Here is a 288,358-nt window from a genome sequence, read left to right as displayed (position 1 = left end):
TTGAAGTGGTGGAGGCAACCTCGCTAAATATTTTTAAGACGCGGGTTGATGGGTTTTTGATAAGAGAGGGGATTAAGGGTTATGGGGAGAGGGCGGGAATGTGGAACTGAGCCATAACAGATCAGCCATGATCTTATTGAATGGTGGGGCAGGCTCAAAGGGCTAGTTGGCCTACTCCAGCTCCTATTTCTTATGTTCTTGTGTGTTCTTATGTTCTTATGTTGTTATGAGGGTGTTGGACTAAGAAGAGAGACTAAATAGATTGGGTCTGTACTCTTTGGAGTTTAGAAGGCTGAGGGGAGATCTTATAGAGACGTCTAAGAAAATGAAGGGGATGGATAGGGTAGAGGTAGAGAGATTCTTCCCCCTTAGAAAGGATAGCAGGATTAGAGGTAACAGCCTCAAGATAAGGGGGGAGGGGGGCACAGTATAGATCAGACTTGAGGAAGAACTTCACTCAAAGGGCAGTGAATCTCTGGAATTCTCTGCCTGTTGACATGGTGGAGGCTACCTCACTAAATATATTTAAGTTACGGGTAGATAGGTTTTTGATAGACAGGGGAATTAATGGTTATGGGGAGAAAGCGGGAAAGTGGAACTGATCCACTTCAGATCAGCCATGATCTTATTGAATGGCAGGGCAGGCTCGAAGGGCTAGATGGCCAACTCCTGTTCCTATTTCTTATGTTCCCTGTAAAGTGGCCATCTGCACCAGCGTGGATCACGTTAATGGCTTCACACCGGAACTTACCACGTTTTCGTGCCCCAATAGTAAAAGTTGTGCCCTCTGTGTTGGTGTCTCCCATGCTTATAATCAAATGAATCAAATTGTAAATTATTCTTTTGTGTGACTAAACGTTTATGAGTCACAAGTAAGGCTTACATGCCTTGCAGTTACTGCAATGTAGTTACTGTGGATATCTCCTAGTTGCCACAGTCCAGTGCCTGTTTGGTTCAATACAGCTAACCAACTCATCTGCCAGAATGTGGGAGGAAACTGGAGCATCTGGAGGAAACGCACACAGGCATGGGGAGAATGTTTACATTCCACGCAGACAGTGACCCAAGGAACGAATAGAACCTGGGCCTCTGGTGCTGTGAGGCAGTAGTGCAAATCACTGCACCACCAATCTTCCTATTTATAAAGTTATATTTTGCAATTGTGCACTAATACATCAGTACCTAAAGTTAATTTAGTTCACGTTTTGAGTTTATCATATACAAAGTGCGCATCTGAGATGATCACCTACAACAGAAATCAATCATTTCTGAGTCAATCGTTAGAAATTGTTGAATGAAATTCTCACGTTCCGAACAGTGATGGTCGTTGAACTCTCAAGAAAAGTTACACAGCCATAAGGTATTAAAAAAAGTGCCAGTGGAGAAGTAATTTTCCCTGAATTTGCTGAACATATTGGGGCACTGAGCTATCTTGGATTTTCTCACAATTGAATATTTATAAATCCATGGAAGAAACAGAACCATTCATGTTAAATAAGATGAGAAAACTATTGTTCTCTCTGTCCAAAAGGATACATCTCAGGTACCAATGTATCAAGTGCAATGTTTGATAACATAATAAATCTTCTTCGCTTGTTTATCTCATTTGCATTTCCAATAGAACGAAACTCTTCAAGTTTGAAAGTCGAATACTGAAACTGTCATACTTGTATGACATTCACTCTGTAGTAATAAAAAATAAGTGATACATGTTGAGTGATTGTCTATTCGTTCACTAACAGCGCTTGGAAATCTGTCCTGTGGAAGTTAAATAATGAGTGGCCAAAACTATTCAGGTTAAAACCTCCCTGATGAATTTAATACACATGCAATTGTACAACCAGTATTTGCATTTCAAGATGCTAGACTTCATGTCTATTTAGTTTACAGTAATTAAGTTGAAAAAAATAACTGCTTATATAAAGAAACAATCAAATTCGTAAGTTGATTATTTTAAGCTACACGTCATATAAGCAAAATAAACAGTACATACAATCCATATTTACCATTTATATAGATGATCTGGAGGAGGGGGCTGAGTGTAGGGTGTCGAAATTTGTTGATGACACGAAGGTAAGTGGAAAAGCAAATTGTGTGGAGGGTGTGGAAAGTCTGCAGAGGGATCTAGATAGGCTGAGCGAATGGGCGAGGACCTGGCAGATGGAATACAATGTTAGCAAGTGTGAGGTTATCCACTTTGGCTGGAATAATAGTAGGAGGGATTACTATTTAAAGGGTGAAAAGCTGCAGCATGCTATGGTGCAGAGGGACCTGGGGGTCCTTGTGCATGAGTCGCAAAAACCCATCTGCAGGTGCAGCAGGTGATCAAGAAGGCGAATGGGACGTTGGCCTTTATAGCAAGGGGGATAGAATATAAAAGCAGGGAGGCCTTGCTGCAACTGTACAAGGCACTGGTGAGGCCGCAGCTGGGGTACTGTGTACAGTTTTGGTTGCCGCACTTGTGCAAGGATATTTTAGCCCTGGACGGAGTGCTGAGGAGGTTCACGAGGCTGATACCAGAGATGTGGGGGTTGGGCTATGAAGAGAGGCTGAATAGACTGGGTCTGCACTCGTTGGAGTTGAGACGGATGGGGGGGGGGGGATCTTATAGAGACATATAAGATAATGAAGGGGATAGATAGGGTAGAACATAGAACATAGAACATAGAACATTACAGCGCAGAACAGGCCCTTCGGCCCACGATGTTGCGCCGACCAGTTAAAAAAAAAACAACAACAATGACCCACTAACCTAAACCAATCCCTTTTCGTCCATAAACCTGTCCACAGACCTCTTAAACGCCCCCAAACTAGGCGCATTTACAACTGCAGCAGGCAGGGCATTCCAATCCCTCACCACCCTCTGGGTAAAGAACCTACCCCTGACATCTGTCCTATAACTACCCCCCCTTAGTTTAAAGCCATGCCCCCTCGTGCTAGATTTTTCCATCAGAGGAAAAAGGCTATCACTATCCACCCTATCTAAACCTCTAATCATCTTATATGTTTCAATAAGATCCCCTCTTAGCCGCCTTCTTTCCAGCGAAAACAACCCCAAATCCCTCAGCCTCTCCTCATAGGATCTCCCCTCCATACCAGGCAACATCCTGGTAAACCTCCTCTGCACCCTCTCCAAAGCCTCCACATCCTTCCTGTAATGTGGGGACCAGAACTGCACACAATACTCCAAGTGCGGCCGCACCAGAGTTGTGTACAGTTGCAACATAACGCTACGACTCCTAAATTCAATCCCCCTACCAATAAACGCCAAGACACTGTATGCCTTCTTAACAACCTTATCTACTTGATTCCCAACTTTCAGGGATCTATGTACACATACACCTAGATCCCTCTGCTCCTCCACACTATTCAAAGTCTTCCCGTTAGCCCTATACTCAACACATCTGTTATTCCTACCAAAGTGAATTACCTCACATTTCTCTGCATTAAACTCCATGCGCCACCTCTCGGCCCAGCTCTGCAACCTGTCTAAGTCTTCCTGCAAACTATGACACCCTTCCTCACTATCTACCACACCTCCGACTTTGGTGTCATCAGCAAATTTACTGATCCACCCAACTATACCCTCATCCAGATCATTAATAAAAATCACAAACAGCAGTGGCCCCAACACAGATCCCTGAGGCACACCACTTGTAACCGAACTCCATGATGAATATTTACCGTCAACCACTACCCTCTGTCTCCTATCCGCTAGCCAATTCCTAATCCAGTTCCCTAGATCACCCCCAATCCCATACATCTGCATTTTGTGCAGAAGCCTACCATGGTGAACCTTATCAAACGCCTTACTAAAATCCATATACACCACGCCCACTGCCTTACCCCCATCCACCTCTTCGGTCACTTTCTCAAAAAACTCAATAAGGTTAGTAAGGCACGACCTACCCGCCACAAAACCATGCTGACTATCTCCAATCAACTCATTACTCTCCAAATAACTATAAATCCTATCCCTAATAATTTTTTCCAAAACCTTGCCCACAACAGAAGTGAGACTCACCGGTCTATAATTCCCGGGGAAGTCTCTGTTCCCCTTCTTAAACAATGGGACAACATTCGCTAACCTCCAATCATCTGGTACTATACCAGAGGCCAACGACGACCTGAAGATCAGAGCCAGAGGCTCTGCAATCACTTCTCTTGCCTCCCAGAGAATCCTGGGGTAAATCCCATCCGGACCAGGGGACTTATCTATTTTCAGACCCTCCAGAATATCCAGCACATAGAGGTAGAGAGATTCTTCCCACTCAGAAAGGACAGCAGGACTAGAAGGCACAGCCTCAAGATAAGGGGGGAGCAGTTTAGAACGGAGCTGAGGAGGAACTTCTTCACTCAAAAGGTGGTGAATCTCTGGAGTTCTCTGCCCGTTGAAGTGGTGGAGGCTACCTCGCTAAATATACTTAAGACACGGGTAGATAGGATTTTGGTAGGCAAGTGAATTAAGGGTTATGGGGAGAAAGCGGGAAAGTGCAACTGAGGCACTGCAGATCTAACTAAATGGCGGGGCAGGCTCGAAGGGCAAGATGGCCTACTCCTGCTCCCATTTCTTATGTTCTTATGTTCAAAACCTAAATAGTTATCACTAATCAACCCGTTAACCTGGTAGATTTAAAAATAATGCAACATAATGTGGGATGATATATTTTCAAATGAAGAATGAGGAGAACCAGTCAGAAATAAAGAGCATAGTTCTAAATGTGTACAATGGCATAGAGGCCTGCGACTTTACATTCACACACCTTTAAAAGTGCATGAACAAGCTGATGAAACAAATACAGGATAAGTTGGTTTAATAAAGTGACAAGACAGTGTAACATTTTAGAAGATGCCTTGAACCGTCATAACTCATTGATTTTGATTAATTTGGAGTATGTTTCCAATTGCTGGTATCACTGTAGAAAGACCGTTGACTTTTTGGAGAGAGTGAAAGCAGTTTAATCCAAATGATGCTAATTTCAAGGAGTTGCAGTTAAATGTAATGGCTAGAGAAGCCATAAGGAGACTAATTACTTTGAAACTTAGTTTAGAAATTCAAAATTTTGAGGAGTTTTATAGATTAGGTATTGGATTGCTCCCAATGACAGGAGTTCAATTAACGAAATAAGACTGATTTGAAATTAATGGCAAAAGACCCAGGGAGTAGTTCTGAGAAATGGGAATCATAATCTCAATAGTACTAGCTACAATTTCATAGAACATCAGCGTTACTGATTGTACCAGCATTTTTTTGCCCATCCCTAAGTTCATTTAAGTTTCAGGGTTTTCATGTCGGCCAAGATAGGCAAGGAAGACACACTTATTTCCCTGGAGGGCTCTAATGAACCAAATGTGTTTTTCGACAATGGTTTCGTGGTCATCAAATTTTGACCAAAATAGAGAATAGTCGCCTTAGTCGGTAATAAAAACAGAAAGTGCTGGAAAAACTGAACAGGTCTGACAAGATGTGTGGAGAGGGAAACAAATTTGAAGTTTCAAGCCCATTATTATACTTCTTTGGATTAAAATGGCCTTGACTTGAAAAACGGTCATATTGGGCTCTTTTTCTCCCTCAGCAGAATTTTCTTTTCAAAAAGAAACCTTTTTCTCTCTTAGCAGATGCTGTCATAGCTGTGCGATTTATTTTTTAGAATTTTCTGGTTTGGTTTCAGATTTCAAATACATATAGCATTTTGCTTTCATGTCTGAACTGCCGAATAACTACATCGAAGAGTTGACGCACAGTGGCCCCCTTCTGCGCTGTATGAATATGTTATTATATAAAGCGGTAACATAATAAATGCAACGTATGCTTGAGCACCCCCAGAAGGGAAGGGCAGAATGGTGAAGTGACGAAAGCGCCAGGCAGCATTATGTTCTTATTGCAATCTACATAATCATGTACATGTATTCCATGCACTGCCATTTGATTTGGAAGTGGCCTGAAGCGACTTACGGTTCTCCACTATGTTAAAGAGCTGGGCGGCATTTTCCCGCCGCGCTTGCCCCGAAAACGATAATTCCCGCACGAGGTCAAGTGACCATTCCTTGGCCCGCCCCTCGCCGACTTCCATTCCCGTGGCTGGCAAAGCGGGAAAATTCACCGAGCACTATATCAGGAGAAGGGTCCCGGTGCGAAGGATCACTTGTAACCTAGCAGAAAAGACGGAATTAGATACACTATATAATATTTTAGAACATCGTTTATGGCTCATGCGTGTCGCTGGTTGGCCAGCATTTATTACCATCACTAATTGCCCGTGACTGGCAATTGAGAGTCAATCACATTTCTGTGGCTCTGGAGTCACAAGTAGATCAGACCAGGAAAGGAGGGCAGATTTCCTTCCTTAAAGGACATTAGTGATCCGGATGTGTTTTTCCGACAATGGTTTCATGGTCACCAGTAGATTCTTAATTCCAGATTTATTTTATTGAATCAAACTTTGCCATCTGCCCTGGCGGGATTTCAACCCAGACTCCCACAACATTAGTTGAGTTTCTGGATTAATAGTCTAGCGATAATACCACTCGAGTCTCCTTCCCTTAAGCCGCTATACTGGTAGAATGAAACTAATTGCTGGTTTGTTGAGGAGATATATAATTTTATTATTTTGTTCTGTTTCTAAAAGCTTAAGCATAAACGAGTTAGGACGTTGCACTAAAGCTAAAATTTATGCTCAGCTTCTTGCTTCCCCTCACGAGATCATGTATTGCAGATACAAACTGCTGCAGGCATCGTATCAAACAGACTTTAGTGCTTGATTATGTAGCAGGCTTCAACCTCAGATGATAAGATAAGCAACTGCTACACTTCACTCTGAGGTTTGTGTCACTACTCATAAACAAACGGAAGTTTCCAGGCTTACAGCTGAGCTCATAGCCGCACTTGTCAAACAATTGCAAGAGTTATTTGCAAACTTTTAAATTTGGAAGTGATCAGTTGAATCAATTGTACCGAAAGGCAATTCGAAGTTAAGTGCTGTGACAGCTCATACCCCTTGCCTGTAATATAAGCGTGCTCCAGAATCTCCAGTAAAATCTGGCAACTTGGATAACTACGGAAATTGCCCCCACTTTCTTAAAATGATTGCTTCTGATCTTAAAGAGCCGTTGAGGTCACCGACACATATAGAAACACTGCAGTAGTGAACAAGTAGCGCCAGGCAGTTTAGAAGGGCATTAGCAGGGTGAGCTTTGGAGTTCGCAGCAAAAGGCAGACAGTGCACGATACTGCCACATGTGTGTTTTTTCGTGATGATTATGTTAGATGTTGACAGATCTTCAGAGAATACAGTCATGGGCATATCCAATAAACAGTTTGCATATTAGTGCATAACAAGTTGGAATAATGTGTAGAAATAATGTTAAGACGAGGAGTTTGCTCAACTGGGGATAGACTGTTCGTTCCACAAAAGCCAACTCGAGCCCTTCATGATAACCTGCCACAGTAATGGCAGCATCAAATATATCGCTGAGTGGGATCAGCGGAATCACGTGGTCACCACAGGCCCAATGACATGATCATGGAACATGCTGAAACCTTATGATTAAGTTTTCAAGAGCTATGGGAGCAATAAAACACCGGGGCTTTGAAGGTCGCAGTCTCTGTTTAGTTCCCAGTCTAATCCATTACAGGACATATGAATAACAATATAACTTAAAGAACAGGCAACTATACAATGCCATTGGGTGACTCTTTCTGCAGGAGGAAGTGCATGGCTGAGGCGTTGAAGGGAACGGAGTGAAAGTAATTGTGTTCTGAAGGCAGGCCATTTGATTTACGTTCAGTACTCTCGAGTCTGTGCAAAAGCATTGGGGGTTGCCCTAATATCTCAGTTTCAAACAGAAGCCAGGAAAGCAGCAGATGGATTATAAATGTCAACAAGTCGAAACAGTAATGAGACTTGAGCAGCTTCCACAGACCTGAGTTTTTGTAAATGAGAACTCATATAGTTATAGAGTCATTGATGTTTACAGCATGGAAACGGGCCCTGCGGCCTGCTTCAATGCTGTAAACTTGTCCATGCCGGCCATTTTTAACCACTAAACTGGTCCCAATGGCCTGCGTTTGGCCTATATCCCTCGATACCCATCTTGCCCACGTAACTGTCTAAACGCTTTTTAAAAGACAAAATTGCACCCACCTCTATTGCTACCTTTGGCATATTGTTCCAGACACCCACCACCCTCTATGTGAAACGATTCGCCCTCTGGACCATTTTGGATCTCTTCCCTCTCACCTTAAACCTAAGCCCTTGAGTTTTAGACTCTCCTACCTTTGGGAAAATATATTGATTAGCTGATCTACACCCCTCATTATTTTACGGACATCTATAAGATCGCCCCTAAGCCTCCTACAGTCCGAGATAAAAGTCTCAGTCTATCGAGTCTCTCCTTACAACTCAAATCATCAAGTCCTGGTAGCATCCTAGTAAATCTTTTCTGCACTCTTTGTAGTTTAATAATATCATTTTTATAATAGCATGACCAGAACTGTACACAGTATTCCAAGTATGGCATTACCAATGTCTTGAAGAACTTCAGCAAGACATTCCAACTCCTGTTTTCAATGATCTGACCGATGAAACCAAGCATGCCGAATTCCTTCTTCACCACTCTGTACACCTGTGACTCCACTTTTACTGAGCTATGAAACTGTACCCCGAGATCTCTTTGTACTGTAACTCTCCCCAACGCTCTAACTGTAACTGAGTAAGTCCTGCCCTGGTTCGATCCACCAAAATGCATCACCCCACATTTATTCAAATTAAACTCCATCCACCATTCATCAGCCCACTGGCCCAATTGATCATGATCCCATTGCAATTGGAGATAACTTTCGTCACTGTCCACTATACCACCAATCTCGGTGTCATCCACAAACGTACTAACCATGCCTCCTAAATTCTCATCCAAATCATTAATATAAATGACAAATAAGTGGACCCAGCACAGAACCATGTGGCACACCGCTGGCCACAGGCCTCCAGTTTGAAAAATGCAACCGTCTACAATCACCCTCTGTCTTCTGTTATCAAGCCAATTTTGTATCCATTTTGGTACCTCACTCTGGATTGAGTGAGATTGATCCTTATGCAACAACTACCATGCGGCACCTTGTCAAACTCTTTCAACCATCATCCTGAAAGATGGAACTGTGAATCCATTTGAAGACTGTCTACAAAACTGACCAAATTCTGATTTAAAATATAGAGCTTATTAAAAAAAACCACTGCGATTAATGCCCTTGCTGGAAAGGAGGGTTTTAAACTAAATTGCGAAATTTGCTAGAACCGGGATGAAATAATAGACAATAAAGATAGCGCAAATTGTATTGGGAGAGGTAAATGTGACAGCAGTCAAATACATTAGGCCGAGATCAGATTCGAAGTGTGTCTCACATGAAGCCATCCAGACATTTTTGGAATGAATTTAATTAAGTTCATGGAATGTGGTTGATCAATTGCGTAACATAACACATGCTACTATATAAGAAGATTAGTTAGCGGTTGCATCAGAGGCCTGTTTCAGGAAGGTCAGATTAGGAAATTAGTATTCCTGCGTACAACTTATTCAATAACGGAAAAAGTATGTAAAAGAGAGATAAGTATCACAATTTTGATTTAGCAAGCCATTGTAACTGGGAGAGGGATAATTTAGTTGAGGATCAAGCTAATGTCTAGTTATTTAGAATCTGGCAATAAAGGAGGCTTCACAACGCTATTTGGATGAATTACATGGACCATCAAATTCGGGAAAAAGACAGAGAAGCAACATTGCACGTAACTGGAATAAACGTGCATATGCCACAGATTAGTGACAATAGATCCACATTTCGGCTGGTGCAGTAATAGTATAAAGTGCAAGAAGAAAATCGAATTCCTGGAATATATACTGGAGAATACTTGTTCAGCATGTTTCCAGCCCAATGAAGAAGGAAAGAGAGCAGGATTAAGGATCCAATGAAGGGAGTTCAGGAACACATTTCACTTAGAAAGCATTTTGTTTATAATGAACATAGCATTTTCAGAGGTACAACAATTATGGAAATAATCAGGTACATTAGGTCATACAAACATTTAACTGAAGCAGGCGTTACTTTAGCCAGTTGAGAATAAATCTAGCCCAAATACACGACATCAAACAGGGGCTAAACGTGTACGGGGCAACAAGAGTGTTTCGCAGTTTTTAAATACAGAGGCGGCGGTTTCCCATCAAGCAGAAAATAAGCACACCTACAGTCAGAGATCCATTGACTGAAGTAAGTATGAGATTCGGTGTGCTGACAAAAGAAATATTAAGCGTCGATAACTTCCAGTTGCGATCGAAGAGACTTGCGTCAGAAATAGATATGGTATTAGCCAAACTGTTGCATTGAAGCTACATCTCAAGGTTATAACTAATATTGTGGAAAATCGCCACATTGCCCTGTTCATATACGTAAACCCAACGAGTCATCCCATCGGATCAAGAATTGCCCCATCAGATTACTGAGAATCATCAGAAAAGTTCAGGGCAGTGTCATGGGGGGAAACGCAACAAGTGGCACATACTCAGCAGCAATTTGTTCATCAATGTTCATTTGCATCCGGCAGGATCATTCAGCTACATTAATCATTGCCCAACTTTCGTAAAAAATGAATGATCGAATTTCAGAGTTGAGTTGAGCGTGATTGCAAATGGCTTCAAGGTGATATTGAAAGACCCAGGAATCAAAGGTTCCTGTTGAATTGAAGTTTATGGCATGAGGCGAAAAATATTCTGCATTGGCTGGAGGCACATGTAGTAAAAATGGAGACGACTGTGATAGGTCAGGTCCAAACATACTCTTCAAGGTGTGGGCCTCGGCCCAACCATCTTAAATCACTTTATGAATGAGTTTTCCCCCATCAGTAGGTCAGAAGTGGAGATGTTTGCTGATGAATGAAGATTGTTCGGTTCCATGCGTAACTCCTCATGCAATATTTCTCCGCATGCAGGAAAGCTAGGAAACATTCAGTTTTTCAGGTCCTTGAAAATGACCACCTGCAACAAAAGACAATTTAAGTATCTCTTCGTACTGTTCTCCGACATGACTAGGGCTGAATGCCCCACTGGATAATGGATCTTATCTTTGGCCAGAAATTTAACCATTAGTACAAATGCTCAGGCTTCAAGAGCAAGTCGGAAGCCGTGAACTCAGTACACTTTCATGCCCTTTCGGACTTCCCAAGAGCTGTGTAGATCTTTTATGCATACCTTTTGATTCTATTAAGTACATCTCCAGCCGCATTGAAGAGATGAGATCTCCCTCATTGTACACAAGCCCGTTTGATTGGCACGCATTCCAGCACCCTATATATAAATTTCACAATAAAACTGATGCAGAGGGCAAAAAGGTATTCTATCTGACACATGCAACAGTCTAACGCATATTTGACAGCTTCTATGAGACACGTATCTTTTATCACCTCGGAATACCAATATGGACGATGCAAGTTACGCTCCAAGTTGTACAAGTTGCTCTTAATAAGACGCAAACGTCAGCATGGACTGCAAACGTTGACATGTTTTCTCTCTTCACTGATGCTGCCATACTGACTTTTTTTTGAAATTTGTTCTGTTTTTATCCCTGTCTTTAGCAGGCCTATCGCTGTGCCTACACCAGAAGAAGGGCGGCTGAACAGCACCTTCGGAAAATAAATTTGTAAAACGCCCTAAATGTTGGCCCAGCAGCGATCCCAGTGTAACGACATAATAACACGAAACGTTTGCAGTAAAGTACTGAGTTGGAACTCGAGAACTCACAGATATTATGTGGTGTATCCATGGCTACCGACTGATGCTTGGGTTGACATCTCCATTTCCCTCGAATCCTGCATTGACATTGCCGTGGCGCGAGATAACAGGAGAATAGGAAAAACGGTAAAATGATGAGGTAAAGGTGACAACTGCATGCTGGTCAGCTAATACTGTTTCTAGGAACAAAATCTTCGACATGAAACCTGGAAACAAATAATGGATTTTTAGAATATTATGGGCGGAGGTATGATAACTAGCGGCAGACGCATTAAGAACACAACATATTTCTATAATACGCTTGTGGCCTTTGATGAAATAATTAAAATAGCAGATAGGACGAAAGAAACATGGAAAGGTTAAACGCAGAAACAGGCCATTCAATTCATTATGGCTGTGCAGGAAGAATAGAAAAAAAGAGAGACGAGCCTTTCATTCTAATCCAATTTTCCAACATCTGGTCCATAGTCTTGCATGTTACAGCACACGGTACCCAACATGAAAAGGAAACAGACAATAAAAATGTTATAATAATAATAAAAAAATGCTTTTAAAGTTGCCAGAAATAATACTGAAGTTGCGGATTGGCGGCGGGGGTGGGGCGGGGGGGGGGGTGGTGGGTTGGGGGGGCGCTGCTGTTGTACAGGGGGAATGAGAACATGTAAACAAATATAGCAATAGTATATAAGTGAAAATAGGTAAGTTACATATAACTGGATTGCAAAACAAATATAGATACATAAAAGAAAACATTTGGCTCAGAGGAATTTGGCTTCATTACTGGTAGGCCGAGGTGAATTTATAACGCAAAATACAGAAATGACAGTGAATTGTGATGGTTACTTGGTGTATGTCTTCACTGCGAAAGTTCTAATAAATTTTCCAGGAACAGAGATCAAGGGAATGAGAGACAGCAGAATTATTGTGATTGTGGGACATGTGTGTCGGTGGCTGGCAAGTACCTATTTCCCATCCCTAATTACCCTTTGCAGTAAGTTGAAATTTAACCACATTGCTGTGGCACTGGAGTTACACGTAGGTCAGACCAGGTAAGGAGGGCAGATATCCTTCCTTAAAGGATATTGGTGAACCACATGGGTTTTCCAACAATGGTTTCATGGCCACCTGCTGATTCTTAGTTTCAGATAACTACTGAATTCAAATTTCACCAGCTATGGTGATGGGATTTGAACCCAGGTCCTCAGAACATTCGCTGATTTTCTGGAATAACAGCCTGGCGATATAACTACTGGGTGATCGCCTTGCCCAGCCACTCCTAATAATTATTGAACGAAATTAGTGATGATCAGAAAACGATTGTGCAGAAGTAAACAGGAAACAGGTTTTTAAGACTCCAGAGTTGATGTTCTGACATAAATGTTGGAAGAGAGAACTATGGAGATAATGGACGTATTGTTGAACATTTTGCAAATTTCAATAAATCCTGGAATGGCTCCTGCAGATTCGATGGGAGTCACTCCAATACTTTAAACCTGCTCGGTGTGAGGGGAAGGATAGTAAAAGAGAACTGCAGGCCCTTTAATCTTATGTAGTCAGATTGCTGGAATCTAAAAGATAAGTTGTGATAAGTGGAAAACTGAATGATCATGCTCGAGTTGTTCACAATCATTCTGGATTTATGAATTGGAAATTATGTTTAAAGACAAAACTGTATGAGTTTTTATACGAAGTGGCGAACAGAATAAATAATAGTGAATCAGTCGGCGTTGTATATTTGGATTTTGAGAAGACATTCTTTGAAGACTCACGCGGAACGTTGGCTAGAAAAATAAGGCTCATTGGATAAGAGGTAACGTACTAGTGTGGATTAGAAATTGACTCAGATGCACAAAATAGAGCATAGAATGAAATGCACCATCTTTGATTGGCAGCTCTTAACCAGTGGATTACCACAAGGATCCGTACTTTAGCCCAGATACCGTCATCATATGTCAATGAATACGATGCGTGTGGCAAATATAATATATCCAGTTTCGCTGATGACAGAATCTAAAGAGGAAGGGTGTATTGTGAGGAAGATGGGAACGGCCTCAATGGAATTTGGTCAGATTGAGCAACCCGCACTGGATTCGACCACATTTTTGATCCTCAGGATGACCTTACACTTCCTTTATGCTGGGCGAAGAGATTTACTAATCATTCGACGCGACTGATTTAATCCTTGTGATTATTTTCTAGATGATGTGTACTTCCGTTGGACAAGAACTAAACTGCCTGTTCATCCGAACTGAATTGTTGTTTCAATGCAATTGATCATTAAACCCAGCCCCCTAATATTTTCTAAATTTGAAGTCGAATTCGAAACATGCCTGGCAATGTCGATATCTATGACCCCACCCATCGCAACACATTTACCTTCCCTTTGCCTAAACTAGTAACGATACCGGTCACTGCTGTACGGTTCCGGTTGAAAAGTCAGAGAAAAAGTGACAGCAATCACTGACATGTGATGCATAAAAATAATCTTTGTTTCCTGAGCGCCACATGTCCTTCTCAGCGTGCAGGGCTACGATTTCTCCGCAGAACCAGTGATCACGTTTCCTTCGGTTCTGTATAACACAATCGCCGAGAAAAGCAGCACTTGGAGATGTTGGTGCTGTTTCTCCATGTTTTACTGGGTAAGTATATCTCCATTCTGCTTTCCTGAATCCGGATAGGAGGCATGATCTCGGAGTGCTTTTGCATATTCCAATTTGTCGCGCAGAATGCATCATCATTTTAAAATGATGAGCCTTTTGTTGCTTATTTTCACGTTGTCCAAAATTTACCCGGTGTTACAAATTCTCAGCTCCGAATCGCTCAGGAGCAAACGGATGAAGAAATGACAATCGCCGTTGGACAATTTATGATTGTGCAATATAAAGCTTCGTTTTTGGCCTGTGCACTTATCATGAACACTATTTCCAGAAATTCTTCTAATTTCATAGAATTAGTTAGATATTTGGTTTGCATGTGGAACAAACCAAGATTTATTCAATCTTAAATTGCCAAAGACTGATTTTCAGCTGCCTGAGCTGGTAGATAGTGAACTAATTCTATTGGATGACTATATAAATTATAACTTGGTACCCTCTACGGGAATAAGTTAATCGTATGTCACAAAGTTTGTGATTTGAGATGGAGATGTTTGATGAAAGCCTGAATAAGCTTTCGAAACCATAGTTTTCATGAAAGTAAGGGCGGCATGGCGACACGGTAGTTAGCTCTGCTGCTTCACAGCGCCAAGGGCCCTGGGTTCAATTCTGGCTTCGGGTAACTGGCTGAATCGAGTTGCACATTCTCCCCGTGTCTGCGTGGGTTTCCTCCGAGTGCTCCGGTTTCCTCCCACACTCCAAAGATGTGCGGGTTAGGTTATTTGGTCATACTAAATTGATCCTAGTGTTCGACTATTCGCAGGGTAAATATGTGTGGTGACGGGAATAGTGCCTGGTTGGGATTGTGGTCCATGCAGACCTGATGGGCCGGGTGGACTCTCTCTACACTATGGCGATTCTAATCCACAATTCTGTGATTGATTTCATGATTTGGATTTGGATCCTTGAGTTAATATTGTAAATCCCCGAGGATAACAGAGATAAACATTGGAGAAATAATTTCTTCGGAAAAAATAAACAGACTTCTCGTCTCAATCTTTCGCCATGCAGACAATTCCGATCTGGAATTAATTGTATTAATTTGTATTAATAACAGAAGACAGGACATGCTTATGAATTAGATATTAGAAGCGATGGTGTGTTGGACTCAAAAATGGAGATTCACTTATCGCTACTTGATGTTCTCATCTACAAAATCAGAAAATTTGAACCATGGGAATCAATAATTTGGTACATTCCGTTAGTACTATTTTAGAATTTTACTTACTGCGATGTTTTCACTGACTTTCAACATTTCAAGACCAGAATTTATTGGTGAAAGTGAAGCCGTCGAACCTTGAAGGAAAGAGAAAAATTTCATAATTTCACCAAGTTCCTCATGCACCTGAAAGGAATCATGCCATGAGCGCAATGCCTCTTTAACTTTGCAACGTTGCTCGCAAGCACAATTCTCGGAATTTTTCTCATTATTCTGGAAAAAAGGCGAGGTGACACCCAAAATCCAGCTTGAATTACTTACATGTGCAATGGCGTCTATCACCTTCCCTCTCTCCAGTCGGGCCCAGATTTCATTTAACCGATTCCACGTACGTTTCCTTATTCTTCTCCGATCTGTGAGGATATGTTAACTGAGAGTAGGATGCGAATCCGCCTCAAATCAAGCCCACTCAAGGTGATGGAGAAGTGGAATGAACGGGGACCACGGTGTTAGTCGGTATGCATAATGGCATAGAAGGTGAACGGCAGTGAACTGGCTCTTAGGGTAATTTTGAAACTTGCTGCTCCAGAAATAATGTAAATCAGGAGGAAGCGAAGGTGATTTCAAACCTACACCTGATTCACTGCAACCAGTTTACACCCGACCATGGAAGCTAAAATGGTGGGCAACTGGATGCAAATGTCACTGGCATAATTCGAATTTAGTTATATAGACCGGAAAGCCAAATTTGACTGATTCTTTCAGGAGTCCGCTTGGGGATAAATCCAACCTGCATTATTGCGCACAATCCCGGCGATGCATTCACGGGGATGACATTTGTCCTTCAACTGATATAGAGGACAATGAAATAAGCTAGATGTGAACGTTCTATTTCACGAGAAAAGTTTAAGAGACTAATTTTGAAACTGATGCGATTTAAAAATTAGAGATATAAAAGAGGATAGGCGATTCGATAAATTACTGTACGAACTTCAGACATATATCCTATGGAATATTATTGATTAATCTTTGCAAAATTTCATTGAAGTTTTAGTTGTTTAATTCATAGGTATAAAACAAAATGTCAGAGTGAAATGGACAGTAAGTTCAACATTGCCAGACATTATTGGCTCAGACAATGGATCAAATTTCCTTGCACGGTGACTGGCAGTAAAGATGTGGCTATTTCTCTGAGTTGGTTCAATGCGTGTTCGGCAAGGTAGGTATGGTATTTGTCGTTATTCACGACGTTCTTGAAATTATGTGGGCTTCCAGTCCAGAGTATGCATTTCAATTGAATGGCGATGCCCCAAAGAATGAGCTCTTAATGCAATTTTTCAAGAATTCATAATCTTCCTCATTGGTTCCACTGTTATGGTGCGACGTTATGCGATGTGCTTTGGTGGAAGCCGAGTGAGCGCGGGGGGCGAGGGGGTGGGGGGAGCGACTAATTGGATTCCTCGTTAAAAGCTTAACATGAACGGAATAAATTGAATGGCCTTCTTCCATAACATTCCATAGGACTATGCCTTGTACGGCTTGAATTAATACTATATAAGTTAAATGAGAGGATTTTTTGAAATTACAATGCTCACTTTCGTATATTTATTAACACTAGTCAAACGTTGTGGCGTTTTAGAACTGATATCATCCATTATTTGTATTTTAGCCGCAACATTTGGAACATCTTTGCAACCGACAAGTCAACCAACTACGGTTGAAGAATTTCCTGAGGAAGGTAAGACATTTCTAAATTTGGAGCTAAATGCACAATAAAATATTAATTACCGGAATAAAATGAGTATTTGTATCCATTTCAAAATGTTGATAAGCAGATCTAGGCCATACATCTTGTTCCCTGACGAGACAGAATTTTGCTTTTCTGAGATTCAACACTGAGACTGCAGGACAGTCAACTACTCTGGACATGTGCTAATGCTGAAAACATAGCTCGAATCTAACTTAAAGTTTGGTGTTTTATTTTCATTAAATAGTAGTCTCAATCGTGGTTATATTGCAGCGCCGTTCTTCAGCCGCTTGAAACTTATGAGTCCCTAAAATTTCAGTGGGCCCCTGATGTAGATACTCCGGTTGCATGGCTCTCTGGGAAAGATAAAAACAAATTACCGCGGATGCTGGAACTCGAAACATGAAGAGAAAATGCTGGAAATTTCAGCAGGTTTGGCAGCATCTATAAAGACAGAAAAAAAGCGGACGTTTCGAGTCCAGATGACCCTTTGTCAAAGCTTTGTCATCTGGACTCGAAATGTCAGCTCTTTTCTCTCCTTAGAGATGCTGCCAGACCTGCTGAGATTTTCCAGCAATTTCTCTTTTGGCCTGTGAGAAAGATCTTTGGAAGTGCGTCTCCATAGCTACCTGTGGTTTCCGCCATGATTACAGATACTTCATGCAGCGCAGGCTGCACAACAGAGCTTAGGAAGTGAACTCCATGCTGCCGTTCAATAGTGCGCCTTGATTTGGGCCGTAAAATAATGTTCAGCTGATGAAAATGGAAACAGAAACAACTGGGCTAGGTGTAGGCTATTCAACCCTTTGAACCTGCTCGCCATTCAATATGATGATGACTGAACATTTCTTTCTCACTGCCATTTTGAGAATTTCTCCCCTTTACGCCTTTGACAGCTAAAATAAATCCTTGAGTAGATTGTCACGTGGTCTCCACAGACTTGTTTGGTAGATAATTCCCCAGATTTCTTTGAGTGAAAAAATATTTCTTAACCTTAATCCGAAATCGTCCAACCAGTATTTTGAGACTGCGTCCTCTTTTTCCGGACCTCATCGCCCCTGAACTTTTCCATCGCCCCCAAACTAGCATAAACATTCTCCCTGCATCTAGTATATCCCGCTCTATTGTAATTGAATAGGTCTTCATCAGCTTTTTTCTCAGCCTTTTAAACGCCAGTGCAAACAGGCCGAGTGGAACCAACCTCCTTAAAGAATAGTCCCATTAACGCCCTATCAGTTTAGCAAGCATGCGCTCGACCCCCTTTATGGCAGTTAAATCATTCCTTGGGTAGGGAAACCAAAACTGCTTGTCACGCACCGCCAAACGTGGTTATACCAAGGCGCTATATCACTGCAGTAAGATGTCACTTCTTCTGAAATCAAGTTGCCTTGCAATGGAATTCAGCATACTATTTGCCTTCCTAACTGCTTGCTGAACCTCCCTTTCTTTGCGTACAATGACATCCAGATCCCTTTGTACATCCACATATATTACAGTTGAATAATACTCTTCCCTTCTGTTTTGTTTACATTGGTGTTCATAAATTCACATTTTGGCAATTGTACCTCATCTGACACGAGCTTGTACACTCAGTCAACTTATGCATGTCATCCGGGAGCTTTCTTGCTTCCTTCTCACTGCTCCGCCCAGTTTTGTGTCGTCAGCAAACTTAGAAATGTTATATTTCGTTCCCTAAACCAGGCAATGTATCTATTTCGTGAACGGCTGAGGCCCAATCAGCGATTCCTGCAGACCCCACGAGTCAACGCTGCCTCTCGAAAATACCCATTGGTTTCCAATCTCTGCTCCCCATCTGTCAACTAATATTGTATCCACGCAAATGCATCCCACGTCCATCGATTTTACCCAACAAACGCTAATGAGGGGCCTAGTCAAAAGCTCCTGAAATTACATATCGACACATCCATTGGTTCTCTCTGATCTATTCTACTAGTTGCATCCTCAAAAACTGTAGCAGACTTGTTGAACATGATTTACCTTTCATAAATCCATTTTGGATTTCTCCAACCTCGTTAATATTTTCCAAATGTTTTGCAGCCCATCTTTTATCATAGTCTTGCATTTTTTCCATTATTGATGTCATGCTAACTGGCCTGTAACTCCCCTTTTGTACGTTTCTTCTCCCCTTAACTAACGGAGTTACACGTGCCACCCTCGAATCTATAGGAACTATGCCAGAGTCTGTAGAATTATTGAAGATGTCACGAAATCATCCAGTATTTTCACAGCCATGTCATTTAATATCCTGGTATGCAGATTGTCAAAACCTAGTGATCTATCGGAATTTGACACCATTAGCTTCACCAACACCATTTTTTTACTGACACAGATTTGCCTCAATTCCACTCATTCGTTAGACCACTGGTTTCCTAAGATTTCTGGGGGCTTATGTGCCCTCTTTTGAGAAGGTGGGGCCTAAGGTTGTGCTGAATTCTTCTGCCATTTCTTTTTCTCCATTATGATTTTCCCAGTTTCTGATTGTACGAGACTTTCATTTATGTTTATGAATTATTTTTTCTTCACATATGACAGAAGCTTTTAAGGCCAGTTTCTATATTCCCAAAAATTTTAGTCTCAGTTCTTTTCACACTTTTAATCATATTTGGCCACTTTTGTTGAAGTCTAAAGCCGTCACAAACCTGCTGCATGCTGCTTTGTCTGCCTATTTTATAGTTTTCTTTCTGACTCATAGAACCATAGAGATTAGGAGCAGGAATAGTCCATTCGGCCCTTACAGCCTCGTCCGCCATTCAATTTGATCATGACTCATCATTGGATACAATATCCTAATCACCCCTTCCCTCCATATCCCTTGATCCCTTTAGCACAAGAGTTTTTTCTGTTTTTTTCCTTGAAATCACAGAGCGTTTTGGCCTCAACTACTCTCCGTGGAAGTGGATTCCACAAATTCATCACCTGCTGGATGAAAAATTTCTCCTCACCCCAGTTCTAAACGTTTTATCCCTTATCCTCAAACTATGACACCTAGTTCTGGACTCCCGCACCATTGGGGACGTTCTTCCTGAATCTATCCTGTCTAACACTGTTAGAATTCTATACGTTGCTATGAGATCCACCCTCACTTTTCTGAACTCCAGTGAATATAATCCCAACCTACTTAATATATCCTCATACGACTAATTTACCATCCCAGGAATCAGCCTGGTAAACCTTCGCTGTACTTCCTCTATAGCAAGGATTAGAACAAGGAAACTGCGCACAATACTCCAGATTTGGCCTCGCCAATGCACGATACAATAGTAACAAAACGTCTTTGCTCTATAATCAAACCCTCTCGCTTTGAAGGCCAATACACTGTTTGCTTCTTTATTGCCTCCTTTACTTGCGCACTTACTTTCAGCTGCTGGTGCACGATGACATCATAGTCTCGTTGGTTCTTCAATGTATTAATCAAAAAAAAGTACACTCTCCAGGACTCTCTTTGCATTACGAATTTTGTTTAGACAGTCTCTGTGTAAATAAAAGTCGCCCATGATTACTCTTGTGCCCTTATTGCATGCACAGTTAATTTCTTAGATAATACATTCCCTTACATATATTTGTTGGTGGTGGTGTACTTGGGGGTTTGGGGGTACATAGGGAGATGGCTGTGGTTGTGGAGGGTTAGTTATCTCAGCTCCATGATATCCCTGTAGGAGTCCCTCAGGGCAATGCCCTGGGCCCAATAATCTTCAGCTGCTTAATCAGTGATCTTCCCTCTGTCATACGCTGAGAAGTGGGGATGTTCGCCTATGATTGCATAAAGTTCAGCACCATCCGTGGCTCCTCAGATACTGAGGTAGTCTACGTTCAAATGCAACAGATCTGGACAATATCCAGACTTGGGCTGACAAGTGGCAAGTTACATTCGCGCCACACAAATGCCAGGCAATTATCATCTTCAATTCGAGACATTCTAACCATTGCCCCTTGACAATCAATGGTGTTGCCTTCATTGACTCCCCCTCCATCAATATCCTTGGAGTTGACCAGAAACTGAACTGGCCTCATCACATAAAAACAGTTGCGACAAGAGCAGGTCAGAGGCTAGGGATACTGTGGCAAGTAACTTACTTCCTGACTCCCCAAAGTCTCTCCACCATCTACAAGGCACAAGTCAGGACTGTGATGAAATACTCCCCACTTTCCTGAATGTGGTGCAGGTCCAACAACGCCCAAGAAGCTTGACATCATCCAGGAAAAAGCCGCCTGCTTGATTGGCACGATATTTACAAGTATCCACTCCCTCTACCAGTAGCAGGACTGTGCACTATCCATAAGATGCAGCAATTCAGCAAAGATTCTTAGATAGCACCACGACTACTTCCACCCAGAAGAATAACGGCAGCAGGTATGTGGGAAGACGGCCACCTACAAGTTCACCTTCAAGCAATTCACCATCCTGATTTGGAAAAAAATCAGCAGTCGCTGGGCCAAAATCTTGCAATTCCCTCCCTAATGGCATGGTGGGTCAACCAATAGCACGTGGACTGTAACGATTCAAGAAGGCAGCTCACCACCACCTGCTCCAGGTCAGTTAGGAATAGGTAATAAATGCTGGCCAGCAGCGATGCCCATGTCCCACGAATAATTTAAAACAAATGTAGCAACATTTCTTGCCGTCTGCTTTTCCCTTTCTACACGCATACAGATTGTACATAATGATTTTCCGAGTCATTGCCCGTCCTCGCTGGCATCGATGCCCTTCTTTGCTAACAACATTGCTCCACCTCCTTTTCCTTTTTCTCCGAAATTCCTAAATAATGAACAGCTCTCAATGGTCAGTTCCCATCCTTGGGAAAACTGAAGCACTGACTCTGCATTGGCAACTATCTCACAACTTTTTCTGTCTACTTGCCTTTAGGCTTGTCTTTTTAACTTCGTTCGTCGTATTCGCTTTATTTTGCTTTATTGCCCCATTTGTTCCTCGCCTTTGCCTTTCCTGCCTTCCATTTTTGCTTCTTTCACTTCTAAGAACATAAGAACATAAGAAATAGGAGCAGGAGTAGGCCATCTAGCCCTTCGAGCCTGCTCCGCCATTCAATAAGATCATGGCTGATCTGAAGTGGATCAGTTCCACTTTCCCGCTTTCTCCTCATAACCCTTAATTCCCTTGTCTGTCAAAAACCTATCTACCCGTGTCTTAAATATATTTAGCGAGGTAGCCTGCACCACTTCAACGGGCAGAGAATTCCGGAGATTCACCACCCTTTGAGTGAAGAAGTTCCTCCTCAACTCCGATGTAAACTGCCACCCCCCACTTATCTTGAGGCTGTGACCTCTAGTCCTTTCTTTTGTTCCTATCTTCTATCTTTTGTTCCTATCAATATTTCGCCCTCTTCTGCCTCTCTGCCTCTGCCCAGCTTCTCATCGTGCTGCCATTCAAGTTTATATCCACTGGTGGTATCCTGATTTAACCTTTGAGTTTTACCTTTCAATTGTCATCCTAACATCATATTTTCTGCTGGTGGCACCACGTACTTTTCTAACCCAGGATATTTGTACCGATATCTACCACGGCCATTGTCTGTTCACTGTCCTTCATAATCCCTACACCTACTCCAAATCACCCTTTACTCTGGCACCAGGGAGACAACTAATCTTCCTGGAGTTAATTCTGCGGCCGCAGAAGCGTCTGTGCAATCATAGAATCACTGTATCATGGAGATACTGATCCTCAGACATATCACGTCGTATCTTCTTCTCTTAAATAAGCAACTTGTCTAATTCCATTCTCATACCTTCTGTCCGTAACCCTGAACATTTTTATGACAGTCACATCCCTTTGAATGCTTCGATTGAAACGACCCCTACAATTCCCTCAGCTAATGCATTCCACCCCTAATGATTTCCCATGTGGAAACGTTTACCTCATATTTCTATACCTCCTTTGATCGTTACTTTACAATTATCCTACTCTTTTTGTTCCATTCGTGATAATGAACCGTTTATTTCTATCTTCTGTACCCAGATTCCTTTTGATTTTGCATACATTGCTTCTCACTTCTCAAAGAACAAAATATACAGCTTCGTCGATACATCTGAAGCTACTCATCTCAGAATTATTCTCACGAATAACTGATTCACTTCAGATCAGCCATGATCTTATTGAATGGCGGGGCAGGCTCGAAGGGCTAGATGGCCTATTCCTGCTCCTATTTCTTATTTCTTATGAATATTTTCTGCATTCTGTCCAATGTGACCAAGTCACTCCTGAAGTGTGGCTCCTAGAAGTGGACGTCATCATCTGTTAAAGTCTTTCTCGTGATTCTTGTAAATTCAACGTAACCTGCTTGCTCTTGCAGTCAATATTTTTATGAACTATTGCATTGCTGAAAGTCTGTCATTGCCTGCGCTCATGCAGAAAGTTATACATTATGTGCATGATGATAACAGTAACACATTTAGGTCTTATGCAAACGGAACTGATTTTGATTTGTGCATGAGGTCAATTGAACATTAAATTTCACCCCTTGGAATTCGTGACTCTGCCATTTAGAAATCCAGAGAACATGGTCCCGCTGTTACTGGAGTTCTCGGACAACTCGATATAATTTTTGGCTATTAAAAGCAAGGTAGCGGTATATTCTCTATACAAAACCGTAAGGTGCTGGTGACCCTCACAGTCAGTCACTATGTCGCCCCCGCAGTGTGGCAAAAAAGGTTTCCCCCAAAAGTCATAAAAACCCCTTTCATAATCCTGAAGAGAATGAAGGGCTGCAGACTCACAACAGAGTGAAAAAAAAAATCCTCATCTCTGTCTTAAATAGGTTACGCATTACACTGAAAGAGTGGAACCTCGTTCTAAATTTTCCCACAAAAAGGAAACATCTTTCTCGGTACAACCAGTCAAGACCCCTTAAGATCTTGTACGTATCTATGAAGTGCACTCTTACTCTTCAAACCTCCAGTGGGTAATGACTAACTAGAAGTCAGCCCAACCATTTTAGGAATTAAGCTACCAAATGTTGCCTCAATTGATTTCAGTGAATTTGAATGGGAAGAGAGGCCTCTAAACTGCTGACATTTACCCATGTCAAGCTCTGTATCAGATCAACATAATATCAGAATTAGTCAGGATTCTTTGACAGCTTTTTATTGAATAATAACCAAACATTCTGAACGCAAACCTTTTCCCAATTTCTTTCTTTGCCTTTCAAAATAACTGTCAGTCAGACCCTTACTATCCCCAGTGTTTACGTTTTATGAGGGGACCCTGAAATTGAGCTCAGGTTGGTAGGGAAGCAAAACGTGGCCAACAGGGATTGTGGCGTTTTTATGCACTTTGAAAACGAATATTCAATTTTGGCCCTCAAGAAAAACCAAAAAGCAATATCAGTTGAACGTTAGTGCATGGTAAGCACGCTGACAGAGCAATTCTAATCATTGGTAGAAAGAGTGGCGAGTTTTGTGTTCCCGCTCAAGTAGAAGGTCTACCTCTACGGCTCAGATGCAAAACGAAAGGGGCATTAGAGATCGATGCTCACTTAGGCTTTCCTATGATTCTTATTTCAGTTCAATTCGATTGCGCAATAATTGGAAATTGGTTCATCCCATAAAATATACGTTTCTTTTTGTTCAAGATGTGGACGAAACTGGATCTAACAGGCCAATTTCGCAGCATCTCATTTGGTGAAGGCATGTCAAAAGGTTAATGAAAGGAAATGTTTAACAATCAAATTCTAAGCAAAGATATGTTGGTCAGCAAAAAGAAAGAGAATTTGATACGAACATATGGAGAGATGATTTGGATTTTAAGACACAACCTTAAAACAGCAAGATATCGAAAAGAACGAACACATTAATGCACAAAATAATTTTAATGTTCTTTGTAATCAATGCAATGTTTATGCTCAACTTTACAATGGTTTGCAATGAATCCACGATGAATAATAGTTCTATTTTGGACGCCTTTTATGATGTGTCTTTCTCTCTTTCAATGTTGATCAGAACTGAGGCAACTGAGGCTGGTGGGACCGAACGCGCCATGCCTGGGGGAACTTATGGTATATTACCGAGGTCAGTGGAGTTCCGTCTGCAGCAGTCGTTTGGATTCGGCAGGTGGAAAAGTCGTCTGCAAGCAAATTGGTTGCGCTAATTATCACACATCATCGACAAAATTAATGTCGGAGGAAACAAAATCTGTGTTCCTGCACAAGATTCAGTGCAATGGAATAGAATCGTCGTTGCGGGAGTGTCAAATCAAACCTTCGGACCAGCAGAATTGTGAAACTGGGACGTCTGTAATCATCTTCTGTAGAGGTATTTTTGTCCATGATTAGTGTTGAATGTTTTTGTCCACATACAGGTACTGGAGTCCAAGGCATAGAATCGGTCTGGTTTAGAAACATGAAATAGCAAGTGAAGGTGGTCCCTTGTGAGAGTAATCCGAAGGTATTCTAACAGTATTTACGATGTGAAACGCTGTATAAACCAAGAAATACTGAGGGTTTATAAGAAAGGTATGGAAATAATCATAGGTGATTTTAACATACGTGTAGACTGGAATAATCAAATTGACAAGGGCATCCTCAAGGGAGAGTTTATGGAATGCGTTGGGGATTGAGTAATATGTTTTGTACCAACCAGCAGATGGCTATTCTGGAGCTGATGTTGTGTAATGTGAAGGGATTAATTAATTATCTCATACTGTCATTGAGTCATAGAGGTTTACAGCATTGAATCAGGCCCTTCGGCCCAATTTGTCCATACCGTCCTTTTTTTAAACTTCGAAGCTAATCCCAATTGCCTGCATTTGGCCCACATCCCCCCATATTCATCTTACCCATGTAACTATCTGAATGCTTTTTAAAAGAAAAAAAATGTACCCATCTCTATTACTATCTCTGGCAGCTTGTTCCAGATAATTGCACCTCTGGACACTCTGTATCTCTCCCTTCTCACCTTAAAACTATGCCCTCTAGTTTTAGACTCCCCTGCCTTTGGGAAAAGATATTGACTATCTAGCTTAACTATGCCCCTCATTATTTTATAGACATCTGTAAGATCGCCCCTCAGCCTCCCACCCTTCAGAGAAAAAATTCCCAGTCTATCCAGCCTTTCCTTATAACTAAAACTATCAAGTCTGAGTAGCATGCTAGTTAATCTTTTCTGCACGCTTTCTCGTTTAATAATATCCTTTCTATAATACGCTGACTGGAACTGCACAGAATATTTCAAGTGTGGCCTTACTAATGTCTTGTACAACTTCAACAAGCCATCCCAATTCCTATATTCAATGTCTGACCGATGAAACCAAGCATGACAAATGCCTTCTTCATCATTCTGTCCACTTTCAAGGAACTATGAAAATGTAACACTAGATGTCTTTGTTCTGTAACTCTCCCCAACACCCTACCATTGACTGAGTGAGACCTCCCCTGGTTTAATCTACCAAAATGGATCACCTTGCATTTGTCTGAATTAGACTCCGTCTGCCATTCCTCAGCCCACTGGCCCATTTGATCAAGATCCCATTGCAATTGGAGATAAATTTCTTCACTGTCTACTGTGTCACCAATCTTGGTGTATCTGCAAACTTACTAACCATGCCTCCTATATTCTCATCCAAATCATTAACATAAATGGCAAATAACACTGATCCCCGAGGCACACCACTGGTCACTGGCCTCCAGTTTGAAAAACAACTCTCTATAACCACCCTCTCGCTTCTGTCAAGGAGCCAATTTTGTATCCCTTTAGATACCTCACCCTTGATCACGTCAGCTTTAATCTTATGCAATAACCTATGATGCAATACCTTGTCAAAAGCCTTGCTGAAGTCCATGTAGACAACATCAACTGCACTGTTCTCATCTACCTTCTTGGTAACCCCTTCAAAAAACTCAATTAAATTTGTGAGACATGATTTTCCAGTTAAGGATCCTCTCGGGAAGAGTGATCAAAGCAGGCTTGAATTTCAAATTCAGTTTGAGTGCAAGTAAGTGGAGTCCCACACTAGCATTCTGTATTTAAACAAAGGAAATGGCACAGACATGAGGACAGATCTTGCTTCAGTGGAATGGGCACGGGGAGAACAAGACAAGACAATTGATGAACAGTGGCAGATATTTAAGGAAATATTCAAGTCCTCCCAACTAACATATATTCCAGAGAGAACGAAAGGTGGTAAGATCGTGGTTAGGGGGAGGCGATGGCGTCGTGAAATTATTGCTAGACTATTAATCCAGAAATTCAGCTAATGTTTTGGGGGTTCCGGGTTTGAATCCCACCACCGCAGATGATGGAATCTGAATTCAATAAAATAAATTTCGAATTAAGAATCTATTGATGAACATGAAAACCATAGTAGATCGTTGAAAAAAAACCCGTCTGGTTCACGAATGTCCTTTAGGTAACGAAATCTGCCATTCTTACCTGGTCTGGCTTACATGCGTCTCCAAAGCCACAGCAATGTAATTAACTCCCACATACCTTCTTAAATGGCCTAGCAAGCCAATCAATTCAAGGCCGGCTAGGAATGGGCAATAAATGCTGGCCCAGCCAGCGACATGTCCCATAAATGAATAAAAAAAATGGGAGAAAGCTTCCATGACTAAGCAAGGAAATTAAAGAAAACATTAAGACAAAACCGAAGGGATACCGTAGTGCAAATGCTAGTGGCCTACTGGAAGATAGGAGAGCTTTTAAGGACCAATAAAGGGCCACTAAAAAGTAAGTAAAAGAGCAAAGGTAAATTATGAAAGAAAAAAAAGCGCAAAATATAAAAACGGACAGCCATAGGTTCAATAAATGTATACAGAGGCGAGGGTAGAGAAGTGAATGCGGGTCCCTTGGAGGATAAGGCTGTGGATTTATAGTGGGGAATACAGAAATGACTGAGACGATCAATTGATATTTTGCCTCAGTTCTGACGGCGGAGGACATGGTTATTATTCCAAAAGTGAGAGAAAATGTAGACATTATAGAAAGAGAGCAACTTAAATCTATCATCGTTACCAGGGAAAAGGTGCAGAGCACATTATTGTCATTGAAGGAAAGCCTGAAAGGATATGATACTGGAGATAGTGGATCCATTGGTTAGAATATTCCAAAATTTCCCAGGTGTGAGAATTGTTTCAGTTGTTCGGAAACATGTTAATATATGCAATATTCAAAAAGGGAGGGTGGCGAAAGGTAGGCCAATTACTTTAACATTTGTATTCCTGATTTTTAAAATCCATTATCAAGGCAGTAATAATTGAACATTTAGAAAGTCAAAATGCAATGAAACAAATTCAGCATGATTATATGAAGGGGAAAACATGTTTGACTAATTTACCAGAAATCTTCGAAGATCGAACAAGCAACGTAGATAATGGGGATCCTGTACATGTAGTATACCTGGACTCCAGAAGGCAGTTTGGTAAGGTGCCACACAGAATGTTGATATGCAGGGTTAAAACACATGCGATTAGAAGTAATATATTAGCTTGGACAGAGGCTCGGCGAACCAACAGAAAACACTATCAGGATAAATATTTATTTCTTGTGTTGGCAAGATGCCGGAGGTTTCCGTCATCGTGCTCAAACGATGTCCTTTCTACATTAATGATTGAATGCAGACATAGTAGATACCCGACCCAGATTTGCAGATTACACTAAAATAGATACGATCGATAGGTTTGGATTAGATGCTCTTTTGGAGAATGCGTATAGCTTTGATTGTAGCATCCTGTTAGTTGAAATTGCCACGAGCTTTGCTGCGCAGCAGAGTGTTGCACAAATTATTTTGAAATTATTTCCCCTTACAGCCATTGTGGTGCTTTCCTAGATCAGAGATCAATAACATTAAGATTTGTAAGAGAATTCTGACATAAGTCGCACACTGAAAGATGGGAATTCCTAATCTATTACAGGAAGACATGCGTGCGGGCGGACCTGAAGTTTCATTTGATTGATAACTTTTGCATATAAAAGGAGCAAGAGGCAAGCAAGGGAAAGAGCAGGCCCACTCAAGGACAATGGAGGGAAGTTACGTGTGGAGGCAAAGGGCATAGGTGAAACCCTTAATGAGTACTTTATATAGGTATTAGCCAAGGAGAAGGACACGGCGGATGCTGAGGTCAGGGATAGGTGTCTGAATGCTCCAGAGAATTTCAAAATGTGGAAGGAGGAAAAATTGGGTATCCTAAATTGCCTGAGGTGGACAAGTCCCCGGGACCAAATGGGGTCTCTCCAACGTTACTGGTGGAAGCAATGGGAGAAATGGCTGCGGGCTTTAACATATATTTTCATATCCGCTTTGACCACAGTCCGAGTTTCAGAGGATGGAGAATAACTATTGTTGTTCCCATTTTTAAAGGAAGAATCCAGGAAATTATAGGACGATGAGTCTGACGTCAGTGGTGAGGAAGCTTTTGGAGAAGATACTGAGGGGCAGGATATATGCACATTGGAAGAAAATGGACTAGTTAGTGATAGGCAGCAAGACTTTTTATGGGGTAGGTCATGTTTCACCAATTTGTTTGAGTTTTTGAAGAGGTGACAAAGATAACTGATGAAGGAAGGGCCGTGGCTGTAGCTTATATGGACTTTAGTACAAAGAACAAAGAACAGTACAGCACAGGAAACAGGCCCTTTGGTCCACCAAGCCTGTGCCGCGCATTGGTCCAACTAGACCATTCGTTTGTATCCCTCCATTCCCAGGCTGCTCATGTGACTATCCAGGTAATTCTTAAACGATGCCAGCGTGTCTGCCTCCACCACCCTACTTGGCAGCGTATTCCAGGCCCCCACCACCCTCTGCGTAAAAAATGTCCCTCTGATATCGGAGTTATACCTTGCCCCTCTCACCTTGAGCCTGTGACCCTTCGTGATCGTCACCTCCGATCTGGGAAAAAGCTTCCCACTATTCACCCTATCTACACCCTTCATAATTTTGTACACCTCTGTTAGGTCTCCCCTCAATCTCCATCTTTCTGGGGAGAACAACCCCAGTCTACCCAATCTCTCCTCAAAGCTAAGACCCTCCATACCAGGCAACATCCTGGTAAACCTTCTCTGCACTCTCTCTAAAGTCTCCACGTCCTTGTGGCAGTGCGGCGACCAGAATTGGACGCAGTACCCCAAATGTGGCCTAACCAGCGTTCTATACAGCTGCAACATCAGACTCCGGCTTTTATAATCTATACCCCGTCCTATAAAGGCAAGCATACCATATGCCTTCTTCACCACCATCTCCACCTGTGCTGCCTTCTTCAGGGATTTGTGGACTTGTACACCTAGGTCTTTCCGTGTTTCTATACTTTTGATGGCTCTGCCATTTATTGTATAGCACCCCTCCTCCCCATTAGTTCTTCAAAGGCGTGTCACAAGGTCACACATGGCAGACTTGTATAAAAACGAAAATCACATAGGATTCGAGGTGGGTTGGCGAGATGAATGCAGATCTGTCTTGTTTATAGAAGACAGAAAGCAGCGGTGGAAGGGAGTTTTTCAGAATGGAGATCTTGTAGGTACTAGGGCTCCACAGGACTCAGCGTTGAGACCTCTCCTGTTTGTAGCATATATAAATGATCTGGGGGAACAATGTGGATGATCCGATTTGTAATTTTGTAGATGGCACAAAGATTGATGGAGTTGATATGATGTGATTTGATTTATTATTGTCACATGTATTAGCATACAGTGAAAAATATTGTTTCTTGCATGTTATACAGACAAAACATAACTTTCATGGAGAAGAAAACGAGACAGTGCAGAATGTAGTCTCACAGTCAAAGCTAGGTTGTAGAGAAAGATCAACTGAATGCAAGGTAAGCCCATTCAAAAATCTGATAGCAGCAGGGAAGACGTTATTCTTGAGTCGGTTGGTACATGACCTCAGACTTCTGTATGTTTTACTCATGGGAAGAAGATGGAAAAGAGAATGTCTGGGGTCTGTGCGGTCCTTAATTATGCTGGCTGTTTTGCTGAGACAGTGTGAAGTGTAGACAGGGTCAGTGGATGGGAGGCTGGTTTGCGCGATGGATTGGACTACATTCACGACCTTTTGTAGTTTCTTGCCGTGTTCGGCAGAGCAGGAACCATACCAAGCTGTGACACAACAGAAATAACGTTTTTTATGGCGCATCAGTAAAGATGGCGAGAGTCGTAGCTGACAGGCCGAATTTCCTTAGTCTTCTGAGAAAGTCGAGGTGTTTGTGGTCTTTCTTAACTAGAGCGTCGTCACGGAGTGACCAGGACAAGTTGTTGGTGATCTGGACACCTAAAAACTTGAAGTTTTTGGCCCTTTTTGTTTCGTCACGCTAATGCAGACAGGGGCATTTTATCCTTTATGCTTTCTGAAGTCAATGATAATCTCCTTTATTTTGTTGACATTGAGGGAGAGACGATTGTTGCCGCACCAGTTCTCCAGACTCTCTACTGCATTCCTGTGCCCTGTCTCATCATTGTTTGAGATTCGACCCACTACAGTGGTGATAGGAGTTGCTGATAGTGGTGGAGATTGTCAGAGAAAGCATTAGGATACACATAGGTTGGAGACTTAGGTACAGAAATGGCAGATGGCGTTTATTCTGGACAAATGCGAGGCATTTTGGAGGATCAAATTTAGGTGTAATTATATTGTATTGGGAGAACCATTAGGAACATTAACATATAGAGGGATCTGGGCGTGCAGGTCCACAGTTCCCTGAAAGTGGCAATAGAAGTGGCAAAGGTGATTAAGAAGGCATATGGCATGCTTAACTTCACCAGCCGGGGCACCGAGTACAAAATTTGGGAAATCATGTTGCAGCTACATAAATCATTGTTTAGGCCGCATTTGTTGTATTGCGTACTGTTCTGATCACTAGACCACCAGAAGAACGTGGACGCTTTGGGGACAGTGAAAAGAAGGTTCACCAGGACGTTGACTGGTCTCGAGGGTGTTAACTATGAGGATAGGTTGAATAAACTAGGATTTTTTAGACTGGAAAGATGGAAGCTGAGCCGGAGAGTTGATAGGGCGTACAAATTCATGAGAGCTACAAGCAGGAGAAATATCAAATGATTTTTCCCAGAGTAGAAGTGTCAATTACGATGGGCACAGGTTCAAGGTGAGAGAGGGAAATTTGAAGGGAGATGTTCAGGGAACTTTTTCAAGCAAAGAGTGGTCGATGCTTGGACCGCGCTACCAGAGGAGCTGGAGGAAGCAGGCGCATAAGATGCATCTGGATGGGTACATGAATAGACAGGAAATCGAGGGATACCGCCGAGCAAGGGTAGAAGGTCACCTTTATAAATAATTGGGGCATCATGATCAGCACAGGCATGGGGATGTATAAAGCCTGTTCCTGTGCTGTAGTTTTCTTTGTTCTTTGTTTTTCCTGTCGAGACCATTTATATTAGGATGGAAACACAGCAGTAATGTAATGTTCGGGGTTTACCGTTCCTTGACACCAGGTTCTCCCGCGATCCGCTTTCCAATCGTGGTGACTGAGCCGGTTTTCCCAAAATGTTCATGTGCCGTCGCTATTGGATGCTCTTCCTGTTATTTATTACTGCAGGGTTTGTTTTTCACAATAGCTCGTGGTGACTGTGCCATCATCTCCCAGAAATCTCTTTTGCCGCCTCTGTTAGATCCTCTTCCTCCAGTTTATCACTGGAGGGGTTTGCCCACAATCCGCTTTTCAGTCGTGGTGACTGAGTCCTCTTCTCCCAGAATACACCATTGGCGCCTCTGTTGGCGTTGATCCTCATAGTCTACTCAAGCCAACGTTCACTTGTGAGCGTATGTTCTGGGATTCCGTCTGCTCCTTGCGCTGTAATTTGGTCGGACCGACATTATCATGCAGAGGGCACCAGCCATTTTCTCAGAGTATGATAGGCATCAAATGAAAGTTAAACTACGTGATAATGACTGTTCCGATCTGATCATTACTCATGTTACGTCAACCACGTTCGCGAATGTTTTGACGACAGCCCCCTTGGTCCCGAATGGTGCCCCGTGTACCTGAAATTACCCCGGAAGGAAAAAGTACCTCAAAATTATGAGCAAGGAATGAAGCCAACCATTTCACATTGCGAGATGCAAACGCAAAACAAGCGGTCATTTCCACTAACATGCTGCTGCCAACAGCCAAAAAGATGACCTGCCTAACACACAGATGAATAATGTGATATGTATAGTTGAATGTTTGTGCAATGTGCTATGAAAACCAAATTTATCTTCTGGTCCAGGATAGATGTAGGAAACGCCAAGGTCCAGCAAAACTTAGGGTTCCATGCATGCGCATACCAGGAGTGGGCTGCATATGTGGAATTTAGCAGTCAAGGTCTTTTTGGGTCAAGGATACGCCCAGCACAAAGAAGGGAATCGGCGAGCAAGCACGAGTTGACCAACGGAGCGTGCCACTCAAGATAGGTTTTTCACGTAGAGAGTGGTCGATGCTGAATAAAACAACGATGGTGAATTGCTTTATCTTTTGGAAATGCACAGTAAATTATAGTTGTGTTTGCCGCTAACACCCGTAACTTTGTTGCATAAATTTCTTAGTTAGTTGAATCCAAAGCTTTGTCTTTAGCTAAAACGTTACCGGTGTGCATGGGGTTTTACTCCTGGGGCTGAAACATGTTTAGACAAAAGCACGTTGCACGGCCTGGGAAAAGTAAGCATGGAGTTGGGTAGCGAAAGCACGTGAAAGGAATTTGGCGAGGAAGAATAGATTGGAAGTAGGAACCTAGTCCCGAAGGAGAGTGGGTGAAGATTATTAAAATAAATAGAAATAACACACGAATAACTCGAAGAATGGAAGATGGTTGAGAGAATAAAGGCTGGGTCTCACTGGAATGATGATTGTAGAGATGGTACCAGAGACATGGGAGGGGGTGCGAGAGGGGAAACTAGCGACACACGCTAGTTCAAGCCTGGTAATGAGACAGTTTAAAATAACACCGTCTAAATGGGTTTGTGAAGAGGACGGGCATGGTGCAGTCAGCTGATGATATGCTATCGATTTAGTTATATGATTGACTATGAACTGCACGTACATATTTTTGACCCGAGTGTCGAATACGTGGCACCGGTTTTTTCGGGCGGGTAGGTGCTGGTGGATGATTGTATGGAAGGCAAAAATCAAAAAGGCATTTTGCAGCAAAGAACAGAAGTGAACGGTAATTGTTGTCATCCGGAAAGACGATCCATTCGGGCACAGAAACGACGTCTTGAGTCTGAAATAGTTCAGCCAGATTAACTGGCAGCAGGTTAAACCAAGGGTTTCATTTATGTTTACCTCCCTTGGACTTAAGGGACTGAAGATGATGACCATAACTTTAAGAACAAATTGACCGAGATGAAGTTTACTTGAGGACTTGGAAGCCACAGATGACAGCATTATACAGCAAATAACTATCTGCAGAAATGATACAGAAAACGAAGAGCCAAGGGCGTGTTTCGAAAATGCATTTGTATACGAATAACAGAACAGTCACCGCACTCCCCACTCACCCGCCTCCCCCCCCCCCCCTCCCCCCCCCACGAACCACCAATATAAAAGGCAATAGAGATGGGACTTGGAAGAGAATTATGTGTGGATGAAAAGAAACGAACATACATTACCTTATATTGGAATTATTCGCAGTCCAATTGAAATGGAGATTTAATCACCGAGGATGAAAAGTTGGAAGCAAAAAGTTCTATGTAGCTGCTCAGCATCTGCAAACTGAGAAACGAAAAAGAACATTTCAAGTTGATAAGGATATATCCAAATTAAGTTCCTGGATTGAAAGGATCCGGTATCTGTAGAGGTTGTGTTAGGAATGAAAATATCTCAGTCAGGAAGGTTATATTACGTTTTGAAAGTTATATTAAGTTATCAAACTAGTAAGTAATTAAAAGCAATTTGTTTGATGAAAACTGAAGGAGTAGAACATGCGAGATCCTCAAAGAAGGAGATAATGCCTGAGGAATATGGATCAGCACAAATTGTGATCTGGTGAGAAGAGAAAAGTAGTATGTTGTGAAGGCTATGATATCCATCCTGTCATCAATAGTAGGATCTAAGATAGCAACATAGTTGTTCACAAATGAACGGATGTTCTCCACGGAGACGTGTCGGATCGTTGATTTGTAGGCAGAGTGCAGGGGATCAACAATGTGAAGAGTATCTGGACAATAAGGAGTTTGGCCAGCTTACCCACGTGCATTTTCAATGGGCCGGGGTTTGCAGATATTGCTGCCGAACAATTAGCCGTCCAGGAATGCAGAATACTTTCATTACATTTGTGTTCTAGGCTGCGTAATATCAGCCTGTTCATGAGGTTCCGGTGGAAGCTGAGTACGTCAAAGTCGGAGACGTTTCGTGGAAATCTCCCTGCGGGGAATATTGTCGACGGTGCCAAGTGAGAGGAAGCAGATATTAGTCAGGAAACGTAGCGGAGGACAAGCCCTGTTTCCATCGACGGGAATGAAGTGAAAATAGTCGAGAGCTTTATGTTCGTAAGTGTCCTGGTCACTAACAACCAGCCCCGGTCTATCCACGCCGACACTGTAGTTAAAAAAAGCCGACGAACTCCATTACTTTCTCGGGAGGCTACTAACTTTGGCATGCCCGCGACGACTCTCACCAACTTTTATAGATGCACCAGAGAAAGCGTCCTTTCTAGTTTTATCAGAGCTTAGAGTCACGGTGCCATAGAGGTTTGCAGCATGGGAACAGGCCCTTCGGCCCAACGTGTCCATGTCGCCCGCTTTTTAATGACTAAGCTGGTTCCAATTATCTCTCTATAGCCATCTTGCCCATATAACTGTCTAAACGTTTTTTAAAAGGCAAAATTGTACCCGTCTCTACTGCTATCTCTAGCATCTTATTCCAGGTACTCACCACCCTCTGTGTGAAACAATTGCCCCTCTGGAGAATTTTGGATCTCTCCCTTCTTACCTTAAACATATGCCTTTTAGTTTTAGACTCCCCTGTCTTTGGGAAAAGATATTGACTGTCTAGCTGATCTATGAACTTCATTATTTTGTAGACCTGGAAAAAGATCAACCCTGAGCCTCCTACGCTCCAGGAGAAAAAGTGGCAATCTATCTAGCCTCTCCTTCCAACTCAAACTATCAAGTTCCAGTAGCATTCTAGTAAATGTTTTCTGCACTCTTTCTAGTTTAATAATAACCTTTCTATAATAGGGTGACCTGAGCTGTACACAATATTCCAAGTGTGGCCTTGACAATGTCTTGTAAAACTTCAACAAGACATCCCAACTCCTGTATTCAATGTGCTGACGAATGAAACGAAGACTGCCGAATGCCTCCTTCACCATGCTGTCCACCTGGGACTCCACTTTCAAGCGACTATAAACCTATACCTCGAGAACTCTTTGTTCTATAACTCTCCCCAACCACCTACCATTAACTGAGTAAGCCCTGCCCTGTTTCGATCTACCAAAATGCATCACCTAGCACTTATCTAAATTAAATTCCATCTGCCATTCACCAGCTCATTGACCCAATTGATCAAGATCCCGTTGCAATCCTAGATAACCTTCTTCGCTGTCCACTATACTACCAACCTTGGCGTCATCTGCAAACTTACTGACCACACCTCCTAAATTCTCAACCAAATCATTAATATAATTGCCAAATAACAGTGGTCTCAGCACCGCTCCCTGAGGCAAACTACTGGTCACAGATCTTCGGTTTGAAAAACAACCCTTTACAGCCACCCTCTGTCTTTTTTCATCAAGCCAATTTTGTATCCATTTCGCTACATCATTATGGATGGTGTGAGATCTAACCTCATTCAACAACCTGCCACGCAGTACCTTGTTAAACGCCTTGCTAACGTCCACTTAGACAACATCAACTGCACTGCCCTCATTTATCTTCTTGGCTCCCTCTTCACAAAACTCAATCAAATTCGTGAGGTACCATTTTCCACTTACAAAGCGATGTCGATTGTCCCCAATCAGTCCTTGCATCTCTAAATGGCTGTAGATCCTGTCTCTCAGAATAGCTCCTGACAACTTACCCACTACAGATGTCAGACTCACCGGCCTGCAGCTCCCAGGCTTTTTCCTGCAACCCTTTGTAAACAAAGGCACAAGATTTGCCACACTCCAATCTTCAGGCATCTCATCTGTGGCTGTCGATGATGCAGGAATCTCTGCTAGGGGATCCATAATTTCGTCCTTAGCCTCCCACAATGTCCTAGGATACACTTAATCAGTTCCCGGGGATTTATCTATCTTGATAAGACTTACGACTTTCAGTAACTTCTTCTCGGTTGTATGTACACTCCTCAAGACATAACTATTTATTTCCCCAAGTTCCCTCACATCCAGTTTTTCTCAACAGCTTAGTATGGCTCCTGCTGAATCCAAGACAACAATAAACTACAAATGGTGGTGAGGGGACCCCAGTCCATCACACAAACTAGCCTCCCATCCGTTTATTCTGTCTACACTGTCTGTGCCACAGCCAGGCCGCCAGCATAATCACAGATCCCACTCAACCCAGCCATACTCTCTTCCACCTTCTTCCCTGGGAAAAAAGATACAAACGGCTGAGGTGACATATCAACGGACTCAAGAGCAGTTCCTTCCCTGCTGTCATCAGACTTTTGAATGGGCCTACATTATATTAATTTGATCTTTCTTGACACTGCAGCTATGACTGTGGCACTTTATTCTGCTCCCTCTTGTTTCAAAAGAACAAAAGAACATAAGAAACAGAAGCAGGAGTAGGCCATCTAGCCCTTCTAGCCTCTTCCGCCATTCAATAAGATCATGGCTGATCTGAAGTGGATCAGTTCCACTTTCCCGCTTTCTTCCCTTAACCCTTAATTCCCTTGTCTGTCAAAACCTATCTACCCGTGACTTCAAAATATTTAGCGAGGTAGCCTCCGGCACTTCAACCGGCAGAGAATTCCGGAGATTCAACACCCTATGAGTGAAGAAGTTCCTCCTCAACTCCGATCTAAACTGCCCCCCCCCCCCTCCCGTATCTTGAGGCGGTGCCCTCTAGTCGTGCTATCCTTTCTCAGCGGGAAGAATTTCTCTACCTCTACCCTATCCATCCCCTTCATTATCTTATACGTCTCTATAAGATCCTCCCTCATCCTTCTAAACTCCAACGAGTACAGACCCAATCTATTTAGTTACTCCTCAGAATCCAATCCCCTCATCGCCGGTATCAGCCTAGTGAACCTCTTCTGCACTCCCTCCAAGGCCAAAATATCCTTGCGCAAGTGCAGCAACCAAAACTGCACACAGCACTTCAGCTCGGCCTCACCAGTACCCTGTACAGTTGCAGCAAGATCTCCCTACTCTTATATTCTATCCCCCTCGCTATAAAGGCTAGCGTTCCTTTCGCCTTCTTGATCACCTGCGGCACCTGCAGACTGGGTTTTTGCGACTTGTGCACAAGGGCCCCCAGGTCCCTCTGCACCGTAGCATGCTGCAGCTTTTCGCCCTTTAAATAGTAATCCCTCTTACTATTATTTCTGCCAAAGTGGATAACCTCACACTTGCCAACATTGTACTTCATCTGCCAGGTCCTTGCCCATTCACTCAGCCTATCCAGATCCCTCTGCAGACTTTCCACACCCTCCACGCAATTTGCTTTACCACTCATCTTCGTGTCATCAGCAAATTTCGTCACCCTACACTCAGCCCCCTCCTCCAGATAATCTATATAAATGGTAAATAGCTGAGGACCCAGCACTGATCCCTGCGGCACTCCACTAGTCACCAATCAGAATAGCACCCATTGATACCAACTCTCTGCTTCCTATTAGACAACCAATCCTCTATCCACACAAACACCTTACCCCAACTCCGTGAACCCTAACCTTCTGTAGCAACCTTTTGTGAGGCACCTTATCAAACGCCTTTTGAAAATCTAAAAACACCACATCCACCGGTTCCCCTCTGTCTACCGCACTCGTCACATCCTCATAGAAATCTAATTTCTTCAGAATGAATGGTATGCTTTGTCAGTATAGGGCGCAAGAAACCATACTTTTCACTGTATAGTAATACATGTGACAATAATAAATCAAATCAAAATCAAAGGTTCTATGTTCACCTGGAAGGAGCACACAATTTCCAAAATGCCATCTCCGGTGACTGAACCCCAAATAAATTTCGAGCCAAATATGTACACAAATTCTGTGCAAAGAAACATTCTTGTGTTATCTCACATCTTAATCATGGAATTTACTCTCTTGCAATTCAGAGAAATCTTCTACTGTATTTTCCTCGAATTATACATCCAAAGAGCAGCCTATTTGGCACACGAGTGTAATCACTACTGACAATTGTTCAGAATTGTACAATAGAAATTCAGGCTTGTAACTTTGATGGAAACTAGGATGAAGTATTTTCAGGAAAGTCTATCGTAGTGGTCGTACACGGTTCTTCAGCCGGACGTATGCCCTTTCGTTTCATATTCAAAACTGTTTTTTGCTCTCTCCGTTATTGTGAACTTTTCTTTAAAGATTGTCGTCCAGCTGTTCCTTCACAATTATATTCTCATTCTTAAGCTTCACTCCTTTGGCATACTTTCATGTTTCTTTCTGTGTTGTCTCGTTGGGTAATACTTGCATTTCTAACTTTTCATAGAACATAGAACATAGAACATAGAACATAGAACACTACAGCACAAACAGGCCCTTCGGCCCACAAGTTGCGCCGATCACATCATCACCTACCAACCTACAGACCTATCTATAACCCTCAATCTCATTAAACCCCATATACTCATCCAGAAGTCTTTTAAAAGACCCCAGCGAGTTCGCCTCCACCACCACTGACGGCAGCCGATTCCATTCACTCACCACCCTCTGAGTGAAAAACTTACCCCTAACATCACTTCTGAACCTCCCTCCCCGCACCTTAAATCTGTGTCATCTCGTAGCGACCATTTCAAACCGGGGAAATAGCCTCTGAGAGTCCACCCTATCTATTCCTCTCAACATTTTGTAAACTTCTATCAGGTCGCCTCTCAACCTTCGTCTCTCCAGGGAAAAGAGTCCCAGCTCCCTCAACCCAACTTCATAAGGCATGCCTCCCAGTCCAGGCAACATCCTTGTAAATCTCCACTGCACCCTTTCAATAGCTTCTACATCCTTCCTATAGTGAGGCGACCAGAACTGCGCACAATACTCCAAATGAGGCCTGACAAGGGTCTTATAAAGTTCCAGCATTACCTCCCGACTCCTAAACTCAATCCCTCGATTAATGAAGGCCAGTACACCATACGCCTTCTTGACCACCTCCTCCACCTGCGAGGCCGATTTAAGAGTCCTGTGGACCCGGACCCCAAGATCCTTCTGCTCCTCAACACTACTCAGACTTCTGCCCTTGATAGTGTACTCGTTCATCCCGTTGGTTCTGCCAAAATGGACGACTACACATTTATCCGCGTTGAAGTCCATCTGCCACTTCTCCGCCCAGTCCTGCATCCTATCTATGTCCTGCTGCAACTTTTGCCATCCTTCCAGATCATCCACAACACCACCGACCTTCGTGTCATCAGCGAACTTACTTACCCATCCCTCCACTTCCTCATCCAGGTCATTTATGAAAATGACAAACAACAAGGGTCCCAGAACAGATCCTTGAGGCACTCCGCTGGTGACTGACCTCCATTCAGAAAAAGCCCCATCCACAACCACTCTCTGCCTTCTGCAGGCAAGCCAGTTCTGGATCCACAAGGCCAAAGGCCCTTGGATCCCATGCCCTCTCACCTTCTCAAGAAGTCTTGCATGGGGGACCTTATCAAACGCCTTGCTGAAGTCCATGTACACTACGTCCACGGCACTTCCTTCGTCAATGTGTTCAGTCACATTATCGAAGAACTCAACTAGGCTTGTAAGGCACGACCTGCCCTTGACAAATCCATGCTGACTATTCCTGATCATGTCAAACCTCTCCAAATGTTCGTAAATCTTGTAAATGTTGTAAATCTTGTCTTTTCCCTGCGCTCTGTGCTATACTTATATTAATCACGAAATGTGCTCAATATACTATATTTGTTGAAATAACAGTTTGTGCTGCACATGGTTGTGTTTTCGTAGAATCCTGAATATTGCACTTTCCGTGAGATCTGTAGTTGAGCCTAATTTTCAATATTTTAAAATGTTTCATCTCGAAATGATTTCGATACTTTAAAGCAATAATGGGGAAATATGCAACTTTATTAAATTGATCAGGCAGCTAATTAAACTTTATAATACAACGAATGATAATTCTTGATGATAATCTAAGCTTGACAACTAGTTAATGCAATTAAATAATGGCTGCAGGATAGATGATACGTGCAACCACGGAACATGGTGGATACCTGTGTGATGCATGGCTAACAAATCTGCATTTAATGACCCCAGATCGAGGTACTTCGACTTCGAGTTGATAAGCAGGAGCACAAGATTCGGATATTGCGGTGTATTAGACAGAGCAAAATTCTCCTCAAATGTTCACGGAGGCATTTACGCTCTTTATGCTGATTAATTTAAATTTGGTTCGCGTTCAGGGAAGGAGTTACGTAGCGGGGGGGGGGGGGGGGCGGGGTGGTGGCCTGTAAAAAAGACAGTTTTGGGAAAGAAAACAAATAGCAATCGAAAAGCCTCAAACCTGACAAATTTGCAACAATTCCTCTGCTATCGCAGCCCAATTTGACACAGGTGAGGCTGCGCGCATGAGCAAACCAACCCCGGCATTGTGGTAGAGAGGGCCAGACATTTGGGAGAGCAAAAATAGGTGACGATAAACTCGGAATGCCGGGGAATGGAAGTGGGGCGGGGGGGGAGGTGGTTGGGGGGATGGTGTGGGGTGGGATCGGGGATCGGATTAACACCATTTACTATCCTCTACAGCTTTCAGTAGTAGTGGCACATGAACTCGACAGGTCGAGTGATGGAGTGGGGTGTCCGGGTTCGGTGCGGTGTCTGTTGTCGGGATTGCTGATAATATAGGGTATCGGAGGTTGGTTCGGTCGGAGGTCAGTGTGACCAATCTGTGCGTGATTCGGATTTCCGTTCGGGGTAGGCGTTGATATCGGGTCGAAGGGCGGGCCTTGGCGTTGAAGATTCCGGGTCTGGCCGTAGCCTAGTTGAGGAGAGAATTGGATCGGTTCGAAGAGTCGAGGACAGCCGGTCGGGGTCTACGTTTTGGAAGGCGGATGCGAGCCCGCGCTCGTGGAAGTGGACAGGATGGAGGGCGGAGAGGAGGGAGATAATCCTTCGTAGTTCGGAATAGTTGGGACACTTTGTGATTGTGAGGGTTGGGAGGGGGGTTGTGTCCTTTGCCAGAGATATGTTTGTATTACTCGAGTGGAGTACTGTGTGCAGTTTTGGTCGCCGCACTTGCGCAAGGATATTTTAGCCTTGGAGGGAGTGCAGAGGAGGTTTACTAGGTTGATTCCGGAGTTGAGGGGGTTGAGCTATGAGGAGAGGCTGAATAAACTCGGCTTGTACTCGTTAGAGTTTAGAAGAATGAGGGGAGATCTCATTGAGACGTATAAGATGTTGAATGGGATGGATAGGATAGAGGTGGAGAGGCTCTTCCCGCTCAGAAAGGACAGTAGGACTAGGGGGCACAGCCTCAAGATAAAGGGGGGGGGGGGCGGTTTAGAACGGAGTTGACGAGGAACTTCTCCACTCAAAGGGTGGTGAATCTCTGGAATTCTCTGCCCGTTGAAGTGGTGGAGCCTGCCTCGCTCAATATTTTTAAGACGCGGGTTGATAGGTTTTTGATAGGCAAGGGGATTAAGGGTTATGGGGAGAGGGCGGGAATGTGGAACTGAGCCACGACAGATCAGCCATGATCTTATTGAATGGCGGGGCAGGCTCGAGGGGCTAGATGGCCTACTCCTGCTCCTATTTCTTATGTTTTTATGTTCTTATGAGTGCCTTAAGGTTATTGACTTCAGTAATTACAGTAATTAATCCAGTATTTAGAAGGTAGTTTTCATCTGTCGGTGTAACTTTTCGGGTAACCCCGGTGGAAAAACCCGCCGTTCTTGATTTAGATCGCATTGTCAGATGTTTCATAGCGCTGTGCAGTAGTGCAGGGAAAATTAATACGTGTGGCAATGGCCTTGCAAATGTTTAGCTCTAAACTTCAAAGAAGAATTCCCTAGGGCATCTTTGGGGCTCACCTCCAAATCTTATGCTGGGGAGCTTGGGATTATGGTCCCGTATTATCCTTACGCACGTCAGACCATAATAAATAGGGTCAGACGTAGGGCGTTCGGCCCCTCGATCCTGCTCTGCTATTCAATACGATCATGGTTCGTCTGCAGATGTTTTTCTCCATTTAAGTAATGCTATGTTCCTTTGTTTTCCTTCCAAAATGAATTCATGTTTCCTTCCCCGAAGCGCATTAAGCCCTCAGCGTTTGAAATTCGTATCACAGAGCGAAAGTGAATAATTGTAAACTCCATTTTTTTCCAAGATACATCTCCAACCGAACAAATCATATTGATTGAAGGTGGAGGGAGTCCCTGTGCCGGCAGAATTCAAGCCCGCAACTTCGGAACTTGGCACACTATCTGCGGTCGAAGATGGGATATGAATGATGCTCGTGTTTTATGCAAATTTCTGGGCTGTGGCGACGCTGTATCTGCATCGGGAAATTCTCAGTTTGGGGGTGGCCAATGGCCTATGCTTAACTATGAAGTTAATTGCAATGGCACTGAGGATGACCCCTGGAAGTGTGAATTAAAACGGTTGGCTCACAACAACTGTTCCACAGAAGAGGAATCAGCTGGTGTCATATGTTCAGGTAATGTTCCTGTCTACCACGTTTCAGAAAATGGGGTAAGAGTAATGTCATTTAATGCTATTCAATCGCACAATTTGTACAAGGCCGTATCAATTTCAAGTAGTGCAATTTACACGGCTCAATTTGACAGCTCCATATTCAGAACTGAAAAGAAATAGAATTGCTAAAACGTCATGAGTTTATAAGTGCTGTTTTTTTCTGATTTACGTACACCTTTCTTAAATTTTAGAACATAGAACATAGAACATTAGAACATAGAACATAGAACATAGAACATTACAGCGCAGAACAGGCCCTTCGGCCCACGATGTTGCGCCGACCAGTTAAAAAAAAACAACAACAATGACCCACTAACCTAAACCAATCCCTTTTCGTCCATAAACCTGTCCACAGACCTCTTAAACGCCCCCAAACTAGGCGCATTTACAACTGCAGCAGGCAGGGCATTCCAATCCCTCACCACCCTCTGGGTAAAGAACTTACCCCTGACATCTGTCCTATAACTACCCCCCCTTAGTTTAAAGCCATGCCCCCTCGTGCTAGATTTTTCCATCAGAGGAAAAAGGCTATCACTATCCACCCTATCTAAACCGCTAATCATCTTATATGTTTCAATAAGATCCCCTCTTAGCCGCCTTCTTTCCAGCGACAACAACCCCAAATCCCTCAGCCTCTCCTCATAGGATCTCCCCTCCATACCAGGCAACATCCTGGTAAACCTCCTCTGCACCCTCTCCAAAGCCTCCACATCCTTCCTGTAATGTGGGGACCAGAACTGCACACAATACTCCAAGTGCGGCCGCACCAGAGTTGTGTACAGTTGCAACATAACGCTACGACTCCTAAATTCAATCCCCCTACCAATAAACGCCAAGACACTGTATGCCTTCTTAACAACCTTATCTACTTGATTCCCAACTTTCAGGGATCTATGTACACATACACCTAGATCCCTCTGCTCCTCCACACTATTCAAAGTCTTCCCGTTAGCCCTATACTCAACACATCTGTTATTCCTACCAAAGTGAATTACCTCACATTTCTCTGCATTAAACTCCATGCGCCACCTCTCGGCCCAGCTCTGCAACCTGTCTAAGTCTTCCTGCAAACTATGACACCCTTCCTCACTATCTACCACACCTCCGACTTTGGTGTCATCAGCAAATTTACTGATCCACCCAACTATACCCTCATCCAGATCATTAATAAAAATCACAAACAGCAGTGGCCCCAACACAGATCCCTGAGGCACACCACTTGTAACCACTTGGTGCCGTTTGATCAGGAATATAAATGAGAGTCCGCTTTACTTTGATTGGAAATAATATTGAGTGAATGTTGCTACTGCTGTGGCGGCCGCGGTGCGGGGATCAGTTACAGCCGATTTATTTCTGCAGCAACGTGCAGTGAAGTGGACGATAGTTAAACAGCAAACAAGTTTCTTCTCTTCTTAAAATTACTAAATATATCATGGCTACGGCTCCTTTCATTTCATGGAATGTAGGCATCGCTGCTCCTTTTTTTTCTTTCTCGAACTGTTCGTAACTGAATAACCCGCTGGGCTACTTCAAAAAACAGATAGAGGTCACCTGCATTACTTTGGCATGAAATCACATGTAGGCCACACCATATAAGGATGCAAGGGTGGCAGGTCTCCTCCGAAGGACCTGAGTGAAACATTTTTTTACATCAAATGATAATAGCTGTCGTAGTCACCATGAATGAGATTTAGCTTTGTAAACCAGATTTACAAGCTGAATTCACATTCCAACAGTTGTCTCGGTGGGCTTTGAACCAATGTTCTTGGAGCATGAGTCCCGTTGTTAGCAGTCTAGTGACATTACCATTACACCAACGTCTCCCCACTTTGCGCACGTAAAGAAAAACCCAGAGATTAAGACGATGTGTGGAAGTGTGCTGTGCCCGAAGGAAGGACCTTGGGACAACACCTAGAGAAGCTATACCAACTCGTAGGCTATGTGCCACGCGGGACACCGGAGTTCAATTCCCGGTCGGGGAGCTTAGAAGTTATGCATAATTTGAACGAGCACAAAGACGTGCTTGATTATATTTGAAACAAAGCGGGACGAACATCCTTGTGCATGGATTTACTATTGCTATTGGCAGGAAGTTAAACGAATTCAGCAGCTGGAGGGCACACAGACTGTTACCAAAAAGGGACTCAGCATAATACAGTAAAATAATCTAGCCAGAAAGAGTACAGCAGTTTGGCTGAGTTGATGACGAGGAATGACAAGTGGAATTGTGGTTTTGAAGCCATCACAGATACATGATTCAGGGAGGGACAGGATTGGCAGCTCAAAATTCTGGGATATAAGATATTAAGGCTGGATAGGGAGGATGCAAAAGAGACGGATGGATTACTGTATTAGGGAAGTAGTCAGTTACTACAGTAAGGAGAGATTATATCTTGAGAGGGGTTTTCGAATGAAGCTCTCTGCGTAGAGCTTGAGATTAAAAAAGAGGCAACCGAATTGCTGTTTTTTTTCATTGTAGACCCCCAGATAAAGCATGGGGAATTGAAGAGGAAATATGTATAAAATAAACGTTTATTTATTCGCCTCAAGTAAGGCAATGAAATTACTATTAAATTCCCACAGTTTGCGCACAATTCGCGGAGCTGTGTGAGAAAATAAATAGTAGTCGGATCATTATCTTGGGTGATTTCAACTTTCCTAACATTAATTGGGGTAGACATGGTGCTAAAGGCTTGAATGGAGTAGATTTCTCAAAATGTGTACAAGAGAACATCCTAGGTCAATATGTAGATGGTCCAACGTAGACGGTACAGCACTGGATCTTCTTTCGAGGAATTAGGGGGACAAATGGTTATTTTTATTATTTTAGTGATAGCGACCACAACACGATATAAGTTAAGCCTCCATGGGCAGATAGACACACCATATGGAAAAAAATGGATTGTAGAGGAACAGATTTTAGTAAAATGGGGCAGTATCTGGCCAATGTAGACTCGGAACAGCTATTCGTGGGGAAACCGATTGGACAGCAGTGGGGGTAGTTCAAAAAGGAACATAGGAGGGTACATGCCCAAGATGTTCCCTCCAGATTGATAGGAAGTAATAGCAAGCCCAGGAAACAATAGATGACCCAGGATATTCAGGATACAATGGAACGGAAATGGAGTCTTCAGTAGGTTCAAGGGGAGACAATCAGCGGGGGCCCTAGTCGAATACAGGAATTGCAAGGTTGGGCTTCAAAAATAAAACATTAAGGAATCAACAATTGGGCTTGGCAAAGCTCTGGCTGCTGAAAGCAGGGGGAATCCAACAGTTTCCTGTTAGTGTATCAGTGGAAAGAGGACAACCAAGGAATGGTTACTTCCCTTCCGGGACCAAGGCGACAATCTGTGGCGGGCAGGGTTGGGGGGGAGGGGGGCGACATCGGTAGATTCTTGAAGAATATACAATATGAAGAAGAACTTATGACATTCAGAGATAGAGGGAGGGTACTAGGTTTTTGCACAAATTAACGTAAGGAGTGACATGTTATTTAAGCTGATGTCAGGCTGAAATGCGAAGAAACCTCCAGTTCTGAATCAATGTTGCTCCTAGATGTTGCGAGAGGAAAAGGAGGGGATTGCTGGGCTTTGAGCGACATTGCTTATTTCTCTCTGGTCGCGGGGGAGGTGCCAGAGGAATGGAGGACAGCTAATGTGCTTCTGTATTTAATAAGGGTTGTGGAGTTAAGGCAGATTACGACTGACCAGTGTGCCTCACGTTAGTAGTAAGGGAACTTCTAGAAAAAATTCTGAAGGAGAAAAACTATCTCCATTTAGAAAGGAAAGGTCTGATTAGGTGTAGTCAGCATGGCTTTGTTGGGAGGAAGGTCATGCCTGAAAAAGATAGATTTTTTTTGAGGGAGTGACCAGATGTGTAGATGAAGGTAGTGCGGCTGTTGTAATTCATATGGATTTCAGCAAAACATTTGACTAGCCCCACATGTCTCATAAACGAGGCAAATGCACATGGGATGGCTAATTTGATAAGGTGGATTCAATATCGGCTTGTTTGTAGGATACAGTAGATGATTACAGAAGGCTGCTTTATTGACTGGAAGCCAGCGTCCACTGGCCTACTGTAGGGATACGTGCTGGGTCTTTGTTTATTGAATGTTATTATACGAATGGCATAGAAGAGTGTGTGAACATAGAACATAGAACAGGGAACATTACAGCGCAGTACAGAACTTTCGGCCCTCAGTGTTGTGCCGACCTGTGAAACCAATCTAAAACCCATCTAACCTACACTATTCCAGTATCATCCATATGTCTATCCAATGATCATTTAAATGCCCTTTTGCAGGCAGGGCATTCCACGCCCTTACTACTCTAACTACTCTCTGAATAAAGAGTGGACTAAGGGTTAGTAAGTTTCTGGATGGCCCAAAAAAAGGCTGTATGGTTAACAGTGTGATTGACTGTCCTGGGATACAGGAACATATAAATAGGATGATCAAATTGGCAGACAACTGGCAGATGCAATTTAACTTTAAAATTGTGAAGTGGTGCATTTTAGAAGGAGTAATTGGACAAGGATGTATTCAATGACAGGCATGGCACCGGGAAGTTTAGAGGAACAAATAGACTTTGGCCTTTTTGTCCTTAGACCTTGGAAGGTGGAAGGGCATGTAAGGAGGAAATAGCGAGGCATCTTGAGGGGAACTGCATGATAGAGCAGACGCAGCACGGTTTCATTAAAGGGAAGTCGTGTCTGACAAATTTACTGGAGTTCTATGAGGATGTGTCTAGGGCGGTGGATAGAGGAGAGCTGGTGGATGTGGTCTTTCTTGATTTTCAGAAGGCGTTTGACAAGCTACCTCACAAGAGGTTATTGCAGAAGGTCAGGGGGCATGGAGTTGGGGGTAGGGTGTTAGCGTGGATAGAGGACTGGTTGTCAAATAGGAGGCAGAGAGTGGGGGTCAATGGGTGCTATTCGGATTGGCGGTTGGTGACTAGTGGAGTGCCCCAGGGGTCGGTGCTGGGGCCTCAGCTATTTATCATTTATATAGATGATCTGGAGGAGGGAACCGAGTGTAGGGTGTCGAAATTTGCTGATGACACCAAAATTGGTGGAAAGGCAAATTGTGCGGAGGGTGGGGAGAGTCTACAGAAGGATCTAGATAGGCTGGGCGAATGGGCCAGGAAATGGCAAATGGAATTTAATGTTGGCAAGTGCGAGGTGGTCCACTTTGGTAGGAATAATGGTAGGAAGGATTATTACTTACGTGGAGAAAAACTGTAGCAGGCGACGGTGCAGAGGGACCTCGGGGTCCTTGTGCATGAGTCGCAAAAACCCAGCTTGCAGGTGCAGCAGGTAATCAGGAAGGCGAATGGGATGCTGGTCGTCATCGCGAGGGGGATTGAATATAAAAGTAGGGAGGTTTTGCTGCGGCTGTATAGGGCATTGGTGAGGCCGCAGCTGGAGTACTGTGTGCAGTTTTGGGCGCCGCACCTGCGCAAAGATATTTTGGCCTTGGAGGGAGTGCAGAGGAGGTTTACTAGGCTGATACCGGAGTTGAGGGGGTTGAGCTATGAGGAGAGGCTGAATAGATTAGGCTTGTAGTCGTTAGAGTTTAGAAGAATGAGGGGAGATCTCATTGAGACGGATAAGATGATGAATGGGATGGATAGGATAGAGGTGGAGAGACTCTTCCCGCTCAGAAAGGATAGTAGGACTAGGGGGCATAGCCTCAAGATAAAGGGTGGGGGGGCGGTTTGGAGCAGAGTTGAGGAGGAACTTCTTCACTCAAAGGGTGGTGAATCTCTGGAATTCTCTGCCCGTTGAAGTGGTGGAGGCTGCCTCGCTAAATATTTTTAAGACGCTGGTTGATGGGTTTTTGATGAGAGAGGGGATTAAGGGTTATGGGGAGAGGGCGGGAATGTGGAACTGAGCCACGACAGGTCATCCATAATCTTATTGAATGGCGGGGCAGGCTCGAAGGGCTAGTTGGCCTACTCCTGCTCCTGTTTCTTATGTTCTTATGTGAGCACCGAAATATGTCATGTGGGACTTTTTTTTACCAATCCAGACACAAATAACAAAGAAAAATGTCAGTCATGTTGGAGTTGTATAGAATTTGGTAAGGCCAGAGCTGGAGTACTGTGAGTAGTTGTGGTTGCAACATGGTAGGAAGTGTGATGCTACTGTGCCTTTAAGAAATGCATTTTAAGCATATTTTCTGCAGTTATAAGCAACCCTGCTTCTTTTCTTATTGGGGCATCGAGTTTTCTGAGTCAATATTATTTTATTGCTGAAATGTCTCACAATTGTCCAGTCGTTTGTTTTTAAACTGGGCCTAACGCAATGTCCTGAAAGTTTAGGGTACTTTGAGTTGTCTGATTTGCGACTGATTGATAGATGCGTGCCATGTGGTTCTTTCCCAGGGAAATCCAATGGTTACTTTCAGTTGGGCAGCTGGCTGGTTAAAAGCTGTTTTGACTCCAGATTGAAAACAATGGTTGCATCTGTGTCTCTCTTGCATTGTAAATTCTGCTAGCTGCTCCTTAGTTAGAAGGTGTTAGGACACCAAACGCCATGCAGCGTGTTTCTGTCTCTCAGTCTCCGGTATTGGAAATTTAGCCAGCAGCTAGAGGTAAGGCGTGCCTCTTGTGCCAGAAGGCCTCAGCGTTTTCAACTCAACATCCAGAGGGGTAAAACACAGCAGGAGTTAGAAAGCTGCAAAATCCAGCAAATTATCACAGTGGAACGCCAGCTGTAAATGAAAGTGTCATGGAACCACTTAATATGGATAAAATTATGAAGTCACGAGGATGTAATGATTGAGTGAATGATGCGCAAAAATCGTGTCGAGGGAACAAGGACAAACAAGTATTGTAATTACGGGTGGATTATAAGGCTGGTCGGTACAAATTGCTGTTAATCTTGGAAGAAATTTAGTCCTTTCTTCATAAATAGCGCTGTCAGGTTGGAGACTACCGACAAGCTTCAATAAATGTCTGCTCCAACAGAAATGACCGACACTGCCCATATTTGTGCCTAGGACCAGCAATTTTAGCAATTAATGTTCTCGATGTAAAATGCTTTGCAAGCAAGTACCTTGAAAATCTAATATGATATGTTAAAATCAACAGGACACAAACAGCCGAGACTAGTTGGTGGACCCGATGACTGCTCTGGAAGATTAGAAATAGTGTATGGAGATACCTGGGGAACAGTATGCGATTTAAACTGGCATTCACGGGACGCAGAGGTAGTGTGCGCATCACTGAAATGCGGGGAAGTGATATCCATACTTGGAGGAGCGTACTTTGGAGAGGGTAATGGTCCCATCTGGCCGGATATTTACAAATGTCAAGGAACAGAGAGCGTTCTCTGGGACTGCCCCACTGAGCAGAGAAACCAACACAACTGCACGCATAGACATGATGTCAGTATCATTTGCTCCGGTAAGTTTTTCATTGCTTCTTACATTCAGGTGGCAGCAAACAGTGTCACCTCCATGCATTCGTTCTTATTGATTAGATACTCTACATCTCAACGCCTCAACATTGGTTTTGTGAAGGGGAGGTCGTGTCTCACAAACAAGATTGAGATCCTCGAGAAAGTGACAAGAAAATTTGAGCAGTGCACGGCAGTGGATGTTGTACTCATGCAATGTATCAAAGCCTTTTGGCAGGCTTGTACAGAAGCTGAAGTCATATAGGATTGGAGTTGAGTTGTAAAACTGGCTTGGGCATAGAGAACAGAGAGTAGCAGTGGAAGGGTACTTTTCTAACTGAAGGCCTGTGACAACATGTTCGACAAGAATGTGCGCAGGAGCCTCTGTTGTTTGTATTATATATAAATGATTTGGAAGAAAATTTACGTTGCCTGATTAGTAAATCTGCGGGCGATACAAAACGTGGGGGAGCAACGGATAGGAAGGAGGATAGAAAAAGGATACAGCAGGATATAAACCGGCTGCAGATCTGGGCTGGAAGATGATAGGTGAAATTTAAATCGGACAAATGTGAGGCGATGCGATTTGGAAGGCCTAATGCAGAAGGAATGTGTACAGTAAATGGTGGAGCCCATAGAAATATTAGAAAACTGAGGTATCTAGGTGTGCAGATCCACAGTTCCCTGAAGGTGGTAATTCAGATGGACAAGGTGGTCAAGGAGGCGTATGGCCTCCTGGCCTTCATCGCTCGGGACATTAAGTATAGGAATTGGAAAATAATGTTGCAGCTGTATAAGACTTAGATTAGGTCACAATTGGAATATTGTACACAATTCTAGTTGATGCATTGTTTGAGGTGCAGAAGAGATTTATCAGGATTTTGTCTCTTTTGGAAGGACATGGTCTATGAAGAAGGGTTGAACAAACTTGGATTATTTCATTGGAGCGTTGGAGGATGGGGGTCGGGGGTGGGAGAATGGTGGATGAGGGGCTCATAGATGTTTACAAGTCTATTACAGGCTTGGGTAGAGTGGATAGCCAGAGACGATTTCCCAGATTCGAAGGGTCAATTAATCTGTATTAGGTTGAAAGAGACAGGGAAAGATTATAAGAGATATAAGAGGCAAGTGTTTCACAAAGAGGGTGGTGGATGCCTGGAATGCGCTGCTGGAGGAAGTAGTGGAAACCGATTCCATAACATTGTTCAAGAGGCACTTAGATGGATACATTAATTGGCAGGGGACAGAGGGATATGGGCCACGTAGAGGCAAGAAAATATTAGATTAGAGAGACATCTGCGACGACACAGACTTGGTGCTTGTTATGGGATCCCTCCAGTCCAGAAGGAGGCCATTCGGCCCATCGAGCTTGCACCGACAATAAGCCCACTCAGTCGTATCCCTGTAACCCCATGTATTTATCCTGTTGATCCTGGACACTAATGGGTAATTTACATGGCCAATTCACTTAAACTGCCCATATTTGGTCTGTGGCAGGAAACCGGAGTAACTGGAGGAAACTCACACAGGTAAGCAGAGAATGTGATAACTCCACACAGACGGTCACCCAGGGCCGGAATTCAACCGGGTACTTGGAGTTGTGAAGCATCAGTGCCAACCACTGTGCCACCGTAGCACCCCGTGCCGACATTTGTTGTTTCATCATTCATAAGGGAAACGTCATTGATGCGCAATATCAGATCCAGATTGTATTATTCGTGGCTAGAAATCACACTGTAGTATTACTTTACTTATTTTAATCAAGCTATTAGATTCTTTTTTACAAGCGGACGATTGCAATATATAATGAAGTCAAGGTTAAACATACAAATGGAATTTCCCAAAGTTCCATTAATACCCCTTTGGATGTTAGTTGATATCGATCTTACGCGCCAAAGCAGGCTGAGAGTCGTAAATTTCCTGTAGCTTGTCCTGAGCCTGATGCATTGTCCGCATGGGCCTTTTCCCTTCTGCAATCCAGTACCGCGATTTGATGCATTGCATTTTTCTACTTTAACACCGTATTTTCCAGCAATTTCAATCTAGCAGGCATCCAGGCTACTTTGCTTCACTGCATTTGCGTCAAGAAAAGTTCAGAACTTACTTCTTTTCAGCTGAGCAATTTTACATAGTTTTCGTTTCCCTGTTTTCAAAATTTTGGAGTCATCCTTCCGATGGAGTTTCATTCTTCACCTCACCTATCACCAAATTCCTAGGAATTCTTCCACAGTGCCTCCTCTTTCACTGGCGCTGCAGTGTTGTGTTATTTATGACATTGACTTCATGCAATAAAGCACGGGTGTTCAAAATAGCTCTCCAATTTTGGAGTCTTTCCGCTGATTCCTTGTTTTTCTCTGTTGAAAAATGTTCCTTTTTTCTACGCATAGGACACAAAGGGCCACGGTTAGTCGGCGGGAATGACACCTGCTCAGGCAGAGTGGAGATACTGCTGGGTGACACCTGGGGCACGGTTTGCGATACCGACTGGGACTTGCAGGATGCAGCTGTCGTCTGCAATCAGCTCGGTTGTGGGGCTGCGCTATCAACTCCCGGAGGAGCCTTCTTTGGAGAAGGAAATGGACCGATCCGGAACGATATCAACGAATGCATCGGCAATGAGATGCGTTTGAGCGACTGTCCCGTCGTATCCTGGGGGCACCATGTTTGCACCCATAGAAATGATGCTGGGGTGATCTGTTCAGGAGGTAGGTGCGTCTTTTTAATAAATGTCAATAATTCTCATAACTATAATAAAATTACTATGCGTGCATGAATGCTGACATACGTGCCTTCTCATGACTTGTTTACAAATGCGTTTTATTCGCATAATTTAGTATTAAGGCGAGTGAGGAGTTCAAACCAATGGGATTCCCCAGTTATCTATACAAATATACCTCGGTGACATGTGACCTTTGTCATACCAGATAGAGGGTAGCTAGTGGAAGTGAATGGACGGCTGTGACAAGTGGCGGTTCTCAGAGGTCAGTGATAGGACTTTGCTGTTTGTAATATGTACAAATGATTTGGACGAAAATGTAACTGTGTTGATTAGTAAGTTTGTGGACAATAGAAATTTTGTTGGATTTGCCGATAGCCATGAGGGCCATCAGAGGACACAACAGGGTAGAGATTGGTTGGAGGCTTGGGAGGACAGATGGCAAATGGAGTTTCACCCGGAAAAATGTGAGGTTATGCGTTTTGGAAAGTCTAATAGGGGTAGGAGATATACAGTAAATGGCAGAACGCTTAAGAGTATTGATAAGCAGAGGGATAAGAACATAAGAAGAGGGAGCAGGAGGGCTGGCCCCTCGAGCCTGCTCCGCCATTTAATAAGATCATGATTGATCTTTTCGTGGAATCAGCTCCAATTATCCGCCCGCTCACCATAACCCTTAATTGTTTTATTGTTCAGAAATGTATCGATCCTTGCCTTAAAAACATTCAATGATGTAACCTTAACTGTTTCGCTGGGCAGGGAATGCCACAGATTCACAACCCTTTAGAAGCTTAGAAACACAGAAAAACTACAGCACAATACAGGCCCTTCGGCCCACAAAGTTGTGCCGAACATGTCCCTACCTTAGAGATTACTAGGCTTACCTAAAACCCTCTATCTTACTAAGTTCCATGTACTTACCTAAAAGTCTCAAAAAGATTCTGTCGAATCCACCTCCACCAGGGTTGCCGGCAGCCCATTCCACGCACCCACCACTCTCTGAGTGAAAAACCTACCCCTGACATCTCCTCTGTACCTACTCCCCAGCACCTTAAACCTGTGTCCTCTTGTGGCAAGTATTTCAGCCCTGGGAAATAGCCTCTGACTATCCACTCGATCAATACCTCTCAACATCTTATACGCCTCTATCACGTCACCGCTCATCCTTCGACTCTCCAAGAAGAAAAGACCGAGCTCCCTCAACTTGTCCTCGTAAGGCATGCTGCACAATCCAGGCAACATCCTCGTAAATCTCCTCGGCACCCTTTCTATGGCTTTCACATCCTTCCTGTAATAAGGCGACCAGAACTGAGCTCAGTGCTCCAAGTGGGGTCTGACCCAGGGTCCTAAATAGCTGCAAAATTATCTCTCGACTCCGAAACACGATTGATTAAGGCCAGTGCACCATACGCCTTCTTAACTACAGCTTCAACCTGCACAACTGCTTTGAGCGTCCGATGAACTCGGACCCCAAGATACTTCTGATCTTCCACATTGCCAGGACTCCTACCATTAATATTATCTTCTGCCACCCTATTTGACCTGCCAAACTGAACCACTTCACAGTTATAAGAACATAAGAACATAAGAAATTAGGAGCAGGAGTAGGCCATCTAGCCCTTCGAGCCTGCCCCGCCATTCAATAAGATCATGGCTGATCTGTCGTGGCTCAGTTCCACTTTCCCGCCCTCTCCCCATAACCCCTAATCCCCTCTCTTATCAAAAACCCAGCAACCCACGTCTTAAAAATATTGAGCGAGGTAGCCTCCACCACTTCAACGGGCAGAGAATTCCAGAGATTCACCACCCTTTGAGTGAAGAAGTTCCTCCTCAACTCCGTTCTAAACCGCCCCCCCCCCTTTATCTTGAGGCTGTGCCCCCTAGTCCTACTGTCTTTTTTGAGCGGGAAGAGTCTCTCCACCTCTATCCTATCCATCCCATTCATCATCTTATACGTCTCAATGAGATCTCCCCTCATTCTTCTAAACTCTTACGAGTACAAGCCTACTTTATTCAGCCTCTCCTCATAGCTCAACCCCCTCAACTCCGGTATCAGCCTAGTAAACCTCCTCTGCACTCCCTCCAAGGCCAAAATATCTTTGCGCAGGTGCGGCACCCAAAACTGCACACAGTACTCCAGCTGCGGCCTCAACAATGTCCTATACAGCTGCAGCAAAACCTCCCTACTTTTATATTCAATCCCCCTCGCTATGAAGGCCAGCATCCCATTCGCCTTCCTGACCACCTGCTGCACCTGCAATCTGGGTTTTTGCGACTCATGCACAAGGACCCCGAGGTCCCTCTGCACCGTCGCCTGCTGCAGTTTTTCGCCACGTAAGTAATAGTCCTTCCTACCATTATTCCTACCAAAGTGGACCACCTCACACTTGCCAACATTAAATTCCATTTGCCATTTCCTGGCCCATTCGCCCAGCCTATCTAGATCCTTCTGCAGACTCTCCACACCCTCCGCACAATTTGCCGTCCCCCCAGTCTTGGTGTCATCAGCAAATTTCGACACCCTACACTCAGTTCCCTCCTCCAGATCATCTATATAAATGGTAAAAAGCTGAGGCCCCAGCACCGACCCCTGGGGCACTCCACTAGTCACCATCCGCCAATCCGAATAGCACCCGCTGACCCCCACTCTCTGCCTCCTATTTGACAACCAATCCTCTATCCATGCTAACACCCTACCCCCAACTCCATGTCCCTTGACCTTCTGCAATAACCTCTTGTGAGGTACTTTGTCAAACGCCTTCTGAAAATCTAGAAAGACCACATCCACCGGCTCTCCTCTATCCACTGCCCTAGACACATCCTCATAGAACTCCAGTAAATTTGTCAGACACGACTTCCCTTTAATGAAACCGTGCTGCTTCTGCTCTATCAAGCAATTCCCTTCAAGATGCCTCGCAATTTCCTCCTTAATGACGGATTCTAACATTTTACCTACCACAGACGTTAAACAAACCGGCCTATAATTCCCCGCCTTTTGCCTGGCACCCTTCTTAAACAACGGCGTAACATTAGCCATTTTCCAATCATCCGGCACTTCCCCGGAATCCAGCGACGTCTGGAAAATAACCACCAAGGCATCCACTATCACCTCCGCCATTTCTTTCAGAACCCTCGGATGCATTCCATCCGGTCCTGGAGACTTGTCCACAATCAGCCCCTCCAGTCTGTCGAGCACCACCTCTGTAGTAACAGTAATGTCATCGACACCCTCCAGTCCTACCACCTTTCCATCGCTAACACCCGGCAAATTATTCACGTCCTCCTCCGTGAAGACAGAAACAAAAAAGTTATTCAATACCTTAGCCATATCCCCATCCCCTACCACTAGTTCCCCTTTCTCATCCTCTAAAGGACCAACGTTCACCCTAGCCAGCCTCTTCCTTTTTATATATTTATAAAAACTCTTGCTGTCCTTTTTTATATTAAATGCTAGCCCAGCTTCATAGTTTCTCCTACCCTTCTTTATCAACTTCTTTGTCAATCTTTGTTGACATTTAAACCTCTCCCAATCCTCTTCTCGCCCACTACTCTGAGCTACTCTAAATTCCTCCGCTTTTAATTTAACACTTTCCTTCACCTCCTTCGTTATCCACGGCTTATTACCTCTCCTCCTACTATCCTTTTTGACCATCGGAATAAATTTCTGCTGAGCACCAAGAAAGATCCCCTTAAAGATCCTCCACTGCCCCTCAGCAGACCCTCCCTCCAACGCGCTCCCCCAGTCCACATTCGCCAATTCTTCTCTCATCCTATCCTACTCCCCTCTATTCAAACAAAGTACGCGTGTTCCGGAACCCACTTTCTCCTCCTCCATCTGCACCAGAAACTCCACCATACAATGATCACTCTCCCCAAGAGGATCCTTCACCGCAAGGTCCCTAATTCTACCCGCCTCATTACATAGCACCAGATCCAAGATAGCTCGCTCCCTCGTCGGCTCCAACACACACTGTTCGAGGAAACTATCCCGGCAGCATTCCAAGAACTCCTCCTCGAGCCCACCGCGTCCAACATGGGTCGACCAATCAATATGCAGATTGAAATCCCCCATAACTACGGCCGTCCCATTCCTGCACGCCGCACTTATTTGCGCGTTAACAGCCCGCCCCACCTCCAGATCATTATTCGGGGGCCTATAGACGACACCCACCAGCGTCTTCCTCCCTTTGCTGTTCCTAATCTCCACCCACAACGATTCCACGTTCTGCTCCTTGGCTCCAATATCATCCCTTGCTACCACCCTGAAGCTATCCTTAATCAGCAGAGCTACGCCCCCCCCCCCGCCTTTTCCCTCCTGCCTATCCTTCCTAAACACTTGATAGCCCTGTACATTCAGCTCCCAGTCCCTGTCACCTTGCAGCCACGTCTCTGTAATGGCCACCAGATCGTATCCATTTGTGTCGACCTGCGCCACCAGCTCATCCACTTTATTCCGAATGCTTCTTGCATTCAGATAAAGCGCTTTCATCCCAGCCTTCACCTGGACCCTATTTGCCGTAACGCAACCAACCATACTCACGCCCCCTACTCCCTTTATTATTGGGACAGCCTCTTCCCTTACCTGTACCCTCTGCTTAACTTTAGACCTCGTAAGGTCACCTACCCTCGCGCCCTCCCCCCCCCCCCCCCCCCAATTAGTTTAAAGCCCTGCCTACAGTCCTCTTTACACGATTCGCCAGCACTCTGGTCCCAGCACGGTTCAGACCAACCCCATCCCGCCCGAACAGGTCCCACCTACCCCAGTACTGGTGCCAATGCCCCATAAATTCAAACCCATTCCTCCTACACCAATCCCTGAGCCACCCATTCACTTCCTTAATCCTATCAACCCTACGCCCGTCTGCACTCGGTTCAGGCAGTAGCCCAGAGATAACCACTTTGTCGGTTCTACTTTTTAATTCCATTCCCAGCTTTTCATACTTCACCCCAGATCCTCAGTCCGCATTTTGCTTACGTCGCCGGCACTCACATGTACCACAACGACCGGATTCTCACCCTCCCACTCCAGGTTCCTCTGCAGCCCAGCTGCGACATGCCCTGCCCGAGCACCAGGCAGACAACACACCCTTCTGTGCACTTTGTCATTGTGACGAAGGACAGTGTCAATACCCTTCACCCCACTATCCCCAATCACTACTACGTTCCTTTTCCCCCTCTCTTTGCCTATGTCCTGCTGCATCACTGTACCGTGTGCAGTTTGCTCACCAACCTCACCTGCCTCGTTCTCGTCCAGACTGGAAGCAAGAACCTCAAACCTGTTATGCAGATTAAGAGGCTGAGGCCTCCGCTCCTCACCCCCCTTCCTCCTCCCAGCAGCCCCCTCTTGTCCCTGACCCTTAGAGTTAGCCAGTCTAGGGGGGGTGGATATCACTTGCACCCCATTGACAATGGCACCCTCTCTCCCCTTGATGAGCCTCAGTGACTGTAGCTCAGAGGCCAACTAATCCACCTTGAGCTGGAGCTCCTCCAGCAACCTGCACTTACTACAGACGTGGTCATTGGGATGCACCCTGGGGTCCACCAGTTCCCACATCATACAGAAACCACACATCACATGCCCCTCCATTATTCACTGTAGTAGTCTTGAAAAAAAAATTTTTTTTCCTTGTTTTTTCAAACGAACTCACCTGGCCTTTTTGCACTCCAGCCCTTTTTGTTCTTAAGCCCTAATAACTCACTCTGCTTCCCCCTCACTCCGCTGCCCGCTCCGACGCTGCCCGCGGTCTACACCAGGCCTCCTTTTAAACCTGGCGCTGATTTAAAGCTGTTGGCCCACAAATCCCTTCTAACCACTCCCTCAGAATTCTTAAAGCAGTAAATACAATAAATAAATGCTTTAAACAGTTCTACAAAGAACAAAGTGCTTTAAACTTATTTTAAACAGGTTTTTAACAGGTAAAATCTTAGCTCTCTCTCTGCTCCTTCACTCCAGCAAACAATGGAAGGCGTCACCGTGTGGCCAGTTGGGTTGAACACCAACTGCCACTTCTTCGCCCAGTCTTGCATCCTATCAATGTCTCGCTGCAGCTTCTGACATCTCTCCATACTACCCACAACACCTCTAACCATTGTGTCATCAGTAAACTTACCAACCCATCCCTCCACTTTCTCATCCAGGTCATTTATAAAAATCAAAAAGAGTACGGGTCCCGGAACAGATTCCTGGGGCACTCCACTGGTGACCGAACTCCATGCAGAATATGACCCATCCATAACCAGTCTTTGCCTTCTGAGGCAAACCAGCTCTGGACACAAAGCAATGTCCCCTTGGATCCCATGCCCCCTCAGTTTTTCAATTAACCTTGCAAGGGACACCTTATCAAATGCCTTGGTGAAGTCCATATATATTACATCAACTGCTCTTCCTTCATCAATGAGTTTAGTCAAATCTTCAAAAAATTCCATCAGGCTCATAAGGCGTGATCAGCCTTTGACAAAGCTATGTTGACTATTCTCAATCATATTATACCTCCCCAAATGTTCATAAATCCTGCCTCTCAGTATCTTCTACGTCAACTTACCAACCCCTGAGGTTGGACCCACTGGTCTATAATTTCCAGGACTACCTCTACTCCCTTTCTTGAATAAAGGAACAACATCCGCAACCCTCCAATCCTCCAGAACCTCTCCCGTCTCCATTGATGATGCAAAGAACATCGCCAGAGGTTTAGTAATCTCCACCCCCCCCCCCCGCCTCCCACAGTAGCCTGGGGTGCATCTCATCCAGTCCCGGTGACTTATCTAACTTTGTTTGAAGATGTTCCTCCTCAACTCAGTCCTAAATCTGCTTGCCCTTATTTTGAGGCCACATCCCCCTAGCCCTAGTTTCATCTGCCAGTAGAAACAACTTTCCTGCTTCTCTCTTATCTATTCCCTTCATAATCTTACATATTTCTGTCAGATCTTCCCTCATTCTTCTGAACTCCAATGGGTATAGCCCAAGCCTATTAAGTTTCTCCTCATAAGCCAACCCTCTCAACTCTGGAATCAGTATATCCAGAGCCAATGCCTCCACTGCCAGTATATCCTTTTTCAGGTAAGGAGACCAACATTGGAACAGTATTCCGGGTCTAGCCTCACCAGCACTTTATTACAGCTGAAACATAACCTCGCTGTTTTTAAACTCTATCCCTCTCGCAACGAAGGACAAAATTCCATTTGCCTCATAATTATCGGCTGCATCTGCAAACCAACTCGTTGTGATTCGAGTCACAGAGTCATAGATTCATAGAATGGAAACAGGCCCTTCGGCCCAACTTGTCCATGACACACTTTTTTTTTAAAAAAACCCTAAGCTAATCCCAATTGCCCGCATTTGGCCCATATTCCTCTATACTCATCGTACCCATGTAACTATCTAAATGGTTTTTAAAAGATAAAATTGTACCCACCTCTACTACTACCTCTGGCGGCTTGTTCCAGATACTCACCACCCTCTGTATGAAAAAAATGCCCCTCTGGACACTTTTATATCTCTCCCCCCTCACCTGAAACCTATGCCCTCTAGTTTTAGACTCCCCTACCTTTGGGAAAAGATATTGACTATCTACCTTGTCTATGTTCCTCATTAATTTATAGACCTCTATAAGGTCAACCCTCAGCCTCCTATGCTCCAGAGAACAAAATCCCAGTCTATTCAGCCTCTCCTCATAACTCAATCCATCAAGTCCCAGTACCACCCTAGTAAGTATTTTCTGCACGCTTTCTAGTTTAATAATAACCTTTGTACACTAGGGTGACCAGAATTGCATACAGTGTTCTAAGTGTAGCCTTACCAATGCCTTATACATCTTCAACAAGACGTCTCAACCCCTGTATTCAATGCTCTGACTGATGAAACCAAACACACTGAATGTCTTCTTCACCATTCTGTCCACCTGTGACGACACTTTCAAGGGACTCTGAACATGTTCTCCTAGATCTCTTTGCTCTGTAACTCTCCCAAATGCCCTACTATTAACTGAGTAAGCCCTGCCTGATTCAATCTACCAAACTGCATCTCTTGCATTTGTCTAAATTAAACTCCGTTTGCCATTCGTCAGCCCACTGGCCCAACTGATCAAGATTCCATTGCAATTGGACATTTTTTTTTCACTCTCTGGTGGAGGCTACCTCGCTAAATATTTTTAAGACACGGGTTGATGGGTTTTTGATAAGAGAAGGGATTAAGGGTTATGGGGAGAGAGCGGGAATATGGAACTGAGCCACGACAGATCAGCCATGATCTTATTGAATGGCGGGGCAGGCTCGAAGGGCTAGATGGCCTACTCCTGCTCCTATTTCTTATGTTCTTATGCCACCAATCTTGGTGTCATCCGCAAACTTACTAACCATGCCTCCTATATTCTCATCCAAGTCATTAATATAAGTGACAAATAATAGCTGGACTAACACTGATCCCTGAGGCACAGTGCTGGCCAAGGCCCCCAGTTTGAAAAACAGCTCTCCACAACAGCCCTCGGGCTTCTGTCAAGGAACCAATTTTGTATCCAATTAGATACCTCACCTTGGATGCCGTGAGATTGAACTTTATGCAACAACCTACCACACGGTACGTTGTTGAAGGCCTTGCTAAAGTCCATGTCGACAGCATCAACTGCACTGTCTTCATCTACCTTCTTGGTTACCCCTTCAGAAACTCAATCAAATTTGTGAGACATGATTTTCCACTCACAAACCATGCTGACTGTCTCTAATCAGTCCTTGCATCTCGAAATGTTTGTAGATCCCGTCTCTCAAAATACCATCCAATAATTTAATCACCGCAGTTGTGAGGCTCACTGGCCTGTAGTACTTAGACTTTTCCCTGCAGCCTTTTTTAAACAAAGGCACAACATTTGCCACTATCCGATCTTCAGACACCTCACCTGTGACTATAGATGATTGAAATATCCCGGCTAGGGGACCCAGAATTTCCTCCCTCGCCTCCCCCAACGTTCTGGAATATACTTGATCAGGTCCCGGGGATTTATGGTGATGTGCTTTAAGACTTCCAGCACCTCCTTTTCTGTAATATGTCCACTCCTCAATACATCACTATTTATTTCCCCAAGACCCCTAACATCCATATTTTTCTCAACAGTAAATACTGATGAGAAATATTCATTTAGGATCTCACCCATCTCTCGTGGATCCTTGCACAAGGACTCTTCGATCCATCTGCACAGCAGCATTTTTTAACCATTTAAATAATAGACCTTTTTGCTGTTATTCCCACCAAAATGGATGAACTCACATTTACCAATATTGTACTCCATCTGCCTGGCAGTCACCCACTCATTTAGACTATGTATATCGCTTTGCAGACTTTCAACATCCTCTGAACACTTTGCTCTGCCACTCATCTTAGTGTCATCTGCGAATTTTGACATACTACACTTGGTCCCCAACTCCAAATCATCTACGTAAATTGCAAACAATTGCGGTCCCAACACTGATCCCTGAGACACACCACGAGTCACTGATCGTCATTTACCCCCACGCTTTGCTTTCTGTTAGTTAACCAGTACTCCATCCATGCTAATACATTTCATCTAACAATGTGCACTTTTATTTTATGTAACAGTCTTTGATGTGGCACCTTGTAAAATGCACTCTGGAAATTTAGGTACACCTCATTCACAGATTCTCCATTGTTCACTGCACACGTACTGTTCTCAAAGAATTCCACCAAATTAGTCAAACATGACCTTCCTTTCATGAACCCATGCTGCGTTTTCATAATAGGACAATTTATATCCAGATGTCTTGTTATTTCTTCCTGGGTGATTCAAACATTTTCTCTACTGCCAGCCTATTGATCGCCACCTTTTGTCTACCTCTTGTGTTATACAGTGACGTCACATTTGCTGTTTTCTAATCTGCAGGAACAACCCCCAAGTCCAGCGAATTTTGTTAAATTACAACTAGTGCATTTGGTATTTCTCTTGCCATCCCGCTTAGTACCCTGGAATGCATTCCAACAGGACCAGGAGGCTTGTCATCCTTTAGCCCATTAGCCTGGCCAACACTACCTCTTTCGTGATAATGATAGTTTTGTGTCCTCACCTGGCATAACCTTCCTGTCATCAATTTTTGACATGTTATTTGTGTGTTCCACTGTGAACACCGACACAAAATACTTATTCAATATCTCATGCAATTTCTCATTTCCATCTGATCTGGGTGTACAGGTACACAGATCATTGAAAGTGGCAATGCAGGCGGAGAAGTTAGTCAAGAAGGCACACAACATGCTTACCTTCATCGGCCGGGGCATTGAGTTTAAAAATTGACAAGTCATGTTGCAGCTTTATAGAACATTCGTTCGGCCGTACTTGGAATATTGTGTTCAATTCTGGCTGCCTCACTACCAGAAAGATGTGGAGGCTTTGGAAAGGATACAGAAAAGATTTACCCGCAGGACGTTGTCTGGTGTGGAGGACATTAGCTGTGAGAAGAGTTTGGAGAAAATTGCTTTGTTCTTACTGGAACAACGGAGGTTGAGTGTCGACCAGATAGAAACCTGTAAGGTTATGAGGGGCATGGAGAGATTGAATAGTCAGAAGCTTTTTCCCAGAGTGGAAGAGTAAATTACTAGGGGGACACAGGTATACGGTGGAGGAACAAGGTTTAAAGGAGATGTACGAGGCAAGCTTTTTACACAGAGGGTGGTGGATGCCTGGAACTCGCTGCCGGGGGAAGTCGTGCAGGCAGATACCGTAATGAGTTTTAAGGGACGCCTGGACAAATACATGAATAGGACGGGAATAGAGAGATACTGTCCCCGGAATGGTAGGGGGTTTTAGTTCAGTCAGGTACAATGGTCAGTGCAGACTTCGAGGGCCGAAAGGACTTTCCTGTGCTGTAATTATCTTTTCCTTGTTCTTTATCGTCATTGTCAGACGAAATTGAAAGTAATTTGAAACAACTGTCTGATGCACCTGGATCCAATATTTTGCAGTTCTTATGGGTGTTCCTCGACGAATTTGGATAAGAGTTGATAACAAGAATAGTTGCTGTACAGTTGAGACAGTGAGTGGTATAACTAGTTTTCAACACAACGTACATACATTAATCCCAAGCGGGTGTGAAGCCGTTAGTCCGAAATGGGACCTCATAACTCAGTCCAAGGGCAGCGTGTACAGCTTAGACTCAAAACGCACCTGGGAAGCCCTATCCAATTCCGTGTTAAATTCGGAAGGGGCATGCTAAACGAAGGATTGGATGGATAGAACAATAGAATATTAACCCTGCAGAAAAAACTATTCAGCTCAGGGCGAAAGTGCGCGCTGATTAGAGAGAAAGCAACTGGCAGCTGGCGGCTCAGGTATTCCCATTTTACAGCATGAGCTCCGTAGCCTAGCAGGGATTGATCCAGCTTTTAAATGAGTTGAGAGTTTCTGCCTGAACCACCATTTCAGCCATGCACCACCCTCTGTAAAAATGTGTTTCTTCATGTCCGCTCTATTTCTTCGAACAATCACACCAAATCCATGCTCTCTGCTCTCTTAACTTGAGGAAACAAGTTCTTCGTGGCTATCAAATGAAGCACCTTCCAATTTTGCACACCTCAATTAGGTCACTCATTATCAAACTCCGTTTGAAGGAAAGCAACAATCGTCGATCCAATCTCTCATCATAGCTGCATTTTTGAAGCCTTGGCAACATACCCGTAAATCCCCTCTGCAGCGTCGGCAAAGCATTGATGTCATTCCTGTATTGTGGTGATCAGAATCGCACCCGAAACTCTTGCAGTTCCATCATTAAACACCGGTTTTTAAATTAAATCGCTCACCGGTAGTAGAAAACATTCCACGTACTTTCTTGATCACCCTGTCCACCAGACCTGTCAACTGTAAGGACCAACGTATATGCACTCTAAGGTATACCGCTTCGTCACTCCCTCCCAATATCTTCCCGTGTATTGCATAGTCCCTTGTGTAGCTTGCCCTCTCAAAATGCATGACCTCACGATTTTTCCAGGTTGAATTCCATTTGCCACTCATCAGCCCACTAAACTAAACTATTGATATTTCTGTGGAGTGGACAACTAACATGTCCACTATCAGCTACACAGTCACTTTTTGTGTTATCTCAAAATTTTCCAAGCAGGTCACCACATTTAACTCCAAATGTTTTAGATATAATACAGACGCCAAGGGTCCCAACACTGTTCTCCGCGGAACACCACGAGAATGGGTTTTCAATTTGCTGTTATCGGCTCGTTTGCAAGAGTAATTTGGTTTCGAGTTCTGAGCTGATAAAAATCTTGATAGAATGGCTGGCAGTATTTAAGTAACTGCTTATGGAAAACAAACATTAAGGTAAAATCTCAGCCAGGCAACTGACGCGAAAGCCAACGAAATATTTCGCTCTGCTAAGTGTTGAAGGTTAGTGAATTCTTCTTGTACAAAAAGACATTGTCAGTTTATATCATAATATTAAATTTGATTGATTTTTGCCACTGAGGAGTCCTAAGGTGTATACATTAAAAAAACCAAATTTCTTTGAATGAAACACTGCTGAAATATTTTCTCATCAAGTGAGGCAAAAGTATGGAGAGTTTGAGTGGTACCTTTTTCTGAGATTCCTCCAAGTCACATTTTATCTGCTTGCTCATTGAGCAACATCTCATTTAGTCTGTGTTGCTTTAATTTGATGTCAGGGCGAAGAAGACTGAATTTACTCTCTGTGCAGAGATGCACTGAGAAGCTATGGTTTCTAATGACCGCTTGCAGTCCATATTATTGAACCAATGAACTAAGACGAGGAAGCCCATTGGACTCTTGGTCAATCCACCATCTTAATCATTCATTCGCTCCATAAGCTTTATAATGTGCCGAATTGAAGTCCCGTCTTCAGAGAACATTCTGAAGTAGAGAGTGCCACGGCGGCCACATTAAATCGTTGAGATTTTTGGAGGCATGCAGCTAAAAGATGCACTGCAACAATTCATTTAAGCCCCTTCAACGGAATGTTCAAAGCATGAGACTTATTCGATCATGCCCTGGAGCAGGTGAAGGCCAACACCAGCAAGTTCCTCTCCAGCTCGCGCAGCAGGCCACTTGAAAAAATGTAATCATTGCTAGCTCAAGGCAACAGTATGTCATCTTAACAACACTACGATTGAACCTGAATTTTACTGTTTTCAAGCTTCAAAATTGCACCACAATTTAATTCAGGACAATGTGAGTTTTCAGCGGAGACCATGTCCACAAATGAATAAAAAGGGAGGATAGTCACATCGCATGAAATTTGAAACCTCATTTGACAACTTATCTCAATTATTTCTCCCTGGGTACATGTCACATTCTTGAAATTCTAATCACAGCAATTCTATTCATGCTTCTGAAACTTTTATTTTAGCATTTCCCTTTCTTGCTGAATCTCTTGTCATTAATTAGGAACAAAAATAACAGCAAAATAGATGATGTATGTTTACAATATGGTTGCATGGCACATTGAATGAACTTCGATTATCAAATTGCATTCTTTCAGGCGATGACTGGCAGATGCGACTGGCGAACGGAGGGAGCGTCTGTGATGGCCGAGTCGAGGTTTATCACCGCGGTGTTTGGGGGAGAGTGGTTGACACTGAGTGGAACTTCAATGATGCAGATGTCGTTTGCAGACAGTTGAACTGTGGCTCTGCAATGAGTGTTTATAATCACTGGAAGTTTGGAAAAGGCATCGGCCCAGTGTGGATTAGCAACGTCAGCTGTGATGGAAGTGAACCTTTCCTCTCGAATTGTAGCTTTACACAAGCAGAACAATTACCTGCCGGAAATGACATCGGCGTAGTTTGCTCTGGTAAACATTGCTTTCATTGCTTAGCTATCAAAGTGAAAACATCCAGATTATCTTTAATGATAGACTGACCAAAGTGCCTGCTGAAAGTTATAGTACATAGGTGCTTATTTATGAAACAATTAATAACAAATAAAATGGATAATGCCAGAGAAACATGTGTTCCTTGAAAGTGGATAGAACATAAAATTCTTGGTCACATTTAGGACGAAGGTCATTGACTATTGCCATCTCCTTCTATTATGATACCATTGTCGAATCGTTTTGGAACGAGATCATTCTATTTCTTCCTAACTAACAACTCTATTAGAACGTTGGAGCCATAGAAATTGCAGCAAGGGTAGGCAATTCGGCTCCTCAATTCTGCCTGTTAATTAATTAGATTATGATGTGGAGATGCCGGTGTTGGACTAGGGTGGACAAGATGAAAGGGCAGATGACACTAGGTTGTAGTTGAACAGGTTTATTTGAAATCACACGTTTTCATCAAATGACGTGGTGTGAGGTGCGCGGGCACAAGAAGATGTGGCCAGAATGACGATAGCCCGACACTAACACGTCATGAAGAGTGTCAAAGGATTAAAAACGGACATTGTAGTCCGGCTGAATAACAACTGTTTCCGAATAACCACTAGAGCTAATAGACAAATACAAGCAGTTAAGTACAATCAGTAAGTATAAAGTGTCAGCAGGCTGCATAAGACGTTAAGGGATGATTTAAGACTGGGGTGGCCTGGTAGCACAATGGTTAGCAGCGCTGCCTCACAACACTAGGGACCCGGGTTGGCCTACTGGCTGTGTGATATTTGCACATTCCCCCCGTGCCTGTGTGGGATTCCTCCGGGTGCTCCGGTTTCCTCCCACAATCCAAAGATGTGCGGGTTAAGTGGATTGTCCATGCTAAATTGCCCCTGAGAGTCAGGCGGACCAGCCAGGGTGAATGCATGCGGTTATGGGGATAGGACCCTGGACAAGGATTGTGATTGGTGCAGACTCCATGGGCCCAATGACCTTCTTCTGCACTATAGGATTCTATGAAGAACTGATAATGTAAGGCAGGGAGATAATTACAAAGAAATAAAGAATGAGATTGTGCTAAACTGTATGCAAACTAATTCAGGTAGAAAGATCATCAGCCGTGATGAAGGTGTGCATGGTGTCAAATCATGACAGGCATGGTTGGGTGGCTACACAGTACTTCTTTCAAAGTTTTCTTTCAATTTTTTTTACTTCCTGTCAAATAGACCCAATATCATGCGAGCCTCGATTGTCTCACTACTGACCACATTTCATCCCTTACTAAGAGTTGTAGCCCACCACATTTTCTTTTGTTCCTGTTCTTTTCGAAAAAAAATCCCTGGGTATTAAGTTCCCAATTCTGATCTCATTTTAACCATGTCTTCATAAAGGCTCTGCCATCTTACCCATTTACTTTTATTTGAACTGTCAATTCAACTGCCTTTTTCTAAATACTTCATGCATTAAGATATAAATGCCTTTATACTTACCTTTGTGACATTTTAATCACTTGAACTTTTCTTTGTGCTGTCAAACATATTTGCCGCACACTCTTGATTACCATGTCTACGTTTTTTGCATTTCATTGACTGGACTTGCTCTACTTTCCTTACTTCTCTTTCCCATGGCCCCCTGCTTCGGCCCCCAATCCCCTGTCATTCTAGTTTAATTCATCCCCAAGCGCACTAGCGAAATATCCACCCTAGGATGTCAGTCCAAGTCCTGCCCAGGTGTGGCCTTTCCAGTTTGTCCTGGTTCCATCTTTCAGATCTGGTCCCAATGTCCAAGGAATCTGAAACCCTCACCCTTGCACGATCGTTTCAGCCACTTGTTCATCTGATATCTTCTGGAATTTCTAGTCTGACTAAGGAATGGCACTGTTAGTATTCCTGAGGTAGCTACCTTTGAGGTCCTTTTCAAATCAATTGTTAACTTCTCATCTTTGAGGACCTCTTGCCTTTTGTGTTACCTATGTCATTGGCAGCGATGTGTATCAAGACCGCTAACTGTAATACAACCCTACCTCCAGAATTCTTGAAGTTGTTCTGAGGCATTTTTGGCCCTAGAACCAGGGTGACAACAAACCATCCTGGAGTCTTCTCTGCGACTACAGAACTGGCTACCCATTTCCCTTAGAATTGAGTCCCTTATAACAATTGTATTCAAATACTATCTCCTCTTCTGTTTAGAAGAGCCAAACATGAAGAAGTGAATTGGGCTGTTACTGCTTTCCGCTTAGAGTCCATTATTCCTGACAATGTCCAATGCGTTTTGTCTGCTCTGCAGGGGAATGTCCACAGGGAATTCCAACACTGCCACTTAGTTCTCTTATTTTATCTGTGGAGTCTTTGCCTACAGTCTGACCACCGCTCTGCACGTGTTATTCACGATACTAAATTCCATGGGTGCAGCACAGAATCCCCAGCCACCTTTGACTTCTAACCCTACTTCCTGTAGCTGCATCTGGAGGCACATCCCTGCACACATGCTATTCTGGGAACTCAAAACTGCCTGATTTCCCACATAGAGCAGGAAGAGCTGCTTGATAAGACAAAAAAAATCTCCAAAACTCTAAACTATACGCCCAAACTAATCAATCTTTTCACATGAGACCATCCTTTCATCAACAGAATAAACCTACTGAACATTGTTTGAACTGCATCTGACGCAAAAATATCCCTTCTCATGTGATTTTCAAACAAAATGGAGTTGGTTGCTCTCGGGTGTTCTAACAAGTCTAAAAAAAGTTTAAAAAGCTCATTTATTAGTCCCAAGTAAAGCTTACATTAACATTGCAATGAAGTGACAATGAAATTCCCCTAGTCGCCGCAGCACATCTTTCAGGGTGTGGGAGGAAACAGCAGCATCCGGAGGAAACCCACTCAGGCACGGGGAGGGCGTGCAAACTCCACTCAAACAGTGACTCAAGCTGGGAATAGAACCCGGATCCCTAGTGCCAAACAGTGTGTCACCGTGCCGCCCGCATTGTGTTCATCTGAGGAAATCGTTTCATAATGGATGAAACCAAAATGTTACAGCAGAATCAGTGCCGGCAGGCTGTAACTGCAGATTGACACGATTAGGCAGACTGAGTTCTTCAAAAATGTTGCAATTTTAATCGCAACGGTTCCACCTAGCTCATTAAACTCTTCTGGTGAATTAAACCTCTGCTTGTAACGCAATCTAACAAATACGCCCGTCCTGGGGTGGCACTAAAGACAATGGTTGCTACTGCTGCCTCATTGTGCCAGGGACCCAGGTTCGATTCCTGGCCTGGGTCACTGTCAGTGTGGAGGTTGCACGTTCCGCGTGGATTTCCTGCGGGTGCTCCTGTTTCCTCCCACAGTCCAAAGATGTGCAGGTTAGGTGAATTGGCCATGCTAAATTTTCCCTCAATGTACCCGAACGGGCGCCGCAGTGAAGCGACTAGGGCATTTTAACAGCAATTTCATTGCAGTATGAATATAAGCCTGCTTGTAAGTAATAAAATAATCTTTAAAATTTACTGAATCAAGTTGGTTTATTTAGCTGCCTTCTACGGTAATGGAAAAAGTCAATTCATAACATAAGAACATAAGAACGTAAGAAATAGGAGCAGGAGTAGGCCATCTGGCCCTTCGAGCCTGCCCCGCCATTCAATAAGATCATGGCTGATGTGTCGTGACTCAGTTCCACATTCCCACCCTCTCCCCATAACCCTTAATCCCCTCTCTTATCAAAAACCCATCAACCCGCGTCTTAAAAATATTTAGCGAGGTAGCCTCCACCACTTCAACGGGCAGAGAATTCCACAGATTCACCACCCTTTGAGTGAAGAAGTTCTTCCTCAACTCTGTTCTATACCGCCCCCCCTTTATTTTGAGGCTGCGCTCCCTAGTCCTACTGTCCTTTCTGAGCGGGAAGAGTCTCTCCACCTCTATCCTATCTATCCCATTCATCATCTTATACGTCTCAATGAGATCTCCCCTCATTCTTCTAAACTCTAATTCATTGTATGTTAGCGTGCATGTGGACGGGTGAACAAGAAATACCAACTTGTTATTTGAGGGCCGCGTGCCGAGACGGAATTTTAAATGTTGCAGACTTCCGATGAAGCAGATTCAAATGGAAACCACTCTGTATTTTACGGTCATAGATTTAGTTATTATTTTTACGTTTTTTGAAAATTATGACTATTTGTAATACACTTTTATTTGAGAAGTCAGAATTAATAATACTGTGCAGTTAATTTGCATTGCTAAGGTCGAATAGGAATTGATAGTAGACAATACCGGCAGAACACTTTGACAGAAACAACCTAAACAACTAATTGTAAGAGAGGCAGTTTGCAACCGCATTTAAGGGACTGAATCAATTGCCAACCGTGCAACAACTCGATTACTGATCAGATGTCATCGACTGTAACCCTTCTTGCACTTTAGATCATATTCAAGTACGGTTGGTAGATGGTGGAAGTCGCTGTGCTGGAAGGGTGGAGGTTTACTACAACGGAACATGGGGGACAGTGTGTGATGACTCCTGGGATTTAACAGAAGCCCAAGTTGTTTGCAACCTGCTGAAATGTGGAGAGGCTCTCAATGCAACGACTTCCGGTTGGTTTGGACCTGGATCGGGGCCAATCTGGCTGGACAATTTGAAGTGTCGAACAAATGATTCCGTTTTGTGGGAATGTCCAGCGGGCCCGTGGGGTGAGAACGACTGCAGTCATAAAGAAGATGCTGGAGTTATTTGCATGGGTAAGATCAAATTTGGTATTTTCGCACTTTTTGTCCCCCGTTGAACATAACTTCCTAACAAACGTATGTTATAGTAATTGATTTGTAGCAATGGTTATCGTTGAATTGGCAGTTCAGACTCACTCTACGATACGCTGTTGCGCAAAATGGCTGCGATACTTGTTTATTAACCATCGGATAGCTAATAAGCAAATCTCGTGGCCTTTTTCCACAACAGCGTGATGTAGAATGAGCCTGAAATAGGCAACGACGAACTTCTACGTTATCTCCTTTGAAATAATTGTTTTTTTGGAAACGTGATACGTGATCTTAAGTTACGCCAGAAAGCGTGATCTGTTGTTGCTACATTTACTACCGTGTTATTAAAATGATGATAGTAAAATCCAGTCTTTTTCTACAGAGCACAGGGCTGTAAGGCTGCAGAATGGACAGAAACCGTGCCAGGGCAGAGTGGAAGTTTTATATAATGCGACTTGGGGAACTGTTTGTGCAGATTATTTTGGAATGGGGGATGCAGATGTGATTTGTAAGCAGCTCGGTTGCGGCTCGGCACGATCAGTTGTTGACGATCTCACGTTTGGAAGAGGTACTGGACCAATTTGGCTTGATGACGTGAGCTGTCGTGTTCACGATTCACTGCTGTGGCAGTGTCCATCTTCACCTTGGGGTCAACATGATTGCAAGCACCAGGACGATGTTGGAATCATTTGTTCAGGTAACAACTATAACTGCAGCCGATTTTTTCTGAGAATGTTTCATCGATGTTTTTACGTTTGTAGCTTCCATAAATTAGAGGCAATTCTGCAGTCATTTCTTAACGCCAAGAAGATGTCTTTCTTCATAGCCCTGTGATCGCTTTGCCACATTCACTGGTGGTCAAGCGTACCTTAAATTTGAAATTTATATACTTTTTGTTAAATCCCGTCATGGTCTTAACTCTTCACATCTATGCAATCTCTTCTAAATTCGTGTCTTTTGAGGAAATTGATGTTTCGTGATTAGATTTATTTGAGTTCACACAAACTCTACACATATCAGTCGGCCAGCCTGATAATGATGATTATAGTTTTAAAGTGTTAGTAATATTGAATAAGCATTCAATATCAAGTTAGCAAAGCACTTCTGAGCTCCAATTATCAGAGAAAGGCATCACGTGATTCTTAGACAAGCAAACAGAACAATGCATTAATTAAGTACAGCTGCCAAGTGGCCCCTTTTGCACTTTTTCCTCAGCCTTCGAGGTAGCACGCTAAAGCACATATGTTGGTATACCATAACACCCTGTGGAAACTGGGTGTTATTCAGTGCAGAAAGAGGCCGAACTAGCAAATAAATGTGAGAAGGATGATGTGGAATATGTATAGATAAAACTGGGTAGTAGAGGCTCTACATATAGATACCCAAATTGTGGTGGTGATCGTGACAATGACATTAAACAGGGAATTGGAGGTGTATGCGAAAAAAGAAATGGGTGATTTTAATTTGCACATGAATTGGGAAACCCAAATTTAATCGCAAAACTGCGGAGGATGAATACTTGGAGTGTATATAGAATAAATTTCTGGACCATTGGTTACATTGAGTGACCAACTGGAGAGCAAGCCATTCTTGACTGGGAAATGATTAATGTGAAAGGAATAATTGGCAATCGAGTTGTGTGAGAGGCTTTGCGGATGACCGACGATAACCTAATGGAATTTTTCATCAAAATGGAGGGTGACGTATCTGATTCTGAGACTGGGATGTCGAATCTTCATATTAGAAACTACAATGATATATACGATGCACGTTGGCTATGATAGATTGGGAAACGTTATTTAAAGGGATGACTGTGGCTAGGCAATGAAAAACATTCAAGGAACGTGTGGATGTACTGCAGCAATTGTTTGTCCCTGCCTGGCGCAAAATTAAAATGGGATAGGTGGCCAAAGGTGCAGGGGAAAATAAAGATTGTATTTCATCCAGGGGATTGGCACACACATCGGACAGAAAAATAAACAACAGACCTGATGATTGGGAACTGTTTGGAATTCAGGAAATGAGGACAAGGGGACTGATTAAGAAGGGGAAAATAGAGCTCAAGCGTAAAATGGAGAGAACAAAAAACTGAGGGTCCCATCGGTATGTGAGTAGAAAAAGCTTGCTGAAGACAAGTGTAAGTCGCTAAGAGTCAGAAACAGTGGGAGTTATACTGGGAGACATAGAAATTGCAGACCAACTGAATACACACGTTTATTCTGTTTTCACAAAACAGGGTGCAGCTACGATACCAGAGAAGCTTGAGGAACACAATGCTTAGTGAGAGGGAAGAATTAAAGAAGGCCAGTATTAGTAGATAAATGCTGTTGAGGAAACTGATGGGATTGCAAGACAATGCATTCCCATGGCCAGATAATCTACATCCCAACGTGTTTGCGGAAGTGGCCTGAGAATTAGTGGATGCATTGGCAGCCATCTTCCATGACTTTGAAGGACAAATTAGAAAATGAGGCAGAGAGAACACATGGTGTTGTAGACCAATAAATCTGTTAGTGGGAAAATACTTCGGGTCTAGTATCAGCAGTGTTACAACAAACAAAAAATGGTAGACAGTGGCTGAATCGGACGGAATCAGGGTGAATTTGTGCAACGGAAACCATGTTTGCCAAATATACTGGAATTCTTCGGGAATGTAAACAGTGCAGTTGATGATGGGGAACTAGTGGGAGTGGACTATTTGGATTTACCGAAGGCTTTCCACAAAGTCCTACACGAAAGATTAACATTTAAAATTAAGAGGCGCATGATTATTGTTATTGTAGGACATGAATAGAAACTGGCCGGCAGAGAGGAAACAGAGAGTAGGAATCATAGAATCATATCGTCCAACAGTGCAGAAGAAGATCATTCGGCCCATTGAGTCTGCACGAAACACTACTCCACACAAACCCTATCCCCACAACCTCATCTAGATAACCTACCTAGCCCCCTGACACTTAGGGTTAATTTAGCATTGCGATTCCACATAACCCACACATCTTTGAACTGTGGGAGGAAACCGGAACACCTGGAGGAAACGTATGCAGACGGAAAAGAATATGCAAACTCCTCACAGACAGTGACTCAAGCCGAGAATTGAACCCGGGTTTCTTGTGTTGTGAGGCAGCAGTGCGAAAAACTGTGCCATCGTGCCAAATAAATGGGTCTTTTTCCAAACGGCAGAAAGTGATGAGTGTGTTACCGCAACCGTCAGTGCTGGGGCCACAGCCATTAACTATAGGTATTGGTTATTTAGATGAAGGAGCTGAATGTAAAACCACCATGTTTGCAGATGGCTTGAACTGAGTGATTCAGAGACCCTTCAGTGTGATTCGGACAAGTTGACTGAATGGGCAAATGAATGGCAAATGCAATTTCATTTGGATAAATGTGACGTTATCCACTTTGCTAGCAGAAACGGGAAGGCAGATTACTATCTGAATGGCCATAAGTGATTGCGCCACGAGACATTGATGTGCTGTTAGACCAGTCACTGATGGTAAGCACGTAGGTACATCAAGCAGTTAAATAAAAAAACTGATATGTTGGTCTTCATACGTTAGGTATTGTGTGCAGGAGCAGTGATGTCTTACTGTAATTTTAAATAGCCTTTGTGAGGCCACACCTGGAACATTCTGTGCCGTTCGGTCTCTTTATCTGAGGAAAGATGTTCTTGCTCTAGAGGGAGTGCAGAGAAGATTTACCAGATAAGTTCCGAGGATGGGAGGACTGATATATGGAGGGAGGTTGACTCAATTAACATTCTCTTCGCTGGAATTCAGAAGAATGAGGGCCTTCTGATAGAAAAAAATACCATTCTAACGGGACTAGACAGAGTACATGCAAGAAGGAAGTTTCTGATCTTAGAGGTGTCCAAAACTAGGAGTCACAGAATGAGGATACACGTCAGAAACGTAGAACAGAAATTAGGAGAAATTTCTTCACCCAGACTGTGGACAGCTGTGAAATTCTTTACCACAGGAAGTAGTCGAGACCAAAATATTGTTTCCAAGAAACAGTTAAGTATAATACTTGGGCGAAGGGGATCAAAGGATATAGGGCAAACAGGGGAATCAGAGATGGATAATAAGACATGATGATAATTTAAGGTGGAATAGACCTGAAGGGCCCAGTGGCCTTCTACTTGTCCTTTTTTCTCTGTTTCTGCATATTTGCTAGGAATGAGTAAACAATAACAACAGATGCATTCTTCATTCATTTTGATTTAACTTGTAGCATTTTAGGAAAAAGCAGTTGAACTTGGCTCAAGTCATTTCTTACTTTAATGGTATATTCTGTAGTGTTGTCTTATTAGCTTTGTTGTGGACTTGCCGGCGTTACACGGGGGTTATTAGCTTTGTGACTTTATAAATAGTTTTTACGTTTATCACTGAAGCATGAATCGAATGTGTAGGACGGCTACGATTTTACGTTTTAAGCAATAATTACTACTATGCACCCATATTTAGCACACATTCTGTGTAACTGTTAATACTACCATTTAAAAAATATTTTAGGATAGTTCTTCGCAACGTTCTTTAATTGTCTTAAGCTTACAAGCAACCTTACCAATCTATCCTTTTAAAGTTGTGACTCATTCCATGTCACTGCAAAAGAATACCCAGTTTGGTCTCGAAAACAGCAACAATAAATGTCTTATTTGATGAGGATCTTGCACCAATTAAGCAAGGTTGCAACGTTTGATACACAGCACAGGGTCAAAGAAGCATACTTCCACCATCCTGAATGAATGTGCAAGGGAAGTATCTCGGATCATTTTATCTTAGCAAGAAGTAAGCAAATTAGCAAACAGACTTTAATGAACGCAATGATCCCACAAGTAATTTACACCTTCGAGTGTCAGTTAAGTTAATGGGAAATGACATCTGTAAATGACCATTGCCATCGAGAAACCAATTAGAAACTGATATTGCCCACCTAGATCAATCACAGATTGATCATGCACACTTTAAAACAGTTACAAATTAGCCTCTCCTCATTCAGGCCAATTAAAACGCAATAACATGATTGATCAGGCTGTGGTTGTGGTTTGGAATGAATTAAAATAAGCAGAAGCTTTCCACGAGCAAGTCGTGCAACAAGTGTCTGATGTCCACAGGGAAAGGAAACCAGAAATTACAGAGGGAGAACACAAACCAAATGGAAATCTCTATCCAAGGCTCAGCCAGAAATCAAGAGCGGGAGTATACTTATTAATTCCTGCCTCATCTTTAATAGATATTAATCTACAACTTATTAACGATTTTGTACGTTACTTCACCAAACTGCATGTTATTGCCTACAAGATTATTGTCTCAAATGAACAAGATTAGGAATTAAGTTCAAACAATACTTACAAGTTATTCTTTACCTTTCTTTCCTCGTTTAAGAGGCTCCTACAAAAACATCTTTTTGGTCACGATTTTTATAAGCAACCATAACATATCCTTCTGTGGCTATATGTCATACCTTGTTTTACAATGTTCCCTGAAGTCCCAATGACCAAAATTTATTGTTGAAGTAAGTGGTGGATTTGCTTTCCAGAAATGAATTCCATGAAAATACGTGATGGTGGAGATACAAAGAGAAGTAACGTGCAAGCAGCTTCAGAAGGTTTTGGTAAATATTGATAAAGGCCGTTGTATATGTTTTTGATATTTTCTTTAGTGCAAATATTTCTTCCCAACTTCAGTCTATGTGGGTGCTTACATACCATCCATCAACACCTTTCGTGTAGTATTAGCATGGTTAGGGACCAGATCCAAAGTCGAATACAAATTTAGACTTGAACCAAACTATTTTCTTTTTCTTGGCATTAGTGTGAGGATATGCTGCTTCACGCCAGGGATGATTCTATTAAAAACAAGGAAGTATTTATCAAAACAATTTTTATTTTATCAGTACAGCTTAAGTTTGACAATTCAATTAGCTTAGTTTTACCAATTGCAATTCCTAAATAAGACAACTCAGCATGGCGTAATCAGGCTGCATTTTACACGTACATCTCAGATAAAAAATAGAAATATATTTCTTAAAGGCACAGTAGTGTCACAACACCCACTATTCGAACTGCAGCATCAGACACACCTCACAGTGAGCAATTGAATTATCTTACCGTCACCAGGTTTCATAATTGCCAGAGTCTGTTACTTTGACAGTTAGAGATACTAAGATATCACTGAACACTTCCTCATTCGCTTTTGCTAATCATAGAATCGTTATAATATAGAAGGTCATTTGATCCGTCGCATCAGCACAGATTTTACAAATGAACATTATGACTTTGTTCTATTCTGCTGCCTTTTCCCCTTTACCCTCCAGAAACCATCAAATGCTCTATTAAATGTCTGAATTTAACCTTCCTTCATCACCTTTAGAGGAAGTGCATTTCAGACTCGAAACACACGTTGAGTGAAAAGTTTTATTTTCTTAACTCACCTTTGCCTCTTTTGCAAATAATTTTAAATCGGTGCCTTCATGTTCTCGATTCTGAAACGAGGGGGAATGGTCTCCCTATAACTCTATCTTTTCATCTCGTGATTTTGAAAACTTCAGTCAAATATTTTCTTCGCCATCTCATCGATAAGGCGAAGAGTTCCAAATTCTGCAATTCATGCTTAAGCTCAAATTTCCTGCTCCCGGAACTATTCTTGTAAGACTCTTCAGCAATCCATACAATGCGTTCACATCCTACCTAATATGTGACATTAAAAACGTGCTGAATATAATACTCCAGCTGAGGTCTAACTAATGCTTTAGAGAAGTAAAGTGTAATCCCCTGCCTTTAACACCCTACGTCCCTGATTCATCAAATCTTGTGGAGGTGGTGGGGGAGTGATGGGGTGTTGTTGGCGGTTGGAAACATGCTTTATTAACTGCTTACCCCATGTTCAATGGAAACGTTGGAAAAGTTGGCACCCTGGACAAATGTTTCGCAAGGATAATTTGTGAATCAGACCCAACGAACATACAGTCAGTTGCCACAAAGTCTGCAGGAACGTTGAAATTCGAACCCACAGTCCATCATCTACAAGTTATGAATACTCACCAGTTGCCTGGATGAGTGCAGCTCTAACAACGCGCAAGAATATTGATACAATCAAGGAAAAAAACTGCCCTCTTTATTGACATCACATTCATAAACATTCACTCTCTTCAGTACCGAAGCACAATGCTACCCGTTATACTCACTTAGAAATATGTCGCCATTCCTTCACTGTCGCTGGTTCAAAATCCTGGAAATGCTTTCTGAAATGCATTCTGAGTGTAGCTTCACCAGGCGGATTGCAGCACGAAAAGAAGTCGTGTCATCACCTTCTCAAGGGCAATATAGACTTGGTTATCCAATAACGCCCAAAGCCTTAGAATAAAATAAAAGACGCTCTTTGTGCACAACCGTCAAACTTTCTATTCTGAATTACCGCACAACATGTAAAGCGTATATTGCTCTTCGAGATTTGTCAGGATTTCAGCTGACTGGTAACAGACAGAATTAGAATAAATTTGCGCTCTTTCCCCTAGTCCAACATCTTTTGCTAAACAACAATAATCATCAGTGCGAAATGTTACCTGTCTCTATCCGTGTTGGTCACTTTGTTTAACAATATGTGTCCCAACAAAGTATCCCTGCTCAGAGAGATTCCCGGGATCTTTACGATAAATGTCGTCCAACAGTAACTGTGGGTTCGAATTCGGAACAAGGTAGTCGCAATAATGTAATTGCTTCCAATTGCAAGTTAAAGAACGTTTTTTTCCCCCCCACATCTTTCACTGCAGAGTTGCGCCTTGCTGCAGGATTCAATAATTGCTCTGGAAGAGTTGAAATATTGTTCAGTGGTACGTGGGGAACGGTTTGCGATGATTCCTGGGATAGGAATGATGCAGCTGTCGTCTGTAGGCAGTTAAACTGTGGCCAGCCACTGTGGACTCCGGAAAAGGCATTATTCCACCCAGGGAACGGCATAATTTGGATCGATGAGGCTAAATGCAAGGGGAGTGAACAATTCCTGTGGGACTGCCAATTTTCATCATGGGGCGAACATGACTGTGAACATAAAGAAGACGTCAATGTAATATGTTCTGGTATGTAATTGTTAATTTAAGCTTTATTTAGCGACTCTAATTCTTGGTTTCAAATCTCTTTATGGCTTCGCCACATTTCATGTTTGTGTTTTAATGATATTTATTGATTCCATAATTCTCCAGTTCCGGTCGTCTGTGCAACACCCATTGTATTTGTCTCACGCTTCCCTTGGTCCGGCCATCAGCCGAGGCTCTGAGCTCGGTAATTCAGTCGTCAAACCTCTTCCTTGTTAAAATATTTCTCTTTGTCTAAAAGCTTTTATTCATGTAGCCTAATATGTATAGTCCAATTCCTCGTCCAAAGTTGTTTGCAGAAGGACATTTACATTACGTTTTCAGGCGGGAAACAACAACAAAGGGTTCTGATTATAATCTCTAGGCACACAACAACTTCCAGGGAAAACATTAACTTGCTTTTTGGTTCTGATTTGGGTTCCGTAAAATAGCGGACCAGCTTATTTGCACAAGTGTACTGCATCATTTCAATATCCGGATATTTCGGGAAAACAACCCGTGTACTTGCTTTGTTGATAAGCTATTTGACTGGGAGATGAACTTATGCTGGAAGTTTCAACCTTCTGAAAGAATGAGTCTTCTTCGGGGATGTCATCTGATGAAAAAAGTACAACACGTAAAATATCAAGGCTCGTGCGACCCAAACCTTCCCAGTCACGATCATCGATCATTAGATTTTTCACCTGGTCACTAAGTGTAATGATTCTTGTGCATGGGTGTGAAGAACATTTTCGCTCACTCTTGTTTAGTTCTCATGATTCAGCAACTAATGTCCTCAAGTACTTACATCAGTCCTTCATGATGTATGTGAATCATACCGCCTCGGCTGCAACTATTTTTACATTGCTCAGTGATCCTCAGTTTGGGTCATACTTACTCCACATCAAGCTGAATGGGACTAGACTTTGCGAGATTTCCCAGCGTTTTTTTGCTTTTGTTTCAGATTTCAGCTTTCTCAGAGCATTATTCTAGATCTCTAATCTAGTGATAATATCGCTAAGCCGCAGCCTCCCCATTCATCAATTAGCCCCTTCAGTCACAGCGACGTCAAGGAGCAAGGTCTCTGAAGTCTGTACAAGGGTCAGCACATCGTCAAAGCAGTTCCTGTTACTCAGGGTTGAGCTGATAGGAAGAAAATACCATTTCCACCATATGCAGCCAGTCAATTACCATCGACTGGAAGAGTAAATCTAACCATCTTCCCGGTACGTTCAACGTTATTCATATTGCCGACTCCCCAACAGCCACATTTTCGGACAAAATGTTGCCATCAAACTGAATAGAACCACCCATGTAAATAAGATGATTACAGGAGCTGTTCAGAGACCTGGAGTCATTCTTTTCAGTCATATACGTGAAATGGGCGTCGGTCGGAAGGCCACGATTCATTTCCAATTCCTTATTGCTCTTTGGAAGTTGGTGGTCAGCTGCCGTCCTGGGCTGATGCAATTCAACAGTGGCGTTACCGAGGGAGGCCTTTGATTTTGACCCAGCAGCTGTGATGGAAGAGCGATGTACTTCCAAGTCAGGGTGGTGAGAGACTGGGACGGGTGCAGGTGAAGATCCTGACACGCTGCGCTTGCCCTTCTCAATAATAGCAGTTGTAAGGCTCAAGGTGCTACCCAAAGAGTCTTGCTCAGTTTCTTTTTCATCTTGTAGATTTCTATTATATTACCATTGACTTTTGCGAAGGCAATGAATATTTTGGAACAATTTCCAAAACGCGTCTGTCCTCTTAGATTGTGCTGAGGTTCTTGAGCATTGTTGACGCTGCAGTCATGCAGTACGTCCTATGATTGGTGGACATGTCTCGGGGAGTTAGCTGGTGAGTTGATTGATTCCAATAGGATTTCTGACCGTTGGCAACTTGTTATAGATATATAATTGATATAGCCAGTCAAGTTCAGTTTCTGGTCAAGTATAATTCTGAGGATGCTAATGGGGTCTGATTCAGCAAGGGTAATGCGATTGAATGTCAAAATGTAATTGACAGATTTTGTCTCTTTGGAGATGATTATTTCCTGTTGCACATATGGGCTCAAGCCTGGACATTGTCGAGGTTTCACTGTATTTGTATTTCAAATATTTCGGGATATGTGGAGTTGCAAAATAGACAATCGTCAATGAAAATTCACAGTTCTGACCATATGAGGGAAGGGAACGTCAATGATGAAGCTGCTGGAGGTGGATGGGGCTTGGACATTGCCCTGAAGAACCCCTGCAGTGATGCCCTGAATCTGAGATGATTGATCTTCAAAACTACAACCATTATCCTTTGAACCATCAATGACTCGAACCAGGATTTTCACTTCGATTCCTGTCGAATCCAGTTTTGCTCGGACTTCCTGACATCTCATTCGGTCATCCGCTTTGTTGTGGTCAAGGACAGTCACCTTCACCTCCCATGTGGGGCTCAGTTATATCCATATTTGAAAAAAAAGATTGCACTGATGTCAGGAAGTGAGGTTATTGCTCAATAAGTGAGGTTATTGTTCAATAAGTGCTACTTAGTAGTGCTGTGTCGTCTTCTTCCATCACTTTCGTCATGATCGAGTCGACTGACGAGATTGGATTGGTCCTAGTTATGGTGTATAGGGCATAGCTAGGAACGTTCTACATTGCTGGGTCGGTGCGAGTCTTGTGGAGCAGCTTGAATACTGGCATGGAAGGTTCTGAAATAAAGATCTTCAGTATTATACCTAGAGATGTTCCGGGACCATATTTCTTGCAGTATCCAACGCCTGCAGCCATTTCTTGATATCACATGGACTAACTCGTATTTGCTGAAGAATGGCGTCTGTCAGGCTGAGACGTCCACTCGGAACTTTTCGGCGAAGGGTATTGTGAATACTTCAGGGCTTTCGTTTGCACGGAAGTGCTGGGCTCATCCAGAACGTAGCTAAGAATGGATCCTGCTCTTCCGCCGAGTTGCTTCATTGACCAACATCATTCAGGACCGGGTGTGACAGGATGATAGAAATTAGATCTGAAGCATTGGTTCTCGAGTCTTGTAGCTACTTTTTAATTATGTGGTATCTTATTTCTATACAGTCAGCACAACTAAGGATTGGTCCCATTTTGAGGTCGCGTAACATACAAAGGTCGAGAGTTTCAGATGCAGACTGAACTCTTAACTGACATATTTTGTCGTCGCTTAAATGAATATCAATGACGAAAGTTACAGAGAACTTGTGAGAATGTGTTTCTTTCTGTTTAACCGAAAGACATTTCTGTTTAATCATGCGATTTCATTAGTGAGAGAATGAAATGCGAGGAAATATTTTCCGAGTGTTAATAATAACTGTTTTTCCTTCCAGACCATCAGCTGAACGCAGAGCCTTTGAGCAAGCAGAGCCTCTCCCTTTTCATCATTCCTTGCATGTTTGTTGTTCTTTTCATTGTCGTGTCAATTGCTTTAGTCGCACAATTGCAGAGAAACTCCCAGCAAGGTTGGTTATTGTTGTATTAATATTCTGCATCTTAAATGGCGAGTCCTATTACTGCCAATATTAAACTTATGCACATATTACAGTTCATTTATATTTTCGATGACCGATATTAGGAAAGAAGTGATTGTATTGGAGGAAATACAGGGTCGGTTTGAATTGCTTTCTGATGCAAATGGAGGTCTAAAAAGATTAAGTTGACGCAAATGTGAAAGTGACTGATACAGTACTGATACAGTGAGTGAATCGTAGGGAATCATTCTCGCTTAGCGGAGAATTTAATAGCCATGGGCAAAACCGTGAAATAATTGGGCGAAGGATTAGTGAAAAAATTGAGGAGAATTCATTTCATGCAAAGGGTAATGCTGGGATGTGGGCTGTTCTGAATGGTGGCAGAAGCATTTGGAAAAAGAAACATAAGTGAGGTAACGAACAAGCAACAGACCAAGAGCTAGAAAGTGGGATTAGGTTATCGGGAGACATGGAAGCGAGGAGCGGAAATGGTCTGCTCAATTTGATGAATGTGTTAAGTTTATATGATTTCTTAATTTTGACAGAAGCATTTAAGGTTTGAGGAATGGGCTGAGAAAATGCCGAAAGCCCAATTTAGCCAAATATATATAAATGAAACAAGTAATATTGCACCGATGACCTTGATGGGACAATCTGTCAAATCAGACGATCTGTGAGTTCGCGAAAGTGAAAGATAAGGTATCGAGGGCCAGCCCTTATATTCTGTAATATGAAAGGGACGATTCACTTCCTCTTTGCGCCAGAAAATAAAATAAACGTTCTGGTGCTTTGCAGGCAACAGCGGAGATCCTCATTGTTACGTCCCCTCTCAAGCTTTTTGCTTTGAAATTTCCAGAGCGTTTGTAACTGGGGAATCCTTTAGCACCAATTGAAAGAGAATGTACTTTAATTTGTCTCAGAAAGTCAGAGCTTCCTTAACTTCCCGGAAATGGGATCATGGAGTGCCCTGACACGGATGCGCTTGACTGTCAAGGCTATTCCTTACTGATCAGGAGTTCGAAATAACGTACGCTCCAGCGTTCGCCTGATCGAGAACGGGATGCAAGGGTATTCTAGGTATGCATAGGCCAAAAGATCACGCGGAGCATAGTCAGTCACTTCCAAAACAAAAGACAGACCCTCGTATTCCAAAGTGAGGAGCGGCACGGTAGCACAGGGGTTAGCACCGCTGCTTCACAGCTCCAGCGACCTGCGTTCGAATGCTGGCTTGGATCTCGGTCTGTGTGAAGTTTGCCCATTCTCCTCGTGTCTGTGTGGATTTCCTCCCACAGTCCAAGGATGGGCCGGTTAGTTGATTGGCCATGCTAAAAAAAAATTCCCAATAGAGTCCCGAGATGTATAGATTAGAGGGATTAGCAGGTAAATATGTAGGAATATGGAGCTGGGACCTGAGTGGGATTATGGGCGGTACAGACTCGATGGGCCAAATGGCCTCTTTCTGCACTGTAGGTTTTCTATGAATACGGGCAGAAATCATTGGTTCCTTTTGCTTGTTTAATCATTGTTCTTGTTGAAAGAGCATGCCAAGAGTTGATCATTCACCACAAATGAGCTCCGAACATGCCATTCATGTTATCCAGGAAGATTCTGCATCAAGGTACTTCGCAGAGTCGTTCGCACTGCGCCTGCCAGCGCCAGGGACTAGGTTATGGCCTTGGCTGTCTGCAGAATTTACACATTCTCCCCGTGTCAGCTTCGGTTTGCTCTGGTGTCCCACACCCCCCGCCCACCCCACCTCCTCCGTCCCCCCACACCCCCCCCGCCCCCCGCCAGTGCAAAGATGTGAATGGTAGCTGGACTGGCCATATTAAATCGCCGTTTGTGTCGAAAGATGTATAGGCTGGGTGGAATTGCGATGGACAGGGCCCAAGAAGTGGGCCTGGGTAGAGAGCTCTTTCACACGTCGATGGGGTGAATAGCCCCGTTTTTCACTGTCGGATTTTATGAGAGTCCATGAGATTGTAACGCCCTTCAGGGATGGGGGCAGGGGTTAAAATTAAGAGGAGTCACGAGAATTACAATGTTTTCTGGAAAGCAATCGGGCGAAATGGAAGTTTTCCCATAACATTTAAAATACATTTACATGAGCGCTTGAAATTCCTTGGCATACAAGGCAACGGAATAAGTCTTTGAACATGGGGTTAAAATTAATCGGTGCTGGACGGAAGGCACAGAAACAAAAAGCCATTTTTCTATGAAATAAAACTCTATGGTTCAATGAACGATAAAATTGAGACTAGGCATCAATGTGCAATGTACAAATCTTGACGATTGCTATTAATAATCTTTCGTTCTTAATGCTAAAGACCGCAAGAATCGGCCTCATTCTACCACTGGATTTCCTGACCCTGTTTATGAAGAGATTGACGTTGAAGAACTTGGCCCACGTCCAGGTAAATGTGTCATTTTTTTTACTTTAAATAACATTGGTATTTTCAGATTAAAATATCTTTCATAGATTCCCAGTCTAACTGTTCACTGAGCAACTTGGAATATTACACTGGGAGCGATTCAGATGAGCGTGAAGATACGAATACACAAGATAGAACAATAAGAGACCTTTTCACGCACTTTTACTTCCCTTTATCGCGCACAGAGAGGGATACATGAAAGAAAACTCACAGCCAAGCAAATTGCAACTTTGCACACATGAAAAATATAACAATGGATTGGTTTTACTGCGTACGCATTTTATCAGCGCGAACTCCACTCACAATGTGTAAGCCAATTTTCACTGGTAAGATCCAATTGAAGCATTTTGATTGCATCCTTTGAGAGTTCTTGCACTCTTTAGCTGTGACCCTAAGTGGTTTCAGAACAGTTGTTACCCTTGTACCTGCATGCATAATGACGGGATGCCGATAAACCTAATGTTGGAGATATTTAGATATTACTGGATTAAGTAATTCTTAATTAGTTGTTAACTGGGAAACAAATGGAGAACGGCTTCAAAACAAAATCACCCGTGCATCATACACATTGAATCTGTTACCATTGCATCTTACAGAAAGTGTAGAAATTGTTGATACATCTTCAGCAGTGAGAAATACAATACATTTTGCATAACCACAGAACAGTTCTCGCACTCTATATTGCCCTGTAAAATAAACCCATTGTTTTGTTATTAAGTGCCTGTATCTAATGTTCTTAATGCATTTTAGCGGGATGAACAATAAATAGCAATTATGTCCCTCAGGCAAAATAAAGTCAGACTCACAACTTCATAGCGTTTTACATCACAAATAGAGGTCTTTCGGCGCATGTCATCAGTGATGGCGTAAAGGCTTCTATCTACTCTAATTCCATTTTCCAGTACTTCTTCCGTTGTCTTGCATGATATGTCGTTTCAGGCGCTCTTCTAAAACCTTCTTGAATATTGTGAGTGTTCACTCCTCGACCAACCTGTCAGGCAGTGAGCTCTGGATTCCCATACTTCTTGTGGTGAAGAAGTTTTGCCTTTAACCTCCTTGAAATTTGCGAGCCTTGAATTAAAATCGATACCCCTCGTTATGAACTTCTGTAACTAAGGGAAACGATTCTCCCTATCTACCCTATCGAAAAAATCCACTCTCAGTTTTCTCTGCTCTGTTGTAAGCAACTCCAATATAGCCAACCTATATTTGTAGCCGAAACTACCAGCTGAGGCAAAATACTGTCCAACGATTTCTGCACCGTTTTTATATTCCTCGTGTAGTGAGGCGCCCAAAACTACACATTTTTTTTAGCTTATTTAGTGTTTGATGCTTTATCACAACCGTCCTGCGGTTATATTTTATGCCTTGGTTAATAAAGGCAATTATGCAGATGGCTTTTTAGCGCATTATATACATGTCCTGCTGCCTTCACGGATCATTGGAAATGGAGCCTAAGATTCCTCTTGTGTTTTGTGCTTCAAATCGTCCGACCGTTCATTTTGTACCACTTGCCTCAGCCGTCCTTCCAGAATGCATAACTCACACTTTTCAGCGTTAAAGTGCATTTACCACTTTCCCCTCCATTAGGTCAGCCCGTCACCACATCTTGTAATCGAAGGCTTTCCTCCTCAATATTTACCATACCACCAATTTTCGAGTCATCTTCAAACGTACTGATCATATCCCGCCCCCTCTCACCCCCATATTCAGATCATGTACATTAGAAAGGGTAATTGACTTATCGCCCAAATGGTACACCTCTTGCCAGTGGCTTCCAGTCACATCAACAACTTTCGCCCGTCATCCCCTGCCTGCTGCCCCGAAACCAATTTTGGATCCAATTTTCCAAGCTGCACTGGGTCCCATGGACTTTTAGCTGCTTGACCAGACTCCCATTCTGGATCTTGCCAAATGTCTTATTGAAGTATATTTTGACTATATCAGCTGCAGTGTCCTCCTTTACACATTAAGCCACTTCCTCGAAGCATTCAATCAAATTTCTGAAATATGATCTCTCCCTGCCAAACCCATTCTGACTGTGTTTGATTAATAGGAGATGAATTCTATCCTACAGACTTTTTCCAATTATTTTCTGTCGAACTGATGTTCGGTTCACTGGCCTGTCATTATTTATTTTCTTCTTGTTTATTTCCTTCTTGAATAATGGTATCAAACGTTTAGTCCTGCGATTCAGTGGCAGCGTCCTCCATAGCGAACACACATGCGACATATTAATTCAATTCCTCACGTACTTACTTTGGCGTCACAAAATAGGTTACCAATTTGATTAATTATTGGCCCTTCCCTTTGCCTGCTTACCTTCTTGTCCTTAATGTATTATAAAGCACCTGCTGATTTACCTTTATTTTGTTCTCCAGCTTTTATTCATGCGCCTCTTTGCTTTTAATTTTTTTAAAAATTACACTCCCTCCCCTGAACTTTCCAAACCCGTGTTGCCCATTCATTGCTTTGAGTCCCCTCGATTTGGCATTAAGCTATTTTTTCCTTGTCCATTGTTGTATATCGCTTTAAAGAGGCTTCTCTGGACTTTTTCACCTATCTTTTACCTTTCCATGAACATGTTAGCATTGCATTATCTGCGTCTCCTTTTCCAATGACTGCCACTGCTGTGATACAAAGAACAAAGAACAACCCAGCACGGGAAACAGGCCCTTCAGCCCAACAAGCCCGCGCCGCCGCATCACCCTACACCTATTCTACCCTGCGTATCTACAAATAGAACCCCTGACTTAGCCAGATTCAGGGGAGAATAGTGTCAATTTGGTAAAACCAATCAGCCTAAGAGCACATGTTTGGGGTGTGGGAGGAAACCGGAGCGCCTGGAGGAAACCCACGCAACCACAGGGAGAATGCACAAACTCCCACAGACACAGGCCCAAATCCATGTATCTGCACAGCTAGCAGTGCTAGTCACCGAGCTGTTGCGGCGCCCGTCTACCGGTCCAGGATCAAGCACACACACCCACACGAAGTACTAGGCCACTCCCGGAACCTCCAAGAGCAGCCCACGCACGACCCACCGTGTGCATGCCCCTCATTTGACAACGAGGTGGACCTCCACCTGCGGAATAAAAAGACAAAAATGTTAATCACAAGCCTGCCTTTCTGGTGTCTCCCGAGGTTCTAACCCTTATTTAATAACCCCTACCATAACCCTCCATCCTCGTTTCACTCATGTGTCTATCTAACTGAACCTTAAACGAGTCCAACGTTCCCGCCTCCACCACCCCACTCGGTAGCGCGTTCCACACCCCCACTACTCCCTGCGTAAAGAACCTTCCTCTCATATCCAAATTATACCTCTCCCCCCTCACCCTTAAATCATGTCCTCTTGTATTTGTAACCAATCTAGGGAGCAGTCTCTCACTATTGACCCTGTCTACTCCCTTCAGTATCTTATATACCTCTATCATGTCCCCCCTCAATCTCCGTCTTTCCAAGGAGAACAGTCCCAGTTTCTCCAACCTTTCCTCGTAACCCAACCCCTCCATGCCAGGCAACATCCTGGTAAACCTTCTCTGCACCCTTTCCAGAGACTCCACATCCTTCCGGTAGTAAGGTGACCAGAACTGGACGCAGTACTCCAAATGCGGTCTAACCAACGTTCTATACAACTGAAGCATTAGACGGCAGCTTTTAAACTCTATGCCTCTTCCTATAAAGGCTAGCATTCCATAAGCCTTCCTGACAACATTCTCCACTTGTGTCACAACCTTCATGGATTTGTGAACCTGCACTCCCAGGTCCCTCTGTGTTTCTATACTCCTAATTTGTCTACCTTTAATCACATAGCTCCTCTCTACATTATTCCTTCGAAAATGTATCACCTCGCATTTGTCAGGATTAAATTCCATCTGCCACCTATCTGCCCAATGCACCAACCTATCTATATCCTGTTGTATCACCTGACAATCCACTTCGGTACCTGCCAACCCTGCCATCTTGGTGTCATCAGCAAACTTGCTGATCACACCACCTACGCTCTCTTCCAAGTCATTTATGTAGACTACAAAGAGGAGAGGTCCCAGTACTGAGCCCTGCGGCACACTACTGGTCACTGGCCTCCAGCTGGACAAAGTCCCCTCCACAACTACCCTCTGTCTCCTATTACCCAGCCAGTTCTCAATCCACCTAGTTACCTGACCTCGTATCCCATGCGCCTTAACCTTTTCTACCAGCCTACCATGAGGGACTTTGTCAAACGCCTTACTGAAATCCATATAGATGACATCAACGGCTTGCCCATCGTCAACCGTTTTTGTCACCTCCTCAAAGAATTCCACCAGATTCGTAAGGCAAGACCTCCCTCTAACAAAGCCATGTTGCGTATCCCCAATCAGACCGCAACGCTCCAAATGCTCATACATCCTACCCCTAAGTACTTTTTCCATTAATTTCCCTACCACCGATGTCAAACTCACCGGCCTATAATTTCCAGGGTGATCCCTACTACCTTTTTTGAACAGCGGTACCACATTTGCTACCCTCCAGTCTTCTGGGACCTCACCTGTGTCCAAAGAAGAGACAAAGATTTGCGCCAGAGGCCCAGCAATTTCATCTTTCACCTCCCTAAGCAGCCTGGGATAAATACCATCAGGCCCCGGAGCTTTATCCGTCCTTACGCTACCTAAAAGCCCTAGCACTTCCTCCCTCGTAATAGATATTTCCTGCAGGTGATCCTCAGCTCCCTCTAACAGACCACATGATTCCGAACCCCTCTCCTTCGTGAATACCGACACAAAGTATTCATTCAGGAGCCCCCCCATTCCCTCTGACTCAATACACAACTCTCCACTTTTGTCCCTAAGAGGACCAATTTTCCCTCTAACTACTCTCTTGCTCCTAATATAGGAATAAAATGCCTTTGGATTTTCCTTAATCCTACCAGCCAAAGCCATTTCATGCCCTCTCTTCTCCCTTCTAATTCCCCTTTTTAGCTCCCTCCTACTCTCTCTATATTCCTCCAGCGCACTCTCCGTACCCAGTCGTTTCGACCTAACATACGCCTCCCTCTTCTTCCTGACCAAGTCTTCAATACCCCCTGTAATCCACGGCTCTCTAATCCTACCTTTCCCATCCTTCCGCTTAACCGGAACATACCTCCCCTGCAACCATTTCATTTTGCCTTTAAAAGCCTCTCACTTGCCAACCGTGGACTTGCCAGCTAACAGTCCTTCCCAATCAGTGTTCTGCAGCTCCCTCCTAATCCTGCTATAGCTCGCCTTTCCCCAGTTCAGCACACTCCCGTTCGGCCGGCACTCGTCCCTTTCCATTTTTATCCTAAAGTAGACGGACTTGTGGTCACTATTAGCCACATGTTCGCCTACCTCTACCTCACCCACCTGCCCCAGCTCATTACCCAACACTAAATCCAGTATAGCCCCTCCCCTAGTCGGACTAGTTATATACTGCTCTAGAGACCCTTCCAAAACACATTTCACAAACTCCTCTCCCTCCATACCCCCAGCTCTAGGCCCCCTCCAATTCACTCCAGGAAGATTAAAGTCACCCACTACAACCACCCTATTCTTCCTGCACCTATCCAAAATGCCCCTGCAAATACCTTCCTCCACTGACCTCGGGCTGTTGGGTGGCCTATAGTACACCCCTAGCAACGTAATCTCTCCCTTTTTATTCCTCAACTCCACCCACAGCGACTCAATCCCTATCTCTTCTATATTGTCCTCCCTCTGCACTACTGTGATGTTTTCCTTTACCAACAGTGCCACCCCTCCACCTCTCTTCAACCCTCCTCTGTCACACCTAAAACACTTGTAACCAGGAACATTCAGCTGCCAGTCCTGCCCTTCCCTTAACCACGTCTCTGTTACAGCCACCACATCTAACTGCCTCACAAACATCAAGGCCCTAAGCTCATCCGTTTTCCCTGCCACACTCCTAGCATTGAAACAGACACAGTTCAACCCACAAGTGTCCCTTGGAACCTCCTTCTCCCTGATACTTTTCCTTTCACCCGACTCTCTCCCAGCCACCTCCCCAACCCCCTCCATATTAGTTTAAACCCTTTGTAAACACCCCAGCTAACCTCCCCGCTAAAACATTAGTTCCCCTCCCGTTCCAATTCTCCCCACCCCTCCTGTACAATTGCCCTTCTCTCCTAAACACCTCCCAGTGATCCACAAAAGTAAAGCCCTCTACCCTACACCAATCCCTCAACCACGCATTCAGCTGCATGATCTCGTCATTCTTTGCCCTGCTGGTACCGGGCAACAACCCAGAAAGTGCCGCCCTGGAGGTCCTACTCTTTAGTTTGGCCCCCAACTCCCTAAATTGCCTACGTACCTCTACCCTACTCCTCCTTCCTATGTCCCCCTCCCCTACATGTACTATGACCTCAGCCTGTGCTCCCTCCCCTTTCAAAATTCCCTCTACCCTGTCCGTTACATCCTTTACCCCTGCTCCAGGGAGGCAGACCACCATCCTGGAGTCACGCCTCTGTCCACAGAACCTCGTATCGATACCTCTGACCCTCCCGTCCCCTACCACTATCACCTTGCCAGCCCCCTTCTGTCCCTCTAAGTCAGTCTCCCCCTCCTGCCTATCTTTCTGTGCCCCTATCGAAGAACCATGGGGGGCCTCTGGGGAGGCCGGGGGACCCTGAGTGCTCTTCTTCTTCCTCTTTCCCCTCCTCACAGTCGTCCATCCTCCCTTCTCTTCAGCCCTTGAGACCTCCTCCTGCTCATGGTTCCCAGCCATTATCTCCCCGTTCTCCCTGACTAGAAACGCATCTTCCAGAAGCCCCTCGAGTTGCCTGACCCGGGCCCTCATTCGCTGCAGTTCTAAACATTTACTGCATATGTGGACCTTGGGGACACGTGCCACCACCAGGAACTCCCACATGTGGCACCTGACACAATTTACATTCCTCCCCATACTCCCTGCCATGTCCCAACCTCCTGTATGCGGCGAAAGGTAGAAATCTGTCACTCACCTTCTCTAAGCCTATTCTCCCCTAAGCCCAGCGAGCCAAAGCCCTTCTCACTCAGTTCCCACTCACTCCGCTGCCCGCTCCCGACGCTGCCGGCTCTATGCTGCTACCCCTTCTTTATAGCCCCCGCTCCCCCTTAGCGACAATCCCCTGGCCTAACTTCCGGTACGGAAGTAACCTACACTCTAACAAGCCCCGAGAACCGGAAGTACAGGAAAAAAGCGGTTTTTACTTTAAATCAGTCACTCACCACAGCCACAGCCACCAGGTTCAATGCTCCGGAGAACAATGAGATGTGGATCTTTCCACAAGGAACTGGTCCCAGTTTACTTTGGCCTGATCCTGTCTCATCCCATTAAAATTGGCCTCCTTCAATTCAGATGAGGTTTTTTTTTCGGTACATTTTTGTCCTTTTCCAGGCGAAAAAATCCAGAGAAGCATCTTTAAACAGGTATACATAAATGGACAAGGGAAAATAGTTTAATGCCAGATCCAGAATACTCAACACAACGAATGGACGACACGCGTTTGGAAAGTGCAAGGGAGGGCGCAGCACTTAAAAAGTAAAAGCGATGACAGGCATGAATACAAACTAGAGGGGAAAATAAAGGTAATCCGGAGGTACTTTATGAGTACATTAAGGGCAAGAGGGTAAGCAGGCAAAGAGTAGGGTCCATTGGCAACCTGTTTGTGGCGCCAACGTAAGTAGGTGAGATACTAAATCAATTTGAACATTTTCGACTTATGTCTCCGAAGTATGTCACCAGTGAGAAATCTACCACTGGCTTGACTTCATTCTTTAAAATCTGCTCAAGTACCACCCCATTTGTACTTGAAATTTCTACGTACTGCATCAAAATGCTCTGCTGAATGCACTTCAAGAGTCCCCCGCCGCTCCCCTCCAAGCCTTTCATAGTTTGTTTATTCCAATTAATATTGGGAAATTGAATTCCCCAAATAACTTCAGTTTTCTGAAATGCGTAACGGTTGAATTGATGTCAAAAATTATAACGTGGATTTTTTGTGTGTCAGTTGGTCATGTGACAGATTCGAAAAGAGATTCAGTGAAAAAGAAAACCTATTAATTTGATGGCTATCTTGACATTCTTTAAATCAACATGTCTATCTTTTCTCTTGTTAGGTTCATCAAATTCAAGTGATTCTGAATTCTCACCTGAATATGAAGATGTTCAGTGATATGTAATGGAGTAGTGAGGACTGCCATTTCTTGATTTTTTTCGATAGAAGCTTATTTCATTTTTCTCCACATGTGTTATTTATGCTTTACATTGCTCTGATACTGAAAATCAAAAGATGAATGCAGCAGATATGGAAATTCAGACAAATAAATCTCCTGTGGATAATCTGTTGGAACGAAATTAATTTGATGGGCAGAATTCTCAAGTTGGAACATTCCATATTGTATGTCTTTAATTAATATCCACAATAGATTAGTTTGTATTTGATTTCATTTTGGTTTAACTTGCATGTTGCTGTTTGCTTGGCCGGCCAATTCACTTTGGAGATTTTTCTGTTTAGTTATGCGCACGTGGAAATGTTCTTATCCGAGCTATTGCACTTCATTGCCTTGATCTATGATACTAATTTACATGAAAGTGATGATCATGATATCGTTTCACGAACATTGGGACAGCATATTCTTTGCGACAATAAATGCAGAGCTTTAAGCTGGATTAATGAAGCAATAAATGGTTGTGTTTCTTGGTACTGAGCATAACATTTCAACTGCGCTGTCTCATATTCGCACATATGCCAATATTTCAAACCTTATTTTCTCATCAAATAGAATTCTATAAAATAACGTTTGATTGTTTATCCACTGCTTTTGATCGCTTCATTCAATTTCTAACGTGTCCAGGGGAAAAAACAAATCCTGTATAAGAAAAAACACATTTTGTACATCCCGTTCATGCAATTGTCACAGAACAATACTGAATGACAATTGTAATTAAAATTGCAGTTTTTCAAATGACAATCTATTCAGCATGTATAAAACTATTGACGAAATTATGGAATTAGTTGGAGCTATTGCAAAGAGTTTCTTGAGTAAATAAACCAAAATTACTGACGTGCAATATCAACAAAATTACTTGAATGTAGTTGTATTTCAGCATCTACTTAATAATTTAATCTAAAACTGTTTGTCTTGAGGAGGAGCAGAGGCACACACATTATTCTGGTGGTTGTAATAAGGGGTTATGTTTGTAACTGTCTAATTTAGCAACACAGAACATGTAATATGTTTCTACCTTTCAACCAATTCAGCAACGTTTAGGAGTAAAACATGTCTTTGAAATATCCACTTGAATATTAATATATGCCAGTTATTGGAAACAAATTTGTGACACTTCCGATTCAAAATTCCAGAGGAATGTTTGCTTTTGAGAATCTAATTATGTAGCTGCGCATTTCTTCGCTCACAATACTAATCTTCAATAAGAAAGAGAGCAGTCGGGCAGTACTAATAGGGGACTCCATAGTGAGGGTTTCGGACAGGGGTTTTTGCGGACGCAGACGGGAGTCGCGGATGGTGGTTTGTCTCCCTGGAGCTGGGATCCCGGATGTCTCTGGACGCGTCCCAGATATCCTGAAAGGGGAGGGTGAGGAACCGCAGGTTGTGGTTCATATAAGTACTGCTGACATCGGCAGGAAGAGGGAAGCAGTCATGAAAAGGGATTATAGGGAACTGGATAGGCAGCAGGACAGGACTGGGTACTTCAGGTGCCAGAATTCAGATGCTTCAGGAAGGACAGGGTTGGGGGCAAAAGAGGTGGTCGAGTGGCACTGTTGATCAGGGACACTGTCATGGCTGCAGAGAAGGAGGATGCCGTCGAGGGAATTTCGACAGAGTCTCTTTGGGTGGAAGTTAGGAACAGCAAAGTGTCGATAACTATGCTTGTGTTCCCTAAAGGCCGCCCAATACTGACAGGGAAGTTGAGGCGCAGATAGGGAAACAGATCCAAAAGAGATGTAGAAATAACAGAGTTGCCGTGATGGGAGACTTTAATTTCCCAAACATCGACTGGAATATCCCAAGGGTAAGGAGTTTGTTAGGTGTGTTCAGGAGGGTTTCCTGACACAGTACGTGGATAAGCCTACGAAAGGAGAGGCTGTACTTGACCTGGTGCTGACTAATGAACCAGGACAGGTGTGGGATCTCTCGGTAGGAGAGCATCTTGGGGATGGAGCTCATAATTCTATCTCCTTCACGATAGCATTTGAAAGAGATAGGATCAGACAGGCTAGGAAGGTGTTTGCTTGGAGTAAGGGGAAATATGAAGACATCAGGCAGATAATTGGACTAATAAACTGGAAGGAGGCGTTCTTGGGGAAAAGTTCAGAAGGAAGGTGATGGATATTCAAGGAATGTTTGACTGGACCTCTGCATGATAAAGTTCTGATGAGACAAGGAAGTTTTGGTAGGGCGCGGGAACTGTGGTGCACGAAGGTTGTGGTGAACCTAGTCAGGAAGAAAGGAAAGGTGTATAAAAGGTTCAGAGAGCTAGGAGATGTTAAGGATCTAGAGGAGCATAAGGCTTATAGAAAGGAGCTTAAAAAGGAAATTAGGAGAGCCAGAAGGGGTCATGAGAAGGCCTTGGCAGGTAAGATTAAGGAGAATCCCAAGGCCTTCTACAAATATGTGAAAAGTAAAAGGATGAGAAGAGAGGGGATAGGACCCATGAAAGGTGAAGGGGGAAAAGTCTGTGTGGAACCAGAAGAAATGGCAGAGGTGCTTAATGAGTACTTTGCCTCGGTATTCACGGTGGAAAGTGATCTGGGAGGTTGTACTACAGGTTTGCAGCAGTCTGAAAAGATTGAGTATGTGGATGTTAAGGAAGACGATGTGTTAGAACTTTTAAACTCTATCAAGATAGACAAGTCGCTGGGACCAGGTGGGATGTACCCCAGGTTACTGTGGGAGGTGAGGGAAGTGATTGGCGATGATCTTTGCGTCGTCGATGGAGACGGGAGAGGTTCCGGAGGATTGGAGGATTGCGGATGAGGTTCCTATTTTCAAGAAAGGGAACAGCGATTGCCCGGGAAATTACCGACCGGTGAGTCTGACCTCAGTGGTTGGTAAGTTGATGGAGAGGCTTCTGAGGGACAAGATTTATGAGCATTTGGAGAAGTTTAGAATGATCAGAAATAGTCAACACGGCTTTGTCAAGGGCAGATCGTGCCTTACGAACCTAGTTGAGTTCTTTGAGAATATGACTGAACACATTGATGAAGGAAGAGCGGTAGACGTGGTTTACATGGACATCAGCAAGGCGTTTGAGAAGATCGCCCATGCAAGACTTCTTGAGAAGGTGAGAGGGCCGGGGATCCAGGGGGCTTTGGCCTTGTGGATCCAGAACTGTCTTGCCTGCAGAAGGCAGAGAGTGGTTGTGGATGGGTCTTTTTCTGCATGGAGATCGGTCACCAGTGGAGTGCCCCAGGGATCTGTTCTAGGACCCTTGCTGTTTGTCATTTTCATAAATGACCTGGATGAGGAAGTGGAGGGAGGGGTTAGTAAGTTCGCCGACGATACGAAGGTTGGTGGTGTCGTGGATGGTCTGAAGGGATGTCAGAAGTTGCAGCGGGACATAGATAGGATGCAAGACTGGGCGGAGAAGTGGCAGATGGACTTCAACGCAGATAAATGTGTAGTGGTCTATTTTGGCAGGACCAATGGGATGAAGGAATACAATATCAAGGGTAGGAGTCTTAGCTGTGTTGAAGAGCAGAAGGACCTTGGGGTCCGGGTCCATAGGACTCTGAAATCGGCCTCGCAGGTGGAGGATGTGGTCAAGAAGCGTATGGTCTACTGGCCTTCATTAATCGAGGGATTGAGTTTAGGAGTCGGGAGGCAATGCTGCAACTTTATAAGACCCTTGTCAGACCGCACTTGGAGCACTGTGCGCAGTTCTGGTCGCGTCACGAGAGGAAGAACGTGGAAGCTATTGAAAGGGTGCAGAGGAGATTTACAAGGATGTTGCCTGGATTGGGAGGCATGCCTTATGAAGATAGGTTGAGGGAGCTGGGACTCTTCTCCTTGGAGAGACGAAGGTTGAGAGGCGACCTGATAGAGGTTTATAAGATGTTGAGAGGAATAGATAGGGTGGATTCTCCGAGTCTATTTCCCTGGGTTGAAATGGTCGCTATGAGAGGACACAGATTTAAGGTGTTGGGATGCAAGTACAGAGGAGATGTGAGGGGTAAGATTTTCACTCAGAGGGTGGTGAGTGAATGGAATCAGCTGCCGTCGGTGGTGGTGGAGGCGAACTCGCTGGGGTGTTTTCAAAGACTTCTGGATGAGTATATGGGATCTAATGGGATTGGGCGTTATAGATAGGTCTATGGCTTAGTAGGTATAGAAGTGATCGGCGCAACCTGTGCGCCGAAGGGCGTTTTTGTGCTGTAGTGTTCCATGTTCTATGTTCTGTGTTCTAATCCCAAGGATAGAAGCATTAAAATAAATGAGATAATGTCGAAGATGCCCTGGAAAGCAAGCAACACGGAAAACAACTAGGCATTATATTGGACCAATAGATAATTTACTCTTTATCTGTTACAGGGTTTAGGATATAAATTATACTACATAGAACCAGGAGCAGTTAAATTGTCAAGATTCTATTTTAGGCAATATTATTGTTTGGCATACTGATTATATTGATGTTAATGTTTAGCTGAGAGAAAAAAGAAACAGGAACTTTAAGGATTTTAGACATGAAAAGATCAGCAAAATAATACCCTCGTTGATTTGATTTGACTTATTATTGTCACATGTAGAAGCATACAGTGAAAAGTATTGTTTCTTGCGCGCTATACAATCGCAGCATAACATTCATAGAGAAGGAAACGAGAGAGTTCAAAATGTCCTGTTGCAGTCACAACTAGGATATGGGGAATGATCAAATTAATGCAAGGTTGGTCCGTTGGATAGACTGATGGCAGGGAAGAAGTTGTTCTTGAGTCTATTGATATGTGACCTCAGATTTTTCTCTTTTTCCCAACTGGAGAAGAGAGTGTGTCCGGGGTGTTTAATTTTGCTGGGTGCTTTGCCGGGGCACGGGGAATTGTGGACACCATCAATGAATGGAAGGTTGTTTTGCGTGATAGTTTGAGCTGCATTCCTGTACTTTCGTGGTTTCTTTCTGTCTTGCGTAGATCAGGGGCCATGCGAAGCTGCGATACAGCCAGAAAAAAATAGTTTCCATCTTTCATCTGTAAAAGTTGGTGAGATTTGTAGCTGACAATTTTCTGATAAAGCAGAGGCGTTGGCGGACTTTCCTAACTCCAGTATCGGTATGGGGGACCAGGACAGGTTGTTGGCGATCTGGACACCTAAACACTTGAAGGTTTCGATCATTTCAACTTCGTCCCCGTTGATATAGGCATGGGTATGTTCTCCACTACGCTTCCTGAAGTCGATAACAATCTCCTTCGTTTTGCTGACATCGATGGAAACATTACTGTAGCACACCAGTTCACCAGAACATGTGCGACGACAATAATCTCGTTTGTTGATAGCAGAAAGAAGTAGAGGGCTATACCAGTCTAATAAAACAGAATCCTGGGTTTAAGAATGCTCTATCAATACTGATTGAAGTGTGAATGCTCTTAATCTATAGAGAGCTAATAGAAGGCTGTCGTTATAAAAGACAACTCTAAATGAATATTTCTCATTTCAACATGTATTTTGAATTTATGAAATGGATTCAGTTTCCTTCTAGAATACGTTTTGTAAAAAATCGGCCAATTGCAAGATTCAGAAAGCTTGACGGGATGAGACAGCCGACAGCCTGCATTCCGGCGGACAATGGTTTTAATAGTAGGAGGGATTATTATTGAAAAGGCGAAAAGCTGCAGCGTGCTACGGTTCAGAGCGACCTGGGGGTCCTTGTGCACGAATCACAAAAACTCAGTCTGCAGGTGCAGCAGGTGATCAAGTAGGCGGATGGAATGTTGGCCTTTAGAGCGAGGGGGATAGAATATAAATGTAGGGAGGTCTTGCTGCAACTGTACAGGGTGAGGCTGGTGAGGCGGCAGCTGGAGTACTGTGTGCAGTTTTGGTCGCCGCACTTGCGGAAGGATATATTGGCCTTGGAGGGAGTGCAGAGGAGGTTCACTGGGCTGATACCGGAGATGAGGGGGTTGGACTATGAAGAGAGACTAAATAGACTGGGTCTGTACTCGTTGGAGTCCATAAGGATGAGGGGGGATCTTATAGAGACGTATAAGATTATGATGGGGGTGGATAGGGTCGAGGTAGAGAGATTCTTCGCGCTTAGAAAGGATACGAGGACTAGAGGGCACAGCCTCAAGATAAGGGGGAGGGGGGTGGGCAGTTTAGATCAGAGTTGAGGAGGAACGTCTTCACTCAAAGAGTGCTGAATCTCTGGAATTCTCTGCCCGTTGAAGTGGTGGAGGCTACCTCGCTGAATATATTTAAGTCACGGGTAGATAGGTTTTTGATAGACAGGGAAATTAAGGGTTATGGGGAGGAAGCGGGAAAGTGGAACTGATCTTATTGAATGTCGGGGCCGGCTCGAAGGGCTAGATGGCCTACTCCTGCTTCTATTTCTTATGTTCTTATGTTTCGTGTAAAATGGCCATCTGCACCAGCGCGGATCACGTTAATGGCTTCACACCGGACCTTACCACGTTTTCGCACCCCTAATCGTAAAATTGGGCCGTCTGTGTAGTTGTCTCCCATGCTTATAATCAAATGAATCAAATTGTAAATTATTCTTTTGTATGACTAAACGTTTATTAGTCACAAGTAAGGCTTACATGCCTTGCAGTTACTGCAATGCAGTTACTGTGGTAAACTCCTAGTCGCCACAGTCCAGTGCCTGTTTGATTCAATGCAGCTAACCAACACACCTGTCAGAATGTGGGAGGAAACTGGAGCATCTGGAGGAAGCCCACGCAGGCATGGGGAGAATGTGTACATTCGACGGAGACAGTGACCCAGGCCGCGAATAGAACCTGAGCCTCTAGTGCTGTGAGGCAGGAGTGCAAATCACTACGCCACCATGCCTCCCATTTATAAAATTAAATTCTGCAATTGTGCACTAATACATCAGTACCTAAAGTTAATTCAGTTCACGTTTTGAGTTTATCATATGCAAATGGCAAGTCTGAGATGATCACCTACAACAGAAATCAATCATTTCTGAGTCAATCGTTAGGAATTGTTGAATGAAGTTCTCAAGTTCCGTACAGTGATGGTCGTTGAACTCTTAAGAAACGTTAGACAAACATAAGGTATTAAAAAAAATGCCAGTGGAGAAGTAATTTTCCCTGAATTTGCTGAATATATTGGGGCACTGAACTATCTTGGATTTTCTCACAATTGAATATTTATAAATCCATGGAAGAAACACAACCATTCATTTTAAATAAGATGAGAAAACTATTGTTCTCTCTGTCCAAAAGGATACATCTCAGGTACCAATGTATCAAGTGCAATGTTTTGATAATATAATCAATCTTCTTCGCTTGTTTATCTTATTTGCATTTCCAATAGAACGAAACGCTTCAAGCTTGGAATTCTAGTATTGAAACTGTTATACTTGTATGACGTTCACTCTGTAGTAATAAAAAAAATAGTGATACATGTTGAGTGATTGTCTATTCGTTCAATAACAGCACTTGGAAACGTGCCCTGTGGAAGTTAAATAATGAGTGGCCTAAACTATTCAGGTTAAAACCTCTCTGATGAATTTAATACACATGCAATTGTACAACCAATATTTGCATTTTAAAATGGGAGACTTCATGTCTATTTTGTTTACAGTAATTAAGGTGAAAAATAACTGCTTATATAAAGAAACAATCAAATTCAGAACTTGATTATTTTAAGCTACATGTCATATAAGCAAAATAAACAGTACATACGATACAAAACCGAAATAGTTATTGCTAATCAACTCGCTAATCTGGTAGATTTAAAAATAATGCAACATAATGTGGGATGATATATTTTCAAATGAAGAATGAGGAGAACCAGTCAGAAATAAAGAGCATAGTTCTAAATGTGTACAATGGCAGAGAGGCCTGCGACTTTACATTCACACATCTTTTAAAGTGCATGAACAAGCTGATGAAACAAATGCAGGATAAGTTGGTTTAATAAAGTGACAAGACTGTGTAACATTTTAGAAGATGCCTTGAACAAAGAACAAAGAACAAAGAACAACACAGCACGGGAAACAGGCCCTTCGGCCCAACGAGCCCGCGCCGCCGTCCTACTATCTCAGTGACCTATTCATGATTTTAGTCTACGCCTAACGTGCGAGGATCAGGGAGGTCCAATTTAGGGACAATTTTAGTACCCAATCAATCAGCCTAAAAGCACATCTTTGGGGGATGTGGGAGGAAACCGGAGCACCCGGAGGAAACCCACGCAACCACGGGGAGAACGTGCAAACTCCCACAGACACAGGCCCAAATCCATGTGTCCGCACAGCAACAGAGATAGTCTCTGAGCTGTCATGTTGCCCTCGAGATGGTCCAGTTTAAGCACACTAACGACATGAAGCAATAGGCAACTCCCGAAGCAACATCCAAGAGCAGCCCACTACAACCTGCCGCCTGCATGCCCCTTGCTGGACTTAAATGCCTGTGGAGACAAAAAAATTCATTATTAAACAGGCAAAGACTAACATTCCTGAGGCAAAACGTATTCCCAAGCCTACAATGTTCAGTAAGGCCTACTATATCCCCCTATATGTAGCCCGCTCATATGGCTGTCTAAGTGACTCTTAAACAACCCTAGCGTGCCTGCTTCCACCACCTTACTCGGCAGTGCATTCCACACCCCCACTACCCTTTGCGTGAAAAACTGCCCTCTAATATTTGTCTTATACCTAGCCCCCCCTCACCCTAAGCCCGTGACCCCTCGTTCTATCCATTTCTTGTAGCGGAAAAAGCTTACCACCATTTACTCTATCTATCCCCTTCATAATCTTATAAACCTCTATTAGATCCCCCCTCAGCCGACGTCTCTCAAGGGAAAACAGCCCAAGTTCATTCAATCTTTCCTCGTAAGACAGCCCTTCCATACCAGGCAACATCCTGGTAAATCTCCTCTGCACTCTCTCCAGGATCTCTACATCCTTCCGGTAGTACGGCGACCAGAACTGGACGCAGTACTCCAAGTGAGGCCTAACCAACGTTCTATACAACTGCAACATCAGACTCCTACTCTTATATTCTATACCTCTTCCTATGAAGGCTAACATACCATACGCTTTCCTCATCACATTCTGCACCTGTACCGACACCTTCAGGGACTTGTGTACTTGCACCCCCAGGTCTCTCTGCGTATCTATACTCCGGATAGTTCTACCTTTTATCGTATAACTCCCCTCCACATTATTCCGGCCAAAGTGCATCACCTCGCATTTCTCCGAATTAAATTCCATTTGCCATCTATCTGCCCAATCTACCAGCCTGTCTATGTCCTGTTGCATTGCCAGGCACTGCTCCTCAGTACCCGCCAATCCAACCATCTTGGTGTCATCAGCAAATTTGCTGATCACACCACCTACCCCCTCTTCCAAGTCATTAATATATACCACAAATAGAAGAGGTCCAAGTACCGAGCCCTGCGGCACACCACTGGTGACAGGCCTCCAATTGGAAAAGGAGCCTTCCACTACTACTCGCTGTCTCCTCCTCCCAAGCCAGTTCTCCACCCATCTACATACCTGGCCTTGTATCCCATGAGCCTTCACCTTTTCTATCAGCCTACCATGAGGGACCTTGTCAAACGCCTTACTGAAATCCATATAGACAACATCAACGGCTTGTCCTTCGTCAACCGTTTTTGTCACCTCTTCAAAAAATTCCACTAGATTCGTAAGGCATGACCTCCCTGTAACGAAGCCATGCTGCGTATCCCTGATCAGATTGCAGCGCTCCAGATGTTCATACATCCTATCCTTGAGGATCCTCTCCATTAGCTTGCCTATAACTGAAGTCAAGCTCACCGGCCTATAATTCCCTGGGTTATCCCTCTGACCCTTCTTAAACAACGGTACTACATTTGCAATGCGCCAATCCTCTGGGACCTCACCTGTGTCCAAAGAAGAGACAAAGATTTGCGTCAGAGGCCCAGCAATTTCATCCCTCACCTCCCTTAACAGCCTGGGATAGATGCCATCAGGCCCCGGAGATTTATCCGTCTTTATACTGTCTAAAAGTCCCAACACCTCTTCCCTCGTGATGACTATATCCCTCAACGGATCCTCAAACTCCTCAAGCACAGCACCAGACATCAGGCCCCTGTCCTGCGTGAATACCGACGCAAAGTATTCATTCAGGATCTCCCCCATTCCCCCAGGCTCCAAGCATAGTTCCCCTCCTCTGTCCCTGAGAGGACCAATCTTCCCGCTAACCATCCTTTTATTTCTAACATAGGAGTAAAATGCCTTAGGATTTTCTTTAATCCTACCCGCCAAAGCCATTTCATGGCCCCTTTTTGCCTTTCTGATGCCCCTTTTAAGTTCTCTCCTACATTCTCTGTATTCTTCTAACGCTATCTCTGTCCTCAAATGCCTAGATCTAATGTACGCCTCTCTCTTCCTCCTGACCAGGTCCTCAATATCCCTAGTTACCCACGGCTCTCTAATCCTACCCTTCCCATCCTTCCTCTTGACCGGCACGTGCCTTTCCTGCAAAGATTTTAGTTTTCCCTTGAGAGACTCCCACATACCCAGCGTCGACCTGCCATCAAGCAGCTTACCCCAGTCCGTATCTTTAAGATCCTGCCTAATCCGGTTGTATCTAGCCCTCCCCCAGTTTAACTCCCTCCCCTTAGGACAGGCTTCATCTTTATCCATTAATATCTTAAACCAGACAGAGTTGTGGTCACTGTTAGCCACCTGCTCTCCTACTTCAACGTCAACCACCTGCCCAGGCTCATTCCCCAGAACCAAGTCCAGTATAGCCCCCTCCCTGGTCGGGCTATCCACATACTGCTCCAGGGATCCTTCCATTACACACTGTACAAATTCCTCCCCGTCAGCACCCTCTGATCTCGGCACCTTCCAGTCTACCCCGGGGAGATTAAAATCTCCCACTACCACCACCCTATTCTTCCTGCACTTATCTAGAATATCCCTGCTTATCCCTTCTTCCACAGCCCTCGGGCTGTTGGGCGGTCTGTAGTACACACCCAACATAGTAACATCTCCCTTCCTATTCCTCAACTCCACCCATAGCGACTCGATTCCTATATCCTCTATTCCTCCCTCCCTCTGCACTGCTATGATGCAATCCTTAACTAACAACGCCACTCCCCCACCTCTCTGCGACCCACCCCTATCACGCCTGAAGCACTTATACCCGGGAACATTCAACTGCCAGTCCTGCCCTTCCTTTAACCAAGTCTCTGTCACCGCCACCACTTCCAACTTCCTTTCGAACATTATTGCCTTCAGTTCATCTGTTTTGCCAGTCATAACCGTCATAAATCATTGATTTTGATTAATTTGGAGTATGCTTCCTATTGCTGGTATCACTGTAGAAAGGCCTTTGAAGTTTTGGAGAGAGTGAAAGCAGTTTAATCCAAATGATGCTAATTTCGAGGAGTTGCAGTTAAATGTAATGGTTAGAGAAGCCATAAGGAGACTAATTACTTTGAAACTTAGTTTAGAAATTCAAAATTTTGAGGAGTTTTATAGATTAGGTACTGGATTGCTCCCAGTGACAGGAGTGACAAGACTGATTTGAAATTAATGGCAAAAGACCCAGGGAGTAGTTCTGAGAAATGGGAATCATAATCTCAATAGTGTTAACTCCAATTTCATGGAACATGGGAGTTGCTAATTGTACCAGCATTTATTGCCCATCCCTAAGTTTATTTAAGTTTCAGGGTTCTCATGTCGGCCAAGACAGGCAAGGAAGACACACTTATTTCTCTAGAGGGCACTAATGAACCAGATGTGTTTTTCGACAATGGTTTCGTGGTCATCAAATTTTGACCAAAATAGAGAATAGTCGCCTTAGTCGGTAATAAAAACAGAAAATGCTGGAAAAACTGAACAGGTCTAACAACATGTGTGGAGAGGGAAACAAATTTGAAGTTTCAAGCCCATTATTATACTTCTTTGGGTTAAAATGACCTTGACTTGAAAAACGGTCATATTGGGCTCTTTTTCTCTCTCAGCAGAATTTTCTTTTCCAAAAAAACTTTTTCTCTCTTATCGGATGCTGCCGTAGCTGTGCGATTTATTTTTTTTAGAATTTTCTGGTTTGGTTTAAGATTTCAAATACATCTCGTATTTTGCTTTCATGTCTGAACTGCCGCAGAACTACAACAAAGAGTTGACGCACTAATGATTGGCCAGTGGCCCCCTTCTGCGCTGCATGAATATGTTATTCTATAAAACGGTAACATGATAAATGCAACGTATGCTTGAGCACCCCTGGAATGGAAGGGCAGAGTGATGAAGTGACGAAAGCGCCAGGCAGCATTATGTTCTTATTGCAATCTACATAATCATGTGTATGTATTCCACGCACTGCCATTTGATTTGGAAGTGGTCTGAAGCGTCTTACAGTTCTCCACTACGTTAAAGAGCTGGGCGGCATTTTCCTGCCGCGCTTGCCCCGAAAACGATAATTCCCGCACGAGGTCAAGTGACCATTCCTTGGCCCGCCCCTCGCCGACTTCGATTCCCGTGGCTGGCAATGCGGGAAAATTCGCCGAGCACTATATCAATAGAAGGGTCCCGGTGCGAAGGATCACTTGTAACCTCGCAGAACAGACGGAATTAGATACACTATATAATCTTTTGAAACATCATTTATGGAACATGCGTGTCGCTGGTTGGCCACCATTTATTACCATCACTAATTACCCGTGACTGGCAATTGAGAGTCAATCACATTTCTGCAGCTCTGGAGTCACAAGTAGATCAGACCAGGAAAGGAGGGCAGATTTCCTTCCTTAAAGGACATTAGTGATCCGGATGTGTTTTTCCGACAATGGTTTCATGGTCACCAGTCGATTCTTAATTCCAGATTTATTTTATTGAATCAAACTTTGCCATCTGCCCTGGCGGGATTTCAACCCAGACTCCCACAGCATTAGTTGAGTTTTTGGATTAATAGTCTGGCGATAATACCACTCGAGTCTCCTTCCCTTAAGCCGCTATACTGGTAGAATGAAACTAATTGCTGCTTTGTTGAGGAGATATATAATTTTATAATTTTGCTCTGTTTTTAAAAGCTTAAGCATAAACGAGTTAGGACGTTGCACTATAGCTCCAATTTATGCTCAGCTTCCTGCTTCCCCTCACGAGATCATGTACTGCTGCTGCAAACTGCTGCAGGCATCGCATCAAACAGACTTTAGTGCAGATTATGTAGCAGGCTTCAACCACAGATGACAAGATAAGCAATTTCTAGACTTCACCCTGAGGTTTGTGTCACTACGCATAAACAAACGGAAGTTTCCAGGCTTACAGCTGAGCTCACAGCCGCACTGATCAAAAAATTGCAAGAGTTATTTGCAAACTTTTAAATTTGCAAGTGATCAGTCGAATCAATTGTACCTAAAGGCAATTCGAAGTTAAGTGCTGTGACAGCTCATGTCCCTTGCCTGTAATATATGCGTGCTCCGAAATCTCCAGTAAAATCTGGCAACTTGGATAACTACGGAAATTGCCCCCACTTTCTTAAAATGATTGCTTCTGATCTTAAAGAGCCGTTGAGGTCACCGTCACATATGGAAACACTGCAGAAGTCAGGGAGGTAGTGAACAAGTAGCGCCAGACAGTTTAGAAGGGCATGAGCAGGGCGAGCTTTGGAGTTCGCAGCAAAAGGCAGACAGTGCACGATACCGCCACCTGTGTGTTTTCTCGTGATGATTATCGAACATGTTGACAGATCTTCAGAGAATGCAGTCATAGACATATCCAAGAAACAGTTTGCATATTAGTGCATAGCAAGTTGGAGTAATACGTCGAAATAATGTTCCGATAAGGAGTTTGCTCAACTGAGGATAGGCTGTTCGTTCCACAAAAGCCAACTCGAGCCCTTCATGATAACCTGCCACAGTAATGGCAGGATTCAATATATCGTTGAGTGGGATCAACTGAAGCACGTGGTCACCACAGGCCCAATGACATGATCAGGGAACATACTGAAACCTTATGATTTAGTTTTCAAGAGCTATGGGGCCATAAAACACCGGGGCTTTGAAGGTCGCACTCTCTGTTTCGTTCCAGTCTAATACATTACAGGACATATGAATAACAATATAACTTAAAGAACAGACAACGATACAATGCCATTTGGTGACCCTTTTTGCAGGAGGAAGTGCATGGCTGAGGCGTTGAAAGGAACGGAGTGAAGTTAATTGTGTTCTGAAGGCAGGCCGTCTGAGTGCATTCAGTACTCTCGAATCTGTGCACAAGCATTGGGGGTTGCCCTAATATCTCAGTTTCAAACAGAAGCCAGGAAAGCAGCAGATGGATTATAAATGTCAACATGTCGAAACAGTAATGTGACCTGAGCAGCTTCCAGAGACCTGAGTTTTTGTAAATGAGAACTCATATAGTTATAGAGTCATAGATGTTTACAGTATGGAAACAGGCCCTGCGGCCTGCTTCAATGCTGTAAACTTGTCCATGCCGGCCATTTTTGGCCACTAAACTGGTCCCAATTGCCTGCGTTTGGCCTATATCCCATGATACCCATCTTACCCATGTAACTGTCGAAACGCTTTTTAAAAGACAAAATTGTACCCGCCTCTATTGCTACCTTTGGCATATTGTTCCAGACATCCACCACTCTCTGTGTGAAACGATTCGCCCTCTGGACCATTTTGGATCTCTTCCCTCTCACCTTAAACCTAAGCCCTTGAATTTTCGAGTCTCCTCCCTTTGGGAAAATATGTTGACTAGCTGATCGATACCCCTCATTATTTTATGGACATCTATAAGATCGCCCCTAAGCCTCCTACACTCTGAGATAAAAGTCTCAGTCTATCGAGCCTCTCCTTACAACTCAAATCATCAAGTCCTGGTAGCATCCTAGTAAATCTTTTCTGCACTCTTTGTAGTTTAATAATATGATTTCTATAATAGCATGACCAGAACTGTACACAGAATGTCTTGAAGAATTTCAGCAAGACATTCCAACCCCTGTATTCAATGATCTGACCGATGAAACCAAGCATGCCGAATTCCTTCTTCACTACTCTGTACACCTGTGACTCCACTTTTACTGAGCTATGAAACTGTACCCCGAGATCTCTTTGTTCTGTAACTCTCCCCAACGCTCTAACAGTAACTGAGTGAGTCCTGCCCTAGTTCGATCCACCAAAATGCATCACCCCACATTTATTCAAATTTATCTCCATCTGCCATTCATCAGCCCACTGGCCCAATTCATCAAGATCCCAGTGCAATTGGAGATCAGTGTCCACTATACCACCAATCTCGGTGTCATCCGCAAACGTACTAACCATGCCTCCTAAATTCTCATCCAAATCATTCATATAAATGACAAATAAGTGGACCCAGCACAGAACCCTGTGGCATACCGCTTGTCACAGGCCTCCAGTTTGAAAAATACAGTCGTCTATCATCACCCTCTGTCTTCTGTCACCAAGCCAATTTTGTAGCCATTTTGGTACCTCACCTTGGATTGAGTGACATTTATCCCTATGCAACAACTACCATGCGGTACCTTGTCAAACTCTTTCGCCCATCATCCTGAAAGATGGAACTGTGAATCCATTTGAAGACTCTCTACAAAACTGACCAAATTCTGACTTAAAATATAGAGCTTATTTAAAAAAAAATCACTGCGATTAATGCCCTTGCTGGAAAGGAGCGTTTTAAACTAAATTGCGAAATTTGCTAGAACCAGGATGAAATAATAGACAATAAAGATAGCGCAAATTGTATTGGGAGAGGTAAATGTGACAGCAGTCGAATACATTAGGCCAAGTTCAGATTCGAAGAGTGTCTCACATGAAGCCATCCAGACATTTTTGGAATGAATCTAATTAAGTTCATGGAATGTGGTTGATGAATTGCGTAACATAACACATGCTACTATATAAGATGATTAGTTAGAGGTTGCATCAGAGGCCTGTTTCAGGAAGGTCAGATTACGAACTTAGTATTCCTGCCTACAACTTATTCAATAAAGGAAAAAGTATGTAAAAGAGAGATAAGTATGACAATTTTGATTTAACAAGCCATTGTAACTGGGAGAAGCTTAATTAATTAAACTAATGTCTAATTATTTCGAATCTAGCAATAAAGGAGGCTTCACGACGCTATTAGGATGAATTAAATGGGCCATCAAATTCGGGAAAGAGACAGAGGAGCAAAATTGCACGTAATTGGAATAAACGCGGATATCCCACAGATTAGTGACAATAGCGGAACAAATATTATCCACATTTCGGCTGGTGCAGTAATAGTATAAAGTGCCAGAAGAAAGTTGAATTCCCGTAATATATACTGGAGAATATTTGTTCAGCATGTTTCCAGCCCAATGAAGGAGGAAAGAGTGCAGGACTAAGGATCCAATGAAGGGAGTTCTGGAAGACATTTCACTTAGAAAGCATTTTGTTTATAATGAACATAGCATCTTCAGAGGTACAACAATTATGGAAATAATCAGGTACATTAGGTCATACAAACATTTAACTGGAGCAGGCGTTACTTTAGCCAGTTGAGAATAAATCTAGCCCAAATGCACGGTCATCAAAACAGTAGCTAAACGTATACGGGGCAACAAGAGTGTTTCGCACTTTTTAAATGCAGAGGCGGCGGATTCCCATCAAGCAGAAAATAAGCACATCTACAGTCAGAGATCCCTTGACTGAAGTAAGTATGAGATTCGGTGTGCTGACACAACAAGTACTAAGGGTCGATAACTCCCGGTTATGATTGAAGAGACTTGCGTCAGAAATAGGTATGGTCTTTGCTAAACTGTTGCATTGAAGCTACATCTCAAGGTTATAACTAATATTGTGGAAAATCGCCACATTGCCCTGTTGGTATACGTAAACCCAACGACTCACCCCATCGGACCAAGCACTGCCCCACCAGATTACTGAGAATCATCAGAAAAGTTCATGACAATATCATGGGGGGAATCGCATCAAGTGGCATTTACTCAGCAGCAATTTGTTCATCAATGTTCATTTGGATCCGGCAGGATCGTTCAGCTGCATTAATCATTGCCCAACTTTCGAAAAAGAGAATGATCGAATTTCAGAGTTCAGTTGAGCGTGATTGCAAATGGCTTCGAGGTGATATTGAAAGACCCAGGAATCAAAGGTTCCTGTTGAATTGAAGTTTATGGCATGAGGCGAAAAACTTCCTGCATTGGCTGGAGGCACATGTTGTAAAAATGGAGACGACTGCGATAGGTCAGGTCCAAACATACTCTTCAAGGTGTGGGCCTAGGCCCAACCATCTTAAAGTACTTTGTGAAAGAGTTTTCCCTCATCAGTAGGTCAGAAGTGGAAATGTTTGCTGATGAATGAAGATTGTTCGGTTCCATGCGTAACTCTTCATGCAATATTTATCTGCATGCAGGAAAGCTAGGAAACATTCGGTTTTCCAAGTACTTGAAAATGACCATCTGCAACAAAAGACAATTTAAGTATCTCTTCGTAGTGTTCTCCGACATGACTGAATGCCCCACTGGATAATGGATCTTATCTTTGGCCACAAATTTAACCATTAGTACAAATGCTCTGGCTTCAAGAGCAAGTCGGAGGCCGTGAACTCAGTACACTTTCATGCCCTTTCTGACTTCCCAAGAGCTGTGTAGATCTATTATGCATACCTCTTGGTTCTATTAAGTACATCTCCAGCCACATAGAAGAGATGAGATCTCCCTCATTGTACACAAGCCCGTTTGATTGGCACGCATTCCAGCACCTTATACATAAATTTCACAATAAAACTGATGCAGAGGGCAAAAAGGTATTCCATCTGACACATGCAACAGTCTAACGCATATTTGACAGCTTCTATGAGACACGTGTCTTTTATCACCTCGGAAAACCAATATGGATGATGAAAGTTACACGTCAATTTGTACAAGTTGCTCTTAATAAGACGCAAACCTCAACATGGACTGCAAACACTAACATGTTTTCTCTCTTCACTGATGCTGCCACACTGACTTTCTTTTTGAAATTTGTTCTGTTTTTATCCCTGTCTTTAGCAGGCCTATCGCTGTGCCTACACCAGAAGGAGGGCGGCTAAGCATCACCTTCTGAAAATAAATTTGTAAAACGCTCTAAACGTTGGCCCAGCAGCTGTCTCAGTGTAACAACATAATAACATGAAACGTTTGCAGTAAAGTACTGAGTTGGAACTAGAGAACTCACAAATATTATGTGGTGTATCCAAGGCTATTGATTGATGCTTGGATTGACATCTCCACTGCCCTCGAATCCTGCATTGACATTGTCGTGGCGCGGGATAACAGGAGAATAGGAAAAACGCTAAAATGATGAGGTAAAGGTGACAACTGCATGCTGGTCATCTAATACTGTTTCTAGGAACAAAATCTTCGACATGAAACCTGGAAACAAATGATGGATTTTTAGAATATTATGGGCGGAGGTATGATAACTCGCGGCAGACGCATTAAGAACACAACGTATTTCTATAATACGCTTGTGGCCTTTGATGAAGTAACTAAAATAGCAGATAGGACAATAGAATCATGGAAAGGTTAAACGCAGAAACAGGCCATTCAATTCATTGTGGCTGTGCAGGAAGAATAGAAAAAAAGAGAAACGAGACTTTCATTCTAATCCAATTTTCCAACATCTGGTCCATAGTATTGCATGTTACAGCACACGGTACCCAACACGAAAAAGGAACAGGCAATGGGAATGTTATAATAATAAAAAGAAACCTTCAAAGTTGCCAGAAATAATAGTGAAGTTGCGGATTGGGGGGTTTTGTACAGGGGGGATGAGAACATGTAAACAAATATAGCAAGGGAGTATAGAATATAGGTGAAAATAGGTAAGTTACATATAACTGGATTGCAAAACAGATATAGATACATAAAATAAAACATTTGGCTCAGAGGAATTTGGCTTCATTACTGGTAGACCGAGGTGAATTTATAACGCAAAATAGAGAAATCACAGAGAATTGTGATGATTACTTGTTGCATGTCTTCACTGCGAAAGTTATCAGAAATTTTCCAGGAATTGAGATCAAGGGAACTAGAGAGAGCAGATTTATTGTGATTGTGGGACATATGTGTCGCTGGCTGGCAAGTACCTAATTCCCAACCCATCCCTAATTACCCTTTGCGGGAAGTTGAAATGTAACCACATTGCTGTGGCACTGGAGTTACACGTAGGTCAGACCAGGTAAGGAGGGCAGATATCCTTCCTTAAATGATATTGGCGAACCACATGGGTTTTCCAACATGGCTTCATGGTCATCTGCTGATTCTTAGTTTACTGAATTCAAATTTCACCAGCTCTGGTGATGGGATTTGAACCCATGTCCTCAGAACATGAGCTGATTTTCTGGAATAACAGCCTGGCGATATAACTACTGGGCCATCGCCTTTCCCAGCCACTCCTCGTAATTATTGAACGAAATTAGTGACGATCAGAAAACGATTCTGCAGAAATAAACAGAAAGCAGATTTTTAAGAGTCCAGAGTTGATGTTCTGACATAAATGTTGGAAGGGATAATAGAGATAATTGTAGAGATAATTGATGTATTTTTGATCATTTTGCAAATTTCAAAAAATCCTGGAATGGCTCCTGCAGATTCGACGGGAGTCACTCTAATACTTTAAACCTCCTTGGTGTGCGGGGGAAGGAGAGTAACAGAGAACTGCAGACCCTTTAATATTATGTAGCCAGATTGTTGGAATCTAAAAGATAAGTTGTGAAAAGTGGAAAACTGAATGATAATGTCCTGGTTGTTTACAATCATTCTGGATTTATGAATTGGAAATTACGTTTAAAGACAAAACTGTAAGAGTTTTTAGACGAAGTGGCGAACAGAAGAAATAATAGTGAATCAGTCGGCGTTGTATATTTGGACTTTGAGAAGACATTCTTTGAAGACTCACACGGAAGGTTGGCTCGAAAACTTAAGGCACATTGGATAAGAGGTAACATATTAGTGTGGATTAGAAATTGACCCAGATGCACAAAATAGAGCGTAGAATGAAATGCGTCATCTTTGATTGGCAGCTCTTAACCAGTGGATTAACACAAGGATCCGTACTTTAGCCAGATACCCTCAGCATATATCAATGAATACGATGCGTGTGCAAATATAATATATCCAGTTTCGCTGATGACAGAATCTAAAGAGGAAGGGTGTGTTGTGAGGAAGATGGGAACGGCCTCAATGGAATTTGGTCAAATTGAGCAACCCACAGTGGATTAGACCACATTATAGATCCTCAGGATGACCTTGTACTTCCTTTATGCTGGGCTAAGAGGTTTACTAATCATTCGACGTGACTGATTTAATCCTTGTGATTATTTTCTAGATGATGTGTACTTCCGTTGGACAAGAACCAAACTGCATGTTAACCCGAACTGAATTGTTGTTTCAATGCAATTACTCATTCAACCCAGCCCCCTAATATTTTCTAAATTTGAAGGCTAATTCGAAACATGCCTGGCAATGTCGATATGTATAACCCCACCCATCGCAACACATTTACTAACCCTTTGCCTAAACTAGTAACGATACCGGTCACTGCTGTGCGGTTCCGGTTGAAAAGTCAGAAAAAAATGACAGCAATCACTGACATGTGATGCATAAAAATAATCTTTGTTTCGTGAGCGCCACATGCCCTTCTCAGCGAGCTGGGGTACCATTTCTCCGCGGAACCATTGATCACGTTTCCTTCGGTTCTGTATAACACAATCGTCCGTGAAAAGCAGCGCTTGGAGATGTTGATGCTGTTTCTCCATGTTTTACTGGGTAAGTATATCTCCATTCTGCTTTCCTGAATCTGGATAGGAGGCATGATCTCGGAGTGCTTTTGCATACTCCAATTTGTCGCACAGAATGCATCATCATTTTAAAATGATCAGCCTTTTGTTGCTTATTTTCACGTTGTCCAAAATTTACCCGGTGTTACAAATTCTCAGCTCCGAATCACTCAGGAGCAAACGGATAAGGAAATGTCAATCGCCGTTCGACAATTTATGATTGTGCAATATCAAGCTTCGTTTTTGGCCTGTGCACTTATCATGAACACTATTTCCAGAAATTCTTCTAATTTCATAGAATTAGGTAGATATTTGGTTTGCATGGGTAACAATCCAAAATTTATTCAACCTTAAATTGCCAAAGACTGATTTTCAGCTGCCTGAGCTGGTAGCTAGTTAACTAATTCTATTGAATAATTATATAATAGTATAACTTGGTACCCTCTACCGGAATAAGTCAATCATATGTCACAAAGTTTGTGCTTTGAGATGGAGATGTTTGATGAAAGCCTGAATATGCTTTCGAAACCATAGTTTTAAAGTAAGGGCGGCATGGCGACACGGTGGTTAGCCCTGCTGCTTCACAGCGCCAAGGACCCTGGGTTCAATTCCTGCCTCGGGTAACTGCCTGTGTCGAGTTGCACATTCTCACCGTGTCTGCGTGGGTTTTTTCCGAGTGCTCCGGTTTCCTCCCACACTCCAAAGATGTGCGGGTTAGGTTATTTGGCCATGCTAAATTGATCCTAGTGTTCGACCATTAGCAGGGTAAATATGTGGGGTGACGGGAAGAGTGCCTGGTTGGGATTGTGGTCCATGCAGACTTGATGGGCCGGGTGGACTCTCTCTACACTATGGCGATTCTAATCCACAATTCTGTGTTTGGCTTCATGATTTGGATTTGGATCCTTGAGTTAATATTGTAAATCCTCGAGGATAACAGAGATAAACATTGGTGAAATAATTTCTTTGGAGAAAATAAACAGACTTCTCGTCTCAATCTGTCGCCATGTAGACAATTCCGATCTGGAATTAATTGTATTAATTTGTATTAATAACAAAAGACAGGACATGTTTATGAATTAAATATTAGAAGCGATGGTGTGTTGGACACAAAAATGGAGATTCACTTATTGCTACTTGATGTTCTCATCTACAAAATCGGAAAATTTAAACCATGGGAATCAATAATTTGGTACATTCCGTTAGTACTATTTTATAATTTTACTTCCTGCAATGATTTCACTGACTTTCAACATTTCAAGAACAGAATTTGTTGGTGAATGTGAAGCCGTCGAACCTTGAAGCAAAGAGAAACATTTCATAATTTCACCAAGTTCCTAATGCACCTGAAAGGATCATGCCATATGCATAATGCCTCTTTAACTTTGCAACGTTTCTCGCAAGCCCAATTCAAGGAATTTTTCTCATTATTCTGGAAAAAAGGCGAGGTGACATCCAAAATCCAGCTTGAACTATTTACATGTGCAATGACGTCTATAACCTTCCCTCTCTCCAATCCGGCCCAGATTTAATTCAACCGATTCCACGTACGTTTCCTTATTCTTCTCCGATTTGTGAGAATATGTTAACTGAGAGTAGGATGCGAATCCGCCTTAAATCAAGCCTACTCAAGGTGATGGGGAAGTGGAATGAACGGGGACCACGGAGTTTGTCGGTGTGCATAATGGCATAGAAGGCGAACGGCAGTGTATTGGCTCTTAGGGTAATTTTGAAACTCGCCGCTCCAGAAATAAGGTAAATCAGGAGTAAGCGAAGGTGATTTTAAACCTACACCTGATTGACTGCAACCAGTCTACATCCGACGATGGAAGCTAAAAAGGTGGGCAACTGGATGAAAATGTCACTGGCATAATTCGAATTTAGTTACATAGACCGCAAAGCAAATTTGATTTATTCTTTCAGGATTCCGCTTGGGGATAAATCCAACCTGCATTATTGTGCACAATCCCGGTGATGCATTCACGGGGATGATATTTGTCCTTCAACTGATATAGAGGACAATGAAATAAGCTAGATGTGAACGTTCTATTTCACGAGAAAAGTTTAAGAGACTAATTTTGAAACCGACGCGATTTAAAAATTAGAGATATATAAAAGGGTAGGCGATTCGATAGATTACTGTACAAACTTCAGACATATGCCCTATGGAATATTATTAATTAATCTTTGCAAAATTTCATTGAAGTTTTAGTTGTTTAATTCATAGGTATAAAATAAAATGTCAGAGTGAAATGGACACTATGCTCAAAATTGCCAGACATTATTGGCTCAGACAATGGATCAAATTTCCTTGCACGGTGACTGGCAGTAAAGATGTGGCTATTTCTTTGAGTTGGTTCAATGCGTGTTCGGAAGCGTAAGTATGGTATTTGCCGTTATTCACGACGTTCTTGAAATTATGTGGGCTTCCAGTCCAGAGTATTCAATTCAATTGAATGGCGATGCCCCAATGAATGAGCTCTTAATGTAATTTTCCAATTATTTATAATCTTCCTCATTGGTTCCACTGTTATGGTGGGACGTTATGCGATGTGCGTTGGTGGAAGTCGAGTGAGCGCGGGGGGCGAGGGGGTGGGGGGAGCGACTAATTGGATTCCTCGTTAAAAGCTTAACATGAACGGAATAAATTGAATGGCCTTCTTCCATAACATTCCATAGGACTATGCCTTGTACGGCTTGAATTAATACTATATAAGTTAAATGAGAGGATTTTTTGAAATTACAATGCTCACTTGCGTATTTTTACTAACACTAGTCAAACGCTGTGGCGTTTTAGAACTGATATCATCCATTATTTGTATTTTAGCCGCAACAGTTGGAACATCTTTGCAACCGACAAGTCAACCAACTACGGTTGAAGAATTTCCTGAGGAAGGTAAGACATTTCTAAATTTGGAGCTAAATGCACAATAAAATATTAATTACCGGAATAAAATGAGTATTTGTATCCATTTCAAAATGTTGATAAGCAGATCTAGGCCATACATCTTGTTCCCTGACGAGACAGAATTTTGCTTTTCTGAGATTCAACGCTGAGACTGCAGGGCAGTCAACTACTCTGGACATGTGCTAATGCTGAAAACATAGCTCGAATCTAACTTAAAGTTTGGTGTTTTATTTTCATTAAATAGTAGTCTGAATCGTGGTTATATTGCAGCGCCGTTCTTCAGCCTCTTGAAACTTATGCGTCCCTAAAATTTCAGTGGGCCCCTGATGTAGATACTCCGGTTGCGTGGCTCTCTGGGAAAGATAAAAACAAATTACCGCGGATGCTGGAACTCGAAACATGAAGAGAAAATGCTGGAAATTTCAGCAGGTTTGGCAGCATCTATAAAGACAGAAAAAAAGGGGACGTTTCGAGTCCAGATGGCCCTTTGTCAAAGCTTTGTCATCTGGACTCGAAATGTCAGCTCTTTTCTCTCCTTAGAGATGCTGCCAGACCTGCTGAGACTTTCCAGCAATTTCTCTTTTGGCCTGTGAGAAAGATCTTTGGAAGTGCGTCTCCATAGCTACCTGTGGTTTCCGCCATGATTACAGATACTTCATGCAGCGCAGGCTACGCAACAAAGCTCAGGAAGTGAACTCCATGCTGCCGTTCAATAGTGCGCCTTGATTTGGGCCGTAAAATAATGTTCAGCTGATAAAAATGGAAACAGAAACAACTGGGCTAGGTGTAGGCTATTCAACCCTTTGAACCTGCTCCGCCATTCAATGTGATGATGACTGAACATTTCTTTCTCACTGCCACCTTGAGAATTTCTCCCCTTTACGCCTTTGACAGCTAAAAAAAATCCTTGAGTAGATTGTCACGTGGTCTCCACAGACGTGTTTGGTAGATAATTCCCCAGATTTCTTTGAGTGGAAAAATATTTCTTAACCTTAATCCGAAATCGTCCAACCAGTATTTTGAGACTGCGTCCTCTTTTTCTGGACCTCATCGCCCCTGAACTTTTCCATCGCCCCCAAACTACCATAAACATTCTCCCTGCATCTAGTATATCCCGCTGTATTGTAATTGGATAGGTCTTCATCAGCTTTTTTCTCAGCCTTTTAAACGCCAGTACAAACAGGCCGAGTGGAACCAACCTCCTTTAAGAATAGTCCCATTAACCCCTCTATCAGTTTAGCAAGCATGCGCTCGACCCCCTTTATGGCAGTTAAATCATTCCTTGGGTAGGGAAACCAAAACTGCTTGTCACGCACCGCCAAACGTGGTTATACCAAGGCGCTATATCACTGCAGTAAGATGTCACTTCTTCTGAAATCAAGTTGCCTTGCAATGGAATTCAGCATACTATTTGCCTTCCTCACTGCTTGCTGAACCTCCCTTTCTTTGCGTACAATGACATCCAGATCCCTTTGTACATCCACATATATTACAGTTGAATAATACTCTTCCCTTCTGTTTTGTTTACATTGGTGTTCATAAATTCACATTTTGGCAATTGTACCTCATCTAACACAAGTTTGTACACTCAGTCAACTGATGCATGTCATCCTGGAGCTTTCTTGCTTCCTTCTCACTGCTCTGCCCAGTTTTGTGTCGTCAGCAAGCTTAGAGATGTTATATTTCGTTCCCTAAACCAGGCAATGTACGTGAACGGCTGAGGCCCAATCAGCGGTTCCTGCAGACCCCACGAGTCAATGTTGCCACTCGAAAATACCCATTGGTTTCCAGTCTGTGCTCCCCATCTGTCAACTAATATTGTATCCACGCAAATGCATCCCACGTCCATCGATTTTGCCCAACAAACGCTAATGAGGGGCCTAGTCAAAAGCTCCTGAAAGTACATATTGACACATCCATTGGTTCTCTCTGATCTATTCTACGAGCTGCATTCTCAAAAACTATAGCGGACTTGTTCAACATGATTTACCTTTCATAAATCCATTTTGGATTTCTTCAACTCCATTAATGTTTTCCAAATATACTGTAGTCCATTTTTTATCATAGTCTTGCATATTTTCCATTATTGATGTAATGCTAACTGGTCTGTAACTCCCCATTTGTACGTTTCTTCTCCGTTAACTAACGGAGTTACATGTGCCACTCTCGCATCTATAGGAATTATGCCAGAGTCTGTAGAGTTATTGAAGATGTCACGAATTTATCCAGTATTTTCAGGGCCACGTCATTTAATATCCTGGCAGTCAGATTGCCAAAACCTAGTGATCTATCAGAATTTGACACCATTAACTCACCAACACCATTTACTTACTGATACAGATTTGCCTCAATTCCACCCATTCGTTAGACCACTGGTTTCCTAAGATTTCTGGGGGCTTATTTGTGCCCTCTTTTGAAAAGGTAGGGCCTAAGGTTGCGCTGAACTCTTCTGTCATTTCCTTTTTCTCCATTATGATTTTCCCAGTTTCTGATTGTATGAGACTTACAATTATGTTTATGAATTATTTTTTCTTCACATATGACAGAAGCTTTTAAGGCCAGTTTTTATATTCCCAGAGATTTTACTCTAAGTTCTTTTCACACTTCTAATCATTTTTGGCCACTTTTGTTGAAGTCTAAAGCCATCACAAACCTGATGTATGCTGCTTTGTCTGCCAATGTTATAGTTTTCTTTCTGACTCATAGAACTATAGAGATTAGGAGCAGGAATAGTCCATTCGGCCCTTACAGCCTGCTCCGCCATGCAATTTGATCATGACTCATCATTGGATTCATTATCCTAATCACCCCTTCCTCCCATATCCCTTGATCCCTTGAGCACAAGAGTTATTTCTGTTTTTTTCCTTGAAATCACAGAGCGTTTTGGCCTCAACTACTCTCCGTGGAAGTGGATTCCACAAATTCACCACCTGCTGGATGAAAAATTTCTCCTCACCTCAGTTCTAAACGTTTTACCCCTTATCCTCAAACTATGACACCTAGTTCTGGACTCCCGCACCATTGGGGATGTTCTTCCTGAATCTATCCTGTCTAACAGTGTTAGAATTCTATACGTTGCTATGAGATCCACCCTCACTTTTCTGAACTCCAGTGAATATAATCCCAACCTACTTAATATATCCTCATATGACCAATTTACCATCCCAGGAATCAGCCTGGTAAACCTTCGCCGTACTACCTCTATAGCAAGGATTGTAATACCAAAACTGCACACAATACTCCAGATTTGGCCTCGCTAATGCTCGATACAATTGTAGCAAAACATCTCGATCCTATAGCCAAATCCTCTCGCTTTGAAGGCCAACATACTGCTTGCTTCTTTATTGCCTCCTTTCCTTGCGCACTTTCAGCCACTGGTGCACGATTACATCATAGTCTCATTGGTTCTTCAGTGTATTAATAATAAAAAAGCACGTACACGTTCCAGGACTCTCTTTGCATTACGAATTTGGTTTAGCCAGTCTATATATAAATAAAAGTCGCCTATGATTACTCTTGTGCCCTTATTGCATGCACCTTTAATTTCTTAGTTAATACATTCCCTTACATATCCACACTATATGTTGTTGGTGGTGTATTGTGGGGGGTGGGGGGGGGGAGGCGTGTCGGGTTGTGGGTACACAGGGAGATGGCTGTGGCTGTGGAGGGTCGGTTATCTTAGCTCCGGAATATCCCTGTAGGAGTCCCTCAGGGCATTGCCCTGGGCCCAACAATCTTCAGCTGCTGAATCAATGATCTTCCCTCTGTCATACGCTGAGAAGTGGGGATGTTCGCCTACGATTGCATAATGTTCAGCGCCATCCGTGGCTCCTCAGATACTGAGGTAGTCTACGTTCAAATGCAACATATCTGGACAATATCCAGAGTTGGGCTGACAAGTGGCAAGTAACATTCGCGCCACACAAATGCCAGGCAATTACCATCTTCAATTCGAGACATTCTAACCATTGCCCCTTGACAATCAATGTTGCCTTCACTGACTCCCCCTCCTTCAATATCCTTGGAGTTGACCAGAAACTGGAGTTGGCCAGCAGCGACTCACCACATAAAAACAGTGGCGACAAAAGCAGGTCAGAGGCTAGGGATACTGTGGCAAGTAACTCACCTCCTGACTCCCCAAAGTCTATCCACCATCTACAAGGCACAAGCCAGGACTGTGGTGAAATACTCCCCACTTTCCTGGATGGGGTGCAGCTCCAACAATACTCAAGAAGCTTGACATCATCCAGGAAAAAGCCGCCTGCTTGATTGGCACGATAACTACAAGTATCCCCCCCCCCCCCCCCCCCCAACCAGTAGCAGCAGTGTGCACTATCCATCAGATGCAGCAATTCAGCAAAGATTCTTGGATAGCACCACGCCCACTTCCATCCAGACGGATAACAGTAGCAGGTATATGGGAAGACAGCCACCTTCAAGCAATTCACCATCCTGATTTGGAAATATATCATCGTTCTTTCGCAGTCGCTGGGCCAAAATCTTGCAATTCCCCCCCTAATGGCATCGTGGGTCAACCAATAGCACATGGACTGTAGCGACTCAAGGAGGCAGCTCACCACCACCTGCTCCAGGTCAGTTAGGATTAGGTAATAAATGTTGGCCAGCAGCAATGTCCATGTCCCACGAATAAATTAAAACAACTGTGGCAACATTTCTTGTCGTCTGCTTTTCCCTATCTACACACATACAAATTGTACATAATGATTTTCCGAGTCATTTGGCTGTCCTCGCTGGCATCGATGCCCTTCTTTGCTAACAACACTGCTCCACCTCCTTTTCCCTTTTCTCCGAAATTCCTAAATAATGAACAGCTCTCAATGGTCAGTTCCCATCCTTGGGAAACCTGAAGCAGTGACTCTGCATTGGCAACTATCTCACAACTTTTTCTCTCTACTTGCCTTTACACTTGTGTTTTTAACTTCGTTCGTCGTATTCGCTATATTTTGCTTTATTGCCCCATTTGTTCCCCGCCTTTGCCTTTGCTGCCTTCCATTTTTGCTTCTTTCACTTCTATCTTTTGTTCCTATCAGTATTTCGCCCACTTCTGCCACTGCCCAGCTTCTCATCGCGCTGCCATTCGAGTTTATATCCACTGGTGGTATCCTGATTTTACCTTTGAGTTTTATCTTTCAATTGTCATCCTAACATCATATTTTCTGCTGGTGGCACCACGTACTTTTTTAACCCAGGATATTGGTGCCGATATCTACCACGACCATTGTCTGTTCACTGTCCTTCATAATCCCTACACCTACTCCAAATCACTCTTTACTCTGGCACCAGGGAGGCAACTAATCTTCCTGGAGTTAATTCTGCGGCCGCAGAAACGTCTGTGCAACCACAGAATCACAGTATCATGGAGATACTGATTCTCAGACATATCACGACGGACCTTCTTCTCTTCAATAAGCAACTTGTCTAATTCCATTCTCATACCTTCTGTCCGTAACCCTTAACATTTTTTTATGACGGTCACATCCCTTTGAATGCTTCGATGGAAACGACCCCTACAATTCCCTCAGCTAATGCATTCCACCCCTTATGATTTCCCATGTGGAAATGTTTACTTCATATTTCTATACCTCCTTTGATTGTTACTTTTCAATTATCACACTTCTTTTCGTTCCATTCACGATAATGAACCGTTTATTTCTATCTTCTCTACCCAGATTCTTTTTGATTTTGCATACATCGCCTCTCACTTCTCAAAGGACAAAATATATACCTTCGTCGATACATCTGAAGCTACTCATCCCAGAATTATTCTCACGAATAACTGATCCACTTCAGATCAGTCATGATCTTATTGAATGGCGGGGCAGGCTCGAAGGGCTAGATGGCCTATTCCTGCTCCTATTTCATATTTCTTATGAATATTTTCTTCATTCTGTCAAATGTGTCCAAGTCACTCCTGAAGTGTGGCTCCTAGAAGTGGACGTCATCATCTGTTAAAGTCTTTCTCGTGATTCTTGCAAATTCAACATAACCTGCTTGCTCTTGCAGTCAATATTACTATGAAGTATTACATTGCTGAAAGTCTGTCATTGCCTGCACTCATGCAGAAAGTTATACATGATCTGCATGATGATAACAGTAACACATTTCTTTCTTATACAAACGGAACTGATTTTGATTTGTGCATGAGGTCAATTGAACATTAAATTTCACCCCTTGGAATTCGTGTCTCTGCCATTTAGAAATCCAGAGAACATGGCCCCGTTGTTATTGGAGTTCTTGGACAACTCGATATAATTTTTGGCTATGAAAAGCAAGGTGGCGGTATATTCTCTATAAAAACCGTAAGGTGCTGGTGACCCTCACAGTCACTATGTTGTCCCTGCAGTGCGGCAAAAAATGTTTCCCCCAAAAGTCATAAAAACCCCTTTCATAATCCTGAAGAGACTGAAGGGCTGCGAAAGTACTGCTGACCCTTCTGATATTTTGGAATGAGCCAACAGGATATCTATGGAAATTTCTTGCTTACAGGCTGTGCAGAAGTTTGCACACGAAATTGTGACGGGTGTAGGTCATTCGACCCCTCGAATATGCTTCGCTATTTAAAAGGATCATGGTTGATCTGGTCGTTCCCTCAGCTTCAACTTTTCACTTAACCTTAGAACCATTCACCACTTCCTAATCAAAAATCCATCTCTCTCCGCCTTGAAAACAATCACAAGCTCTGAGGAAGAGAGTGCGGTAGACTCACAACACACTGAGTGAAAAACAAAATCCTCATCTCTGCCTTAAATTGGTTACGCATTACACTGAAAGAGTGGAACCTCGTTCCAAATTCTCCCACAAAAAAGAAACATCTTTCTCGGTACAACTTGTCAAGACCCCTTAAGATCTTGTTCGTATCAATGAAGTGCACTCTTATTCTTCAAACCTCCAGTGTGTAATGACTAACTAGAAGACAGCCCAACCATTTTAGTAATTAAGTTACCAAATATTGCCTCAATTGGTTTCAATGAATTTGAATGAGAAGAGAGGCCTCTAAACTCCTGACATTTACCCATGCCTAGCTCTGTATCAGATCAACATAATATCAGAATTAGTCAGGATTCTTGAACAGCTTTTTATTGAATAGTAACCAAAACATTCTGAACACATACCTTTTCCCAATTTCTTTCTTCGCCTTTCAAAATAACTGCCAGTCGGACCCTTACCATCACCAGTGTCTACGTTTTATGAGGGGACCCTGAAATTGAGCTCAGGTTGGTAGGGAAGCAAAACGTGGCCAACAGGGATTGTGGCATTTTTATGCACTTCGAAAACGAATATTCAATTCTGGCCTCAAGAAAAACCAAGTCCGGCAGCGCAACATCAGTTGAAAGTTAGTGCATGGTTAGCACTCTGACAGAACAATTCTAATCATTGGTAGAAAGAATGGTGAGTTTTGTGTTCCCACTCACGTAGAATGTCTCTACGGCTAAGACGCAAAACGAAAGGGGCATTAGAGATCGATGCTCACTTAGGCTTTACTATGATTCTTATTTTATTTCAATTCGATTGTGCAAGAATTGGAAATGTTCATCCCTTAAAATATACGTTCCTCTTTGTTCAAGATGTGGACGAAACTGGATCTAACAGGCCAATTTCGCAGCATCTCATTTGGTGAAGGCACGTCAAAAGGTTAATGAAAGGAAATGTTTCACAATCACATTCTAAGCAAAGATATGCGGCTGTATAGGGCATTGGTGAGGCCGCAGCTGGAGTACTGTGTGCAGTTTTGGGCGCCGTACTTACGCAAGGATATTTTGGCCTTGGAGGGAGTGCAGAGGAGGTTTACTAGGCTGATGCCGGAGTTGAGGGGGCTGAGCTATGAGGAGAGGCTGAATAAACTAGGCTTGTACTCGTTAGAGTTTAGAAGAATGAGGGGAGATCTCATTGAGACGTATAAGATGATGAATGGGATGGATAGGATAGAGGTGGAGAGACTCTTCCCGCTCAGAAAGGACAGTAGGACTAGGGGGCACAGCCTCAAGATAAAGGGTGGGGGGGGGGGGTTGCGGTTTAGAACGGAGTTGAGGAAGAACGTCTTCACTCAAAGGGTGGTGAATCTCTGGAATTCTCTGCCCGTTGAAGTGGTGGAGGCTACCTCGCTAAATATTTTTACGACGCGGGTTGGTGGGTTTTTGATAAGAGAGGGGATTAAAGGTTATGGGGAGAGGGCGGGAATGTGGAACTGAGCCACGACAGATCAGCCATGATCTTATTGAATGGCGGGGCAGGCTCGAAGGGCTAGATGGCCTACTCCTGCTCCTATTTCTTATGTTCTTATGTTCTTATGATATATTGGTCAGCAAAAAGAAAGAGGATATGACACGAACATAGGGAGAGATGATTTGGAGTTTAAGTCACAACTTCAAAACAGCAGGATATCGAAAAGAACGAACACATTAATGCACAAAATAATTTTAATGTTCTTTGTAATCAATGCAATGTTTGTGCTCAACTTTACAATGTTTTGCAATGAATCCAGGATGAATAATCAGTATGTTTTGGACGCGTTTCATGATGTGTCTTTCTCGCTTTCAATGTTCATCAGAACTGAGGCAACTGATGCTGGTGGGACCGGAGGCGCCATGTGTTGGGGAACTTATGGTATATCACCGAGGTCAGTGGAGTTCCGTCTGCAGCAGTCGTTTGGATTCGGCAGGTGGAGAAGTCGTCTGCAAGCAAATTGGTTGCGTTAATTATCACACATCATCGACGAAATTAATGTCGGAGGAAACAAAATCTGTGTTCCTGCAGAAGATTCAGTGCAATGGAACAGAATCGTCATTGCGGGAGTGTCAAATCAAACCTTCCGACCAGCAGAATTGTGAAACTGGGACGTCTGTAATCATCTTCTGTAGAGGTATTTTTGTCCATGATTGGTGTTGAATGTTTCTGTCCACATACAGGTACTGGAGTCCAAGGCATAGAATCGGTCTGGTTTAGAAATATGAAATAGCAAGTGAAGGTGGTCTCTTGTGAGAGTAATCCGAAGATATTCTAACAGTATTTAAGATGTGACACACTGTATAAACCAAGAAATACCGAGGGCTTATAAAAAAGGCATGGCATTAATCGTAGGTGATTTTAACATACGTGTAGACTGGAATAATCAAATTGACAAGGGCATCCTCAAGGGAGATTTTATTGAATGCGTTGGAGATTGAGTAATATGTTTTGTGCCAACCAGCAGATGGCTATTCTGGAATTGATGTTGTGTAATGAGAAGGGATTAATTTATTATCTCATACTGTCATTGAGTCATAGAGGTTTACAGCATGGAGTCTGGCCCTTCAGCCCAATTTGTCCATGCCGTCCTTTATTTTAAACTTCTAAGCTAATCCCAATTGCCTGTGCTTGGCCCATATCCCTCTATACTCATCTTACCCATGGAACTATCTGAATGCTATTTAAAAGAAAAAAAGTACCCGTCTCTACTACTACTTCTGGCAGCTTGTTCCAGATAATTGCCCCTCTGGAAACTTTGGACGCTTCTCAGCTTAAAACTATGCCCTCTAGATTTAGACTCTCATGCCTTTGGGAAAAGATATTGACTATCTATCTGGCCTATGACCTTCCTTATTTTATATAAATCTGTAAGATCACCCCTCAGCCTTCCACCCTTCAGAGAAAAAAGTCCCAGTCTATCCAGCCTTTCCCTATAACTAAAACCATCAAGCCTCAGTAGCATCCGAGTAAATCTTTTCTGCACACTTTCCAGTTTAATAATATCCTTTCTATACTACGGTGACCAGAACTGCACAGAATATTCCAAGTGTGGCCTTACTAATGTTTTGTACAACTTCAACAAGACGTCCCAATTCCTACATTCAATGTTCGGACAAATGAAACCAAGAATGCCAAATGCCTTCTTGATCACTCTGTCCACCTGTGACTCTACTTTCAAAGATCTATAAAAATGTAACACTGGATGTCTTTGTTCTGTAACTCTCCCCAACAGCCTACCATTGAGTGAATAAGACCTGCCCTGGTTTAATCGACCAAAATGGATCACCTTGCATTTGTCTGAATTAAATTCCATCTGCTATTCGTCAGCCCACTTGCGCAATTGATCAAAATCCCGTTGCAATTGGAGACAACTTTCTTCACTGTCTACTATGTCACCATTCTTGGTGTATCTGCAAACTTACTAACCATGCCTCCTATATTCTCATCCAAACCGCTAATATAAATGGCAAATAACACTGATCCCCGAGGCACTCCGCTGGTCACAGGCCTCCAGTTTGAAAAACAACTCTCTACAACCACCCTCTCGCTTCTGTCAAGAAGCCAATTTTGTATCGACTTGGATACCTCGCCCTGGATCGCGTCAGATTTAATCTGATGCAATAACCTACCATGCAGTACCTTGTCAAAAGCCTTGCTGAAGTCCATGTAGACAACATCAACTGCACTGTCCTGATCTACCTTCTTGGTAGCCCGTTCAACAAACTCAATTAAACTTGTGAGACATGATTTTCCAGTTAAGGATCCTCTCAGAAAGAGTGATCAAAGCATGCTTGAATTTCAAATTCAGTTTGAGTGCAAGAAACTGGAGTCCCACACTAACATTCTGGATTTAAACAAAGGAAGTGACATAGACATGAGGACAGATCTTGCTTAAGTGGAATGGGCACGGGGACAACAAGATAGGACAATTCATGAACAGTGGCAGATATTTAAGGAGATATTCAAGTTCTCCCAACAAACATATATTCCAGAGAAAACGAAAGGTGGTAAGATAATGGTTAGGGGGAGGCGATGGCGTCGTGAAATTATTGCTAGGCCATTCCAGAAATTCAGCTAATGTTTTGAGGGATCCGGGTTCGAATCCCACCACCGCAGATGATGGAATTTGAATTCAATAAAAGTAAATTTGGAATTAAGAACCTATTGATGACCATGAAAACCATAGTAGATCGTTGGAAAAAAAACCCGTCTGTTTCACTAACGTCCTTTAGGTAACGAAATCTGCCATTCTTACCTGGTCTGGCTTACATGTGTCTCCAAAGCCACAGCAATGTAATTAACTCCCAAGTACCCTCTTATATGGCCAAGCAAGCCATTCAATTCAAGGGCAGCTAAGAATGGGCAATAAATGCTGGCCCAGCCAGCGACATGTCCCATAAATGAATGAAAAACGAGGGGAGAAAGCTTCTATGGCTAAGCAAGGAAATTAAAGAAAACATTAAGACAAAACCGAAGGAATACCGTAGTGCAAATGCTAGTAGCGTACTGGATGATTGGAGAGTTTTTAAGGACCAATAAAGGGCCATTAAAAAGGAATTAAAAGAGCAAAGGTAAATTATGAAAGAAAAAAAGCGCAAAATATAAAAACGGACAGCCATAGATTCAATAAATGTATACAGAGGCGAGGGTAGAAAAGTGAATGCTGGTCCCTTGGAGGATAAGGCTGTGGATTTATAGTGGGGAATACAGAAATGGCTGAGACGATCAATTGACATTTTGCCTCAGTTCTGACAGCGGAGGGCATAGTTGTTATTCTAAAAGTAAGAGAAAATGCAGACATTATAGAAAGAGAGCAACTTAAAACTATCATCGTTACTAGAGAAAAGGTACAGAGCACATTATTGTAATTGAAGGAAGGCCTTAAAGGACATGGTACTGGAGATGGTGGATCCATTGGTTAGAATATTCCAAAATCCCCCAGGTGTGAGAATTGTTTCAGTGGATTGGAAACATGTGAATATAATGCAATATTCAAAAATGGAGGGTGGGTAAAGGTAGGCCAATTACTTTAACACTTGTATTCCTGATTTTTTTTTTAATCCATTATAAAGGCAGTAATAATTGAACAGTTAGAAAGTCAAAATGCAATGAAACAGATTCAGCATGATTATTTGAAGGGGAAAACATGTTTGACTAATTTACCAGAGATCTTCGAAGATCGGACAAGCAACGTAGATAATGGGGATCCTGTACATGCAGTATATCTAGACTCCAGAAGGCAGTTTGGTAAGGTGCCACACAGAATGTTGATATGCACGGTTTGTTCACATTGATTAGAAGTAATACATTAGCTTGGATAGAGGATCAGCGAACCAACAGAACGCACGATCAGGATAAATATTTATTTGTTGTGTTGGCAAGACACCAGAGGTTTCGGTCATCGTGCTCAAACGATGTCCTTTCTACATTAATGATTGAATGCAGGCATAATAGATACCCTGGCCAGATTTGCAGATTACACTAAAATAGATACGATCGATAGGTTTGGATTAGATGCTCTTTTGGAGAATGCGCATCGCTTTGATTGTAGCATCCTGTTAGTTGAAATTGCCACGAGCTCTGCTGCACAGCAGAGTGTTGAACAAATTATTTTGAAATTATTTCCCCTTACAGCCATTGTGGTGCTTTCCTAGATCAGAGATCAATAACATTAAGATTTGTAAGAGAATTCTGACATAAGTCGCACACAGAAAGATGGGAATTCCTAATCTATTACAGGAAGACATGCGTGCGGACGGACCTGAGGTTTCATTTGATCGATAACTTTTGCATATAAAAGGAGCAAGAGGCAAGCAAGGGAAAGAGCAGGCCCACTCAAGGACAATGGAGGGAAGTTACGCGTGGATGCAAAGGGCATAGGTGAAACCCTTGAGGAGTACTTTATATAGGTATTAGCCAAGGAGAAGGACATGGCGGATGCTAAGGTCAGGGACAGCTGTCTGAACGCTCCAGAGAATTTCAAAATGTGGAAGGAGGAAAAATTGGGTATCCTAAATTGCCTGAGGTGGACAAGTCCCCGGGGCCAAATGGGGTCTCTCCAACATTATTGGTGGAAGCAATGGGAGAAATGGCTGCGGGCTTTGACATATATTTGCATATCCGCTTTGACCACAGTCCGAGTTTCAGAGGATGGAGAATAACTATGGTTGTTCCCATTTTTAAAGAAAGAATCCAGGAAATTATAGGACGAAGAGTCTGACGTCAGTGGTGAGGAGGCTTTTGGAAAAGATACTGAGGCGCAGGATATACGCACATTGGAAGAAAATGGACTAGTTCGTGATAGGCAGCAAGACTTTTTATGGGGTAGGTCATGTTTCACCAATTTGTTTGAGTTTTTGAAGAGGTGACATAGATAACTGATGAAGGAAGGGCCGTGGCTGTAGCTTATATGGACTTTAGTACAAAGAACAAAGAACAGTACAGCACAGGAAACAGGCCCTTTGGCCCTCCAAGCCTGTGCCGCGCATTGGTCCAACTAGACCATTCGTTTGTATCCCTCCTGCTCATGTGACTATCCAGGCAATTCTTAAACGATGCCAGCGTGTCTGCCTCCACCACTCTACTTGGCAACGCATTCCAGGCCACCATCACCCTCTGCGTAAAAAATGTCCCTCTGATCTCGGAGTTATACCTCGCCCCTCTCACCTTGAGCCTGTGACCCCTCGCGATCGTCACCTCCGATCTGGGAAAAAGACTCCCACTATTCACTCTATCTATACCCTTCATAATTTTGTACACCTCTGTTAGGTCTCCCCTCAATCTCCATCTTTCCAGGGAGAACAACCCCAGTCTACCCAATCTCTCCTCATAGCTAAGACCCTCCATACCAGGCAACATCCTGGTAAACCTTCTCTGCACTCTCTCTAAAGTCTCCACGTCCTTCTGGTAGTGCGGCGACCAGAATTGGATGCAGTACCCCAAATGTGGCCTAACCAACGTTCTATGGAGCTGGAACATCAGACTCCAGCTTTTATAATCTATACCCCGTCCTATAAAGGCAAGCATGCCATACGCCTTCTTCATCACCATCTCCACCTGTGCTGCCAACTTCAGGGATTTGTGGACATGTACACCGAGGCCCCTCTGTGTTTCTATACTTTTGCTGGCCCTGCCATTTATTATATAGCAGCGCCCCCCGCCAACCCCCACCGCATTAGTTCTTCAAGTCGTTTCACAAGGTCACACATGGCAGACCTGTATAAAAGCGAAAATCCCATAGGATTCGAGGTGGACTGGCTAGATGAATGCAGAACTGTCTTGTTTATAGAAGACAGAAAGCAGCGGTGGAAGGGAGTTTTTCAGAATGGAGATCTTGTAGGTAGTGGGGTTCCACAGGAATCAGCGTTGAGACCTCTCCTGTTTGTAGCATATATAAATGATCTGGGGGAAAAATGTGGATGATCTGATTTGTAATTTTGTGGACGGCACAAAGATTGATGGAGTTGATATGATTTGATTTGATTTATTATTGCTACATGTATTAGCATACAGTGAAAAATATTGTTTCTTGCATGTTATACAGACAAAACATAACTTTCATAGAGATGAAAACGAGACAGTGCAGAATGTGGTCTTACAGTCATAGCTAGGGTGCAGAGAAAGATCAACTTAATGCAAGGTAAGTCCATTCAAAAATCTGATAGCAGCAGGGAAGACGTTATTCTTGAGTCGGTTGGTACATGACCTCAGACTTCTGTATGTTTTGCCCAAGGGAAGAAGATGGAAAAACGAATGTCTGGGGTCTGTGCGGTCCTTAATTATGCTGGCTGTTTTGCCGAGACAGTGCGAAGTGTCGACAGAGTCAATGGATGGGCGGCTGGTTTGCGCGATGGATTGGACTACATTCATGACCTTTTGTAGTTTTTTGCCGCGTTCGGCAGAGCAGGGACCGTACCAAGCTGTGACACAACAGAAATAATGTTTTTTTTATGGTGCATCAGTAAAGATGGTGAGAGTCGTAGCTGACAGGCCAAATTTCCTTAGTCTTCTGAGAAAGTAGGGGTGTTTGTGGTCTTGCTTAACTAGAATGTCGTCACGGAGCGACCAGGACAGGTTGTTGGTGATCCGGACACCTAAACACTTGAAGCTCTTGGCCCTTTCTATTTCGTCACGTTAATGTAGACAGGGGCATTTTCCCCTTTACGCTTTCTGAAGTCAATTTATTTTGTTGACATTGAGAGAGAGACGATTGTTGCCGCACGATTTCACCAGATTCTCTATTGCATTCCTGTGCCCTGTCTCGTCATTGTTTGAGATTCGACCCACTACAGTGGCGATAGGAGTTGCTAATAATGGTGGGGATTGTCAGACAAAGCAATAGGATACACATAGCTTGGAGACTTAGGCACAGAAATGGCAGATGGCGTTTATTCTGGACAAATGCGAGGCATTTTGGAGGATCAAATTTAGGCGTAATTATATCGTATTAGGAACATTAACATATAGAGGGATCTGGGCGTACAGGTCCACAGTTCCCTGAAAGTGGCAATAGAAGTGGCAAAGGCGATTAAGAAGGCACATGGCATGCTTAACTTCACCAGCCGGGGCACCGAGTACAAAATTTGGGAAATCATGTTGCAGCTACATAAATCATTGTTTAGGCCGCATTTGTTGGATTGCGTACTGTTCTGATCACCAGACTACCAGAAGAACGTGGACGCTTTGTGGACAGTGAAAATAAGGTTCACCAGGACGTTGACTGGTCTCGAGGGTGTTAACTATGAGGATAGGTTGAATAAACTAGGATTTTTTTAGACTGGAAAGATGGAGGCTGAGCCGGAGACTTGATAGGGCGCTACAAATTCATGAGAGCTACAAGCAGGAGAAATATCAGATGATTTTTCCCGGAGTAGAAGTGACAATTGCGAAGGGCACAGGTTCAAGATGAGAGAGGGAAATTTGAAGGGAGATGGTCAGGGAAGTTTTTCAAGCAGAGAGTGGTCGGTGCTTGGACCGCGCTACCAGAGGAGCTGGAGGAAGCATGCACATAAGATGCATCTGGATGGGTACATGAATGGGCAGGAAATCGAGGGACTCTGCCGAGCAAGGGTAGAAGGTCACCTTTATAATGAATTGGGGCATCATGATCAGCACAGGCATGGGGATGTATAGAGCCTGTTCCTGTGCTGTAGTTTTCTTTGTTCTTTGTTTTTCCTGTTAAGACCATTTATATTAGGATGGAAACACAGCAGTAATGTAATATCCGGGGCTTACCGTTCCTTGGCACCAGGTTCTCCCGCGATCCGCTTTCCAATCGTGGTGACTGAGCCGGTTTTCCCAAAATGTTCATGTGCCGTCGCTATTGGATGCTCTTCCTGTTGTTTATTACTGCAGGGTTTGTTTTTCACAATAGCTCGTGGTGACTGTGCCGTCATCTCTCAGAATGCTCTTTTGCCGCCTCTGTTAGATCCTCTTCCTCCAGTTCATCACTGGAGGGGTTTGCCCACAATCCGCTTTTCAGTCGTGGTGACTGAGTCGTCTTCTCCCAGAATACACCTCTCGCGCCTCTGTTGGCTTTAATCTCATAGTCTACTCAAGCCAACGTTCACTTGTGAACACATGTTCTGGGATTCCCACTGCCCCTTGCGCTGTAATTTGGTCGTATCGACATTATCAAGCAGAGGGCACAACCCATTTTCTCAGAGTATGATATGCGTCATCTGAAAGTTAAACTACGTGATAATGACTGTTCCGATCTGATCATTACTCATGTTGCGTCAAGCACGTTCGCGAATGTTTCGACGACAACCCTCTTGGTCCCGAATGATGCCCAGTGTACCTGAAATTGCCCCGGAAGGAAAACGCACCTCAAAATTATGAGCAAGAAATGAAACCAACCATTCCACCCTGCGACGATGCAAACGCAAAAACAAACGGTAATTTCCACTAACATGCTGCTGCCAACAGCCAAAAAGATGACCTGCCCAACACACAGATAAATAATGTGATTTGTATATTTGAATGTTTGTGCAATGTGCTATGAAAGCCAAACTTATCTTCTGGTCCAGGGTAGATGTAGGAAACGCCAAGGTCCAGCCAAATTTAGGGTTCCATGCGTGCGCATACCAGGAGTTGGCTGCTCATGTGGAATTTAGCAGTCAAAGTTTTTTGGGTCAAGGATACGCTCAGCAACAAAGAAGGGAATCGGCGAGCAAGCCCAAGTTGACCAATGGAGAGTGCCACTCAAGATAGGTTTTTCACGCAGAGTGGTCGATGCTGGATAAAGCAACTATGGTGAATTGCTTTATCTTTTGGAAATGCATAGTAAATTATAGTTGTGTTTGCTGCTAACACCCGTAACTTTGTTGCATACAGTTCTAAGTAAGTTGAATCCAAAGCTTTGTCTTTAGCTAAAACGTTACAGGTGTGTACGGGGTTTTACTCCTGGGGCTGAAACATGCTTAGACAAAAGCACGTTGCACGGTCTGGGAAAAGTAAGCATGGAGTTGGGTGGCGAAAGCACGTGAAAGGAATTTGGCGAGGAAGAATAGGTTGGAAGTAGGAACCTAGTCCCGAAGGAGAGTGGGTGAAGATTATTAAAGCAGATAGAAAGAACATATGAATAGATAGAAAAATGGAAAGAGTTGAGAGAATAAAGTCTGGGTCTCGTTGGAATGATGATTGCGGAGATGGTATCAGAGACATGGAAGGGGGTGCGAGAGGGAAACTAGTGACACACGCTAGTTCAGGCCTGGTAACGGGACAGTTTACAATAACACTCTCTAAATGGCTTTGTGAAGAGGAAGGGCATGGCGCAGACAGCTGATGATATGCTATCGATTTAGTTATATGATTAACTATGAACTGCACGTAAATATTTTTGACCCGAGTGTCGAATACGTGGCACCGTTTTTTTCGAACGGGTAGGTGCTGGTGGTTGATTGTATGGAAGGCAAAAATCAAAAAGGCATTTTGCAGCAAAGAACAGAAGTGAACGGTAATTGTTGTCATCCGGAAAGACGATCCGTTCAGGAACAATAACGAGGTCTTGAGTCTGAAATAGTTCAGCCAGATTAACTGGCAGCAGGTTAAACCAAGGGTTTCATTTATGTATACCTCCCTTGGACTTTAGGGACTGAAGATGATGACCATAACTTGAAGAACAAAATGGCCGAGATGAAGTGTACTTGAGGACTTGAAAGCCACAGATGACAGCATTATACCGCAAATAAATATCTGCAGAAATGATACAGAAAACGAAGAGCCAATGAAGTATTTCGAAAATGCATTTGTATACGAATAACAGAACAGTCACCGCACTCCCCACTGCCATCCAACCCGCCCCTTCCACCCCCCCCACGACCAATATGAAAGGCAATTGAGATGGGATTTGGAGGAGAAATATTTGTGAACGAAAAGAAACGAACATACATTACCTTACCTTCGAATTATTAGCAGTCCAATTGAAATGGGGATTTAATCACCGAGGACGAAAAGTTGGAAGCAAAAAGTTCTATGTAGCTGCTCAGCATCTGCAAACTGAGAAACGAAAAAAAAAATTCAAGTTGATAAGGATATATCCAAATTAAGTTCCTCGATGGCAAGGATCCGGTATCTGTAGAGGTTGGGTTAGGAATGAAAATATCTGTCAGGAAGGTTATATTACGTTTTGAAAGTTATATTAAGTTATCATACTAGTAACTAATTAAAAGCAATTATTTTGATGAAAACTGATGGAGTAGAATACGCAAGACCCTCAGAGAAGGAGATAATGCCTGAAGAGTATGGATCAGCACAAATTGTGACCTGGTGATAAGAAACTAGGCGAGAATGGTGATGACTTTGACAAATCCCGTGGACGAAGAGAAAAGCAGTATGTTGTGAAGGCTATGATATCCATACTATCATCAATAATAGGATCTAAGATAGCAACATCGTTGTTCACAAATGAACGGATGTTCTCCACGGAGACGTGTCGGATCGTTGATTTGTTGGTAGAGTGCAGAGGATCAACAATGTGAGGAGTATCTGGACAATAAGGAGTTTGGCCAGCTTACCCACCTGCATTTTCACAGGGCCGGGGTTTGCAGATATTGCTGCCGAACAATTAGCCGTCCAGGAATGCAGAATGCTTTCATTACATTTGTGTTCTAGGCTGCGTATTATCAGCCTGTTCATGAGGTTCCGGTGGAAGCTGAGTCTGCCAACGTCGAAGACGTTTCGTGGAAATCTCCCGGCGGGGAATATTGTCGACGATGGCAAGTAAAAGGAAGCAGATAGTCTTCAGGAAGCGTAGCGGAGGACAAGCCCTGTTTATATCGACGGGAATGAAGTGAAAATAGTCGAAAGCTTTATGTTTGTAAGTGTCCTGGTCACCAACAACCAGCCCCGGTCGATCCACGCCGACACTGTAGTTAAAAAAGCCCAAGAACTCCATTACTTTCTCGGGAGGCTACGAACTTTGGCATGCCCGCTACGACCCTCACCAACTTTTATAGATGCACCAGAGAAAGCATCCTTTCTAGTTTTATCAGAGCTTAGAGTCACGGTGCCATAGAGGTTAACAGCATGGGAACAGGCCCTTCGGCCCAAGGTGTCCATGTCGCCCGCTTTTTAATGACTAAGCTGGTTCCAATTGTCCGCATTTGGCCCATTATCTCTCCAATAGCCATCTTGGCCATATAACAACTGTCTAAACGTTTTTTTTAAGACAAATCTGTACCCGCCTCTACCACTACCTCTAGCATTTTATTCCAAATACTCACCACCCTCTGAATGAAACAATTGCCCCTCTGGAGAATTTTGGATCTCTCCCTTCTGACCTTAAACATATGCCTCCTAGTTTTAGGCTCCCCTACCTTTGGGAAAAGATATTGACTGTCTCGCTGATCTATGATCTTCATTATTTTGTAGACCGGGAGAAAGATCAACCCTCAGCCTCCTACGCTCCAGGAGAAAAAAGTTGCGATCTATCTAGCCTCTCCTTACAACTGAAGCCATCAAGTTCCGGTAGCATTCTAGTAAATCTTTTCTGTACTCTTTCTAGTTTAATAATATCTTTTCTATAATAGGGTGACCTGAGCTGTACACAATATTCCAAGTGTGGCCTTGTCAATGTCTTGTAAAACTTCAACAAGACATCCCAACTCCTGTATTCAATATGCTGACGAATGAAACGAAGACTGCCAAATGTCTTCTTTACCACGCTGTCCACCTGGGACTCCAATTTCAAGCAACTATAAACCTGTACCTCGAGATCTCTTTGTTCGATAACTCCCCCCAACCACCTACCATTAACTGAATAAGCCCTGCCCTGGTTCTATCTACCAAAATGCATCACCTAACATTTATCTAAATTAAATTCCATCAGCTCATTGGCCCAATTGATCAAGATCCCGTTGCAATCCTAGGTAACCTTCTTCACTGTCCACTATACTACCAATCGTGGGGTCATCTGTAAACTTACTAACCACACCTCCTAAATTCTCAACCAAATCTTTAATATAATTGCCAAATAACAGTGGTCTCAGCACCGCTCTCTGAGGCACACTACTGGCCACAGGTCTCCGGTTCGAAAAACAACCCTTTGCAACCACCCTCTGTCTTTTGTCATCAAGCCAATTTTGCATCCATTTCGCTACATCATTATGGATGGTGTGAGATCTAACCTCATTCAACAACCTGCCACGCAGTACCTTGTTAAACGCCTTGCTAAAGTCCAGTTAGACAACATCAACTGCACTGTCCTCATTTATCTTCTTGGCTACCTCTTCACAAAACTCAATCAAATTCGTGAGGCACCATTTTCCACTTACATAGCCATATTGACTGTCCCCAATCAGTCCTTGCATCTCTAAATGGCTGTAGATCCTGTCTCTCAGAATAGCGTCTGACAACTTACCCACTACAGATGTCAGACTCACCGGCCTGCAGCTCCCAGACTTTTTCCTGCAGCCCTTTGTAAACAAAGGCACAAAATTTGCCACACGCACATCTTCAGGCATCTCACCTGTGGCTGTCGATGATACAAGAATCTCTGCTAGGGATCCATAATTTCCTCCCTAGCCTCCCACAACGTCCTAGGATACACTGAATCAGTTCCCGGGGATTTGTCAATCTTGATAAGACTTAAGACTTTCAGTACCTTCTTCTCGGTTGTATGTACACTCCTCAAGACATAACTATTTCCCCAAGTCTCCTAACATCCATGCTGTTCTCAACAGCTTAGTATGGCTCCTGCTGAATCCAAGACCACAATAAACTACAAATGGTGGTGAGAGGACTCCAGTCCATCAAACAAACAAACCTCCCATCCGTTTATTCTGTTTACACTGTCTGTGCCACAGCCAGGCAGCCAGCATAATCACGGATCCCACTCAACCCAGCCATACTCTCTTCTACCTTCTTCCCTGGGAAAAAAGATACAAACGTCTGAGATGACATATCAACGGACTCAAGAGCAGTTCCTTCCCTGCTGTCATCAGGCTTTTGAATTGTCCTACATTATATTACTTTGATCTTTCTTGACACCGCAGTTTTGACTATGGCACTTCATTCTGCACCCTCTTGTTTCCTTCAGAATGAACGGTATGCTTTGCCTGTACAGGGCGCAAGAAACCATACTTTTCACAGTATAGTAATACATGTGACAATAATAAATCAAATCAAAATCAAATGTTCTATGCTCACCTGGAAGGAGCACACAATTTCCAAAATGCCATCTCCGGTGACTGAACCCCAAATAAATTTCGAGCCAGAATGTACACAAATTCTTTGCGAAGAAACATTCTGGTGTTATCTCACGCATTAATCATGGAATGTACTCTCTTGCTATTCAAAGAAATTTTCTACTGTATTTTTCGAGCATAATACATCCAAAGAGTAGCCCATTTGGCACTCGAGTGTAATCACTACTGACAATTACATAAGAACATAAGAAATACTAGCAGGAGTAGGCCATCTAGCCCTTCGAGCCTGCCCCGCCATTCAATAAGATCATGGCTGATCTGTCGCTGCTCAGCTCCACTTTCCTGCCCTCTCCCCATAACCCTTAATCCCCTCTCTTATCAAAAACCCATCAACCCGCGTCTTAAAAATATTTAGCGAGGCAGCCTCCACCACTTCAACGGGCAGAGAATTCCAGAGATTCACCACCCTTTGAGTGAAGAAGTTCCTCCTCAACTCCGTTCTAAACCGCCCCCCTTTTATCTTGAGGCTGTGCCCCCTAGTCCTACTGTCTTTTTTGAGCGGGAAGAGTCTTTCCACCTCTATCCTATCCATCCCATTTATCATCTTATACGTGTCAATGAGATCTCCCCTCATTCTTCTAAACTCTAACGAGTACAAGCCCAGTTTATTCAGCCTCTCCTCATAGCTCAACCCCCTCAACTCCGGTATCAGCCTAGTAAACCTCCTCTGCACTCCCTCCAAGGCCAAAATATCTTTGCGCAGGTGCGGCGCCCAAAACTGCACACAGTACTCCAGCTGCGGCCTCACCAATGCCCTATACAGCTGCAGCAAGACCTCCCTACTTTTATATTCAATCCCCCTCGCTATGAAGGCCAGCATCCCATTCGCCTTCCTGACCACCTGCTGCACCTGCAAGCTGGGTTTTTGCGACTCATGCACAAGGACCCCGAGGTCCCTCTGCACCGTCGCCTGCTGCAGTTTTTCGCCCCGTAAGTAATAGTCCTTCCTACCATTCTTCCTACCAAAGTGGACCACCTCACACTTGCCAACATTAAATTCCATTTGCCATTTCCTTGCCCATTCGCCCAGCCTATCTAGATCCTTCTGTAGACTCTCCCCACCCTCCGCACAATTTGCCGTTCCCCCAATCTTGGTGTCATCAGCAAATTTCGACACGCTACACTCGGTTCCCTCCTCCAGATCATCTATATAAATGGTAAAAAGCTGAGGCCCCAGCACCGACCCCTGGGGCACTCCACTAGTCACCATCCGCCAATCCGAATAGCACCCGTTGACCCCCACTCTCTGCCTCCTATTTGACAACCAATCCTCTATCCACGCTAACACCCTACCCCCAACTCCATGTCCCTCGACCTTCTGCAATAACCTCTTGTGAGGTACTTTGTCAAACGCCTTCTGAAAATCTAGAAAGACCACATCCACCGGCTCTCCTCTATCTACCGCGCTAGACACATCCTCATAGAACTCCAGTAAATTTGTCAGACACGACTTCCCTTTAATGAAACCGTGCTGCGTCTGCTCTATCAAGCAATTCCCTTCAAGATGCCTCGCAATTTCCTCCTTAATGACAGATTCTAACATTTTACCTACCACAGACGTTAAACTAACCGGCCTATAATTCCCCGCCTTTTGCCTGGCACCCTTCTTAAACAACGGCGTAACATTAGCCGTTTTCCAATCATCCGGCACTTCCCCAGAATCCAGCGACGTCTGGAAAATAACCACCAAGGCATCCACTCTCACCTCCGCCATTTCTTTTAGAACCCTCGGATGCATTCCATCCGGTCCTGGGGACTTGTCCACAATCAGCCCCTCCAGTCTGTCGAGCACCGCCTCTCTAGTAACAGTAATGTCATTAAGACCCTCCAGTCCTACCACCTTTCCATCTCTAACACCCGGCAAATTATTCACGTCCTCCTCCGTGAGGACAGAAACAAAAAAGTTATTCAATACCTTAGCCATATCCCCGTCCCCTACCACTAGGTCCCCTTTCTCATCCTCTAAAGGACCAACATTCACCCTAGGCAGCCTCTTCCTTTTTATATATTTATAAAAACTCTTGCTATCCTTTTTTATATTAAGCGCTAGCCCAGATTCATAGTTTCTCCTACCCTTCTTTATCAACTTCTTTGTCAATCTTTGTTGACATTTAAACCTCTCCCAATCCTCTTCTCGCCCACTACTCTTAGCTACTCTAAATTCCTCCGCTTTTAGTTTAACACTTTCCTTCACCTCCTTCGTTATCCACTGCTTATTACCTCTCCTCCTACTATCCTTTTTGACCATCGGAATAAATTTCTGCTGAGCACCAAGAAAGATCTCCTTAAAGATCCTCCACTGCTCCTCAACAGACCCTCCCTCCAACGCGCTCCCCCAGTCCACATTCGCCAATTCTTCTCTCATCCTACCGTACTCCCCTCTATTCAAACAAAGGACGCGTGTCCAGGATCCCACTTTCTCCTCCTCCATCTGCACCAGAAACTCCACCATACAATGATCACTCTCCCCAAGAGGATCCTTCACCACAAGGTCCCTAATTCTACCGCCTCATTACATGGCACCAGATCCAAGATAGCTCGCTCCCTCGTCGGCTCCAACACACACTGTTCGAGGAAACTATCCCGGCAGCATTCCAAGAACTCTTCCTCGAACCCCCCGCGTCCAACATGGGTCGACCAATCAATGTGCAGATTGAAATCCCCCATAACTACGGCCGTCCCATTCCTGCACGCCGCACTTATTTGCGCGTTAACAGCCCGCCCCACCTCCAGATCAATTTTGATCAGAATTGTACAATAGAAATTCAGTCTTGTAACTTTGATGGAAACTAGAATGAAGTATTTTCAGGAAAGTCTATCGTAGTACTCGTACACGATTCTTCAGCCGGACGTATGCCACGACAGATCAGCCATGATCTTATTGAATGGCGGGGCAGGCTCGAAGGGCCATATGGCCTACTCCTGCTCCTATTTCTTATGTATGTCCGTTAGTTTCATATTCAAAACTTTTTTTTTGCTTTGTCCGTTATTGTGAAATTTTCTTTAAAGTTTGTCGTCCAGCTGTTCCTTCACAATTATATTCTCATTCTTAAGCTTCACTCCTTTGGCATACTTTCATGTTTCTTTTCGGTGTTGTATCGTTGGGTAATACTTGCATTTCTAACTCTCTGTTAATTCCCTGCGCTCTGTGCTATACTTATATTAATCACGAAATGTGCTCAATATACTGTATTTGTTGAAATAACAGCTTGCGCTGCACAAGGTTGTGTTTTCTTAGAATCCTGAATATTGCACTTTACGTGAGCTCTGTTGTTCAGACTAATTTTCAATATTTTAAAATGTTTCATCTCGAAATGATTTCGATTCTTTAAAGCAATAATGGGGAAATATGCAACTTTATTAAATTGAACAGGCAGCTAATTAAACTTCATAATATAACGAATGATAATTCTTGATGATAATCTAAGCTTGACAACTAGTTAATGCAATTAAATAATGGCTGCAGGATAGATGATACGTGCAGCTACGGCACATGGTGGATACCTGTGTGATGCATGGCTAACAAATCTGCATTTAATGACTCCAGATCGAGGTACTTCGACTTCAAGTTGATAAGCAGGAGTACAAGATTCGGACATTGCGGTGTATTAGACAGAGCAAAAGTATCCTCAAATGTTCACGGAGGCAGTTACGCTCCTTATGCTGTTTAATTTAAATTTGGTTCGCGTTCAGGGAAGGATTTACGGGGGGGGGGGGGTGGATGTGGTCGCCTGTAAAAGAGACAGTTTTGGGAAATAAAATAGGTTGAATGGAGAAGCCTCAACCCTTACAATTTGCAACAATTCCTCTGCTATCGCAGCCCTATTTGACACAGGTGAGGCTGGGAGCAGGGCAAACCAATCCCGGCATTGTGGTAGAGAGGGCCAGACATTTGGGGGAGCAAAAATAGGTGACGATAAATTCGGAATGCCGGGGGATGGAAGGGGGAGGAGGTGGGCTGGGGGGATGGTGTGGGTGGGATCGGGGATCGGATTAACGCCATTTACTATTCTCTACAGCTGCTTTATTTTCAGTAGTAGTGGCACATTAACTCGACAGGTCGAGTGACGGAGTGGTGTGTCCGGGTTCGGTGCGGTGTCTGTTGTCGGGGTTGCTGATAATATAGGGTATCGGAGGTTGGTTTGGTCGGAGGACAGTGTGATCGATGTGTGCGTGATTCGGATTAGCGTTCGGGGTAGGCGGTGATATCGGGTCGAAGGACGGGCGTTGGCGTTGAAGATTCCGGGTCTGTCCGTAGTCTAGTTCAGGAGAGGATTGGGTCGGTTCGAAGAGTCGAGGACAGCTGGTCGGGGTCTACGGGTTGGATGGCGGATGCGAGCCCGCGCTCGTGGAAGTGGATAGGAGGGACGGCGGAGAGGAGTTCCTAGTTCGGATTGGTTGGGACACTTTGTGATGGTGAGTATTGGGAGGGGGGTTGTGTCTTTTGCCAGAAGTGTTTGTATTTCTTGAGTGTCTTAAGGTTATTGATTTCAGTAATTACAGTCGTTAATCCAGTATTTAGAAGATGTTTTCATCTTTCGAGTAACCCTGCTGGAAAAACCCGCCGTTCTTGATTTAGATCGCATTGCCAGATGTTTCATAGCGCTGTGCAACTGTACGGGAAAATTAATTCGTGTGGCAATGGCCTTGCAAATGTTTAGCTCTAAACTTCAAAGAAGTATTCCCCAGAGCATCTTTGGGGCTCACTTCCAAATCTTATGTTGGGGAGCTTGGAAACATGGTCCCGTATTATCCTTACGCACGTCAGACAATAAATAGGGTCAGGCGTAGGCCGTTCGGCCTGTCGATCCTGCTCTGCTATTCAATATGTTCATGGTTCGTCTGCAGATTTTTTCTCCATTTAAATAATGCTATGTTCTTTGTTTTCCTTCCAAAATGAATTCATGTTTCCTTCCCCACATTAAGGCCTCAACGTTTGAAATCAGTGCTACAGAGCGAAAGTGAATAATTGTAAACTCCATTTTTTTTCCAAGATACATCTCCAACCGAACAAATCGTATTGATTGAAGGTGGAGGGAGCCCCTGTGCGGGCAGAATTCAAGCCCGCAACTTCGGAGCTTGGGTCACTGTCTGCGGTCGAAGATGGGATATGAATGATGCTCGTGTTTTATGCAAATTTCTGGGCTACAGCGACGCTGTATCTGCATCGGGAAATTCTCAGTTTGGGGGTGGCCAATGGCCTATGCTTAACTATGAAGTTAATTGCAATGGCACTGAGGATGACCCCTGGAAGTGTGAATTAAAACAGTTGGCTCACAACAACTGTTCCACAGAAGAGGAAACAGCTGGTCTCATTTGTTCAGGTAATGTTCCTGTCTATCACGTTTCGGAAAATGGGGTAAGACTAATGTCATTTAATGTCATTAAATCACACAAATTGTACAAGGCCGTATCAATTTAAAGTAGTGCAATTTACACGTCTCAATTTGACATCTCCATATTCAGAACTGAAAAGAAATAGAATTGCTAAAACTTCATGAGTTTATAAACGCTGTTTTTCTTCTGATTGACGTAGACCCTTCTTAAATTTGGTGCCGTTTTATCAGGAATATAAATGAGAGTCCGCTTTACTTTGATTGGAAATAATATTGAGTGAATGTTGGTACCACTGTGGCGGCCGCGGTGCGGGGATCAGTTGCAGCCGATTTATTTCTGCAACAACGTGCCGTGAAGTGGACGATAGTTAAACAGCAAACAAGTTTCTTCTCTTCTTAAAATTACTAAATGTATCATGGCTACGGCTCCTTTCATTTCATGGAATGTGGGCATCGCTGCTCCATTATTTTTTTCTTAACTCGAACTGTTCGTAACTGACTAACCCGCTGAGCTACTTCAAAGGACAGATAGAGGTCACCTGCATTACTTTAGCATGAAGTCACATGTAGGCCACACCAAATAAGGATGCAAGGGTGGCAGGTTTCCTTCTCCGAATGACCTCAGTGAAACTTTTTTTACATCAATTGATAATAGCTGTCGTAGTCACCATGAATGAGACTTAGCTTTGTAAACCAGATTTATCAGCTGAATTCACATTCTAACAGTTGTCTCGGTGGGCTTTGAACCAATGTTCTTGGAGCATGAGTCCCGCTGTTAGCAGTCTAGTGACATTACCATTACACCAACGTCTCCCCACTTTGTGCACGCAAAGAAAAACCCAGAGATTAAGACGATGTGTGGGAGTGTGCTCTGCCCGAAGGAAGGACCTTGGTACAATACCGAGAGAAGCTATACCGGCTAGTAGCCTATGTGTCACGCGGGACAGCGGAGTTCAATTCCCGGTCGGGGATCTTAGAGATTATACATAATTTGGAGTAGCACAAAGACGTGCTGGACTATATTTGAAACAAAGCGGGACTAACATCCTTGTGCATGGATTTGCTATTGCTATTGGCAGGAGGTTAAACGAATTCAGCAGCTGGAGGGCACATAGACTGTTACCAAAAAGGGACTCAGCATAACACAGTAAAATAATCTAGTCAAAAAGAGTACAGCTGTTTGGCTGAGTTGATGACGAGGAATGACAAGTGGAATTGTGGTTTATGTTGCAACTGTACACAACTCTGGTGCGGCCGCACTTGGAGTATTGTGTGCAGTTCTGGTCCCCACATTACAGGAAGGATGTGGAGGCTTTGGAGAGGGTGCAGAGGAGGTTTACCAGGATGTTGCCTGGTATGGAGGGGAGATCCTATGAGGAGAGGCTGAGGGATTTGGGGTTGTTTTCGCTGGAAAGAAGGCGGCTAAGAGGGGATCTTATTGAAACATATAAGATGATTAGAGGTTTAGATAGGGTGGATAGTGATAGCCTTTTTCCTCTGATGGAAAAATGTAGCACGAGGGGGCATGGCTTTAAACTAAGGGGGGGTAGTTATAGGACAGATGTCAGGGGTAGGTTCTTTACCCAGAGGGTGGTGAGGGATTGGAATGCCCTGCCTGCTGCAGTTGTAAATGCGCCTAGTTTGGGGGCGTTTAAGAGGTCTGTGGATAGGTTTATGGACGAAAAGGGATTGGTTTAGGTTAGTGGGTCACTGTTGTTGTTTTTTTTTTAACTGGTCGGCGCAACATCGTGGGCCGAAGGGCCTGTTCTGCGCTGTAATGTTCTATGTTCTATGTTCTAGAAGCCATCACAGACACATGATTCAGGAAGGGGCAGGATTGGCAGCTCAGAATTCTGGGATATGAGATATTAAGGCTGGACAGGGAGGATGCAAAAGAGACGGATGGATTACAGTATTAGGGAAGTAGTCAGTTACTACAGTAAGGAGAGATTATATCTTGAGAGAGGTTTCCGAATGAAGCTCTTTGTGTAGAGCTTGGGATTAAAAAAGAGGCAACCGAATTGCTAGTTTTTTTTATTGTAGACCCCCAGATAAAGCACGGGAAATTGAGGAGGTGATATGTTTAAAGTAAACGTTTATTTATTAGTCACAAGTAAGGCTTACATTAACACTGCAATGAAGTTACTATTAAATTCCCACAGTTTGCGCACAATTCGCGGAGCTGTGTGAAAAAATAAATAGTAGTAGGATCATTATCTTGGGTGATTTCAACTTTCCTAACATTAATTGGGGTAGACACGTTGCTAAAGGCTTGAATGGAGGGGATTTCTCAAAATGTGTACAAGAGAACATCCTTGGTCAATATGTAAATGGTCCAACGTAGACGGTGCAGCACTGGATCTTATTTCGAGGAATTAGGGGGACAAATGGTTATTTTTATTATTTTAGTGATAGCGACCACCACATGATATAAGTTAAGCCTGCCATGGACAGATAGACACACCATATGGAAAAAAAAAATGGATTGTGGAGAAACAGATTCGAGTAAAATGAGGCAGGATGAGGCCAATGTAGACTCGGAACAGCTATTCGTGGGGATATCGATTGGACAGCAGTGGGGGGAGTTCAAAAAGGAACATGAGAGGGTGCAGGCCCAACATGTTCCCTCCCGATTAATGGGAAGTAATAGCAAGCCCCGAAAACAACAGATGACCCGAGATATTCAGGATACAATGGAACAGAAATGGAGTCTTCAGTAGGTTCAAGGGGAGACAATCAGCGGGGGCACTAGTCGAATACAGGAATTGCAAGGTGGGGCTTCAAAAAGAAGCATTAAGGAATCAACAATTGGGCTTGGAAAAACTCTGGCTGCTGAAAGTGGGGGGAATCCAACAGTTTTCTGTAAGTGTATCAGTGGAAAGAGGACAACCAAGGAATGGTTAAATCCCTTTCGGGACTAAGGGGGCATTCTGTGGCGGGCAGGGTTGGGGGGGTGGTGACATTGGTAGATTCTTGAAGAATATACAATATGAAGAAGAACTTATGGCATTCAGAGAGAGAGGGAGGGCACTCGGTTTTTGAACAAATTAACGTAAGGAGTGACATGTTATTGAAGCTGATGTCAGGCTGAAATGCGGAAAAACATCCAGGTCAGAATGAATGTTGTCCCTGGATGTTGCGAGAGGAAAAGGAGGGGATTGCTGGGCTCTGAGCGATATTGCTTATTTCTCTCTGATCGCGGGGGAGGTGCCAGAGGACTGGAGGACAGCGAATGTGCTTCTGTATTTAATAAGGGTTGCGGAGTTAAGGCAGATTACGACTGACCAGCGTGCCTCACGTTCGCAGTAGGGGAACTTCTAGAAAAACATCTGAAGGAGGGAAACTATCTCCATTTAGAAAGGAAAGGTCTGATTAGGTGTAGTCAGCATGGCTTTGTTGGGAGGAAGGTCATGCCTGAAAAAGGATAGTTTTTTTTGAGAAAGTGACCAGATGTGTAGATGAAGGTAGTGCAGCTGTTGTAATTCATATGGATTTCAGCAAAACATTTGACTAGCCCCACATGTCTCATAAACGAGGCAAATGCACATGGGATGGCTAATTTGATAAGGTGGATTCAATATCGGCTTGTTTGTAGGATACAGTAGATGATTACAGAAGGCTGCTTTATTGACTGGAAGCCAGTGTCCACTGGCTTACTGTAGGGATACGTGCTGGGTCTTCGATTATTGAATATTATTATATGAAGGGCATAGAAAAGTGTGTGAACATAGAGCATGGAACATTACAGTGCAGTACAGACTCTTCAGCCCTCAGTGCTGTGCCAATCTGTGAAACCAATCCGAAGCCCATCTAACCTACACTATTCCAATATCATCCATATGTCTATCCAATGATCATTTAAATGCCCTTAATGTTGGTAAATCCACTACTGTTGCAGGCAGGGCATTCCACGCCCTTACCACGCTAACTACTCTCTGAATAAAGAGTGGAATCAGGATTAGTAAGTTTCTGGATGGCACAAAAAATGGCCGGATGGTTAACAGTGTGATTGACTGTCCTGGGCTGCAGGAAGATATAAATAGGATGATCAAATTGGCAGATAACGGGCAGATGCAATTTAACTTTAAAATTGTGAGCTGATACATTTTAGAAGGAGTAATTGGACAAGCATGCATTCAATGACAGGCATGGCACCGGGAAGTTCAGAGGAACTAAGAGACTTTGGCCTGTTTGTCCTTAATGTCGGAAGGTGGAAGGACACGTAAGTGAGTACTGAAAAATGTCATGTGGGACATTTTTTTAACCAATCGAGACACAAATTACAAGGAAAAATGTAAGTCATGTTGGAGTTGTATAGAATTTGGTGAGGCCAGAACTGGAGTACTGTGAGTAGTTGTGGTTGCAACATGGTAGGAAGTGTGACGCCTTTAAGAAATGCATTTTAAGCATATTTTCTGCAGTTATAAGCAACCCTGCTTCTTTTTTTATTGGGGCATCGAGTTTTCTCAGTTTTCTGAGTCAATATTCTTTTATTGCTGAAATGTCTCATAATTGTCCAGTCATTTGTTTTTAATCTAGGTCTAATGCAATGTCCTGAAATCTTAGGGTGCTTTGAGTTGTCTGATTTGCGACTGATTGACAGATGCGTGCCATGTGGTTCTTTCCCAGGGAAATCCAATGGTTACTTTCAGTTGGGCAGCTGGCTAGTTAAAAGCTGTTTTGACTCCAGATTGAAAACAGTGGTTGCATCTGCCTCTCTCTTGCATTGTAAATTCTGCTAGCTGCTACTTAGTTAGAAGGTGTTAGGACACCAAACTCCATGCAGTGTGTTTCTGTCTCTCTGTCTCTGGTATTGGAAATTTAGCCAGTAGCTAGAGGTAAGGCGTGCCTCTTGTGCCAGAAGGCCTCAGCGTTTCCAACTCAACATCCAGAGGAGTAAAACATAAGAACGTAAGAACTTAAGAAGTAGGAGCAGGAGTAGGCCATCTAGCCCTTCGAGCCTGCCCCGCCATTCAACAAGATCATGGCTGATCTGAAGTGGCTCAGTTCCACTTTCCCGCTTTCTCCCCATAACTCTTAATCCCCTTGCCTACCAAAAACCTATCTACCCGCGTCTTACATATATTTAGCAAGGTAGCCTCAACCACTTCAACGGGAAGAGAATTCCAGAGATTCAACACCCTTTGAGTGAAGAAGTTCCTCCTCAACTCCGGTCTAAACTGTTCCCCCCCTCCCCCCACGTTATCTTGAGGCTGTGCCCTCTAGTCCTGCTGTCCTTTCTGAGCGGGAAGAGTCTCTCCATCTCTATCCTATCCCTTTCATCAACTTGTACGTCTCAATGAGATCTCCCCTCATCCTTCTAAACTCTAACGAGTACAAGCCCAGTCTATTCAGCCTCTCCTCATAGCTCAATCCCCTCAACTCCGGTATCAGCCTAGTGAACCTCCTCTGCACTCCCTCCAAGGCCAAAATATCCTTGCGCAGGTGCGGCGACCAAAACAGCACACAATACTCCAGCTGCGGCCTCACCAGTGCCCTGTACAGTTGCAGCAAGGGCTCCCTACTTTTATATTCAATCCCCCTTGCTATGAAGGCCAGCATCCCATTTGCCTTCCTGACCACCTGCTGCACCTGTCAGCAGGGTTTTTGCGACTTTGTCTCAGCCTCTCAATCTGCATAACAGGTTTGAGGTTCTTGCTTCCAGTCTCGACGAGAACGAGGGAGGTGAGGTTGGTGAGCAAACTGCACACAGTGCAGTGATGCAGGCGCAGGACATCGGCAAAGAGAAGGTGAAAAGGAACGTAGTAGTAATTGGGGATAGTGGGGTTAAGGGTATTGACACTGTCCCTTGTCACAATGACAAAGTGCACAGAAGGGTGTGTTGTCTGCCTGGTGCTCGGGTCCGGGATGTCACATCTGGGCTGCAGAGGAACCTGGAGTGGGAGGGTGAGAATCCGGTCGTTGTGGTACATGTGGGTGCCAACGACGTAGGCAAAATGCGAACTGAGGATCTGGGGAGGGAGTATGAAAAGCTGGGAATGGAATTAAAAAGTAGAACCGACAAGCTGGTTATCTCTGGACTACTGCCTGAACCGAGTGCAGACGGGCGGAAGGTTGATAAGATTAAGGAAGTGAATGGGTGGCTCAGGGATTGGTGTGGGAGGAATGGGTTTGAATTTATGGGGCATTGGCATCAGTATTGGGGTAGGTAGGACCTGTTCATGTGGGATGGGGTTGGCCTGAACCGTGCTGGGACCAGAGTCCTGGCGAATCGTGTAAATAGGACTGTAGACAGGGCTTTAAAGTAATTAGGGGCGGGGGGGGGGGGGGGGAGGGTGCGAGGGTAGGTGACATTAAGGGGTCTAAAGTTAAGGAGAGGGTACAGGTAAGGGAAGAGGCCGAGGATTTCCCAATAATAAAGGGAGTAGGGGGCGTGAGTATGGTTGGTGGCGTTCTGGCTAATAGGGTACAGGTGAAGGCTGGGATGAACGCACTTTATCTGAATGCACGAAGCATTCGGAATAAAGTGGATGAGCTGGTGGTGCAGATCAGCACGAATGGATATGATCTGGTGGCCATTACAGAGACGTGGCTGCAAGGTGACAGCGACTGGGAGCTGAATGTCCAGGGGTATCAAGTGTTTAGGAAGGATAGGCAGGAGGAAAAAGAAGCGGGGGGGGTGGGGTGCGTTGCTCTGCTGATTAAGGATAGCATCAGGGTGGTAGCAAGGGATGATATAGGAACCTAAGAGCAGAAAGTGGAATCGTTGTCGGTGGAGATTAGGAACAGCAAAGGGAGGAAGACGCTGGTGGGTGTCGTCTATAGGCCCCTGAATAATGATCTGGAGGTGGGGCGGGCTGTTAACGCGCAAATAAGTGCAGCGTGCAGGAATGGAACAGCGATAATTATGGGGGATTTCAATCTACATATTGATTGGTCGACCCATGTTGGACGCGGTGGGCTCGAGGACAAGTTCTTGGAATGCTGCCGGGATAGTTTCCTTGAACAGTGTGTGTTGGAGCCGACGAGCGAGTGAGCTATCTTGTATCTGGTGTTATGTAATGAGGCAGGTAGAATTAGGGACCTTGTGGTGAAGGATCCTCTTGGGGAGAGTGACCATTGTATGGTGGAGTTTCTGGTGCAGATGGAGGAGGAGAAAGTGGGTTCCCGGACACGCGTCCTTTCTTCGAACAGACGGGAGTACGGTAGGATGAGAGAAGAATTGGCGAATGTTGACTGGGCGAGCGCGTTGGAAGGTAGGTCTGCTGAGGAGCAGTGGAGGATCTTTAAGGTGATCTTTCTTGGTGCTCAGCAGATATTTATTCCGATGGTTAAAAAGGACCATAGGAGGAGAGGTAATAAGCCGTGGATAACGAAGGAGGTGAAGGAAAGTGTTAAATTAAAAGCGGAGGCGTTTGGAGTAGCTAAGAGTAGTGGGCGAGAAGAGGATTGGGAGAGGTTTAAGCGTCAACAAAGATTGACAAAGAAGTTGATAAAGAAGGGTAGGAGAAACTATGAAGCTGGGCTGGCACTTAATATAAAAAAGGATAGCAAGAGTTTTTATAAATATATAAAAAGGAAGAGGCTGGCTAGGGTGAACGTTGGAGCCTTGGAGGAGGAGAGGGGGGACTTAGTGGTAGGGGATGGGGAAATGGCTGAGGTCTTGAATAACTTTTTTGTTTCGGTCTTCACGGAGGAGGACGTGAATAATTTGCCGGGTGTTAGCGATGGAAACGTGGTCGGACTGGAGGGTCTCAATGACATTATTGTTACTAGAGAGGCGGGGCTCGACAGGCTGGTGGGACTGATTGTGGACAAGTCCCCAGGACCGGATGGAATGCATCCAAGGGTTCTGAAAGAAATGGCGGTGGTGATAATGGATTCCTTGGTGGTTATTTTGCAAACGTCGCTGGATTCCGGGGAAGTGCCGGAAGATTGGAAAACGGCTAATGTTATGCCGTTGTTTAAGAAGGGTGGCAGGCAAAAGGCAGGGAATTATAGGCCGGTTAGTTTAACGTCTGTTGTAGGTAAAATGTTAGAATCCATCATCAAGGAGGAAATAGCGAGGCATCTTGAGGGGAATTGCTTGATAGAGCAGACGCAGCACGGTTTCGTTAAGGGGAAGTCGTGTCTGACAAATTTATTGGAGTTCTATGAGGATGTGTCTAGGGCGGTGGATGTGGCCTTTCTTGACTTTCAGAAGGCGTTTGACAACGTACCTCACAAGAGGTTATTGCAGAAGGTAAGGGGACATGGAGTTGGGGGTAGGGTGTTAGCGTGGATAGAGGATTGGTTGTCAAATAGGAGGCAGAGAGTGGGGGTTAATGGGTGCTATTCGGATTGGTGGTTGATGACAAGTGGAGTGCCCCAGGGGTCGGTGCTGGGGCATCAGCTATTTACCATTTATATAGATGATCTGGAGGAGGGAACCGCGTGTATGGTGTCGAAATTTGCTGATGACACCAAGATTGGTGGAACGGCAAATTGCGCGGAGGGTGTGGAGAGTCTGCAGAATGATCTAGATAGGCTGGGCGAATGGGCCAGGAACTGGCAAATGGAATTTAATGTTGTCAAGTGCGAGGTGGTCCACTTTGGTAGGAATAATGGTAGGAAGGACTATTACTTACGTGGCGAAAAACTGCAGCAGGCGACGGTGCAGAGGGACCTCGGGGTCCTTGTGCATGAGTCACAAAAACCCAGCCTGCAGGTGCAGCAGGTGGTCAGGAAGGCTCATGGGATGCTGGCCTTCATAGCGAGGGGGATTGAATATAAAAGTAAGGAGGTCTTGCTGCAGCTGTATAGGGCATTGGTGAGGCCGCAGCTGGTGTACTGCGTGCAGTTTTGGGCGCCGCACTTACGCAAGGATATTTTGGCCTTGGAGGGAGTGCAGAGGAGGTTTACTAAGCTGATGCCGGACTTGAGGGGGTTGAACTATGAGGAGAGGCTGAATAAACTAGGCTTGTACTCGTTAGAGTTTAGAAGAATGAGGGGAGATCTCATTGAGACATATAAGATGATGAATGGGATGGATAGGATAGAGGTGGAGAGACTCTTCCTGCTCAGGAAGGACAGTAGGACTAGGGGGCACAGCCTCAAGATAAAGGGGGGGGGGCGCTTTAGAACGGAGTTGAGGAGGAACTTCTTCACTCAAAGGGTGGTGAATCTCTGGAGTTCTCTGCCCGTTGAAGTGGTGGAGGCTGCCTCGCTAAATATTTTTAACACGCGGGTTGATGGGTTTTTGATAAGCGAGGGGATTAAGGGTTATGGGGAGAGGGCGGGAATGTGAAACTGAGCCACGACAGATCAGCCATGATCTTATTGAATGGCGGGGCAGGCTCGAAGGGCTAGATGGCCTACTCCTGCTCTTATTTCTTATGTTCTTATGTTCATGCACAAGGACCCCCAGTTCCCTCTGCACCGTAGCATGCTGCAGCTTTTCGCCCTGTAAGAAGTAGTCCTTCCTCCTATTATTCCTACCAAAGTAGATAACCTCACACTTGCCAACATTGTATTCCATCTATCAGGTCCTCGCCCACTCGCTCAGCCTATCTAGATCCCTCTGCAGACTTTCCACACCCGCCACACAATTTGCCGTTCCACTTATCTTTGTGTCATCAGCAAATTTCGACACCTTACACTTGGTTCCGTCCTCCAGATCATCTAGTTAAATGGTAAATAGCTGAGGCCCCAGCACCTATTCCTGGGGCACTCCACTAGTCACCAACCGCCAATCCGAATAGCACCCATTGCCTCCTATTTGACAGCCAATCCCCTATCCACGCTAACACCCTACCCCCAACTCCATGCCCCCTAACCTTCTGTAACAACCTTTTGTGCGGCACCTTTCAAATGCCTTCTGAAAATCGAGAAACACCACATCCACCGTTTCCCCTCTATCCACCGCCCTAGACACATCCTCATAGAATTCCAATAAATTCGTCAGACCCGACTTCCCCTTAACGAACCTGTGCCACATCTGCTCTAACAAACAATTCTTCTCAAGATGCCTCGCTATTTTCTCCTTGATTACGGATTCAAGCATTTTTCCTACAACAGACGTTAAACTAACCGGCCTATAATTCCCTGCCTTTTGCCGGCTACCCTTTTTAAACAGCGGCGTAACATTAGCCGTTTTCCAATCTTCCGGCACTTCCCCGGAATCCAGCGAGGTTTGGAAAATAATCACCAAGGCGTCCACTATCACCTCCGCCATTTCCTTCAGGACCCTTGGATGCATTCCATCCAGTCCTGGGGACTTGTCCACCATCAGTGCCTGTAGTCTTTCGAGCACTGCCTCTCTAGTAACAATGATCTTATTCAGGCCCTCCACTCCCACCATCTTTCCATCGTTAACACCCGGCAAATTACTCACGTCCTCCTCCGTGAAGACCGAAGCAAAAAAGTTATTCAAGGCCTCAGCAATTTCCTCATCCCCCACGACTAAATCCCCCCTCTCATCCTCTAAGGGTCCAACATTAACCCTAGCCAGCCATCTCCTTTTTATATATTTATATAAACTCTTAGTATCTTTTTTATATTTAGCGCTAGCCTAGCTTCATAGTTTATCCTTCCTTTCTTTATCAACTTCTTCGTCATTCTTTGTTGATATTTAAACCTCTCCCAATCCTCTTCTCACCCACTACTCTTAGCCACTCTAAACGCATCAGCTTTTAATTTAATACTCTCCTTTATCTCCTTTGTTATCCACGGCTGATTATCTCTCCTCCAACGATCCTTTTTTACCATCGGAATAAATTTCTGCTGAGCACCAAGAAAGATCTCCTTAAAGATCCTCCACTGCTCCTCAGCAGACCTACCTCCCAATCTGCTCCGCCAATCTACATTCGCCAATTCCTCTCTCATCTTATCGTACTCCCCTCTGTTCAAACAAAGGACACAGGTCCAGGATCCTACTTTCTCCTCCTCCATCTGCATCAGAAACTCCACCGTACAATGATTACTCTTCCCAAGAGGATCCTTCATCACAAGGTCCCTAATTCTACCTGCCTCATTACATAACACCAGATATAAGATAGCTCGCTCCCTCGTCGGCTCCAACACACACTGTTCAAGGAAACTATTCAGGCAGCATTCCAAGAACTCATTCTCAAGCCGACCACGTCCAACATGTGTCGGCCAATCAATATGTAGATTGAAATCCCCCATAATTATCGCCGTTCCATTCCTGCACGCAGCATTTATTTGCGCGTTTATTGCCCGCCCCACCTCCAGGTCATTATTTGGGGGCCCATAGACAACACCCACCAGCGTCTTCGTCCCGTTGCTGTTCCTAATCTCCACCCACAACGATTCCACATTCTGCTCTTTGGCGCCTATATCTTCCCTTAATACCAACCTGATACTATCCTGAATCAGCAGAGCTACCCCCCCCCCCCCGCCCCTTTCTCCTCCAGTCTATCCTTCCTAAACACTTGATACCCCTGGACATTCAGCTCCCAGTCCCTGTAACCCCGCTACCACGTCTCTGTAATGGCCACAGTAGGAGTTGGAGTAATAAACAACAGCAGGAGTTGGAAAGCTGCAAAATCCAGCAAATTATCACAGTGGAACGCAAGCTGTAAATGATATCGACATGGAACCCCTTAATATGGATAAAATTATGAAATTACTAGGATGTAACGATTGAGTGAATGGTGCGCAAAAATCGTGTACAGCGAACAAGGACAAAGAGGATTTGTAATAACGGGTGTATTATAAGTACAAATTGCTATTAATCTGAGAAGAAATTTAGGTTTTTCTTCATAAATAGCACTGTCAGGTTGGAGACTACCGACAAGCTTCAATAAATGTCTGCTCCAACAGAAATGACCTACACTGTCCGTATTTGAGCATAGGACCAGCAATTTTAGCAGTTAATGTTCTCGATGTAAAATGCGTTACAAGCAAGTACCTTGAAAATCTAATATCATGTGTTAAAATCAACAGGACACAAACAACCGAGACTAGTTGGTGGACCCGATGACTGCTCTGGAAGATTAGAAATAGTATATGGAGATACCTGGGGAACAGTATGCGATTTAAACTGGCTTTCACGGGAGGCAGAGGTCGTATGCGCATCACTGAAATGCGGGGAAGTGATATCCATACTTGGAGGAGCGTACTTTGGAGAGGGTAATGGTCCCATCTGGCCGGATATTTACAAATGTCAAGGAACAGAGAGCGTTCTCTGGGACTGCCCCACTGAGCATAGAAACCAACACAACTGCACGCATAGACATGATGTCAGTATCATTTGCTCCGGTACGTTTTTCATTACTTCTTACATTCAGGTGGCAGCAAACAGTGTCAACTCCATGCATTCGTTCTCATTGACTAGATACACTACATCTCAACACCTCAACACCTCAACATTGGTTTTGTGAAGGCGAGGCCGTGTCTCACAAACAAGTTTGAGATCCTCGAGGAAGTGACAAGAAAATTTGAGCAGTGCACAGCAGTGGATGTTGTACTCATGGACTGTATCAAAGCCTTTTGGCAGGCTGATGCAGTAGCTGAAGTCATATAGGATTCGAGTTGAGTGGTAAAATTGGCTTGGGCATAGAGAACAGAGAGTAGCAGTGGAAGGTTACTTTTCTGACTGAAGGCCTGTGACAGCATCTGTTCCATAAGAATGTGTGCAGGAGCCTCTGTTGTTTGTAATATATATAAATGATTTGGAAGAAAATGTATGTTGCCTGATTAGTACATTTGCGGGTGATACAAAACGTGGGGGAGCAACGGAAAGTGAGGAGGATAGAAAAAGGATACAGCAGGATATAAACCAGCTGCAGATCTGGGCCGGAAGATGATAGGTGAAATTTAAACCAGACAAATGTGAGGCGATGCGATTTGGAAGGCTCAATGCAGAAGGAATGTGTACTGTAAATGGTGGAGCCCATAGAAATATTAGAAAACTGAGGGATCTTGGTGTGCAGATCCACAGTTCCCTGAAGGTGGTAGTTCAGATGGACAAGGTAGTCAAGGAGGCGTACGGCCTGCTGGCCTTCATCAGTCGGGACATTAAGTACAGGAATTGGAAAATAATGTTGCAGCTGTATAAGACTTAGATTAGGCCTCATTTGGAATATTGTACACAATTCTAATTGATGCATTAAGGTGCAGAAGAGATTTATCAGGATTTTACCTCTTTTGGAAGGACATGGACTATGAAGAAGGGTTGAACAAACTTGGATTATTTCATTGGAGCGTTGGGGGGTGGGGGTCTGGTGTGTAGAGGGGGGGGGGGGCGTGGTGGATGAGGAGCTCATAGATGTTTACAAGACTATTACAGGCTTGGATAGAGTGGATAGCCAGAGACGATTTCCCAGATTCGAAGGGTCAATTAATCTGCATTAGGTTGAAAGTGACAGGGGAAAGATTATAAGAGATATAAGAGGCAAGTGTTTCACAAAGAGGGTGGTGGATGCCTGGAACGCGCTGCTGGAGGAAGTAGTGGACACCGATTCCATTACATCGTTCAAGAGGCACTTAGATAGATACATTAATAGGCAGGGGACAGAGGGATATGGGCTATGTAGAGGCAAGAAAATATTAGATTAAAGAGACATCTGCGACGACACAGACTTGGTGCTTGTTATGGAATCCCTCCAGTCCAGAAGGAAGCCATTCGGCCCAACGAACTTGCACCGACAATAAGCCCACTCAGTCGTATCCCTGTAACCACATATATTTACCCTGTCGATCCTGGACACTAATGGGGAATTGATATGGCCAATTCACTGAAACTGCACATATTTGGAATGTGGCAGGAAACCGGAGCAATTGGAGGAAACCCACACAGGTACGCGGAGAATGTGAAAACTCCACACAGACAGTCATCCAGGGCCGGAATTGTACCGGATACTTGGAGTTGTGAAGCATCAGTGCCAACCACTGTGCCACTGTATCACCCCCTGTCGACATTTGTTGATTCATCATTCATAAGGATAAAGTCATTGATGCGCAATATCAGATCCAGATTGTATTATCAGTGGCTAGAAATCACACTGTGGTATCACTTTACTTATTTTAATGAAGTTATTAGATTCTTTTTTTCAAGAGGGCGATTGCAATATAATATGAAGTCAAGGTTAAAAGTAAAAATGGAATTTCCCAAAGTTCCATGAAGGCCCCTTTGGATGTTATTTGATATCGATCTTGCGCGCCAAAGCAGTCTGAGAGTGGTGAATTTCCTTTCGCTTGTCCTGAGCCTGATGCATTGTCCGCATGGGCCTCTTTCCTTTTGCAATCCAGTACCGCATTTTGATGCAAAAGCATTGCATTTTTCTACTTTAACATCGCATTTCCCAGCAATTTCAATCTGGCAGATGTCCAGGCTACTTTGTTTCATTGCATTTGCGTCAAGAAAAGTTCAGAACTTACTTCTCTTCAGCTGAGCACTTTCACATAGTTTTCGTTTTCCTGTTTTCAAAATATTGGAGTCAACCTTCCGATGGAGTTTCATTCTTCACCTTGCCTATCACCAAATTCCGAGGAATTCTTCCACAGTGCCTCCTCTTTCACTGGCGCTGCAATGTTGTGTTATTTATGACATTGACTTCATGCAATAAAACACATGTGTTCAAAATAGCTCTCCAATTTTGGAGTTTTTACGCTGATTCCTTGCTTTTCTCCGTTGAAAAATGTCCCTTTTTTCTACGCATAGGACAAAAAGGGCCACGGTTAGTCGGCGGGAATGACACCTGCTCAGGTAGAGTGGAGATACTGCTGGGTGACACCTGGGGCACGGTTTGCGATACCGACTGGGACTTGCAGGATGCAGCTGTCGTCTGCAATCAGCTCGGTTGTGGGGCTGCGCTATCAACTCCCGGAGGAGCCTTCTTTGGAGAAGGAAATGGTCCGATCCGGAACGATATCAACGAATGCATCGGCAATGAGATGCGTTTGAGCGACTGTCCCGTCGTGTCCTGGGGGCGCCATGCTTGCACCCATAGAAATGATGCTGGGGTGATCTGTTCAGGAGGTAGGTGCGACTTTTTAATAAACGTCAATAATTCTCATAATTATAATACAATTACTATGCATGCATGAATGCTGACATACGTGCCTTTCCATGGAGAAGTATTGAACCAATATACGTGCACATACGTGCCTTTCCTTGGAGAAGTATTGAACCAATATTTCTCTTCGGTGTTCACGCAGGGGGACATGAATATAGCTGAGGAGGACATTGGGTTGCAGGGGTGTAAAATAGACAGTATTACGGTTGATAAAGAGGATGTGCTGGAAATTCTTGAGGGGCTGAAAATAGATAAGTCCCCTGGTCCGGATGGGATCTACCCTAGGATTCTCTGGGAGGCTAGAGAGGTGATTGCAGAGCCTCTGGCTCAGATCTTCAGGTCGTCATTGGTCTCTGGTGTAGTCCCGGAGGATTGGAGGATAGCGAATGTTGTCCCATTGTTTAAGAAGGGGAACAGAGGCTTTGCCGGGAATTATAGACCGGTGAGTCTTACTTCTGTTGTGGGCAAGGTTTTAGAAAAAATTATTAGGGATAGGATTTATAGTTATTTGGAGTGTAATGAATTGATTAGAAATAGTCAGCATGGTTTTGTAGCGGGTAGGTCGTGCCTTACTAACCTTATTGAGTTTTTTGAGAAGGTGACCAAAGAGGTGGATGGGGGTAAGGCAGTTGACGTGGTATACATGGATTTTAGTAAGGCGTTCGATAAGGTTCACCATGGTAGGCTTCTGCAGAAAATGCAGATGTATGGGATTGTGGGTAATCTAGGAAGTTGGATCAGGAATTGGCTATCAGATAGGAGACAGAGGGTGGTGGTGGATGGTAAATATTCATCATGGAGTGCAGTTACGAGTGGTGTGCCTCAGGGATCTGTTTTGGGGCCACTGTTGTTTGTAATTTTTATTAATGATCTGGATGAGGGTATAGTTGGGTGGATTAGTAAATTTGCTGATGACACCAAAGTTGGAGGTGTGGTAGATTGTGAGGAAGGGTGTCATAGTCTGCAGGGAGACTTAGATAGGTTGCAGAGCTGGGCCGAGAGGTGGCGGATGGAATTTAATGCGGAGAAGTGTGAGGTAATTCACTTTGGTAGGAGCAACAGATGTGTCGAGTATAGGGCTAACGGGAGGACTTTGAATAGTGTGGATGAACAGAGGGATCTAGGTGTGTGTGTACATAGATCCCTGAAAGTTGGGAATCAAGTAGATAAGGTTGTCAAGAAGGCGTACGGTGTCTTGGCGTTTATTGGTAGGGGGATTGAATTTAGGAGTCGCAGTGTAATGTTGCAACTGTACACTACTCTAGTGCGGCCGCACTTGGAGTACTGTGTGCAGTTCTGGTCCCCGCATTACAAGAAGGATGTGGAGGCGTTGGAGAGGGTGCAGAGGAGGTTTACTAGGATGTTGCCTGGTATGGTGGGGAAGTCCTATGAGGAGAGACTGAGGGATCTAGGGTTGTTTTCGTTGGAAAGAAGGCGGCTAAGAGGGGATCTTATTGAAACATATAAGATGATTAGAGGTTTAGATAGGGTGGATAGTGATAGCCTTTTTCCTCGGATGGAGAAAGCTAGCACGAGGGGGCATGGCTTTAAATTAAGGGGGGGTAGCTACAGGACGGATGTCAGGGGTAGGTTCTTTACCCAGCGGGTGGTGAGGGATTGGAATGCCCTGCCTGCTGCAGTTGTAAATGCGTCTAGTTTGGGGGCGTTTAAGAGATCTCTGGATAGGTTTATGGACGAAAAGGGATTGGTATAGGCTAGTGGGTCATTGTTTTTGTAACTGGTCGGCGCAACATCGTGGGCCGAAGGGCCTGTTCTGCGCTGTAATGTTCTATGTTCTATGTTCTATGACTTGTTTACATATGCGTTTTATTCGCATAATTTAGTATTGAGGCGAGTGAGGAGTTCAAACCAATGGGATTCCCCAGTTATCTATTTAAATGTACCTCGGTGACATGTGACCTTTGTCATACCAGATCGAGGGTAGCTAGTGGAAGTGAATGGACGGCTGTGACAAGTGGCGGTTCTCAGAGTTCAGTGATAGGACTTTGCTGTTTGTAATATGTACAAATGATTTGGACGAAAATGTAACTGATTTGATTAGTAAGTTTGCGGACAATAGAAAGGTTGGTGGATTTGCCGATAGCCATGAGGGCCATCAGACGACACAACAGGATAGAGATTGGTTGGAGGCTTGGGAGGACAGATGGCAAATGGAGTTTAATCCGGAAAACTGTGAGGTTATGCGTTTTGGAAAGTTTAATAGGGGGAGGAGATATGCAGTTAATGGCAGAACTCTTAAGTGTATTGACAGGCAGAGGGATAAGAACATAAGAACAGGGAGCAAGAGGGCTGGCCCCTCGAGCCTGCTCCGCCATTCAATAAGATCATGATTGATCTTTTCGTGGAATCAGCTCCAATTATCCGCCCGCTCACCATCACTCTTAATTGTTTTATCATTCACAAATGTATCGATCCTTGCCTTAAAAACAGTTAATGATGTAACCTTAACTGGTTCACTGGGCAGGGAATTCCACAGATTCACAACCCTTTAGAAGCTTAGAAACATAGAAAAACTACAGCACAATACAGTCCCTTCGGCCCACGAAGTTGTGCCGAACATGTCCCTACCTTAGAGATTACTAGGCTTACATAAAACCTTCTATCTTACTCAGTTCCATGCACTTGTCTAAAAGTCTCTTAAAAAGATTTGTCGAATCCAGCTCCATCACCGTTGCCGGCAGCCCATTCCACGCACCCACCACTCTCGGAGTGAAAAACCTATCCCTGGCATCTCCTCTGTACCTATTCCCCAGCACCTTAAACCTGTGTCCTCTTGTGGCAACCATTTGAGCCCTGTGAAAAAAAGCCTCTGACTCTCCACTCGATTAATACCTCTCAAAATCTTGTACACCTCTATCACGTCACCCCTCATGCTTCGACTCTCCAAGAAGAAAAGGCCGAGCTCCCTCAACTTATCCTCATAAGGCACGCTCCACAATCCAGGCAACATCCTTGTAAATCTTCTCTGCACCCTTTCCATGGCTTTCACATCCTTCCTGTAATCAGGCGACCAGAACTGAGCACAGTTCTCCAAGTGGGGTCTGACCCAGGGTCCTATATAGCTGCAAAATTATCTCTCGACTCCTGAACACGTTTGATTAAGGCCTTATGCCTTCTTAACTACAGCTTCAACCTGCACAACTGCTTTGAGCGTCCAATGAACTCGGACCCCAAGATACTTCTGATCTTCCACACTGCCAAGAGTCCTACCATTAATATTATCTTCTGCCACCCTATTTGACCTGCCAAAATGAACCACTTCACACTTACCTAGGTTGAACACCAACTTCCACTTCTTCGCCCAGTCTTGCATCCTATCAATGTCTCGTTGCAACATCTGAAATCCCTCCATACTTTCCACAACACGTCTAACCTGTGTGTCATCAGTAAACTTACCAACCCATCCCTCCACTTTCTCATCCAGGTCATTTATAAAAATCAAAAAGAGTACGGGTCCCAGAACAGCTCCCTGGGGCACTCCAATGGTGACTGAACTCAATGCAGAATATGACCCATCTATAACCAGTCTTTGCCTTCTGTGGGCAAACCAGCTCTGGACCCACAAAGCAATGTCCCCTTGGATCCCATGCCCCCTCACTTTTTCAATTAACCTTGCAAGGGGCACCTTATCAAATGCCTTGGTGAAGTCCATATATATTACATCAACTGCTCTTCCTTCATCAATGAGTTTAGTCACATCTTCAAAAAATTCCATCAGGCTCATAAGGCATGATCTGCCTTTGACAAAGCTACGTTGACTATTCTCAATCATATTATACCTCCCCAAATGTTCATAAATCCTGCCTCTCAGGATCTTCTACATCAACTTACCAACCACTGAGGTTGGACCCACTGGTCTATAATTTCCAGGACTATCTCTACTCCCTTTCTTGAAGAAAGGAACAACATCCGCAATCCTCCAATCCTCCAGAACCTCTCCCGTCTCCATTGATGATGCAAAGAACGTCGCCAGAGGTTCAGTAATCTCCTCCCCTGCCTCCCACAGTAGCCTGGGGTGCATCTCATCCAGTCCTGATGACTTATCCAACTTTGTCTGAAGAAGTTCCTCCACAACTCAGTCCTAAATCTGCTTGCCCTAATTTTGAGGCCACATCCCCTAGCTCTAGTTTCACCTGCCAGTAGAAACAACTTTCCTGCTTCTCTCTTATCTATTCCCTTCATAATCTTACATATTTCTGGAGGATCTTCCCTCATTCTTCTGAATTCCAATGGGTATAGCCCCGGTCTATTAAGTTTCTCCTCATTCGCCAACCCTCTCAACCCTGGAATCAGTATATCCAGTGCCAGTGCCTCCACTGCCAGTATATCCTTTTTCAAGTAAGGAGACCAACATTGGAACGGTATTCCAGGTGTCGCCTAACCAGCACTTTTTTCCAACTGCAACATAACCTCGCTGTTTTTAAACTCTATCCCTCTCGCAACGAAGGGCAAAATTCCATTTGCCTTCACAATTATCGGCTGCATCTGCAAACCAACTAGTTGTGATTAGAGTCATAGATTCATAGAGGTTTACAACATGGAAACAGGCCCTTCGGCCCAACTTGTCCATGAGGCCCTTTTTTAAAAAAGTCCCTAAGCTCATCCCAATTGCCCGTATTTGGCCCATATTCCTCTATACTCATCGTACCCATGTAACTATCGAAATGGTTTTTAAAAGATAAAATTGTACCCACCTCTACTACTACCTCTGGCGGCTTGTTCCAGATACTCACCACCCTCTGTGTGAAAAAAAAAATGCCCCTCTGGACACTTTTATATCTCTCCCCCCTCACCTTAAACCTATGCCCTCTAGTTTTAGACTCCCCTGCCTTTGGGAAAAGATATTGACTATCTACCTTGTCTATGTTCCTCATTAATTTATAGACCTCTATAAGGTCAACCCTCAGCCTCCGATGCTCCAGAGAACAAAATCCCAGTCTATCAGCCTGTCCTTATAACTCAATCCATCAAGTCCCAGTACAATCTTAGTAAGTATTTTCTGCATGCTTTCTAGTTTAATAATAACCTTTGTACACGAGGGTGACCAGAATTGCATACAGTGTTCTAAGTGTAGCCTTACCAATTTCTTACACATCTTCAACAAGGCGTCTCAATCCCTGTATTCAATGCTCTGACTAATGAAACCAAGCACACTGAACGTCTTCTTCACCATTCTGTCCACTTTCAAGGGGCTATGAACATGTACTCCTAGATCTCTTTGTTCTGTAACTCTCCCAAATGCCCTACCATTAACTGAATAAGTCCTGCCTGATTCAATCTACCAAACTGCATCACTTGCAGTTGTCTAAATTAAATTCTGTTTGCCGTTCGTCAGCCCACTGACCCAATTGATCAAGATTCCATTGCAACTGGAGATTTTTTTTTCACTGTCCACTATGCCACCAATCTTGGTGTCATCTGCAAACTTACTAACCATGCCTCCTATATTTTCATTAAAATCATTAATATAAGTGACAAATAACCGCGGGCCTAACACTGATCCCTGAGGCACAGTGCTGGCCAAGGCCCCCAGTTTGAAAAACAACTCTCCACAACCACCCTCGGGCTTCTGTCAAGGAACCAATTTTGTATCCAATTAGATATCTCACCCTGGATCCCATGTGATTGAACTTTATGCAACAAACTACCACGCGGTACCTTGTTGAAGGCCTTGCTAAAGTCTACTGTCTTCATCTACCTTCTTGGTTACCCCTTCAGAAACTCAAATTTGTGAGACATGATTTTCCACACACAAACCATGCTAACTGTCTCTAATCAGTCCTTGCATCTCGAAATGTTTGTAGACCCCCTCTTTCAAAATACCTTCCAATAATTTACCCACCACAGATGTGAGGCTCACTGGCCTGTAGTTCCTAGGCTTTTCCTTGCAGCCTTTTTTAAACAAAGGCACAACATTTGCCACTCTCCAATCTTCAGACACCTCACCCGTGACTATCGATGATTCAAACACCTCGGCTAAGGGACCCACAATTTCCTCCCTAGCCTCAACAGTAAATACTGATGAGAAATATTCATTTATGATCTCACCCACCTCTTGTGGATCCTTGCACAAGGACACTTCGATCCACCTGCACAGCAGCAATTTTTTACCATTTAAATAATAGTCCATTTTGCTGTTATTCCCACCAAAATGGATGAACTCACATTCACCAACATTGTACTCCATCTGCCCGGCCCTCGCCCACTCATTTAGACTATTTATATCGCTTTGCTTTCTGTTAATTAACCAATACTCCATCCATGCTAATACATTTCCTGTAACAATGTGCACTTTTATCTTATGTAGCAGTCTTTGATGTGGCACCTTGTAAAATGCACTCTGGAATCTAGGTACACCTCATTCACAGGTTCTCCATTGCTCACTGCACATGTACTGTTCTCAAAGAATTCCACCAAATTAGTCAAACATGACCTTCCTTTCATGAACACATGTTGTGACAACTTATATCCAGATGTCTTGTTATTTCTTCCTGGGTGATTCAAACATTTTCTCTACTACTAGCCTATTGATCCCCACCTTTTGTCTACCTCTTGTGTTATACAGTGACGTCACATTTGCTGTTTTCTAATCTGCAGGAACAACCCCCCAGTCCAGCGAATTTTGTTAAATTACAACTAGTGCATTTGGAATTTCTTTTGCCATCTCTTTTAGTACCCTGGAATGCATTCCAACAGGACCAGGAGGCTTCTCATCCTTTAGCCCATTAGCCTGGCCAACACTACCTCTTTCGTGCTTACCCTCATCGGCCGGGGCATTGAGTTTAAAAATTGACAAGTCATGTTGCAGATTTATAGAACATTGGTTCGGCTGTACTTGGAATATTGTGTTCAATTCTGGCTGTGGAGGCTTTGGAAAGGATACAGAAAAGATTTACCTGCAGGGTATTGTCTGGTATGGAGGGCATTAGCTATAAGGAGAGTTTGGAGAAAATTGATTTGTTCTCACTGGAACAACGGAGGTTGAGTGTCGACCTGATAGAAATCCATGAGGTTATGAGGGGCATGGAGAGATTGGATAGTCAGAAGCTTTTTCCCAGAGTGGAAGAGTAAATTACTAGGGGGGTACAGGTATACGGTGGAGGAACAAGGTTTAAAGGAGATGTGCGAGGCAAGCTTTTTACACAGAGGGTGGTGGATGCCTGGAACTCGCTGCCGGGGGAGATAGTGCAGGCAGATAACGTAATGAGTTTTAAGGGGCGCCTGGACAAATACATGAATAGGACGGGAATAGTGAGATACCCTCCCCGGAAGGGTAGGGGGCTTTAGTTCAGTCAGGTACAATGGTCAGTGCAGGCCGATGGGTCTTTCCTGTGCTGTAATTATCTTTTCTTTGTTCTTTATCATCATTGTCAGACGAAATTGCAAGTAATTTGAAATAACTGTGTGATGCACCTGGATCCAATATTTTGCAGTTCTTATGAGTGTACCTTGACGAATTTGGATAAGAGTTGATAGCAAGAATAGTTGCTGTACCGTCGAGACAGTGAGTGGTATAACTAGTTTTTAATACAACGTACATGCATTAATCCCAGGCGGGTGTGAAGCCGTTAGTCCGAAATGGGACGTCATAACTCAGTCTAAGGGCAGCGTGTATAGCTCAGACTCAAAACGCACCTGGGAAGCCCTATACAAATCCGTGTTAAATTAGGAAGAGGCATGCTAAACAAAGGATTAGATGGCTAGAACAATAGAAAATTAACCCTGCAGAAAAAAAAACTATTCAGCCCAGGGCGTAAGTGCACGCTAAATTAGAGAGAAAGCAACTGGCAACTGGCGGCTCAGGTATTCCCATTTTACAACATGAGCTCCGTAGCCTTGCAGGCTACAGTATTACAGACATAGATCCATCTTTTTAATGAGTTGAGAGTTTCTGCCCGACCCACCATTTCAGCCATTCACCACCATTCGCCACTGTAAAAATGTGTTTCTTCATGCCCCCTCTATTTCTTCGAACAATCACATCAAATCCATGCTCTCTGCTCTCCTAGCTTGAGGAAACAAGTCTTTCCTGGCGATCATATGAGGCACCTTCCAATTTTGCACACCTCAATTAGGTCGCTCATTACCAAACTCCGTTTGAAGGAAAGCAACAATCGTCTATCCAATGTCTCATCATAGCTGCAATTTTGAAGCCTTGGCAACATATCCGTAAATCTCCTCTGCAGCGGCGGCAAAGCATTGATGTCATTCCTGCATTGTGGTGACCCGAGTCGCACCCGAAACTCCTGCTGTGTCCTAACCAGTGTTTTCTGCAGTGCCATCATTAAACACCGACTTTTAAATTAAATCCCTCGCCGGTAATATAAAACATTCCACGTACTTTCTTGATAACACTGTCCACCTGTCCTGTCAACTTTAAGGACCGATGTATACGCACTCTAAGGTATACCGCTTCGTCAAACCCTCCCAATATCTTCCCGTGCATTGCATAGTCCCTTGTGTAGAGTTCCCTCTCAAAACGCATGACCTCACGATTTTTCCAGGTTGAATTCCATTTGCCACTCATCAGCTCACTAAACTATTGATATTTCTGTCGAGTGGACAGCTAACATGTCCACTAGCAGCTACACAGTCATTTTTTTCTGTTATCTCAAAATTTTCCAAGCAGGTCGCCACATTTAACTCCAAATGATTAAGATATAATACAGATGCCAAGGCTCCCAACACTTTCCTCCGCGGAACACCACTAGAATGTGTTTTCAATTTACTATTGTCCGCTCGTTTTGGAAGAGTAATTTGGTTTCGAGTTCTGAGCTGATAAAAATCTTGATAGAATGGCTGGCAGTATTTACGTAACTGCAAACATGAGGGTAAAATCTCAGCCAGGCAACAGACGCGAAAGCCAACGAAATATTTCTCCCTGCTCAGTGTTGAAGGTTGGTGAATTCTTCTTGTACAAAAAAGACATTGCCAGTTTATATCATAATTTTAAGTTTGATTGATTTTTGCCACTGAGGAGTTCTAAGGTGTATACATGAATAAAAGAAGTTTCTTTGAATGAAACATTGCTGAAATATTTTCTCACCAAGTGACGCAAAAGTATGGAGAGTTTGAAGTGGTATATTTTTCTGAGATTCCTCCAACTCACATTTTATCTGCTTACTCATTGAACAACATCTCATTTAGTCTGTGTTGCTTTAATTTGTTGTCAGAGCGGAGAGGACTGAATTTACTCTCTGTGCATAGATGCACTGAGAAGCTATGGTTTCTAATGATCGCTTGCAGTCCATATTATTGAACCAATGAACTAAGACTAGGAAACCCATTGGATTCTTAGTCAATCCACCATCTTAATCATTCATTCGCTCCATCAGCTTTACAATGTGCCGAATTGAAGTCCCGTCTTCAGAGAACATTCTGAAATAGAGAGTGCCACGGCGACCACATTAAATCGATCAGCTTTTCAGAGACATGCAGCTAAAAAGATGCACTGCAACAATTCATTTAAGTCCCTTCGACGGAATGTTCAAAGCATGAGACTTATTCGATCATGCCCTGTAGCAGATGAACGCCAACACCAGCAAGTTCCTCTCCAGCTCGGGCAGCAGGCTACTTGAAAAAATATAATCATTGCTGGCTCAAGGCAATAGTATGTCATCCCAACAACACTACGACTGAACCCGAATTTCACTGTTTTCAAGGTTCAAAAATGCACCACAATTTGATCTTCTTAAGGGCAATATACGTTTTCAGCGGAGTCCATGTCCCCAAATGAATAAAAAGGGAGGATCGTAACATAGCTTGAAATTTGAAACCCCATTTGACAACTTATCTCAATTATTTCTTACTGGGTACATGTCACATTCTTTAAATTCTAATCACAGCAATTCTTTTCATGGTTCCGAAACTTTTATTTTGGCATTTCCCTTTCTTGCTGAATCTCCTCTCATTAATTAGGGACAAAAACCAGCAAAATGAGATTAAGTGTGTTTACAATGCGTGGAACATTGAATGAACTTCGATTATCAAATTGCATTCTTTCAGGCGATGACTGGCAGATGCGACTGGCGAATGGAGGGAGCGTCTGTGATGGCCGAGTCGAGGTTTATCACCGCAGTGTTTGGGGGAGAGTGGTTGACGCTGAGTGGAACTTCAATGATGCAGATGTCGTTTGCAGACAATTGAACTGTGGCTCTGCAATGAGTGTTTATAATCACCGGAAGTTTGGAAAAGGCATCGGCCCAGTGTGGATTAGCAACGTCAGTTGTGATGGAAGTGAACCTTTTCTCTGGAATTGTAACTTTACACAAGCAGAACAATTACCTGCCGGAAATGACATCGGCGTAGTTTGCTCTGGTAAACATTGCTTTACTTGCTTAGCTATCAAAGTGAAAACATCCAGATTATCTTTAATGATAGACTGACCAAAGTGCCTGCTGAAAGTTATAGCACATAGGTGCTTATTTATGAAAAAAATAATAACAAATAACATGGATAATGCCAGAGAAACCTCTGTTCCTTGAAAGTGGATAGAACATAAAATTCTTGACCACATTTAGGACGAAGGTCATTGACTATTGCAATCTCCATCTATTATGATACCATTGTCTAATCGTTTTGGAACGAGGTCATTCTACGTCTTCTTAACTAACTAACTGATCAATTAGAACGTTGGAACCATAGAAATTGCAGCAAGGGGAGGCAATTCGGCTCCTCAATTCTGCCTGTTAATTAATTAGATTATGATGTGGAGATGCCGGTGTTGGACTTGGGTGGACAAGATGAGAGGACAGATGACACCAGGTTGTGGTTGAGCAGGTTTATTTGAAATCACACGTTTTCATCAAATGACGTGGTGTGAGGTGCGCAGGGACAAGAAGATGTAGCCAGAATGACGATAGCCTGACACTAACAGGTCATGAAGAGTGTCAAAGGATTAAAAACAGACATTGTCGTCCGGCTGAAGAACAACTGTTGACGATTAATCATTAGAGCTAATAGACAAATGCAAGCAGTTTAGTACAATCAGTCAGTATAAAGTGTCGGTAGGCTGCATAAGACGTTAAGGGATGATCTAAGACTGGGGTGGCATGGTAGCCCAATGGTTAGCAGTGCTGCCTCACAGCACTAGGGACCCGGGTTGGCCTACTGGCTGTGTGGTATTTGCACATTCTCCCCGTGCCTGTGTGGGATTCCTCCGGGTGCTCTGGTTTCTCCCCACAGTGCAGAGATCTTAAGAGCAAAAGGGTGGCTAGGGGTAAAATCGGTCCTCTCAGGGACCGACGAGGGGAATTGTGCTTAGAGGCAGAGGGAATGGGGGAGATCCTGAATGAATACTTTGCGTCGGTATTCACGAAGGAGAGGGGCTTGATGTCTGGTACGGCCATCAAGGGAATGGTAGACCAATTGAACGAACTATCGATTACGAGGGAAGAAGTGTTAAGGCTTTTAGGTAGCATTAAAACTGATAAATCTCCAGGGCCCGATGGCATTTATCCTAGGCTGCTTAGGGAGGCGAGGGATGAGATTGCTGGGCCTCGGACGCAAATCTTTGTCTCTTCTTTGGACACAGGTGAGGTCCCAGAGGACAGGAGGGTAGTGAACGTGGTACCATTGTTTAAAAAGGGTAGGAGGGATAGCCCGGGTAACTATAGTTTAACGTCAGTGGTAGGCAAGTTGATGGAGAGGATTCTTAGGGATAGGATGTATGAGCACTTAGAGCATTGCGATCTGATTAAGGATACGCAACATGGCTTTGTAAAGGGGAAGTCTTGCCTTACGAATCTGGTAGAATTCTTTGAGGAGGTGACAAAAACAGTCGACGAAGGACGAGCCGTTGATGTCGTCTATATGGATTTCAGTAAGGTGTTTGACAAAGTCCCTCATGGTAGGTTGGTAGAGAAGATTAAAGCTCATGGGATCCGTGGCCAGGTATCGAGATGGGTAGAGAACTGGCTTGCAAAGAGGAGTCAGAGAGTAGTAGTGGAGGGGTTCTTTTCTAGCTGGAGGCCTGTCACTAGTGGTGTGCCGCAGAGCTCAGTACTGGGACCTCTTCTCTTTGTAGTGTATATAAATGATTTGAAAGAGGGAGTAGGTGGTGTGACCAGCAAATTTGCTGATGACACCAAGATGGCTGGATTGGCGGGCAGTGAGGAGCAGTGTCTAGCAATACAAAGGGATATTGATAGGCTGGTGTATTGGGCAGATACATGGCAAGTGGAGTTTAATCCGGATAAATGTGAGGTGATGCATTTTGGCCGGAATAATGTAGGGGGGAGTTATATGATAAAGGGTAAGCCCGTAAGGAGTATAGAATCGCAGCGAGACCTGGGGGTGCAAGTGCACAAGTCTTTGAAGGTGGCAGTGCAAGTGGAGAGTGTGGTGAAGAAAACCTATGGTATGTTAGCCTTTAGAGGAAGGGGTATAGAATATAAGAGCTGGAGTCAAATGTTGCAGTTGTACAGAATGTTGGTTAGGCCGCAATTAGAGTATTGTGTCCAGTTCTAGTCGCCTTACTACCAGAAGGACGTGGAGACTCTGGAGAGAGTGCAGAGGAGGTTTACCAGGATGTTGCCTGGTATGGAAGGACTGGGGTATGAGGAAAGATTGAATAAATTGGGGCTCTTTTCCCTTGAAAGACGGCGACTGAGGGGGGATCTAATAGAGGTATATAAGATTATGAAGGGAATAGGTAGAGTAAACAGAGGTAAGCTATTTCCTATGATAGAGACACATAGGACAAGGGGCCATGGGCTTAAGGTGAGGGGGGAGAGGTATAACACAGGTATTAAAGGGAGGTTTTTCACACAGAGGGTCGTGGGGGTATGGAATGCTCTGCCAAGTAAGGTGGTGGAGGCAAACACGCTAGAGTCATTTAAGTGTAACTTAGACAGGCACATGTCTGGGTTGGAGATGGATGGATATAGGAGATTGTTTTAAATAAGGGTCATTGGCATTGGGGCGTCCCTGGTAAGGCAAATGGATATAGTACGACAATAATGGTTTTTTGTCTTTTCATTCACAGGTTTTAAGTCGGTCCGCCTTGTGTCCAACAAGGGGCATACATGCGATGGGTCGTTCTTGGGCTGCTCTTGGTTGTTCGAGATTGGCCTAGTGCTTCATGTCGTTAGTGTGTGCCTATACTGGACCACAAGCTGGGCAACACGACAGCTCAGTGACTATCACTGTTTGCTGTGCAGACACATGGATTTGGGCCAGTGTCTGTGGGAGTTTGCGCATTCTCCCCGTGCTTGCGTGGGTTTTCTCCGGGTGCTCCGGTTTCCTCCCACACCCCAAAGATGTGCTGTTAGGCTGATTGGCAGTAATAAATTGTCCCTAAATTAGTTTCCCTCAATGTGGATGACCATGAAACATTAGACAAGGGTCATGGGTGGGGCGGGGGGGGTGGGGGCGCGGGATGCGGTGGGTGGTGGGTGGTGGGACTGGTGGTGTTAAGATGGCGGCGCGGGCTCATTGGGCCGAAGGGCCTGTTTCCCGGGCTGTTTTTGTTCTTTGTTCTTTGTAGATGTGCGGTTAAGTGGATTGTCCATGCTAAATTGCCCCTGAGTGTCAGGGGGACTAGCTAGGGTCATTGCATGGGGCTATGGGGATAGGACCCTGGACAAGGATTGTGATTGGTGCAGACTCCATGGGCCCAATGACCTTCTTCTGCACTGTAGGATTCTGTGAAGAACTGATAATGAAAGACAGATAGATAATTACAAAGAAATAAAGAATGACATTGTGCTAAACTATATGCAAAGTAATTCAGGTAGAATGATCATCAGCCGTGATCAAGGTGTGCATGGTGTCAAATCATGACAGGCATAGTTGGGTTTCTACACAATACTTCTTTCAATGTTTTCTTTCATTTTTGTTACTTCCAGTCAAATAGCCCCCAAATCATGCGAGCCTCGATTGTCTCACTACTGACCGCATTTCATCTCTTACTCAGAGTTGTAGCCCGCCACATTTTCTTTTGTTCCTGTTCTTTTCGAAAAAAAATTCCTGGATATTAAGTTCCTAATTGTGATCTCATTTTAACCTTGTCTCCATAAAGGCTCTGCCATCTTACCCATTTACTTTTATTTGAACTGTCAATTCAACTGTCTTTTTCTGAATACTTCATGCATTAAGATATAAATGCCTTTACACTTATCTTTGTGACATTTTAATCACTTGAAGTATTTGCCGTACCCTCTTGATTATCATGTCTATGATTTTTGCATTCCATTGACTGTACTTGCTCTACTTTCCTTATTTCTCTTTCCCATGGCCCCCTGCTTCGGCCCCCAATCCCCTGTCATTCTAGTTTAAGTCATCCCCAAGCGCACTAGCGAAATATCAACCCTAGGATGTCAGTCCAAGTCCTGCCCAGGTGTGGCCGTTCCAGTTTGTCCTGGTTCCATCTTTCAGATCTGGTCCCAATGTCCAAGGAATCTGAAACCCTTACCCTTGCACTATCTTTTCAGCCACTTGTTCATCTGGTATCTTCTGGAATTTCTACTTTGACTAACGAGTGGCACTGTTAGTATTCTTGAGATAGCTACCTTTGAGGTCCTTTTCAACTTAATTGTTAACTTCTCATCTTTGAGGACCTCTTGCCTTTTGTGTTACCTATATCATTGGCAGCAATGTGTATCAAGACTGCTAACTGTAATGCAACCTTACCTCCAGAATTCTTGAAGTTGCTCTGAGACATTTTTGACCCTAGAACCAGGGTGACAACAAACCATCCTGGAGTCTTCTTTGCGGCTACAGAACTGGCTACCCATTACCCTTAGAATTGAGTCCCTTATAACAGTTTTATTCAAATACTATCTCCTCTTCTGTTTTGAAGAGCCAAGCATGAAGAAGTGAATTGGGCTGTTACTGCTTTCCGCATAAAGTCCATTGTTCCTGACGATGTCCAATGCGTTTTGTCTGCTCTGCAGGGGAACGTCCACAGGGAATTCTGACACTGCCACTTAGTTCTCTTATTCTATCTGTGGAGTCTTTGCCTACAGTCTGACCACCGCTCGACATGTGTTATTCACGATACTAAATTCCAGGGGTGCTCCACAGAATCCCCAGCCACCTTTGACTTCTAACCCAGCTTCCTGTAGCTGCATCTGGAGGCACGTCCCTGCACACATGCTATTCTGGGAACACAAAACTTCCTGATTTCCCACATAGAGCAGGAGGAACTGCTTGATAAGACAAAAAAATCAATCTCCTAAACTCTAAACTATACGCCGAAACTAATCAATCTTTTCTCAGGAGCCCACCCTTACATCAACAGAATAAACCTACTGAACCTTATATGAACTGCATCTGACGCAAAAATATCCCTTCTCACGTGATTTTCAAACAAAATGGAGTTGATTGCTCGAGCGTGTTCTAACAAGTCTAAAAAAAAGTTTAAAAAGCGCATTTATTAGTCCCAAGTAAAGCTTACATTAACATTGCAATGAAGTGACAATGAAATTCCCCTAGTCGCCGCAGCGCATCTTTCAGGATGTTGGAGGAAACAGCAGCATCCGGAGGAAACCCACTCAGGCACGGGGAGGGCGTGCAAACTCCACTCAAACAGTGACTCAAGCTGGGAATAGAACCCGGATCCCTAGTGCCAAACATTGTGTCACCGTGCCGCCCGAATTGTGTTCATCTGAGGAAATCGTTTCATAATGGATGAAACCAAAGTGTTACAGCAGAATCAGTGCCGGCAGGCTGCAATTGCAGATTGACATGATTAGGCAGACTGAGTTCTTCAAAAACGTTGCAATTTTCATCGCAACGGTTCCACCTAGCTCATTAAACTTTTCTGGTGAATTAAACCTTTGCTTGTAACGCAATCTAACAAATACGCCCGTCCTGGGGTGGCGCGAAAGACAGTGGTTGCTACTGCTGCCTCATAGTGCCAGGGACCCAGGTTCGATTCCTGGCTTGGGTCACTGTCAGTGTGGAAGTTGCACGTTCCGCGTGGATTTCCTGCGGGTGCTCCCGTTTCCTCCCACAGTCTAAAGATGTGCAGGTTAGGTGAATTGGCCATGCTAAATTTCACTTCAATGTACTCGAACGGGCGCCGCAGTGAAGCGACTAGGGCATTTTAATAGCAATTTCATTGCAGTATGAATATTAGCCTGCTTGTAACCAATAAAATAAACTTTAAACTTTACTGAATCAAGTTGGTTTATTTAGCTGCCTTCTACGGTAATCGAACAAGTCAATCCATTGTATGTTAGGGTGCATGAGGACGAGCGAACAAGAAATACCAATTTGTTAATTGAGGGCCGCGTGCCGAGACGGAATTTTAAATGTTGCAGACTTCTGATGAAGCAGATTCAGATGGAAACCACTCTGTATTTTACGGTCATAGATTTAGTTATTATTTTTACGTTTTTTAAAGTTATGACTATTTGTAATAAACTTTTATTTCAGAAGTCAGAATTAATAATACTGTGTAGTTAATTTGCATTGTTAAGGTCGAATAGGAATTGATAGTAGACAATACTGGCAGAACACTTTGATAGAAAGAACCTAAACAACTAATTGTAAGAGAGGCAGTTTGCAACCGCATTTAAGGGACTGAATCAATTGCCAACCGTGCAACAACTCGATTACTGATCAGATGTCATCGACTGTAACCCTTCTTGCACTTTAGATCATATTCAAGTACGGTTGGTAGATGGTGGAAGTCGCTGTGCTGGAAGGGTGGAGGTTTACTACAACGGAACATGGGGGACAGTGTGTGATGACTCCTGGGATTTAACAGAAGCCCAAGTTGTTTGCAACCTGCTGAAATGTGGAGAGGCTCTCAATGCAACGACTTCCGGTTGGTTTGGACCTGGATCGGGGCCAATCTGGCTGGACAATTTGAAGTGTCGAACAAATGATTCCGTTTTGTGGGAATGTCCAGCGGGCCCGTGGGGTGAGAACGACTGCAGTCATAAAGAAGATGCTGGAGTTATTTGCATGGGTAAAATCAAATTTGGTATTTTCGCACTTTTTGTCCCCTGTTGAACATGACTTTCTAACAAACGTATGTTATAGCAATGGTTATCGTTGAATTAGCAGTTCAGACTCATTCTACAATACGCTGTTGTGCAAAACGGCTGCGATACTTGCTTATTAACCATCGGACAGCTGATAAGCAAATCTCGCGGCCTTTTTCCACAACAGCGTGATGTAGAATGAGCCTGAAATAGGCAACGACGAACTTCTACGTTATCTCCTTCGAAATAATTACTTTTTTGGAAACGTGATACGTGATCTTAAGTTACGCCAGAAAGCGTGATCTTTTGTTGCTACATTTAATACCGTATTATTAAAATGATTATAGTAAAATACAGCCTTTTTCTACAGAGCACAGGGCTGTAAGGCTGCAGAATGGACAGAAACCGTGCCAGGGCAGAGTGGAAGTTTTATATAATGCGACTTGGGGAACTGTTTGTGCAGATTATTTTGGAATGGGGGATGCAGATGTGATTTGTAAGCAGCTCGGCTGTGGCTCGGCACGATCAGTTGTTGACGATCTCACGTTTGGAAGAGGTACTGGACCAATTTGGCTTGATGACGTGAGCTGTCGTGTTCACGATTCACTGCTGTGGCAATGTCCATCTTCACCTTGGGGTCAACATGATTGCAAGCACCAGGACGATGTTGGAATCATTTGTTCAGGTAACAACTATAACTGCAGCCGATTTTTTCTGAGAATGTTTCATCGATGTTTTTACGTTTGTAGCTTCCATAAATTAGAGGCAATTCTGCAGTCATTTCTTAACACCAAGAAGATGTCTTTCTTCATAGCCCTGTGATCGCTTTGCCACATTCACTGGTGGTCAAGCGTACCTTAAATTTGAAATGTATATACTTCTTGTTAAATCCCTTCATGGTCTTAACTCTTCACATCTATGCAAACTCTTCGAAATTCGTGTCTTCTGAGGAAATTGATGTTTCGTGATTAGATTTATTTTACTTCACACAAACTCTACACATATCAGTCGACCAGCCTGATAATGATTATTATAGTTTTAAAGTGTTAGTAATATTGAATATGCATTCAATATCAAATTAGCAAAGCACTCCGGAGCTTCAATTATCAGAGAAAGGCATCACGTGATTCTTAGACAAGCAAACACAACAATGCATTAATTAAGTACAGCTGCCAAGTGGCCCCTCTTGCATTTTTTCCTCAGCCTTCGAGGTAGCACGCTAAAGCACATATCTTGGTATACCATAACACCCTGTGGAAACTGGGTGTTATTCAGTGCAGAAGGAGGCCGAACGAGCAAATAAATGTGAGAAGGATGATGCGGAATATGCGTAGGTAAAACTGGGTGGTAGAGGCTCTACATATAGATACCCAAACTGTGGTGGTGATAGTGACAATGACATTAAACAGGAAATTGGAGGTGTATGCGAAAAAAGAAATGGGTGATTTTAATTTGCACATGAATTGGGAAACCCAAATTTATCACAAAACTGCGGAGGATGAATTCTTGGAGTGTATATAGAATAAATTTCTGGACCATTGGTTACATTGAGTGACCAACAAGAGAGCAGGCCATTCTTGACTGGGAAATGATTAATGTGAAAGGAATAATTGGCAATCGAGTTGTGTGAGAGGCTTTGCGGATGAGCAACGATAATCTACTGGAATTTTTCATCAAAATGGAGAGTGACGTATCTGATTCTCAGACTGGGATCTTGAATCTTCATATTAGAAACTACAATGATATATAAGATGCGCGTTGGCTATGATAGATTGGGAAACGTTATTTGAAGGGATGACTGTGGCTAGGCAATGACAAACATTCAAGGAACGTGTGGATGTACTGCAGCAATTGTTTATCCCTGCCTGGCGCAAAAATAAAATGGGAAAGGTGCCAAAGGTGCAGGGGAAAATAAAGATTGTATTTCATCCAGGGGATTGGCACACACATCGGACAGAAAAAAAAACAGACCTGATGATTGGGAACTGTTTGGAATTCAGGAAATGAGGACAAGGGGACTGATTAAGAAGGGGAAAATAGAGCTCAAGCGTAAAATGGGGAGAACGAAAAACTGAAGGTCCCGTCGGTATGTGAGTAGAAAAAGCTTGCTGAAGACATGTGTAAGTCGCTAAGAGTCAGAAACAGTGGGAGTTATACTGGGAGACATAGAAATTGCAGACCAATTGAATACAAACGTTTATTATGTTTTCACAAAACAGGGTGCAGCTACGATACCAGAGAAGTTTGAGGAACACAATAGTTAGTGACAGGGAAGAATTAAAGAAGGCCAGTATTAGTAGATAAATGCTGTTGAGGAAACTGATGCGATGACAAGACAATGCATTCCAATGGTCAGATAATCTACATCCCAAAGTGTTTGCGCAAGTGGCCTGAGAATTAGTGGATGCATTGGCAGCCATCTTCCATGACTTTGGAGGACAAATTAGAAAATGAGCGAGAGAGAACACATGGTGTTGTAGACCAATAAATCTGACGCTGTTAGTGGGAAAATACTTCGGGTCTACTATCAGCAGTGTTACAACAAACAAAAAATGGTAGACAGTGGCTGAATCGGACGGAATCAGGGTGAATTTGTGCAACGGAAGCTATGTTTGCCAAATATACTGGAATTCTTCGGGGATGTAAACAGTGCAGTTGATGATAGGGAAATAGTGGGAGTGTACGATTTGGATTTACCGAAGGCTTTCCACAAAGTCCTACACGAATGATTAACATTTAAAATTAAGAGGCGTGTGATTATTGTTATTGTAGGACATGAATAGAAACTGGCTGGCAGAGAGGAAACAAAGAGTAGGAATCACAGAGTCATATAGTCCAGCAGTGCAGAAGAAGGTCATTCGGTCCACTGAGTCTGCACGAACCACTACCCCACACATACCCTATCCCCACAACCCCATTTAGATAACCTACCGAGTCCCCCTGATACTTAGGGGTAATTTATCATTGCAATTCCACATACCTCACACATCTTTGAACTGTGGGAGGAAACCGGAACACCTGGAGGAAACGTATGCAGACGGAAAAGAATATGCAAACTCCTCACAGACAGTGACTCAAGCCGAGAATTGAACCCGGGTTTCTTGTGTTGTGAGGCAGCAGTGCGAACAACTGTGCCATCGTGCCGAATAAATGGTTCTTTTTCCAAATGGCAGAAAGTGATGAGTGTGTTACCGCAACCGTCAGTGCTGGGGCCCCAGCCATTAACTATAGGTATTGGTTAGTTGGATGAAGGAGCTGAATGTAAAACCACCATGTGTGCAGGTGGCATTGAACTGAGTCATTCAGAGATCCTTCAGTGTGATTCGGACAAGTTGACTGAATGGGCAAATGAATCGCAAATGCAATTTCATTTGGATAAATGTGACGTTATCCACTTTGCTAGCAGAAACGGGAAGGCAGATTACTATCTGAATGGCCATAAGTGATTGCGCCACGAGACGTTGATGTGCTGTTAGACCAGTCACTGATGGTAAGCACGTAGGTACATGAAGCAGTTAAGTAAAAAACTGATATGTTGGTCTTCATATGTTAGATATGGTGTGCAGGAGCAGTGATGTCTTGCTGTAATTTTAAACAGCCTTTGTGAGGCCACACCTGGAACATTCTGTGCCGTTCGGTCTCTTCATCTGACGAAAGATGTTCTTGTTCTAGAGGGAGTGCAGAGGAGATTTACCAGACAAGTTCCTAGGTTGGGAGGATTGAGATATGGAGGGAGATTGACTCAATTAACATTCTGTTCGCTGGAATTCAGAAGAATGAGGGCCTTCTCATCGAAAAAAAATACCATTCTAACTGAAGTAGACAGAGTACATGCAAGAAGGAAGTTCCTGATCTTAGAGGTGTCCAAAACTAGGGGTCATAGAATGAGGATACACGTTAGAAACGTAGAACAGAAATTAGGAGAAATTTCTTCACCCAGACTGTGGGCAGCTGTGAAATTCTTTACCACAGGAAATAGTAGAGACCAAAATATTGTTTCCAAGAAACAGTTAACTATAATACTTGGGCGAAGGGGATCAAAGGATATAGGGCAAACAGGGGAATCAGAGATGGATCTTATTATAAGACATGATGATAATTTAAGGTGGAATAGACCTGAAGGGCCCAGTGGCCTTCTACTTCTCCTTTTTTCTCTGTTTCTGCATATTTGCTGGGAATGAGTAAAAAAACACAACAGATGCATTCTTCATTCATTTTGATTTAACTTGTAGCATTTTAGGAAAAAGCAGTTCAACTTGGCTCAATTGATTTCTTACTTTAATGGTATATTCTGTAATGTTGTCTTATTAGCTTTGTTGTCGACTTGCCGGCGTTGGACGGGGGTTATTAGCTTTGTGACTTTATAAATAGTTTTTACGTTTATCACTGAAGCATTAATCGAATTTGTCGGATGGCTACGATTTTACGTTTTAAGCAAAATTACTACTATGCACCCATATTTAGCACACATTCTGTGTAACTGTTAACACTACCATTTTAAAAATATTTTAGGATAGTACTTCGTAACCTTCTTTAATTGTCTTAAGATTACAAGCAACCTTACCAATCTATCCTTTTAAAGTTGTGACTCATTCCATGTCACTGCAAAAGAATACTCAGTTTGGTCTCCAAAACAGCAACAATAAATGTCTTATTTGATGAGGATCTTGCACCAGTTAAACAAGGTTGCAACGTTTGGTACACAGCACAGGGTCAAAGAAGCATATTTCCACCATCCTGAATGAATGGGCAAGGAAAGTATCTTGGATCATTTTATCTTAGCAAGAAGTAAGCAAATTAGCAAACAGACTTTAATGAGCGCAATGATCCCACAAGTAATTTACACCTTCGAGTGTCAGTTAAATTAATGGGAAATGACATCTGTAAATGACCATTGCCATCGAGAAACCAATTAGAAACTGATATTGCCCACCTAGATCAATCACAGATTGATCATGCACACTTTAAAACAGTTACAAATTAGCCTCTCCTCATTCAGGCCAATTAAAACGCAATAACATGATTGATCAGGCTGTGGTCGTTGTTTGGAATGAATAAGTATAAGCAGAAGCTTTCCACGAGCAAATCGTGCAACAAGTGTCTGATGTCCACAGGGAAAGGAAACCAGAAATTACAGAGGGAGAACACAAACCAAATGGAAATCTCTATCCAAGGCTCAGCCAGAAATCAAGAGCAGGAGTATACTTATTAATTCCTGCCTCATCTTTAATAGATATTAATCTACAACATATTAACGATTTTGTGCGTTACTTCACCAAACTGCATGTTATTGCCTGCAAGATTATTGTCTCAAATGAACAGGATTAGGAATTAAGTTCAAACAATACTTAAAAGTTATTCTCTACCTTTCTTTCCTCGTTTAAGTGGTTCCTACAAAAACATCTTTTTGGTCACGAATTTTATATGCAAACATAACATATCCTTCTGTGGCTACATGTTATACCTTGTTTTGCAATGTCCCCTGAAGTCCCAATGACCAAAATTTATTGTTGAAGTAAGTGGTGGATTTGCTTTCCAGAAATGAATTCCATGAAAATACGTGATGGTGGAGGTACGAAGAGAAGTAACGTGCAAGCAGCTTCAGAAGGTTTTGGTAAATATTGATACAGGCCGTTGTATATGTTTTTGATATTTTCTTTAGTGCAAATATTTCTTCCCAACTTAAGTCTATGTGGATACTTACATGCCATCCATCAACACCCTTCGTGTAGTATTAGCATGGTTAGGGACCAGATCCAAAGTAGAATACAAAGTTAGACTTGAACCAAACTATTTTCTTTTTCTTGGCATTAGTGCGAGGATATGCTGCTTCTCTCCAGGGATGATTCTATTAAACACTAGGAAGTATTTATCAAAACAATTTTTAGTTTATCAGGACAGCTTACGTTTGACAATTGAATCAGCTTAGTTTTACCAATTGCAATTCCTAAATATGACAACTCAGCATGGCGTAATCAGGCTGCATTTTACACGTACATCTCAGAAAAAAAAGATGATAGAAATATATTTCTGAAAGGCACAGTATTGTCACCACACCCACTATGCCAACTACAGCATCAGACACACTCACAGTGAGCAATTGAATTATCTTACCGTCACCAAGTTTCATAATTGCCAGAGTCTGTTACTTTGACAGTTAGAGACACTAAGATATCACTGAACACTTCCTCATTCGCTTTTGCTAATCATAGAATTGTTATAATATAGAAGGCCATTTGATCCATCGCATCAGCACAGATTTTACAAATGAACATTATGACTTTGTTCTATTCTGCCGCCTTTTCCCCTTTACCCTCCAGAAACCATCAAATGCTCTATAAATGTCTGAATTTAACCTTCCTTCATCACCTTTAGAGGAAGTGCATTTCAGACTCGAAACATTCGTTGAGTGAAAAGTTTTATTTTCTTAAATCACCTTTGCGTCTTTTGCAAATAATTTTAAATCGGTGCCTTCTCGTTCTCGATTCTGAAACGAGGGGGAATGGTCTCCCTATAACTCTCTCTATTCATCTCGTGATTTCAGTCAAATATTTTCTTCGCCATCTCATCGATAAGGTGAAGAGTTCCAACTTCTACAATTCATGCTCAAGCTCAAATTTCCTGCTCCCGGAATAATTCTTGTAAGACTCTTCAGCAATCCATACAATGCGTTCACATCCTACCTAATGTGTGACATTAAAAACGTGCTGAATATAATACTCCAGCTGAGGTCTAACTAATGCATTAGAGAAGTTAAGTATAATCCCCTGCCTTTAACGCCCTACGTCGCTGATTCATCAAATCTTGTGGGGGTGGTGGGGGAGGGATGGGGGATTGTTGGGGGTTGGAAACATGCTTTATTAACTGCTTACCCCATGTTCAATGGAAACGTTGGAAAAGTTGGCACCCTGGAGAAATGTTTCGCAAGGATAATTTGTGAATCAGACCCAGTGAACATACAGTCAGTTGCCAAAAAGTCTGCAGGAACGTTGAAATTCGAACCCACAGTCCATCTGCAAGAATCCTCACCGGTTGCCTGGATGAGTGCAGCTCTAACAACGCGCAAGAATATTGATACAATCAAGGAAAAAAACTGCCCTCTTTACTGACATCACATTCATAAACATTCACTCCTTTCAGTACCGAAGCACAATGCTACCCGTTATACTCACTTAGAAATATATCGCCATTCCTTCACTGTCGCTGGTTCAAAATCCTGGAAATGCTTTCTGAAATGCATTCTGAGTGTAGCTTCACCAGACGGATTGCAGCACGAAAAGAAGTCGTGTCATCACCTTCTCAAGGGCAATATAGACTTGGTTATCCAATAACGCCCAAAGCCTTAGAATAAAATAAAAGACGCTCTTTGCGCACAACCGTCAAACTTTCTATTCTGAATTACCGCACAACATGTAAAGCGTATATTGCTCTTCGAGGTTTGTCAGGATTTCAGCTGACTGGTAACAGACAGAATTAGAATAAATTCGCGCTCTTTCCCCTAGTCCAACATATTTTGTTAAACAACAATAATCATTAGTGCGAAATGTTACCTGTCTCTATCCGTGTTCGTCACTTTGTTTAGCAATATGTGTCCCAACAAAGTATCCCTGCTCAGGGAGATTCCCGGGATCTTTACGATAAATGTCGTCCAACAGTAACTGTGGGTTCGAATTCGGAACAAGGTAATCGCAATAATGTAATTGTTTCCAATTGCAAGTTAAAGAGCGTTTTTTTCCCCCCACATCTTTCACTGCAGAGTTGCGCCTTGCTGCAGGATTCAATAATTGCTCTGGAAGAGTTGAAATATTGTCCAGTGGTACGTGGGGAACGGTTTGCGATGATTCCTGGGATTGGAATGATGCAGCTGTCGTCTGTAGGCAGTTAAACTGTGGCCAGCCACTGTGGACTCCGGAAAAGACATTATTCCACCCAGGGAACGGCATAATTTGGATCGATGAGGTTAAATGCAAGGGGAGTGAACTATTCCTGTGGGACTGCCAATTTTCATCATGGGGCGAACATGACTGTGAACATAAAGAAGACGTCAATGTAATATGTTCTGGTATGTAATTGTTAATTTAAGCTTTATTTAGCAACTCTAATTCTTGGCTTCAAATCTCTTTATGGCTTCGGCACATTTCATGTCTGTGTTGTAATGATATTTATTGACTCCATAATTCTCCAGTTCCGGTCGTCTGTGCAACACCCATTGTATTTGCCTAACGCTTGCCATGGTCCGGCCATCAGCCGAGGCTCTGAGCTCGGTAATTCAGTCGTCAAAGTCTCAAAGCTTTTGTTCATGTAGCCGAATATGTATAGTCCAATTCCTCGTCCAAAGTTGTTTGCAGAAGGACATTTACATTACGTTTTCAGGCGGGAAACAACAACAAAGGGTTCTGATTATAATCTCTAGGCACACAACAACTTCCAGGGAAAACATTAACTTGCTTTTTGGTTCTGATTTGGGTTCCGTAAAATAGCAGACCAGCTTATTTGCACAAGTGTACTGCATCATTTCAATATCCGGATATTTCGGTAAAACAACTCGTGTACTTGCTTTGTTGATAAACTATTCGACTAGGAGACGAACTTATGCTGGAAGTTTCAACCTTCTGAAAGAATGAGTCTTCTTCGGAGATGTCATCTGATGAAAAAAGTACAACACGTAAAATATCAAGGCTCGTGCGACCCAAACCTTCCCAGTCACGATCATCGATCATTAGATTTTTCACCTGGCCACTAAGTGTAATGATTCTTGTGCATGGGTGTGAAGAACATTTTCGCTCACTCTTGGTTGCTTCTCATCATTCAGCAACTGATGTACTCAAGTACTTATATCAGTCCTTCATGATGTACGTGAACCATACCGCCTCGGCTGCAACTATTTTGACATTGCTCAGTGACCCTCAGTTTGGGTCATATTTACTCCACGTCAAACTGAATGGGACCAGACTTTGCGAGATTTCCCAGCATTTTTTGCTTTTGTTTCAGATTTCAGCTTTCTCAGAGCATTATTCTAGATCTCTAATCCAGTGACAGTATCGCTCAGCCCATTCATCAATTAGCCCGTTCAGTCACAGCGACGTCAAGGAGCAAGGTCTCTGAAGTCTGTACAAGGGTCAGCACATCGTGGAAGCAGTCCCTGTTACTCAGGGTTGAGCTGATACGAAGAAAATACCATATGCACCATATGCAGCCAGTCAATTACCATCGACTAGAAGAGCAAATCTAAACATCTTCCCTGTACGTTCAACGTTATTGATATGGCCGACTCCCCAACAGCCACATTTTCGGACAAGATGTTGCCATCAAACTGAATGGAACCACCCATGTAAATAAGATGATTACAAGAGCTGTTCAGAGACGTGGAGTCATTCTTTTCAGTCATACACGTGATATGGGCGTCGGTCGCGAGGCCACCATTCATTTCCAAATTTCTTATTGCCCTTTGGAAGTTGGTGGTCAGCTGCCGTCCTGGGCTGATTCAATTCAACAGTGGCGTTACCGAGGGAGGCCTTTGATTTTGACCCAGCAGCTGTGATGGAAGAGCAATGTACTTCCAAGTCAGGATGGTGAGAGACTGGGAGGGGTGCAGGTGACGATCCAGACATGCTGCGCTTGCCATTCTCAATCACAGCAGTTGTAAGGTTCAAGGTGCTACTCAAAGAGTCTTGCTCAGTTTCTTTTTCATCTTATAGATTTCCATTCTATTACCATTGACTTTTGTGAAGGCAATGAATATTTTTGGAACAATTTCCAATACGCATCTGTCTTCTCAGATTGTACTGAGGTTCTTGAGCATTGTTGGAGCTGCAGTCATGCAGTACGTCCTATGATTGGTGGACATGACTCGGGGAGTTAGCTGGTGAGTTGATAGATTCCAATAGGATTTCTGACCGTTGGCAACTTGTCATAGATATATAATTGATATAGCCAGTCAAATTCAGTTTCTGGTCAAGTCTCATTCTGAGGATGCTAATGGGGTCTGATTCAACAGGGGTAATGCGATTGAATGTCAACATGTAATTGACAGATTTTGTCTCTTTGGAGATGATTATTTCCTGTTGCACATATGGGCTCAAGCATGGATATTGTCGAGGTTTTACTGTATTTGTATTTCAAATATTTCGGGATATGTGGAGTTGCAAAATAGACAATCGTCAATGAAAATTCACAGTTCTGACCATATGAAGGAAGGAAACGTCAATGATGAAGCTGCTGGAGATGGATGGGGCTTGGACACTGCCCTGAGGAACCCCTGCAGTGATGTCCTGAATCTGAGATGATTGACCTTCAGAACTACAACCATATCATTTGAACCATCAATGACTCGAACCAGGATTTTCACTTCGATTCCTGTCGAATCTAGTTTTGCTCGGACTTCCTGACATCTCATTCGGTCATCCGCATTGTTGTGGTCAAGGACAGTCACGTTCACCTCCCATGTGGCGTTCAGTTATATCCATATTTGAAAAATAGATTGCACAGATGTCAGGAAGTGAGCGACTCTGGTTAGCCAGTCAGCAGGTTATTGCTCAATAAGGGCTACTTAGTAGGGCTGTGAAGTCTTCTTCCATCACTTTCGTGATGATCGAGTCGACTGACGAGATTGGATTGGTCCTAGTTATTGTGTATAGGGTATAGCTCGGAACGCTCTGCGTTGCTGGGTCGATGAGAGTCTTGTGGAGCAGCTTGAATACTGGCATGGAAGGTTCTGAAACAAAGGTTTTCAGTATTATACCTAGAGATGTTCCGGGACCATATTTCTTGCAGTATCCAACGCCTGCAGCCATTTCTTGATATCACATGGACTAACTCGAATTTGCTGAAGAATGGCGTCTGTCAGGCTGAGACGTCCACTCGGAACTTTTCGGCGAAGGGTAGTGTGAATACTTCAGGGCTTTCGTTTGCACGGAAGTGCTGGGCTCATCCAGAACGTAGCTAAGAATGGACCCTGCTCTTCTACCGAGTTGCTTCATTGACCAGCATCATTCAGGACCGGGTGTGACAGGATGATAGAACTTAGATCTGAAGCATTTGTTCTCGAGTCTTTTAGCTACTTTTCAATTATGTCGTATCTTATTTCTATACAGTCAGCACAACTAAGGATTGATTCCATTTCGAGGTCGCGTAACATACAAAGGTCGAGAGTTTCAGATGCAGACTGAATTCTTAACTGGCATATTTTAGTCGTCGCTTAAATGAATATCAATGACGTAAGTTACATAGAACATAGAACATAGAACATTATAGCGCAGAACAGGCCCTTCGGCCCACGATGTTGCGCCGACCAGTTACAAAAACAATGACCCACTAGCCTATACCAATCCCTTTTCGTCCATAAACCTATCCATAGATCTCTTAAACGCCCCCAAACTAGGCGCATTTACAACTGCAGCAGGCAGGGCATTCCAATCTCTCACCACCCGCTGGGTAAAGAACCTACCCCTGACATCCGTCCTGCAGCTACCCCCCCTTAATTTAAAGCCATGCCCCCTCGTGCTAGCTTTCTCCATCCGAGGAAAAAGGCTATCACTATCCACCCTATCTAAACCTCTAATCATCTTATATGTTTCAATAAGATCCCCTCTTAGCCGCCTTCTTTCCAACGAAAACAACCCTAAATCCCTCAGTCTCTCCTCATAGGACCTCCCCACCATACCAGGCAACATCCTAGTAAACCTCCTCTGCACCCTCTCCAAAGCCTCCACATCCTTCTTGTAATGTGGGGACCAGAACTGCATACAGTACTCCAAGTGCGGCCGCACCAGAGTAGTGTACAGTTGCAACATGACGCTGCGACTCCTAAATTCAATCCCCCTACCAATAAACGCCAAGACACCGTACGCCTTCTTAACAACCTTACCTACTTGATTCCCAACTTTCAGGGATCTATGTACACATACACCTAGATCCCTCTGTTCATCGACACTATTCAAAGTCCTCCCGTTAGCCCTATACTCGACACATCTGTTGCTCCTACCGAAGTGAATTACCTCACACTTCTCCGCATTAAATTCCATCCGCCACCTCTCGGCCCAGCTCTGCAACCTATCTAAGTCTCCCTGCAGACTATGACACCCTTCCTCACAATCTACCACACCTCCTACTTTGGTGTCATCAGCAAATTTACTAATCCACCCAACTATACCCTCATCCAGATCATTAATAAAGATTACAAACAACAGTGGCCCCAAAACAGATCCCTGAGGCACACCACTCGTAACCGAACTCCATGATGAATATTTACCATCAACCACCACCCTCTGTCTCCTATCTGATAGCCAATTCCTGATCCAACTTCTTAGATTACCCACAATCCCATACATCTGCATTTTCTGCAGAAGCCTACCATGGTGAACCTTATCGAACACCTTACTGAAATCCATATATACCACGTCAACTGCCTTGCCCCCATCCACCTCTTTGGTCACCTTCTCAAAAAACTCAATAAGGTTAGTAAGGCACGACCTACCCGCTACAAAACCATGCTGACTATTTCTAATCAATTCATTACACTCCAAATAACTATAAATCCTATCCCTAATAATTTTTTCTAAAACCTTGCCCACAACAGAAGTAAGACTCACCGGTCTATAATTCCCAGCAAAGTCTCTGTTCCCCTTCTTAAACAATGGGACAACATTCGCTATCCTCCAATCCTCCGGGACTACACCAGAGACCAATGACGACCTGAAGATCAGAGCCAGAGGCTCTGCAATCACCTCTCTAGCCTCCCAGAGAATCCTAGGGTAGATCCCATCCGGACCAGGGGACTTATCTATTTTCAGCCCCTCAAGAATATCCAGCACATCCCCCTTATCAACCGTAATACTGTCTATTTTACACCCCTGCAACCCAGTGTCCTCCTCAGCTATATTCATGTCCCCCTGCGTGAACACCGAAGAGAAATATTGGTTCAATGCTTCTCCAATCTCCTCCGGTTCCACACACAACTTCCCTCTGCTGTCTGTAACTGGCCCCAATCTTGCCCTGACCAACCTTCTGTTCCTGACATACCTATAGAACGCCTTAGGATTCTCCTTAATCCTATCAGCCAAAGTCTTCTCATGTCCTCTTTTAGCCCTTCTTAACTCCCTCTTCAACTCCCTCCTAGCCAATCTAAAGTTTTCTAGTGCACTACCTGAGCCCTCAAATCTCATCCAAACATAAGCCTCCTTTTTTTTTTAACCATCGACTCAACTCTTTTAGTGCACCACGGTTCCCTAGATCTACCAATTCCTCCATGCCTGACAGGGACATACCTATCAAGGACTCGCAGTAGCTGCTCCTTGAAAAAACTCCACATTTCGGACGTTCCCAGTCCCTGTAATCTCCTAGTCCAATCTATGCTTCCGAATTCACTCCTAATAGCCTCATAATTACCCTTACCCCAGCTAAAACTACTGACCCGAGGTTCATGCCTATCCCTTCCCATCAGTAAGGTGAACGTAACCGAATTGTGATCACTATCACCAAAATGCACACCAACTTCCAAGTCTAGCACCTGGTCTGGCTCATTTCCCAGCACCAAATCCAATATAGCCTCACCTCTAGTTGGCCTATCTACATACTGAGTCAAAAAACCTTCCTGCACGCTTTGTACAAACACTGACCCCTCTAACGAGCTAGAACTATAGCAATTCCAATCAATATTCGTAAAGTTAAAGTCCCCCATAACAATTACAGAGGACTTGTGAGAATATGTTTCTTTCTGTTCAACCGAAAGACCTGTTTAATCATGCGATTTCATTAGCGAGAGAATGAAATGCGAGGAAATATTTTCCGAGTGTTAATAATAACTGTTTTTCCTTCCAGACCATCGGGAGAACGCAGAGCCTTTGAGCAAGGAGAGCCTCTCCCTTTTCATCATTCCTTGCATGTTCGTTGTTCTTTTCATTGTCGTGTCAATTGCTTTAGTCGCACAATTGCAGAGAAACTCCCAGCAAGGTTGGTTATTGCTGTATTAATAGCCTACATCTTAAATGGCGAGTCCTATTACTGCCAATGTTAAATTTATGCACATATTACAGTTCATTTATATTTTCGATGACCGATACTAGGAAAGAAGTGATTGTATTGGAGGAAATGTAGGGTCGGTTTGAATTGCTTTCTGATGTAAATGAAGGTCTAAAATGATTAAGTTGACGCATATGTGAAAGTGACTGATACAGCTGGAGTGAATCGTAGGGAATCATTCTCGCTTAGCGGAGAATTTAATAGCCATGGGCATAACCGTGAAATAATTGGGCGAAGGATTAGTGAAAAATTTGAGGAAAATTAATTTCATGGAAAGGGTAATACTGGGATGTGGCCTGTTCTGAATGGAAATGGCTGAGGCCTTGAATAACTTTTTTGTTTCGATCTTCACGGAGGAGGACGTGAATAGTTTGCCGGGTGTTAGCGATGGAAAGATGGTAGGAGTGAAGGGCCTGAATGACATTATTGTGACTAGAGAGGCAGTGCTCGACAGACTGGAGGGACTGATTGTGGACAAGTCCCCAGGACCGGATGGAATGCACCCAAGGGTCCTGAAAGAAATGGCGGAGGTGATAGTGGATGCCTTGATGATTATTTTCCAAACCTCGCTGGATTTCGGGGAAGTGCCGGAAGATTGGAAAACGGCTAATGTTACGCCGTTGTTTCAGAAGGGTGGCAGGCAAAAGGCAGGGAATTATAGGCCGGTTAGTTTAACGTCTGTTGTAGGTAAAATGTTAGAATCCGTGATCAAGGAGAAAATAGCGAGGCATCTTGAGGAGAATTGTTTGATAGAGCAGGCGCAGCACGGTTTTGTTAAGGGGAATTTAATGGAGTTCTATGAGGATGTGTCTAGGGCAGTGGATAGAGGAGAGCCGGTGGATGTGGTGTTTCTTGATTTTCAGAAGGCGTTTGATAAGGTGTCACACAAAAGGTTATTACAGAAGGTTAGGGGGCATGGAGTTGGGGGTAGGGTGTTAGCGTGTATAGGGGATTGGCTGTCAACTAGGAGGCAGAGAGTGGGGGTCAATGGGTGCTATTCGGATTGGCGGTTGGTGATTAGTGGAGTGCCCCAGGGGTCGGTGCTGGGGCCTCAGCTATTTACCATTTATATAGACGATCTGGAGGAGGGAACAGAGTGTATGGTGTCGAAATTTGCTGATGACAACAAGATTGGTGGAACGGCAAATTGTGCGGAGGGTGTGGAAAGTCTGCAGAAGGATCTATATAGGCTGGGCGAATGGGCCAGGAACTGGCAAATGGAATTTAATCTTGGCAAGTGTGAAGTTGTCCACTTTGGTAGGAATAATGGTAGGAAGGACTATTACCTACACGGCGAAAAACTGCAGCATGCAACGGTGCAGGGGGACTTGGAGTCCTGGTGCATGAGTCGCAAAAACCCAGCCTGCAGGTGCAGCAGGTGGTCAGGAAGGCAAATGGGATGCTAGCCTTCATAGCGAGGGGGATTGAATATAAAAGTAGGGAGGTCTTGCTGCAGCTGTATAGGGCATTGGTGAGGCCGCAGCTGGAGTACTGTGTGCAGTTTTGGTCACCGCACTTACGCAAGGATATTTTGGCCTTGGAGGGAGTGCAGAGGAGGTTTACTAGGCTGTTACCGGAGTTGAGGGGGTTGAACTATGAGGAGAGGCTGAATAAACTAGGCTTGTACTCGTTAGAGTTTAGAAGAATGAGGGGAGATCTCATTGAGACATATCGGATGATGAATGGGATGGATAGGATAGAGGTGGAGAGGCTCTTCCCGCTCAGAAAGGACAGTAGGACTAGAGGGCACAGCCTCAAGATAAGGGGGGGGGGGGCAGTTTAGAACGGAGTTGAGGAGGAACTTCTTCACTCAAAGGGTGGTGAATTTCTGGAATTCTCTGCCCGTTGAAGTGGTGGAGGCTGCCTCGCTAAATATATTTAAGACGCGGGTTTATAGGTTTTTGATAGGCAAGGGGATTAAGGGTTATGGGGAGAGGGCGGGAAAGTGGAACTGAGCCACGACAGATCAGCCATGATCTTATTGAATGGCGGGGCAGGCTCGAAGGGCTAGATGGCCTACTCGTTCTCCTATTTCTTATGTTCTTACGTTCTTATGGTGGCCGAAGCATTTGGAAAAAAAACATAAGTGCGGTAACGAGCAAGCAACAGATCAAGAGCTAGAAAGTGTGATTAGGTTATCGGGCGACATGGAAGCGAGGGGTGGAAATGGTCTGCTCAATTTGATGAATGCGTTAAGTTTACATGATTTCTTAATTTTGACAGAAGTATTTAAGGTTTGAGGAATGGGCTGAGAAAATGCTGAAAGCCCAATTTAGCCAGATGTATATAATTGAAACAAGTAATATTGCACCGATGACCTTGATGGGACAATCTGTCAAATCAGACGATCTGTGAGTTTGCGAAAGTGAAGGGTAAGGTGTCGAGGGCCAGCCCTTATATTCTGTAATATGAAAGGGACGATTCATTTCCTCTTTGCGCCAGAAAATAAAATAAACGTTCTGGTGCTTTGCAGGCAACAGCGGGGATCCTCATTGTTATGTCCCCTCTCAAGCTTTTTGCTTTGAAATTTCCAGAGCGTTTGTCAGTGGGGAATCCTTTAGCACCAATTGAAAGAGAATGTACTTTAATTTGTCCCAGAAAGTCAGAGCAGCCTTAAATTCCCGGAAACGGGATCATAGAGTGCCCTGACACGAATGCGCTTGATTGTCAAGGCTATTCCTTACTGATCAGGAGTTGGAAGTAACGTACGCTCCAGCGTTCGCCTGATCGAGAACGGGATGCAAGGGTATTCTAGGTACGCATAGGCCAAAAGATCACGCGGAGCATAGTCAGTCACTTCCAAAACAAAAGACAGACCCTCGTTTTCCAAAGTGAGGAGCGGCACGGTAGCACAGTGGTTAGCACCGCTGCTTCACAGCTCCAGCGACCTGCGTTCGATTGCTGGCTTGGATCTCGATCTGTGTGGGGTTTGCACATTCTCCTCGTGTCTGTGTGGATTTCCTCCCCCAGTCCAAGGATGGGCCTGTTAGTTGATTGGTCATGCTAAAAAAAAATGCCCAGTAGAGTCCTGAGATGTGTAGATTAGAGGGATTAGCAGGTAAATATGTAGGAATATAGAGCTGGGACCTGAGTGGGATTGTGGTCGGTACAGACGCGATGGGCCAAATGGCCTCTTTCTGAACTGTAGGGTTTCTATGAGTACTGGCAGAAATCATTGGTTCCTTTTGCTGGTTTAATCATTGTTCTTGTTGAAAGAGCATGCCAAGAGTTGATCATTCACCACAAATGAGCTCCGAACGTGCCATTCTTCTTATCTAGGAAGATTCTGCATAGGGGTACTTCGCAGAGTCGTTCGCACTGCGCCTGCCAGCGCCAGGGACTAGGTTATGGCCTTGGCTGTCTGCAGAATTTACACATTCTCCCCGTGTCAGCTTTGGTTTGCTCTGGCGTCCACACCCCCCGCTCCCCGCTCCCCCCACGTCCCCCCGCCCCCCGCCAGTGCAAAGATGTGAATGGTAGCTGGACTGGCCATATTAAATCGCCCTTTGTGGCGACAGATGTACAGGCTGGGTGGAATTGCGATGGACAGGGCCCAAGAAGTGGGCCTGAGGAGAGAGCGCTTCCTCATGTCGATGGGGTGAATAGCCTCGTTTTTCAATGTCGGATTTTATGAGAGTCCATGAGATTATAGCGCTCTTCAGGGATGGGGGCAGGGGTTAAAATTAAGAGGAGTCATGAGAATTACAATATTTTCTGGAAAGCAATAGAGCCAAATGGAAGTTTTCCCCTGACATTTAAAATACATTTACATGAGCGCTTGAAATTCCTTGGCATACAAGGCAACGGAATAAGTCTTTGAACATGGGGTTAAAATAGATCGGTGCTGGACGGAAGGCACAGAAACAAAAAGCCATTTTTCAATGAAATAAAACTCTATGGTTCAATGAACGATAAAATTGAGACGAGGCATCAATGTGCAATGTACAAATCTTGACGATTGCTCCTTAATAATCTTTCGTTCTTAATGCTAAAGACCGCAAGAATCGGCAACATTCTACCACTGGATTTCCTGACCCTGTTTATGAAGAGATTGACGTTGAAGAACTTGGCCCACGTCCAGGTAAATGTCCTCAAATTTTTTACTTTAAATAACATTTGCATTTTCAGATTAAAATATCTTTCATAAATTTCACTCTAACTATTCACTGAGCAACTTGGAATATTGCACTGGGAGCGAATCACATGAGCGTGAAGATATGAATATACAAGATAGAACAATAAGAAACCTAATCACGCGCTTTTACTTCCCTTTATCGCGCGCAGAGAGGGATTCACGAAAGAAAACTCACAGCCAAGCAAATTGCAACTATGCAAACATCAAAAATGTAACAATGGATTGGTTTTAGTGCGTACGCATTTTATTAGCGCGAACTCCACTCACAATGCATAAGTCAATTTTCACTGGTAAGATCCAATTGAAGCATTTTGATTGCATCCTTTGAGAGTTCTTGCACTCTTTAGCTGTGACCCTAAGTGGTTTCAGAACAGTTGTTACCCTTGTACCTGCATCCATAATGACGGGATGCCGATAAACCTAATGTTCGAGATAATTAGATATTGCTGGATTATGTAATTCTTAATTAGTTGGAAACTAATGGAGAACGGCTTCAAAACAAAATCATCCGTGCATCATACACATTGAATCTGTTACCAATGCATCTTACAGAAAGTGTAGAAATTGTTGATACGTCTTCAGCAGTAAGGAATACAATACATTTTGCATAACCACAGAACAGTTCTCGCACCCTATATTGCCCTGTAAAATAAACCCACTGTTATGTTATTAAGTGCCTGTATCTAATGTTCTTAATGCATTTTAGTGGGATGAACAATAAATAGCAATTATGTCCCTCAGGCAAAATAAAGTCAAACTCACAACTTCATAGCGTTTTACATCACAAATAGAGTTCTTTCGGCGCATGTCATCAGTGATGGTGTAAAGGCTTCTATCTACTCTAATTCCATTTTCCAGTACTTCTTCCGTTGCCTTGCATGATATGTCGTTTCAGGCGCTCTTCTAAAACCTTCTTGAATATTGTGAGTGTTCACTCCTCGACCCACCTGTCAGGCAGTGAGCTCTCGATTCCCACACTCCTTGTGGTGAAGAAGTTTTGCCTTTAACCTCCTTAAAATTTGCGAGCCTTGAACTTAAATCTATACTCCTCGTTATTAACTTCTGTTGGCAAGTGCGAGGTGGTCCACTTTGGTAGGAATAATGGTAGGAAGGATTATTAGGCGAGAAGAGGATTGGGAGAGGTTTAAATGTCAACAAAGATTGACAAAGAAGTTGATAAAGACGGGTAGGAGAAACTATGAAGCTGGCCTAGCGCTTAATATAAAAAAGGATAGCAAGAGTTTTTATAAATATATAAAAAGGAAGAGGCTGGCTAGGATGAACGTTGGTCCCTTAGAGGATGAGAAGGGGGACTTAGTGGTAGGGGATGGGGATATGGCGGAGGTCTTGAATAACTTTTTTGTTTCGGTCTTCACGGAGGAGGACGTGAATAATTTGCCGGATGTTAGAGACGGAAAGGTGGTAGGACTGGTGGGTCTTGATGACATTACTGTTACTAGAGAGGTGGTGCTCGACAGACTGGAGGGGCTGACTGTGGACAAGTCCCCAGGACCGGATGGAATGCATCCGAGGGTCCTGAAAGAAATGGCGGAGGTGATAGTGGATGCCTTGGTGGTTATTTTCCAGACGTCGCTGGATTCCGGGGAAGTGTCGGAAGATTGGAAAACGGCTAATGTTACGCCGTTGTTTAAGAAGGGTGCCAGGCAAAAGGTGGGGAATTATAGGCCTGTTAGTTTAACGTCTGTTGTAGGTAAAATGTTAGAATCCGTCATCAAGGAGGAAATAGCGAGGCATCTTGATGGGAACTGCTTGATAGAGCAGACACAGCACGGTTTCCTAAAAGGGAAGTCGTGTCTGACAAATTTACTGGAGTTCCATGAGGATGTGTCTAGGGCGGTGGATGGAGGAGAGCCGGTGGATGTGGTCTTTCTGGATTTTCAGAAGGCGTTTGACAAGGTACCTCACAAGAGGTTGTTATAGAAGGTCAGGGGGCATGGAGTTGGGGGTAGGGTGTTAGCGTGGATAGAGGACTGGTTGTCAAATAGGAGGCAGAGAGTGGGGGTCATTGGGTGCTATTCGGATTGGCGGATGGTGACTAGTGGAGTGCCCCAGGGGTCGGTGCTGGGGCCTCAGCTATTTACCATTTATATAGATGATCTGGAGGAGGGAACCGAGTGTAGGGTGTCAAAATTTGCTGATGACACCAAAACTGCTGGAAAGGCAAATTGTGCGGAGGGTGGGGAGAGTCTACAAAAGGATCTAGATAGGCTGGGTGAATGGGCCAGGAAATGGCAAATGGAATTTAATGTTGGCAAGTGCGAGGTGGTCCACTTTGGTAGGAATAATGGTAGGAAGGATTATTACTTACGTGGAGAAAAACTGCAGCAGGCGACGGTGCAGAGGGACCTCGGGGTCCTTGTGCATGAGTCGCAAAAACCCAGCTTGCAGGTGCAGCAGGTGGTCAGGAAGGCAAATGGGATGCTGGCCTTCATCGCGAGGGGGGTTGAATATAAAAGTAGGGAGGTCTTGCTGCAGCTGTATAGGGCATTGGTGAGGCCGCAGCTGGAGTACTGTGTGCAGTTTTGGGCGCCGTAAATACGCAAGGATATTTTAGCCTTGGAGGGAGTGCAGAGGAGGTTTACTAGGCTGATGCCGGAGTTGAGGGAGTTGAGCTATGAGGAGAGGCTGAATAGATTAGGCTTGTACTCGTTAGAGTTTAGAAGAATGAGGGGAGATCTCATTGAGACGTATAAGATGATGAATGGAATGGATAGGATAGAGGTGGAGAGACTCTTCCCGCTCAGAAAGGATAGTAGGACTAGGGGGCATAGCCTCAAGATAAAGGGGGGGGGCGGTTTAGAACGGAGTTGAGGAGGAACTTCTTCATTCGAAGGGTGGTGAATCTCTGGAATTCTCTGCCCGTTGAAGTGGTGGAGGCTGCCTCGCTAAATATTTTTAAGACGCGGGTTGATGGGTTTTTGATGAGAGAGGGGATTAAGGGTTATGGGGAGAGGGCGGGAATGTGGAACTGAGCCACGACAGATCAGCCATGATCTTACTGAATGGCGGGGCAGGCTCGAGGGGATAGTTGGCCTACTCCTGCTCCTATTTCTTGTTATTTACGTGGAGAAAAACTGCAGCAGGCGACAGTGCAGAGGGACCTCGGGGTCCTTGTGCATGAGTGGCAAAAACCCAGCTTGCAGGTACAGCAGGTGGTCAGGAAGGCAAATGGGATGCTGGCCTTCATAGCGAGGGGGATTGAATATAAAAGTAGGGAGGTCTTGCTGCAACTGTATAGGGCATTGGTGAGACCGCAGCTGGAGTACTGTGTGCAGTTTTGGGCGCCGTACTTACGCAAGGATATTTTGGCCTTGGGGGGAGTGCAGAGGACGTTTACTAGGCTGATGCCGGAGTTGAGGGGGTTGAGCTATGAGGAGAGGCTGAATAAACTAGGCTTGTACTCGTTAGAGTTTAGAAGAATGAGGGGAGATCTCATTGAGACGTATAAAATGATGAATGGGATGGATAGGATAGAGGTGGAGAGGCTCTTCCCGCTCAGAAAGGACAGTAGGACTAGAGGGCACAGCCTCAAGATAAAGGGGGGGCGGTTTAGAACGGAGTTGAGGAGGAACTTCTTCACTCAAAGGGTGGTGAATCTCTGGAATTCTCTGCCCGTTGAGGTGGTGGAGGCTGCCTCGCTAAATATTTTTAAGACACGGGTTGATGGGTTTTTGATAAGAGAGGGGATTAAGGGTTATGGGGAGAGGGCGGGAATGTGGAACTGAGCCACGACAGATCAGCTGTGATCTTATTGAATGGCGGGGCAGGCTCGAAGGGCCAGCTGGCCTACTCCTGCTCCTATTTCTTATGTTCTTATGATTTTCCCTATCTACCCTATCGAACAAATCCACTCTCAGTTTTCTCTGCTCTTTTGTAAGCAACTCCAATGTAGCCAACCTATATTTATAGCCGAAGCTACCAGTTGAGGCAAAATACTGACGAACGATTTCTGCACCGTTTTTATATTCCTCTTGTAGTGAGGCGCCCACAACTACACAAAATATTTTTTTGAGCTTAATTATGTTTGATGCTTTATCACAACCGTCCTGCGGTTATATTTTATGCCTTGGTTAATAAAGGCAATTATGCAAATGCCTTTTTAGTGTCTTATATACATGTCCTGCTGCCTTCACGGATCATTGGAAATGGAGCCCAAGATTCCTCTTGTGTTTTGTGCTTCACATCGTCCTACCGTTCATTTCGTGTCACTTGCCTCAGTCGTCCGTCCAGAAGGCATAACTCACACTTTTCAGCGTTAAAGTGCATTTACCACTTTCCCCTCCATTAGGTCAGCCCGTCACCACATCTTGTAATCGAAGGCTTTCCTCCTCAATATTTACCATACCACCAATTTTCGAGTCATCTTCAAACGTATTGATCATATCCTGCCCCCTCTCACCCCCATATTCAGATCATGTACATTAGAAAGGGTAATTGACGTATCACCCAGGCCTGTGGTACACCTCTTGCCAGTGGCTTCCAGTCACATCAACAACTTTCGCCCATCATCCCCTGCCTGCTGCCCCGAAACCAATTTTGGATCCAATTTTCCAAGCTGCACTGGGTCCCATGGACTTTTATCTTCTTGACCAGACTCCCATTCTCGATCTTGCCAAATGTCTTATTGAAGTATATTTTGACTATATCAGCTGCAGTGTCCTCACTTAAACATCAAGCCACTTCCTCGAAGCATTCAATCAAATTTCTGAAATATGATCTCTCCCTGCCAAACCCATTCTGACTGTATCTGATTAATAGGAGATGAATTCTATCCTGCAGATTTTTTCCAATTATTTTCTGTCGAACTGATGTTCGTTTCACTGGCCTGTCATTATTTATTTTCTTTTTGTTTATTTCCTTCGTGAATAATGGTATCAAACGTTTAGTCCTGCGATTCAGTGGCAGCGTCCTCCATAGCGAACACACATGCGACATATTAATTCAATTCCTCACGTACTTATTTTGGCTCCACAAAATAGGTTACCAATTTGATTAATTATTGCCCCCCCCCTTTGCCTTCTTACCTTCTTGTCCTTAATGTATTATAAAGCACCTGCTGATTTACCTTTATTTTGTTCTCCAGCTTTTATTCATGCGCCTCTTCGCTTCTATTTTTTTAAAACATTACACTCCCTCCCCTGAACTTTCCAAACCCGTGTTGCCCATTCATTGCTTTGAGTCCCCTGGATCTGTCATTAAGCTATTTTTCCTTGTCCATTGTTATATATCGCTTTAAAGAGGCTTCTCTGGACTTTTTCACCTACCTTTTACCTTTCCACGAACATGTTAGCATTGCATTATCCGTATCTCCTTTTCCAATGACTGCCACTGCTGTGATGTGGATCTTTCCACAAGGAACTGGTCCCAGTTTACTTTGGCCTGATCCTGTCTCATCCTATTAAAATTGGCCTCCTTCAATTCAGAAGAGTTTTTTTTTTCGGTACACTTTTGTTCTTTTCCAGGCGAAAAAATCCAGAAAAGCATCTTTAAAGGGGTATACATAAATGGACAAGGGAAAATAGTTTAATGCCAGATCCAGGGTACTCAAAACAACGAATGGACTGCACGCGTTTTGAAAGTGCAATGGAGGGCGCAGCACTTAAAAAAGTAAAAGAGAAGACAGGCATGACAAAAACTAGAGGGCAAAATAAATCGGGAGGTACTTTATGAGTACATTAAGGGCAAGAGGGTAAGGAGGCAAAGAGTAGGGTCCATTGGCAACCTATTTGTGGCGCCAACGTAAGTAAGTGAGATTTAAATCAATTTGAACATTTTCGAGTTATGTCTCCGAAATATGTCACCAGTGGGAAATCTACCACTGGCTTGACTTCATTCTTTAAAATCTGGTCAAGTATCACCCCATTGTACTTGAAATTTCTACGTTCTGCATCAAAATGCTCTGCTGAATGCACTTCAAGAGTCCCCCGCCGCTCCCCACCAAGCGCTTCATAGTTTGTTTATTCCAATTAATATTGGGAAATTGAAATCCCCAAATAACTTCAGTTTTTTGAAATGTGTAACAGTTGAATTGATGTCCAAAATTATAACGTGGATTTTTAGTTTATCAGTTGGTCATGTGACAGATTTAAGAAGAGATTCAGTGAAAAACAAAACCTCTATTAATTTGATGGCTATCTTGACATTCTTTAAATCAACATGTCTATCTTTTCTCTTGTTAGGTTCATCTAATTCAAGTGATTGTGAATTCTCACCTAAATATGAAGATGTTCAGTGATATGTAATGGAGTAGTGAGGACTGCCATTTCTTGATTTTTTTCGATGGAAGCTTATTTCATTTTTCTCCACGTGTTATTTATGCTTTACATTGCTCTGATACTGAAAATCAAAAGATGAATGCAGCAGATATGGAAATTCAGACAAATAAATCTTCTGTGGATAATCTGTTGGAACGAAATTAATTTGATGGGCAGAATTCTCAAGTTGGAACATTCCCTATTGTATGTCTTTAATTAATATCCATAATAGATTAGTTTGGATTTGATTTCATTTTGGTTTAACTTGCATGTTACTATTTGCTTCGCCGGCCAATTCACTTTGGAAATTTTTATGTTTCGTTATGCGCACGTGGAAATGATCTTATCCGAGCTATTGCACTTCATTGCCTTGATCTATGATACTAATTTACACGAAAGTGATGATCATGATATTGTTTCACGAACATTGGGACAGCATATTCTTTGCGACAATAAACGCAGAGTTTTAAACTAGATTAATGAAGCAATAACTGGTTGTGTTTCTTGGTACTGAGCATAGCATTTCAACTGCGCGGTGTAGACGACGCTATCTCATGTTTGCACATATGCCAATATTTCAAACCTTATTTTCTCATCAAACAGAATTCTATCAAATAACGTTTGATTGTTTATCCACTGCTTTTGATCGTTTTATTCAATTTCTAACGTGTCCAGGGAAAAAAAAATCCTGTATAAGGAAAATCACATTTTGTACATCAATCGTTCCCATTGCCGTTCATGCAACTGTCACAGAACAATGCTGAATGACAATTGTAATTAAAATTGCAGTTTTTGAAATGACAATCTATTCAGCATGTATAAAACTATTGACGAAATTATGGAATTAGTTGGAGCTATAGCAAAGAGTTTGTTGAATAAATAAACCAAAATTATTGACGTGCAATATCAACAAAATTACTTCAATGTAGTTGTACTTCAACATCTACATAATAGTTTCATCTAAAACTGTTTGTATTGAGGAGGAGCAGAGGCACACATTATTCTGGTGGGTGTAATAAGGAGTTACGTTTGTAACTGTTTAATTTAGCAACCAGAACATGTGATATGTTTCTACCTCTCAACCAATTTCGCAATGTTTAGGAGTAAAATATGTCTTTGAAATATCCACTTGAATGTTCATATATGCTAGTTATTGGAAACAAATTTGTGATACTTCCGATTCAAAATTCCAGAGGATTTTTGCTTTTGAGAATCTAAGTATATCGGTGCGCATTTCGTCGCTCACAATACTAATCTTCAATAATCCCAGGGATTGGAGCATTAAAATAAATCAGATAATGTCGAAGATGCCCTGGAAAGCAAGCAACACGGAAAACTACTAGGCAGAATATTGGACCAATAGATAATTTACTCTTTAGCTGTTACAGGGTTTAGGATATAAATTATGCTACATAGAACCAGGAGCAGTTAAATTGTCAAGATTCTATTTTAGGCAATATTATTGTTTGGTATACTGATTATATTGATGTTAATATTTAGCTGAGAGAAAAAGAAACAGGAACTTTAAGGATTTTAGACATGAAAGGATCAGCAAAATAATGCCCTCGTTGATTTGATTTGACTCATTATTGTCACATGTCTAAGCATACAGTGAAAAGTATTGTTTCTTGCGCGCTATACAATCGCAGCATAATATTAAAAGAGAAGGAAACGAGACAGTGCAAAATGTCCTGTTGCAGCCACAACTAGGGTGCGGGGAATGATCAAATTAATGCGAGATTTGTCCGTTTAATAGACTGATGGCAGGGAAGAAGTTATTCTTGAGTGTATTGATATGTGACCTCACATTTTTCTCGTTTTCCCAACTGGAGAAGAGAGTGTGTCCGGGGTGCTTAATTATGCTGGGTGCTTTGCCGAGGCAGCGGGAATTGTCGACACCATCAATGGATGGAAGGTTGTTTTGCGTGATAGTTTGAGCTGCATTCCTGTCCTTTCGTGGTTTCTGTCTGTCTTGCGTAGATCAGGGGCGATGCGAAACTGTGATGCAGCCAGAAAAAAATAGTTTCCATCTTTCATCTGTAAAAGTTGGTGAGATTTGTGGCTGACAATTTCCTGATAAAGCAGAGGCGTTGGCGGACTTTCTTAACTCCAGTGTCGGTATGGGGGACCAGGACAGGTTGTTGGTGACCTGGACACCTAAACACTTGAAAGTTTCGACCATTTCAACTTCGTCCCCGTTGATATAGACAGGGGCATTTTCTCCACTACGCTTCCTGAAGTCGATAACAATATCCTTCGTTTTGCTGACATCGATGGAAACATTACTGTAGCACACCAGCTCACCAGAACAGGTGCGACGACAATAATCTCGTTTGTTGATAGCAGAAAGAAGTAGAGGGCTATACCACTCTAATAAAGCAGAATCCTGGGTTTAAGAATGCTATATCAATGCTGATTGAAGAATGAATGCTCTTAATCTATTGAGAGCTAATAGAAGGCTGTCGTTATAAAAGACAACTCTAAATGAATATTTCTCATTTCAACATGTATTTTGAATTTATGAAATGGATTCAGGTTACTTCTAGAATACGTTTTGTAAAAAATCGGCCAATTGCAAGATACAGAAGGCTTGACGGGATGAGGCAGTCGATAGCCATCATTCCGTAGGACAATGATTTTAATAGTGGGAGGGATTCTTAATTAAAAGGCGAAAAGCTGCAGCATGCCGCGGTGCAGAGCAACCTGGGGGTCCTTGTGTACGAATCGCAAAAACCCAGTCTGCAGGTGCAGCAGCTGATCAAGAAGGCGAATGGAATGTTGGCCTTTACAGCAAGGGAGATAGAATAAAAAAGTAGGGAGGGCTTGCTTCAACTGTTCAGGGTACTGGTGAGGCCGCAGCTGGAGTACTGTGTGCAGTTTTGGTCGCCGCATTTGCGGAAGGTTATATTGGCCTTGGAGGGAGTGCAGAACAGGTTCACTAGGCTGAGACCGGAGATGAGGGGGTTAGCCTACCAGGAGAGATTGAATAGACTGGGTCTGTACTCGTTGGAGTTTAGAAGGCTGAGGGGGGATCTTATAGAGGCTTGCAAGATAATGAAGGGGCTAGATAGGGTAGAGGTAGAGAGATTCTTCCGCTTAGAAAGGATAGCAGGACTAGAGGGCACAGCCTCAAAATAAGGGGGGGGGGGAGGAGGTGGGGGGAGGCGGAGTTTCGATCGGAGTTGAGGAGGGATTTCTTCACCAAAGGGTGGTGAGTCTCTGGAATTCTCTGCCCATTGAAGTGGTGGAGGCGACCTCGCTGAATATATTTAAGTCACGGGTAGATAGGTTCCTGATAGTCAAGGGAGTTAAGGGTTATGGGGAGAAAGCGGTAAAGTGGAACTGATCCACTTCAGATCAGCCACGATCTTGTTGAATGGCGGGGCAGGCTCGAAGGTCGAGATGGCCTACTCCTGCTCCTATTTCTTATATTCTTATGTTCTTATGTTACTGAATGCAGCACTTGTCGGGAACAAGATGGCTACCAATGCCAGTTTGATGAATAGAACGATACAACTCACATGTAATAACACAACTGCAAGGCAGACATAAGGATTTTCTCAGTGTGAGTGGTTTAGAGTCTGTGGGAATCATTGTCCCGTTTTACTATGCAGCGTCCTGTATTTGCCCAGCAGCCTAGGGAGGTAACATCCGAAATTAATGGGAAATAAGATTATTCGAGGTCAGGATGTATTTTTTTTAGATGTAGTTGGCGATAGGGATGATTATTGCTTGATTTGTATTAATGTTCCCTGGATTATACCCACCGGAAAGGTGGGACGTATGGTTTTGAAATGCATAATTGCTCTTGTGCAGGCATTGTATTTCAGTGACATTGGGCTGCCTGCATTCTCTGCCTTGTGTGCTGCGGAACTTCATATCAATCTGCCATTCGACTGATTGGTCAATACAGCCCCGTCTTAAAATCAGTACACTGAGTTTCGTGAGTCACCATATTTAGTGTAAATATAGCAAAATACAGTCTCAAAAAAAAAATCCCTCCAGCCAATGTCTATTTCAATGTGAAATTAAACCAGTTATTCCAAACAAATTTGTAGTACTTCTTATTCAAAACTCCAGCGGATTCTTGATTTTGCATAATCTAATTATGTTGTTGCGTATTTTGTTGCCCACAGCACTAATGGTCAATAATCCTCCGCCGGGGTAGGAACACTCAAATAAATTTTAAAAAAATCGAAGCTGTCCTGGAAAGCAAACAAAATGGTAAACTTATAGGAATTATATTGGACCAATGGATAATTTATTCTTTATCTATTACAGGATTTTTGATATGAACTAAATGATTCAATTTGCATTTGAAGCAAAAACTTGTTCCAAAATTGCATTATGCCGTGCAGAACAAGGAACAGTTACATTGTCAGGATTCTAGTTTAGGCAATATTATTGTTTGATGCACTGATAATATTGCTGTTAATGATTACTCGAGGAAAAAAGAAATGCGAACTTTAAGGGTTTAAGGCATGAAAATCAATCTGCATAATAAAACTCTCATTTATTGATAGCAGATAGCTATCACAAACTTTAGTTTTAACCATGCTAATGAGCAATATGGTTGGCTTTACCTAAAATGTCTAATAGTTGCTTTTGATTTTCCATTGCGAGGACATCTTTTTGTTTAATTTGGTTGACATTGTGATTTCAGATTGTCTCACTGTTGCTCTCTTCTCAAAGTTAGCAGCCATGTTTGGCACAGCAGCATCCCATAAATAGCAATGAGGCAGATCACTCGACAGTCTGAATCACTGGACCCAGTTGAGGGAACATGCCGATCAGTACAACGAGTGAGCCTGCAAGATGGCAGGGGAGATTTAACTCTTATTAATAGTCCAAGTGTGACTATTGGTGAATGTGTTATGAAATCGTCTTCACAACTGACCGCGGAACACATACTACATAGGGCACTGAAGAGAGATCAGATCGTAGGCTATAGTGACGGACGGTGTCTTCAATGCCCGAACTTATGATCCACGGACAAGAATAAAAACTCTGAAGCAAACTACTTGCTAGAACTGAGCTACATTTCACGTCGGTGCTTCGAGGCGGTCATCACAATCCCGTGGTCTTCACGTGATCTTCCGTGGTGGAAGTCCAGAATACTTCTTGCGCATTAGAGTAACTTATGTTCAGGAACCGATTTCACTTGCAGGGGTCAGAGTACTCAGGTTTTGTTAGATTTAACAACAATACGCACATGTAGATGGTTTCCCTGTGTTTTAAGTATGTAGAACATAGAACATCACAGCGCAGTACAGGTCCTTCGGCCCTCGATGTTCCGTCGACCAGTGGAACCAATCTAATGACCCTCTAACCTAAACTATTCCAATGTTATCCATATGCCTATCCACTGACCATTTGAACGCCCTTAAAGTTGGCGAGTCCACAACTGCTGCAGGCAGGGCATTCCACATCCTTACTGCCCTCTGTTTAAAGAACCTACCTCTGACATTTAGGATACGAATGGAAAAAGATGAGGGTTGATAAGATTAAGGAAGTGAAAGGGTGGCTTAGGGATTGGTGTGGGAGGAATGGGTTTGAATTTATGGGGCATTGGCATCAGTATTGGGGCAGGTGGGACCTGTTCAGGTGGGATGGCGTTGGCCTGAACCGTGCTGGGACCAGAGTCCTGGCTAATCGTGTAAATAGGACGGTAGTTAGGGCTTTAAACTAATTGGGGGGGTGGGGGGGAGGGTGCGAGGGTAGGTGACATTACGGGGTCTAAAGTAAAGGAGAGGGTGCAGGTAGGGGAGGAGGCCAAGGATGTCCCAATAATAAAAGGAGTAGGGGGCGTGAGTATGGTTGGTGGCGTTCTGGCAAATAGGGTACAGGTGTAGGCTGGGATGAAGGCACTTTATCTGAATGCACGAATCATTCGGAATAAAGTGAATGAGCTGGTGGAGCAGATCAGCACAAATGGATATGATCTGGTGGCCATAACAGAGACGTGGCTGCAAGGCGACAGGGACTGGGAGCTGAATGTCCAGGGTTATCAAGTGTTTAGGAAGGATAGGCAGGAGGAAAAAAGGGGGGGGGGCGTAGCTCTGCTGATTAAGGATAGCATCAGGGTGGTAGTAAGGGATGATATAGGAACCAAAGAGCAGAAAGTGGAATCATTGTGGGTGGAGATTAGGAACAGCAAAGGGAGGAAGACGCTGGTGGGTGTCGTTTATAGGCCCCCGAATAATGATCTGGAGGTGGGGCGGGCTGTTAACGCGCAAATAAATGCGGCGTGCAGGAATGGAACGGCGGTAATTATGGGGGATTTCAATCTACATATTGATTGGTCGACCCATGTTGGACGCGGTGGGCTTGAGGAGGAGTTCTTGGAATGCTGCCGGGATAGTTTCCTCGAACAGTGTGTGCTGGAGCCGACAAGGGACCGAGCTATCTTGGATCTGGTGTTATGTAATGAGGCGGGTAGAATTAGGGACCTTGTGGTAAAGGATCCTCTTGGGAAGAGTGATCATTGTATGGTGGAGTTTCTGATGCAGATGGAGGAGGAGAAAGTGGGTTCCCGGACATGTGTCCTTTGTTTGAACAGAGGGGGCTATGGTAGGATGAAAGAGGAATTGGTGAATGCTGATTGGGGGAGTGTGTTGGATGGTAGGTCTGCTGAGGAACAGTGGAGGATCTTTAAGGAGATCTTTCTTGGTGCTCAGCAGAAATTTATTCCGATGGTTAAAAAGGATCGTAGGAGGAGAGGTAATCAGCCATGGATAATGAAGGAGGTGAAGGAAAGCGTTAAATTAAAAGCGGATGCGTTTAGAATAGCTAAGAGTAGTGGGCGAGAAGAGGATTGGGAGAGGTTTAAATGTCAACAAAGAATGACAAAGAAGTTGATAAAGAAGGGTAGGAGAAACTATGAAGCTGGGCTAGCGCTTAATATGAAAAAGGATAGCAAGAGTTTTTGTAAATACATAAAAAGGAAGAGGCTGGCTCGGGTGAACATTGGACCCTTAGAGGATGAGAGGGAGGACTTAGTGGTAGGGATGGGGAAATGGCTGAGGCCCTGAATAACTTTTCTGTTTCGGTCTTCACGGAGGAGGACGTGAATAATTTGCTGGGTGTTAGTGATGGAAAGATGGTAGGACTGGAGGGCCTGAATGACATTATTGTTACTAGAGAGGCGGTGCTCGACAGACTGGAGGGATTGATTCTGGACAAGTCCCCAGGACCGGATGGAATGCATCCAAAGGTTCTGAAGGAAATGGCGGAGGTGATAGTGGATGCCTTGATGATTATTTTCCAAACGTCACTGGATTCCAGGGAAGTGCCGGAAGATTGGAAAACGGCTAATGTTACGCCGTTGTTTAAGAAGGGTGGCAGGCAAAAGGCAGGGAATTATAGGCCAGTTAGTTTAACGTCTGTTGTAGGAAAAATGTTAGAATCCGTGATCAAGGAGAAAATGGCGAGGCATCTTGAGGAGAATTGTTTGGTAGAGCAGACGCAGCACGGTTTCGTTAAGGGGAAGTCGTGTCTGACAAATTTATTGGAGTTTTATGAGGATGTGTCTAGGGTGGTGGATAGAGGAGAGCCGGTGGATGTGGTGTTTCTTGATTTTCAGAAGGCATTTGACAAGGTGCCTCATTGAGACGTATAAAGATGTTGAATGGGATGGATAGGATAGAGGTGGAGAAGCTCTTCCCGCTCAGAAAGGACAGTAGGACTAGAGGGCACAGCCTCAGGATAAAAGGGGGGTGGTTTAGAACGGAGTTGAGGAGGAACTTCTTCACTCAAAGGGTGGTGAATCTCTGGAATTCTCTGCCCGTTGAAGAGGTGGAGACTGCCTCGCTCAATATTTTTAAGACGCGGGTTGATAGGTTTTTGATAGGCAAGGGGATTAAAGGTTTATGGGGAGAGGGCGGGAATGTGGAACTGAGCCACGACAGATCAGCCATGATCTTATTGAATGGCGGGGCAGGCTCGAGGGGCTAGATGGCCTACTCCTGCTCCTATTTCTTATGTTCTTATGTTCTAAGGGGAGGGTGTTAAATTGGGGAAAGGCTAGATACAGCCGGATTAGGCAGGAGCTTAGGGATACAGACTGGGATAGGCTGTTGGAAGGCAAGACCACGTTTGGCATGTGGGAGTCTTTCAAGGGAAAACTGCAATGGGCGCAGGAAAGGCATGTGCCGGTTAGGAGGAAGGATGGGAAAGGTAGGATTAGAGAGCCGTGGATTACTAGAGATATAGAAGACCTGGTTAGGAAGAAACAAGAGGCGTATGTCAGGTCTAAGCAGCTGGGAACGGAGACAGCGTTGGAGGAATACAGAGAGAGTAGGAGGGACCTCAAAAGGGGAGTTAGGAGAGCAAAAAGGGGGCATGAGGTGGCTTTGGCAGGTAGGATTAAGGAGAATCCAAAGGTGTTATATGCCTATCTTAGGAACAAAACGGTCCTCTCAGGGACAGACGAGGGGATTTGTGCTTAGAGGCTGAGGGAATGGGGGAGATCCTGAATGAACACTTTGCGTCGGTGTTCATGAACGAGAGGGGCTTGATGTCTGGTACGGTCATCGAGGGAGTGGTAGACCCGTTGAAAGATCTATCGATTATGAGGGAAGAAGTGTTTGGGCTTTTAGGTAGCATGAAAACCGATAAATCTCCAGGGCCCGATGGCATTTATCCTAGGCTGCTTAGGGAGGCGAGAGATGAGATTGCTGGGCCTCTGACGCAAATCTTTGTCTCTTCTTTGGACACAGGTGAGGTCCCAGAGGACTGGAGGATAGCGAACGTGGTACCGTTGTTTAAAAAGGGTAGGACGTATAACCCGGGTAACTATAGGCCGGTGAGTTTAACGTCAATGGTAGGCAAGTTGATGGAGAGGATTCTTATGGATAGGATGTATGAGCACTTAGAGCGTTGTGATCTGATTAAGGATATGCAGCATGGCTTTGCAAAGGGGAAGTCTTTCCTTACGAATTTTTTGAGGAGGTGACAAAAATGGTCGACGAAGGACGAGCCGTTGATGTCGTCTATATGGATTTCAGTAAGGCGTTTGACACAATCCCTCATGGTAGGTTGCTAGAGAAGATTAAAGCTCATGGGATATGTGGTCAGGTACCTAGATGGGCAGAGAACTGGCTTGCAAAGAGGAGTCAGAGAGTAGTAGTGGAGGTGTCCTTTTCTAACTGGAGGTCTGTCACGAGTGGTGTGCCACAGGGCTCAGTACTGGGACCTCTTCTGTTTGTAGTGTATATAAATGATTTGGGAGAGGGAGTAGGTGGTGTGATCAGCAAATTTGCTGATGACACCAAGATGGCTGGATTGGCGGGCAGAGAGGAGCAGTGTCTGGCAATACAACGGGATATTGATAGGCTGGTTGATTGGGCAGATACATGGCAAATGGAGTTTAATCCGGATAAATGTGAGGTATTGCATTTTGGCTGGAATAATTTGGGGGGAGGGCGGTGGGAGTTATATGATAAAGGGTAAGCCCAAAAGGAGTATAGAATCATAGCGAGACCTGGGGGTGCAAGTGCACAAGTCTTTGAAGGTGGCAGTGCAGGTGGAGAGTGTGGTGAAGAAAGCCTATGGTATGTTAGCTTTCATAGGAAGGGGTATAGAATATAAAAGCTGGAGTCTAATGTTGCAGTTGTACAGAACGTTGGTTCGGCCGCGTTTAGAATACTGCGTCCAGTTCTGATCACCTTACTACCGGAAGGACGTGGAGACTCTGGAGAGAGTGCAGAGGAGGTTTACCAGGATGTTGAAGGACTAGGGTATGAGGAGAGATGGAATAAATTGGGGCTCTTTTCCCTTGAAAGACGGCGACTGAGGGGGGATCTAATAGAGGTATATAAGATTATGAAGGGTATAGATAGACTAAACAGAGGTAAGCTGTCTCCTATGATAGAGACAGACAGGACAAGGGGCCATGGGCTTAAGGTGAGGGGGGAGAGGTATATCACAGATATTAGAGGGAGGTTTTTCACAGATATTAGAGGGAGGGGTATGGAATGCTCTGCCAAGTAAGGTGGTGGAGGCAAACACGCTAGGGTTGTTTAAGAGTAACTTAGACAGGCACATGAATGGGCTGGAGATGGGTGGATATAGGATATTGTTTAAATAAGCATGGGGGCGTCCCTGGTAAGGTAAATGGATATGGTACAATAAAAATGTTTTTTTTTCTCTTTTTAATTCACAGGTTTTAAATCGGTCCGCCTTGTGTCCAATGAGGGGCATACACGTGATGGGCCGGACTTGGGCTGCTCTTGGTTGTTTGAGATTGGCCGAGTGCTTCATGTCGTTAGTGTGTGCTTAAACTGGACCAGATACTGGGCAAGACGACAGATCTGTGACTATCGCTGATTGCTGTGCAGACACATGGATTTGGGCCGGTGTCTGTGGGAGTTTGTGCATTCTTCCCGTGCTTGCGTGGGTTTTCTCCGGGTGCTCCGGTTTCCTCCCACACCACAAAGATGTGCTATTAGGCTGATTGGCAGTAATAAATTGTCCCTAAATTAGTTTCCCTCAATGTGGATGGCCATAAATCATTCGATAAGGGTCATGGATGGAGTGGGGGACTGGTGGTGTTAAGATGACGGCGCAGGCGCGTTCGGCCAAAGGGCCTGTTTCCCGGGCTGTTTTTGTTCTTTGTTCTTTGACATCCATCCTATAACGACCACCCCTTAATTTAAAGCTATGTCCCCTTGTGTTCGCCATCACTATCTGAGGAAAAAGGCTCTCACTGTCCACCCTATCCAATCCTTTGATCATCTTGTATGCCTCAATTAGGTCACCACGTAACCTTCTTCTCTCTAATGAAAACAACCTCAAGTCCCTCAGCCTTTCCTCATAAGACCTTCCCACCATACCAGGCAACATCCTGGTAAACCTCCTCTGCACCCTTTCCAATGCCTCCACATCTTTCTTATAATACCATGACCAGAACTGTACACAATACTCCAAGTGCAGCCGCACGAGAGTTTTGTACAGTTGTAACATGACCTCACGGCTCTGAAATTCAATCCCTCTACCAATAAAAGCTAACACACTGTACGCATTCTTAACAACCTTATCAACCTGGGTGCCAACTTTCAGGGAGCTATGCACATGTACCCCGAGATCTCCCTGCTCGTCAACACTACTAAGGGTCCTTCCATTAACCCTATATTGTGTATTCCTGTTACTCTTACCAAAGTGAATCTCCTCACACTTTCCATATTAAACTCTATTTGCCACCTCTCGGCCCAGCTCTGCAGCTGATCTATGTCCCTCTGCAAACTGTAACATCCATCCTCACTGTCTACAACTCCTCCAACTTTGGTATCATCAGCAAATTTACTAATCCATCCTTCTACACCCTCATCTAGGTCATTTATACAAATCACAAACAGCAGTGCCCCCAAAACAGATCCTTGAGGTGTACCACTTGTAACTGAACTCCAGGTTGAATATTACCCATCAACCACCTCTGTCTTGTAGCCAATTCCTGATCCAAACTGCTAAACCACCCTCAATCTCATGCATCTGCATTTTCTGCAATAGCCTACCATGGGGAACCTTTTCAAACGCTTTGCTAAAATCCATATACATCACGTCATCTGCCTTATCCTTATCCACCTCTTTGGTCATCTTTTCAAAAAACTCGATAAGGTTTGTGAGGCACGACCTACCCTTCACAAAACCGTGTTGACTACCCCTAATCAATTTATTTCCCTCTAGATGATTATAAATCCTATACCTTATAATTCTTTCCAAAACTTTGCCCACAACAGAAGTAAGGCTCACTGGTCTATAATTCCCAGGATGGTCTCTATTCCCCTTCTTGAACAAGGGGACAACATTTGCTATCCTCCAGTCTTCCGGCACTACACCTGTAGCCAATGACGACATGAAGATCAAAGCCAAGGGCTCTGCAATCTCGTCCCTAGCCTCCCAGAGAATCCTAGGGTAAATCCCATCCAGCCCAGGGGACTTACCTATTTTCACACTCTCAAGAATTGCGAACACCTCCTCCTTACGTACCTCAATCCCATCTAGTCTACTACCTGGTATTGCAGTATTCTCCTCGACTGCACTGACTTTTTCCTGCCTGAATACTGACGGAAAATACTCATTCAGTGCCTCTCCTATCTCCTCAGGCTCCACGCACAACTTCCCACTGCTGTCTCTGACTGGCCCTAATCTTGCCCTAACCAACCTTTTATTCTTGATATACCTGTACATAGCTTTAGGATTTTCCTTGATCCTATCCACCAAAGCCTTCTCATGTCCTCTTCTAGCTCTTCTTAACTCTCTTTAGCTCCTTCCTGGCTAATTTACAACTCCCCGGTGCCCTAACTGAGCCTTCAAGTCTCATCTTTACATAAGCCTCCTTCTTCCTCTTCACCAGAGATTCAACTTCCTTCGTACATCACAGTTCCCTCGCTCGACCACTTCCTCCCTGCCTGACAGGTACATATTTATCAAGGACTCACAGTAGCTGCTCCTTGAATAAGCTCCACATTTCAGATGTTCCCAGCCCCTGCAATTTCCCACTCCACCCAATGTATCCTAAATCTCACCTAATAGCCTCATAATTACCTTTTCCCCATCTATAACTTCTGCCCTTCGGTAAATGCCTATCCCTTTCCATCACTAAAGTAAACGTAACCGAATTGTGGTCACTATCACCAAAGTGCTCACCTACCACCAAGTTTAACACCTGGTCTGGTTCATTACCCAGTACCAAATCCAATGTAGCCTCACCTCTTGTTGGCCTATCTACATACTGCGTCATGAAACCTTCCTGCACACATTGGACAAAAACTGACCCTTCTAACGTGCTTGAACTACAGCTTTTCCAATCGATATTTGTAAAGTTGAAGTCCCCCTTAAAAACTACCCTGTTACTTTCGCTCCTACCCAGGATCATCTTTGCAATCCTTTCCTCTACATCTGTGGAACTTTTTGGAGGCCTATAAAAAACTCCCAACAGTGTGACCTCTGCTTTGCTGTTTCTAATCTCAGCCCATACTACCTCAATAGACAGGTCCACATCAAACGTCCTTTCTGCCACCGTAATACTGTCCTTGACTAACAATGCCACACCTCCCCCCCTTCTACCATCTTCTCTGCTCTGACTGAAACATCTGAACCCCGGAACCTGCAAAAACAATTCCTGTCCCTGCTCTATCCATGCCTATGAAATGGCCACAACATCGAAGTCGCAGGCACCAATCCAGGCTGCAAGTTCGTCCACCTTATTGTGTATGCTTCTCGCATTAAACTATACACACTTCAAACCACCCTCCCGCCTGCCAATACACTGCTGTGTTGGTAGATGTGAAATTGGTGAGTGACGTGGAATCGAGAAATTTCAGGCAAGTTCCTGAGGATAGTATGGTCAGAGCAAGCGCTTCAGAACCACGCGATTGCCGATTTTCGGAAAAAAATGTCCCATCCGGTTCACGAATATCATTTATGGGGGGAATCTATTGACTTACATGAAACTCCAGATCACAAGACAAATAATGACGCTAAAAAAGTCACCCAGAAGGAAAACAGTCGCATCTGACATCAAATGGCCACGGCAAATGACAATAGCGAACTCAGCCCTCTGAACGAATATGGAGGTAGTGGGCTGACGTATTCGTGCTCACGGAATCATACCTTGCAGAAAATGTCCCACTCAACAACATTGTCCTGTCTGATCAGCAGGACAGACTCAGTCGAGGTGGTGGAGGAGAAATAGGTTCCTTTGTGCCCGCTCCGTCGATAATTAAGATCGTAGTTGATCTGAATGCCACATTGAAACGACATTCCTACCTACCGCCAAGAACAATTCAGACATTATCTCTGTATTCCAATTATGCAAAGCTGATGTAGAGAGTGCTAATGATTCAGAACTCTTCAGAGAAAATATTTTTCCTAATTTCCGTCTTAAATGAGTGACCACTTACGTTAAAACCGTGAAACCTTAGTCTAGATTGTCCAACAAAAGGAAACAATCTTCCGAAACTCATCCTGAAACGTCCCTCAGGCTCTTAGTGGTTTTGATCAAATGGTCGCTTCCCTTCTAACATCCGGTGGAAAAGAACTCTCCAACTGTTCCACATAAGACAACATACCCTTTCTTGATGGGCGGCACAGTGGTTAACACTGCTGCCTCACAGCGCAAAGGATCCCCAGTTAAGTTCCCAGTTTGGGTCACTGTCTGGATGGAGTTTGCATGTTCTCCCCATGTCTGTGAGGGTTTTCGCTAGGTGCTCCGATTTCCTCCAACCGCCTGAAAGATGTGCCGGTTAGGTGCATTGATCCGAACAGGCACTGGAGTGTGGCGACTAGGGGAATTTCATCGTAACTTCATTGCAGTGTTAATGTCAGCCTTACTTGTGACTAATAAATACACTTTAACATTAAGTATAGCAAACCTTTTCTGCGTTGCTTCTAATTGGGGCGGCATGGTTACATTTGCTGCTCCACAACGTCGGGAACACAGGTTCGATTCTGGCCGTGTGACTGTCTGCATGGAGTTTGTGCATTCACCTCGTCTCTACCTTGATGAAACAGTTCATTCCAGAATACAAAGAAGTGCAGGTTAGGTGGTAGAGGTGGAGAGACTCTTCCCGCTCAGAAAGGATAGTAGGACTAGGGGGCATAGCCTCAAGATAAAGGGGGGGGGGGGGGGGGTGCGCGGTTTAGAACGGAGTTGAGGAGGAACTTCTTCACTCAAAGGGTGGTGAATCTCTGGAATTCTCTGCCCGTTCAAATGGTGGAGGCTGCCTCGCTAAATATTTTTAAGGCGCGGGTTGATGGGTTTTTGATGAGAGAGGGGATTAAGGGTTATGCAGAGAGGGCGGGAATGTGGAACTGAGCCAAGACAGATCAGCCATGATCTTATTGAATGGCGGGGCACGCTCGAAGGGCTAGTTGGCCTACTCCTGCTCCTATTTCTTATGTTCTTATGTTCATTCCAAATTGCCTTGCATTTACAATGACTTATTCAAGTGACTGTAGGAAGACGTGTTGTCTCTTGGATTAGTCACAGTAAATGCAAGTGGTTATGAGCATAGTACCAAAGGGAGAACCCTGGGTTGGATGCCAGTTCACAGGGTTGGTGCAGACGCAGTTCAGATGGCATCTTTGTGCACTGTGTAGTTTGCATGGGTCTAATGCATTTACATGATCCGTTAAATAAGGAGGCCAATACTGCACACAATACTCTAGATTCGGTTTCAGCAATGTCTTATAGAATTAGGCTTTTAGTTGCCACACCTGTAGCTTATTTTCCTCACAAATAACGGCGTTCCAGCGGGGGAGCAGTTCGGGAACAGTGATTACAATTCAGTAAGCTTTAAGGTACTGATGGATAAAGATAGTGCTTAAGTGAAGGTGCTAAATTGGGAGAAGACTAATTACAACAGTATTCTGCAGGAATTGAAGAATGTAGATTGGGGATAGATGCCTGAGGACAAATCAACATCTGATATGTTGGAGGCTTTCAAGTTTAAGTTGATACAAATTCAGGACTCGCACATTCAGGACTGGATGAAGCGTAAGTATGGCAAGTTTCGGGAAACTTGCATAACGACAAATATTGTGAGGCTAGTCAAAGAAAAAAATAAAGCATTTGTTAAGGTGAATAGGCTGGCAACATACGAAGCCAGGGTGGAATACAAAGGAAGTAGAATGAAACTGACACAAGGAGTAAGGAGGTGTAAAAGGGGTCACAAAAAGTCATTGCCCAGCACGATTATGGAAAATCCCAAGGTTTTTTAAACATACACAGGGAGGAAGAAGGTAGCCAACGAAAACGTTGGCCCTCGCAAGGACAGGGAAGGGAATCTATACGTGAAGGTAAGGGAAATGGATGAAATATTAAATGAGTGCTTTGCATCAATATTCAACAAAGAGGAGTTGCTGGATGTTAAGTCTGGGAAAGAGTGTGTAGATAGTTTGAGTCATGTTGACATCAAAAAAGAGGAGGTATTGGGAATCTTGAGAAACATTAAGGTAGAGAAGTCCCTAAGGTCTGATGGAATACACCTCAGAATACTGACAGGGGCAAGGAAGGAAATTGCTGAGGCCTTGACAGAAATCTTTGTATCCTCTCTGGCTATAGGGGAAGTTCCAGACGACTGGAAAATAGCCAATGACTCCCCTTTATTTAAGAAGGTAGCAAGGATAATCCAGGTATTTGCAAGCCGTTGAGCCTTATGTCGGTGGTAGCGAGGAACCTCCAAGATAGGATTTATTCCCAGTTGAAAGTAAGTGGACCTATTAGCGAGTGCAACATCGTTTTATGAAGGGAAGTTCGTATCTCTCTATCTTGATCGAGTTTTTCGAGGAAGTGACGTAGATGATCGATAAGGCAGTAGATTTTGTCTACTTAGACTTCAGTGAGGCCTTTGACAAGCTCCCTCATAGTAGACTGGCACAAAGGTGAAGTTGCACGGGATCGCAAGTGAGCTGGTAAAGTGGATACAAAACAGGTTCAGCCATGGAAGACAAAGGGTAGCAGTAGGGGTGCGTTTCTGAGTGGAAGGCTGTGATAGTTGGCTGTGATGAAGACGAAAATCTCACGAGGGTCATCCCCACATCCCCACATCCCCACAACGTCAAACAGACCATTGTCCCCAGCCTTCAGGAGAACAGTGACCACAAAACCGCACAACCCTGCCACAGCAAACTCTGCAACACATGCTGGATCATCAACATGGATGACATCATCTCACGTGAGAACACCATCCACCAGGCACATGGCACATACTCTTGCAACTCGGCCAACGTCGTCTAACTAATACGCTGCAGGTAAGGGTGACCCAAAGCATGATACATTGGGGAGACCATGCAGACGGATGAATGAACACCGCGCGATCATCAGGCAAGACTGTTCCCTTCCTGTTGGCGAACACTTCAGCTGTCATGGGCATTTGACCTCTGATGTTCGGGTAAACGTTCTCCAAGGTGGCCTTCATGATACACGACAGCACAGAGTCGCTGAGCAGAGACTGATAGCCAAGTTCCGCATACATGAGGACGGCCTCAACCAGGATCTTGGGTTCATGTCACACTTTCTGTAACCCCCATGACTTGCCTGAAATTGCAACATTTAATTTACTGTCCTGTCTGGAGACCATTCACATCTATTCAACCTATGCTTAATGCTATCTCCACTCACATTTTTTGCACCTTTAAGACTTGAATAGCAGAGTAGCTGTAAAGACTCGCATTCTAATCAGTATTCTGTAAACTGTGTGCCTTTAAAGGCCCTGTTTCTGATCAGAACCTTCCACTGGCCTGACGAAGGAACAGCGTTCTGAAAGCTTATGGGTTTACTATCAAATAAACTTGTTGGACTTTAACCTGATTTTGTGTGACTTCTTACTGTGTTTACCCCAGTCCAACGCCGGCATCTTCACATCATAAGTGGCGTGCCTCAGGGATCAGTGCTGGGACGTGTGCTGTTTGTAATAATATAAATGATTTGGAGGAAAATGTAACTGGTTTGATGAGAAAGTTTGAGGACCACACAAAGGATGGTGGATTTGTGGATAGTGATAAGGGACACCAGAGGATACAGTAGAATATAGATCAGTTGGAAACTTGGGCGGAGAGTTGGTGGCAGAGTTTAATCTGGATAAATGTGAGGTAATGATAGGAAATATACAGTAAATGGCAGAACCCTTAAGAATATTGATGGGCAGAGGGATTTGGGTGTGCAGGTGCACAGGTCACTGAGGGTGTCAACGCAGGTGGAGAAGATAGCCAAGAAGGCCAATGACATACTTGTTTTCATCGGTCGGGGCATTGAGTTCAAAAATTGGCAAGACATATTGCAGCTTTATAGAATCTTAGTTAGGTCGTACTTGGCATATTGTGTTCAAATCTGGTCGCCACACTACCAGAAGGTTGTGGAGGCTGTGGAAATGGCACAGAAAAGATTTAACAGAATGTTGCCTGGTATATGGAGGACATTAGCTATGAGGAGAGGTTGGAGAAACCTGATTTGTTCTCACTGGAACAACGGAGGTTGAGAGGCGACCTGACAGATGTCTTCAAGATTATGAGGTGCATGGACAGAATGGATAGTCAGAAGCTTTTCCCCAGAGTGGAAGAGCCAATAAATAGGGGACATAAGTTTATGGAGGGAGGGCAAGGTTTAAAGGAGGTGTACGAGGCAAGTTTTTGCACAGAGAATGGTGGTTGCCTGGAATTCGCTTCCCAGATAGGTAGTGGAAGCAGATACGATAGTAATTTTTAAGGGGCGTCGTGACAAACACATGAATAGGATGGGGAGAGAGGGATATGGTCCCCGGAAGGGAATAGGGTTTTAGTTCAGATGGGTGGCATGATCGGTGCAGGCATGGAGGGCCGAAGGGCCTGTTCCTGTGCGGTAATTTTCTTTTTTCTTTGTTCTTTTTTTGTAACATTGCCATTGGAAACACTATGTCTCGTGCTTTGAGTTCAAATGCGGGTCAGTTGTCATGTGAGGCAACTCCTTAGCGATTAAACATTACTCCTTCATCTGTAGCACGACTTGCAGGAATCGTTGAAGGTGGCAACGATGCAGTACATACACTGGATGGCTGCCTTCAATGTCCATCACCGAGAGTGGGTCGGTAGCACCACTATAGAGCAAATTGATTGGGAGCGAACCCACGTAAAAACTAGACTTCTTCTTGATGTTGATGAAGGAAACAGCAAGTTGGGCGGGGGGGGGGGGGGGGGGACCATATGATCTCTTTCTCACTTAACTGTTTGACACATATGCATCTGTCAATGAGAGATTCAGTCGGAGAAACCACAGCAAAGTCGTTGTCGCGAGTAAGAACTGTCTTACCCTCCAACTTTTTGTTTGGCACTATCACCGTGTTACAGAACACACTTGGCAACTCAAGTTATGACAACCATGAGACTCAGTGAGCCACCAACTGTAGCTGAATTGTTGATTCCAGTTGATATTACAACTATCCCAGAATAGAGCGCTGGCTCAAGAAATTGTAACTTTCATAATGTTTTTAAAGAAAGGTGGAGCAACAAAGTCATTGGAAAGTCAATTAGTTTTTAGCAACGAAGAACCATTTATTAAACATTAAAAGGTTGACAATAACACAATGCTCCTCTCCCGCTTATTTTCTAAAACAATGTGTTTTGAATAACAGTGTTTAAACAATAAAAGACATACTTTCAAATCTTCTGAAATCAACGCTTCCATCAGCTATTTTCACAAAGGATCGATCTCCATGATTTATTCTATTTCAAAACAAATCTTTCACTCAGCTGTTGTGGCAAGCAGCTGCCGCCAGGTTTTGCTCGTGTTTTTCAGTAGTTACTTGTATTGGATGCTTTTACATGAACTCAGTGATCCAGCCACAGTTTTCTCCGTCAGTACTTCAACTATCAATGCACTGACTTTCATAAGGTATCACAATCCTCAGAATCACTTCAGGTATCCTTCTGGCTTCGTGAGGCAAAGTGAACTTGTATCCCATGGATTAAGGATATTGAGGGTGATATCATAAGTAGTTTTAATAATGTGGATCCTGAAAGGATGTTTCGCCTTGTGGGAGAAACTAGAATGAGGGTTGATAATTCAAAATTAAAGGGCCTCCAGTTTAAGACTGAGATGAAAAGGATTTTCTGTTGTCAGTTGATTCTAATTATTTGATAATTCCCCCAGACAAAGCAGTTGAAGTAGGCTCAATTGATATATGGAAGGATAAGGGTAGTAGTTTTTGAGAAACGGAGGCCGAAGATTATCCTGGCAGGCAGGCAAAAATTTGAGTTGAGGCCAAAAATACATTAGTTATGACCTTATTAGATTGAGCAGCTGGCTTTAGGGGCCGACTGATCTACTCAAGTTCCTGGATCGAATGCTCACTTGTGTGTTGGCCTGTATTGTAAAAAAGATTCCGCTGTGGGAATAAAGTTGCCTTGTTGCATTGATGGAATCTCGGTGAGACTGGACTGGAAAATTGTGCGCATTTTGGCCTTCCTTCATGACGGAAACATATACTCGCCAGAGACAGATTCCTACGACGGTTAACCAATATAATTCCGAGGATTGAAAGATTCTCCTTCTGGGTAGTGGGGTGGGGGGTGGGAATATACGTCTGTGCCTTTATTCTTTACAGTTTAGAAGTGTAACCTCATTCAGAAATACACGATTCTTGAAGGGGTGAAAGGGGCAGAAAGGATCTGTTTCCTGGTTTGGAGCTCTAGAATCAGGGCTCAAAGTGTTGTAGAAGGATAGGGCCATTTAGGACTGAGCTGAGTAGGAGGTTCTGTACGCAGTGAGCTGGTTCCTCTGAATTCTCTGCCCAAAAAGCCGTTAAGTCATTGCAAGGGTCCTGAGAGATAGGATTTATGACCATTTGGAAAGATGCAGCTTAATCTGGGACAGTCAGCATGGTTTCGTAACGGGTAAGTCCTGCCTCTCAAATTTGATTGACTTTTTTTGAGGAGGTAACTAAGTGTGTAGACGAAGGTAGAGCGATTGATATCGTATACATGGATTTTAGTAAGGCGTTTGATAAGGTTCCCCACGATAGGCTCTTGAAGCAAGTAAGGAGGCGTGGGATAGAAAGAAGTTTGGCCGATTGGATAAGTAACTGGCTGTTTCATGGAAGACAGAGGGCGGTGGTGGAAGGAAAGTTTTCAGAATGAAGGCCAGTTATCAGCAGTGTCCCACAGGGATCAGTTTTAGGTCCTCTGCTATTTGTGATTTTATCAATGACTTGGAAGAGGGGGCTGAAGGGTGGGTTAATAAATTTGCTAATGACACTAACATTGGTGGAGTAGTGGATGAGGTGGAGGGCTCTTGTAGACTGCAAATAGACATTGATAGGGCGTAGAGCTGGGCACAAAAGTGGCAGTTGGAGTTTAACCCTGATAAGCATGAGGTGATCCATTTCGGTAAGACAAACTTGAATTCGGATTACAAGGACAATGGCAGGGTTCTGAGGAATGTGGAAGAAGGGAGCGATCTTGGAATTCATATCCATAGATCTCTGAAGGTTGCCACTCAAGTGGATAGAGCCGTGAAGAAGGATTATAGTGTGTTAGCATTTATTAACAGGGGGTTTGAGAATAAGAGCAGTGGGGTTATGCTGCAACAATACAAGACCTTGGTGAGACCACATTTGGAATATTGCATGCAGTTCTGGACATCTCACTATAAGAAGGATGTGGAAGCATTGGAGACAGTGCAGAGGCGATTTGCCAGGATGCTGCGTGGTTTGGAGTGTGGGTCTTATGAGGAAGGGTTGAGGGAGCTGGGGCTTTTCTCTTCAGAGTGGAGGACGATGAGAGGGGACTCAATAGAGGTTAATACGATGATGAGGGAGATGGATAAAGTCGGCGTTCAGAGACTATTTCCTTGTGTGGCTATAATTGTTACTAGGGGCCATAACTAAAAGCTTCATTGTCGGTGATATAGGAGGGATGTCCGAGGTAGATTCTGTACTCAGAGAGTTGTTGGGGTGTGAATGCACTGCCTGTTGTGATAGTGGAGTCACGCACTTTAGGAACTTTCAAGCGGTTATTGGATAGGCACATGGAACGCACCAGAATGATAGGGAGTAGGACACTTTGGTCTTGGGTTCGGACATAGCTCGGCACATCACCGAGGGCTGAAGGGCCTGTACTGTTGCTGTACTGTTCTACGTTTTATGCTCTAAGGCAGACAAAGAAATGTATCTCCGCATTAAAAATTCAAGGCATAGACTGATTAATGCAGGAAAATGATGTTCAAGTCGAAAATCGACCATGATAACATAAAATGGTGCAGTGGACTGGGAGAGCTGAACGGTCTATGCCTGCGCTTATTGAGTATTACTTCTACAATATAACAGGAGTCAGGAACGCAGAGAAAATTCCATACCACTTCTGAAATCTGGATAGGACGTAGGTCATTTTTGACACTGCTGATGTTGGTGAGGGATTGGAGGCTACCTGAGGAGCTCCTGCAGCGATGTGCAGGAGTGAGACAACTTGGTTTAAAAAAAAATCACCTTAATTTATGCAATGAGTGACTGCAATCATTTGAAAGCTTACCCCATGATTATGCACAGAGTTCTCAGTCCCCTATTATACTCCTTGTACACCCATGACTGTGTGGCCAAATTCCCTTCCAATACGATTTTCAAGTTTGCTGACGACACCACCATAGTTGTTTGTATCTCAAATAATGATGAGACAGAGTACAGGAATGAGATAGAGAATCTGGTGAACTGGTGCAGCAACATTAATCTCATCCTCAATGTCATCAAAACGAAAGAGATTGTCATCGGCTTCAGGAAGCGTAACGGAAAATATGCCTCTGTCTACATCAATGAGGGCAAAGGAGAAAGGGACTATGTTTTCAGGTTTTTAGGTCCCCAGATCACCAACAACCTGTCCTGGTCTTCCCATGCCGATACCACAGTTAAGAAAGCCTACCAATGCCTGTACTTTCTCAGAAGACAAAGGAAATTTGGCATGTCAGCTACGATTCTCACCAACGTTTACAGATACACCATAGAAAACATTCTCTCTGGTTGTATCACAGTTTGGTACGGCTCTTGCTCTGCCCAAGACTGCAAGAAACTATAAAAGGTGGTGAGTGTAGCCCAAACCATTATGCAAACCAACCTCCCGTTCATTGACTTTGTCCACACTTCCTGCTGCCTCAGAAAAACAGCCAGCATAATTAAGGCCCCACACACCCCGGAAGTTCTCTCTTCCACCTCCTTCCATCGGGAAAAAGATATAAAACTCTAAGGTCATGTACCAACCAACTCAAGAACAGCTTCTTCCCTGCTGCTGTTAGACTGTTGAATGGACTTACTTTGCATTAAGTTGATCTTTCTCTTCATCCTAGCTATGGCTGTAATACTACATTCTGCACTGACTCATTTCCTTCTTAATCAACGATATGCTTTGTTTTCATGACGTGCAAGAAACAATACTTTTCACTGTATGTTAATTCATGTGAAAATAATAAATCAAACCAAATCAAATCATATATTTACAAACCTCTTAAACATGTTCAAAAACAACTTAAAATGTCTGCTGTATCTATTTACTGCATTCAGAACAAAAAAAAAGTCGTGCAAATAAATAGGCATAATTACATACATATCATCAAATTATAGAATCATCGAATCATGCAGTGCAGAAGAGGCCCTTCAGCCCATCACGTCCGCACTGACAAATAAACACCTGAAATCCCACCTAATCCTACCTGCTATCACTTGACCCATAGCCCTGCATGTTATGATATGCCAAATGCTCATCCGAATACTTCTTAAAGAATGTGAGTCAACTCAACTCTATCTCCCTCCCAGGCAGTGTATTCCAGACCATCACTACCTTCTGGGTATAAACGTTATTTTTTTCACATGTCCCCTAAACCTCCTGCCCATCAATTTGAATTTATGTCTCCTCATGACTGATCCTTCAATTAAGGGAACAGTTGCTCCTTATCCACTCTGTCCATGTCCCTCAAACCTAGTACAGTTTGATTATGTGGTTCATAAGTCTTCCCTGCTCCACCAAAAAACAAGCCAAGCCTATCCTACCTCTCTTCATGTTCCATCCTAGACAACATCCTGATGAATCTCCTCTGCACGCCCTCCAGTGCAATCACATCCTTCGGTTAACATGGCGTCCATAACTGCACACAATGTTATAGCGGTGGTCTTACCAAAGGTCTATACCGCTCCAACAAGACTTCCCTGCTTTTGTAATCTGTGCCTTGATTGGTAAGGAGAAGTGCCCCATATGCCTTTTTCATCACCCTACTAACAGGCCCATCTACCTTCTGAGATCTTTGACAAGCACGCCAAGGTCTCTTTATCCCACAGAATTTCCTAGTGTCCTATGGTTTATTGAGTATTTCCTTGTCAAATTACTCCTTATGAAGTGTATCAGAGTTGACCTATTGACTTGATGATGATCTTAGACTGGACAATTCTGCACGACCATTTTGTTGAAAACAATTCTGCTACTAATGATAACCCATTGCGTCTCTTGGATGTCCAATGCTTACATGAAACAGCTGTTTGAATTTCCTTCCATTTAGCCTAATGACAGTGTTTAAACACAATTGATGTTATGGTCAATATGAAGATGGATGTTCCAGGTCTATAAGGAGACTGGAATGGTTATCCTACCAATAATGTAATGTACTGATGACTTAGCGTCACATACATAGGTGAGAACAGGGCAAATGCGTTATTCCTTCTTTTCGATCCCCACACTTGTGGTAGGCGTGGCCTCCCAACTTTATTCCGTCTGATCTGAATTATAGAGGCCACCTGTCTGCATTGTCTTTTTATTCCAGTCTAAATATTATGTCTGTTTATTTCGCAGGTTGTCAATTTATTGAAAGTGGCCTGAGGAGTCTTTTGCTCTTTTACTGCACTAACTCTACCTCTATACATGCGCACATGGACAGTTTTATATAAAATGATGATCATTTGATACAATGATGGCTAGAATTAGACACTTTTTCTTCATTTTGACTCTTGAAACGAAACTGCTTGCGGTTTTGCTGAAAGGGTTTTATATATGTATTTCTGTTTTGCTCTTATTGAAAGTCTAGAAGTAAATAAGATAACACTTTGCACTACAACTCAACCCTAGGTTCTGCAGCCAACTTCAGCTCACTAGACCTTGTATTGCTGCTGCAGGCATTTCTTCAAAAGATCTCAGTGTTAGCTTGTGCGTTAGTTTCCAACCAAAGATATTCAGATAAGCAGTTGCTCATGGCAACCGTTACAAACCCCGTTCAGATCACTGGGTGAATGTTGATATCACTACTCAGATACAAACGGGAATTTCCAGATTCACAGCTCGCAGCTGGTTTACAACCACAGCTGTGAAGGTAAAACAACTATCAGGCAGAAACTTTAAAGTATCTAAATATCCGAGTAGTCAATTCACATTCAAGATAATTTTAAGCAAAATAATGGGATAACTGCTACAGTTCCGGAAGGTTTCACCGCTGGCTTCAAATAGGTCGTATGCTTTCCGTGATTCAAGAACAACCTGGAGAGGCTTTGAATTTCGTGGCATTTCCTAGTACGTTTTAATCCGACGCTCAGTGAGATTGAAGAACCATAACTGCGTGGTCATTCGGGGTGGTAGGCAAGCAGTGCAGGGTCCCCTCGAAATTACGAGTTAGGCTGCTGTATGTAGAATAATCTGAAGCAGTTAACCATCTGAAACAAAATAGCATAGGTGGAGAAAACATCCCACAGGTAAAGCTTCAGGAACTGGTAAAGTTTTTTTTAAAAGAAAGCGCCTCAACGGTAGCATTCTCTCAATGGTTCCGAGCTCGTCGTACTCGAAAGCTGGGAATACAGAGATAAAACAGTTGACCATACACATCTTGTACAATGTTTCTGGAATGAGGGTGTAGATTTGTTGCAGAATCAGCTTATGTAAGGTGGTTGTGTAAAGCCTGTACAGTGGTGAGACTAATGGCCAGGCAGGAGTGGAAGATTTAAACTTGATAACCAGATGTACGGACAGTAGAATGGCATTTTAGAATGTGAGGAACAGACTTGCTCCGTTTTGGGAATTTCTGGTGACACAATAACACAAATCTTCAGAAGTTGTAGGAAGGATTCGAAAGAGTTAGAGCATATGTGAGAAACAAGTTTTAGTGAGGAGCTGATGGAAGTCAGTATTAGTATAAAGATGGTTTTGGGGAAATTGATGGGATTGAAGGTGGATAAATCTCCAATACCTGAGAACGTTTCATTCCACAGTACTCAAGGAATTGGCCCGACAAATAGTAGATCCACTGGTGGTCACTTTCCAATATTCTTTTAACTATGGAATGATTCATTCAGACTGGAGAGTATCTAGTATAAACTGGTTATTTAAAGAGAGGTTAGAGAAAACAGGAAACTATAGATCAGTGAGCCTAGTGTCAGTACTGGAGACGATCCCATGCTCCATTATCAAGAATTTCATGATGTGGAGTTGCCGGCACAATATGTGGGGCAAGTACAATAAGTAGTCTCACAACACCAGGTTAAAGTCCAGCAGGCTTATTTGGCAGCACGAGCTTTCGACCATTATCTTTCAATTGAGTTTGTGTCTATATATGCCCTGTTTGTGAACCAAACTCTTCACTCAACTGATGAAGTGGCAACGCTGTGAAAGCTAATGTTACCAAATAAATCTGTTGGACTTTAACCTGGTGTTGTGAGACTTCTTGCTGTGCCCAGAATTTCATATCTGGAAAGCAACAGTACAATCGGACAATGTTAGCCTGGATTTACGGAGTGGAAGTCGGGCTTGACGAATCCATTTGAATTATTTGAGGAAGAAACTGGTACAGTTCACGAGGAGAAGGATGTGGTTTACTTAGACTTTCAGAAGACATGCAACAAGATTGCACATTGCAGACAGCTGTGTACAGTTCATAGAAGATAGAACAAAGAAAACAGAACAGCATGGCAGAGTGCAGGGCCTTCGGCCCTCGTTGTTGCGCCGTGATTTATGCTAAAACAAGATCAAGGTATCCCACTCCTTTTCATTCTGCTGTGCTCCATGTGCCTATCCAATAACCGTTGAAAGTTCCTAAAGCATGCAACTCTACTATCACAGCAGGCAGTCCATTCTACACGCCAGTCACTCTCTGAGTAAAGAGTCTACCTCGGACATCCCTCCTATATCTCCCACCATGAACCTTATAGTTTTGCCCCCTAGTAACAGCTACATCCACTCAAGGAAATAGTCCCTGAACGCCCACTCTATCTGTCCCCCTCATTATCTTATAAACCTCAATTAGATCAATGCTCATACTCCTCCGCTCTAAAGAGAAAATCTCTAGCTCCCTCAACAGTTCCTCATAAGACCTACCCTCCAAACCAGGCAACATCCTGGTAAATCTCCTCCGCACTCTCTCCAATGCTTCCACAGCCTTCGGACAGTGAGGTGACCAGAGCTGCACGCAATATTCCAGATGTGGTCTGACCAACATCCTGTATAGTTGCAGCATAACCCCATGGCTCTTTAATCAATCCCCTGTTAATAAACGATAACACACAGTAGGCCTTCTTCAGGGCTCTGTCTACTAGAGTGGCAACCTTCCGAGATCTGTGGATATGAACCCCAAGATCTCTCTGCTCTTCGGAATTCCAGAGAACCCTGTCGTTGACACTGTAATCCACAATCAAATTTGTCCTACCAAAATGAATCACCTCGCACTTATCAGGGTTAAACGCCATCTGCCATTTTTCACCCGAGCTCTGCATCCTATCAATGTCTATTCCTAGCCTACAACAGCCTTCCACCTCATCCATTACTCCACCAATTTTGGTGTCATCAGCAACTTTACTGACCCAACCTTCAGCCCCCTCCTCCAAATCATTAATGAAAATCACAAATAGCAGAAGACCCAGCACTGACCTCTGTGGCACACCACTGGTAACTGGCCTCCAGTCTGACAATTTTCCATCCACCACCACCCTCTCTCTTCTATGAGATAGCCAGTTACTTATCCAGTCGACTAAAATTCCATCTATCCCACACTTCCTTACATTCTTCATGAGCCCACCATTTGAAACATTATCAAACACCTTATTAAAATCCACGTATACAACAACCTCTGCTCTATCTTCATCCATGCATTTAGTTCCCTCCTCAAAGTATTCAACCAAAGCTGTGAGGCAAGACTGTGTTCACTATCCCAGATTAAGTTGTATCTTTCAAAATGGACATCAACCCTATCCCTCAAGACATTTTCCATTAACTTACCGACCACAGAAGTAAGAATAACCAGCCTGTAATTACCAAGGCCTTTCCTATTTCCTTTCTTGAACAGAGGAACAACATTCACCACTCGCCAGTCCTCTGGCACGATCCTCATGGAGGACAGCGAGGACCCAAAGATCAAAGCCAAAGTCTCTAAAATCTCCTCCCTTGCCTCCCAAAGAATCCTATGATATATCCCATCTGGCCAAGGCGACTTATCGACCTTCAGGTTTTTCAAAATTGCTAATACATCTTCTCTCAAAGCATCCACCTCCTCCAGCCTATCAACCTGTATCACACTCTCATTCTCAAAAACATGGCCTCTTTCCTTGGTGAACACTGAAGAAAAGTATCCATTCATGGCCTCATTTATCTCTTCTGATTCAATGCACAAGTTCCCACCACTGCCCTTGACTGGCCCTAACCTCACCTTGGTCATTCTTTTATTTCTCACGCAAGAGTAAAAAGCCTTGGGGTTTTCCTTGATCCGACTGCCAAGGACTTCTCATGCCCCCTCCTAGCTCTCCTAAGTCTTTGTTTAGTGCATTACTTGCTACCTCAAGCGACCAAACTGAAATTTGTTTTCTCATTCTTACAAACGCTTCCTTTTTTCCTCTTGACAAGACATTCAACCTCTTTTGTGAACTATGGTTCTCTCAGTCGGCCATTTCCTCCCTGCCTGACAGGGACATACCTATTAGGGACACGCAATATTTGTTCCTTAAACTAGCTCCACTTTTCATTTGTGCCTTTCCCTGATCGTGTCTGTCCCCATCTTATGATCCTTAATTCTTGCCCAATCGAATCATAATTACCCCTTCCCTAATTGTAAAACTTGCCCTGCAATATGGCCCTATCTCTCTCCATTGCAAAATAAAAAACACCGAATTGTGGTCACTATCTCCAAAGTGCTCTCCCAGAAGCATATTTAACACTTGGCCCGGTTTATTACCCAGTACCAAGCCCAATGTGGCTCCACCTCTTGTTGGCTTATCCACATACTGTGTCAGGAAATCCTCCTGCAAACACTGTACAAAAAGTGCCCCATCGGAACTATTCGACCTATAAAGGCTCCAATCAATATTTGGAAAGTTAAAGTTATCCGTGACAACTACCCTGTGACCCACACACTTATCCATAATCTGGTTTGTAATTTCTTCCTCCACATCTCTGTCACTATTTGGGGGTCTGTAGAAAACTCCCAATGCCGCGACCGATCCTTTCCTGTTTCTAAATTCAGCCCACATTACCTCAGTCGGCAGATACCCTCGAACTGAGTTTCTGCACCAGTTAAACTATCCTTGTTTAACAATGCTACCTCCACCTTCCCTACTCCTACTGAAACATCTGTACCCTCGAACTTCCAACATCCATTCCTGTCCCTGTTTTAACCATGTGTCTGCAATGGCCAAAGCATCGTAGTCCCAAATACTAATCCACGCTCCAAGTTTACCTACATTATTACGGAAGTTCCTTGCATTGAAGTAGACACACTTCATCCAATCTTTCTGTCTGCCAGTAGACTCCTACGACCTTAAGACCCTCCTCAGTACCTCACTGTACTCAACACTGGCTTCTGGTCTACAGCTTGTTTTCCCATCCCCCTGACAAATTAGTTTAACCGTACCCACCGCACACCACCACCCCCCCCCCCCCCCCCCCCCACGCCGAAAAGCCGTAGCAAATTTCCCTCCCAGGATATTGATGCCCCTCTTGTTCAGATGCAAATCGTCCTATTTGTACAGGTCCCACCTTCTCCAGAATGTGCTCCAATTATCCATGTAACTGAAACCCTCCCTGCTGCACCATCACTGCAGCCACGTGTTTATCTTCACTCTGGCCCTGTTCCTCAACTCATTAGCACGTGGCACCGGCAACAAACCAGAAATGACAACATGTTTTGTCCTGGCTCTCAGTTTACACCCTAGCTCCCTAAATTCCTGTTTTAAATCCCCGTCCCTTCTCCTATCTATGTCGTTGTTACCGATGTGGGCCACGACTTGTGACTATTCCCCCTCCCCCTTAATGATCCTGAAAACACGGTCTGAGATGTCATAGACCCAATTCAAGCGGATGTGATCGCAGTTAGAGTCTTGACATGGATAGAACGCTGCTTTGCAGATAGGAAGCACAGAGTTGGCATGGATAGGCCTGTTCCCGGTGGGCAGTCAGCGACTAATGCAAGGATTTGTGCTAGGATGCCAATTATTCACGCGTTACATATTAATGATTATGGAGAGAGAACTAAATGTATTAGCCGCAAGTCTGCAGAAAATGCAAAATTGTGTGGGAGGGTGAGCTGTGAGGAGGATGCAGAGATTCTTGAGAGTTATTTGGACAGTCTGAATACGCATGCAGATGCAGTTTACTGTGGATGAATGTGAGGTTATCCACTTTTGTAGCAATGATATGAAAGTTGATTATTATATGAATGGGTGTAAATTGAAGAAGGTGGATTCTCAGCAAGACCTTGGTGTTCTTCTGCCTCAGTCGCTGAAAGTAAACGTGCAGCTACAGAAGCAGTAAAGAGGGCAAATGTTTTTCTGGCCTTCATAGCAACAGTATTTGAACAAAGGAATAGGGATGTTTTGTTACAATTATATAGGGCATGGCCAAGGTCACACCTGGAGTGGTGTGCGGTGTTTTGCTCTCCTCATGTGAGGAAGGATGTCTTTGCCCAGATGAAGTGCAATAATTGATCAGTGGGCTGATTCCTGGAATGGCAAGTCTACCATAAGTGGAGAGATTAATTGGTTAGGATTATATTCATTGAAATTTGAAAGTGTGAGAGAGGATCTCACATGAACTTATAAAATGCTGACGGGATTTGTCAGAGTAGGTTCAGGAAGAATGTTCCCGATGGTTGGGGACTCCAGATCTAGCGGTGATAGTTTGGGGAGCAGAGCTTAGGACTGAGGTGAGGATACGTATCTTCACCCAGTGGCTGGTGAATCTATGGAATTTATTACCACAGAAAGAGTTGAGTCCAAAATGTAGTGTGACTTCAAGAAGAAATTAGGTATGTTTCTTGGGGCTAAAGTGATTTGGCGATATGGGAGGAATGCGGGATCAGCTATTGAATTTGAAAAGTCTAACAGTCTGCTCCTATTTCTACTTTATATGTTTCTATTATTTGTTCTAGGAATCATTGGATTTCATAATATAAATGTATTCACGGAACTTGGTAATGTGTTGGATACTTTATAAGTACAACTGACCATATTGGGCAATTAGGGAGGAGGTATATCAGAGGAGTGTTTCAAAAAGGTGAGAGCTGGAATTTAATATTCCTGCCTACAACGTATCCATGTAAATACTAAAGGTCAGATGATTTTTGAATGTCAATGTTGAAGGAAAAATCTATTGTATCTCAGGAGGGTTAATTTAGTTTGGAATAAAAAAAAGAGACAAGTTGTGTAGATTTAAGCAGAAAAATAGAGACTGTTTCTCTGTTGGGATAAACCAAATAAGCCAGCAAGTAGAGTGAATGGGTTAGAGAGGAAAAATTGTAAATCTGTTGAAGAGAAGTGAAAGAACACGAGAAAAGTGGTAATGTGGCACTGTATTTATCTTAATTCAGATTGTGAAGTTTGCAAGGGCATAATTTAAAGAATAAGTGGCATTGCTGACAATTGTTATACAATCACAGAATTCCTACGGGACTGAAGGAGGTCATTCGTCCCAACGAGACGGTACCGACCACAACCACACTGAGCCCTACTCCTGTGCCTATCATTTAACCGGATAATCCCCCTGACATTAGGGTCAATTTGGCATGGCCAATCAACCTTACCCGCGCATGTTTGGACTGTGAGAAGAAATTGGAGCAGCGGAGGAAACCCATGCAGATACGGGGAGAATATTCAACTCCACACAGACAGTGGCCCAAGGCAGGAATCAAACACGGGTCCGTGGCGTTTTGAGGCAGCAGTGCCAACCGCTCTGCCAGCGTGCTGTAGTCGTGAACTTCCTTATTCGACAGCAGTCCAACAATAAATGTAAGAGTAATGGACCAAGAATCTGAGGAATTGGATGATAACTGAGAGTGCATTCTGGGAAGAGTGATATTTGCATGGTCAGAATCACAATATTTAAGGGGAAGGAAAAGTTAAAATCAAGCATTTCCACACTGACTCAGAGAAGGCCTTGTTTCAGTGAGTTAAAAGGAAACTTGACGCAACCCTCTGAAGGTAATGAAATGACAGGCAAAACAATTGGGAGAACATGGATACTGATTCCAAAACATTTTCACACCAAGTACGAAGAAAAAATCTACAATTAGGACACACTCGACTAAATATATGTATGTTTTAAAACAAAATACCACAAAACAAAGCTTAGACAATCCATAATTTCATAAAGCTGTTAAGAACTAAGCTTAATACTAAAATTTCAGAGAAGATCCAGACATGGAAAAGAAAGGCAACGATGGAATGTTGAAGTGTATTCATGGCCAATAAAGCAAATCAATTCACATTGATATCTTCCAATTGCAGTGATATATTTGCCCCAGAAAGGTAACTGCAATGGTATATAACTGGCCATGTTGTAAACTGCCTATGTACTTCCTGATGCATACTTGCACACACACACACACACACACACACACACACACACACACACACACACACACACACACACACACACACACACACACACACACACACACACACAAACATTGAAAGTGGAGTTCACGAAAACACTTCACAAAGTTCCACACGGCTGTCTGATTATAAAATTACAATGTCATGGGATATAAGGAAAAGTGGCATATTTAATCTCGGAATGACTCAGTGATAGATTAACACGCATTAATGGGCGATGGGTGCAAATGCAAATAGGAAACAGATTTCTGTGGTGTTCCTCAGGACTCAGTATTGGGACCTTTGCTGACTGTTGTAAATGTGAACTTTATAATCTGAAATGTGGATGGTATGATTGGGGAAATTTGCAGATCACACAGAATTGGCGGTTTGTTTGCTTGATTGAAAGGAGAGTGTCTGTTGAACCCAGAATAACATCTCCGGTTGGCTGATTGGACAGAGACGTGGCAAATGACATTGAATCCGGAAAAAAAAGGGAGGCAATGCATTTCAGGAGGACAAAGGTAGCAACGGAATATTCAATAGATGAGATGAAAAGGAAAGCTGTTGTGCATGTGTTAGTCCTTGTAGTGCGTGTCCATCCGTCCTTGAATGTGGCAAGATATCCTAGAATACTGGGAGAGGCGAGGGAAGAAATTGTTGGAACCTTGGTCAAAATCTTTAAATCCTTGTCAGCCACGGCCAATGTACCAGAGGACTGGAGAGTTGTTCCTCTAACTAAGAAGGACAACAGAGACAATCTGGGAAATTACAGGCCTCTGAGGCTAACATCGGTGATGGGGAAATTATTAGAGAAGACTCTTTGGGACAGAATGAACCCACATTTGGAAGAGAATGGGCTTGTTCGCGTTAGGCTGCATGCTCTTGTGAAGAGGGATCGTGTCTCACAAATTAGATTGAGTTGTTTGAGGAAGTGGCAGGAAAGATTGGCCAGGGCAGGATAATAGATGCTGTATACATGGATTTTAGTAAAGCCTTCGATAAGGTTTCTCACGGCAGGTTGACACAGAAGGTGAAATCATATGGGACCCGAGATGAACTGTTAAAATGTACACAATACTGACTTGAGTATTGAAAGCAGAGACTAGCAGTGGGAGTGCACTTTTCTAACTGGAGGCCTGTGACAAGCAAAGATCGACAAGGACAGGTACAGAAGCCTCTGTTGTTTGTCATATATATTAATGATTTGAAGGAAAATGTATGTGGTCTGATTAGTAAATTTGCAGATAATGAAAAATTGGGGGTTAGTGGATTGTGAGGAGGATTGTCAGGGGATACAGCAAGATATAAATCGGCAGGAGACCTAGATTGAAACATTTCAGATGGAATTTAACCCGGGCAAATGTGAGGTGATGAGATTTGGAAGGTCTACAGCAGAAGGAAAGTATACAATAAATGATAGAGCCCGTTGAATCGTTTGCATGCCGAGGGATATAGGTGCATAGATCCACAGTTCCTTGAAGGTGACAACTCAGATGGGCAAGGTGGTCAATAAGACGTATGGCATCATGGCCTTCGTGGGTCGGCCTTTTGAGTATTGCATTTGGAAAATCAGTATAAGAATTTGATTTGGCCGCATTTCGATTATGTACAATTCTGGTCGCCACACTACCAGAAGGATGTTAATGTATTGTTGAAGGTGCAAAAGAGATTTACCAGGATGCTAACTGGTTTGGAAGTATATGGACTATGAAGAAAGGCTGAACAAAGTGGAGCCTAGGAGGATGAGGCGAGACTTGACAGTGATTTGGAATATTGAAACATGCTTGAATAGAGTGAATGGTCAGTGTGTTTTTCCCAGCTTCGAAGGACCAATTACTCAGTGGCATAGGTTGAAAGTGAAAGGGTGTTAGTTTAAAAGAGATGTAAGTGGCACGCTTTTCGCACAGAGAGTGGCGAATGCCTCCAGGAGGTGATGAAAGCAGGTTGTATAAAATCGTTCAAGAGGCACTTGAATAGAAACATAAATATGCAGAGAGTAGAGGGATATGGACGACGTAGAGGCGAGAAAATATCGGATTAGAGACGCATTTGTTTCGGCGCTGACTTGGTGGGCCGGTGGGCCTGTTCCTGTGCTATACCATTCTTTGTTCTTGCCCTACCTATCCACCTATCTACCACTTATCTGTCAATTCGTAATGCGCTGTACCTCCAGGATTGTGGACTATAACATATTGTACATCCTCAGCATGACATTCCATTTTCCTTTTCGCTCGGCACAAATATCTGTCAAAGTGTCCTTGCGACTGGTTGAATCCTTCACCATAATCTGTAGATCAAAAGTTTTTTTTTTAATTTGGAAATATCAGTAAATAAGCTCAGTAATATTGCTATAAACTTTTCTGAAGCCCAGCAACACTAACTCCAATAGCCGGATGGTTTCTAATGTTGAATTCAGATCAGGAACCTTTCCGGCAATTTCAAGTTCACAAACCCCTCCCCCACCATTCCCCACGCCTTAATTGCCGTTTTGCCTAAATTGGTAATACTATTAATTTCTCTTCGCTGCCACAGAAAATGAACAACATATTTCATTGGCAGATCAAAACTTAAGAACAACTTTTCGCTGAATGAATAGAATCACTGCTGGTGACGATTCCTCTATTCCTTTCAGCGACTTGAAGTTCAGTTTCTCCTCAGATCCGTTCACCAGATCCTCCACCACATCTGCATTCTACAGCCGCCGTGAAATGCAGCTCGTAGGGATTTTCGTACTGGTTTTGGAAGTTTCGATGGGTAAGCATATCTTTGCCGCGTTCTCCTGAACTACAGAAAAACTGCCTTTCCTCGGTGAGGTTTGGTACCAGTCAATCAGGCAGCGTCCATCTCTAGTTATTCAAGTATGTTCATTTTGCTTACGCTTTCTATTTTATTGAAAATCTCCCCTTGTTAATGATTATAATTTGCAGTATCTTACCTCCGCATCCTTTAGGAATGGAGCGATAGTGAAAGTCCAATTAGCAGTTTACAGTAAATGTCTCTGCAGGACGAGGCAGTATCTATTTCTTCTTCTCTGCATTGATGATGGATACTAATCAATTGCCAGGGAATTATATAGATAACTAATTTAAATGTGTGGCAAACCGTCTTACTGAAACACAAATCGCGGTGGCTCAATATTCCACTGCTTGAGACGTTAGATAGTTATCTAATTCCAATAACAAAATACTGTAGGTTCTGTAACAATCTATTCGTTTAAATTAAACAGATATTGTAACATGTTTTTAGTACACGGAATGTTCCTTGATACTCTGAAAGATGTCTCCAAAATAACGTATTTACAGACGTAATTCTCCATTATGCAGCTCGGGTTTTATTTCATAAATTTGTATCTTTTAGTTACTAGTAAGTCAATCAGGGTCACAGAAATACATATCAGTGAAGTGACTGAATTGCAATGATTATGCCAGGTTTCCAATCCAAACTTTTCTTTTCTTTTTTGGAAAGAAATCCTAATTTGGAAATCGAATTTAATTTCATGAATCTCCACTGGCACTAAGCGACAGGAAACTTGAAAAAAAAAGATAAATTGGAATCCTGAAGGGGATTAGACTCAGCCATTGAAAAGTAATTTTCGTTCCTTGTTGTTACCATCCAAAAAAAATTAAGCTTTAGTCGGTACAGTTTTTAAAATTTTTTTAATGAATAGTTTGATGGTTTCCGTAAGGAATCTTTCATTGTTACCTCATTTTTTGTCTCTGACCTTTAACACTCTAATGCCAGAGCATGGTAGTAACCGATAGATCTAGGAATTTGACACATGTCTAAATGGTAAATTTTAGGCATCGCAATACTGTCCCAAATACACCGAATAATAATGAAGCCTTTTCACCCCGTTTTGCAACAGCTCCCACATCCATAATTGTCTCATATTTTACGTTATAATATAAGATGGCTCTCTCTGACATGAGCATGCAAAGGAACGATTGCATCCATTACAACTTTTTCAAGTTTGTGCAGGATTTATGTGAAACAGTTCTAAGGTTGTTTCCCGTAAAGGGGACAAAATATGGAGTCCACGGTGGGGCGGTTTTCGTGATGGTGGTGTACATGCTCAGTTCATTTTCTGTGAGACTTAAAATTGGAAAAATACGAGACTGCAAGACTTAACTAATTTAGTGATACTCAAATAATCCCACATTGCATCGGTGATAGCTCGGTTGTTAACTTGTTTCCCAGTTATATCCTTTTTCATCTGACTTTGGATTTGGCTACATGTGATTGAAGTGGAAATTAGGAACGATCCCTGAGAGGTTGTCCCTCGATATTAGCTGCGCAAAATGGCACGAACGCGAACTGCTTTCATGCTTCGAAATAGAGAACAGACTGCATCAGATCTGAGGCATAACATCCGTTTCTTTCAAGCGAAAATAAGATCCATAAAATGCAACATAGGTCGCACATGCGATTTTATCGGATGCGTGATATAGCTAAGGACCGATGTCATCTTACTCAAAGAGAGAATTCTATTTTCATAATTGGGTTTTTATTGGGGGGTGGCGGGCGGTGAAAGTTCGTAATCCAAATTCAGTTATAGCTAAATTCAAATTTGTGGACCTGGAAAACATGACGAACACTCAAATATTCCCATCTCCAGTTTTTTTTTCTTGAGAACTCTCCTAAAAACTATTTACTTCACTCAGCTTTATCCGATATTAAAATATCTGATTGTGTGCTCTACGCCAAACTTTGCCGAACGAAGCTAATGTGCCCCCCGATTTCGGCATTTTGTTTTGTAACTGCAATTGTTGCTACCGCCCATCAGTCCCTCATTGTAGAACGCATCGATAGAGATGGTCATAACTGATAGAAAATCCACAAATATTGCCCTAGGTGGGAATCTGAATTTCGTTCTCAGTGAACGATTACTTTACTCAACAAAAATGCATCTGAAACAAAAAATGCATCAGAAACACTTTCAATCAGGTCTCACATTTGGCAGCTTGATGCTGAAGTTAACTTGCTTAACGAGCCGGTTACTCGTTTGTCACTCAGGGCTGCTCAAAAATGAACAGTAGAAATCTGCGATGGCAACGGGGTCAACTATTGCCGGCTGTAACTGCGAGCACCACCGATTAGATCGCTCCGCGTGTTCATCGGCTGACTTGGCGGAGATGTTTGCATAGAATTAAGTCAGATGGCAGGAATGAATACTTAAATGCGGGCTTGCACTCAACATGGTTTTCAGGGCTTATGCCTCAACCAATTCTGTAATTGCTTTCAAAATGACCCGCAAAGACAGCACAATACGGAAAAAAATATTTCATCAGTGTTCAGATTGAGGAAGCCGTCAATTAACCTTCTTTGAAAAATCACAGAAGGAAAACGAATGAAATTAAATAAACCGTATTTGGTCGAGTTATTTCTATGTGCGAAGACAGTAGGAATACGCAGAAGAAAAAAATGGACATGTTCATAGAAACCCTACAGTACGGAAAGAGGTCATTCGGCCCATCGAATCTGCAGCGACCGCAATCCCACCCAGACCCTACCTCCATATTTTATCCACTAATCCCTCTAAAAAACACATCTCAGGACGCTAGGGGGCAATTTTAGTATGGTCAATCAACCTAACCCGCACATCTTTGGACTGTGAGAGGAAACTCACGCAGACACAAGGAGAATGTGCAAACTCCACACAGAGAGCGACCCAAGCCAGGAATGGAACGCAGGTCGCGGGAGCTGTGAAGCAGCAGTGCTAACCGCTGTGCTACCGTGCCGCCCTGCGACACGTTGTTAATGGTGCTATCATAAACTGTTGCCCCCCCCCCCCCCCCCCTTTGTGTTTTGCTGAATATTTTAAATATTCATTTTTTCTATAATGGAATGCTGGCTTCACTTTGAAGCCTGCGCTTGTTCATCTTTCGTAATTGCGCTTCAGAAAGTACTTGTTCGTCGCCTGCTTGAATGGTTCCAGTTAGTGTCGTGGTTCCCCAGGACGACAACTTATGTAGCCCGATTGAAACAGAGAGTCTGAGTTGTAATCTTCCAAGCAGTAGACTTTATTTTCCAGTACAAGAGAATAAAGCCGGGATGTCCGGAGCATTCCACAGAGCCCTCGGCTTACAGTCTTTTTATGCACATTTCAGCTCCATATCTCAAGATTCTTATCTCGCTTTTACAATGCGACCTCGTTTAGCCACCATTGTTTCTGTACTGACCCCTTATTTACCTTGCTTGAGATTGGTCACCCATTGTTACGTCTCTTTTCCTCTCGAAACCATGGTAGTTACATCCTTTGCCCTTATCTTTACGACTCTGCTTGTACAACAATAGTGGTTTAGCTGACTTAGGCCGAATGTGAAGAAAAACATGCTCACTTTATTCTTTCCTGCTTGTTACGATCATATATTAAGCTGGACAGCTGAATAGTACCCATTGTCTCCCCAAGTGACTGCTGTTTGCATTTGCTAATAAGTAACTGCTATACTACTTCTCTGGGTCTCCTGCTCTGATCACATTTGCTACACTTGATTATATTAGGTTACAAATCAGCTATACTTGATTACCCATCCCAATTCTACTTCAAGGAAGACACTCTAATACTATCCGTGATTCCGTATTTCATACCCAGTTTAGGTACAATTATTCAGTACAAATTCTCTAAGTACTAACATGCTTACATATTGAGTACAAATTTCCTTACATATCCCCCCTTTGAGACTATCCCCTAGTCTCATCCCAATTACCAAGGCCAGCTCAGATAGTCCCCCTTGTTTGACCCTGTTCACATACACATATTTAATCACACTTGTAGGCAACGTGGGGGAGCCAAGTACTTTGGCCAGGGATCAATGTTCCCATTCTAGTCTTATCATGGCTTGTCTAGCAAAAGTCCTGATTTTTAGGTTGCTCCCCCAGATTGCCTGCCCCTAACAGTCATCAGCCAAAAACCTTCCCACCCTTGTCTAGGGAAGGGAGAAAGACTGATTCCTGTGTACAGACTAAGTCTCTTGGTCTCCGTAGGCATCGGTGAGGTTGTAGAACGATCCTCCACCAGTGCAGCTATTTCGCAAACTGACAGGTTTCAATTTCGACCAGGGTCATTGTGAATTCATCCAGCGGGGGCAGTTCAATGTTTCCCCATTCCTTAGTTGTCCCTCCCAAACGTGGGTTGCTTGTCACTTGTGTCACCATTTGTCGCACTGCCAATCTGGCAAGGAGGGATCTCAAGACAGGCAAAAAACAGCAAAATATTAATCCCAGGATGGTTATTGTCATGGCTGCCACAACTCCAGCTTTAGCAAACCAGGCCCCCCATCTCCCTAACATATTGTCCAGCCAATTCCATACCCCATGCCCGAACCCAGCATTCTCCTTCACCTCTCTCCTGAGATTTTTCAGCTTATTCATGGCCTGTGTGAATGACCCCTCTGGGTCAGTGTTATTAGGGATAAATGTGCAACACTGGTCCCCAAACATAACACACACCCCTCCTTTTTCTGCCAGGAGCCAATCTAATGCTTGTCGATTCTGCCAGGTCATTTCGCTCGTCGCATCCAACTGCTCCCCTAAAGCCTCTAGGGCGTCATTTGTATGATTAATAAACCTTTGTTGATTATAATAGATATAATTAATCCATTCTGTATTCTTGCTGGGTGTGATCCACACGAAAATGGATTCAAATCCCGCAGCTATCTCATTTCTGGCTTTAAACTCATTAGGAATGCCTCGAGGCTGTCCAATCGCGTCTAGTCGTACCTCAGGATTAGGGGTGTATGCCCTTCTGATCTTTCGGGATTTAATTTCTCTCTCTACTGGCAGTATTATAGTGCTTTGGGCGAGCATAACTCGGGCACACACTCCCCTCCAGTTTGGTGGTAATCGTGCCAACAACCCTTTCTCTGGGCCACAGAGCCACCAGAGATCGGCCAACTGCTTTCTTTGCACATCTAGCACCTCCGGGGGAGGCGGGGTCCCCCCTTTTCGTGGGAACAAACTACGAATATCAGACACATCCCACATTCTTTTACATCTCCCAGCATACTCCCCTACGTCGGTTCCCTCAAAGCCCATTCTCCAGTAACAATCTTGGACCTGTAAATCAGGGTCTATCCGCCACTGGTCAGGGGTCCCATCCATCGTTATCCGGGTCATATGCTGCGGTCGGGATGCCGGCACGTCTCATTACCTCAGCCATTTGGTCCATTCCCAGCACCTTTGTCAGGAGGGCTTTGATGTCACCCAGCGCCATCCTCTTTCCCATCATTCCAGCCTCCAGCTGTCCAATCCACCTCCCGGCTCCATCCAAAATGTTGGGTAGTTCATTAATCAAGTTAGGCAAATCCTGACCTGACCAAGGGATATACTGCAGTCTGCCACCCTTCAGAATCACCGGAAACACCCCTTTCTCTCTTTGATCCACTGCTGGATATTTTACAGGTTGGTGTCTTTTCCGCATTGATTTTCTTCGTCCCCCTAACACTGACTGTCTCTCCTCCTCTTCACTACTATCTTCTGTCCCTCCTTCCATCCCTTCCTCTATTCTTTCTCTCTCTGGGTGCTTCCATGTCCATGCTCTCCCAAACTTTCGTCTGTCACCCCCTCTTTGTACTTCCCAGCATTTTTCCTCTGTGTTTATTTCTTTCTCTTTTTCCTCTTTCCTCACTCCGACTCTCTTTCCTTCTATCTTTTCTTGTGATATCTCACTTTCACATTCGTGGAGATCCTCTCCCATTTTCTGCTCGCATTCTTTTCTGGCCCCAGCCCCTTCTCTTCCGTGCCTCTTGTCTCCTTCTCCTTCTATTACCTTTTTTGCCCATTCCAAAAGATCTACCGCGTTTACTTCTGCCTCTAACTGCCTCCTCCTTTGAATTAACCCATCCAGGCTTTCTTCCATCCTCTTAGTCTCTTCCTCAATACCTTGTCTCCTTTCTTCCTCCTTCTGTGCCCACTGTTCCTTTGTCATTTGCTTCACGTCAAACTCTCCCTCAAAATTCATTGTGCCTGATATAACTGGGTACAGTCCTACGGGATTTGACCCTTCCAGGTATGGGGGTGGGGCTACGTTTGGGTCTTCCAGCTCCTTCTTCTCCTGAGTCTGGACTGGCATTAGCATCCTACCCCCCCCCCCCCCATGCTCTTCTTCTCTCTTTCCCCTCTTCTTCGAATAACGCTAATATCTCTAACTCTTTTTCTCGCTTCTCCCTTCTTTTGCTCGATCTATCCTTGATTTTATAGTTCTTTATCATTCCCTTCTGATCCTCACACCTCTCTATGCACCATGTGCCTTCCTCCGGCCACTGTGTATTTGTCTTACTTGTTCTTTTAGCCCACTTCTTAGAGGTGTGTTCTATATCCCCCCTGAGGGCTGGGAACTTATCCCCTAACATCTCCACTGGTGTTTTAACTTTGTTTGCCATTATTCGTCTTTTCGGATTGGTATCGCAATTTTTATCACTTAATTTGTCAGAGTTAGGTATCACAGTGATTATTACCCGATGTATTGCCTTTCCGTGGTCAGTCCCCTGTCGTCATAAGTTGTCGTCCCCAGGACGACAACTTATGTAGCCCGATTGAAACAGAGAGTCTGAGTTGTAATCTTCCAAGCAGTAGACTTTATTTTCCAGTACAAGAGGATAAAGCCGGGATGTCCGGAGCATTCCATAGAGCCCTCGGCTTACAGTCTTTTTATGCACATTTCAGCTCCATATCTCAAGATTCTTATCTCGCTTTTACAATGCGACCTCGTTTAGCCACCATTGTTTCTGTACTGACCCCTTATTTACCTTGCTTGAGATTGGTCACCCATTGTTACGTCTCTTTTCCTCTCGAAACCATGGTAGTTACATCCTTTGCCCTTATCTTTACGACTCTGCTTGTACAACAATAGTGGTTTAGCTGACTTAGGCCGAATGTGAAGAAAAACATGCTCACTTTATTCTTTCCTGCTTGTTACGATCATATATTAAGCTGGACAGCTGAATAGTACCCATTGTCTCCCCAAGTGACTGCTGTTTGCATTTGCTAATAAGTAACTGCTATACTACTTCTCTGGGTCTCCTGCTCTGATCACATTTGCTACACTTGATTATATTAGGTTACAAATCAGCTATACTTGATTACCCATCCCAATTCTACTTCAAGGAAGACACTCTAATACTATCCGTGATTCCGTATTTCATACCCAGTTTAGGTACAATTATTCAGTACAAATTCTCTAAGTACTAACATGCTTACATATTGAGTACAAATTTCCTTACATTAGTCGGGTATGGGTACCCCTACAGTGCATGAAGAAAATGAGGTCCTGAATTTTGACCAAGCAATATGGTTCTCAGTCAGGGCCGCAGGTTGTTTTGACACAAACACCGGCGACATTGCCACTGTGCATCTGCTGCCCTTCCAGGCGTTAGAAGTCAACTGTTTGGGAAGTACTGCAGAAATAGCCAGCGCTTCTTTTTGGTGTGCATCTTGTACATTATACTGCTGCCAATCTTTTAGTGTAAGAGAGACTTATCATTAAATGTCCTGATTCAATCAGATTGCAATGGCCTGGATTATGTTCATATTGTTGAATCGTGATGGAACCGCACCAGGTATTCGTCTTCCATCACAATCCTTACTTCTGCATTGAAAGTGCTGAATAATATTTCGGGAGTCAGAATGTGGATTACTCGCCACAGGATTTCCATCTTAAGAGTATTGTAGGCTCAGTATTTTTATGCTTAGCCCAGTGAACTTCCCATAATAACATTAAATCCAGGAAGGTGTAACGTCAGCGATGGAAACGTTCACTGTCAAAGACAGCTGTGCAGATTTTCGCTTGTTATTGCCTGGGACTTTTACTCCGAATGTTAGTTGTCGTTCAATGACTAATATTGTTGAAGTCTTGTTGAATAAAGCATTTTAGCTTAAAATGTTGAAACTAATGTTAAACATCCGTTAATATCCCCACTTAGAATCATGGGATCGAAGAATTCCTAGAATGCAGAAACAGGCCTTTCAGCGCGTCGAGGCTGCACCGGCGGCAATCCCACCTAGGCCCTATTCCGTAACCTCACATATTTACCATGCAAGTTTCCTTGACACGAGGTGCCAATTTAATGCGGCCAATCAATTCTAACCCGCGCATTTTTAGAGTATGGAAGGAAACCGGAGCACCCGGTGGGAACCCACGTAGACACGGAGAAATGTGCCTACTCCACACAGACAGCGACCTGACGCCTGATTTCAGTCTGGGTTCCTGGCGCTGTGAGCCAGCAGTGCTAACCACTGGGCCATTGTGCTTCTGATATTATAGTAGAACAAAGAACAGTGCAGCAGAGGAACAGGACTTTCGACCCTCCAAGCCTGTGCCGATCACCATGTCCTTTCGAGGTCATTTGCTTATATGCCTCTATTCAAAGTCATGTATCTGTCCGGATAAGTCTTAAATGTCGCTAACGTATCTGCCTCAGACACCGCACCCGGCGGTGAAGTCCAGGCCCCCTCCACCCTCCGTGAAAAACACTTCCTTGCCCATCTCCACTGAATCTTCCCCACCCCCCCTTATTTTGAAATTGTGCCCCCTTATAATTGTCATTTCTGTCCTGGGAAAAAGCTTCCAACTCTTTACCTTATTATACCCTCAGAATTTTATGAACATCTACCAGGCTGTCACCACCCCCTCCCCCACACCCCGCCCCCCAGCCTCCGAGTTTCCACGGAGAACTATCGCAGTTCATTCAAACTCTCCTTACAGCTAATGCCTTCTATACCACCCAACATCCTGGTAAATTTTTTTGTACTCTTTCTGAAGTCTCCACGTCCTTCCGGTAGCGTCACGACCAGAATTGAACGCAGTATTCCAAATGTGGCCGAAACAACGTTTTATATAATTGTAACATAAGTTGTCACATTTTGTACTCTATGACAATCAGATGAAGGCATGAATGTCATCTGCTTTCTTCACCACTTTTTCGACCTCTGCTGCCTTTTAAACACCTGTGAACCTGTAGTCCCAGATCTCTCTTTTTGTCGATGCTCCTGATGGTGCTGCCATTTATTTTATAGCTCCCACCCAAATTGGGTTTACCAAAATGGGTCACTTCGCATTTGTGCGGATTAAATTCCATCTGCCATTTCTCTGCCCAATTTTCTAGCCTTCAGTATTCTGGGACAGATGTCATCTGTATTTGGAGATTTGACTGTCTTAATGCTGTATTCTCTGAGAATCTTCATCACTATCTGCAACTCCACCAATCTTAATCTCATCCGCAAACTTGCTAATCAGACCAACTGTGTTTTCTTCCAAGTCATTTATAGATATCACAAACAGCAGAGCACCCAACACTGATTCCTGCAGAACACCACAAGCTATAGACCTCCATTCAGAAAAACACCCTTCCACGGCTACCCTCTCTCGTCTATGGCCAATCCCGTTCTGAATCTACCCAGCTAGTTCACCCCTGATCCTGTGAGATTTAATCCTTTGCACTAGCTTACCACAAGACACTTTGTCAAATGCCTTACTCAATTCCATGCAGACAACATACACAGCCTGGCCCTCATCAATCATTTTTGTCACCTCCTCAAAGAGCTCAATTAAATTAGTGAGGCATGATCTCCTTTGTACAAGTCCATGCTGTCTGTCGCTAAGGAGACCATTCAGTTCCAAATGTGTATACATCATATCTCTAAAATCTTCTCCAACAAGTCCACTATCACTGACGTCAAGCTCACTGGCCTATAATTATTTGGGGTATCCTAGCTACTCTTCTTAAATAACGGGACAACATTGGCTATCCTCCAATCCTCTCGGACCTCACCAGTGGCAACGTGGAAACAAAGATTTCTGTTAGAGTCCCAACAATTTAATCTCTTGTCTCCTTCAGTAATCTGGGTTAGATGTCATCTGGCCCTGGGGATTTGAGTGTCTTAATGCTTTTTAATTCATCGAACATTTCCTCCTTCGTAATGATGACTTGTTTCAAAGGGTTTACAGACCATGTCGAGACATCATCAATCGACCTGTTCTTCCCCTTTGTGAGTATTGATGCAAAGCATTAGTAAGTTTGCAGACGACAAGATTGGTGGCACAGTGGACAGTGAAGAAAGTTATCTCCAATTGCAATGGGATCTTGATCAATTGGGACAGTGGATTGACCAATGGCAGATGGAGTTTAATTTAGACAAATGCGAGGTGATGCATTTTGGTAGACTGAACCAGGGCGGGACTTACTTAGTTAATGGTAGGGCATTGGGGAGAGTTACAGAACAAAGAGATCTAGGGGTACTTGTTCATAGCTCCTTGAAAGTGGAGTCACAGGTGGACAGAGTGGTGAAGATGGCGTTCGGCATGCTTGGTTTCATTGGTTAGAACATTGAGTACAGGAATTGGGACGTCTTGTGAGAGTTGCACAAGACATTGGCACAGCCATACTTGGAATACTCTGTGCAATTTTGGACATCCTATTATGGAAAGGATACTGTTAAACTAGAAAGAGTGCAGAAAAGATTTACTAGGATGTTACTGGGGCTTGATGGATTGAGTTATAAGGAGAGGTTGGATAGAATGGGTTTTCTTCTCTGGAGGCTGAGCGGTGACTTTACAGGTGTCTATAACATAATGAAGGGCATAGACGAGGTAGATAGTCAAAATCATTTCCCAAATGTCGGGGAATTTAAAACTAGCGGGCATAGGTTTAAGGTGAGAGTGGAGAGATAGAAAAGTGTCCGGGGGCATTTTTTTTGGAACAGAAGGTGGTGAGTGTCTGGAACAAGCTGCCAGAAATAGTAGTAGAGGCGGGTACAATTTTATCTTCTAAAAAGCAATTAGATAGTTACATGGGTACGATGAGTGTAGACGCATACAGGCCAAATGCAGGCAATTGGGATTAGGTTAGGGGTTAAAAAAAAGGGCGGCATGGACAAGTTGGGCCGGAGGGCCTGTTTTCATGCTGTAAACCTCTATGACTCTATGATTTTATTCACTAAGTATCTCACCCACTTCCTTTGGCTGTGCACATAATTTCCCCAATTTGTCCTTAAGTTGTCCAATTCTTTTTCTAGCTACCCTCTTGTTTCTGATATATGTATAAATTACCTTGGGATTCTCCTTAATCCTGTCTGACAAGGACATTTTGTAGCACCTTTCTTGCTCTCCTAACTCCCAGTTTGAGCTCTTTTCTACCTTCCCTGTATTCATCAAATGCTTCATCTGTTTTCAGTTGACTGGACCTCATGTATTCCTCCTTTTCCTTTTCGACGAGACTCAAAATTTCCCTGAACATCCATACTCCTGAATCCTGCCTTTGCTGTCCTTCCTTTTCATAGGCACATGCTGTCCTGCAGCCTGAACAACTGCTCCTTCAAAGACTCCCACATGCCAAATATGGATCTACCCTCAAACAGCCTCTGCCAAATAATAGCCCCCATACCCTGTCTAATCTCGCTGAAAATAGAAAGGGCGAGAGCTTCAGGTTTTTATTTGTCGAGATCATCAACAATCTATCCTGCTCCCCCAATGCCGGCACTACCAATAAGAAAGCCCACCAAAGCCTCTACTTTCTCAGAAGACCAAGGCCATTTGGCATGTCAACTACGACCCACATCAACATTTACAGATGCACCGCAGAAAGCATTATTTCTGGTTGTAATGCGTGGCTCCTGCTCTGCCAAAACCCGGAATAAACTACTTCACGCCGTGAATGTATCCCAAGCCAGAAGCAATCCAGTCTCCCATCCATTGATTCTGTCCGCACTTCCCGCTGCGTTGGCCGAGCAGCCAGCATAATTAAGGACCCCACGCACTCAGAACTTCTCCACCTTCTTCCCTCGGGAAAACGGTCCAAAAGTCTGAGGTCATGTACCAACTGACTCAAGAGTAGTTCTTTCCCTGCAACCATCAGAGAATTGAATTGACTTACCTTGCATTGAAATATAAAAGCAAATTACTGCGGATGCTTGAACCTGAAAGTAAACGAGGCAAAAAACAAAGAAAATTACAGCACAGGAACAGGCCCTTCGGCCCTCCAAGCCTGCACCGACCATGCTGCCCGACCATATCCCTCTATTCCCATACTATTCATGTACTTGTCAAAACGCTATGATATCTGCTTCCACTACCTCCGACGACAGGGAATTCCAGGCACCCATCACTCTCTGTGTAAAAAATCTGCCTTGTACATCTCCTCTACACTTGCCCCTCGCACTTTAAAGCTATGCCCCCTAGTAATTGGCTCATCCACCCTGGGAAAAAGCTTCTGACTATTCACTCTGTCCATGCTTCTCATAATCGTGTAGATTTCTATTAGGTCTACCCCTCAACCTCCGTCGCTCCAGTGAGAACAACGCTCTACACTACAGCTTTGACAAAGGATCATCTGGGCTCTAAACGTCAGCTCTTTTCTCTCCTTACAAATGTTGCCGGACCTGCTGAGATTTTCCAGTATTTTCTCCATTGGTTGCCTTGCATTAAGATGATCTTTCTCTGCACCCTTTCAATAACTAACACTAATTCTGTACTCTCCTGTTTCTTCATAATGAACGGTATGCTTTGTCTATATAGCGCACAAGAAACATTACTATTCACTGTAAACTAGTGTATGTGACAATAATAAATCAAATCAAATCAAATCAAATCCTTAGCCTTTCCTCAATTTAGCATCTTAACCCCAAGATAATGCTCATATTTTTCCAACAGTATCCAAAAGCTTACGAAATTGTGATCACTGTTCGCCGCATATTCTCTCACTGCAGCTTTGATAACTTGGCCGGTCTCATTCCCTAGTATTAGGTCCAGTATAGCCTCCTCTCTAGTCGGACTATCCACATATTGTTCCAAAAATCCTTCCTGGACACACTTAACAATTTCCTCATCATCCGGACACCTAGCCCAAAGAACTTCCAATCAATATGAGGGAAGTTAACGTCTCCCACTCCAACAACCTTATTATTTCTACATCTATTCAGAGGCTGCTTTCATATTCGTTCTTCAACGTCCCGTGAGCTGTTGGGAGGCTTGTAGTGCACCTCAATCATAATGACTATCCCCTTCCTTTTTGAGTTCTTCCCACAGTGTCTCATTCGATGATTCTTCCAATGTATCCAATGGGGGATACATTGGAAGCTGTAATCTGTTCCCTAACAAGTATTGCAACTCCCCCATCATCTTTTACCCTCCTCTTGCCTCGCCTAAAACACTTGCATCCCGGAATATTTAACTGTCAGTCCTGCCCCTCTTTTAATCAAGTCTCCGTTATCACAACCACGTCCAGGTTCCATTCATGAATCAAGGCTCTAAGTTCATTTGTCTTACATGTTATACTCTTTGCATTGTAGCAGATGCACTCCAGACCTCCAGGCGCAATGATTTCCAGCCTGTTCTTCCTCTTAGTCAACTTGTCATTGGTATCATGCTCACCTCCATTCTCTACACTTGCTGGCTTACTGTTTTAAGTCGCACTCTCCGTTATATTATGGAGGAAATGTAACTGATGACGGTAGTGTAGCTGCCCAGGCCAATTTATTATACCAAAGATGGATTGGAGCTGTGATTATTGGCCTCAAAAAAATCACAACCAGCATTTCCCGCCAGGTATGACTACACCCGTTGCAGAACACTCCCATCAACTCCTCCCCTCCCCCCACTCCCCGCTCCTCAGTTTCCAGGAACTTAATTTTTTTTTCGATCCTTGATACATCCCTGGAAATGGTGGCGTTCTAGAACCCAGCTACCAGGGACCCAGGGTTCGAATCCCACCACGGCAGATGGCGAAATTTGAATTCATGAAAACTTGGATTGGAAGTTTAATCATGGCCATGGAAAGATTGTCAATTATAGGCAATGACAAACTCAGCCTGTTGACCCTGCAATGTCTTCCCTACAAACAGCTCGAGGCTTGTACCAAAATGAAGAGATATTTCAAAGACTAGTCAAGCACGACATTGCCATTCTCCCGGCATTGTACCTTAGCGACAACGTCCTAGGAAGCAGCACTCCCCTAACTGTTACACTGGCAGGACAGAGTCAACAGAACAGGAATAGTGGGCTACTGTCTGGATGGAGCTGAATTAAGAGTTGATCGCATGAGCAGTCTTGGCATGAGATCAGACACTGTCAAGGGCACCTCCAGATGCCACCACCTTACCAGCTTATGAAAAGATGAATCGATGCTCCTCAAAAGTGAGGAAGCATCAAGTGTGAGAAGGGCGCAAGCGCAATCTGGGAGGGAGATTTCAGTCTCCATATCGCAGCACAAACAGAGACCGATGTGATTGGAACCTAAATAACGCAACAGCTAGATCAAAAAACTGTAGGTGATGGAATCTGAAACGCAAACAGAAAATGTTCGACAACCTCCGCACGTCCGACAGCATCTCTGGGGAGAGAAAACGAGCTAAAGTTGAGAGTCTGGATGACTCTTTTTCAGAGCTGAACACAATTGGAAATAGAATGATATTTGTACTGATGTGCGAATAGGGTGGGCGTTGCGCCCTGTTGGTACTGTGGGGCATGCACTGGAACAAATTTCATACTTGTGCACTTAGTTTTAGAACAGAGGATTCAGTAGGTGTCTTAAATGCTGTTAGCTCCCCATAACGTTTGTAACATCCAATACAGTTAGTCGTTTACTGATGTCACATGGAGAGAATCAAATTGGTTTTGAATTGGTTTCTTTGATGCTGGGAACCTCAGAAGGAGGCCGAAATGAATTATTCACTTGCCATTTCAGCCTGACGATGGTTTCAAATGATTCGACCTTGTATTTTTCATAGATGGGTCATTTTCCCATAATTCACGACTGGGTTAGCTGTGGGGTCGCCTCTTTCAGGGAGTTGCCTTGTCGTCCATGACAATTCGTAGCTGATTTGCCATTGCTGTGGATTTTTGGTCTAATGTTCCAGTTATGTAACCACGTAACTCTAACTATTGCATGCTGCCTCATATGTTCGATGCCCATTTTTTCCCTTCAGTTGCCAATTCAACCGTATGACATATCTTATTGAAGTATGATTGGCATTAAGTCCTGCACGTTTCTCCACATTCTTCATTGAAGCAGGATTGCCCCTTTCACTGTTCGGCAATGTAAGGTGTGAGATATTCCAGGCAATGCGTTCAGAAATTGTGGTGACTAGAGTTATATTACTGCTCACTGTCTGCATCGCATAGTGGATGCGAATAGTTAAGTCCCCTGGGCCGGATGGGATTTACCCTAGGATTCTCTGGGAGGCTAGGGAGGAGATTGCAGAGCCTTTGGCTTTGATCTTCATGTTGTCATTGGCTACAGGTATAGTGCTGGAAGACTGGAGGGTAGCAAATGTTGTCCCCTTGTTCAAGAAGGGAAGTAGAGACCATCCTGGGAATTATAGACCGGTGAGCCTTACTTCTGCTGTGGGCAAAGTTTTGGAAAGAATTATAAGGGATAGGATTTATAATCATGTAGAGGGAAATAAAATGATTAGGGATAGTCAACACGGTTTTGTGAAGGGTAGGTCGTGCTTCACAAATCTTCTCGAGCTTTTTGAAAAGGTGACCAAAGAGGTAGATAAGGGTAAGGCAGTTGATGTGGTGTATAAGGATTTTAGCAAAGCATTTGATAAGGTTCCACATGGTAGGCTACTGCAGAAAATGCAGATGCATGGGACTGAGGGTGATTTAGCAGTTTGGATCAGGAATTGGCTAGCTGATAGTTGAGAGCGTGGTTTTACCCTAACTACATTCGATGTTCCCCTCAGCTTATTCAAGTTACGAACTAAACAAAAAGCCCATCAAAACATGCTCATTTCGATATCAAATTCCAGCTCACTTCCGAGGAAAGCGATCAGACATTTCTAGCTGAAAGACCCTTTCCTCCTAATTCTGATTTCATTATACGTTTGAATATGTTGCTTGAAAAACAAAATCGTGTAGCTGCAGTAGTAAATTCAGAAGTGCAACGAATATGCATTTGAAGGAAAAATGCATGCGCAGAGTTGGAAAATAGAGCTGGGTAATTGGAATGCCTGGATTGCTGCATTTCATATTGCATCACTATGACTAACAGTTGAAACGCTAAACCTGGATTGACTGCATGTAAATAAATAATAGTTAAAAACACGGGAGAATGGCATCCCCTCTTCGTGTTGTCAGCACAAATGAATCTAAAACATTGGAAAGTTTATTCGTCGTCCCCAAATTGTCTTTGCATTTTTTGAGGTAAACACGGGCTCAAAATAAGTATGAAACTTTCAAGTCAGTTGGAGGGTTTCAGTAATGTGCCAGATTCCACTTTATCATGAAAACAGAATCGATAGTATTGCAAAGCTGCAAATATTCAATAAAATGCAACGTGAAGGAAATACTCAGCAGGGCAGATACTATTTGTGGAAAGAGAAATTGATTTCAGAAGTGAAGAAATATCCGACTCGGAAAGTTTCTCTCTGCAAGGGCGCTGTCGGACACCTGAGCATTTTGGAACGCTTTCTGTCTAATCCAGTTGAACACTAATTTTCTACACTTCAGCTACCAACTACTGGGAACCGCTGTTAGCCGACTTCCATCTTGACGCTTGACAGGAGAGCTGATAGAATGTTATCGCTTAATGCGAGGGTAACTAGATATAAACGTAGCGAAATTTTTATTAAGTTGCACAGGACACTGATGAGACCACATCTGCAGTAGGGTATACAGTATTGTTATCATTTTTCAACGGAATTCTATCAGTTCACGCGAGTAGTTCAGAGAAAGGTTACGAGAATAATGCCAGAAATGTATATCTTGTCTTACAAGGAAAGAGTGCAGTGGCTAGGCTTGTATCTACTGGAGATTAAAAGAGTTACAGGTGATTTGATTGAAACATTTAAAATCCCTGAGGTGTTTGACATGCTGCATGTAAAGAGAATGTTTCCTCTTGTGGGAGAATCTGGAACTAGGGCCTACTGTTTAAAAGTTATTTTGGCCTTGGAGGGAGTCCAGAGGAGGTTTACTAGGCTGATGCCGGAGTTGAGGGGGTTGAGCTATGAGGAGAGGCTGAATAAATTAGGCTTGTACTCGTTAGAGTTTAGAAGAATGAGGGGAGATCTCATTGAGACGTATAAGATGATGAATGGGATGGATGGGATAGAGGTGGAGAGACTCTTCCCGCTCAGAAAGGATAGTAGGACTAGGGGGCACAGCCTCAAGATAAAAGGGGGGCGGTTTAGAATGGAGTTGAGGAGGAACTTCTTCACTCAAAGGGTGGTGAATCTCTGGAATTCTCTGCCCGTTGAAGTGGTGGAGGCTGCCTCGCTAAATATTTTTAAGACGCGGGTTGATGGGTTTTTGATAAGAGAGGGGATTAAGGGTTATGGGGAGAGGGCGGGAATGTGGAACTGAGCCACGACAGATCAGCCATGATCTTACTGAATGGCGGGGCAGGCTCGAAGGGCTAGTTGTCCTACTGCTCCTATTTCTTATGTTCTTGTGTTAGGAAGGCACTCATTTTAAGATGAGATGAGAACATTATTTTTCACTTTCTTAGAGGGTGGTGAATCTTCCTGAAAAGGAAGTGGAAACAGAATTTGGAATACTTTTAAGGCAAATTTGGATAGATTCTTGATAAATAATGAGGCGAAATATTAGCTGCAGATTCGTCTGCAGTTTACAACAGGATCACGCATTCTTTCACTGAAAATAACTCCATTAATAGTAGGTTGTTGTGAGAGTTAAGAAACAAAGAGATCTAGGGGTACTGGTTCATAGTTCCTTGCAAGTGGAGTCAAGGGTACGCAGGGGGTGAAGAAGGTATACGACATTCTTCCATGCATTTTTCAGAACATTGAACACAGGACTCAGAAACCCTTGGTGAAGTTGCACAAGGAATTGGTAAGGCCACATCTGGAATACAGTGTGCAGTTTTGGTCACCGTAGTATGAAAATGATATTATTACAGGAGGAAGAGAGCAGAAATGATTTACTAAGATGCTACCGGGATTTGATTGTTTGAGCTATACGGAAAGGTTGCATAGGCTGAGGCTTTTTTTTTCTCTGGAGAGCAGGAAGCTTAGGGGTGTTCGTATTGTGATCTATAAAATAACGAGGGGCATAGACAACGTGGACAGTCAATACCTTTTCCCAAATGTCGGGGAGTATAAAACCAGAGGGCATAGGTTTAAGGTGAGAGGAGAGAGATACAAGAGCGTCCAGAGAGTCATTTATTTCACACAGTGGATGGTGACTATCTAGAACGAACTGCCAGAGGTACTAATAGAGGCGCGTACGATTTTGTCTTTAAAGCAGCATTTAGACAGTTACTTGGGTAAGATTGGTATACAGAGATATGGGCTAAACGTGGGCAACTGGGACTAGATTAATTGTAAAAAAATCTTAGCGCGATGGAAAGATGGACCGAAGGGCCTGTTTTCGTGCTGTAACATTCCATGACATTAGAGCTATGACTCTATGCATGGTAGGGTAGATTCGAGGGTCCGAGTGAATTACACCAAATTCTAATTCGTAATTTCATGCGTTCGACGGCCTTTCAAGTGGAATTAAAACGGATGCTACGTCAACAAATATGCTATATTTTACTTTAATGCTGTTTGGCGAAATCAGGATGCCAAGAACATAGAACATAGAACACGACAGCACAAACAGGCCCTTCAGCCCACAGGCTGTGCTCATCACATCTATACCTACCAAACCATAGAACTATCTGCAACTCCCAATCCCATTAGATTCCATGTACTCATCCAGAAGTCTTCTAAAAGACCCCAGCGAGTTCGCCTCTACCATCACCGACGGCAGCCGATTCCACTCACTCACCACCCTCTGAGTGAAAATCTTACCCCGAACATCTCCTTTGTACTTGCTTCCCAGCACCTTAAATCTATGTCCTCACGTTGCGACCATTTCAGCCCTGGGAAATAGCCTCCGAGAATCCACCCTACCTATTCCTCACAACATTTTATAAACCTCTATCAGGTCTCCTCTTCGTCTCTCCAGAGAGAAGAGCCTTAGGTCCCTCAACCTACCTTCATAAGGCATGCCTCCCAATCCAGGCAACATCCTTGTAAATCTCCTCTGCACCCTCTCAATAGCTTCCACATCCTTCCTGTAGTAAGGCGGCCAGAACTGCGCACAGTCTTCCATGTGGGGTCTGACAAGGGTCTTATAAAGTTGCAGCATTACCTCCCAACTCCTAAACTCAATCCCTCGATTAATGAAGGCCAGTACACCATACGCCTTCTTGACCACATCCTCCACCTGCGAGGCCGATTTCAGAGTCCTATGGATACGGACCCGAAGATTCTTCTGCTCCTCAACACAGCTAAGACTCCTACCCTTGATATTGTGCTCCTTCATCCCATTGGTCCTGCCAAAATGGACCACGACACATTTATCCGTGCTGAAGTCCACCTGCCACTTCTCCGCCCAGTCTTGCATCCTATCTATGTCACACTGCGACTTCTGACATCTCTCCAGACTATCCACAACACCACCAACCTTCGTATCATCGGCGAACTTACTAACCCACCCCTCCACTTCCTCATCCAGGTCATTTATGAAAATGACAAACAGCAAGGATCCTAGAACAGATCCCTGGGGCACTCCACTGGTGACCGACCTCCATGCAGAAAAATACCCAACCACAGCCACTCTCTGTCTTCTGCAGGCAAGCCAGTCCTGGGTCCACAAGACCCAGGCCCCTTGGATACCATGCCCTCTCACTTCTCAAGAAGTCTTGCATGGGGGGCCTTATCAAACGCCTTGCTGAAGTCCATGTAAACCACGTCCACAGCTCTTCCTTCGTCAATGTGTTGTCACATTTTCAAAGAACTCAACTAGACTCGAAAGGCACGACCTGCCCTTGACAAAGCCGTGCTGACTATTTCTGACCATTCTAAACTTCTATAAATGCTCATAAATTTTCTCTCTCAGAATCCTCTCCATCAACTTACGATCCACTGAGGTCAGACTCACCGGTCCGTAATTTCCCGGGCTATCTCTGTTCCCTTTCTTGAAAATAGGAACCACATCCGCAATCCTCCAATCCTCCGGAACTTCTTCCGTCTACATCGACGATACAAAGATCATCGCCAGGGGCTCTGCAATCACTTCCCTCACCTCCCACAGCAGCCTGGGGTACATCCCATCCGCTCCCAGCGACTTATCTATCTTGATAGAACTTAAAAGTTCCCACACATTCTCGTTCTTAACATCCACACACTCAATCTTTTCAGTCTGCCGCAAACCTGTAGTACAACCTTCCAGATCACTTTCCACCGTGAATACCGAGAAGAATCTGATTGTTTGGGAACTACAATTATTTGTTTATCCATTGCTCCGTTCGTAAAATAATTGAATGTGATTTAAAACAGACAATAAATGAGGACACTTAAAATCTCTCAATTTGGACCAAAATTCTGTAATGGAATTTGAGCGTTTCAAAGAGCGAAAATCCAAACGGGTGATATTTAAAAGTGACCGGCACTCTACAATTACCATTATGGCTATTGTTTACGAACCTGGGCATCTAATGGCTGAAAATACATTAATGTCATTTAAATGGGTGCAGAAGGGACCAGAAATAGTTCGGTAGCCAATGGTAGAATTGATACGGAAATATTAAGAGGATAATTATGAATTTGCGAAGCATACTATGGGCTTTCTGTTGTTCAATTCGAACGCGTAAAACAAATTGACTACAAGCAAATTACTTATCAGCTTGAACTGGCTGCATGTAAGAGTCGTAGAAAGACACGACTTCACATAGAATTGATTCACGCAATAATAAACCAGACTATATCAGCAGGTTCGTTCCTTGAAGCGAAATGGATGTTGTTTCTGACGTGGTTTGATGCCGAGAGAATATTTTGTGTTCATGACAGTTGTGAAATTTTGTGAGCGTCAAGTCCTTCGTGAATTTCGTGGCCCAGAGGGGAGACGCCTTAGGACCAATGTTCAATCAGTAAAATGCTTTTGATTAGTTGTGTCGGCGATATGTGAAAAGTTAATTCTGAGGTTTGTTAAGTATTTCGGGTAAAAAAATAGACAGAGGGAGCAGAGGTGTGAGCCTGGCTACATTAATCTTCCAATGAAATGTTGCAAACTCGTCGGACAGAATAACCTCTTAAGTGGTGTTAGTCTTCAATTATATTCTTCATGCAAGTTTAATGAGGATTCAGGGATTCTGTGAAGTATATAGCATTACTAAGGTACCTGTTGACCTGGGCGTGTTCATGTCCAATATTCTTTTAAAACTATTAACCAATCTTTGTTCTTAGATTTTCAGAATCTATATCATCCACCTTTTTGTGTTTCAGTGACAGCAGCGCGATCCTCTGTGCAGCCTTCCAGTCAAAGTTATACAGTTGATGGAGTGAATGACAAAGGTAAAAGTTTTCGACATTTACGCAAATATGTCCAGGGTGATCTGAGGTAATCGCTCTTGAATTGTTAAAATGTTTTTTAACATTTCACACTAAAGTTGAGTTTAATCAGAAAACTGCTGTTCCCTTTCAAATGTTTAACAGAGTTCGGAGACGTGCGACTGGTAGGCTGGAATTCGGCATGTTTTGGGCAACTGGAGATATATTACAAAGGTCAGTGGGGCTCCGTTTGTAGTAGCCGCTGGGATTCAACAACTGGAGAAGTCGTCTGCAGACAAATTGGTTGCACCGCTTATCACACAACAATTACCACATCCATATCACAAGATGCGGGTCCTATATTATTGGATAAAGTTCAGTGCAATGGAAATGAGTCATCATTGTGGGATTGTCCATTCAGCGTTGCGGACGGGAAGAACTGCGAAACAGGAGAACTATTGGGCTTCTTCTGTAAAGGTATTTTTCTTTAATACTGATTGTTGAATATTTGGTATTTTGTACTTTGCTCGTACAGTATTCTCGGAAGTGCATTGCATCCCTGTTCAGGAAAGAAAATAGAAAGAGAGATAGTTAAAATGATGCTGTTTTTTATTATAGTGCAAATGATTGCGTTTACTGACATTTCCTGACATGATTGTGTTTACTGACATCATCTTAAACCCACACATTAGTTTCCGCACCGAGGCCGAGGATATCCAACTTCACCACCTCTCTCAATCACTCCTCTGTCTATGACTTGGGAAACTGCTTGGACATACACGAGGTGAATGAGCATACATTGTTTTCAATAGAGCATTGAGAAGAATAGAGCTATCGTTCTCTGCCTCTACCAAATGAAAATCACTCTTTTACCACAGAGTCCAGTTGGTCATCAGACTATTTTCTAAAGCTAAAGCACGGACTGTTGACGAAGTCGATTTCATATTTTACCCAAGAATTACTTCTGATGACACAATTGCACCAAGCACTAAGACGGCGCGTTCATATATCTACATTATCATCGAAATCTGAGCCATAGAATCATACAGCACGGAAATGGACACTTTATACCGTCCGGCCTGCGCCAGTCATCAAACATGTATCTATTCCAATTCCATTTTCCAGCGCTTGATCTCTAACCTTGTATGCTATCGTGTTTGAAGTGCTCATCTAAGTTATTTTAAATGTTCTGAGCGTCCTCCCTCTGAGACCGTGAGAGTGAGTTCATGTTTCTGAAGACCATCTGGGTGAAAAGGCTTTTCCTCAAATCCCCATGAATCTTCTGCCCATTAGCATAGATCTATTCTCCAGGTTATTGACAGCTAAGGCGAGAAAAGCTTCTCCCTATCAACCCTGTATGTCCTTCATAATTTTGTGCAACTCAATCAAATCACACCCCACGCCTCGCCCTTCAACCTTTTATGCCCTAAGGAAAACAACACAGCCTCACCACTCCCTCTTCAATGTTGAAACACTCCAGCCCGGGAAACATTCCGGTTAATTTCCTCAGCACCATTTCTAGTGTAATCGCAGCTGTCCTTACTTTGGCAAACAGAAATGCATACAGTACTCTAGCTGTAGTCTAACCAGCGTTTTATGAAGCTCCATCTTAACCTCCCTTCTGTTATACGACGTGGCTCAGCTAACAAATACAAGACTTCTTAACCACCTTATCTACCTGTCCTGCTGCTTTCAGGGATCTATGAACATGCGCCCCAAGGTATCTCTGTTCCTCTGCGCTTCCTGGCGTCCGACCATTTATTGTGTATTGCCTTGCCTTGTTAGTCCTCCCAAAATGCGTCACCATACACCTTTCAGGATTAAATTACATTTGCCACAGTTTTGCCTATCTGAACAGCCTATCTATCGCCCTGAAATTTAATAATTTCCTTCTCATTAATTACCAGACCACTATTTTTCTGTCATCTTTAATTAATCATATCTGCTGCTGAAGTTTTCATCTTTAGTCCAAATTATTTTTTGCACTCTAGCTGGTCGAGCATAATCGTTGCCTCCATAAATTAGCCGCACTCGAAACTACTACCTTCCACGTCCCAGTTCACACAGAGCCCTATTCACTCAGCGCAACAAATTTCGTTATTGATTCTCTTTAATAAGTGCCTGCACTTTATCGTATTGATCCTTGTTTTTTTTTAAATTTTATCTATGGCCTCGTTAAAACATATCGTTGCAATCTTCCCAAGCAACAACCCTTCACGACGTATGCACGTTTTTAATAATGGATTCTTGAGAGTCGGCGAGTTTAATCACCCATCTTTTATGAGCTGCCATAGTCTTGACCATAAATGCGTTCTTTGAGCCCAGATGTCTGTGTGTTCCTCCTTCCAGGCACGACATTAACAATTACAGTTTTAGCAACATTATTAATATTTCCCTGTTTGATATGGTGCTATTTTAGTTTCTAATGCCTTTGTAAAATTTTTAGTACATTTCTTACGATAAAAGCGCCAGATCAACTCAAGTTGCTGTTGTTTTACCACTTCATCAGAAAGTATAGTTTTTTGAAGGGATGATCAAGAAAATCGATGATGGCAGTGAGGTAGACTTAAGCAAAGCCTTCGATAAGGTCGAGTGGTCAGTAAGGTTAGTTCATATGGGATTCAGTGAGAGCAGGCACACTGGATACAAATTGAAAGCAAATTACTGTGGATGCTGGAATCTGAAACCAAAACAGAAAACGCTGGAAAATCTCAGCAGATCTGGCAACACCTGTAAGAAAAGAGATAAATTTCAAGTCCAGATGACGCTTTGTCACAGCTTTGACAAAGGGTCATCTGGATTCGAAACGCCAGCTCTTTTCTCTCCTTCCAGATGCTGCCGTATCTGCTGAGATTTTCAAGCGTTTCCTCTTCTGGAATTGGGTACAAAATTGGCTTGTCAGTAGGAAAAAGAAGTGATGTAAGTGAGTTTCTTCTCAGATTAGAGGTCTGTGACCAGTGGTGTGCCACAGGAATCTGTGTTGCGTCAACTGGTGTTTGATATTTATTTAGACGATCTGGATGAGAATGCAGGGGGCATGGTTAGTAAGTTTGAGACTACATAAAAATTGTTGGTTTAGTGCACAGTGAAGAACGTTATCTTGGCTACAAGGAAATCTTTATCAAGTGGGCAGTGGGCCAGGTATGGCAGATGGAGTTTAATTCCGATAAATGTGAGGTGCTTCATTTGGTCAGGCGAAACAGTACAGGACTTAGACAATGAGTGCAAACTCCTTGGGAGTGTTGTCGAACGGAGAGACCTAGGGATGTGGACACAGTTCATTGAAATTGGTGTCACAAGTAGACAGGGTGCTGAAGAAGGCATCTGGCACACCTTCCGTAATCGGTCAAAGCATTAAGTACAGGGGTTGCGAAGTTATGTTACATGCATAAAATATTGGTAAGGCGACATTTGGATTCCTACTTAGAATATTACACAGTTATTAAGCTGGAAAGGGGTGCAAATAATATTTACAAGGCATTTACCGGGACTGTGAGGTTTATATTTTAAGGAGAACTGGAGAGGCTAGAGCTTATTTTTTTCTCTGGAGGATGAAGAATGAACTTGTAGGTGTACATAAAATCGTGATGGACATAGATAAGGTGAATAACCAACGGCTTTACCCTAGTGTGGGGAAGTCCAAAACTAGAGAGCATACGTTTATGGTGAGAGGGGGAAGATTTAAAAGAAGCAACTTTTTCACACTCAGGGTGGTCTGTCTACATAATGAACCGCCAGAGTAGGTCGTTGAGGCGGGTGCAAGTACAACGTTTAAAATGTATTTGGATAGCTGCATGGATATGAATACAAGCAAATAGGACATGTTCAGTTTGCGAAACCTGGTTGGCATCGGCGAGTTGGGTCGAAGACTTGTTTCTTTGTTTTATACCTCTACGATTATATGTGCCATGGAGTGTAAAGCTAATTTAACGCCGTATCTTTCCATACTTGCCAATGATTCTGCGTGTCCTATTGTCAGACGTGTTGCCTGCGTTAGATATTCATTTCTGCGTGATTTAGTATCTGGGTAATCTCATTATTTGTGTTCCTGTCTCTTTGATAATAAAATTCAGAACTTACCATATGATTACTTTTCTATAAAAAAAACTGAGCAGGAAATAAGAGTCGCGTTTGCATATTTTTCAAATTAATCGGAGCAGGATCAAGTTAGTACTTCCGTCTGTGGTTCATCATTCCTTATTTCCTTATCTCCCTTTCCCTTGTTCTCTCCATGATTTTGAAGAATTGCATTTTCTATTTGGAAAACTGATATAAAGAAGTACAAACAGCTGATACTTCCGATCCAGGGGGAAATGCAATACAGTTCTTCAGAAGGGTCATTTGGAATCTAAATGTTAGCTATGTTTTATTTACCTAGATGCTTTCAGACTTGTTGAATCTGTTAAGTATTCTTTTCCTTTAAAATAATTGAGGAGATATAGGCAACGAAAATTTTGGTAACATTTGTGAAAGTTTGCAGGTTGACCAAGAAGTTCAAACAAGGATAATTTTTCTTTGACAAAGTGACACTTTAAAAATTAATTCTTGGGATGTGGGTATCTCGCCCAGCATTTGTTGTCCAAATGCCCTTGGAACGAATGGCTTGCAAGGCCATTTAAAAGACAGTTAATAGACAAAAACATTGCTAAGGTCTTTATCATGTCGACGAGATCAAGAAATAAAAGGAGATTTGCTCTTTAATGGGCATTAGTGAACCAGATGCATTTTGATGAGGAATGATAAACTTCATGAGATATTTAGATTCTTGGAGTTATATTGGTAGTTGTTGTCGAAGTTGGATGCCAGGGAAATTACCATAGATCTTTGGATTGCTAGTCCAATGACAAAACTACTGCGCCACCGTCTCCCTCGGATGTCATGCATTTTTTTATGTACACCTGTTTTGGTTGGAATAGTTGAGGGAATGGATGGGGGCTACTTGATTTTCCAGAATCCAAATGTGCTTATAGGATATGACAAAACATTCGAGGAGTTTGCAGAAGAAAGGGACTTTGGAAATTGAATTCTAGTTTTGTAACGACAGGAGATGAAGTTTTTGATACAAGAGATGATAATGTCATGTTTCTTTGACAATCAAACAACATCGATCGTGACAGATAAAACAGTTTTCAATATTTTTGACGTAGAAACTAGGACTGCGAGTTGTACGGTCAACATTTTAGTGAGAGCGCTACTGACAGAGCAGGAGGTGGAGAAATTCAACTCTTGGAAGTCTTAAGGATGATCAGATGCTGAAAAATTGCGAGCTCAGGTGAGGGAGATGACAATTCTTGAACACAGCTAAGCAGGTGTCGTTGCTTTGAGAGAAATACGAAGACACGAGATCCGTGTATATGTTTTTGGAGGTGCAAAGAACAAAGAACAAAGAACAACCCAGCACGGGAAACAGGCCCTTCGGCCCAACAAGCCCGCGCCGCCACATCACCCTACAGGTGCAGTTGGAGCCAATAGGAGAACGATGTTATTGATGATAGATTACTCGAGAGACAAGGTGCCTGGGCTAACATGCAGATTCCGTGACATCCTGGAATACTGACCACCTTTAAAAGACAAGAGCAGACTTCGCTAGTGTTACACATGGTTCAGCCAGAGTTGGGTGGTAAAAGTAGTTGTCCTCAATATTATTTCAAGTCTGCATCACATCGAACCTGGGGAGTAATAGTTGGGTTAGACCAGGTGGCAAGAGTCATTACAAGAGAGAAAGGATTGGTTTTGCTGGGGATAAATGATCAAGATAAAAGGATAAGCTGCTGATGAGGAAACAAGTGTGGGCAGATGTATTGTAACCAACGAAAGGACAATGGCGAACAAATAGGACCTTTGAAAATGCTGGAATAATTGAATTGGGATGTGTAGACAAAGACAGTGTAGAATGGTGACATGTGGGAGTGATACAAGAAGTGATCACCAATGGTCTTAGCAGTAATTCGTATGATGGTAAGAGAAAGAAGTGGTTAGAATATGAGGGAAGAAGATGAATATGCATTGTTTTTTTTCAGGAGGGAGATATTTGGAGAAGATAAGAAGGCAATGAAGTCAGAAAAGAGTAAGCACTATGGGTTGAAATTGATATTGAAACTGATGTTGAAGTCACAAAGGACGTGAAGTATTTTGAGGTAGAGGTTGCAGGACCAAAGCATTGCAGATACATTGATGAGCATACGTTTTTGTACTGGCGTGGCGATAGAAAACTAAGATATTGAATTAAAAACGAATGGCCAATGCGAAATGTTCGGGGGAGCAACATTTCCGATGAGTCAGAGTCAGGTCCAGATAAAGTTCGGAGATGATACCAAACTACCATTATTATGGTCGTGTTTAACTAAAGGGACGAAATGCAGCAAAATATCGTTAAGAAGAAATGTGTAATTATATTTCCCTCACTTGTTTTTCTTTGAAAAGGGTAGAAAGGGGTAAGTACGGATATGGAATGGTGGCCGTGGGAACGCTGTACTTTTTTTAGCGGCAGTTCCATTTGACTGACAATCAAGAGGCTTACAGATCTCACTGAACATGGAATGAATACTTCAAAAAGATCTATCATGTTGTCCATCGACCGTGCTCCAAATAATCCTTCTGGTTTCATGTTGTTAAAATAATTACTTATTTGCCTTATTGTTCTCTACTTGTGTTTTCTTTGTCCTACCCGACTACATCTAGAACTGAACCATTAAGGTATTCTTCCTGAACTGTTCCATGTTTCCAAAATGTATTCTGGACTTTATGTACTATATTTATAGCATTTTTTCCCTATAATCTATGTGAGCTAGTACTAGTCCTTACGTTAATGGAATGCATTTGGCAAGCTATATTGTTAACTTTGTGGTATGCTTCACTTATTTAAAGAGATAACTTCTTGTGCTGGAACTGTACCTTAATGGAAGGGAAGTCGATGAGTTTGAGCAGGCTGTTCGTTGTCTCTTAAATCGGTGTATTTAGGCAAAGTTGAATAACCTGAAACTGAACTTTATTCCACAACAGTCAGGCAAAGAGCAGCACTGAAGGATGGTGGCAGTCCATGTGCTGGGAGAGTTGAGGCCACTAGTTACACGTCCTGGGTTGTTCTCTGTGGTCGGATGTGGGATATGAACGAAGCTCACGTTTTGTGTAAATTCTTGAACTGTGGCTACGCTGTATCTGCGTCCGGGAATTCTCAGTTTGGGGTTGGTCACCATGTTATGCTTAACGCTGAACTTCGCTGCAAAGGCACAGAGGATGACCCTTGGAAATGTGAAATGAAGCAATTGAGTCACCAGAACTGTTCCATTAAGGAGGAAGCAGCTGGTATCGTTTGTTCAGGTAAATTTCCTGGTTGTATTCATTTAGAAAATTTGATGATAGTGACACTTATTCAAGCTACGGCAGTGAATACATGGGTTTTAGATGATCGAATGTTACTGTACTCACGTTAAGGGTGATAGATTCGGATTCAAAATATAATGATTTTTTCATTAAGTTTATACCTTAAACATTGTCTTATTTACTTAGGCACTTTAAAACTCGCTGTTGTTGGACCTGGAACAGAAATTAGACGGGAACACGTTCTCGGTTTAGAAATAATACGGTACGACTGGTCCCACTTCTAGGACAGTTAGAGCTATATGGAACAAATTGATTTGCACCAGAGACCAGGGTAAAATGTTTTGTTCGAATCCCACCATGGCAGATGGCGAACATTGACTTCAGTAAAAATCTGGAATTAGAAGTCTAATGATGAGAACATTCTCGTCTGAATTTGGAGCCTCCACAAACTTGAAGGATTGCACCTGAACCAAAACAGTTCCGACATCCTTGCTAGAATATTTGTTCATGCTTTTGGGGAGACTTTTTAAGCTAAGCTGAGTGGAACTCAGAATGAATGGGAAATTGACAGCAAGGTTCAATCATGTATGGAACGAGAACTAGGCAAGCCCGTCAGACAGAAAAAAAAACATGAGAATGATAAGCATATGGGAGGTTTGAAAGGCTAAATTGCATTATTTTTAATGCAAGGAGCTGTCTGGCCAGGCAGATGAAATTAGAGCTTTAATCAACACAGGAAATATAATAATTTTGCAATTACTGAGAAGTGGTTGATAGAGGGACAGGACTGGCAACTCAGCATTCCTGGATATAGAAGTTTCAGTCAGTACAGGGCGGAATGTAAAAGGGCAGCGGACATTGCACTCGTCATAAAACAGATCATCATTGTAGTAATTATGGAGGATATTTTAGAAGGCTGATCAAATGGAGTCATTTTGATGGAGTTTAGAAATAGAAAAAGGGTGATCATTCTGCTGTGGTTATACTACAGGCCTTCCAGATTCAGAGAGACAGATGGAGGATTAATTATATAGGCAAATCACAGACTGGTGTGAAAGGAACCGTGTTAGGGCATTTCAACTTTACCAATATTAACTGGAATTGGCTTAGTATGAAAGGGTTAGACAGGTGGAATTTCTAAAGTGCATCCAGGAGAGATTTTATTCCAGTACGTAGATAGTCCTACGAAGGAACGGAAAGTGCTAGGTCTAATCTTAGGAAATTAAACTGAGCGAGTGATCGAAAAGCCCGTGGACGAGCATTTTCTGGGCTTGACCATAACCTTGTAAGTGTCAAAGTCATTATGGAAAGGGATAAGAATAATCGCGAAATTAAGAATCTCAATTGGAGAAAGGCTGATTTCAGTATCATTAATCAGGATTTGGTTAACGTAGATGGGGAGTCGCTTCTTGCAGGTCAGTCTACATTTGGAGATTAGGAGTCTTTCAAAAGTGAAATAGTGAGAGTTCAGTGCCGACGTGTTCCTCTGGGAATGAAGGGCAAGAGTAGTACGTTAAAGGAAACCTGTGTGTCGAGAGATGTCTACGAAAGGAAAAAGAACACGTAAGGTATAGAACACTAAAAATGGGGGATGAACTTCAGGAGCATTGAGAGTATAGGTGGGAAAGTGCTTATATTGTTAAAAAAGCTGGTAGATCCGATTAAGCAAATCTCCACGGCATTTTATAAATTCATTAAAAAGTACGAAGATGGCCAGCGAAAAAGTATGGCAAATTACAGACGTTAGAGGCAAACTGTCCGTGGAATCAGGGGACATGAGCGTGGCGTTAAGTGAAAAGTTTACATCTGTGCTGACGAACGATAAACACAGACCAATTAATTGCACTGAGTTTTTTTTGAGTAAGTTACCTAAATATCTTGAGATAATAGCACAGTGCATATCGTTCAGATGGGTTTCAGTGAGGCCTTTGACAATGTCCCACATGGAAGGCCTTTCCAAATGATTGGAGCAAATAGGGGATGGATCCAAGTCATGTTGGAAAATTGGGTCCTCTTGCTAACAGGAGGAAAATGGTAATGGTGATGGAATGTTCTGTGAACGGAAACGCGTAACCAAGCGTGTACCAGAAGGAATCGGCGGGGTCACTGTTGTTTGTTTTATACATTAATGATTTGAATGTGAAAGTAGAAGCTCGAGCTCGTAAGTTTGCAGAAGCCACGACGATTGTTGGTGTTCTTGATAGTGAAAATAGTTTGATCAGCTTGTGAGTTGGGCATAGAAATTGCAGGTATAATTTAACCCTGCTAATTGTGAGATAATGGGGCGGCACAGTGGCACAGTTGCTAGATTAACTTCCTTACAGGGACCGATGTTCTATTCCAGGCTTGGGTCACTGTCTGTACAGAGTCAGCACGTTCTTCCCATGTCTGCGTGAGTTTCCTGTGGGTGGTCCAGTTTCCTCCCACAGTCCGAAAAATGTGCTTGTTGGGTTCATTGGCCATGATAAATTCTCCCCCAGTGTACCCAAGTAGGCTCCAGAATATGACGACCAGGGCATTTCACAGTAACTTTTATTTATGAATAAAATAAATTTTATTTATTAATGTCACAAGTAGACTTACATTAACACTGTAATGAAGTTACTGTGAAATTTTGGAAGGTCTCAATGGGTATGATATACACGGTGAATTGTAGGTCCCGAGGGATTATTCGGGAAAAAAATGGATCTTGGTGGAAAGTCCATAGGCTCCCGAAGGGTTCAGTTATGGTCGTGAAGAAGGCATAGGGAACACTTGCCATTATTCACCAGCGCATAGAATATAAGAATAAACATATAATAGTACAACTTAACAAAACATTGTTTCGGCCTCAGATGGAGTATTTTGCGCAGTTCTGGTTTCCACACTCTCTGAAGAGCGTAATTACATTGGAGAGAATGTAAAGGGGGTTTAGTAGGATTTTGCCAGGGATGGAAAAATTCAGCGACGTATAGAGACCCGATCAGTTTGTTTCAATTTTTCCATGGAGCAGGGGAAGTTGAGAGGTGATCTGATAGAATGATACCAAATTATGAGATGCATGGATCGGGTGAGATTCATAAGAACATTTCCCAGCAGCAGAGCTGTCTAAGATGAGAGAGTGCATGTCTAAATTGAGGGGTCAGTAAGTTAGAGCGAATCTGCCGAAAAGCTATCACCCAGAGATTGATGGCATTAAAAAAAAACATTGTCTGAAAGAGTGTTGCAGCCAGGTATTCTCTCAACTTTTAAGAAGCACATAAATTGCAATGCCAAAGTGAGCTATGGACCATGATATGATAAAGAAGGTCAGTGTGGATTGATATTTGATGGTCGGCATAGACATGATGGGCCAAAAGGCTTGTTTCTGCGTTGCATGAACTTATGACTCTATCTGAACAAATTGGGGAAATGTAGTTTTAGGTAGATATTCTGAACAAAACGCATCATGAAAATTTATAGACTTCTTTTGATTTCAAACAAAATCATCCCACCCCCGCAGATGCTTGTTACACTGTGAATCAACTGGATACACTGGAACTGTAGTTTCCTGACATAAGAAACATAAACATAAGAAACATAAGAAATAGGAGCAGGAGTAGGCCATCTGGCCCTTCGAGCCTGCCCCGCCATTCAATAAGATCATAGCTGATCTGTCGTGGCTCAGTTCCACATTCTCGCCCTCTCCCCATAACCCTTAATCCCCTCTCTTATCAAAAACCCATCAACCCGCGTCTTAAAAATATTTAGCGAGGCAGCCTCCACCACCTCAACGGGCAGAGAATTCCAGAGATTCACCATCCTTTGAGTGAAGAAGTTCCTCCTCAACTCCGTTCTAAACCGCCCCCCCCCCCTTTATCTTGAGGCTGTGCCCTCTAGTCCTACTGTCCTTTCTGAGCGGGAAGAGCCTCTCCACCTCAATCCTATCCATCCCATTCATCATCTTATATGTCTCAATGAGATCTCCCCTCATTCTTCTAAACTCTAACGAGTACAAGCCTAGTTTATTCAGCTTCTCCTCATAGCTCAACCCCCTCAACTCCGGCATCAGCCTAGTAAACCTCCTCTGCACTCCCTCCAAGGCCAAAATATCCTTGCGTAAGTACGGCGCCCAAAACTGCACACAGTACTCCAGCTGCGGTCTCACCAATGCCCTATACAGCCGCAGCAAGACCTCCCTACTTTTATATTCAATCCCCCTCGCTATGAAGGCCAGCATCCCATTTGCCTTCCTGACCACCTGCTGTACCTGCAAGCTGGGTTTTTGCGACTCATGCACAAGGACCCCGAGGTCCCTCTGCACTGTCGCCTGCTGCAGTTTTTCGCCACGTAAGTAATAATCCTTCCTACCATTATTCCTACCAAAGTGGACCACCTCGCACTTGCCAACATTAAATTCCATTTGCCATTTCCTGGCCCATTCGCCCAGCCTATCTAGATCCTTCTGCAGACTCTCCACACCCTCCGCGCAATTTGCCGTTCCACCAATCCTGGTGTCATCAGCAAATTTCGACACCATACACTCGGTTCCCTCCTCCAGATCATCTATATAAATGGTAAATAGCTGAGGCCCCAGCACCGACCCCTGGGGCACTCCACTAGTCACCAACCGCCAATCCGAATAGCACCCATTGACCCCCACTCTCTGCCTCCTATTTGACAACCAGTCCTCTATCCACGCTAACACCCCACCCCCAACTCCAAGTCCCCTGACCTTCTGCAATAGCCTCTTGTGAGGTACCTTGTCAAACGCCTTCTGAAAATCAAGAAAGACCACATCCACCGGCTCTCCTCTATCCACCGCCCTAGACACATCCTCATAGAACTCCAGTAAATTTGTCAGACACGACTTCCCCTTAACGAAACCGTGCTGCGTCTACTCTATCAAGCAATTCCCCTCAAGATGCCTCACTATTTCCTCCTTGATGACGGATTCTAACATTTTACCTACAACAGACGTTAAACTAACCGGCCTATAATTCCCCGCCTTTTGCCTGGCACCCGGTATACACTTACTACCCCCGAATTGCATGATTGGGATCATTCACCAAATCCACGTCCGGTATTTCAGCCTTTCCTTTTAGTATTTACCTGACTTGGATGAACATTTGTACTCAAGCTTCCACACAACACTTAATACTCTACCACATCAACAGAACATGACTGCTTCACATGATCATGGCTACTTTCGGGACGCCCCTTCACTCACCTGATGAAGAAGCAGAACCCAGAAATCTCGTGATTCCAAATAAACCTGTTGGACTTTAACCTGGTGTTGTCAGACTTCTGACTGTATTGATATTAATCTGTGTAATGGGAAGTAAATCCCTCTCCATCTCTAGGCACTTTTCGACGAATGTTTTGGCAACTTTTATATCAAAGTATTAATAACACACTGAAGTGATGACGATGGCATTGCGGTATTATGTCTAGACTATTAATCCAGAAATTTAGCTAATGCTCTGGTGAACTGCGTTCGAATCTCATCACAGCATATAGTGCAATTTGAATTCTTTTTTTTTAAATCTGGAACTAAGAAACTACTCATAATACCCATCAGGTTCGCCAATATCCTTCTGGGAGGGCAATCTGCCGTCCCTACCTAGTCTGGCCTACATGTGACCCCAGCGCCACAACAATGTGGTTGACTCTCTACTGCCCTCTGAACAAAGGTAATAATTGCTGGCCAGCCAGCGACACACGTGTCCGAAGACTGAATTGAATCGAGTTAGTTTTGAACAAACAGGGGCCAGTTTTTTATGGAAAGCTGAACAAATGATCAAAATATTATGTTTCCCGTTTGCAATTCATAATTCTAAAATTTCATTCTAACACATTTGAGAAACAATGATTATTATAGTTCCATTCTATTGTAACATCGCTTGAAATCATAGAACCTTACAGTGCAGAAAGTGGCCATTCGGTCCATCGATCTGCACTGGCCACAATCCCACCCTGACCCTATCTCAATAACCCCATGGATTCACCCTGCCAATTCCCCTGAGACTAAGGGGCAATTTAGCACCGCCGATCCACCTCCCCCCAACATCGTTGGACTCTGGGAGGAAACAAGAGAAGCCAGAGGGAATCCACGCAGACACGGGGAGAATGTGAAAACTTCACACAGACAGTGACCCAAGCCAGGAATCGAAACCAGATCCCTGGCGCTGTGAGGTAACAGTGCTAACCACTGCGTCACCGTGCCGCCCCACCGTGCAGCTGTTTCTTGCAGATTTTAATTGATACTGTAACAATGAATGCAATCGCAGAATGTTATTACTGGTATTGCATTCATTTATGCGAATGAATTAAAACACGACCGTAAACCATGACATTTACTTTTATCATTGGGGTTTAAGAATAGAACGAAATAATAAAATGAAAAGTCAAAATCAGTTGCTCAGGAAATGAATAATCTCTTTCGGAACAAAAATGTTCGCTGAAAGCTACGATTTCTTTGGGAAAATATATTAAAAAGTACAGATACGTTCTACTTCGTGGAGAACTGAGAGTACGGAAAAACGCAGTCAACTGTTGTAGAAAGAAATCACGATCTGAAATCCCCTTCAAATCATTAAGAAAATGTTATACTGTCAATTAAATCCTCCAGGACACAGAGAGCCGCGACTGATTGGCGGAGCGGACGGCTGCTCTGGAAGATTGGAGATTGTGCATGGAGACACCTGGGGGTCAGTGTGTGATTCTCATTGGGATTTCCAGGACGCCCGTGTGGTTTGCGCATCACTGAAATGTGGGGATGTGATAGCAGTGCTAGGCGGGGCTCACTTTGGCGAGGGCAGTGATCCGATATGGCGAGATGTCTATGAATGCCACGGAAACGAGACTACTCTCTGGGAGTGCCCGACGACACCAGTAAATAGACACAACTGCACGCATAACCATGACGTCAGTGTGATTTGTTCCGGTAAGTTTTTCATTCCTTCCAGCAGCAGATAGAGCACCGATAAATTTATCGGGGCAATTTTCCTGGAGATTCGATATCTTCTTTCCCTGCATTGTTATTGTTCTTACTTGAAACATTGTTGATGTACAGTTTGGGGTCCAAAATGTAACTTTAGGGTATTATTGTAACTTTGGTGTCAATTTAATTTATTCACCATTTTCATTGAAGCACTCGGAGTTTAAAATAAACTTTTGAATTGCATTTGATGCATCGGCAAACAATAAAATTATGGATAACCGAAGATGAAATTGAATCAAAAAGTCTTAGCTAGACTAATTGCCCTCGGATTCCAGTATCTTTTTTTTGAATTCTCCAAAATAATGTTCATAAAAAATTGTCAAGATTCCACAACACCTATGACAGTCCGCGCGGATATCGACTTATTTACCAGTTCTGCTACTCGTTTCATTGGAATGTTTGTCTCAAATCTTCCTTAATACTGACGTGGTTTCAAGGACGCCCAATCTATTTTCATTTTGCTAATCCAGCGTTCCGTTTTCTCACAGCATTAGGGCTCGGAAAAGTGCAAAGCATCGTTTCGGCTGATACGTTTCATCTAACTCACATTTTCCAATCTTCAATATATTGTTGTCATCCGCCACTATCAAATTTCATCTTCGCTCCCAGAAAACGCCAATAATAATTTCCCCTTCAATCCATTCACCTTTCGGTGACGTTGCAATGCAAGGTTGCCACAGCGATAGGCTGAGTGAGAGGGCGAGGACCTGGCAGGTGGAGTGTAACGTTAGCAAATGTGATGTTATCCACTTTGGTAGAAATAATAGTAGGAGGGATTATTATTTAAAGAGTGAAAAGCTGCAGCATGCTGCAGTGCAGAGGGACCTGGGGGTCCTTGTGAACGAATCGCAAAAACCCAGTCTGCAGGTGCAGCACGTGATCAAGAAGGCGAATGGAATGTTGACCTTTATAGCGAGGGGGATAGAATATAAAAACAGGGAGGTCTTACTACAACTATACAGGGACTGGTGAGGCCGCAACTGGAGTACTGTGTGCAGTTTTGGTCCCCGTATTTGCGAAAGGATATACTGGCCTTGGAGGGAGTACAGAGAAGGTTCACCAGGCTGTTGCCGGAGATGAGGGGGTTAGCTTATGAAGAGAGATTGAATAGACTGGGTCTGTACTCGTTAGACTTTAGAAGGCTGAAGGGGGATCTTATAGAGACTTACAAGATAATGAAGGGGCTAGATAGGGTAGGGGTAGAGAGATTCTTCCCGCTTAGAAAGGATAGCAGAACTAGAGGGCAGAGCCTCAAAATAGGGGGGAGGGGAGCAGGTTCGAACGGAGTTGAGGAGGAACTTCTTCACTCAAAGGGTGGTGAATCTCTGGAATTCTCTGCCCATTGAAGTGGTGGAGGCTACCCCGTTGAATGTATTTAAGTCACGGGTAGATAGATTTCTGATCGACAAAGGAATTAAGGGTAATGGGGAGAAAGTGGGAAAGTGGAACTGATCCACTTCAGATCAGCCATGATCTAATTGAATGGTGGGGCAGGTTCGATGGGCCAGATGGCCTACTCCTGCTCCTATTTCTTATGTTCTTACTATGTCCTTACGATGTTATTGGTATATTCGTACTTTATTTTTGTCAAAGTAGTTCACACATTAGCGTTTCTCCCACTCAGTATTTCGCAATTATAATGTTTCGAAGATTCTCTTTGTCTGTACGTTGAAGTGAAACATGCAAAACAGCTTTCAAATCAATATAAACAAGTTCAATGAATGTCGTTGCTTATGCACCTAGGTCAAAAAGGACCTCGACTAGTTGGTGGTAATAACACCTGCTCAGGGAGAGTGGAGATCCTCCAGGGTGACACCTGGCATACAGTTTGCGACACCTACTGGGATTTACAGGACGCCAATGTGGTCTGTAATCAACTCGGTTGTGGAACGGCGATATCAGCGCCAGGCAATGCATTTTTTGGAGAAGGAAATGGTTCAATATGGAATGATGTGCATGAATGTATCGGCAATGAGATGCGTTTAACCGACTGCCCCGTTTCATCCAAGGGGCAGCATCGGTGCGCGCACAGAAATGACGCTGGGGTCCTCTGTTCCGGTTGGTGTTATTTATTGTTAAGCATCAAGTATTCTCATGATAGTTTAAGTATTTTGCATGTTGGTTTTATCCGGTAATTCCGATATCATGTTAACTCTAGTTTGCGCTAAATTCGAGAAAACAGTGCAAATAATCAAAACAAATTGTATATTAATTTCTCTTATTCGAATCATCAGAGGAAATTGTAAAGATTTTTTATTTAACAGTACCTTTGAGCAGTGAGGACCAAGTTCTTTAGAATATCGAAAGGTGCACTGGATAGGCCTTTTCGAAATTGTGTTTCTGAAGTCTGACATAACTTCGTCCCAATGCGAAGTTGCCTCAAGCGGGCGCAAGTAGGTTAATTCAAACTGGTCGTTCATAGTCCAGGCACTAGACTTTTATTAAGACTTAAGAAAAATTTCTCGGGAGGTAGTGATTATGTGAAATCATCATTAGTTTCAACTTACTGGAAGATGTGTAGAAAAAGTTTTAAAGTTATAGTTATGTACCATCAGTCCCAAATACATTTAAATATCTTAGTCTCAAATGAGTGTGAATAGACGAGTTGCAAGGAATTGCAGAGAGCAGCTCAGAGTGGAAGTTTATACAGAGGCATCTTTCAACTGTGTATATTTCGGTTTCGAGCCGTTGTTTACACTATGTCCACATCAGTGTGTATTTTAATCCCAAATCGCTGTGTATAGTTCAGACCCGATGAGTGTGCATGCCGCCCAGCTACACTGGCCGTAAAATCAACGGGTTCGGAGAAAACAGATACTTAAGTAGACAGTCCACAATTCATAAATCATTTTAAGATGATTAAGATTAAGAAACATTAGTTTAAGTACGATAAGGCGAAAAGTAGACGAAGAACGTATGCAGCCCGTAACATTTAAACCCTAGACGGTGGACAAACAATTCGCGCAGTGTGTGTTATTTTCACCTTCTTATTCCATTCTGCGTTGTCAGTTCACCGGCATCACAGCAGCAAGTCTGTCCCTGAGTGGAACATCCCTATTTCGAACAAAGAACAAAGAGAAGTACAGCGCAGGAGCAGACCCTTTGGCCCTCCAAGTCCAGCCCGATCATGATGCAATAACCAATTTTTTTTAAAAAATGACTTTACTCGGTCCGTTTCTGTCTCCTCCATATTCATGCACCCATCCGGATGCCTCTTAAATGCTTCTAAAGTGTCTGCTTCCACCAGCTCCTCTGACAGCGCGTCCCAGACACCGGACACTCTGTGCGAAAAAAAAACTTAGGCCATACGTATTCCTTTAACTTCCCCTCCTTCTCATCCCGCTCACCTTGAACCTGCAATCCCTTGTAATTAACACCTCCACCCTGGGAAAAAAAATCTCTGACCATCCACCCTGCCTTTGCCTCTTGTTATTGTGTAGATCTCTATCAGGTCTTCCCTCAGCCTACATCCTTTAGAGGACGAGAAGGGGGATGGAATAAATGGAAATAAGAAAATGGCTAAGGCATTGAACAGGTATTTTGTGTCGGTCTTCACAGTGGAAGACACAAATAACATACCAAAGATTGATGACAGGAAGGCTATGGCAGGTGAGAACCGAGAAATTATCATTCTCACGAAAGAGTTAGTATTGGGCAAATTAATGGGGCTAGAGATAGGCAAGTCTCCATGCCCTGATGGAATGAATCCCAGGGTACTAAAAGAGATGCAGGAAAAATAACAAATGCATGACAGAAATAAGAAATTCGCTGGACTCTGGGTTGTTCCCTCAAATTGGAAAACAGCAAATGTGACGCCACTGTTTAAAAAAGGAGGTAGACAAAAAGCAGGTAACTATAGGTGGGTGAGCTTAACTTCTCTTGTAGGGAAAATGCTTGATTCCTCATTAAGAAAGAAATAGCGAGACATCTGGATATAAATTGTCCCATTGGTCAGATGCAGCATGGGTTCATGAAAGGCAGGTCACGCTTGACTAATTTGGTGGAATTCTTTGAGAACATTACGTTTGCAGTGGGCAACGGGGAACCTGTGGATCTGGTGTATCTGGATTTCCACAAGGAATTTGATAAGGTGCCGTGCCAAAGACTGCTGCATAAGTTAAAGGTGCACTGTGTTATGGTTAATGTATTAGCATGGATAGAGGATTTGGAACTACAAGAAAGCAAAGAGTGGGAGTAAGTGTTTGCCTTTCTGGTTGGCAATCAGTGCTTAGTAGTGTGCCTCAGGGATCAGTGTTGGGATGGCAATTGTTTACAATTTACATAGATGATTCTGAGTTGGGGACCAAGTATAGTGTGTCAAAACTGACACTAAGATGGGTTGAACAGCAAAATATGCTGTTCAGGACGCTGAATAGCGTCCTGAATGACTTTCAGGACGCTGAAAGCCGACAAAGGCATATCGATAATCTAAGTGAATGGGCGAGGTCCTGGCAGATGGAGTACAATGTTGGTGGACGTGAGTTCATCCATTTTGGTAGGAATAACAGCAAAATAGACTATTTTTAAATGGTAGAAATTTACAGCATGCTGTTGTGCAGTGGGATCTGGGCGTCCTTATGCAGGAATCTCAAGGCGTTGGTTTGCAGAATTCTGTCCTTCATTGCTGGAGGGATGGACTTAAAAAAAAGCGAGTTTATGTTGCAGTTGGATAAGGTGTTGGTGAGGCCACACCTGGACGATTGTGTATAGTTCTAAAAGGAGCGACTGGCGTCGTGCGTTTTTGCAGAGTGTGTTTTTTTGTTTTGGTCAGCCGGTGGTGTTGGCCCGGCCTTTCCCCGGGGGGGTGTTGTGGGGATTGGGGGAAGAGGTCGGGGGGGGGGGGGTGGGTGGTGGGGGCGGGTTGGAGGATCCTGGCAGGCGACCGCTGGGCTGATGGGACCGGCCGCGGGGGCTGATGGGACCGGCCGAGGTTGTTGCCGTCGAGCCGGAGGCGCCAGGTGAGGCGGTCAAATCTTCCATGGAGAAAATCCCCGGCGAGAAACTGCGGCTGCTCGTTTGCTTCCTGGGAGTCTTCGCCTGTTATTTTTACTAGGGGATTTTACAGGAGTCGATAATCAGAGGCAAATACGGAGAACAGCAGGAATCGTACAGTTATGCAAAATCGCTTGTGTTTCTCCAGTCTATTATCAATGTTGTCTTTTCTAAATTAATAATACAATTCATTGAAAAACCTTCACCTGAACGAACGCCACGCTGGCTTTATGCGGTTTCTTCGATGTCCTATTTAGGAGCAATGGTCTCCTGTAATTCTGCACTCCAGTGTGTAATCTATCCAACACAGGTTTTCGGAAAGTCATGTAAACCTATTCCACTGATGGTTTTAGGAGTCCTTATTGGAAAGAAAAGATATCCTATCACCAAGTATCTGTGTGTGCTACTTATAGTTCTTGGAGTGGCATTATTTATGTACAAACCTAAAAAAGGGATGTTCAATGCAGATGACCACATCTTTGAATTTGGGGAATTGCTGTTATTAGTCTTCTTGACCTTGGATGGATTGACTGGAGTTGTACAAGATCACATGACAGCTTATTTCCAGACTGGTTCAAACCAGATGATGCTGAATATAAATGTTTCTTCCTGGGAATAGCGGCGTTGAACTGTGTCCAGAAGATTCATACCCCAGAAGCCATGGTATCACTTTGCCAACAGGGATTACAATTTTTCAACTTAGTCCTCAGTCTTTTGTTCTCCTCATTTGAAGATGGTCCAGATGCCTCTAGTATTGGCTAAGGATGCAAATCATAATGTGTCACCCCATCTTTTGCTTTATAGATTGCAAGCCGAGACACGGCTCTGTTTCTTATTGCCTTACAAGTTTACATTCCCTTACAAACAAATGACACATTTTTCATTTGATACCAAATTAGTTTTTTTTTTGTTGTTGGAGAGGATTCTTAGAGATAGGATGTATGTGCATTTAGAACGGAACAATCTCATTAGTGACAGGCAGCATGGTGTTGTAAGAGGGAGGTCATGCCTTGCAAATTTGGTGGAGCTTTTTGAGGAGGTGGCAAAACGGTTGACGAAGGAATGGCTGTGGATGTCATTTGTATGGATTTCAGTAAGGCGTTTGACAAAATCCCTCACGGCAGGTTGGTTAAGAAGGTTAAGGCCCATGGGATACAAAAAGAGGTGGCTAGATGGTTTGAGAACAGGCTTGGCCACAGGAGACAGAGAGTAGCAGTCGAAGGGTCTTTTTTCCGGCTCGAGGTCTGTGACAAGTGGTGTTCCGCAGGGCTCAGTACTGGGATCTCTGCTATTTGTGTTATATATAAATGATCCAAAAGAAGGTGTAACTGGTGTTATCAGCAAGTTTGCGGATGACACGAAGATGTCTGGACTTGTGGATAGCTATGACTATTGTCGGACAATCCAGCGAGATATAGATAGGCTGGAAAATTGGGCAGACAAATGGTAGATGGAATTTAATCCAGATAAATGCGAGGTGGTGCATTTTGGAAGAGCTGATGTAGGGGGGAGTTATACAATAAATAGCAGGGCCATGAAGAGTATAGAAACACAGAGGGACCTAGGTGTGCAAGTCCACAAATTCTTGAAGGTGGCAGCACAGGTGGAGAAGGTGGTGAAGAAGGCATCTGGTATGCTTACCTTTATAAATGGTGTATAGAATTTAAAAGCTGGAGTCTGATGTTGCAGCTGTGTAGAACGCTGGTGAGGCCACATTTGGAGTACTGCTTCCAGTTCTGGTCGCCACACTACCAGAAGGACGTGGAGGCTTTAAACAGGGTGCAGAGAAGGTTTACCAGGAGGTTCCCTGTTATGCAGGGTCTTAGCTATGAGGAGAGATTGGGTAGGTTGGGGTTGTTCTCCCTGGAAAGATGGAAAATGAGGGGAGACCTAATAGAAGTGTACAAAATTATGAAGGGTATAGATTGGATGAATAGTGGGAAGCTTTTTCCCAGGTCGGAGGTGAAGATCACGAGGGGTCACGGGCTCAAGTTGAGAGGGGCAAGGTATAACTCAGATGTCAGAGGGACTTTTTTTTTACGCAGAAGGCTGTGGGGGCCTGGAATGCGCTGCCAAGTAGGGTGGTGGAGGCAGACACGCTTGCATCGTTTAAGACTTACCTGGATAGTCACATGAGCAGACTGGGAATGGAAGGATGCAAACGAATGGTCTAGTTGGACCAATGAGCAGCACAGGCTTGGAGGGCCGAAGGGTCTGTTTCCTGTGCTGTAGTGTCTTTGTTCTTTGTTCTCGTCTCCGTACCTGAGAAAAGATATAAGGTCACTGGAGGGGGTGCAGTGGAGATTCACTAGGTTGATTCCAGAGTTGAGAGGTTTGGCTTCTGAGGAGGGATTGAGTAGGCTGGGGCTATAATCATTGGAATTCGGAAGAATGAGGGGCGATCTTATAGAAACTGATAAGATTATGAAGGGAATCGATAAGACCGAAGCAGGGAACTTGTTTCCACTGGAGAGTGAAACTAGAACTAGGGGGCATAGCCTCAAAATAAGGGGAAGGTGATTTTGGACTGAGTCGAGGAGGACGTTCTTCACACAAAGGGTTGTGAATCTGGGGAATTCTCCGTCTAGTGAAGAAGTTGAGGCTATCTCATTGAATGTTTTTAAGGTATGGCTAGATACATTTTTGAACAGCAAAGGAATTAAGGGTTATGGAGAGCAGGCGGGTAAGCGAAGCTGAGTCAAATAAAGATCAGCCATGATTTTATTGAATGACAGAGCAGGGGGCAGATGGCCGACTCCTGCTCCTGGTTCTTATATTCATCTTTCCTGTATACATAAACGTTTGGTGTAGCCGATAGCATGCTCAGTATGAATCAACGATGGAATGTAATCTGACGAATTGATACCGGACGGGCGTTCAAAATAATAGGGTGCTAATCAACCGTCTTGACCATCACCCTGCGTCAGGTGACTTTTTTCTGTCAACATATTTTACGGGTGGTATCTTATTCTTTCTTTAGCACTTGGAAGATAAAGACTTAGAGAATACGGCATCTTACCAACTACAGAATATGAACATGGCAGCCTCAAATAAGTGACCTTGCTTGTTTCCATAGACTCCTAAAAACCAATGCATTTTTGGAATGTTATTTCAGTTTTGTTATGTAATGAATGAAATCTGTTTATAAAACACAGCTAGAATGCACATTAAAAAGGAAGGGCATGTGTAAAGAAAGTGGGATTCCAATTTAGGGTTAAAGAAAGACTTGAAGCAGCAGTGTGAGGGTTCTTTACATAATCTCCTTTCTGTTGACTATACTTTTTAAAGCAGAGTTTTTGTGGATCACACAACCTTCTTATTCAAGACCCAACTTTTTTACCTTTTCCCCTTTTGGAAATTAAATTTATGTTTTAATTTCTCACAAACTGAGATATCATAGTTAGCCCTTTAATAAAATCTACCTATTACAATTACAAACTGTAGATTGGATATCAAACTAGTAGAGGTATCTGCGAACTTCGTTTGGCACTCCTCACCTGCAGATCCAGTTCACCCGCCCCGCCTCCTTGAGACGAAAATATCCTTAGCACAAGACTATTCGGGCACTCACGAGATAAATACAAATAATTAAAGGAACACATTGTACCTGGTCTTACAATACTGTATTGCTCTTCCTTCACTTGCATCCACGTTGTGCATAATTCTTTGTAACTATTATTTCCCCCAAGCATTCAGATGTCCCAACCCAAATTTAATTTTACTTTCATTTTAATTTGACTTTAAGCTGGTCCGAGTGAGTAAAATGAATTGAGTTAAAATCAGCTTATCTATGGAGTATGTGTCTTGATTATTTAAAAATGTTTCGTTCTCTTCAGACCATTTCATGTTACAGTTGTCAATTAGTGAGCAAGTCCCGTTCTCCAATGCAACTGTGCCATGGCCTATCGCATGTTCGTTTGGTTACAAGTTGCACATCACCTACACACCGACGTTCCAATTCTTTCTTTAACTCTCTGTTCAGTACCCACTTTCTTAATTCATTTTACACATTCCTCAATCAGATTTTTAATCACATTTCATATTAATGCAATGTTGTTTGGTGCCATCATCCACAAATAATTGTTTGCAATAGGTGGGGCTTTATCAGGTTTATGCAGATCATGTTGTATGTTTTGCCTATCTACTCCATAACTCGGGATTTCGTTGCTTTTAATGGGAAGAATCATCCGGTTATACTTCCTATTATTATTTTAATAATCTTCATAAACGATCAGATATTCTCGAGATCTCTGCTTTTCTCCCTCGGTATGGAACCAGTGTCTCAGCTGAAGGCGCACAAATCAAGTTCCGTTCTCTTAAAATGTCCACAGACAATGACAGAAATATAAGAACATAAGAACATAAGAAATAGGAGTAGGAGTAGGCCATCTAGCCCTTCGAGCCTTCCCCGCCATTCAATAAGATCATGGCTGATCTGTCGTGGCTCAGTTCCACATTCCCGCCCTCTCCCCATAACCCTTAATCCCCTCTCTTATCAAAAACCCATCAACCCGTGTCTTAAAAATATTTAGCGAGGTAGCCTCCACCACTTCAACGGGCAGAGAATTCCAGAGATTCACCACCCTTTGAGTGAAGAAGTTCCTCCTCAACTCCGTTCTAAACCGCCCCCCCACTTTATCTTGAGGATGTGCCCCCTAGTCCTACTGTCCTTTCTGAGCGGGAAGAGTCTCTCCACCTCTATCCTATCCATCCCATTCATCATCTTATACGTCTCAATGAGATCTCCCCTCATTCTTCTAAACTCTAACGAGTACAAGCCTAGTTTATTCAGCCTCTCCTCATAGCTCAACCCCCTCAACTCCGGCATCAGCCTAGTAAACCTCCTCTGCACTCCCTCCAGGGCCAAAATATCCTTGCGTAAGTACGGCGCCCAAAACTGCACACAGTACTCCAGCTGCAGCCTCACCAATGCCCTATATAGCCGCAGCAAGACCTCCCTACTTTTATATTTAATCCCCCTCGCTATGAAGGCCAGCATCCCATTTGCCTTCCTGACCACCTGCTGCACCTGCAAGCTGGGTTTTTGCGAGTTTTTATTCATCTGAAATACATTTCTCTTTCACTTGAATGTCCATCGATACCTATTGTTAAATGTTCTGTTAAAGTATTCATAAGGCACAGTAAGAAGTCTCTTAACACCAGGTTAACGTCCAACAGATTTTTTTGTAATCGCGAGATTTCGGAGCCGCTCCTTCATCATGTGAGTGGAGGAAAGTTCACAAAAACAGCATATATAGGCAAAGACAAAACTGGAAACCACAAGTGCAGTCTAATTACAGATTGGAATGTGAAGAATGGTTGGAATTCCACTCTTTACATGTAATCAAGTCATTACAGGTGCAGACAGTGTAATTGGACAGAGGGGTAATCACAACGTTTTCTCTATGATTCTCTTTGACTACACTTTTACTCAGGATTGTTGATACCACATTCAGTTAAATGCTGTCTTGAATTCAAAGGCAGACGCGATCACTTCACCTCTGAAATTCAACAAGAGATTGAACTGAAGACAGAATAATAGCAGGCCTTTTGTGACCTGAAGGAACCCAAACTGGGTGTCAGCGAACATGCTGTTGCTGATCAAGTGCCCCTTTTCTCCCCTTCCTTGAAAAGGATTTCATTTATTCTTTGGTCCTTTTTTTTTGTCGGAAAGAGGGCAATGCAGAAACAACTGGTTGCTAATCTCTTGTTTAGGTGCCTTGAGAAGGTTTCTCTTGTTTTCTGTGAAACACATTTTTGGGCCTATAAATCGCTTAGCAGCATTCAACGTAGTTTCCAATGATTCAAACTGTACATTTTCACTTATTCAATGCTGATACACATGTCTGCATCGATAGCACAGCGACTGACTAACCTTAGACTGTTATGAAGGGCATGGCTAATGAGAAAGGCATAAAAGTTCAACTTTTATCTTTGTGTTCTCAATATTAGTTTGCGAAACTTTAAATAGGTTTTGATTAGCAAATGTTGTTCCTACAGATGAACTATGGCAGATACGACTGGCTAATGGAGAGAGTCGTTGTGATGGTCGACTGGAGATTTACTACGGTGGTGTGTGGGGGAGAGCGATTGACACAGAATGGAATTTCAATGATGCAGATGTAGTTTGCAGACAACTGAACTGCGGCTCGGCAATAAATGTTTATGACCATTTGCGGTTTGGTAAAGGCCTTGGGCCAGTCTGGATCAGCGATGTAAGATGCAATGGAAATGAAAGCTTCCTGTGGAATTGTAGTTATGAGCAAACGAATCAATTATCTACCGCAGGTGACGTTGGCGTGATTTGCTCTGGTACGAACTTCATTGGTTTTCTAAATTAAATTTCTCAGATTATTGCATGGTAATTATATACCCATCAACTGTTCATGTTCTGCACACAACACTGGGTCAAAAGCAAAAGAAAATAATACAATCAATAATAAATTCAACAGGGAATTTAGGGGAAACGTCTTTAATAGGAACGTGGCTAAGGCATGCAATTCGCTAACCAGAGAATTTGAGTCCAATAGTGCATGCAAGGGGAAACTGAATAAGCATAACACAGAGGAAAATATTAGAAGCGTAGGATAGTTGTATTAGATGAAAAGAATGGGGCAGACCCATTTGAAGCTGTCGACAGGCCGGCTTCAATACCGTAATATCCCAGAATCCTTCTGATGATTCAAAGGAAACATTGAAAGGAAACACAAATATTGTTGGAAACTTAAACAATGCTCCAGACATTAAACATTCTACGGGTAAATGCCCCTTGTTACAACACCGAGGCATTGAACTCAGTTAAGGTAAGCGGTGAATCCTAAAATCGAAACGCCATTTTGACACCTTCATATTATAATATATTTTTTCTTGTTCATTTTAAAATACCATAATGTTATAATTGTGTATAACAAAATTAATTAATGCTTTTGTACGTTGGAAAACAATGAACTAGAATTCACTGGACCAGTGGTGTCTCTCTGTTGTACGAATTGAACGTCTGAAGGAACCGTAATAACCCGCAAATGTTGGGCGGCAGGTTGAAATTTAACGGGACAAGTATAGACATAGGAAATGCAAGTAGATATTTTCATTGTAACTATTCCCACGTGTGCCCCCACAATAATACCATTTAGGGAATGTAACCTGCAGTCCTGACCGAGTCTGGTTAGACATTTGTGCCAGAGCAACGTGATTGCTTTCGCTGCTCTCTGTCCTCACGCGCCAGCCAATCAATTGTATCCGCGATTTAGACGGAATGCTGGAGGTGGACAAGAAACTTCAACGTTTCCAGCGACGCTCGCTCGGCGAGATTAAACGTTACAATTTGAAGACTTTAGCTGCGGCTGAAATAGATGGAATTCAGGTTAACTTTTGAAACATTCCAGAATTCTTCGTCATTTTTAATCCGTTGTTCTTTAACATACTCAATGACTGCTTGTGACTGTACAAAATGTGCACTGAGAATTGCTGCGACAATACGGTGAATTATCAGCGTGGCGGAGGAATTGATTATGGACCAAAATGCCAAAATGACAGGGCAAAACAAAGTTGCAAAAAAATCATTTGGAACATTGTATAAGGTGTGAATTTGCGCGAATGTTAGGACCAGATGCTTTTTAACGTGATAATTATTGTCCTTCAGATAATATTCAGATGAGATTGGTGGATGGTGGAAGTCGCTGTGCTGGAAGGGTGGAACTTTATTACAACGGAATCTGGGGAACTGTCTGTGATGACTCCTGGGATTTAACAGACGCCCATGTTGTTTGTAACCAGCTGAAGTGTGGAGAGGCTCTAAACGCCACGGTTTCCGGTTGGTTTGGTTTAGGATCAGGGCCTATCTGGTTAGAGAATCCGAACTGCTCAGCAAACCATTCTGTTTTCTGGGAATGTCTGGCAGACCCGAATGGTGAGAGTGACTGCAATCATAAAGAAGATGCGGGAGTGATCTGTTGGGGTAAAATGAGCTTTTAAATATTTCTAGTTTTAAATGATGTTCAAGAAACTATTTTGTTATCAAACTGGGGGAGACCATGCGAGTCAGCGACTTTGACTATTTAAGCTTGCTGCGTCAGTCATTAAGAAACTGGCCTGTAACTATCTCGTATCATAATCTCGGTTAGGATGCCTAAAAGATGAACTGGAGAATACCCCTTTGAAGTTTGCAGATAAGGTTTCGTGGGACAACTGTCCAGAATGCTAACATCACCCAGATAATTGCGTTGAACTGGGAGCCATCCAAGATAGCAATTTAAATCGCTAAACGCAGATGGTTCTGCCCGCAATACGCTTACATTTTCTTTGAAAATGTTAGAAGGAATAAAAGCAATAGTAACATAAATACAAATATCCAGCCCGGCCCAGAAACATCATTCTGCCCAGGGCCCGAATGTCATTCGATCCTCTCTTATGACATTCCACACCCCGAGTACATGATCCCCCACCCCTGATCTATCAATGGTAGCTGGGTAGGGAGTGATAATCCCCAGGAAGTTATGGCCATGTTATTTATCTTCCCTGTAGTTTCCACTGAAATAATTGACATTTTGTTGTTTGTAGCAAATGTTCTCATTAATTTACGGTACTATGTCCTGATCGTGATCACATGATTCCGAACTTACTGCAATGAGTTTCACTTGAAAAGATTAAACGTCGCTATTCTTCTCTGCAGAGCACAGGGCTGTACGGCTGCAGAATGGAGCCAATTCCTGCCAAGGTCGAGTTGAGATTTTCTATAATACGACTTGGGGGACTGTATGTGGCGATTCCTTTGGACTTGAGGATGCAGAGGTAGTTTGTCAGCAGCTTAGCTGTGGACCGGCTCGATCTGTGGACTATGACTCCACATTTGGAGCGGGTTCTGGACCGATCTGGCTCGATGATGTGAACTGTCGATTGCACGATTCGCTGTTATGGCAATGCCCATCTTCACCATGGGGTCAACATAACTGTGACCACCAGGAAGATGTTGGAATTATTTGTTCAGGTAACATTTGCAAGATACGCCTATTTTTCTTGGAATGTTTCACTATTTGAATATTTTAAAATTTCTACACTCGCTAATTTTGAATTCTGGTGTCTGGTGTCCGTGCCGTAATTTGCCGCAGGGCTTTTCCGCTTTCACGGGCCATCGCTATTCTACATTGACTCCGGTTCAAATAAAATCTTGAATTTGAAGTTTGCATCTTTGTTGTAAATTCCTTCATGGCCTTCGCTCTCCCTTTCGCTGTAAAAGCTCCCAACGTCACAACTCTCCAATGTAAATTCGCTCCATTGTCAGTTCACAATTATAGTTAATCCTCCGTTGGTGGCTGTGCTATCAGTTGTCTACGTCTCGATCTCTCTTTGGATCAATTTTCCTTTCTCTCTTAGGACCCCAAAAGGCCGGTTGGGTCATCAGAAATAACACCTGCTGATGAGGTTCAGAATCATTGTTTTTTGGTGCTCCTGTGCTGCGACTTTCGACAGTGAACGTGCTATCTGAATTTATCTTGTTGCTGAATAATTGGATTTTTTTTAGAAACAAATCCAACGAAAACACGCAATGAGGGAAATGCGAGAATAAAGAGCGTAGAAGTAATTTCAGACGATGTCGGTAATTATTGATACTAACATTTTTAAAATCGTAGTATATGATGACCTAATTTGTCCATTCATTTGTTTGCATTTGTGTTTATCCTTAAGTAAACGTTTGCAATCTGACGTTCACCTCACATTATACAATTATTCCCGACGATTTTAAGTGCGCTGGTTTAAATCTGATAACAGTTGAATATAATGGGAGATTGGATTGTCTTTCTGCCTCCAGATTTCACATTTGTCGTGATATTATTTCGAGGATAGCGACAGTAAGATGTACCTAATAACATAATTCGTTATTGAAGCCAATGGAAACGTTTGAAAATGCCTCACTTTAGACAACATGTTACGAAAATGAAATGTATGCGCTAGGCCCACCCAATGTGTAGTAGTATCCTGGGTCAGGTTAGCATCTCCAAAGTACTTTATGGAGACCGCCCAAAGAGTACGTTTTTGCGTCTTGAATTTGGCTGGGGTGAGCATGATAGTTTTCACTTCAGATATGATTCAACAATCCATTGTAGAGCTTTCACCAAACGACGTTTATTTAAGAATATAGTTAACATGCGCAGAAGAAAATTAGCAATAAATTTTATCAAATATAAACAAAAGCACAGAAAGAAAACAAGCGCAATTAATGTATTAACGCTTAACCTGTTTCAACAGAACAAAATTTTCATAAACGAAACACTTTCCATAGGCTTCACATAGCAAAGATCAGAATCTATTATCATTTAATAGATTCAACCTATTAAAATAGACTAAAACCCGCCTCTACGCCTAGCCCTGCGAGCTTGTTCCAGACACTCACCCCGCTCTATATGAAGGATATGCCCTTCTGGACTCTTTCAAATCTCTTTTCTCTCACGTTAAATCTATGGCCCCAGTTTTAGACTTCCCTAGCTTAGGGAAAAGGTGTTTATCTAGCTGATCTATACCCATCATTATTCTTATCGATCTCCCTAAGAACACCGCTAAGTCTCCTAACCTGCAGGGGGGAAAAAAGTCTCTCCTTATAGTCAAACAATTAAATCCCTGTAACATCCTAATAATTGTTTTCTGCACTCTTTCTAGTTTAAGAATATCCTTTCTATAATAAGGTGACCACAAACGTACACAGTATCCCAAGTG

General features: G+C 43.4%; 2 protein-coding genes, 1 long non-coding RNA gene and 1 pseudogene across 3 annotated transcripts; all 4 read left to right on the top strand.

Moving 5' to 3' along the window:
* Positions 1-25,362: 25,362 nt before the first annotated feature.
* Positions 25,363-73,638, top strand: LOC145341285 (scavenger receptor cysteine-rich type 1 protein M130-like). Its single transcript, XM_080186209.1, has 7 exons — positions 25,363-25,621; positions 43,739-44,068; positions 51,201-51,515; positions 53,895-54,212; positions 67,724-68,035; positions 72,472-72,786; positions 73,187-73,638. The coding sequence occupies exons 1-7, from the start codon at positions 25,363-25,365 to the stop codon at positions 73,636-73,638; spliced, it is 2,301 nt and encodes a 766-aa protein (XP_080042335.1).
* Positions 73,639-84,234: 10,596 nt separating this feature from the next.
* LOC145341185 (uncharacterized) lies at positions 84,235-94,983 on the top strand. The gene is made up of 3 exons (XR_013886339.1): positions 84,235-84,350; positions 86,687-86,773; positions 94,906-94,983. It is a non-coding gene; the product is annotated as an uncharacterized LOC145341185 (long non-coding RNA).
* Positions 94,984-135,286: 40,303 nt separating this feature from the next.
* Positions 135,287-265,979, top strand: LOC145341284 (scavenger receptor cysteine-rich domain-containing protein DMBT1-like). Its single transcript, XM_080186208.1, has 16 exons — positions 135,287-135,307; positions 137,526-137,633; positions 143,667-143,742; positions 145,114-145,443; positions 157,363-157,548; positions 160,082-160,399; positions 170,463-170,774; positions 177,061-177,375; positions 177,762-178,076; positions 185,148-185,453; positions 191,210-191,341; positions 195,405-195,491; positions 258,328-258,396; positions 258,538-258,849; positions 265,375-265,692; positions 265,882-265,979. Exons 1-16 carry the CDS (start codon positions 135,287-135,289, stop codon positions 265,977-265,979), a joined length of 3,303 nt encoding a protein of 1,100 aa, XP_080042334.1.
* Positions 265,980-277,571: 11,592 nt separating this feature from the next.
* On the top strand, positions 277,572-278,267 carry LOC145341283 (solute carrier family 35 member B1 pseudogene; annotated as a pseudogene).
* The last annotated feature ends 10,091 nt before the right edge of the window (positions 278,268-288,358 follow it).

This window comes from Carcharhinus amblyrhynchos, chromosome 3 (genome assembly GCF_965287045.1).
Source record: "Carcharhinus amblyrhynchos chromosome 3, sCarAmb.v2.hapA, whole genome shotgun sequence".
Classification (NCBI taxonomy): Eukaryota; Metazoa; Chordata; class Chondrichthyes; order Carcharhiniformes; family Carcharhinidae; genus Carcharhinus; species Carcharhinus amblyrhynchos.
This window is presented reverse-complemented; position numbering and strand designations above follow the sequence as displayed.

Excerpts from the sequence above, each read along its gene's own strand:
- LOC145341285 (XM_080186209.1), top strand. The coding sequence starts at position 25,363 with ATGGTATATTACCGAGGTCAGTGGAGTTCCGTCTGCAGCAGTCGTTTG. Across the intron at positions 25,622-43,738 it reads TGTAATCATCTTCTGTAGAG|ATACATCTCCAACCGAACAA; the intron begins GTATTTTTGTCC and ends TTTTTTTCCAAG. Across the intron at positions 44,069-51,200 it reads AGCTGGTGTCATATGTTCAG|GACACAAACAGCCGAGACTA; the intron begins GTAATGTTCCTG and ends TAAAATCAACAG.
- LOC145341284 (XM_080186208.1), top strand. The coding sequence starts at position 135,287 with ATGCAAACGCAAAAACAAACG. Across the intron at positions 170,775-177,060 it reads CATCGGCGTAGTTTGCTCTG|ATCATATTCAAGTACGGTTG; the intron begins GTAAACATTGCT and ends CTTGCACTTTAG. Across the intron at positions 178,077-185,147 it reads TGTTGGAATCATTTGTTCAG|AGTTGCGCCTTGCTGCAGGA; the intron begins GTAACAACTATA and ends CTTTCACTGCAG.